This window comes from Phyllostomus hastatus, unplaced genomic scaffold (genome assembly GCF_019186645.2).
Source record: "Phyllostomus hastatus isolate PE091 unplaced genomic scaffold, TTU_PhHast_1.1 phas_contig_1162, whole genome shotgun sequence".
Taxonomy (NCBI): Eukaryota; Metazoa; Chordata; class Mammalia; order Chiroptera; family Phyllostomidae; genus Phyllostomus; species Phyllostomus hastatus.
The window spans coordinates 3,708,822-3,943,570 of record NW_025333537.1 but is presented as its reverse complement, the minus strand read 5'-3'; the positions used below and the strand labels follow the sequence as shown (position 1 = coordinate 3,943,570).

The 234,749-nt window shown below is 45.8% G+C and overlaps 3 protein-coding genes and 1 non-coding gene across 12 annotated transcripts; 3 read left to right on the top strand and 1 right to left on the bottom strand.

Annotated features, from left to right (window-relative positions):
- Positions 1-14,320: 14,320 nt before the first annotated feature.
- On the top strand, positions 14,321-42,393 carry TMEM233 (transmembrane protein 233). Of its 2 annotated transcripts, none has more exons than XM_045841754.1 (3): positions 14,321-14,585; positions 31,957-32,093; positions 40,039-42,393. In XM_045841754.1, exons 1-3 carry the CDS (start codon positions 14,400-14,402, stop codon positions 40,046-40,048), a joined length of 333 nt encoding a protein of 110 aa, XP_045697710.1. In that variant the 5' UTR covers positions 14,321-14,399; the 3' UTR covers positions 40,049-42,393. The 2 variants fall into 2 exon arrangements, with proteins under 2 accessions (XP_045697710.1, XP_045697704.1); XM_045841748.1 differs by having other exon boundaries at positions 36,317-42,393.
- Positions 42,394-54,550: 12,157 nt separating this feature from the next.
- On the top strand, positions 54,551-63,928 carry PRKAB1 (protein kinase AMP-activated non-catalytic subunit beta 1). Its single transcript, XM_045841734.1, has 7 exons — positions 54,551-54,993; positions 57,220-57,383; positions 58,508-58,601; positions 58,896-59,010; positions 61,115-61,248; positions 62,314-62,382; positions 62,604-63,928. The coding sequence occupies exons 1-7, from the start codon at positions 54,835-54,837 to the stop codon at positions 62,679-62,681; spliced, it is 813 nt and encodes a 270-aa protein (XP_045697690.1). The 5' UTR covers positions 54,551-54,834; the 3' UTR covers positions 62,682-63,928.
- Positions 63,929-68,712: 4,784 nt separating this feature from the next.
- Positions 68,713-210,317, bottom strand: CIT (citron rho-interacting serine/threonine kinase). Of its 8 annotated transcripts, none has more exons than XM_045842962.1 (49): positions 210,269-210,317; positions 209,142-209,250; positions 205,133-205,274; positions 198,909-199,084; positions 195,298-195,399; positions 184,827-184,969; positions 184,035-184,128; positions 178,373-178,576; positions 176,795-176,948; positions 164,754-164,937; positions 146,153-146,258; positions 145,103-145,246; positions 143,715-143,834; positions 138,927-139,097; positions 138,585-138,635; positions 137,993-138,046; positions 135,768-135,908; positions 133,757-133,882; positions 129,698-129,793; positions 125,669-125,785; positions 124,587-124,696; positions 123,334-123,508; positions 119,343-119,540; positions 111,217-111,270; positions 105,225-105,422; positions 104,563-104,756; positions 101,969-102,104; positions 99,998-100,102; positions 95,067-95,207; positions 94,534-94,641; positions 92,741-92,903; positions 92,318-92,482; positions 89,439-89,576; positions 88,712-88,892; positions 87,974-88,065; positions 87,331-87,435; positions 86,946-87,115; positions 86,143-86,187; positions 85,604-85,684; positions 85,310-85,445; positions 83,420-83,559; positions 82,252-82,344; positions 80,581-80,689; positions 80,357-80,485; positions 79,637-79,717; positions 77,957-78,035; positions 77,644-77,823; positions 71,877-72,180; positions 68,713-71,124 (listed from the first exon to the last, which is right to left on the bottom strand). In XM_045842962.1, the coding sequence occupies exons 2-49, from the start codon at positions 209,235-209,237 to the stop codon at positions 71,101-71,103; spliced, it is 6,255 nt and encodes a 2,084-aa protein (XP_045698918.1). In that variant the 5' UTR covers positions 209,238-209,250; positions 210,269-210,317; the 3' UTR covers positions 68,713-71,100. The 8 variants fall into 8 exon arrangements, with proteins under 8 accessions (XP_045698918.1, XP_045698938.1, XP_045698928.1 ...); XM_045842982.1 differs by having other exon boundaries at positions 71,886-72,180; XM_045842972.1 differs by having other exon boundaries at positions 71,877-72,177.
- A 20,555-nt stretch (positions 210,318-230,872) lies between these two features.
- Positions 230,873-231,021, top strand: LOC123823766. Its single transcript, XR_006786590.1, has one exon. It is a non-coding gene; the product is annotated as a small Cajal body-specific RNA 1 (non-coding RNA).
- Positions 231,022-234,749: the final 3,728 nt, after the last annotated feature.

Here is a 234,749-nt window from a genome sequence, read left to right as displayed (position 1 = left end):
GAGATGGCCAAAGGCACTCACCGCTGACTGTGGGGAAACAGGCCGACCCCCCGGGGGGCAGGAGATGGGGGGTGGCAGCTGCAGTGCCCCGAGGGCGATGATGAGCTCTGGGCCAGGTGGGGTTGGGATTCAGGGTCCTGGACCCCAACCATTCTGTGATACATTCTCCTGCTCTTGCTCCCAGTCTCCTGGGCGTCCCATAAAAGGGTTGGGGCTAAGGCAGAGAGAGATGCCCCACAGAGAGCTCAGGGGCTAGAGCCCAGAGCAAAACCCTCAGAACAGGTTTGGGGAACAGGCAGGCTTTGCTCAGGAACGCCCCCCACCCACCCACCCACCCACAATGCCTCAGAAGGGCAGCCTGGCAGTTCCAGCAGGTCAACCGGGAAAAGACAGTGACGACTGCAGCGTGATCGTTCACGGGAGACGGAGAATCGCCAGACGTCAGGGTTACAATGAACTCACTGGAACTGTCATTCCACACCCAGATCTAGAATGACAACGGTGAGCAAGATGCCCATCACAGGGATGACAAATCATCGACAAACACATCCAAATACGCAGTGGATTCCCATAAAGATGACAGTCTGAAAACTGCCAGCGAACTTTCCTTCTGTACATGGCCACGTAATAAATACTCGGGGTTTTGCGGGTCCTGGGACATCTGTGGCAACGGCTCAGCTGTGTCTCCACAGGGAGAAAGCGGTCAGACAACACAAGCAAATTGGCATCGCTGTGGTCCCATCAAGGTTTATTTACAGACGCTGACATCTGAACGGCACACGATTTTCACAAGACACAGAATACTTCTCTGTGGTTTTCCTCTACTTAAAAGATGGGAAAGCCATCCTTAGCCCTCGGGCTGTACACAGACAGGTGGCAGGTGGATTTGGCCCACGCGGTGCAGTCTGTCTACCCCAGACCGTAGGTGGAGTCTAAAATATGCATCATAATAATAACTTCAAACAGCATATGCTTTTGAGAATGTGCTAAGCTTCAGGTACTATTGGTAAGCATGCTTCCCTATTATAACGTTACACTTCCAATCTGGCTTTCCAGGGGAGTCTGATGAGTGGAAAAGAGGAGGTCAGGATTGCAGCCACCTTCCCCGAAATTGAGCGTACCTGTGGTTGCTGTCACCCTATGACATCACCCATCATATCCATCTCTTATCTAAGAAAGTGTCGGGACGGCTGCCCTAGCCACCTCCTCTCAAACTCTCCAAATCCCAAGCAAGATGGGATCATCAAGTCCAATCTTGGCACTCCGCAAAAGCAAGTCTAAGTCTTGGAGCGACAGAAAATGCACCCAAACGCAACAGCGTCCAGCCACCCCTCCTGGCCCCATTCACCGCGATCTCCCCCCACCCCCAGGACATCGCCACTTCTGGCCACAAGCTGGCAAAGGGTATCACAGGAATCCAGGTCGCCTTGAGTCGCCAGAGCATCCTTCCCAGTAAGGGAACATTTGGCCAGGGGTGACTGTCTGTAGAGGAGAGACTAATTTAGTGGGCGGCTGGCCAGGAGGTGCCGCCATGTATTGACGGACAACGGTTGGCAGGAGCAAGAGCTCTCTAAAGACCTATGAAGACGTCTGGCAAGTCTCAGTCCCCAGAGCGGCTGTGTGCTCAGAAAGGACCCATGGGCCTCTGCAAAATGAGCAGCCAAGAGGCTACCTCCCCAGAAGCCTCATAAAGGAGCGGCATGAAAATGTCCCCATCCAAGGGGGATGCATGGGCATGAGCTACTGTATCTTTAAGAGACACCCCTGGTCCAGGAACTAGTCAGGTCCTCCACCCCAGCCCTAGAACTTCTCCTCTCAAGCAAGGTGTACAGCTAGTTAGTTATTTGTATGCATTTTCCACCCACGAGCTCCACGCCTGGCCACTGCACAGTGCCAGGCACATGACCCAAACATACTGACCACCATAAGGTTTCGCCTCACGCCCACGAGGGTGGCTATGAGAAAAGGAAACCAAAAAGAACAAGCACTGGAGAGGATGTGGAAGAACTGGAAGCCTTATGCAGGGATGGTGGTGGAACGGTGTAGCCGCTATGACAGAAAGCACGGCGGTTCCTCAGAGGAAATGAAAAACAGAATCGCCACAGGACCCAGGAGTCCCGGTTCTGGTGTGTAGCCAAAAGACGTGGAGGCAGGGTCTCAAAGAGCTACGTGGTCACCCAGGTCCCAGCAGCCCATTCAACAGCCAAAGGTGGAAGCAGCCCAAGTGTCCATCGGTGCACGGATGGGTAAGCATGTGGTACGCGCACACACACCAGGATATTATTCAGCCTTTAAAAAGAAGGAAATTCTGACACATGTCACAAGGTGGATGAACCTTGGAGACACCACATTTAACTGAAATAAGCCCGTCACAAAAAGACAAATGCTATGCGGGTTCATTTACATGAAGCATCAAGAGCAGTCAAACTCACCCACCCAGAAAGCCAAATAGGTGTTGCTGGGGCTGGGGGGAGGGGCAGTGAGAGTTGTTGTTAGTGGGTATAGAGTCCAGATTTGCAAGATGGAAAAGTTCGGGAGATCAGTTGCACAGCCATGTGACTGTGCTTCATGGCACTGAACTTCACACTCCAAAATGGTTTTTTAAGGTGATAGATCAATACCAAATGGTTGAAAATTCTTACAGCTGATAAACAATTTCACATCCCACTTCCTGGAACTCTGCTGCTATGTTCTGGATCCTGTAAGGAAAACAAGCAGACAGAGCAACTCACACTGCAAATCACAAAACCAAAGAAAAATACATATGCCTCCTTACGTCCGCTTTGCAAAAAGATCAAAGGGACAGGAAGAGGCAGAAGGAGCTGGGAGAGGAGACAGTCGATGGGGAGAAGGGAGAGAAAGAAAGAGAAAAGCGTCCAACAGGGGCTCCACTCATTGTGGTTCTCAAGTTTCTCTTCTTTTTTTTTTAAATTAAACTTAGTGGGGTGACGCTGATTAGTAAGAGTATACAGGTTTCCAGGGTACCTTTCTACGATACATCATCTGTATATTGTATGTGTGCCCACCACCCAGAGTCAAATCTTCTTTCGTGTGTGTGTTTTTAAAAATCCACTCTCACTCTTACTCAAAAGGTCCGTACATTTCCCCCTCAGCAGGAGCATGTTGGATCTGCATTAGCCAAAAAGATCCAGGAAATGTTTAATCCTTGATGCGTGAAAATTCCCCAGGAGCCCAAGAAGAGCTTCTTGGCTGAGCTGTGGTAGGAAGCCCACCCCTTCACATCTAATGGAAGACATTTAGACCAGCATTACAGCCCTTCCTGCTCAAACGCGGAGCCACCTCCAAACCCTCGCTAATGTGCGGCTCTCCCAGGAAGCTCTCTGAGCAATTACAAACGGTCACTCGGCTGCCTCGCCAGAGCCTGAGCTCACCCGGGCCTTTGTGTGGATCGCAACAACACAATCAGCAGTTAATCCCTTCAACTGTGTTCATTCTGCAAACTTTTCTCACTGTGCTAGCTGAATACGCAGGTGAGGCTCATGAAATCATGTTTCAAAATAACACCAATAATGAAATGACTGGTTCTGATGAGCATTCCCTTGTAATGTATCCGGTTGGTCTCTAACTCGCCCAGTGTAGGGAGTAAAACTGGATCACGTGCGGCCCCCAGCACGCAGGGACATTCCGCTTCTGGAAATTTAATGCTGGGATCCCCATCTTCCACAGAATGGACAATTTAATTTAGGGCAAATGCTGTACTGAATGAGATGTCATTTTGCATTACAAGTGGGATGCATACAGTCTCCAAAAACAGAGGGGGAATTAGGTTACCTTATTAGGCTGTAGTTTAGAGCCGTGTTATTCAATGTGTGCTTCCCAAACCCACAGAACCAGCAGCACCGGGGAGCTTGTAGAAATTTAAAAAAAAAAAAAAAAAAAAAGACCACTGCTTTAGAGCAGTGATGCCCAGCTGGAGTGACTTGGCCTCCAGGAGACACTGGGCAATACCCAGAGGCATTTTCGGTCGTCACAACTGGGGGCGAGGGTGCTGCTGGCATGTAATGGGGAGAGGCCGGAAATGCCTCTCAGGTCAACGTCCTGCAAGGCACAGGGCAGCTCTTCTACAGCAAAGAATCCTCATGCCCCCAATGTCGACAGTGCCGCTTCCAAGAAATGCTCGGTTAGAGGAGAGTGGATGTGAAAGAGCAGGGTGGGAGGAGAGGGAATCAAAAGAAGGTGATGCGAGCTGATGCGGCCTAGAGGTAAACGAAGGAGAAACGAAAACTTTGGCGTGACAGTTGCGGAACTTGGGCAGCAATCACGGGGACTGTGTACTGTTGGGGAGGTCACTTACCCTCTCTCGATGTCACAATGCACATCTATAAAGTGAAGGGGGGAAGAGGGACACAAAGGAATGGTGGTGTTTTTAATTCTGTAATTCAGTAGCATTGAGTACATGCCCATGATGTATCACCATCACCGCTATCTACGTCCAAAACTTCTCATCAACCCCAACAGAAACTCTACCCATTCAACGGTAAGTCCCCCATTGCTCCCATCCACCCCAGCACCTAGTAACTTCTAGTCTATGTCTTCTTTCCATCAATTTCCCATTTTAGGTACTTTGTATAAGTTTGATTCATACAATATCTGCCCTTTTGTGTCTGGCTTGTTTCACTTAGCATGGTGTGTTCAAGGTTCATCCATGCTGGGGCATGTATCAGGATCTACACTGAAAAATGGTTAAAATGGTAAACATCATGTTACTCATATTTTACCAGGAATTGAGGGAAGGTAGACAGGGATGAGTCAGTGGAACACGGGGTGCGGGGGACAGTGAAACTCTTTTGTGTGACATTGTAATGGTGGCTTTAAAAAGGAAGAAACTATGATAATCTGTTGCATGATATCATTTGTATCATTTAAATACATATACACAGGAAACAATAATTTCCACTTTACAATGATACACATAGATCACAGATGTCTCCAGGCATGTCTAGCAAATGCATTTGAGGGGGTGTCTATGTCAGGGACAGGTGGGCAAGACAGGGAAGGGAAGTGAGACCATGAGAAGGGAGGGGTCAACACATAACACAATGGCAGGGCCTCGAATGGACCAGTGGTAACACATAAAATGAACTGAGGAATATGATGAACTCCTCCCTCTGCACTTGAGATCAAAAAAGCACGTTTCACAAGGAGGAACAAAGGGCCAAGAACAGCTGAGAGAATTCCGAAGGAGAGCAAGGTAGTTGGATCTGTCCTGTCAAACATAAAGAGTTTTTATGAAAATACAGCAATGAAGAGAGGAGCACAGTTAAAGTAAATCCCTGGACGACAGGCTGTGCACTGGACATGGAAACGAATGGCCCAGATTAGAAGAGGAAACCAGGGAGCTCCAACAAAATGAAGTATTGAATACACTGACACAGAATCTGGATGAACTAGATACAATGGGATGCTGTATAATGAAAGTAACAACAGCCAAATGGCTGCAACATGCTGTGTCCGCTCCCCTTCCACCCCGCTCCTCCCAGTTTTTGTTAATTACATCTGCTCTGAAACACACAGCTCTGAGGACGCGGGGTCGAGTCCTCGGGAAGTCCAACCATGCGGCTTGACTCCCCAGTAAGTGATGTGCATACGACACTTTTGAAACTACCACTTGATGTTTTCAATTTAAACTCTGGACAAAGCCCAAAAGAACTAATTTCTCTATACAAGAGAGAACAAAATGTAAATGTTATAAATCTTGACCATGGACAGATAATAGCAAAAAAAAAAAAAAAAAAAAAAAAAGCAGTGATTTGGTAAAGTGATTTGCCCCTTCCAGGAACAAGTGACAGGCGCACAGCTTCTGGGGGAGGCTGGTGCCAAAGGGTCTGTCATCATCCCAACCCGTGGAATGTGGAGAAGGTGCTCAGAGGCGAAATGACAGGAGGGCCGGGAGGAGGGGCTTCAGAAAAGAAGAAAATCAGGCTCCCCACTGAGGTCACGGAGCAGCAGAGATCCAGCCCCACGTTTGGGTGCTTTTGCTACAAAGTATCTCAGAACCCACAAGAATGACTATGAGGGGAAAAAATTCTACTTTCTTCAAATTTTGAAGTGTGTCAACTGAGCTGTGAACAGTCCATTGTTAAGGTCACTGAAGCTCGGTCATTCACAAGGCAACACAAGTACTTTACAGTCAGTTAACTTGAGGCCCTGAGGCTGAGACTGTCACGGCCATTTCACAAGATGCCTTTGGAATTCTATCCATTTGGAGGGGGTGTAGCCAGTTCCCATAAATTCCCCCTTCTGTGCGGTGTATATGTGTGTGTGCATGTCTGTGCATGTATGCATGTGTGTATGTGGTCTGTGCATGCATGTGTGCATGTGTGTGTGCATCCAAGAGCTTTCTCACTTCAGAGCCTCTGCTCCTAACACGGCTGTACATAGTGGGCTTATACTATGCTCCTTTACCATGTTCATATGGTCAAGTATACATGATATACTATACCATGTGCCTTCTTCTGCCACAGGTCTCTATGAAATACTGCTGTACCCCAATATTTGGGGGGTTGAATATCAGCACACACAGGATTTTTCTGTGAAATACTGCCATAGCCTAATGTTTATAGAAACCTCCTTGGCACCAGCCTGTGTTTAGTCTCTGGACATACAGTTGTGACCAGATCAAGAACTGGCCCACAAGGAGCATTTTGAAATAACTTGTTTGCTTTTTTCACTGGGGGAGGGGCTCTCTTCCCCTTAGGATAAAGGCCCATGTGAGCACGGACAGGTGATTTCTCTCATCATTATAGGCACCCCCAGCACGTAGGGCACTGCCAGGCATACATTTGATGCAGTATTGGAGAAAAAATTAAACAGGTGATGGAACAGATGATGTGTTTGCTTTACCACAGTGGACACCACTTGATTGAAACCTAAGGGACACGAGACCTGAGTGAAGCTGGACTCTCTCCCAGAAGAGTCTGGGTTTTGATCCACAGATGCAGAGACTGGTTGCTGGGAGCTGGATGGGCAGAGACGGACTCCAATGGTGAGCCCTCAGCTCTGCCCTGGCTGCTGCCTCTCCCAAGGCCCGAGTGTCTAACTCTTCTTGGAGCTCATGGAATAAATCTTCCTGCCAATACACCGCTCAAAAGCAAATTAATTTTCTCTATATCTGGAAACTCATTAATGCAGCTGATTAGCACACAAGATAATTAATCAGCTCACATCAAAATCTGTTTTAAAACACCTCAATAGCTTCCTGTTGATTTTTTTTAGAATAAAATCCAGATATCCTAACAGTTCTGAAAAGGCCCCAGGGTGGCCCTGCTTACCTCTCCTAATTTACCTTCTTCTTTCCAGTTCTTAAGCATCCTGAGTTCTTCTCCACCTCAGGGCCTTTGCACATGCTGTCCCTGCTGTCTGGAATGTTCTTCCCTCAGCTCTTCCAGTGATTGGCCTCTCCTTAGCCATCCAATTTCCACTCAAATGTCACCTCCCCAAAAAGACCTTGAGATCAGCCAAGGACTCGGCATGCCTCAGTGGACACGTCCACACTAGAACGTCAGGGGAAGAACTACTCACACAGGTGTGGGGAATCACAAGGTATAACGCAGTGTCCCCGGAGCACGGAGGGCTGGTGTCACGCTCGGGCCTGAGGGAAGAGGTCAGGGGGCTCTCTAGAACCCAAGGGGCGAGTTCCGCAGAGAGGGCCACCCCAGAGGGGCTGTGGCCTTCAATCCAAGGCTTCACCAGCTCACGGCAGCTCAGCCCTGAGGGAGCCAGGAGGGAAAAACACCCGGACCTCACTCCCCTCCCTCCCTGTGCTCTCCGCCAGGAATCCCCGTGGGCCAAACCCATCTGAAGCTGGAGGGCAAGGGTGTAGAAGAAGAGGGGCTTGGCGAAATGTTTCTGTCAAGGGCCAGGAAGTAAATATGATCAGCTTTTTGGGCTATACAAACTCTATCACAACCACTCTGACACTGTAGCATGAGAAAAACCAGACACGACCTAAATGAATGAGTGCGGCTGTGCTCCGATAAAACTTTATTTACAAACACAGTGAGCCACAGCTTGCTGAGCCCAGAAGCAGAACATTCGAGGTGGCATCCAGCGTCGCTTCTGCAGCCACACCGTCTGAGGCACCAGTCACCATCGCAACATCCTCTTTCGTTGCTGGTGTCACAGGTTGTGTGTCTTAGCTGTGTGTCTGTAAGGGGAGGCACCACACCCCTCTTGTTTGCCACTGCATCCCCAGCACCCAAAGTACTGCCTGGCACATGGTGGGTTCTTGAACAAATATTTTCAAGTGAACAAGAAGACTCAACTGAGACAGTGTGATACAGGTTGAAAAGGCCAAAGAGCTGGTGTCCTGAACTCGCTCCAAACAGAAGCCCAGCCCTCCCTCTCTGGTCCACACGTAACTGCGATTCTTACCGACTCCACGCCAGGCTTCCTAACACCCTCCCCAGCCCACGCCTGCGCTCCACTACCCTTCACTCTGGGTTGCAATTCCACCTGCCCGCTTTCCGTCTTTCCAGCCCGAATGGTTTATAGTCCAGCTTCTCTGGAAACGATTCTGCTTTAGGAGATGCCTCCTGAAGATTACAGATTTGGGGACCTCCAGCACAGCCAGAGGGAAAGATCTGCTTTGAAATTCTCCGTTTTATTTGACGAGGCTAAAGGACTTGCCTTGGTAGGGCTGGTACAACTCAGTTGGTTAGAGCATTGTCCCGTAAACTGAAAGGTCACAGGTTCAATTCCCAGCCAAGGCACATGCGTGGGTTGCAGGTTCAGTTCCTGGTGGGGTGGGCATGTGCGAGAGACAGCCAATAGATATTTCTCTTCCACATTGATGTTTCTCACCCTCCCTTTCTTTTTCTCTAAAACCAATAGGCATGTCCTCGGGTGAGGATAAAAATCAAGAAAAAAAGTTGTGCATGCGCTTTCATTACAAGTGTGTAGAAATGTACTGGATATACACAAGGACTAGAAGAGAGCATGGGAGATAGGTAATTTCTGTCTGGTTCCTATGATCACTGTCATAAAATTTGCTAATTGTTATGAGTGGTTCATCCATGAATTGCAGAGTGTAGTCTAAAACACAGCATTATCATTATTATACATTATCAATTATATTATGTTGTCGATATATTATTATATATGTCATCCCATTAGCAAGAAAAGTGACTCATGGGTGCTGTTCTTCTCTGGTGCAATGGAGGGCAAATGGATTGCCTTTTAAGTCTGACAGTGTTTGTGTGCTCCGTCCCTCTGTCTGGAAGTGGTTTTGTTCAAAGGCATGGCTTTTAAAATGTACAGTACAGAATCTCTTTCCCCTTTCACGCCTGCTCCCCTGTTTTGATCCCCCCACCCCTCACACCCACCTTGTGGGAAGATCAAAGTTGTTGGGAACTGGAAAGGTAAATGATTTGCTAATAATATTAGCCAAAAAGATACTGTTCTTTGTAGCAAACCCCCGAGACCACAGCAGTTCCTTTATGGCTGCTAAAGGCTGCTACTTGAGACTAATGCAAACCTTGGCAGCAAATGTACTCGACCTCTCACAGTTCCTAAAGATCTGGAATCTTTCTCTTGCATTTTCACGGATCAGCAGAATCTCAGGGCCACTGTCTCCCCTCCCAGCCTCCCGCCCTCCTTCTGTTTTGGAATCCTAGACACAGCTAAGATCAGACAGCATAGATTTCCAGCACATGCTTGTAGATTCAACATCACCCCATTGGAGATTACAGATTTGGGCATCCACGTGGCCCTGGAAAGTTGTTCTTTGAACCCATTTCATTTCATCTCGTTTCTGTAGGCCATTGATTCTGGGACTGTCTCCTTGGCCTCGGTCTGAATTTTACCTTTGGTACATATCTCATAATACAAATTCTCAACCCGCCAACGCCAATTTGAGTTTTCTCTGCCATTTCAAAATAATGAACCCTGTAAAATCACGAGTCACAAAGAAATGATCACAGATTCAGATAAGTGGGTGCAAAAAATGTCCATGACAGCATTTTTCATAACAACAAAAAAAACCGCACTAAACCTAAATACCTAATAATCAGAGAATGGTTGTATAAATAATAATCCATCTAATCAATGGCAAATTATTGAGAATATGAAAATATGCAAAAAAAAATATATCAACCGTCATATAACACTGAGTGAGAAAAGCAGGGAAAGAAACTGCATGTGACCTCATGGTGTTGAAGAAAAGCATACATATGTAGGAAGAACTAGAAGAAAACAAGCCCTTATTTTTATAGTGATTACCACTGGTAACGTCTCTTCTTCCTTATGCTTTTCTTCAAAGCATAAATGAGTGAGTATATGTTCCTTTTACATTTGGAAATAAAACTTTTTTCAAAGGTCGAAAAAGGCCGGATGCTTCATCAGGATCCAGGAAACTGGGGGAAGTGTGTTCTCTCTCCTGCGCCGGCTCTTTGGGCGTCAGTTTCTCCTCTGGTTTTAAAGAGGGAAGGTACTGCCACATCGAAAGCAATCAGCCAGCAGGGTTCTTTCGAGAGCCATAAACTGACCTCTCAGGAGGAAATTAGCGAAGCTCAGGAAATTAGAGCTGAAAGCCCCCACTCAGGGGCCTAATGCATCCCTCAAGAATCCGCACCATATACCTCACAGTTTCTGGTGCGGGCACTTTCTTTTCCATTTCATTGTAAATATTTCAAGTGATTGCAATTTCACTGCTACTTTTTAGCCCAGTCAACAAGCTATTAATCCATCTTCCCCAAGCAGAACACAGTAACTCCAGCGAACTTCAGAGCAGTCCACCTAACACTCTTGCCTGGACCTGCCGCCTGAACAAGTAGATTAGACCTGGTTCGAATCCTGACACCTCCACTTCCTTGCGTAACAGGTGTTACAGAAGATCCTTTACCTGTCTGACACTAGGCTTCTTCATTTGTAGAAAGGAAACATCTCCACCTTCCTCACCTATAGTGTTGTGGAAACTAAGGGAGATGATGCATCTAAGAAATGCACACACTAGATAATCAATAAATGTTTGGTGGTTCCCAGGCATTGGACCAGAGTTGACCAGCTGTTCTCCTGGCAGAGGACATGGGTTCCGCTGAGCCAAGCACCCATTCTGTTGTGTCTCCCCTGGATGACACAAGCGGGTGGAAGTGGACAGCAGAGCTAATGATCTTAAAAGAGCACCATCCCATGTGGGGCCCAAACCTGGGGCTCAGCCCACCAAACTCACCAACCTCAGATCACAAATGCGGCTCTGACAGCGCCCACTGAAACTTCCCTCTGTGGGTAGGTCTGCAGTTGGAGCACTGGCCGTGGGGGAGGCAGAGAGGGGCTGGAGTGAGGAGTCGTGTTGGAGGTGCAGTCCACAGGGTTGGGTGGGTCCTTCAGGTGGAGGATCAAGGGACAAGAAGAATAATGCCTCCAACTTCCAAAGCTGGATGACTCAATGCAGTTTATTAATTCAGCAAGTATCTACTGAGCACCTACTACGGGCCAGGAACTCTTGCTGCACAAAGGACACCACAGTGAGACCAAACAGAAAAAAATAAATCTCCACTCTTGTGAGTTTACCTTCTGGTAGGGGAGACAGACAATGAAGAGTAAACAAATGAATAAATGAGACAGTTTCTGGTTGTGATAACTATGATGAAAGAAATAAACAGGGAAATGGGGTGGAGAACAGGAGGGTAGGAGGCTACTTTAGATAGGATGCTCAGGGAAGGACTCTCTCAGGGTCCCGTACATGAGGTCATGGGCCCCAAAAGGTGAGAAGGAAGCCTTACAGGACGAAGAAACAGTGGGTGAAAGGCCTTGCGGGGCAGGGAGCCGGGCGGGCGCCGTTGAGGAAGGGGGAAGAGGCCCACAGAACAGGAGCCGATGAGAGCAGAGAGGACTGACAGGAGGGAAGGTCAGAGGACCAGGCGGGACCCATTCGCCAAGGACTAAGAAGCAGGTCCTCGGGAGAGACACCTTCCCCTTTGACAGGCTGAATTTGAGGGGACGAAGAGGATCTCCAAACTAAAGACCCAGGACTATGTCCTGAGAACTAGAGGCGATAATGGGATTTGAGAAATTGTTCCGTTGCATCACAAACATTGGGGAGTGTTCTAAAAAATACTGATTTCTCAGACATTAAAAAAGACAAATTTCTGGGGTGCCACCCCGGGAAATTTTAATTCAGGTAGGTCTTGGTCAAGACCTGGGAATCATTCTTTCCATACTCCCAGGTAATTCTGACCCATTCATTCAAGGAGTATTTCTTGCATTCCTACCTTGTGCCAGGACAGTTCTGAGTGCCAGAGATACGTCTCTGATGAGGTTACAGAGCTCACAAAAATGAACATTTGGGCCCTGGCTGGCGTAGCTCAGTGGATTGAGCACGGGCTGGGAACCAAAGCATCGCAGGTTCGATTCCCAGTCAGGGCACATGCCTGGGTTGCAGGCCACGGCCCTCAGCAACCGCACATTGATGTTTCTCTCTCTCTCTCTTTCTCCCTCCCTTCCCTCTCTAAAAATAAATAAATAAAATATTAATTAAAAAGTCTTAAAAAAAACTAAAAAAAACTTTAAAAACAGAACATTCAGTGAACAAGTAAACAGAGTTCAACAGTGACACATGCTGGGGAAAAAAAGCTGGGGAAATATAGAATCATTTAGGGGCCCACACTAGATAAACCTAAAGAGGTCTCTCTCCGAGGAAGTGACACCTGAGCTGACAGCTGAAAAATAAGAAGCCGCGTGATGGTCTAGAGGAACAGCATTCCAGGCAGAGGGAACAGGCAACGCAAAGGCTCAGTTGAGGACTCAGTGGATGAATCTAATTGTTTGGTTTATTCCCACTTGCTTAATCAACCATGAGGGAGAAGGCGTGGCGGAGAAGGTACTATTTCATTTTTTGCATGATCGCCCAGCAGGCTACACTAAGCACATGCTTCCTACCAGGCAATGTGCCAGGTGGTGACAGAAAGATGAGCAAGATGACTGTCCCCTGTCTCAGGGAGTTGCAGCCCAGTGAGGGAGGCGGGTGACGACACGAATGAGGCCCCTGAGACAAGCGAGGAACCCCAGACACTCAGCTCACCTTCTGAGAAAGCCAAGCAGATGACTCATGCCTTCGAGTACGATGCTGTGAGCAACTGTGTTTGAGACTGTACGTAATACAATGATTTGCACTTCTTTCTGGTGCTGCCCACTCAGCACATCTGAATTTCTGGTGAAATATTTGCAACAATGGGCATTGCATCTGAGGTACTGTATAACGACTATGTTTTGGGGAAAGTCTTCTAGTAGTAATAGGTAGCATTTACTGGGCACTCAGATATACTTGATTTGAGATGCAATCTCAGAGTCTCACGGGGTCCTGATGAGGCAGAGGTTCTTATTATTCCACTTTTTTGGATGAGGAAATTGGAGCTCAGCAAGGTGAAGGGAATTTCCTGAGGTTCAACCCAGATGTGACCATTTCCCAGCTCTGTCTGGGTTCCAAGTCTCGGCTCTGGTGCCTACCCCCTTTCGTGAATTGCTTAGCCACTGATGAAATTGCTGTCTTCACCCTCGTTCCCAAAGCGGGTCCCTTTCTCTTCTCCCTGTTGCAAGCATTCACCTGGGTTGTCTACACCTGCCAGGTCTGTCTGCTTCTCTCTCCAGGGACCCTACAGCTGGGAAAGGGGAGATGAGAAGGATTCCTTGTTTCCACGCTTGGGAAAAAGTGGAGGGCCGTGCCTACTGGCTGACTCCGGGCTCCAGTCTCCAGGGGTCCCTGGGCAGTGTGGAGAGGGCTGGGCCCAAGGCCCTGCACCTTGCTCCCTGCCCACCTGTGGAGGAAATGACTAGGGCTCGATGTTCCAGGTCTGAGTAGAAGGGACGGAGGGGGGGGGGGCAGCGGAGGCAACTTACATACCTCGGGAACCAGGCAATAAATTGCTGAGGTCTAGCGGAAGTAGTAACTCTATAGCCAGCTGGATAGGGTTGGGTCATCTCTCACCCTGTCTACATGTATTCAAATTCAGCTGCTTGAAAAAATGGCCTGGTCTTCTTCGGCCAGTTTGCAACGTAAAGGGGCTTTGCTTGCTGCTTCCCTGAAACTCCTTTCTATCCCGGACTTCTCTGAGTGAATCTGGGCGTCCGTCAGAGGGTCTCTGGGTGTCGTCCAAGTGCGCCTTTTCTCTGTGTCTCGGGCTGGCAGTCTCCTTCTCCTCCCCGCCGCCTCCCCTCACTTCCTTGCTCTCGCTTCCTCCCTCCCTCTTGTGCCCAGGCTCTTGGCCCAGGTCCCTGAGCCCGGGCGGGTGCCAGCGCAGGACGCAGGAGGGGTGAGGTCACGTCTCCCGAGCCTCGCTCCACTGGCTTTTCAGAGGCTCGCCAGCAGCCGGCGGCCAGAGGTCCAGACCGCGCCGGCGGACCGTGGCTCCTCTGCCCTCCCTGCGCCGCCGCCGGCCTCGCCCATGTCTCAGTACGCCCCCAGCTCGGACTTCAAGACGGCTTTGGACAGCAGTCCCGAGGCCAACACTGAAGATGACAAGACCGAGGAGGACGTGCCCAGGCCCAAGAACTACCTGTGGCTCACCATTGTCTCGTGTTTTTGCCCCGCGTACCCCATCAACATCGTGGCTTTCGTCTTCTCCATCATGGTGAGTGGGTTAAAATCGGGAGCGGCCAGGGAGCGGGGACATGGGTGGCACTGCGGCCCTCCTGGGGACGCAGTTTGCTCTCCACGGTTCCCTTCCTCAGGGCCCTGCGTGCCCCGGGCTTTTCGTCCTCGGACTCTCTTCCTCACCTTTCTCGGGCTCTCGGAACTCGCCCCTCAATCCGCCGCACCTCCTCTCAGCTGCGCTCCTTCGGTGCTCAGCCCTGACCAAGCCTCCCACAGGGCTGGCTTTCCGCTTCCTTCCTGCGCCCAGGGTGCACTCTCTCTCCAATCCGGGGAAATTCTGCCGTAGAGTTTGCGGTCTCTCTCCCCGCCTCCCCCGACATTTCTGGGCTCCCGTCCGGGTCTTCTCAACCCCCACTTCTCTAGAACCTCAAAGCGCGCCACCTGGGTAGGCAACTGCACGCCTTGTCCCGTGCGCGCACAGGCGCTCCGCGCTCTCCCGCTGCGCCTGGCGCACCCGCTCTCCAGCGTGCTGGATCGGCTGGCCCTTTTAGCATCTAGCCATTCCTCCCTTTGCTGCGCGCGCGGGGCGCCGCCTCGGCCACCGGGCGATGGCCCCCCAGAGACTCCCGACGCCCTCCCCTGGACCCCAGGCCCCACGCTTTAGCACGTCCTCTCCGGGGCAACGGTCCCTTCTCGCTTCTTCCTCCTCCTGCGCTCTCTCCAGCCCGTCTTTTCGGCGCGCCCGCTCTCTCCAGGCCTTCCTGGAGTGCGCGTTCGCCTCTCTTTTACTTTCTACCCCAACACGTCGTAGTTCTCCCTCATTTGCAGCGCACGGGCCCTGTCCCTCCCCTGGTCTTGCCGACCCCCAAGGGCTGCCGGGCGCCCCTCCACCGCTCTATCCTGTGACTGGGGCGCTCCCTGCAGCTCCACGCGCCCTTTGCGCGCTGGCCTGCCGAACTGCGCGTCTCCCCAGAGGACAGACAGCAGTACTTCGAGTCCGCCCTCCCGGAGTTCGCCTCTGTGGCCCTCCTCAGCCCTCGTAGGAACTCCCAGGCAAACCTCACGGGGAAGGCGACGAGCACCCGCGAGGTCCTCGCCTTATTGACTGGAGCAGCTGGCCAGGGGGTGGCGGCGGGGTGAGGTTCCCACCGGAACTGTCCCGGGACAACCCTAGCAGTGAGCTCCCTCCCCCACCGGCCCACCGTCTCTGCAGCTGGGTGACGGAACTCCCCAGCCCCAGCCTGGGAGACTCGGGATTCAGCTCAGGGCAGATCAACAGTTTCCGCAGCCGCCCGCCGCTCCCCCCCCCCCACCCCATTCAGGACTGCCCGGACTTGCCCATGGGTGACACCACATTCGCTTCGTGGGTACCCACAGAGCCTGATGTGACCCCGCCGACCTTCCTTTTCCCAAGCCCCCTTCGTAGACTATCCGCAGCAACCCCCAAGCGTGCCGCCGCTGGACTTACGGCAGCCAGGGTTTAGACCTCAGTTCGCCCGCGCCAGCGGTGCGAGGTCCAGAAATCACTGCATCTCTTAACCTCAGCCTCTTTGTCTGTAAAATGGGACTAATCGTAGCTGTTTTCGAGCGGTTGTTGCATTGAGAAAATTGTCAAGACGCTTGAAACCGCGCCCAGCAAGGTGTTACTAGATCAATTGCCACTCCCCGAGGCTTTCTTGGGTCACTGTTTAAAATCGAAACGCCCCACAAGTTCTCTGCGCCTGGCCCTGCCGCCTTTTGCCTGAAGCACCTCTCCCCACCGGATGATACGTGGTTTTCCTTCTTCATGCGCTTACTACTGCCAGTGTCTCTCTCCTTAGAATGTAAGCTCTGTGAGGGCAGGGGTGTCTCTCGTGCTGTTGCTGTTACTTCGCCTAGAATAGATTCTGGCAGGGGGCAGATGCTGCGTAACTGTGACACGGATGTGTGGTGAATGAACGGTGTTCACGGATCACGACGTCTGCTCCTTCCCGGTGCCAGAGCCCCGAGCCGCCTTATCAGGTTCCTTAGAAACCCAGCCAGTTTCCTCTCTTCCTTCCTCCCCCAGGATATCTGGTCTTGGTGTTTTGCTGTTGTTTGTGTTTGGTTTTGTTGGTTTGTGTTTCCCGTCCCCCACCACCCCCAGCAAAGCTGGGGAGGACCAGCAGTCCAGGTCTCCAGAGAGCAGCCGGGGTCTCTGGCTGGCCCGTGGGTGCCCACACAGTATCCTGGTTTATAAATGAATCAGCAGCCAGTTGACTCCTTTCCCAGTGGGGGCGGGGCGGGGGGACCTGCCTGCAAAGCCTCCTACCCCCACTCCCACCCCCACTGATCTGACGTGAGTTCCAGCAGGTGGTGCCAGGTTGAACCCTGATGGGGCCACCTGGTGTGTCCTGGGGGACAAGAGCTGTGTATGCTTTCAAAAGGAACCTTTTTTGGACCCCCACCCCTGCATGTCCATTCCCACCCTCAAGCCTTAAGAATAGGTTTGTAGCAGGAGATAATTCTATTGCCAGAACACAGACCCCGGAATCTGAACGTTGCCTCTGAGCAAGTATACCTCTTTTCAAAGCCTAGGTTTCTTCATAAAAAAAGTGAGAATGTGAATTTGTTTAGGTTTAGCAAACCTGCTGTAAGGATGAATCAAAACAATGCCCCCAGCCCGCACTGTGCTAGGTAAGTGTGACAACTGTCAGACGGATGGGCAGATCTGAAGCTATGTCACCCATGAAAATAAACAGAACAGCGAGGAAGTGAAACCAAATTCCAAAAAGGGCTTCCTTCATCCTCCCCACTGTGCTCCCTCTGAGATACTGGAAGCATCTCTCAGAGCAACAGGGGCTGCACGGGCGGAAGGTGGCTGAGCAGCCCCTCCAGGTGTCTGCTGTCCTTGGGGTGTCTTGTGATGTCAGGGCCTGGCTCTCTTCAAATCTCGCCTGTCTGACAGTTGTGATGAATTCAGGTACACCATGGCCCGAGGAGGCGTGTGGACCTCTGGGGAGCACCTGTGCTGCCTCATGGGCTTGGGGCGCTCCTGGCACTTTTGTGAGGGACCAAGAGTACTGATACCCCTCAGTGCTGTAGACTGTTCCCCGGATGAAGAACCGCCCTACCCTAAACCTCAACAGCAACCCAACATCAAGAAATACTATAAGATAATGCCAACTGATAGAAACATAGACGTATGGAAAAATATTGACAAGGCTCAAAATAACTAGTTCCCGGAACTGCATGAAGAGCCAACAATCTCAAAACAATCATCATTATTTATTAAACCAAGCCTGAAAAGCCTTCTATAAAATGACGAAGTTGGAGTAGGTACTTGGGAATAATAAAACCACCCTGGAAAAGATATACCTGAGTGTCCTTCAAGCTGTGGGTGTCTGTGACCTTTGCACCACCCCTGTCCCGGGGGCTGTGAGGCAGGGCACCCGCTGTGCAGCGGGGCTGGTTGGTGGGTGGAGCATCGCCAGCAGCGGGATGTGGAAGTCTTTACTTCTCCATGCGTTCGAAGTCTATTTATTGAAAGTGCGCTTAACCTGTCATCAATCTCAGGGACGCATATGTCCAGAATTTCCACCCAGGCCGGGCCACTGCTAGCCCGCGCTGCGTGTGTGTGTGAATTTGAAAATGGCACCCCGCTCTCCATGCAAATGCGGTGCATAGCGGAAGCACACAGCTTGGAAAGCGGAGCCCAGGCCAGTTTCCAGGCCTCATTCATCATGCTCCCACGCTCTCCGGGTGCACCCCTGGTTATCGCTGTTTATCCCCAGTGAAAGGAACCTCATGTTTACTGCACGTCTATTGTGTGCCAGGCTCCATCCCAGGCGATGGTGTACTCCCTTTACCTCTGCCAAGGTGGGGATTAAGATCAGTAAGGTCTCTGCTATCTGTGTCCGGAAGAAGAAAGGTTCCCGGCAAGTCTTGGTGTTGGAAAATGTAGCTTGAGTTCACCATCCATTGGTTTTGTAGCTTGAATTTGCTCCCTGACTCGAGACGGGAGCTGAGTCCACAGTGGGCCTCCTTTCTGTATCATGTCATTTGATACAATCATTTGCACAGCCGAACCAATGAGGTCACCGCACAGCCGAACCAATGAGGTCACCGTAAGTGTGGATACAACAGAGCTAATGACTTTCGGTTGGGTGATTTGGGAGACTTCCTGCATCAGAGCTTCTTCCTCATGCCTGCAGAACCGGCCTAGAGACCAACCACTGAACTTTAAATGCTTTTCTTCTGTTTGCTGTGTTTATCGTCTCATGCAACTGTCTCAATCTCTCCGAGGCTTAGTCTTTGAACCCTGTAAAATGAGTGTTGGGCTAGTACCTACTCAGGAACTGTTGTGGAGCTTAAATGATGAAAGTTAAATGTTTTCATCTCATTGCCTAGAACATGGCTAGAACTCAGTAAGTATTGATGATGATGATGATGATGATGATGATGATGATGATGGAGGAGGAGGAGGGGGAGAGGAGTATATTTTAAGGATACAAGCCACTGTCTTTTCCAACAGCAGTTTTTGTTTTTATTGAGACTTACAAATTTGATAAGAATAAACACAGTGACCAGTAAACATGTTACTGGAATAGTAACCGTTGCAGCCTAGAGGTAAATATTAATGCCAAAGTGAAACACCTACACATAAACTGGAGTTTGGGTTAAGCATGGAGTATTGAACACACCTGTTCTTCTCCGCGCCCTTCTGAAACCACTTAAAGTGATAGTGAATTGTAAAGGGTACAAACACCCAAGGACAGGTTAGGAGAACAAGAGCAGGGGTGAGAAAGGTGAACAGATAGTGGAAGATAGATAATGACTAGTTGAGCCCTGACTAACTCTACAGAGCAAATAACACTGGAAAGTAAATCCCGCGGAAGGAGCCAACAAAGAGGAAGTCAGGTTTCCCCGCAGAACTCTGGGAAGACTCAGAAAGTGGAAGTACCCACTGACACCGCCTCTGAAGGAAGGAAGGAAGGCAGGAAGGCAGGAAGGCTGGGGCTGGAGAGAAAAGGGGCCTTTGAAAGTCTGGTTAAGAAGTCGTTCAACTCCCAGAAATCACCGACCACCTCCCGTGGTAGTACCTCCTTCCTCAACAACGCTGATAGAGGACGGGAGACTTGCAGTCCGGTGACATTCAACAGAGTGACTGGGACACCAGGCACGGCAGAGAGGCCAGTGAAGGTGCCGCACTGAAAAGGGGGTCCATGTAGAGTCTGCCTATTGAACAAAGAAACCCCCACCGCTGCCCCTCCCCGACACCCTTGCCCTGGCATCCAGGCAGGAGGTCGGAGGATGTCTCTCCAAGGACGTGGCAGTCCAGAACAACAAAACCTACAGGTAAGCACGTACAGGAGTTCTCCAGAGAGACGACGAACACCCCCCCACCCCTGCCCAGGCACCCCAAGATGCCTGCCCATTGACAAGCCCGTCCTCTAGAAGTTTTTCAGTGTCTCACTTTCAAATAGGAAGAGGTAGGCAGAGATCAGCAGACATTTGAGAAATTCTTCTAAATCCAGAGACCTGTGGTTTGCGAAAGAAATGAAGTATAAGGAAAGGAGTAATGTGAGAAGTAGAAGAAAATGTCAAGGATAGATGATTAACACCCTTAGAAAAATAAGAAACGGTGTTGTGTCCACAAACTAAGGATAGGTTGGAAAAAATAACAAAAACAGAGCTCTTGGGAGTTAAAATAGGAGGGTAGATTTTTAAAAAATAGCAGAAGGATTAGAAGTTAAAGTTGAGGGACCCTCAAGGAAGTAATACAAAAATCAAAAAGATGGAAAATAGCCCTGGTTGGTGTGGCTCAGTGGGTTGAGTGCAGGACTGCAAACCAAAGGGCCACTGGTTCGATTCCCAGTCAGGACCTCAGTTGCAGGCCAGGTCCCCTGTGGGAGGTGCTCAAGAGGCAACCACACATTGAAGTTTCCCTCTCTTTCTCCCTCCCTTCCCCTCTCTAAAAATAAATAAATAAACCCTTTAAAAAACATGGAAAATATAAAAGCAACTGAAATGTCCATTGACGGATGAATGGAAAAATAAAGTGTGGTATATACATACAATGGAATAATATTTGTCTTTAAAAGAAAATTCTGACACATGCTACAATGTAGATGAACCTTGAAGACATTATGCCAAGTGGAATAAGCCAGTCACAAAAGGAAAAATATTGTATGACTCCACTTATATGAGGTACCCAGGGCAGTGAAATTCCCAGAGACAGAAATAGAATGGGGGCCACCAGGGGCTGGAGAGAGGGGGAGTGGGGAGCTAGTGTTTAATGGGTGTGGCCTCAGTTTGGGAAGATGGGAAATCTGGCTCTGGAGGTGGATGGTGGTGTTGGTGCCCCAGCACCGTGCATGTGCTGAATGCCACTGAGCTGTGGTAGAAATGGTTAAAATGATACATTTTATGTTATGTACATTTTGTCACAATAAAAAAGTAGAGGAGGCAAATATTCCCCCCAAAGATAGAAACAGTCAAGAAAATATAAGAAAATTTAAGAATAATTCCAAGAAATCCAACATCTAATAAGAAAACTAAAAAATAAATTTAAAGAGAGGAAATTATCAAATAGATAATTTAGGGAAAATTTCCAGAACTGAACATGTGTGTTTCCCAATTAAAATGGTCCCACAATACCCAGTTAAATGAATGAAATGAGATGTACATCATAGCACATCATGGTGAAATTTCAGATATTTAGGATAAAATTTCTCTCTAAACCTACAAACTTTCTGGGAGAAAGATGCCACAGACGGATTCATAATGGCTTTGGAATTCTCATTAGTTATGGTGAAAACTACACAGTAGTGAATGAATGACTTAAAAATCCTGAAGAAAAATTATTACCAACTTTGATTTTAAACCCATCCAAACAAAACATAAAATTACCTGCCACACACCTTTTCTCAGAAAGCTATGGGAGGATGTGCTCCCCCAAGATGAGGGAGTAAATCAAGAAAGACAAAGACAGAGTATCTGGAAAAAGTAATCCAACACGGAAAAGAGATAAAGAGAAATCCTCCTCAACACAAGGTGGTGGGCCTCATCAGCCCACAGAAAATGCATCTGATCATGGGTAGTTGGTCTAAAACCACTGTCAAAATCCACTACAAGGTTGTGGGCTGGCACAGTTAGCCACAGCCCTGTCTGAGCCTGGCCACACCTGCTCCAGAACACAAGGTCTGTGGTCAAAAAGAAAATAAATATCCAGCGGATGGAAGACAGGCCAAACTGGGTGTTCTCCCACCTGACCCAGGTGCTCATCCATCACAGCTGTATGTCTCCAGTAGACTTCAATTACATTTCAAGGGGAGATTTTTTTTCCCTAGTGGACAGGGCAGAACTTGGAAATAGCAGGTTTTGGTCCAGGCAGCTGACCCAGGAGGCTTAACACCATTCACAAGTTGGAGCTCTGAATATTGCCACCCATCGGTCTCAGTGTGGCTTCTCTCAGCCCTCTCCAGCTCTTTCCACACGATTGTGAGCTAAGAAATGGGCTATTGGAATCATGGATCCCTATGACATTTCTTATGAGTGCCTGGCCTTGAAGCTCTGAAGAGCAATAAGATGGCCCCAGATGATAGAGACATCACCTGAAGTGTGTCATTGTTGGTATCTGTTCTAGATGCCCACAGCTTTTACAGATGGGCACGTTGCCCAAGCAGCCTTTGCCATGTTGACCCCTTTAAAATCTGTCCCCACTGTGTCACAGAGGGTGGCCATGGCATTTGGTGTTTGGGAATCTAGAATTTAAACTGTCATTGGAGACTTTCAGTCCTAGATTGTTGGAGGTACAACCTACGTCTATTTCAGGATGTTAATCTGTGTGTTCCTGTAAGAGAAAATACATTGTAAGTGTCACTTTAATTGACTGATAACATGACATCATGGTTTTGTCATAACATAGTGTGGGAGATACGGGTAAAACAAGATTGGCCACCGCTGGATGGCTGTTGAAGCTGGTAATGGGAATATGGGGATTTGTTACATTATTCTATTTTTCATATGTTTGAAAATTTCCATAATAAAAAGGAAAAGAAAGAAAGAAAAAAATCCAGCCAGAACTTTCCTCCCAGTGTCATTAAATGCTGCCCTGGTAACAAAACAGCAGCTATTAAATGAGTTGGCAAAATAGGCCGTGGGTGAGATGGACTTTGTAATTAATTAATAAGCAAACTGTTTCTGGCTTACAACGTGTGAATTTTAATGATGTCTTCAGAAAACCATGAAGGGGAGCCAGCCAGGTAGGATGACTCACATCCCACAGCACTGCTCCTCAAAATTTAACCACCTGAGGATCTTTTAAAATGGCAGATTTCACTCCTCTTTCAAAGCTCAACTGGAAAATCACCTCCTCCATAAAGCCTTCCTTGATTGCCCTCTTTCCCATACCCTAGATTGTACCCCACTAAACTCTACATAGATTTTTCTTGGAGCTCTTTTAGATCCTTCCATTGTTAGCCTCAGTGCCTAGCCCAATGCCAGGTACATGGCCCATATTGTAACAAACATCCGATGGATGAAAGAATGAATGGCTACAGAGGTCGAAGTTCGCTCCTACTTTTATCTCTGAGGATTCCCCTCCTTCCCCACCTACGTTCTGCATTTCTGCTAAAACTTTTTTGGAAAACATCCAACAGACCCAGGCTCATTCCCAGGACACTGAGAGGCTGAGCGAGGCTTAGCTCCCAAGGGCAGTATCCCTGGCTGGTCTGGACTCACCGACACCCTCACGCCGCAGACCACAGTGTCCACACTTGGCAGCGGGTTCTGTTCTCCACTAGTCAGTGCAGGGCATGACACTCTCCGATTCAAAGCCTTTTCAAAACCGGGCTTCTCAGACAGGCTTCTCAGACAACCATTACTGCCTGGTGTTGACAAGTTTTACCAAAAAGTGGGCAGAGAACAGGGAGGTGAAACTGAGATGTCAGCCCTGGCTGGTGTGGCTCAGTGGACTGAGTACTGGCCCGTGAACCAAAGGGTCACCGGTTCCATTCCCAGTCAGGGCACATGCCTGAGTTGCGGGCCAGGTCCCCAGTAGGGGGCATACAACCACACATTGATGTTTCTCTCCCTCTCTTTCTCCTTCCCTTCCCCCCTCTAAAAATAAATAAAATCTCTTAAAAAATAAAGAAATTGAGACGTTAAATGCTAAGTAAAAGCACACTGTGTGCTTTCCTTTGGGGCTTGTTGAAGCCTCTGGCCCACCACAGTGCCCCGTGGCTCGTCACGGAACAGGAAAGCAGGTGCCTTCATGAAGCGCGCTGCCCATGCCCAGGATCCTTCGGGCCTGGGACAAACACGCCAGAGAGCGCACTTTGGGGAACACTGTTCTCACTGACTCGTTGGTTCCCACATTGAATGAGCTGCATCCTGTTGACACAGGGATATTGCAGGGAGTTCCGTCCTGACAGTCTTGCCTTGTAGGCCCATGTCTCCCCTTTCCTCCCACATCATGGGTCTGTCAGGAGTCCCTCTCTAGCCAGATTTTACTGTTCTTCCTCCCTCATTCCCTGTATCTATAGATGAAATCCAAGGATTTGTTTTCATGTTTCCTGTACCCTTTATATCATCTCTCCCATCCCCCAAGTGAAGGAGATCTGTATTTAACTCTCTCTCCTGATAACTTCATTTGTTCTTTATTCAGGACAATTCTGGTAGTGCCACATTGCCATTATTATTATTATTATTATTATTATTATTATTATTACCACATTTGCCTGTATGTCTTTACTTCTCAAAGCATTTTCAGTTTCACTGGTTCCTTGCAAAACGCCAGCAAGCTATGCAAGAAAGCTGTTCTCCCATTTATCCATGAGACAATGAGGCATGAAAAGGTGACACGAGGGGACATAATCAAACATGACAGTCCCCGCCATGGAGTCACAGTCTACCCTGTTGGAGCATTATAATCAGACCACTCTGCCTTGTTTTTGTTTTTTTTTTTTGATAGGGACACGGCTCTGATGCTCTGAAAGCTTTCTCTTTTAATAGACCTGCCCCATCGATATGAGAAGCCTCACATAATACCCTCAATCAAGCCTGGCAGAATTCCTCTCGGGCGTTTTGGCTTTAATGATAGACAGGCAAAAGGACAATTCTTGCTTTGTCCTTGAAGATATTTATGGGAGAAACAGCCCGGAATCCCAGGAAGGGGACAGACAAGCATGAAGGAAGGAAGAAAGGAATGAACAGCGATGAGGGGCAAGTCCATCTTCCTATCTGCAAGCCTGGCCTGTGAACTCCCTGCACTACCTTTAGGCGCAGAAACCCCGGAGCAGGCAAAATCTAAACAAGAAATCCCGAAGTCCCCTGAAAGCTCAGTTGTTAGGACTAAATATTTACTAAGTGCCAATATGCATCCAGCGGTTTTGAGGAAACCTGCTATCTAGGAGTTTGTGAAGTAAGACATATCCATCTAGCTCGAGTCCTTACACCTGGACAAAAGTATCTCAGACGATGTGCAGGCATCGAGGTTGGCCTGCACAGGTGTGTGAGTGTGGGAAAGGGAGAGGCAGACAGAGGGACACACACACACACACACACAGAAAGAGAAAAAGCTCACTGACTTCCCAGTGGCCAGACACGCACATGTTCCATAGATAACGGCATGACGGAGATGAAGACGACTTTGAAAGAGAGAGTAGATGTTTTGAAGAAAAGGCAACATGTTCTAAAATTAGGATTTTAGGATTGACAACTCAGTAGATCAGAGTACTGGCCTATTGATGGTAGCAGATGGAACTTTTAAAATAACAGAAATAAACCTAGGAAACATGCAAGAGCTAAATGAAGACAGATTAGACTTCACTTCTAGTCAGGAATAAGGATTTTTCCAAGAAGGAAGGAAGGGGTTGGTAAATAAGTGAATTCTTCTCCATCTCGAAGGGTGATTCTCGCTCTAAGTCGTGTTCCTATTGGGCTGAAAGGGCCAGCTCTACAGCTAAAGCAGATACTGGTTTATTCTGATGTTTTGTTCTAGACCTGAAAACCTTTCAGGATAGAGAAACTGCAGCTTAGATGCCCCGATTCCCCTCTTTCTCATGGCCACAAAGTAAATACTTGGAAAATGCCAGAAGTTGTATTATTTTGACTACACTTTTACCAGGTTTTTACCTAAGCAGAAACTCACCTCTTCTAATATAAGCCCACTGTTTTTTTTAATTGAAATGTAATTGACATGTAATTTTGTGTACGTTTTTAAGGTGTGCAGCGTGTAGATTTGATACAGATACACTGCAATGTGACCGCCACAGTCACATCAGCTACACCTCTACCATGTCACAAAACTATTTCTTGTTTGCGGTGGGAGTGGTCGGCGACCTAGTCCGTGAGGTCTTTGATGTTGAGAAGTTTGAGGTTTACAACACAGAACTGTTGACTGGAATCGCTGTGCTGCGCATGAGTTCTCCAGGACTTCCCGATCTGCTCTTTGAAGCTTGTACCCTTGAAACAGCATCTCCCCAGTTCTTCTGTTCCCCAGCCCCTGGTTGCCAGCACTCTATTCTGTTGTTACAAGTTCGGCTCTTTAGAATCCACATAAGTGGTATCGGACAAAATGTGTCTTCTTCTCATTTATCGTACTTGGCATGATGTCACCAAGGTCCATCCATGTTGCTGCAAACAGCAGGATTCCCCTCTTTCTCACGGCTGAGTCATATTCCACTGTGTGCGTGCGTGTGTGTGTGTGTGTGTGTGTGCATGCACACCACACCTTCTTTATCCAGTGATCCACACTCGCATCCAGACCTTGGCTACTATGAAAATAAACAGGAGGGTGCATCCATCTCTCCAAGATCGGTTTTCATTTCCTTTGGACAGACACCCAGAAGCGGAATTTCTGGATCCCGTGGTAGTTCTATTTTTAATGTTTTGAGGAGCCTCCATGCTGTTTTCCACAGTTAAGCCCCCTTTTTTGTTCTGGCTCAGGCCCAAAGAGGGCCCCTGATGCTCCTGAGATAAGTTCTTCATACTTTCGAAGGGCATGTGGCCCCTAATATTATCCCTTGAGCCATATTATCTCCGTGGTATCCACCAGCAGAAAGAAATGACAGACCCTGGAGAGAAGGTCTCCATCACTTCGAACATCCCCAGAGCCCCCCAAGAAATCTTTTCCACATTTGTGTCGGACGGAGGCAAAGCCCAAGGCCCATTTGGAATGAGAAGGAAAATGGGGGAGGCCGGGAGTGCAGCGAGTAGACATTTCTTTGCTTGACCAGAGGCAGAGCAAGCCTGGGTCCCCAGCCTTCTCTTCCACTGATGGCCATCCCTGGCTCCTGCCGCCATTGTACAAAGCTGGCTCTCAAGTTCAAAGAGAAAATCTGGGAGGGGGGATTCGATGAGGGGGGAGAGCTTTAAGCCAACACAAAGAAACCTCACTTGAGTGCACTCGGTCCCTTCACAGAAGGTGCCTCAGTGACTGGGAAACTCTGCCGCCATGTCTCATGGGTAGAAAGCAGGTGTGGGGGCGGGGTTCTCCCACATCCATTCATTCATGCAATAATTTTTGAGCACTTACAATATACCCGACACTGCAGTGATCCCGTAGATAAAGGTGAGCTTTATACAGCTGCCAACTGGGGCGCCCGCTTGCTAAATGGTCCTCAGTTAGAAGCGGCCTATATGCTGGGTCAGCAGATTAACTGCTCTTCTTCCCCTCAAGAATTCTGAGCCATTAAGAAATGAGACACAGGGAACCAACAGGTGAGCTCTTTGGAGAGTGTGGCTTCGGATCTATAGCCAAAGGGATTCATCCCCCCCCACACTGGGCAGACTTACCCACCCCTCCTTGGGCAGCACCGGGCAACCACGGCCTTCGCCAGCTTGTTGCATGAGACTGGCCCCAGCTCTCTGGAAACTTAAGCACGAGTAGGGGGAAGACAGACCATGCAAACAGGGAAATATGAGAGAGGACTAGTGACGCAGGTGGTAGAGAAGAGATTCTACTTTTAAAACTGTGATTGGCAAAAGATGAAGGATGAGAGCAAGCCCACTGTGGGAAGATCTGGTCTGAGCCAGGACATGCAAAGGCCCTGGGGTGGAATAAGCTTGGTGTGTTCCAGGGACACGTGCTACGACCTCTATGTCATCTGCTTAAAATGGACATAACTGCCCCAGGAAGGAATCCCAGAACAGGCCACCAAATAGAAAGCTCGGGCTGCTACCCAGTGGGGGTCACACAAGAGCTCTTAACAGACCATTACTTTTGCCCTGGTCTCAAGCCAACCTGAGACCGAATACTTGGTTTATTTTTACTTTTAGCACGAATACTTGGTTTATTTTTAACATTTAGCACGGATACTTGGTTTATTTTTACTTCAACCCTCATTCCAAACTACAACAATTACTCAACGCTGATGTGGTCACTGAAGAAGCAGGATCTCCTCTTGCCTGGGTCCCGGATTCCCTAGGCAGCGATGACCTGTGGGTTTACCCGGGCTTGGAGTAATAAACAATAGCCCAGGCTTCTCAGGTTCTCGTCCCTCCCTGCTAGGTCAACTCCATGCAAAACCAAATTCCTTTCTGTGTTTCTAGGAGGCACGTCCCTCACGCTCACACAAAAGCCTGATCTGCTATCTGTTAACACCTGCAGGGCCGGCTGCTGCTTTCAGTGGGCCCTGGGGTAACCCAGGCAGTCTCCGAGCCTGGCCACCGCCTGTTGTCAGGCCCCACCCACTTCTCTGGGCTCCACCAATGGCCTCCTGGGGCCCGCAAGGGGCAAAAGCTCTGCCTCTGGGTCTTGCTTCTTGAAAAACCAATACAGAATAGTGTACAACTTAGTAATTTTTAGTATATTCACAAAATTGTATTATCATCACCACTATTTAATCCCAGTAAATTTTCATCACCCCGAAAGAAATCTCACGCTCATTAGCGGTCACTCCCCATCCCCCCGTCCTCCCAGCAACCTCTAATCTACTTTCTGTGTCTATGAATTTACCAGTTCTTGACTTTTCACGTAAGTGGAATAACATGTGATCTTTCGTGTTTCATTTCTTTCACTTAGCATGACATTTTCAAGGTGCATCTGTGTTGTGGCGTGTACCAGTGCTTCATTCCTTTTTAAGGCTGAGTAATGTTGCATTGAATGGAGAGACCATATTTTGCTTTTTCATTCATTTGTTGATGGACATTTAGGTTGATTCCTTTTTTTTCGGCTATTATAAGTAATGCTGCTATTAGCACTCATGTACAAGTGATGGAAATGCATGGGGCTACTCTGGGCCTCTCCTCGGAAGTGTAGATGCCACGAGTAGCCTTACCCAAGGGCACCCCTTCTCCGAGAACCAGAGGAGGGAACGAATTCATAAGAAGACTCATGGGGAGAGAACAGTCCACAGCTGATACTGAGGGAGGTTTTTCATCTGTTCATCAAGCCGAACTCGGTTCCATTCCCAGAATCACTCCATGTCTCCCTGGTGAGCCCCAGATAGAGAGATGGTGGTTTGCAGAGAGGAGGGTCCCATACGAGATGCCACACTGGCGTCAGGTGATGGAGGCTGCGCAGGACTCGCCCACGGCACGCACTGCACCCACACGCCCCTCGGTCAGGTCGGCTGCTCGGTCACAAACAGCTCGAGTGGCCCGGGAACCCTGCCTCTAACCTGTGCTCGTGGGCAGAGACGCACGCAGACACAGCACCGTGGGCTGCTCCTCCCACTTCAGTAGTCGCTGCTGCTGAGAATGTGAAACTCGCTTCCCACCCACACAGCCAGGAGCTGGCAGCGTTTGGGGACAGAGGAAGTTTTTCACTAATTTTTCCTCTGGTTAGAGGAACACTAGCGCATCGCCACGACTAATCTCAAAACTGGGTTTTCCAAGGTAGCACAGTAGACTGATAATCACTTTAGGAAGGTCTGAATCTACACAATTTTAAACTGGACGATGAGCTCAGAATCTGGGGTGCTAAGGTTCGATGCACCAGCTTTGATTATGAAGCTCCTAAAACAAAGGGGACTCAAACTTTGAGTCCCCAAAGATTTTGCTCCATTAGCGACAGTCTGATCATCCTATGATTCTGATAAGCAGCCCAGATGACTCTACTGAACCCCAAGGGTCTCAGGTTTTTGAGGAAGAACAAGACAGGTTGTGACAATTCACAGTAAAAGCTGACACTTATTGAGCACGTGCTTTGTGCTGGGCCAACAGCCACCACTCTGACCACATTAATTCACTGGTTCCCCTGATGTGCAGAAGGTGCTATTACCATTGTCCCCAATTCACAGATGAAGACACTGAGGCTTAGGAAGCTGGATAACTTGCTCTAATTCTCACAGCCAATAAGATGTGGGTTTGAACTCAGATCTCTCCGAGTTCAGAGCCCATGCTCCATTACATTCTTCCTTGGGATAAATGGGGGTGAGCACAGTGACCTTGTAGGATATCAAGGAAAGCTGCCAAAGGTGTTCAGTCCTGAGAAGCTTTAAATAAGTAAGTAAACACCGTGGCAACCCAGGTGCCCACCAATGCAGCCATGGGGAAGGACATGTGGTACAGGCACACGACGAAGTGCCGTTCCGCCTTTGAAAGGAAGGAAATTCGGACACTCGCTACAGCGCGGGCAAACCTGGGGCACGTGATGCTACATGAAATAAGCCAGGCACAAAAGACAAGCACTGCCTGCTCCACTTACGTGAGGACCCAGAGTCGTCTGTTGCACAGGGGCACTGCCAGGGAACAATGGTGACTGCCAGGGACTTGGGGAGGGCAGGCCGGGGAGTCAGAGCTCAGCAGGTACAGAGTGTTAGTTTGAGGTGATGGGTGACTGTGATGGCTGCACAGCAAGGTGAACATACTTAACGCTGCTGCCCTGTACGCTCAGAAAGAGTTAAAATGGTGCATTTTATGTCATGTGCATTTAAAAAAACAACCTGATGTCTGGTCCCCACACCAGTTAAAGCAGAGTCTTTCCAGGACAGGGCCCAGAGACCTGTGTTAAAATAATAAGAAGAACAATAACAACAGTAACAACAATGGCCAGGCATTTGGAATGAGCTCCCGGGGCTGAGGAGTCGGGATTCAGCCCTGGGAAACGGGAGCCCACCATCCCGGCAAGTCCCTCACGTCACTGCGGGTTCCGGCTCGCCCATCCCCACGAGAGCGCCGAAATCAAATCCTCTCCGTTGCCGAGTCCCCTGGCCTATTGCTGACAAAGGTGGCCTGGGTCCAAGAATTAATGGAAAGTTCTGGAAGCAGAAAGCTCTGTGGTACACTGGGTGTTTCTCTGGCTCGTAATTGACTGCATATGCCCAGCCCCCACTCAACAGTGCAGGAAAGGGGAGTGATTGCTACTCAAGGGCTGTGATTTCAGGATGAAGATGACAGGTTCCCACTGAGGTCTACAGGGCATGGCACTGAGGGAGTTGAGTCCTTCCGCCCTTCCCTCGTGAATGTGCATGTCCAGTCTTTGGGCTGCAGCCCAGCTTTGGGGGCATTCTCCGCAGTGGGGGTCATTATAAGAGAGAAGAATGGCATCTGGCATTCTCTGGGCACCTCCCCTTTGCCTGGCACTGGGCTCGATTCCGGGGCGGGGGGGCCCAAGATGCCCTGAACAAACTCACAGTCCATAGCGAAACAGACATATTCATTCAGCCCGTGTTTCTCGAGCTCCTACAATGGACCAGACACTATTTGAAGTACTATCAACAAGAGCAATATTTAAAATATTTACAGGTTTGGCTGGGGCTCAGAATCAGAAAGGATGCTCTGCTGGGCCCAGTGGTAACCCTTAAGTGGCTGGACCGCAGAGAGGTCTGGGGAAATTCAGAGGAGGGGCCACAGTGTCTAGGACATTGTGAGGGATGGGGGGTGGGGGGTGGGTGCTATTTACTAGGCAGTACACAATATTTCAATGTTTTAACATCCAGGAAAGCCATATGAGTAGGTACCAGGTGAATGACAGCTTGACTTGGGCATAGAGGTGAACAGTTCAGCCAAAATCCCTGACCTCAGGGATCTACCTTCCAGTGCAGGAAGAGGAAAACCTTTTGCATCGTGGACCAAATAAATATTTTAGGCCTTACCTAAATAAATGTGGCTGTGTGCCAATAAAACTTTATTTATAAAACAGCAGGCTGAATGTGGCCCATGGGTCATAGTTTGCAAACCCCTGTCCTAGTGGGTGACACAGCATACCTGTTTATCCTTTCATTATACAAACATTTATCACACATCTTGTCCATGACAGATGCTGCTCTGGGCACTGTATTTTACACTCTAATGGGAGAGATGAAATCAGTCATTTTAATAGGCTAGGGTGAATACTAAGATGGAAGTAATCAGAAAATACAGAAGGGGAAGTTAACACAGCCTAGGAGTTCAGGGAAGGCTTCCTGGCGGAGGTGTTGCCCGCTCCAATCAGCCTGAGAAGCACTTGTCTATCCCTGTGGATTGTCTGTCATCGCTCACTCTTCCCTTGTGTCCCCCAGTCTCTGAACAGCTACAACAATGGAGACATTGATGGATCCAGGCGACTTGGGAGGAATGCCAAGTGGGTGGCCATCGCCTCCATCATCATTGGCCTTCTCATCATCGGTATTTCGTGTGCAGTTCACTTCATAAAGAGGTGAGTAGGTCTTTTTGAATCCCTCCCAACGCTAAAGGGCTTTTCTTGAATGCCCACTGGAATCTTTTAGGATAGGTTGGGTCCTTCTCTGGTGGGAGACAATGCCAAACAAAAATGTTTTCGTTTTGGCTTCACTGTGAGTACAGGGGCCACGGAGGTCGGGGAAGGGTCTCTCCTCCACACAGTCACTCAGGGCCCTGTGCTCTCCAAAGCTCCCTCCTACTGCAGCTGCTGTGTGGAAAGGGGGTCGACAACTTTTCCTAGAAAGGGCCAGATAGTAAATGTTTTAGGCCTTGAGGGCCACGTGGTCTGTATCACCACCTCCGTCGCAACTACTTAATTCTGCCATTTTAGCACAAAAGCAGCCACTTACAATATGTGAATAAATGGGCGTGGCTGTGTTCAACAAGATTTTATTTACAAAAACAGGTTGTTGGCCTGCGGACCCCAGTTTTCCAACCTCTGGTCTGGAATCTGAGGCCTCCTCAGGCTAAGACAGGGGAGACAAGACCTGAGAATCACATACAGGTTCTCACTGGCTCAGCCCTGGAGTGACAAATGTCACTTGTGGCTAAAACAAGTCGCAGTTCCACCTGACTGTAAGAAAGTGGGTCCCGGGGGAGATGAATGGGATATTCAGGATTATTGCCGGTTCCACCTTACCGCCTGGTCTGCTTGACTTCCTGCGAGGTTCTGCACTCAGCCAGCCTAACTGTTCCCCAAGGGCAGAAGGGTCACCATGTAGCTTTGGTGTCACCAATGAGCTCTCGCCTCCTAAGGAGATGGATGCTGTTGCTGTTTCCCTCTGGATTTGGACAGATTCATTCTGGTGTCTGGCCAGCTGAGAGGGGCTCCGCCCACTAGAATCAATGACATTTTCCATGAGAGGTCTGACGGGGGTAAGGTCATGTGACGAACAGCCGAGCCTCTGAAACGAGAGGGCCACATCCGTCTCTGTCTCCCGGTGCAACTCCTGGGAAGGCAGATAAGAACTCGGAGAAATCCTCTAGCTTTTCTTCCAGAGCAGCACGGTTACTCCCATCCCATTTCCCACAAGCTGAGGTCAGCCCATTTGGTTTGATTTTTGGAAGGGGTCAATGGGTGAGTGAGGGAAGAAGACGACACCCTTTAGCCTTCCAGATCAGCCAAGCCAACCTCGGTGACCAACAGCATAGTGGACGTCACAGCAGGCCAACTTCCTACGGGACAAGCCAGATCCAGGAGCAATCAGGGGCTGCTGGATGGAGGAGGAAGTGTCACAAAGGAAAGAACAGAGGGCTTGGGCCACAGAGCGGGTGAAAGGACACTAAAGCATCAGAGCAATCTCAAGGCTTCTTGCCTGCAAGATGGCAAATGGATGATGCTGGCCTGTGAAGGAGAAGACAGCTGGGGAGTAGATGTGAACTCACCCGGCTTTGTTCTGTGAGGAAGGCGCAATGTGCTGTGCGTGCGAGAGCCTGGGGCTGCAGAGCGTGGGGTCAGTGGTGCAGGTTCAGCACCCGACTTCCTGGGTGCACGTTCCCCCTCTACCACTGGCTCACTGTGAGACCTTCGGCCATCTGCTTAGGGTCCCTCAACCTCAGTTGTTCCCTCGGCAGAGTGGGAATTATAATAGTGCCCACTTAACAGAGCTATTAGGAAGGCAGGTGAGATGACCTGCAAAATGCGGACAGCTTGGTGTCTACCTGTTCCTTAGGAGGTGCATAAAAGCATGCGAACCATTTATTAATCCTATTACTACTATTGTTATCACCATGACTGAGAGAGGCCCTGAGAATTTCAGATGCCACTAAACAGAGTTCAAGGCTTTGGTCACATGAGCCAGACTCCAAGGATGGTGTTCCAGGGGAACAGGCCAAGGCCTGGCCTGACTCCCGGGGACTTCTGAAAATACATCCTGCCCAGGTCAGTGTTTGAGCTAAGCGGGTCATAATCATAGCGGCTGACCCTGACATAGAACTTATCACATCCCAGGTACTGCTCCAAGCCCTTACATGGCTTGAATTACTCCTCACTGGCTCCTCACAGCACCCCTCTAGGGTATTATCATCCCCATTTCACAGATGAAGGAATTGAGGCTCAGAGAAGTGAAGAAATCAAAGATGTGCCTTATGTCTCACAGTGAAGTAGTGGAAAAGGCGGGGTTTAAACCTGGGGTCTCTGGTTCTGGAAACTGTGTTCACCACGCAGTCCCTAATCCAACAGAAGCCTTCTAGTGTGCTCAAGAGCCGAGGCCAGTAAAGGGCTCTGACCCTGGGACTACCTCCAGAATTGATTTACATGCAGTGGAACGGCGAGGTTTCAACCTGCAAAACAACATGGGATGAGTCAGAGCCAAGGGCGACACAATCAGAAGACCCCCAGAGTTAGGCAGGGAGTGCGCACGAATGAAGCAGCCTGGGTGTGGGACAATCGGGAGTGGGGGGGACCACGGCGAATTAGCACCATTTGAAGGGAGCAGCCACCCCTCGGCTCCGGCTAATTGTTACCACTTAGAATGCAGGCTCCATGGGCCCATGTTTCAAGACATTGGAAAGCTGGGTTTCCATGGTGAGGGGCAAAAACACACAACACCCACATCGGCAGCCTGGAGCTTATCTACATTGCAGTCTCTGGTGGACAGTCTGGCTTTCAAAGATCGCTTTGCCCATTAGACAGCACCAAGAAGCTTTACAAAGGACCAGGGAGTCTTCCTAAATGGGGACTTTCTCCATTCTTCATACAAATAAATTTCTGTCTGGAGACAAGGCACCGAGGTGTGTGTGCTTGTGGCGAAAGTTTTGTTAGTAGCTATAAAATATCAGAGCGGGTCCCCTCTCCAGCCCTCCTTTCCTGAGACTCAGTTCATGGTGGTGATGGCATGGTCTCCAGCACCGGTCTGATCAGGGTTCAAATCCTGGCTCCACCACAACCTCTGTGCCTCAGTCCCCCTATCTACGGAGTGAGGGTAGAATTACTTCCCTATCTGTATGGCCGGTTTCCTTTTGGATCAATTCCTTTCCCTCCATGGAATCAAAGAAGGCAACAATGTCTTCCAGAATTAGAGTCCATGGAGAAGCTCTAATTTGTAAAGACTTTGCGTGTTGGACAGGGAAGCAGCGGAGGAAACACCGAGGGGGGAGAGATTAGAGAATGGAATCGATTCTATCTTCCACTTAGACCAAGAGCAAGGCCAGTTTCTCAGTCATCCTTTGAAATAAAAGTTCCCAGCCGCAGGAGAAATTGATTGGCAAGGCGGAATTACAAGGCAGAGGTCCCCAAACTTGGGGCTGCCTAACTGTTACCTGGAGAGGTTTTGGAGATGCTGACATACATCCAAGCGCCCCTTCCCTGGATCCCCACTTGCTTTGCCAGAAGTGAGGTCCAAGAATCTGCATTTTCCAGCTCCCTACTCCCACCCAGGAATTTAGATACAGGTGGTCAGCGGAACAACAGTCTTTGCCAAACCCTGGCATACTCTCTCCATCCTCAGTGCAAAAGGAAGAAGGCACTAACTGTTGCTAGCCATTAATGGAGTGGTCAGTTTGCATTACATCAGCACACTCATCATCCTAATGTGTTGTGTCTAAGCCTGAGCCAAGGAGGGGAGTCAAGTTCCGGCCTGGAGATGTCCCCGACAGGGAGGCTCTTTTGTAACCGTCTGAAAGGCAGCAAGGACTGGCCTAGCCCAGAGATAAGGCAAAAAGCCTTGAATATGTGAATTCTCTGAGTTTCATTTCAAAAACTGTCTGAAGTAAGCTATTGCCTTTTTAAAAATTGTCAAGTCCTGTCTTTAAAAAAAATTATTCTTTATCCATATCAATGAAACTGTAACCAGTCTCTAGGTCCTTGCCTTTTCTTATTTTCTTTTTTTTTTAAGGTTTTACTTATTTATTTTTAGAGAGAGGGGAAGGGAGGGAGAAAGAGAGGGAGAGAAACGTGGATGTATGGTTGCCTCTCACACACCCCCTAATGGGGACCTGGCTCACAACCCAGGCATGTGCCCTGACTGGGAATCGAACCAGCAACCCCTTGGTTTGCAGGCCTGCACTCAATCCACTGAGCCACACCAGCCAGGGCAGATCCCTGTCTTTTAAAAATGATTTGTTTGTATCCTTATAAAAAAAACCTGTACCCAATCTCTTCTCCCACAAGTGACCAAAATCCCAGGTAGCTTATTTTCCCAGAGCAGGACGGTCTTCACCCAAACTCACAAAACGGTCTCGTTCACCCCGATTTTACAGGACATCTCTGTAGGCCCCGTGGTGCTTGTGGAGCAAAGAAAGGACAGTTTTGTGACATCAATCCAGAAGAGCTGGGCATCACTGAACTAAAGTCCCCGCCTGCTTCTGACAGAACGCTGGGCTGACAGAAGACAGCCAGTGCATTAGAAATGTCTGGTGGTCATTCTTAGGATTCCAACCTTCGTGTCCTGAGTTTCCCAAACGGAGTCAGACAAACCTGAAGTCTCTCAAAGTCAGAAAATCCCCTGCTCTCGGGCTGCCAGAGGAAGTGGAGAAGCGAATCACACGGAGGTGGAACCTGTAAATGCTGCTGCGGAGATCTGGGTACCAGTGCCAATCCCTCACGTCCCCGGCCACAGTCTGCATGCCTTCAGGTCTGACTTTCGGCTGGCGCCTTGGGCGTCCAAGCGAGGTTGGCTTGCTCCAGCCGTGTTTCTCAAAGCCTCGGAGCCACCTGGGACAGACTCGGCCGACGTGCTTGGGGAAATGCAGATTCCTGGGCCCCGATCAAGACCCTGAGTGGCCCTGAAATATACGTTATCATGAACACAACCCCCCAAAATAGTTCTAAGTATTCTAAGGTGGTAGGGCCACTGTTCCAGGGCTTTGCGTTTAATGAAGAGCATTCTTCCCTGTGTGGACACATGCCTCAAAATAGGGCATTTTTACGTTCCTAAGATGCCTGGCGGAAGTTTCCTATGCTCCCTGGGAAGTTTACACACCTCCCGAGTTTCCCCTTCCTTCTCTCCTCGTGGGCAGACTCACGGTCATATATCTGGTGCTCAGTGCAGTGCAGTGGAGCTTCCTTAGCAGCAAAACCAGTTGGCCATGACAAAGCTTGGGGTGTGAAGGAGACAAGGGTTGTCTACCACGGAGATGACCAGTGACATTTCATGGAGCTCCATCTTACTCGGGGGTTAGGTTGTCACGTCAGGGCACTCGGTGAGCTTCAGGTAAAATCGAAATTGATCTTGGAAGCATCCACGGGAGGGTACCCTGTTCGTGCCTCACACACCAAACCTCGATCACCCCATTCATGTTTCCTCCGGTGGTGGAGGGGGTGCCGTTCCTTGGCGTGAGTCCGGAACCACAGTCCGAGCTCACAGAGAAGGAACAGGGGTCACCTGCCCCCTGCTCATGAGCACGGAGCCAGGCAGGGCCAGAATCTCCAGCTGCATCTAAACAGCGGCTTTGTTTCCTTCTGGAGCCACGTGAACAGCTGATTTGCCATAAGTTAAACCCATGTCATGCAACCCCACTGAACTTTCATCTGTGTTGGTCTCGCAGCACCTAACGAACCAGGCACGCCCCCCTGCTGTGTCTTAAAAACACTTGTCATTTTTAGAAATAAGAGCCTTCTTGGGCCAAGGTTTCCATTAAGGAAGAACTTGACTTCTGAACAAGGTTAAGGGTCCCAGCACCGCCTCCACCAACAGGCACAGAATTAGCAGATATGAGCCCGCTCTGCACTGGTTAAGCTTCTATCTCACAAACCGACTGGAATGAGTCCTCTCTTCATTGCATTAGGATTGGAAGTAAGCATGTATGTCAAGGTGGACAAGAAGTTGGCCTTTTTACAAAACCACAAAAGCCAATTCATCTTTTCCACTGGAGTAAGGCCTTCCGTGAATTATTTTGCACAGATGTGTCTTCAGAGAATGTCTGTGATTCTGTGCTGGAAAATGGGGCATAGTAACTATTTCCAGAAGGTCAGGAGGCCTTTCTTTGTTGGTCTAGATAAACTGAGGTACAGACAAGTCACACTGAATCATCGCCAACAAAGGAAGGATTTTTGCTTTGAAAAGAATGTGAGCTGGTGGACGTGGACAAAGAAATCCGAATAAACATGAAAAAAGATGTTTGACCTCACTGGTAACCAGGGAAACACAAACTAAAGTCACAATGAAATGATGTGCTTCCTTTGTCTGCCAGATTGAAACCATTTAAAAGATGGTTGATATCAAGGTTGATGAGAGTGTGAAGAACTGGATACTGTGGGTGGAGGAGTAAATTGGGACAGACTTTGGACCTCGATTCTGATGTATCCATTAAATGCTAAAATCCCTGTGCCCTCCAGCCCAGCAAGTCTACTTCTTAGTAACCACCCTAGACACAGGTGCACAAAAAGGCACGTAAAACAGTCATTATTTTCCCTGAGCTGCACATCAGAATGGCCTGGGGAGCTTTAAAAAACACCAATGCCCCTAGCCCACCCTGGACCAGTCAAATTAGGATCCCCAGTGACAGGGCTCTCTGATGATTCCCACGTGCAGCCAGGGTGAGAACCACAGGTGTGCAACGATGTTCATTGCAGCTGTGTTTGAAACAGTGAAAACCTTGAAACGACCTAAATGTCCATCAGTGGGAAAATGGTTTAATACACGGTGGTTTACTTGCAGGATGGATTACACACTGTCATTCAAACGTGGAAATCTCTTCCTCACTTGATAAGGCCACACGTGGTCTCTTTCCCAGCACTCTCCCCTCGCTCCTCCGCTTCAGCAACAATGAATTGCCCTCTCTTCCTTGAGCGACACAGATAGGCTCCTGCCACAGGGCCTTTGCCCTTGCTGGCTCCTCTGCCTAGGATTTGTTTCCTCCCGAAATCCACATGGCTCGTTCCCGTCTCTGCTCCGGGTGCCTGCTCCTATGTTACCTGAGCAGAGCAGGTACCCCGGACCAGCCTTCCTAAAACAGCACCCACTGCCCATTCTCCTTCCCTCTGTCCCCTTCACCAACCTCACTTTTCTTCCTAGTACCACCCCCTCAGAAATTACATGTATATATTATATATTTAATATACTATTCCATCTATATTTACATGTATTATAAATTTATAAATTATTATATAAATTTATATATAACGTACAATTATACATTATATATAGTTATGTAATGCATAATCCTATGTAATTTATATGTAACCACATGTATTTATATATAATCACATATACTTTTATGGTCTGTCTCCTCCTACTGGAGTGAAAACTCTGGGAACATTCTCATTTCTGCCATTGCCCATAGTAACAGAACATAACACTTCAGGGTGCTTCCTTCGAAGCTGGACTATTGGGGTTTACATCCAGATTCCGCCTCTAAGTAGCTGTGTGCCCTTTTAACCAGCCTGTGCCTCAGTCCTCTCATCTATAAAATCGGGATAAAACAGTACCTATCGCATAGGGCCGTGAAGGTTAAACTGTTTAACCAGCACATGGGCCTCACTATGTAACCGTCGCGTGGTGGCATTATCACCGATTGAGAGCAGCACCTGGCATGTGAACACTTATTAGATAAATGAGTAAGTTACACACAAAGACACACAGAAATAGCGTGATCCCATTCATGTAAATACACCCACAAGATGAATTTCTAAGTGCATATTTATAGATTTAAATGCAGAGGGAAAAATGCCTGGAAAAGGTGCACCAAACGCTAACAGTGCTTCTAGCCCTGAAGGAGGAGGAGATTCAGAAATGCTCACAAGGCATTTTGTTGCATCTGTATCACTTAGTAGTTTTTTGCATGAGCCACATGTAGAATAAAACCCATTTCCAAACGCAATCTGTTTCTCCGAAGTGCTCGGGCTCCGAAGGGTGCAGTTCCGCTTGCCCACGTCAGCATTTAGATCATCAGAGTAATCGCTGGGGGAAAAGGAAGCCCTGGGTGAGGAGCCTGGGCCCGCCATCCTTCTCTCTCTCACTCTGTCTGTTTGCACCGCACAGCACCGCCTGAGCAGCCGGCAGGTGGCCGAGCACGGAGGCCGGACCTCATCCATGCACACCCCAAAGGAGTTGCTGAGGAACGGAGCCCTGCCTTCCGACTGTGAGATCTTCTCCTCCGGGACTCTCCAGAGGCAGGTCCCTGGCAACTGAACTTTAAAAAGAGAGTCCGACAGGCTGGAAAACCAAGCAGCGCAGCCAGGTCAGCTGGAGTCATGGATTTTTTTTTTTTAAGAAAAAAAATCGAGTCTCACTGTTTTGGTTTAGCAAAAGCCACCATGTCCATCCCTCTCCTCTGGAAAGGAGCCTCAGGAAATCTCATTACTTTTGGGGTGGGGGGTGTTCCAGACTTGGGGGGGGAGAAGTTTCTAGGAAGAGCAACAGATGATGGCAAGACATTTGCAATGTCAAGGACAAACATTTGCAGCACGTTTCCAGTTGTCTAATAGAGCTGAATTTGTGCGTTTTTTCCCTTTTATTTTTACGTGTTGTAGCTTCCCTCAAGCTTCAGCAGCTCCTCCCTCATCACAGACACAAACCCAGGCACCTGCTGGCCTTTTCTGCCTTGCCCCCACTTTTCCTGAAGGCCCCCCTCCCTTGCATGCAGCCGCCATGGTCGAGTAGACCTCAGCCTCACTCTCCACTCCAAGAGACTCTGAGAACGTACTCAGTGGTCAGTTCTAGGTACACGAGCACCTTCCCCATCCCAGTCTTGGGAGTAAACTGGCTGTGTTTCTGGAATGTGCTTCTTGCAAACTCCCTCTCTCTCTTTCTAGCAAATCTCAGGCAAGATCTTTGATTTTCCTGGATGCCGCCTGGCAATGCCACCCTTTGTATTTCTTTTCTGTCAAACGTCAACCCTTTCGGAGGAAGGGACTGTCCCTGTTTAGTGATCGCCCTGCCTGCCAGACTCGCTCACGCAGTGTTTCACGGGGTGCCAGGCCCACAAGGTGCCTGGAGGTCCACAAGGTGATTTTTATGTCGTTTGTGACACGTTCAATGCCACGGAATGGCGAAGAACATTTCCCCTTTTTCATTCTTTCTCAGCCCCGATGACAGGAAGGAGAGTCTCCGTGTAGTGCCCGTGGTTCCTTGACCCCTTCCCAGCTCGTTGGCTCTTTTCCTGTCTCAATAAAGAAAACACGAGCAGGCCTCAGGTTCAAAGGCTCCTGTCTGGACAGAATTTAATACATCGTTTTGTTGTTACTGTATTTCTCTATTAATCATCTTCCATGTATGGTTTCTTCTTAGGATGTGCTATATCATTTCAGTTCAAATCAGTTGACTTAAGAAAAAGTAAGTGGACTCTTTAAAACAATATCAAGTGATTAAACACAACAGGTGATATGTGTACATATGGCAAAAGTAAGTTCAAGCACTAATATTAGAAATACAGTGAATGACGGACTTCCCTGAGGCAGCTTATTCTAAGGGGATGCACGTGGGTTTGAGAGTCAAAATGCTGACTGTGCACATTGATGACAGGCCGGTGTCTCAGCCTCTGCGTGAAGTTTCTCCATCTGGAAAACAAGGGGAGCAACACCGACCCGCTTGCCTGGATGCTGTTATGAGAGTTAATGACCGTCATAGATGTGAACGCCCCTGGAGGGAAGTCCCCGGTACCACACAAACACACACAGCACTCTTCTTAGATTACTTTGAATCTCAGGCATTGTTAAAAATCCTGGACCCTTGCGAAAAATAAACGTTGACGGAGAGCAGATGCCACCCGTCACTTCACCCAGGAGTCCGTCGGGAGCCGGCAGGGGGGCGGGGACACGCTGCGTCAGGGCCGTGAATTCTCAGCATGGGGAGGTCCTGGTGCCTTTCAGGCGTCCTGCAGCCTCGTTTCTGTTTCCGAGGTCTCGGCTTCCGTGTGTGTCTGGCTCCCTGTTCTTTTACCCAAATCAAATACAAAGTGTCGCCGAGCGGCAGAATAAAAATGGTTTTAAGGAAGCCTGTTTACTATAGTGTGCAAACTGTGTTTTCTTGGGGGAGGAAGCTTCTAGAGATTTTCGGAACCAAAGTGGGCTCGTGGATGCCAGCTGAAGCCAGGGGTTGGAGCTAGAGAGGTATCGACGTGGAACTCACTCACTGCCGGAAATGCCCTTCTCGGAGGCAGTGAAAATGCAGACCCCACTCAAGTCACTCAGTGAGATCACGGCAATTGAGCGGGGGTCTGGTGTTTGCTGGGCCCCAGGCCTGGCAAAGAGCTTTCATACTGACACAGCGTGGGGAGGGGGGATAGGCCTCCCTAGGGCCTCTGCAGGGCTGAGATGGCCCCAGCCCCACCCCAAAAGCACAAAAAGGATTGACCAAGTGCATCAGCCAGGAGACCCTTTCAGCAGTCAATGACAAGAAGAAGTGGTTAGAGCAAGAAAGTAGAGTTTACTGGCTCATACCACTGAAAATTCTGGGGAAAACTTCAGGTGTGGCTGGATCTTGGTGCTCAGCCATTATTAAGAATGTCACGTTATCTGTTTCTAAGCATCAACTTCCTGAGTTCATTTTGGTTTCATAGGGGCTGATGGCTACCAGCTGCTTCCAGCTTCATCCTCCCAGCTCAGCTATGCATGTAAAAATGTCTCTTCCCTAATATCCAGTAGCTACAGGGAAAAAAGGGTTCAGTTCGAAATAATGAAATAATGCACAATTGATTCTGAACTGGAACCAGCCTATCAGAGTGGACACCAGCCATTAAGGAGCAGGTGTGGGCACTCTTCCCATGCAAACTGCTACAGTGGCAGGGGCAAGGCGGGTGGGGAGTAGTGCCCTCTCTAGCCAGTGGAGCACAGGGTAAGGTCAGCTCCACCCAAATTTATGGATTGAGGGTGTGGGAAGGGTGGTTTCCCAAAGGAAAAACCAAAGTGCTTTTACCAGAAGAAGGAGGGACGGATGCTGAGCAGAACCACTGTCTGTATTAAGCTTGCTGCTTCTTCCTAGACCTGCCACAGCACGACAAGAGCAACCTAATAGCTTTTCGAACAATTTCCCCATTCTGTTGCCACCCTTGCCCGTTTCCCCATTCGATCATTATTTGCAGAGCACCTGTTCAGCCACAGAAACTGGGCGACACTTTGGAGAGGACAAAGAAAGACCCCTGGGAAGGGTTTTCTGTCTCGCAGGGGGGAATGTACATACACAATTAGAAGGAAACTTGAGAGTGCTAAGACAGAGGCACAGACAGTGTCTTGCAGTCACTTTGCAGGAGGGAGCACTGGCTGATTCCCAGAGTGGAAGCCTCGAGGAGCAAATGGCCCTGTCCCACCTCTCTGCGCGTTGCTAAGGATGATATGGCTACAGCCTGTGAATGGTGCCCTGTCTTTGCCCACAAGTTATGGGCAGAAGCAGATGCAAACATGAAATCGCTGGCCTCAGCTCCTGTATCAGCAAATTATCTTTGGCCTACACCAGGACAGCTGCATTCAGCAAAACAGCATTATGCACGTATCTTGATATGTAACCCTAGACCCAGGCTTCTAAATATAAGACACTGTTTCTGGGCCACTGACTACAAAAAAAAAGAAGAAGAAGAAGAAGAAGAAGAAATTATTCTAAGACAGCATCCGCATTCATCGGTTACTACTAACCCTTCAAAAATACTCATGGATATTGAATATTTGCGACTGGGGAGCTAACCTATTAAAATAGGTCTCTAAACCAAGACATTTTGGATTGAGATTGTGACAAATACAAAGAGAAGCAAAAGGACTACCCAAGCATCACCCATCACCTCTGGAGAAGCCACAAAAAGAAAGAATCCCCTTTCCAATAGAGACCGATTTATCATTTGTTCCAATAGAGATTACTTATCAGGTGGCCAGGAGACAGGACAAAGTCTCCCTTGTGCACACATGCTTTGTGTCATGCACTTGAGCATCTGTCACCTGAGCACCGGATCTGGAGCTCAAGTGCACAGCCAGATCAAATCTGCGACCACGGCGACGGTCCCCTCACCACTTTCATCCTTTTCTGGTGCGAGTGGACCCGAAACACTTCTCGCTCGCATGCCGGCTCACCGAGACGCTCCGGCATTTAGTTTTCCGAAGCCGTCTGCCCTGGCACGGTCACCCAACTGTTGACTGGCCAGGTGGCGTGGAATCCCATGCATGGGGACGGGTTGTGCTTCCCGGCGAGTGTATGGGCAGGAACTCGAGAAAGGCCAAGTCCTGCCTGTGCAGAGGTAACAACAAGCGGCCTGCCGAGCAGCAGGAAGCAGGACCTAGCACACAGAGCAACAGCTTGCAGGGAAGGCGAATAATTACAGGGTCCGGCAGAAGTCACGCCTGCCTGAGTGTGGTCGGTAGGGTACGTGAATGGCTCCCACGAAACAGACAGCAATTTGAACATGTCACCTAAAATGTCATATGGTGTGCTTGAGTGTGACACTGTTATGGTACAGAATGAAATGCTTATGACTTTGTAATAAAAGATTTTGTAAAGGAAAATTTGTGCTGAGCCGTGTATATCCTGAGCCCGTACCGAAGCTCATCCATGCAGTCACGGCAGCCTTCTTACAGGCCTCCCTGTGCACTAGTTTCCCACCGGTGCTGTAACAAGTACTACCAGCTCAGGGACTTGAAAACAGCCCACATCTGTTATCTCAATACATAGAGTTTAGGAGGTCAAAACTCTGAAATGGCTCCCACTGGGCTAACATCAAGGTGCCGGCAGCACGGCACTCTGTGCCTAGGGAGGCTCCGAGCGAGACCCCGTAGTCTGGCCTTTTCCTGCCTCTAGTGCCACCCATGTTCCTTGGCTCCAGGCCTCCTCCCATCTTCAAGGTCCACCACGGCCGCTGGACTCTTTCCCACCTCCAGTCTCTCTGGTTCTGACTCTCTGGTCTCCCTCTTGCCCACGTAAGGACCGCTGTGATTGCATTCCCGCCACCCCAATTCAGGATAATCTCTTTATTTTAAAGGCAGCTGTTAACAACCTTCATCCCGTCTGCTACCTTAATCCCACCCTTGCCTTGTAATCTAACATATTCACGGGTTCCGGGGAATAATACAGGGTGTCTCTGGGGGCTCGCTATCCCGCCCACCACCCCCTGCCTACATGTTCATCCCACTGCAGCACACGCTACAGCCCTGCTGACCTCCAAACCTGGGTGGAGCCGCGTCATTCCTCTGCTGAAACCCAACCCGCCCACCCGATGGCCTCCTGTGCAATGAAAGCCCAAACGTTTAGCCATGGCCCACAAAGCCCCCTCGACATGATGAGACCCCTGGTGCCCCTCAGAGCCCGTCTCCTACCACCCCCCCAACTCTTCTGTAGCCACACACTGGCCTTTCTGCTGGCCCCCAATAGGCCAAGATCACTCCTGCCTCAGGGCCTTTGTACCTGCTATTTCCTCTGCCCAGAACACTGTCTCCCGGATTTTCACATGGCTGGCTCTTCCTCTTCCTCCAGGTCTCGGCTCCTCCTCTAAGGCAGCTGCCCCACCCCCAGTCGCTAGCCCTCCCATCACCCTATTCTATTTCCTCTGCAACTAGAAAAGAATGTAGCATGTGGCAGCTGCTCTATACATATTTCTTGAATGAATAAAATCTCCTCTCCCATAGCCTCTCCCCCCCATGTCCACTCCTTTGCCTTGGATTAAATGCCACTCCTTCAGGGAAGCCTCCTCGGACGTGCCAACTCTTCAGGAGGGCCAGGGTCTCCTTTCGGCGCGCCCATGCGGCTCTGCAGTTCCCTGCCAGGTTTATCGCAATGGCCGTGCGAAACAGTAATGGACTGCATGATGACCCTCTCACGTCCGTCTTCCCCCACACACTGGCGGCCCCTCCGAGAGCAGGAACCAGGTTCACGCCCCTCTGCACGCCTGGTGCCTGGTGCATGCACGGCTTTCAGTAACTACTTGTTGAATATAAGAATGAATAAACATATTAACTAGTATGGGTGCAAAAGCAGGCAGAGCTGGAAAAAGAGAACAGAACCAGATGTTACCTCATCGCCTCGGCCTTACTCATTTCACTGCTATCTGGCAGCTTTAAACCTTATTTTTGAAGGAAGACGTGATGAACCAAGGACTTGGTTCAATGTCCTGTCCCAGAACATTCTCACTTGTTTTTCTATCACTTGTCGTGATGGTTTAGAAAAGGGAGATTATGAAAGTACATGAACACCTGAAAGTTATTTCAAGAAGATATAAACCCAAATGAACCTCAACTTGGGTAGGTGGCCTTTCCCCACGGCTTCCTTCGGGCCTGGACGGCCCCCTAGTGGAGGCGACGGAGAAAGGCATGTTAGGGGGCCCCTTGGAGGAACAGCACGCCGCTTTGCCATTTATCACCCTTCGTGTTTGCGTTGAGGGGAGCCAGAAACAAGCTGAGGAATATCACACAACTTTGGTACAGAAAACAAGCACCAGTTTCCAGAGTAACTGCCATACGGCAAAACAGAAACTGAGATCGTGCTTTTTAAAGATACTGTGCCCGGTACTGTTCTCAGCCCTTGAGCCCTTTAATCTGCGTGAGAACCAATTGATGAAGCTCCTCTTCATTGTCCACTTTTGACACACGGGGAAACTGAGGCACGGGAAGGTTAGGCCCAAGGGCCGTAACTGGAAAGTGGTCGATGGAGGATTGGGACCGGGGAAGGCTGGCCCCAGGCCCGCGACCCCCCACCGGGCCGCACTTGCCCGCAGTCACTAGTTCAAAGCGCCTCAGTGCAGTCTCCTGCCTTTGAACCGGGCGTCTGGCTGATTTCCAGGGTGATTTTCAGAACAGCTCACTCTAAGACTCAGTGCTGGCCTTAACATCCTCAAAAGCAATGTAGGTACAATTATTCACGTCTCTGTTCTTTAGAAGCAGCCAAGGTAGGTGAGACAGTAACATTCTCAGCGGACTACCCGAGGCAGAGCCTGGCTCAGTGGGGCTTATTCTCAAGTCTCTATGCCTCGGAATTCTACACTTAGCTACTACTGTGCTCCCCAAAAGTTGCTTAGTCATTTTTTTAAAAAAGTAGGTAACTATAAAAATAATATTGTGGCAAACTTTATGCTTGCTATCTGCTAAGTATTGTGCGGAGCCCTTAAAATGCACTTTCACTCAGCTGTCAGTAACAACCCCAATATAAACACTATTGTTGATCCATCTTTTCCTCCAAGGAAACTGAGGCACGGAGGAGTTCAATTACTCATTCAAGGTCACCCAGCTACGCAGAGTTAAGATTTGAGCCGCGGCAGTTCGATTCTGCAATCCACGGCCTTCGTCACTGCATTCGATGAACTCCCGTCAATCATGAACTGGCCTTCACAATTCAGTTCATAACTAGGAAAAACTAACAACGCCGCTTTTCACCAAAAAAAAAAAAAAAAAGCAGAATGAAATGACTTAACTTCCTGTTTCCCATTTTCCCTCATTAATTGCAAGCCTGACATAAATTTGTGCGGGCTAAACTTTTGGGACAGATCTGTACTCATTACAACACGTTTTCTCTTTGGAATCTTGTCGGATATTTAAGGTCTCGCCTCTATGTCTAAAATTTCTTTTCTAGGTACAATAGTTGATATCCACAGAAGAAAAACACTGCATTCCTGTTGTTTGAGAATATAAGTAATCTGAGCGTACGATTTCTAATGTTCTTGGTTGTAAGCAACAGAAAATCCACCTGATGTGAACAGTAAGACAAGTTACTGGTTCTCACACGGGAAATTTCAGGCAGAGGACAAACCTGAAGACTGATTTGCTCCAGCGGATCATGGAGTCAGCGGTCTATGGCTTCTGTTCCTCTTGGGTTCTCTCAGTTCTGTTCTCCTTTGTGTATAATTCTTTGTTCTCAAACTGCTTTCCTCACACAAGGGGAGAGGAGCATTTAAATTTTTTAAAGAAATATTGACTGAAATCTTTCTCAAACTGTATTAAAAATATCAGCCCACATACCTAAGAAGCTCAGAAAACCCTAACCCAGATAAAATCCTAAGGAAACACAAACTGCTAGAAACGAAAGATAAAGAAAAAAATATATATACAAAAAGCAGCCAGAGGGGGGGAAATACATTATCTATATGGAAATGAGGGTAAAAGTAATTCACTTCTCATCAGAAACAATAGAATGCAGAATACAGTGGAGTGACAACTTTAAAAGGCTAAAGGAAAAAAATATTGTCAAGCTCCAGTGAAAATATCCTTCAAAAGTGAAAGTGAAATAAAGAAATTTTCAGCTAAACAGAAGTTTAGAGGGTTGGTTTCCAGTTGATCTGCAGCCCAAGAAATGCTACAAGAAGTCCTCTGGGATGAAGGGAAATGAACCCAGATGGAAATTATATCTATAAAAAAACAATCCTGGAAATGTTAAGTAGGTGAATAAGGAAAGAGACTATAATCCTCTTCAAAATCTCAACAAGACTATTTGCAGAAATTGATACGCCCAGTCTCAAATTTACAGGCAATGGCAAAACCTAGAATAGCTCAAACCATTTTGAAAATGAGGAGAAAAGTTCTAGGATGCACACTGCCTGCTTTCGACACTTACTAGAAAGCTACAGTTAGGAAGAAAGTGTGACGCTGGCAATAGTACAGACACACCGAGGAATGGAGCGGGACACAGTCCAAAACTAGACCCGCACATACACGGTCAACCAACTGTTGACAAAGGTGCAAAAGGAATTCAACCGAGAGAGAACAGTGTTTTCAACAGACGATGCTGGAAAAATTGGGCATCCCCGTGACAAAACATAAACCCCAACCCATACCTTACACCATACGCATAATAGACTGAAAAGGGATCACAGATTTAAATGTTAAACCCTAAAATGACAAAACTTCCGGAAAAAATATAGGAGGATGAGAAGAAAGGGAAACCCTTGTGCACCGTTAGCGGGAATACAAGCCGGGGCAGCCATCACGAGAACGTTAAGAAATTGTGGCAGTTTCTGGGAAAAATTAAACGCGGAATTACCCTAAGAGCCAGGAATTCCGGGGCTGGGTACAGAGCAAAAAGAAGTGAAGGCAGCACTCGAAAAGGTGCTCGCACAACCACATGCACAGCGACATTGCTTACAACGACCAAATGACGGAAGCAAGCCCAGCGCCCACCGATGGACGAATGAGCAAACCGCACGCAGTGCGTACGCACGACGGCACGTTACGTCCGCCCTTAAAAAAGAAGGACGCGCTGAGACGTGCTACCTCCTGCGCGACCCTTGAGGGCATTACGGTCGCTCAGTGGCAGAAGCCGGACACAGAAGGACGGCCACTGCAATTCCACTCACACGAGGTACTGAGAGTGGTCCCACTCGTGGAGACAGAATGTGGAATAGCATGTTCCGGGGGCTTCACGAGGCACAGGAGGTTGTCATTTAACAGATGGAAACAGTTCTTGAGATGGATGGTGGTGACGGTGGCACCACAATGTGAATGTGTTTAATGCCACGGAACTGGACACTTAAAAGTGGTTAAAACGGGCCCTGGCCCATGTGGTTCAGTTGGTCGGGGCACATACCTAGGTTGTGGGTTCGATCCCCAGTCCAGGTGCGTACGATCTAATCGATGTTTCCCTCTCTCCCTTCCTCTCTCTCTAAAACAAATCAACAAAAAAGTTCTTTGGGTGAGGATTTTAAAAAATTGGTTAAAATGGTACATTTGATGTTATGTACATGTATTGTTTGTGTACATATTTTTATTTTTATTTTCTATACTTTGTGATGCTTTGACATCTTGGGGCCTCAGGAAGGGGGAGAGACACCCCTCCCAAGGGTGACTAACTTCTAGTGATACAGTAAATGAGTTGTCTGGAACATGCAGGCCAACCAGTGCAGAACCCCTACTCTGAACTCTCTTTTCTCTGGCTTTTACACGCCAGGAGGCGAAATTCCTCAATCCTAATCATCCCAGGGCCAGGGGCCAGACAACCAGAGACCACCCCTTTATAGCCCAGAGCCCACCAAATTATTGACTGTCCAGTCCTAAACTGCTGAGCTTGCCTTGCCCGCTCGTTCTCAGAAACCACAATCAGGGCGTTTAGAACGTGCTTTCCCCTTACTCTCTCCACCTGCAACCAACTCTGGGTTCTCCCCTGTGGCCAGAGGTCCCCCAACCCCCTAGGAACTGGGAGTAATAAACTCTCTTCTCAGAGGCCGTGGTCTCCTGATCTGCTGGCCTTACCATGCATACATAAAACCAAAATCCTGGGCATATTTCACAACGGTATATTTTAGCCCGACTGTTTAAAGATAACCAATTTTTAAACAGCATTGAGAAAAGACAGATGTAAGTCAAATATGGTACATCTGTGCTACAGTAGTTTAACAAAGTAGTTTCAAGTGCAGACTCAGAGGCCCTGGCTCAGTAGCTTAGTAGCTCAGTAGCTTAAAGTGTCATATCGACATGTCAAAGTTGTGGGTTTGATTCCTGGTCAGGGCACACACAAGGCTCAATCAATGGATGCATCTATAAGTGGAACAAGTCCCTCCCTCACCCCCGCCACTTCCTCTCCCCCCTCAAAAAAAAATTAGTGTAGACTCAGAAGTCAAATGCCCTGCATCTAAACGCTGACTCCACCCTTTACTAATGATGCCTTAGTTTTCTTATACGAAAAGTGGGGATAATAACAGAATGCACCTCTTAGGGCTTCATGAGATTAAATGGATTCAAACAAGGGGAGGTGCTTAGGACAGTGCCAGATATACAGTACGCACTGTATAAATGTTAACATTACTGTTATGAAATCTGCAGCCATTTAAAAAATGAGGGAGATCTGTATGTGCTGACAAGGAAAGATATACAAAAGGGGGGCCCCAGTTGTGTCAATTTCTTAGAGGAGAGAGGGATGAGCAAGTACTTCTTCTGGAAAAAGTTATACAACTATACCAAACTATGTCCCCCCAAAATAAGAAACAGTTTATTTTGGGGAAAAGGAAATAGGGATTTGGATAAGATGTGAGGGAGACTTTTGGGTTTTTTTTAAAATTAATACCTCTTATAGAACTTGACGTTTTTACCATGTCCATTCATGTCTAAAATCAGACATTTCATTTTTTGGATGATGGAGTACTTCTCATTGCTCTTTATTGCCACCTAGGGGATGCTGGGGGCATTGCCTGCCATGATCATTATCTTGGATGTTAACCTTCTTCACTATTTAATAAATGACCCCACTTTCCTGATTTAGTATCTTACACCAAGCAATGCATGACCTCCAACTTTCAGATTTAATGAGTTTGGTAACAATCAGAAACATGGATCCCTAATTATAAAAGTCTATGGATGTTAAAACAAAACAAAAAAAATAAAATAAAAAACAAAGATACCTAGTTTGATCTCCAATGAGTGACCAACCTTTCCAGCTTTATACTTATAATACAATGTTGATCAGCCTGACCCGTTGGCCTGCCCCAAATAATCTCACCTCACCCCTCACCCACTGACTTGTCCACATGCCTACATCTTTAAATCAGTCTAGCTGCCTGCCTTTGAATGCTGGTTCCGTGACATCCCAGCTGTGTGACCTTGAGCAAGTCACTTCGCCTCTCTGAGCTTCAGTTTCTTCATCTATACAATACAAGTGATAACAATAGTAGATCCCTCACAGGACTCCTTGGGGGGTGGATTACAAGTTGATGTATTAAGCACAATGCCAGGTGCATAACAGGGCTTGATAAATGAATTTCACTGTTAACACCTACAGTCTTCAAACCTCAACTTACTGTCGCTTCCTCCAAGAAGCCCTCCCAGGCCTCCTAACTCGGTCATGTCCCTCTCACTAGGTCACATTTTGTCCTCCCATGTGTCACTGATGACTGTTGGATGGGTGTTTGTATAACACACACTTTTTTGCCCAAATTTTTGAGGGAAAACTAAGGATGTGCATTATACATGGGTATAATGGTTACGTATCATGGGTATAAAAATCCCATGTTTGGTGTACACAAAAACGTGGGTGTGCATTTTACGTGGTAAAATATGGTATCTCTTCCCTCCCTGATCATGAGCAACTAGGAGCACGCGCGTGGGCCTGGTTTTGTCCGTCATTCGATCCCCAGGTCTGCCGCTGCGCCTGCAGAGAGCAGTCATGCCATACATATTTACTGATAAAGAAATAAGTTAGAAAACGGAAGCCCTCTCAAAAAACGAGATGTTAACAAGGGCAAGTGTCATGAGCCCAGGTTCTGACGGGCTGGGTGACACAAAGACAGTGTGCATAAAATGAATTGGGAAAAGGATAAACTATGCACCCCTACTATTTGTCCTGAGGACCAGCCCCAGGTTTTATTATTATTTTTAAATCAAGGCCAGGGCCCCTGCTAGTCCTTCTTATATATGTACACAAATTAGAAAAAGGCACTCGTTCCTTCAGGCAGGTAGAATCTCGAGACCTACTTGCCTCCTTGGGTCGGTACCGCCATGCAGGGCACGCTGCACAACCCCAGTTACTGGGCTGTCTCATTGGTTGAAAACCACAGAAAGCACCCACAGGATTCCACTTATCTTCCCTGAGCCAGAGCAGAAGTCTTGAGACTTTCTTCGTGCATGAAAGCATCTGCACAGCTCAGATTAGGGGTCCACTCCTCATGTGTTCTTCCTTATCTCTCAAGCTATTTTGGAGAGAACCCAAAGTTCAATGTCTTCATGTGCAAGGCTTCCCCACTAACTACTGTAAGAAAAACAGCTCAAAGGATGTATACTGGTTATCCGCTGGCCTGGCCTGAGTCCCTTCTGGGCTCCTGGAGAACCCGTGCCTACCTATATTACTGCCTTTCTGTGACTCTGTTTCCACTTCTACTCATTGGGGCTGGAACCATGTCTTACTTATTTTGTCATTCAAAAATTCTTTTTAAATTACAAAAATAACCTTGAGGCAGAAAATTTTTCAAACAATAAACTAAAGAGTGAAACTCCTCTTTCCACCTGCTTATTTTTCCAATCCCACTCCTACTCCCAGAAGGGCCACTATTAATAGCACGTTGTGTGTCTTTCCAGAACTTACCATTTGCAAGCATAATGATGCCAGTAAAAGTGCTGATGTTCATTCAATGTTTGCTAAGAGTCAGGAGCTATTGCTAGGCACTTTTCGTTCTCAATTAATTCACAAAACAAGCTTACACGGTGCATGTTCTTTTTGTTCCCCGTTTCACCAAAGAGAAAACCAAGGTGACAGTGACGAAGGGGTAAAGCCAGAATTTGAACCCAGGTGGGCTGACTTCAGAACTCATTCTCTTAACCTCTCCTGCTCTGCCCCTTGCTTTTGGAACGTCACAGACACGCCTCCATTGTCACCCGTGTGCTTCTCTTCCCTCCTTTTTAAAGGCTGTTCAGTGTTCCATAAAACAAATATATTTAATTCATTTAGTCATTCTCCTACTGACAAACGTTTTAGGATTTCGTAGTTTTTCATCTCCTTATTTCAACAAAGCTAAGATTCGACTGACTGAATGAAGCACCCGGTTTCAGGGAGATTAATGCGCATCTCGGAATTAATATATTACGGTATTAGAGACAATGCTGCAATAAACATCCTTGCATACAAATTTTCATGTGTGTATTTCTGCAGAAGTTTCCGAGAAGCAAAACTGTGCACCAAAATGAAGGTGCATTTTTTTTCTTTTTTAAATTTTGATAGGTACTGCCAAAATTCCTCTCCGGGAGACCGTAGTCATCGTGTTTCCGGTTTGCTCATCACAATGTACGGCCCTTTGCAGGCATTCAATAAAGGTTTGTCCGTGGACAAAAAGCATGACCAGGCCCAACAAGTGCACAGTATTTTGAGATAACTCACAAGCAAAATACATACACAACCATGAAAACCATGGCAGTGCCTGTCAGTGAGGATTCTATTTTACTATGACGTGTATCCACACTTCTTGCCAAAGCGCTGGCCACAGTAAATGACAAGCATTAATAAACGCATTTTATGCGGAATAATATCTCCAAAGTGATTGCAAAATTATCTAGCAAAAGGCTGTGCACTCCATTTTTTTTTAAATACACAAATAACTCCATGTTACAACTCCCCAGCTATTAGATGTGAGAAATTTCCAGAAATCTTATGGTACGTATTAAATGCACACTCCGCTCCAGAGCTTCGAGGAATCATAGTTTCTGGGGACCAGGGCCCGAGAATCTGCATTTTCAACAAGGACTCGAGGTGATCCTGAGGCACTCAAAGGCGTGAGAGTTAGTGCATGACAGGGATTTTGGAAGAAGAGTCTCTTAATTAAATTTGCCGTTTAGATCGAGCCCCGTGGCTGTAGTGTGCAGAAAGTGGAAGTGTTAAACATATCCCAAATACCTAATGGCAACACTCACCCCTAAACAGGGAGAGCCCCCCAGACGGCTAACGCGCTGCTGCGCCTCCTGCCGGCCTTCCGCAACCTCGTACAGGGCCGCCCGGAACAGTCCACTGCGACTGCGCACTCTGGAGCTCACGAAGACCGCCTCAGGGACCCTGCGAACAAGCCAATCCCTACCGGAAGCGGAAGTAAGGAACAGTTAGCCTCGCAAGCTCCGTGAGCCCCAGCCTTCCACAACGAGTAGACCCCACCAACTTGCAGAAGCCCCGGAAGCGGAAGTAGCTTAGAGGTGGGGGGAGTGGTCGGCAGTGTATTGGGTTGTCTTGCGCTGCTTGGGTTCGCGGCTGCTGCCTGGGCGGGGAAGGCGGGAGCGTGAAACCTCGCCCCTCCTGCTGACCTGGCTCAAGCCGGATTCTTGCCCGGAACCCTAGCCTGCAGGGTGCGGTACCCGGTGCTCCAACTCTTTACCTGGGTCCTGTGATTCTCCCGATTCCGGAAGTCCCCTGTCCCTTTCTTGGAGTGAAGCTCGGCCCGTCCAGCTTCCCTGTGTCCCCTCAAGCCCCGCCATGGGCAACACGAGTAGCGAGCGCTCCACGCTGGAGCGACAGGGCTGTCAGAAGACGCCCAGAAGGGATAGCTCGGGGGGCACCAAGGATGGGGACAGGCCCAAGATCCTGATGGACAGCCCAGAGGACGCCGACCTCTTCCACTCCGAGGAAATCAAGGTGAGGGGAGGTGGGGGGATCCGATTCCATTGGCTGATGTTGAGGTCTACTAGGCGCCCCGCCACAACGCCTCTAAAACTCATCATCAGAAGTGGGAGGGAGGTGATACTTCACCCTCTTTACTTAAAAGCCCTGTGGCTTTGTAAGATCCCTCTTAGCAGTCCAGGAGCCAGTGTCTAATTACCGATATGAGAAAGTCATCCCGAGGGAGGAGGAACGCACTTCATTTAACATCATTAAGGAGAAAGCGGCTCTGGGACAGAGTTTCAACTTCTTAATTAAGATCGTGGAGCTAGCAGTAACTGAACTCCAGTCTCTGCTTTTTCTCCTAGGTATACTAATTAATTTCACTTTGAGAAATCTTCGCTCCCCTGTAGGAAGACTGGCAGTTTTTGTAGTTGGTTTTGTGAGTTTATTGATCAGTTTGGAAATAAACCAAAGCACACAAGTAAGTTGAGTTGAACAGATGACAGAAGTTGCTAGAGGTGTTCAGTGCCCCCTAAAACTTTTGGTTCACCCTGCCTGCTGAGGGGGGGTGGAGAAAAGTAAGTCCACTTCTGCGGGTGGGTGGGTGAGTGACGTGTTAGTCTGAGAGCTGCAAATCAGCTTCTCTCCTGGTGTTTGAATAGGACTTCATATTTTAAACAAAATAAAGCAGACATTTTTGCAGACCATATGTGGGCTTCCTTTTGCAGTCTGGTTGAATTTATCAAAAAGTCTGAAAATGATTCTCGACTCCTTAGCTTAGGGGCAGTGAGGGCGCCTGGCCACCCATCTCGGGCCCACACTCCCCTGGGAGCGCTCACCTGTATGTTACTCATCGCCAGCCATTGGGTGATCTCACTCACTTGGAACTCATTCCAAACTTTATTCGCATTTTTTCCTCAGATGTTGGGCTGGGTGATCGAGTTATTACCTTACATTCTCACTTGGATCTTGGCTTTGAAGAATCTGCTTTTACTTGGCCTTAGATCCTGTGATTTGAACTTGTTTTCTGAATCTTTTGAATTCCTAAGAAGCTGTGTGCAAAGTGAACTTTGAAATCCTGGTTCTCCAACAACTTGACATTCCTTCCCCTGGTAATCATTTTGGCCCTGAGGGTGGCTGTTTTAAGACATTGGAAGAATCAAACAACTTTGTTCAAGAAGTATTTGTTCTGCTCCCATTCCAGAGCTTCTAAAAGAAATGTGTAGCTTACACAGATGATCTGTGGGAAATGATTTTAAACGGTGTCTATTTTAATTTTCTCAGAGGTTACTGAAATGATGTAGCAGACACACTGGATTGCCCCAGATAGCAAAAAAAAAAAAAAAAGAAAGGTCATGGATTCTTTCAGCCACAGTAATTTGCCCTTCTGGCTGCGGTGAGTCATCACGTCCCCAGCGGATCCGTCTCCGGCCTGTTCTTCAGCACGCAGGTCTTGCTAAGCTCCAGGAATGCAGGCATCTTCTCACAAGCGCTCACGTTAGCACTCGAAAGGCCCGTTCCACTCCTTGCAGGGTCTCTCCCTCCCAGGCCGGACCTCCGGCTCGTTCAGTCTTTGGCCTCTGACTCGGGAAGCTGTAACAGATCTAAAGCCACACACAGTTCCCCCGGGACTGGAAATGTCCGTTTCTCTCCGGGACACCCCAGTCAGACCATCGCTCCCCTCACTAGCAGGTGCTGTGGACCGTCCTGAGGGCCGCTCTCTGTCTCAGCGTTTCTCCCCAGTGTCTGGGAGGCGCTCAGTGGATGCAGTTTTTTCTCTTCCTCAGAATACAGATTTGCCAGTGTTCAGTTTCACAGCTCTGGAGTTGTCCTAGTGTATTTTCATGTACTTCAAAATCTTAATTAAGGGAGGAGGTCATAAAATGACCTTTATTAAGCTAATCTTGAATTAGCTTCCAGCCTTCTTCCAAGCGAGTTTTATCATCTCTCCTGGAACGCTAATGTCGTCCTCTTTAGTAATAGCACTAATGGTGGCTAGTCATTTTTAAGCACTTGCTGTGTGTCAGAACACTCTGAAGAACATTTTACTTGGCCTTTCTCACTTCACAGCTGTTATTTTTTCTATCTCCGTGTTGCTGATGGGGAAAATGACGCACAACTAGTCAGTTACTGGGCCTGAGTGTGAACCTAGGCAGTAACAGCTGCCTCCTCAGAATGAATGGTCAGCCTGAGGGTAACTGAGTCTGTAGGGAGCTCACTGATGCCTTCCTGCCCCTGAGTGAACCGCTCTGTTTCCAGGCTCCAGAGAAGGAGGAGTTCCTGGCCTGGCAGCACGACCTGGAAGTGAACGACAAAGCACCCGCCCAGGCTCGGCCGACCGTGTTTCGGTGGACAGGGGGTGGAAAGGAAGTGTACTTATCCGGGTCCTTCAACAACTGGAGTAAACTTCCGCTCACGAGAAGGTAAATTGCCTGGGAGTATGCACGCGTTGTCTCAACCCCGGGATGCTCGTTCCTGAATGGTCTCTGGGTGAAGAGAAGGGGACGTTTACATGACACAGACGCTGAGTGGAAAAACACTCTTGCTTAATAACTCATAGTGGTCACTTCTCACACCTACGTAGTCTCTGGGTTTGGAACACAGTTGGTTACAAGTATTCCTATTGCAGGCATCTTCCATTTCAGAGATTCAGCCGTGTGTGTGTTCAGGCAGGACTTCTCCTTCAGAAAAGGAAATCTGTTCCTTAGTACTGTAGAGAAAACACCCAGCTAGCAACCTTCAAGACCAGGATTCGAGTCCACAGTGGCTGAGCTAATCTGTCGTTAACACGGGAGCCTCAGAATTCCCGTCTGTAAGGAGCGAGTGTTGGACTGGACGACCTCTGAGGTCCCTTCTGACTTTGGCTCTCTGTGTATTACTTTTCTCTGAAAGGCAACATGTTGTGTAGGCATCATGAACAACACGCAGAAAAATAGTCCATCAGGAAGCCTAGCGTAGATTCCTGACTCCAAATGTCAGTGAAAAAGCACCCTCTCTAGGCCAGGCCTGAGTGCTGTCAGGAGGCCACCCGCTCTTCCAGGGTAATGCTGGTGCAGGGGGTGGCCGCTGGGCACAGTTACAAGTCACTTCAAGTCAGAGGAACAAAAGAGTCAAATGCAAGAGGTTTTCTGGAACCTTTTCAGCAGTTGTGTTTGTTCAGAGAACTATTCGTTATACATCCTGTTAAATTGATCCCCTGCCATGCTCAGGGCAGACTGACACAGAGGAGGGCCTGGCAGCGGGCTGTTGGTGGCTGCCCTCCCTGGCGTGAGCCTGCCAGGTGTTTACCTGCAAGTGGAGAAGGGCAGGTGCCTGTTAGCTGACCTTTTGAGTAAAGGGCGTTTGCAAGAAAATGTTGCATTCCGGCTTCCTTGTCCATTTCGTAGATTAAGATCACTTGAATTGTTGAATTGCTTAGAAATGTTTATACTTGTGCAGCTTACGTGGGAAGGTTTTGTTTGTTTTTTTTTGTGCTGTGGCTGGTTTTGTAAGTAAGCTGAGAGGGCGTCCCACCCAGCTGAAAACCTCTGCTTCCTGTCCCTCCCAGCCACAACAACTTCGTAGCCATCCTGGACCTGCCGGAAGGAGAGCATCAGTACAAGTTCTTTGTGGATGGCCAGTGGACACACGACCCTTCTGAGGTACCCTCCTCCTCCTGCCCTTTGTCCTCCGACTGAGACACAGTGCAAACAGTCCCTTACAGATCATTGCCAGGTCCCTTTGTCCTGCTGGTAGAAGTCCCTGTGTGTGGCTGAGCTAGGGGAAAACGGTGCTGGTTATCAGACTGGTGGCATACTTGACCAGGAGGAGCAGGTTGGCTAGCCGGGAGCCGGGCCCTTCCAGCTAGGAATTCTGATTTCTAGAATCAGAATCCTCTAACCAGCAACCGCAGAGACTTTCCGTGTTATGATTTCTGCCTGTCTGTCTCTTCCCAGCCAGTAGTAACCAGCCAGCTTGGCACAGTCAACAACATCATTCAAGTGAAGAAAACTGACTTTGAAGTGTTTGATGCCTTAATGGTGGATTCCCAGAAGTGCTCCGATGTGTCTGGTATGAACACGGTTATTTTATACCGCGTGTGTGCTGGTGGGGCTGTGCAGGCTGGAAATACTGTTTCTCTCTCCTCTCACTCCTAGACTCAAGCTGCCATGTTGGGTGGACGTTTATAGCTCCCCGAAGAGCCACAAAACTAATTCCTAGTTCTGTGGGGTCAGGTTGTTGAAATCTGGCCCCAAGGGAGCAGTATATCATTTGGGGGTGAGGGCATCTCCAGGACTCAGTAGGTCTGCTTGGCCACGGAGGGCAGACCCTAGAAACAGAACCAGAGCTGTGTCTCATGCCAGGGGCCGGGCCCAGGAGGCCCGGGACTGTTTCCTTGGGTCAGTTACGAGCGAGTGCCGGGAAGCCTGCCAGCTCCCTGCCTGCTCACCGCCGACCCTGGTGCCTGGAGAGTTTCGGCCTGACAGGTGATAAATGGACACCTCCTTGACCTTGGCCGTCACTTGTGTGGTACATTAGCACCTTGTCAGGGGAGAAGGAGGCTCACCACGGGAAATAAGCTACACAGCCCAACCTCCTCGGTACAGTCTGGTAAGACTTTCCCGTCTTTCAAGAGTCACCCAGTCATAGACCTTGGAATCAGTTTCTTTCCATCCAAACGCACAGGAAGAAACCACCAGGAAACGTAATACGTGCCGTTCGGGGGAGGAGGTGTCGTCATCTGAAGTGTCGGTGGCTGCTGCCCTGCCGGGTTTCGGCAGTTCTTGCAGAGGGTCAGGCCTTTCCTGGGCCCTGTGGGCGGCAGTGAGAAGGTTCCCCAGACTGTGCCTGCCTGTCTGAGAAAGTGGGTTCAGTTCAGTCCGTAAGATGACTCTTCATTGTCCCCCAGCCCAGCCTGGCGGTCCTGGCTCCAGGACCTCTTGTTCTCGTCAGCTTAGAAATGGCAGTGGGGCGCTGACTGGGGTGGGCTTTCTGGATCATTGTTGAGTAGGAACTGGAAGTCTGAACATCGAGTTCTTCTGTCTGTCTCGCTACCAGATCTTTTAGAGAAACCATTTCCTTCTTTTTCAGGTAGGTGGAAACCGCCCAAATATCCCCTACTTACTGGTAAACGTAATTTTGAGCCACGTGCTGAAGCTGTCGGTCACGTTTTCATAGCAGAGACCACCCGAGGGTGGGAGGCCGACGCCTCGCTGCTGGCGAGCCCACTTCGGCTCTCCGTAGCCTCCTCCTGTGTAGACGCTTCCTTACATCTGCGTCTGCCCCGGTGGCTCCGGGTTCCGCACTGAACGCTTCTCTCCGTCTCCCGCTGTGGTGTGGCTGGGGCGTGTGGAGGGAGCCTGTTCCCTAGGGGGTGACGGTGACGGAGCCGGCCGCAGCCGGCTGTGTCAGGTTCTTCCCAGCCAGCCCAAGGATCCGGTGACGAGCCCCATCCCAGGCGTCCTGTGAATAGCAGCTCAGTCCCTTCCGGCTGGCCAGTGAGCCACTGAGCGAGCTGCTTCCCACCTCGGGAAGTGCCGCGCTTCCAAAGCTGCTAACACGTCTCTATACTGGAGCTGCCCGAGCAGGAGTTTGAAAGGAACCCGAGAGTGATAGAGTCAAGCGCCTCTAAACATCGGGTTTTCAGTGTTGTTTTGAAATGTGCCGGTGCCTCATATAACCTGTTTTCACCACTGCCTCTGTGTAAACGGGCCGCCTCATCTTCGGTTTTGCTCTGGCCGGTGGTGCCCATAACTTGGGCTCAGCCGCGTGAGCCCCACTTGATGCCTTGGGCTTCTTTGCAGCATCAGCCAGCCCAGCCTGCAGCGAGAAGCAGCATTCCTCGGCGCAGCATGTCCCACTCGGTTATTGCTATAAACAGCTTCCTTATTAGTCTGACCCGGGCCCCCTGGCTTCGCCACAGCTGCTGGCTGCTGCCGTGGACTCTCAAGTTCACTGCTGAGTTTTCTGCCAGTCACCCAAGTTCCAGGAGGGTTTTCTCACTGCCTCCGCTCTTCCCCCCCCCCCCGCCCCCCCAGGGCCTATGTGTCCTTCAAGAGAGTATCTCTCTCGAGGGAACAAGAGCCAAGCAGCACTAGGCTGCGCTGCAAATTAAATGAGACTGCTCCTCACCTCCTGATTTTCAAAGTAAGTGCCGTGTCCCTGTCTCCCACAGAGCTGTCCAGTTCCCCGCCAGGACCCTACCACCAGGAGCCCTACGTCTCCAAACCAGAGGAACGGTTTAAAGCGCCGCCCATTCTCCCCCCACACCTGCTCCAGGTCATCCTGAACAAGGACACAGGCATCTCTGTGAGTACACAGCCGCTGGTGAGAAAGTGCAGCGTCACCCATCGGTGCTAATTGCTGGGTCCGCCTCTGCCCTGGTAACGGGCTTCTAGCAAGTTGTTCTCGAGTGTGGGTGCTGCCTCCCCGTCCAACAGAGCCAGCCTGGGCTTTTCTTCCTTGCATTTCACTCCGGCCTCAGCCCAAGTCCCGATCCTTTAAAATTTTATGGCAAAATATATAAATTACCCCTTCTTGGTACTCTATGTAATGGAATTCCTCCTTTGGCCCCCAAATTTTAGAACCTCGTGTTAATCACCGAACTGCTTTCAGAAGCATGCTTGCTCTTGGATCAGAAGTTGGGGTGTCTGGGTAACACACCAGCTCTGGGAGGTTCGTGTTGTTCACAGGAAGTGGGGTGGGGCACTCCCGGAGCGTCTGGGCTCGCGTCTGGCCCGATGGCCAAGACAGCTTCTGCCCCATGCCTCTTCTCTCCTGAGTTAGCATTTGTAAAGTTGAGGGGTGGTGCATTGAAAAAAAAAAAAAAATTTCCTTTTTCTTAAAAAGTTGGAAGGCGTGGCAACATTAAGTGCCAGACCTGTGTGAGCCTCTGTGGAGTAGTAGTGCCCCCTCCCCCAGTCATCCACGTCCTCCTCCAAAGCCCCCGTCTGAGCCCCAGAGACAGGCGTTTGCAGCCCACCGCACAGGCGTGTTCGGTAGAGCACGCGTCCTCCTGCTGTCTCCGCAAAGGCACCCATTGGACAGCCCTTTCTTCCTGCCGCTCCTTCAGTGAGTGAGAGGCCAGAGCCAGGGGCCACACCTTATAGACAGAGGCCGAGGTGAAGTCTGGCCAGAGACACACACCAGTGAACTGGAGCCCAGCGCGCACGCTGGGGCTCCCCTCAGTGGGAGCATGAGGCCTCCTCGCCTCCCCGGTCACAGTGGACGGGTCCTTGCGCTATCTGGCTTAGGAAGAAAGGACACGAGGGGCCGCCTCCTTTCCTTCACTCCCCGGTGCTGTGAAATAAAGGGGGGGGGGTCTTCCTGATCTGCAAACCCTAAATCCTCACGTCTGCTTCTCTCCCCTCACAGTGTGATCCAGCCTTGCTCCCAGAGCCCAACCACGTCATGCTGAACCACCTGTATGCGCTCTCCATCAAGGTAATGAACGACGCGTTCGTTGCTCTAGGGGCTGGGATTCTCTATATGCGCTCCGAGGGCCCCTAGCCACAGAGTGGCCTGGAGTTCCCATCCAAAGGCGCTGCGGCTGCAGCCCCGCAGGTGGGCCCAGGAAACTGTATTTGTTGAGCTCCCTTGGTGATTCTCACGCACTCGTAAGTGGGAGTCCCTGGTCATTTGGTCATGTCCGCCCTCTCTCTCAGGATGGAGTGATGGTGCTCAGCGCGACCCACCGGTACAAGAAGAAGTACGTCACCACCTTGTTGTACAAGCCCATATGAGGCGCTGGGAGCCAGCGGCGGGCCCCGGGGACCAGTGCACCACCAGCTGGGCGTGCGTGCCTCCCGCCGGAGGGAATGGACTGTAAATTCCCCATCTCACACTCTCTAGAAGCCATTTCTCACCCGCCCTAGTCCTCCCCGCAGGTCTGCTCCGGGTCCAGCGGCTCCTGGAGCACCTCGGTCTGTAGTCGTCAGCTCAGCACACAGCAGCCGAGGGCGGAGTGAGGGGCAGGCAGCCTGCAGCCGCGCCGCGGGGCGTGACGGGTGCAGCTCAAGTACACGTCCGCCAAACTGGCCACGGAGATTTTCCTAAAGCCAAAAACAAACACTAGCCTCTTTGGTAGCAAAAGTCTGGGAAGCAGGATCAAGGCCACACATAGTTTCTAATTGTATGTCTGTGTTTAAGGCCACCAGTGTGTCCCTGTTGAGGCCTGGCTGTGGCACTGACAGGTACAGCGTTGGTGTTGTCTGTCCTTTGAAGTTAGCCGTTCTGTCGCCCATTCTCTGCTCCAGCGAGGTGGACTTTCTGTAGAAATTAGAGCCTGAGTTCCAGGGGAAGTTTTACAATTGTTATTTACGCTTATGTACGCTAAGTTTTGCTTTGTTTTTAACCAGAGCTGGCTGACTCTACAGCCCTAGGTAATTTTCTACTCGTCCCAACTAGAATATAGATCATGTAAACAGACTGCTCAGCAATAATCTGTTCTCAGAACAGACTTTGGGAACCTGCTGCCAGATTTCTCCATTAAGTTGGGTGTTCCTGAGGACTGACCACAGTTAGCTGGAAGGTCGGTCAGCTTTTTCTTACCAGAACGAGGTGGCAGTGTTACCATGAAAACTCTGGAGACCCAGCCTGTGCCACCTTGCCCAGGACCTCTGCCCACGCCTGGCAAAGAAGGCCGTAGCAGCTGCTGTTGCTTATTCCGTAAGGAACTTAGAACTCGACAGCAGCCTTCTAAATTTCTGTCAGGAAGACATCCTTTGGACCAAAGCAAACCTCTATGCTCGGCTTGGTTTCCATGGAGATGCCACAGCTGTTCCCGTTAGCGCAGGTTCCTGTCCCCACGTCAAGAGAAGCTGTCATTGCGCCCTCCATTCCTGCCGGGCGATGGAGGAACAAGCTTTCTGGTTTCCTGTCCTTGTTTGATAAACCCGAATCCGGGATACTCTTTTTTTGCTACTGTTTTCAAAACACTGAATTGTTATCAACTTGACATAAAGGTTTCAATAAAGCTTTTTAAAGATAATGAGACATGTACTTAGAGAAAGCTTTGATTTCTTTTTTTTTATTATTTCAATTGTTTGGAAAAGACTGGAATCCTTCCAGAGGTTTATTCAATAACATGCTTTCCAATTGTTTTTATGTCTCGGCACACGGTGCAAATGGGAGCGTGCTGGAGCCTGCTGGGGCGGGGCTGCTGCTTCCTCACACGGAGTTTGAAAGGCTGTTAGTGGGCCTGGAAAATCGAGCCCCTTTGAACAGCTCAGTCACAAGGGGAAGCGCAGGAGAGGCAACAGTGAATGCTGCTGATGTAGGCAGCTAGACGGCACCCCCAGGTCAGAGGTTTTGCTTCCTCTTGCTCATCATCACACACCGTGAGAAGTCTGGGATGCCTGGGATCGTGACACCTGCGTGGACGCCACCAGGATGATCTGGGATCAGCTATTCTCACCAGCTAAAAGGAGCTCTGTCCCTTCTCCCCAAAAGATGCAAGGTTATAGGTATCCCTTTAACAAGGCTTTCTTCCCAGGCGTCAGGAAACATTTAAGTGAATTTCAGAGAAGGGGAATTCTGGGACGTCTGGTCCCCTGGAGGTGGAGAGCATCTTAGAAAGTATTCCTAGCTGGGTAACTCACTGTCTCACCCTAAAAATTCAAGCAATGTGGGAACCCTAGATTTTTGGGACTATAAGGATTGTGAAAAGTAGAATAAGGAAATATGTAAAAATCCTCTTTCCAAAACTATATGTGTTTTTAAAAATACAATTGAAAATACACAGCTAACTTCAAAAACATGAAAGGTATATTCAAACACCAGAAATGAAGAAACCATCGCTGTGTTGGCGGGCCTCCGGGGCTGGGGTCTGACACCCACCCCTGGGTGGGAAGCCCCCACGTGATTCGGGGGCCTTCTTGGTGCTGCCCTTGGTGTAAGCGGGATGAGAGACTGGCTACTGGCCAGGCCAGGGCTGGCAGCCTTCAGCCCTGGCTGCAGGGGGAAACAGCAAGAAGTGGGAAAATGCCTGCAAATTGGCTGTACCCACACAGTTCAGCAGAAGCTACACTGAAAATCCAGTGTAAAAACTAATTTGCAGCCAGGAAACCCAGTGATGGTCCTCCACAGCCCCGGGGCCACCCCCAGAGGTGACGGCCACAGCAGAGCGCAAGCGCCAACCCCCAGACACTGGGACGTGGTGTCAGCATTCACCACAGCTGTTTGTGTATTCAAACGACTTCATTTTCTCTAAAAAGCAACCCAGAAAGGAAGTCCCCTGTGGTCCAGGAGATTGCTCAGACCCAAGGGAAAGACTTTACACCCAGCAGGTGATGGAGACTTTCACAGATGTGGAAGACAAGACCCTGCTCTGCCCAAACCCCAAGGGCAGGGCCACGCGGAGAACTGAGGTGTCCGTGACCCGGGTAATGTCTCCTCGGTTAGCATACCGACTATGGGTGAGGACGGGTCACATGGTTAGTTCAGATTGCTTGTGAACGGAGATAGATTTTTCCCTCCAAAGTCTACATACAAATGAGTTTATGGAGGCAAAGGCAAGCCTTTAAATTACTAACATGTGAAATGGTATTGCATGATAAAATAGAACCAGATATCAACATGCTGAAACAAAAGGTCAAAGGCCCCCAGCAAGGCCGCTTTCTTCCCTCGGGCTCTGCGTGTGGGTGTAACTGAGGCAGACAATAGTGCTCCAAGACCTGGCCACGCCTGACGTTACATTGGAGTTGGCCATTCGGCAGCCCCTCTCAGAGTGTGGACACAACCGAGATTAGGGACAGCCAGTTCGGCTGCTGACCACCATGGTTGACACTGGGCAAATCACATGACCTCTCTGATTTCTTCCCTTGAAAGAACAAGAAACTAGCTTAGATGGTCCCTAGGGCTCATTTCATTTCACATCAGAAGCCACGAAGCTTTTGCAACACGAATGGGATATGGGCACAGACAGGAAGTTAAGGGGCCAGAAGTGCCTGCACTGCGAGCTCAGTGAGAAGACCCCCATGGCTCCAAAGGCCAAGCCTCAAACCCATGACATCAGAGTGATCCCATCCACAGCTGAGGTCCGAAACACCACCATTTTAGGGAAAAGCAAAATTTCATGTCGTTTAGCTCAGCTGCTTCCAGATGAGCACGGCTTCATTTCTGAGCAGGCGCTCAGTTCTGATGCCTGACCCACCGACAGGCATCGGAACCGGTGGGTTTGAGTGAGCTCATGAAGACTGAAGGCTGTGGACCCCTCAGATCTTCGCCCAGCTTCTGAGCCGTCCCGCCTTAACCCCTCTCTTGATCAGTAAGTTAGTGCAGGAAAGAACACGAGACGATTGTAATTGTCTTCAGGAGAAAACAAGGAAATTAAGATCATACACGCATTTCTTCTAAAACCCAGGTCATCCAGCTAATTATAAAAATAGCCAGAAGAGCTCTCTTAAGAGTCGTCACTGCTGGGAGCCAGACTCAGGATCCTGACAGCTGGGGCCCAGCCCTGTCCCTGGGAGGGACCACTGGGCCCTGCCAGCAGGGTCACCCCCCACCCCACCCACCTGGTATTTGGCCTGGATGAGGATGCTAGCCCTTCCCACTCCCTTTTCTCCTCTCCTGGAGCGAATTCACCCATCTCACCTGGAAAGTTCAACATCGAGTGAGAACAAGAGACAGTTCCTGCTGCATGTACCCTGGGCCAACTTATTTTTTATTTTCCCTTTGTAGTTTTCTGAAAGACCGGCTGAGTTAAGTCATTTTCAAGGTTCTTTCCTCTAACAATCCCTTCCGGGCAAACAGAGTTCCATTAATCATTGATAGACTCAAGGAAAAGCCAGGTGATCGACACTATTTTATTTCCACTGCCCCCACCCTCCCAGCTTCAGGAAAATAAAGACATTTGATTAGGCAAGTGATAAACCATTTTTCTCAGAGCAACACGGTGTGCCTAGAGCCACTGTCCCCACGCTTCAGACATTACAATCAATATTTAAAGTGCAATAAAAGAGACCTGACTAGGACAGGCCAAGGTTCCTTGACCTTGGCACTACTGACACTTTGGGCCTGAGAATTTTGGGGGGGGCAGGGGGCGAAGGAGGGGGAAAGCTGTCCTGAGCATTATAGGACATTTAGCAGCATCCCTGGCCTCTACCCTCTAGGTGACAACCAAAAATACCTCCAGACACTGTCAAATGTCCTCGGGGGAGGGGAGCAAAGTCTCCCCTAGTTGAGAAGCACGGGAACAAGCCTCTTTAACTGTTGTATTGAGACTGAAAGTTTAACTAGTCCCACCTACCCGTGGGCATAGATTTGAGGCTTTAGACTTAAATCTGTGTGAAGGTTTCTAAAGCCAACCACGTTCAAGAGACCCAATCTGAAGACAAGCACACAAGTTCAGTCCTATGGCTTAATAGCCAATCGTCCCTTTTTGGCCTAAGTCCCCAAATCCTCAAGGGTTTTCAGGGTTAGGGGATTTGCCTGTTTAGTCAGCCTCTTTAGTCTTTTGAAAACTAAACTGTAAGAGCAGGAACATGGCACCGAGTTTTGTGCTTAAGTCACAGGAATGTGGTGCGGCTGAGTAGCGTGTGGGTTGTTTCTCGGAGGTCATTCCTGAGGGTTCCAGGGACCTTCCTGGCGCATTCCTTTTGGAACAAACCACGTTTACTGACGCTTTAGAAGTACTCTGTGGTCGATGAGAACCCTCGGGGCAGTGACTGATATGTCTGGTTGACATTTCATGGACTTTTTCTAATACAAGAAAGGTTCCAACATTTCACGGGCTCATCTTCTCAATTATTTCGTTATTATAGTTATGACCTTGGGCAGATTTTTATTCCTAACAGTAAAAGGGAACAGAGGATCAGAATTACAACCACGGTTCCCGCCGCCAGCCATGTGAGATACACCACTGTAAGTCGGATTTTAACTGCAGTCAGGTTACTTCAGAAAACAAACAAACATCAAAGACTAAAAGCAGCAGGAGCCGTGAGAAAAATCACCCATTGCCAAAACTGATGTCCTTATCTGGATCAAGGAAAATTTTAGTAAAACTGGGGAAAAAAATCATAGAAAAAATTTTTCCTTGTAGACTATAAAAATTCAACTAGTTAAAAATAGGAATATGCCCTGGCTGGCATAGCTCAGTGGATTGAGCGCGGGCTGAGAACCAAAGTGTCGCAGGTTCGATTCCCAGTCAGGGCACATGCCTGGGTTGCAGGCCCTGGCCCCCAGCAACTGCACATTGATGTTTCTCTCTTTCTCCCTCCCTTCCCTCTCTAAAAATGAATAAATAAAATCTTTAAAAAAATAGGAATATGTACACTTTAAATTACCTTGATCTGAACTCCTCCCCCCAAAGAAATCTATCTACATCTTTAAATTACTATGGCCTCCTAATGGATGAGAGGAATTTTAAGGTGGCTTTTCCTGGTCAGCTGCATCCCAGGGAAGCTGGGCAATCCTTTCTCGAGTAACCCTTTTGAAATGGCCTGACTGCATAAGGAGCTTTCCAGTTCTGCAGTCCTACAGAGTGACCTCCATAGCCGCTTTATGGCTCATTGGAAGTGCTGACCAAACATGGGCAAGGTCGCGCCTTAGGAAAGAACATCGCCAGTCTCTTGACTCCGGGGGGGCAGTGTGCTCTGAGCTCTGTGTGGTTCCCACCGCCCCAGAGACACAGAGACACAGCCTCGTGGGCGAGGGAGGGCCCAGGCCGCGATAACAAGCCTGTGCTGACACTGGCCGTACTCAGCACTTTTATGTTCTCGCTCAGGAAAAGAAGAGGTCACTGCACTAAAGCAAACATTTTAAATCATTGCTTTATTTTACTATTTGTTCAACAGCAAAGTTCATTCATTCCTCTCAAGGCGGATCTTGAAGTGTTCCTTTCCTCGTTCTGAATAAAAAAGTAATGAAGAAAAAGCCTGTACTTTTGGAGACCTAGAATCTTGTTTATGCTAAGAAGCTTTTGACTGCAATTTCGTGTTGCAATTATTTCCTGCTGGCATCTCGGTGGTCACACGGAGCTCCCCACCCTCCAGGGAAGATGGCCGTCCACAGCTACCACCATTGAAACCGAAAGTAAGTGGTGAAAAATGCACCTTGTACAATAAAAAAGTAGAAACCAATTCAATTTCCTTTTTTTTTTTTTACGAATATAAAGTTTCTTGTAAATATGTACAGTCTTTTGAGCTAGTTCTATAGCAGGAAGCGTTTCACAAATGAGACACGATATACACGTTCGGGGCCCTAGAGCCCGTTCTCGGTGGAGATCCTAAATGAAATGCCAAGACTGAAAGACCAGTCTTCAGTGACCTTCCAAATACTTGTGGACCAAGAGACAAAAACTTCAGCAAACATTCAGTCGGACCTGCCCTGGGGGACGGAGGAGATGCAGTATGACCCCGAAGACTCTAAGCAACACATGACACGCGACAGCTTGACACTGGCCAAGGGTGCCACACCGCGGAGGATCACGGGCGTTTGGGATGAGAAAGCACTTAGGTTAAGAGATGAGCAGGAAGGAGCCAGGACGGGGGCCAGGCTGCAATCTGGAAAGTGGTCTGTGGACACATGGGTTGGAACACGGTCATGTTCACCTGCTGAGGTGGAAACAGGTCTACCGGCCAGCCTACCTAGGATGTGCCTTGGTTGTCGGAGGCATGCCTAAGAGTCATGGAGAATCCGAAGCAAGAGGTGCCTTGTGGGAGATTAAAGGCAGAAATAAGGCCGCTAGTTAGCTTGCCAACTGCAAAGCCTCTAAGTTGGTTCTTTACCAGTCGCCAGGAATTCACTAGCCGTCAGAGGGTAGAAACAGGGCGAGCCGCGCTGCACCTGGTGAGGACTTCCGGACCCCGGCAGTGGGGGAGCTGAGCTGCGGCTTCCTCCTCAAGCTTCCTGGTCTCGGTCTAGCCCTAGGGAAAGGCTCGTCTGGGAAGTCACAGTTTTGTGGGGTAGAACCGTGCTGGGTTTTGTGTGAACAGAGTCGTCCGTGTGGGAGTCGGCAGGAAGCGTGAATGTGTGAGGTGGTGGTTTGCTGAAATCCTTCTCTGGTCGTAAGGCTTGAGCGTTTGGTTTTGTTTGTTCAGTGCTACAGACTGCAGCTTGTTGTGGCCAGTGAGTCGGCAAGTCGTCAGAGGGGCTCGGTTCGGCGGGAGCTATGGTATGGTCCTAGGACATTGGTGGAGCAGCCCGAGGGGGCCAGCCAGGTCGGGGGGCAGCACATGCAGTGAACCGCCATGCAGCACTCCGGGACGGGCCTCTTCCCGCCCATCCCGGGGCGGGGAACAGTGCGCCATCACGGACAGGAGGTGGGTGCCCCCGGTCCCCTCCCGGGCCCAGAGACCCATGAGCACTGGGCTCAGAGCAAATCTATTGCATGCTTTCCTGGCCAAAGCTACACGGAAAGCGGGGACAGCAGGCTGGGGAGATGACACTGAGGGGCGGGGAGGGGAAGTTCCTCGAGGTCCCTTGGCCCCAAGTCACTGCCTCCGAGCTGAGGCCTGATGACCTCCATACATTCTCAGCTGGTGGGAGGGGAAGTCGTCAAGGCCATAAAAGGCAATGAGAACAGTAAACATTTGGCTAAAATGTCACCCTGGGTAAAACAGGGCCATCTGTGAGAATGGGCAAGAATGAGGGTGAACCCATGTGAGTGCAGGAGGTTAGCCAACTGGCAGGGACTCTTCTACAATATGTTTCAGGAGCAAAGACCTGATGGTGGGATCTAGCTAAAAATGACTACAACAGGAAATACATTGCTATTCAAATCTAGTAAGAATTCTGTTGTCTTTAAAAAAAAAAAGAAGAAGGAAGGAAAGAAAGAAAGAAAAAAACTGGAAAATAAAAACCAACCCTAGGATCTTAAAGTAGCTGTTAACTAGGATTCTAACCACGTTGTCGTTGGTGCCCGGTTGGTTTCCGTTGATGAACTGGTACAGGCTAGAGCCGGGTACAAAAGTTCGCGAACGCTCTGAAAGAGTAACAAAGTGCGGCGAGGATGACTGCAGGAAGGTGCCGGCAGCTCCTACGAGCCTCAGCCCCCCGCACCCCCTGGACGCAGGGGTGTCCGCGCTGAGGTGGGTCTGGGCCCAGCTGTGCCGTCGGGCGGCTGAGCAGATGGGCGCTGGGGTCCCCTTCAGCAGAGTTCCAGAGTGTGTTTGGTGTTTTCCTGCAGATTAAGATGAGGGGTTGGTTTTTCTGACAGCTTTATACTGAAGACTGGTCCCAGACCTAGGAGCAAAAGAAGGAGTGGTTTTTGCATAACCCAGACAGGCAGTCGGCAGCACCTCGTACCTCCTCTCAGCTCTGTGGGGTGGCACCCACTAGCAGGGCTGCCTTCAGAGCTTGGAGTCCAACAGGGACTGAAATTCAATGCAAAGTCCCAGAAGCTGTCCGTGTATTTCCACTGTTTTGCCCCCCACACACACAATCACACCGTGAAGCAGAGGAGATGAGGAAAAACCACTCAGACGCCCTCCCTCCCCCCTGAACCGGCGTGCAGACGGCCTCAGAAGAAAAGGGCAATCCGGAACGCCAGCTTCTGGGGAAAGAAGGCTCCAAGTTCTTCCAGGAGGCAGCCACTGTTTCCAGTTTCTGTGCAGCCTTCCGGAAAATGTTTTGATGTCTGTGTATATTTGCATGTGTGTTTGAAAAGGGTAAGTCCTAGGATGTTTCGTAGAGCACGTGTGTGTGTAAGAACACACACACATCTGCTTACGTGCACAGACTCTAACTGCTAACGCCAGTTTCCTCTGAGGAAGGGAGCGATGCCTCTGCAGCTATTACTCTCTCTGCTAGCTCTCACGCTTCGAGGTGCACATTCACACACACGCACTGCCTGTTTCTCTTCTGAAATGGGAGTACGTTTTCTTCCTAACCTCCTATGTGACACCAAATCTGAACTGCAGAGTTCCTTTTTTCAACAGTGGCCCTGAGGGGACCCCGCATCCCAGTCACCCCTCTGGCCTCCGAAGGCGCCTCACCTTGTTTACCTGGGACAGGGGTGTCCTCACGGCCCCCGCGGGGAGCCGGCCCCTGCTGCTGTCCTCGAACAGCCTCCCGGGGGACCGCTCCCTCCGAGTGCTGAGCACGCGGCCCGGGGACTTCTCCCGCTCCAGGGGGCGGCCGGGAGACTTGTCCCTGCGCAGCTCCGTCCTCCCCTCTCGGTAGCGGTGGGGTGTGCTTGGCTCTCTCGGGTGGCTGGGACCTTCAGGCGGCGCTGGGCTGGAGGCCACACGCTTGGTGATGTGCTCGTTGTACGTCGGCGGGCCTCGCTTGTTGGGGCTGCTGGCAACAGGAGAGGGAGGGAGCACTAAGGAGTCACAACCCCATAGGGGCACTTCTCTGAGAAACCCCCACTGCCCAAGCTCACCACTGATTATGAGAAAAGGGTCCCACCTGGAGTTCTCAGGCTTTTTGTGTGGTTCGTTTCAGTAGGGAGGGCAGGGCAGAACACAAATACGACGACAAAAGGAAATCAAGCTTCCTGGTCTCGGAGCAGGCTTTTATGTACTGAGCACCTACTGTGTGCCGGGCCCAGTGCTCAGCTCTTACTGTCATACTGTCATTAAATCATCACGACAGCACTACAAGCTGGGAACAAGCAGGACCTCGTCTTACAGACAAGAAAATAGAGACACAGACAGGCTGGAGGCTGGCCCGGGCTAGTGGACTACAGACTGGGGCTCCAGTGCAGGTCAGTGTGATGTCATAATCCCCACACTGTGTCCTTTGACCTAGTCTTTTCCAGAGCCCAGAAAGTACAGCGGGGTGTCTTCATTTAGAGGTTAAGCCTGCGCAAAGGCCCAGTGTAAGGGAGCAGTGTTGAGAAAGCCTGTTCTCATCATTGTCAGTTGCCATTTCCGTCCCAGTCCCGGGCCTGGTGTTTGGTCACCTCTCCCTCCAGGTGGCTTTCTGAGTCCTTGTGGCAACCCAGTGCTGATGTGAGAGGTGTAGGGATCAGGCCTGATCCAAATGGGAAACTGAGCAGGGCAGATAAAAAAAACAGTGTAGCTGGCTCAGAAAATGTCCTGGGCCCCAGAGGTTGATGGTTAATAACCAAACTGTTAGAAATACTGAGGCATTTTCGCACAACCAGTCCTACCCTGCACCCAGCCCTGGCCCGGGCACTGCAAACGACAATTTCCGCACACGTGTGCCTCACCATCTCTATGGAGAAACAACACCCCGAACTCCAGAGAGAATGAATGCAGCCTTCCAAGTCAACTCCTCCCACCCCCAAGGACCAGAAAAAGTACTTAGATCCTCGTTATCCTGGAATAATCAGTGCTGGGAGAAGGCAACCTACTTAAAATGGCAACAAAATTTTATAGTGAATCCACTTGGAGACATTATTTTCATTGACTGGGGCTTTATCTGGGAAAGTAAAAATAGAAATCAGGAAAATAAATGGATTTTATCCTAGATATTTAAAAATCTAAATTATAATTACATGCTGGTTCTAAGAATGAACCAAGTATGAATCTCACACTGATTCAGTCGGCTGCAACTTCCCCAGCAAAACTGTTTGCTGACATGCTGCACGGCATCCCTTCCTCCGACGTCGGCTTCTGCAGTCAATCAAGACGTTTCTTCGAAATCATCTGAGAGTTTCATTGGTTTTCCCAAAGGCTTATTACAGTCCTTGAAATTCAAATCCTTCTCTTGGGAACGTGTTACTATTTGATCAAATTTGTTGATTTTCCTTCTTCAATTACCGGGCTGATTTTACCAGAACCTCTGTGGTCAATGCCTGAAACTGAAAGCAGCCAAGCAGCACACCACCGGTCATGGCGGGGCAGAGACTCGAGAGAGCAAGCTCGAGGGCCACATCCGGACAGATGCCTGCTTCTACTGATTGACGGACTGACTGACTTCTAATCCTTGCCTGGGGACTTTTTTTTTAATTTACTTTAGAGGAAGAGGAAGAAAGAAAGAGAAACATTAAGGTGAGAGAGAAACATTGATAGGTTGCCTTCCATACACGCCCTGACCAGGGATCGAACCTGCAACCCTTTGGTCGACAGGATGATGCAGCAGCTAGCTGAGCCACCTGGCCAGGACCAGATGCCTGTTTTTATACATAAAGTTTTACTGGAACACAGCCATGCCCATCTGGTCATGCACTGTCTGTGGCTGCCTTCACACTACAGTAGAGTTGAGTAGCTGAGACAGAGACCATATGGCACACAAAGCCGAAAATATTTACTATCTGGACCTTTGCAGAGCGAGTCTGCCGATTCCTGCTCTACAGCGGAACAGAGAGGCTGGTGAGCAGGGATCATGTGGTGAGCGGTCAGTCCGCGGTGCACGGTTTCATGTCGCTCTTTCGCTCGCCGGTGCAACTCCAGCTAAAGGTTCAGACCAGTGCTTGAGCCAGAAGCTCCCTGTGTTTGAGCGTGCAGCAATAAAATGCAGTAACTCAGATTTCAACAGCTTGAAATCAAGGTTTATATTCATCTCTAGTAAGTAATGTGGCTTTAAGATAGGGCAGACAAATAACAAAATGAATCCCAAGTAGGAGGATTGTATTAAGTCTGTTTGTAATGGAAGAAAGATTATAAAATGTGTCCACAGGGGCCCGTCATACAGCAAGTGAGAGGGAGCTTACTGCCCAGGGGAAGAGAGATGGCTCAAGAAAGGCCACTGGGGATGTCAGCTGAGACTAATGGAATGAAAGAAAACACCCATCATTCTGGGCCGGGCAGGCAATCTTCCAGCTCTGTATCCGTTAATAACCAATGATCTTCCAAGTCAATTTTATGCTTCTTGCAAAGAGTTACATTTCCCGCTCTACTAAGCAGGGTGATGCCCACAGGGCAGCTTCAGAGTCAGACCGAGACTGCCGGGCACCGACTGAGTCTTGTCGCCTTGCTTACACATTTTTGGGGAAAAATTTTCAGTTGACCAAACGTTTCATGTAACTGCACCCAAGTTTTGCCAAGCCGTGTAGTGACCTTTTAATTCTAGTTTTCATAGCCTGGAGATCAGACTGTTCCTTTCTCATGACATCATGTCTTGTGACTGGAGTTTGTTTTGTGTTATAGTATCTGTACTCCTTGTATTTTTCAAGAGCTATTTTGTAAACAGACGATGTACTTCTCCACTGAAAACACAATCATTAAAAACAAAAAAAAAACAGCATGATCCCTCATCCCCTCACCCCGCAAAATGTCAGACCTCTGCGTTCTGACCTGCCCACAGCCGTCGGCAGCTGAAAGACCATTCTGTAAGCCGAGAGGCAGCTCAAGACTAACTGCTGAGCTTCTGGGCACGCCCGACAACCGCGGGGAAGCAGCGGCACTGCTTCTGCCCCGCGTGCACAGGGATGGAACCGGCTCTGACTACAGAAGAAGTAGCGCGTTACAGAAACAACGTACAGTCACACCGGCCCTCTAACTGGGGAGGCAATGGAGAAAAAAATCTAATTACAGTACTTTGATTTGTTCTTGGCATGACTTGGGGCTGCTTAAATAAAATCCAGAGGAAGAAAATAAAAATGACTTAAATGAAATCTAAAGTTTTCAGGGGAGGGCTACAGTCCCTTGAGCAGCTGGTGATTCAGCACTGGTCATCCAGCAAGTCCCTGGGATTAAAGTCACACTAACCAAACATTTCTGACTCACTCGTATATTTAAGCAAAAGAAGGAGAGAGAGAGAGAGACAATTCATTAGGACACAGGTAGCAAACACAAGGCCCACCTTGTTTTATCCGATTGGCACCCTGTTTCTACCCGGTGGCAGCACTGAGCTCCTTGTCCCTAGTTAAGGAGCAGTTCCATGTACACAGTCCTAAAGTTACATTCGGCCCTTGGAAGGCAACCGCGAGGCTGATGTGGCCCCCGGTGAAAATGAGTTTGGCACCCCTGCGATAGGGTAAAGCCTCAGAAGATTAAATCGATGATTCTTCCAAGATCTAAGCATTTTGTAATATCAGAGGTGACTTCTCCACCAAATCGAGAATGCCTCCAGAATAAAAGGTGTCTTCTTCATCTACGCATCCCAGCCCAGGCACTGGGTCTGGCACATGGTAAGGGGTCCCCATAATTCTTTATAGGGTAGACACATGGGATTTGTAAACCGGTCCACAAATCAAAATCCTACATCACTTAAATATTCCCCAGGGTTAAATAATCTCAGACCTTCCTGTGGCCTGAGAACTTAAACTTGACACATTTCAGACCTGCGTGTCCATCGGGATCCAGGCCCCAGCCCTCTGGGTCAAGACAAGGTCAGCCCCGTTTCCACACAATGCTTGTGGGACTGCAAAAGGGTTCAGCCTCCATGGAGGGAAACTCAGGAACATCCATCCAAACTACACACACACACAGCTGTTTCTAGGAGTCTATCCTGCAGGTAGATCCCTAAGCACGCGAAATGACAAAAGGACACAGGCACCAAACCATGCGCCACAGCCACACTAGGAACAACCCACACAGCCACTGAGAAGGACACAGTTAAATAAGCCAAGGTCACGGGAAGGAATGCTATGTAGGCATAAACACAGAACAAGGAGCTGCCCCTCACACTGGCGGGGACGAGCACTCTCCGAGACGAGTTAAGGTCTGCAAGTGTGCGCAGTCACCCGCACGGGGAGGGGGGGCCAGAGCACGTCCCGAACAGCAGCGCAGGGACCTCCCGAAAGCTGCTCCTCCGTAAAAGCAACAAGAACACTGACAAAAATTGTCAAAATCAACTTGCCTGAACTCTGGAAATTCAACAAAGGCTTGCAACAATTCGAAGAGCATTTATGCAAGAAAAACGGCTGAGCCTCAGCAGGAGCAACAAGCTCTGTGACATTTTAACCTGACCTATCCCCACCCGCTTCTCCCCAGACCAGGGTCCTGCTGACAGCAACAGCCCGGGAACCACAGGAGCTGCGGCACCAGCCGGGCTGCCGCCACGGGAGGGAGCCCGTCAAGACTGAAGCTCCCCAAGAAACTCACTGCCTGACCCGTCTGATTACTCTTTGGAAAAGACCATTCTCAGGGCTGGTTTCCGTGTGTCCTGGCTCAGGGCTGCCTCACGAGAAAAACTCCATTCCCCAGAAACTTCACTGTCTGCCATAACAAAGAACACAAACTTTACAGACTTAGGCTAGGAGAGTCACTAAATAAACAGCAACAACAAACCTAGGGAGGGGGAACTGATTTCCAGAGTTACCACGTTATACTATTTGAGATGTTTGGTTTAAAAAAAAATCATAGGACATGCAAAGAAAGAGAAAAATACATGTAGGCCCTTATTTCTTCTGGGGAATCTTCCCTGACCCCCAAGTCCAGGTAGGAGGCCCTCTGGGCTCCCAAGACGCCTTAAACAGCCCCAGTGGCAGCCTCACCCCTCTAGGCTACTCTGAAATGGCCTGAATGCATGTGTCTCTCCCCTGGAGCTTCACTGGGGAGGAGATGCATCTGGGTATTCACCACTAAACCTCCCACTACTGTCCAACTGGCCTGGCAGAATATCTGCCAAAGCAGGGAATGCATAATTCATGCTCCATTGCAAACAGAGCCACTGAACACACCCGCCAGAGAAAGGCCAGATGTCTCCTTCCACCTTTTGCAAGAGGGCATTTAAAACCTCTCCGGCCACTCCCTGTGACGACGTCATGACAAGGCTGTAGATCTCAAAGAAACAAGTGGCTCGAGCTTGACTATTGGGAAACCTCCAGCCAGTTTGGCAAGATTTCCTTCTGCTTTGCAGAGAGAGCACTTGGAACCCCTGTAATCAGGAAGAGGGGGGACACGGTACCTGCGGGAGGTGGAGGGACCCCGGTGGTGGTCAGTGCCGGACTCCTTCACGAGGTTTCCTTTGCAGCAAATGACCCTTAGTTTATCCTGGTATGAGGACGCCAGGTAAATCGCTCCCGAGGAAATTGCAGGGCCCAGGTAGCGTGGGTTTGGGATTTCCAAATACGCTCGGGCAGGGGTCCTGCAGAGTACCAGACAAGAGTTGGCGTTGCAGGTTAGCTCCTCTGCTGGGAGAGAAAGGAGGTAACATACACCCAGCCCCGCCCCCCGACCCCAAAAGCTGAGCTGTTCAGAGCCTGGAGGGCAGTGCTTACCCCAGGGAGGAGCGAGCCTGGATCTCAATCACTTCGAGTGAGTTGAAGTGGGTCACGAACAGATAGGGCTCTCTGTAGGCTGCACGGCCCCCACAGAGGAAGGGTGTGAAGGAAGGGTTAAAAGAAAGAAAATCAAAACCTGCATGCAATGCATCCTTGGCCCCAGCAATCCCAGCTAAAGGAGTCACAGTCACGGGCCGGAAGAATGAGGCATGCACGAGTGCGCTCACTGCGCGTTGTCAGAGCAGAAGATGGTACACTCCAGGTAGGCGGTCAGCTGAAGAAATTACGCTACACCTACGGAATTCTGCATAGCTGTAAAAATGCAGGGAGAAGCTGTGTACGGATATGGGGGGAAACCTGAGGTGTGTGGTTTTAGTGCATAAAGCACGGTGGTTCAGAATAATGTGTAGAATGTGCTGCTGTAATGATAAAAAAGGGGTGGGGGATGGAAGAGTATATTTTTATGTCTGTATTTGCATAAAGCCCTAAAAGGGTAAGACACTCATAATTCTTTTTTTTCTCTCAAGGGAGTTGGGATGAAGAATTTGGAAGACAGATAATATGGATGAGACTTTTCATTGTATGTATTTTTAAATTTTTGACTGTATACATTTTTGAAAAAGGTTTAAAAGACTGGGTTCATAGGTAATTAGATATTTCTGGTCTTACTACTACCTATCACAGTGTCACTGAAACCCCAGGACATGACCCGAGCTGCTTTCTTTCTTACGGGGAAAAGATTATCGCTCTTACTCCCGTGGTAAACTTTGCTTTGGTATTTGACTACTAGTCATGCCTACCGAGGCCCCAGCGGAGTTTCCGTGCCTTGAATCTGCGCTACTTTGTGGCCTGCTTTACCCAGTAGATTATGGTGGAGGGGACAAGGCCCGACAGCGTCCACTTCTGCCCACATGGAGAGGAACCGAGGCCTCCAGCCACCAGCCCCAGCTGAGCTCCCACCCACTGCACCAATTGTCGCGGTGTTTGTGAGGCCATTGTGGACTTCTAGCTGTCCCTGTGGTCCCGCTGACACCCCATGAAACAGAGCTGTCCAGGCAACTGCAGAATCTTGGGCAATAAGTTGTTGCTTAAGTCACTAAATTTTGAAACTTGACATGCAGCAACGGATAAAGGAAAAAGCCTCTAAGGGCATTTCATCTGTAATGGTAATTCAGAACATTCACACAGTCAAGCACGCATGTGTCTGTATGCATGGGTGAATATATACGTAGTTCCACTTCTACACCTGACAAGCAAAGGATACGATTTGACAAGCGGATAAAGATTAGCACAAGGTGCTCGTCACAGTGTTGTTTACACTTACAGAAAGAATGGCCATGACCTCAGCGCTCCGCCCAATCGGGGCTGATAATATTGATAGGTATTCAGTTATGCCATGGATACCCTGCTGCCTTTGAAATGTTTTAAGTAAACTCACAGGGAACGCTCTCCTTTCTATCATGGGAACCCATCAAATACTTCACAAGGCCGGTGGGTTTGGCGGATGCCTTTGTCAAGCCTCAGAATCTTTGCCCTGGTACTTACTCGGGTGACAAGTACATGTGACACTTGGCACCCAGTGGAACCCACAAGCAGAGGGCCTAGGGCCACCCACAATCCCTCCCCGGGACACCAGCCACGGGCAGAGAAGAGCCCTCCGCACCTTGCCTCACTTACCGAAGGCCAAGGGTAAGCGACTCCACTTGAGATCGTCTGTGCGGCTACGTCTTCCGTAAGAATCCACGAACACCCCAAATTCTGCAAGGAGTCAGAGCCCAGGGGCATCATCAGCAGAGCCAGGGGCGGGGGTGTCGGCAGCGCACCCGGGATGGAAGAAGAAGGAACCGGGCCCAGGGACAAGCGGGCAGATCTCACTGAACCATTAAAACCTGGGGGCCTCTGCTGGGCCCCATTTATTAGAAAAAGTGGGTTTGAGTGGAAGTGGGGAGCGAAAGGAAGGAGGGGAAGGGTAGGAGGGCAGGGAGACAGGAAGAAGGAGGAGAAACAGAGACCCAGAGATGGGAAGGAAGAGAGAGAAAGACCCAGAAATTTGGAGAGAAAAGAGAAACATCAAGAGAAAAGAAAAGGAAGGAAACAGAGAGGAAAAACAAAGAAAGGCAGAGAAAGAAGCGAAAGAGGAGACACAGAGAAGGGGAAGAGCGGCCTGCTGTTTGGACAGACCACAGCAGAGCTGCGTCGGGTCAGCGCCCCGGTGGGGAGCAGGACGGGACCCCGAGGGGGCCTCTGCGGCAGCTGGACGATGTTCTCTGTACTCCCAGCAGGGCCGCCCCGCCCCGGAGTCCCACTGGCCAGCCCGCAGCCCCCGGTGGACCCGGTCTGGGCCTCCTGGTGCCCAGCAGCATTCCAAATAGCAGTGGGGGACAAGCCCCAACTCACCGTGGAAGCAGAGCAGGTACTCCTCCCGCTGCCCTGCGCTGTTCACCTGCACGATTGAGACAGGGAAACTGTTGGAAGAGGAGGCAAACACAGCAGGCGCCAAGGAGTGGTCGTTCTTGTCCAGGAATTCTGAAAAGGCAGGTGGGAAGCGGGGCTTCAGGAACGGGCTCGAGGCGGCGGCAGGGCCGGAGCGGTGGGTGGGCTGGGGGGGACTCGGGCCCTACCCTCGAGCGTGTACTGCTTCATGTCAATCTCGTAGAATTTATTGGTTCCGATGAGGATACTGTAGTTGGTGAAGTGGATACAGCTGCAGGGCTCCGAGGTCTCGATCTCCTGAGACGGAGGGGAGAGGGGAGAATGTGAGTGTTGACCCAAGGCAGCCGTGTCCCCACTGCTCTCCTGTGTCCACCTTCGGCAGCTAACCGAGCCTTGGGAACAGCCGCCAGCAGACTTGTCCAAGCTGTGGATGATGGTGCACAGCACGTACAATCTTTTCATGCCCCGCGCAAGGACCAGGGATCCTTTTGCGTACCTCTGAATTCTTTGCAACCCCAGACTAAGAAAATAAGGCCAAATTATAGTCCCCAAAAGTCAGAAATACCATTTCAATGAAAAGGTAGCATTCAAAGAGAGCTTTAAAAATACAACATTCTCATCAGAGGAAAAAGCCTAGAAAAATACACCAACTACTAACAGTGGTGGCTGGAGGGAGTGGGTTTAGTTTCCTTCTTTCTTCGAGCTTCTAGGCTTCTATTTATAACCTATGTTACCTATGTAAGCACTATCATCATCGCTGTCATCACCTGTCTGAATTATCTGCTTCCTCATGACTTCCACTTGTTTTCCGGCCCATCCTAATGGCTTCAACGACTTTGACATGCTTACTCAAAAGGGTGGCCAGGAACTACAGGGAAACAATGATTCTTGAGAATCCTCCTGAAACTAACAGTCCAAACTCTAATCAGCATTATCATGACCACTGAATATTTACTGATCACCTACTGAGTGTGAGGACACTTTCAGGCAGCATGACATGATAAGTTGGTAGGAAAAATCAAACTTCAGTTTTGGTCTCGGCTTTACAACTTAGGACCTCAGCCAGCCTCAATCACCTGTCTTACCTGCTTTTCAGAGCTGTTGTGAAAGGTGTTTGCAAGTAGTCAGCTCGGTCTCTGGCACCAGCAGATGCCCAACAGAACTCTAAAGCAAACTAACAAGAGCCTGCCCGGAACGAAACGGTTCCCCTAAGAGTGCTGACCCTCATATACATTCGTCCCTCGTTTCACTTTTGAGACTAATCGTGAAAGCGGCTGAAATGAGTCCGGCTTGTGGTGGGCGGGGCATCCCAGCCCCGGGACAGCAGACAGCCTTCCCCGGGGGCCAGGCGAAGGTCAGGGTCTGATGTGCGCCTCGTCCACTCTGCAGCCTTCACCACAGCTCATCCCGCGCTGGGAGAGCCAGTTCCCTGACCGCACTTCAGAAGACAGCTAGCACCAGCTTCTCTAAGGTTATTAATAGAAACTTCTAGGATCTGAGAAAGACTCTAGTAAGTGCCACCAGGGACTGCCAGCTTCTCAGAGAGATCACCTTCCTTTTTTTCTGCTGGTTCAAAAAAGTGCCTCCTCCATCAGCCAACTTCCTTTCTGCCTTAACAAAAGGCTGGATTCACTGGGTTGGCTGGAGAGGCAGCTACAAACAGCAGAAGGAGAGTGAGAGGAAAATCTGCAGCTACCAGCTTCCTCCGAGAAGGAAGGGTCTGTCTGTCTCTCTCTCTCCGAGGAGGTCACCCAGGCTAAAGGGCGCAGGTGAGGGGACCAGACTGGGGCTGCTCCTGAAACAGCACGCTCTCCACGCCGGCTTGCGGGCAGAGCAGACGCACCAGGCCCAGCACTCACTTTCCGAATGCAGTATTTGCTGAGGTTTTCATTGTAGCGGAGAATGACGACTTTGCTGGGCATGGCCGCACAGATGCAGAGCCCGTTCTCGATCTGAAAAGCAGTCGGAGGGAAAAAGAAGGAGTGTCACTGGTGTGTATGCTGACTCCGCAGCAAAACTAGGAAAAGAACATCAGTCTAGAGCAGGGGCTCTCAACTTCAGCACCACTGACCCTTGGGACCGGACCACTGTCTACGGCGAGGGGCTCTTCTGTGCATTGTGGGATGTTGAGCAGCCACCCTGGGCTCTACCTACTCGATGCCAATGGTACAATGGCCAGTTATGACAAGCAAAGATGTCTCCAGACATTGCCCATTGTCCCTGCGGGGCAGACTTGCCCCTGGTTGAGAGCCACTACTTTAACAAAATGCAGGTAAGGCTCAGAAAATCCACCTGCCCCCCCATGCACATGTTGTGTGTCTTTTGCTCAAGACAGATTCTTTTGCCAATGTTCTATCCTCAAGGAGGGGAAAGGCAGTAGACATTGCTGTAAGAATATGAAGAAGATTTTGGCCCAAGGAGGACACTTCTTAGCTAAGAGATCTGTATAGAGTTCTACATCAAAATTCTGTTTTTCTAGAGTAGCTGAATCCCTCTTACTTCACCTTCTACTCCAAGATCTTTGCCACTTCATCAAAGACAAATAGAAGCTTATTGTTCAAATCAGCTCTGAAATGTAGGTGGCCGGCAGGGCTGGTGGAGACGGGGTGGCACAGGGGAGGAATATGCAGGAAAATGCAAATTGTTGGTAAGGTTCTATTTCTAGGGTTGAGCAGTAAGTTTGTGGATGTTTACATTATTGGGTGTTATACTTTTAGTGTTATAGTTTTATAATTTACATGTATACTCCATACATTTTTTTTTTTAGTATTTCAAACATTGTAATGAAATTAACACAATTTGTAAAAACCAATTTTTGGAAACTAAGATGCACATTTCTAAGTAACTCATCATTCACAGCAAAAAAATATCGTAAGAAATTTAGAAATATGTGGAATGAATGAAATTTACAGGGTGCAACTAAAATTGTAGTTAGAGGAAAATGCATAGCCCTAAAATGCTTATTACCAAAAAAGGCCTAAACGTTAGTTAGTCAAACATCCGCCCGCAGAGGCCCGGGGACCTTACCTTGCCGGCAGCAAACAGGTGGCAGCCCTTGACAGCTTCGAACACGTTGGGCGAGACGTCCGGCTGGGCGGGGAGGTGCGACTGCGCCAGCGACTGCTTCACCTTCTTCACGTCGACAAGACACAGGGCCCGCTCTTCTCCTGGGGGACAGGGAACGGCTCCTTGGTCAGTGTGAGGCCGTTAAGCAAAGCCACAGGACGGCAATTCTCATTCTATTCACAAATAAAAGCCAGCAAAGCCACATGGATGGACTGTTTCCCACAAATCCCCATGAGCACAGTTGAGGTCCAAGTTTTAGATAGCAAATGAAAACATCTGACTTCTTAGTCGAGATTCTGGGAGAAAAAATATTCTGCAGACAGAAACATATTTGCAGAAGGTGAACTATACTTTTTCTTTTAAGATTTTATATATTTATTTTTAGAGAGGGAAGGGAAGGAGAAAGAGAGAGAGAAACATCAATGTGCAGTTGCTGGGGGTCATGGCCTGCAACCCAGGCATGTGCCCTGACTGGGAATCGAATCTGCGATGCTTTGTGAACTATACTTTTTAAACATGCTCCCCACCAAAGTAAGAATGCATTAGGAACAATGAGGGGACATTTTATAAAATGACAAGCTCGGCCGACTCCAATATGGCAATGTCATGAAAGATAAGGGAAAGGCTAAGGATTCATTCAGGTTAGCGGAGGCTAAAGAGACATGCCTAGGAGCAGTGCGAGGCCCCCAGCTGGATCGGCAGCCAGGAAAATAAACACCGCACTCTAAAGGACGCGACTGGGCTCACGGACAGAGTCTGACTGTGGGCCATACGTCAGACCAATGCATCCCGGCAAGGGCTGAACTCCACGAACCATAGCTGCACCACGGGAAACTATTCTGTATGATGCTATCGCAGTGGGTTTGCGCCATGACCTACGTGTTCACACCCACACAGAACACCAAGAGCAAACCCTCCTGTGAACTGTGGACTTCGGGTGACCACGACGTGTCAGCGCAGAGCCCTCGTCTGTAAAGAGTGTACCCTCTGCTGGGGGACACTGATGGGGGGAAGGCTGTGTGTGGTTGGGGGAAATCTCTGCACTTCCTGTTCAGTGTTGCTGTGAGCCTACAGCTTCTCTGAAGAATAGAGTCAAGGAGGAATGGAAGGAAAGGAAGGAAAACCAGTAAGAAGAGAGAAACAAACACGCAAACAAAGCAAATGAGCAGAGGAAAAGAGACGGAAGACCAAGAAAAGTCGGTTCCTGACCATATTAGTTCAGCGCCTGGACCCACCCAGCTGTGTCTAAAGGAAGACTTAACTGTGGATGTTTTGAACGCTTAGACAATAAATTACTGTTTTCCCCTTTTAAAAAAATACTACTACCAATAAAGAGAGAGGAAAACATGTCATCATGGTTATGTGAGAGAACACCTTTGTTCTTTGGTGACGTGCTGGAGAACTGACTGCAACGGACTCTGTCCAACAAAGTGACAGCATGCCTGTGTGTCATGGGCAAAGGGGGGGGAAAATGTGGCAAAACCTTAGCCAAGTGGTAAACCCAGACAAACGGTCTGTGGGAAATCACAGAGAAACAAGAGACAAAGCAAACAGAGCCAGCAAGCTCTCGGGAAGGCGTGGCTCACAGCGGTATTGTAAGTGTGGCGGCGACACAGGTCTGACTCTGACATGACCTCTGTGAGATGTTCCCGGAGGGTGTCAGTCTGTGATTCGCTGGACCCCAAGGGAACCGAAAATGAACAGAGAGAGCCCCCAGCTTGGGCACAGACAGGGACAGAGAGAAAAGAGCTGCTTCTGCTCCAGCCTCTGTGTTTTCCAAGCACAACATTTGGCTGTCAGAGAGTTTTTCCTTAAAAGTGAAGAAAAAGCGCCATGTCCTTGGCCTACCACCTGCTATCATGAGGAGCTTCTCCAGGTCCTTGATGATATAAATTTGGAAGACTGCTCCAATTCCTGGGACGTGAGTGAGGGAGTTTTTCAAGACATTCAGTGCATAGAGCCCTTCCTCGGTGCCCACCAACACCACCTGAGAGGGCGGAAGTCCAAAGGCAGAGCATGAGCATCATCGCGTCACCATAACAACCCCAAACATAAGAGCAACAAAGCCCACAGAGCCCTTTCTTTCTTGACCGCGGGGGGGCTACTGCCAGACGCCAGCTGACAGGGTCTGAAAAACATCATTACCTGGTCGCTGAAGGGCAGTGTGCAGTTCATGTCCAGACGGTCATCACCTTCCAGTTTCAGCAGGGAGTTTCCAAGCAATTTCTTTTCATATGTGAGAGAAAAAAGGAAAAGCAAAAAAGGAGAAACCTGGTGAGATTGCACTGTTCATGACCAAACCATCCGGACAGATAAAAGCAAGAAGGGAGAGACGTTTAATGCCAAACAGAAAGGCAAGTGACTCCGGAAACTGCTCAGAAACACACATCTGCTCTTGGCTTGCCTCATATTTCCATCTGAGCCCGAAAGGCAAGATGTGAATCGTACTGCTATCTCTGGGGTGATTTGTTAATTAGCATCAGAGTTATAGATCCGCTTGGACACAAGTGAGCGAGTATAATAGACACAGAAAAATGTCTGGGGTAGGAAATCAGCTGAAGCTAAAAAGATGTCACCTGCAAAAGGTTAATAAGCCACACGGAAGGTTCCTTCCCCTCTAGGCTGCAGCAAAAGTGCAAAGCACAGTGTCAGCAGCAAACCAACAAGCTTCTCAGTCTCGTTACCTGAACACACGCAGGCAGAAGCTCGTAGGAAAGGCAGTCCCGGCCCTATTGTACACATATTAATGTGGATTTCAGGTCACAGGCTTACACAGGTAATGATAAAACAGTTCGTTAAAACAAGACTATATAGTGAGCAGAGCTCCTTTTCAGGAAGCTCACGGTCGAGGATTTCCGCTGGCTAAAACTTGAAGTGTTTATTAGGAGCTGAGAGAATGGAAAGAGCTGTTTGGTCTTTAGCGGGGAAAAACAGCAGTGAATGAGCCCTGTTCATGCACTGGAAGTTCCAGGCGGCCTGCCGCCGATCAGGACACACCCACGCTTCTAACTAACACCTTCAGGACGAGCAGGTTTCAAACCTGCCTACGGAAGAGCGGGTCGCGTGGACACGACTGAGAAGGCCGGGAAAAGCCTGCCTAAAGCAGACGCGTCTGTCGGCAGCCTTCCATGCTGCTTCGTGGCCGGAGAGCTTGACACTCAAGCCTCTGAACCAAATTAACTCCTCAGAGCCACCAAGACAGAGGACTTCCTTATAAGTCCATTAGCTGCTGCGTGGCCAGAACCAGGAGTTGGATAACGGTGCTGACCCCCCCATTCTAGAGGGCTGTGGGGGGAGGACCCATGACGCCCAGACGAGCCCCCCGAGAACCTGTGTCTCTGTCACCAAGAAACTGCCGGTCATCACAGTCTCAAGCCACCACCACTCAGAGAGGGAGCCCGAGGGAAACCATGGCAGCCAGAGGGACCCCGCCCCCAAGTCAGCCTACTTCCCAAAGACAAGCTCCAGCGCCCGTTTTCATACTCACAGCATCGGCTTCTGCTTTTTCCCTAGAAACTCTCCCACCTGCGACAACTGATTCTAAGGCGGTGACCCAGCGCTGTTTGTCAGGGAAGCTGGGAGCTAGCAAGTAGAGGGTTCTCCCGGGCCAGCAGGTGGTGTGTGGGTGGGATTCCATCTTCAGTATGTATGGGACATCTAGGAGGCGGGACAGAGAGCACAGGGTTGGGTGTGGCCTTCCCCCTTCCCCGCTGGGACGGAGGGCCCTGAGCTGGCAGAGATTTAACTGCTAACGGGAGAGCCGAGGAGGGTGGGGCCCCTTTCCGGACCAATCCTCCATGTGCTCCTCCCACCGCTGCCAATCCACCAAGTCCAGCCGGGCTCTCGGGTGAGGCGCCCCTGCTTCTCCTCACCTGCTTTGGCTGTATTTGCGAGTTCAGAAGCACCAACGGCGCCATGAATAGATACGTCCCCGTCGGGAAGGCACAGCTCAAATTCTTCCACCGGCCTCTGTCCAGCTTGGTGCAAAGAGGAAGGGCAGAAAGAAAAACAAAAGAACAGGAACAGGAACAAGAACAAGGGGAGAACAGAGGAAGAGAGACAGAGAGAGAGAGAGAGAGAAGGCGAGAGAGACAGTGCGAGAGAGAGACAGTATGCGTGGAAAGAGAGGCGCACGAGAACAAAGGAGGGAAAGGGTGTGCAGAGAAGGCGGAGAGGGAAGATAAAAAAAAAATAAAGTGTGTCAGATGAGTAGCACAGTCAAATTTCTGATGACGATGCGGATTTATGGGTTAGTTGACTGAGGCAGAAGTTCTCGGAAGGTGTATTAGCAGGTGGAATCTTCAGGGCAGCACCCTGCAGGGTCTTCAGAGGGGAGACCTACAGACGTGAGTATCGTACCAATAACCTTTAGCAAAGGCACGTGGTGTTTAATTTTCAAAAATGGAAAACCGTAGAAGGCTTGCAACGCAGTCCGAAAAACAAAGCCTTCACGCCAAGACTGGGAGACCTGGGTCCGCCGCGTGCAACGAAATTCCCCCTGAATTATTAATTTACCTTCTCTGGCTTCGTTGTCATAGATGAGGACTTTGGATCCCTCCAGGACGATGTACTTCCGGTCCCAGCCTAGCTGTCCTCGTTTGTTGTTCCTGGGAAAATAAAGCCGGAAAAGAAGACACATTTGAACTCAGAAGAATCAGGCGGGAGGACGGGGTAGGGTGGAGAAGGAATCCCAAAGAAGACAGCCCTAGAATTCTCTAGAAAACACCAGGAGTGGAAATGGCTTGTGGACTTCCATGCCAGGACAGGGGAGGAAAAACTTCCTTCACCCCTTCTAGGTTCTGTGGCTGGCAGAGGAATCCAGCTAAGATCAGACAGAAGAACAGGAGAAAGGCATACAAATTTTGTTTTAGGTGGGCATCTCCATAAGAAAATAAAAACTCAAAAAGCCGATAGGCTCAAATGCTTATATACTAGGTTGAAAAAAGAGTAGTAATTGTGGAAAAGTAACTAAAATGTACAAGGAGGCCGAAGAAACACAAGATTTCTCTTGTTCAGCCTTGACTCTCTGTCTCTGGTGAGAAGAATGTTTCTTTCTTCCTGGTACAGGGAGGGCAGCTTTTACAAGGAGTTTTATCTCTGACTTTCAGGAAGGGAAAGGGGAGGTCAGAGTGTCCTTCTTGCACCTGCTGTTTTTCAAGTGCCTTTAGCTCAATATAATCCTTATCCCAGTGTGGCATCTCTGAGGCACCCTTCACCAGCACTGCCCCAGCCCCAGCCGCCCTGCAGCGATACCTGGGCACCTTCATCCACCCTTCCAGGTGCAAGCTGCTGCTGGGCTCCTTGGTCTGGAGACCTGGGGAGTTCATTTTGTCACGGCAGAAGGCCTCAGTGAAGTGTGTGGCATATTCAGCTGGCAGGCCACAGGTAGCTGGCAAGCACGTGGAGCACTTGGGATGACACATCACCTGACATTCTAGGAAAAAGCAGAAAACAACCTGGAAACTTGTTCGGCTGATCCCGGACCATTCCCCTCCTCTGCCAGCCACCCCCGGTCAGGCCTGCCCATCCGGCCAAGTCATCCCGGTAATCCCTACACTTCCCCGGGAGCCAGGCCTCTGCAGAGAGAGGAAATGAGAGAGCCGGGGGCTCTCAATCCAGTGGTCCTGGCTTCTCCCAGGATGTCACAAATAAATGCGTAAAGGACACATTTGCACGTTCCAGTGGGAGCCAGCGAGCACGCAGCCTGAAGAGAGGGAGAGACCAGCCTGGAGAAGAGGGAGCTGGAAATTAGCAAAGCCAAGGCATGCTGCACAGCAAGCTGGAGACATGAGCTGAAAACAGGTATAAACACACTCCTCTAACAGGAGAAAAATAGCATCCTCCCACTAAAACTAAAAGCTCGAAAATGTGCACTCTATGCTAAGGAATTTAATACAGAAAAAAACCACCTCCCGCGAACAGGGATTTTTAGGGGGAGACGCACAGGTGCCCACCACAAGCACGCAGCCACTACTCTTACCGAGACACTTGGACGCCTGGCGGCCGAAGTGCACGGTATCCAGGCACACGGCGCACTTCGTGGCTCGCATGTTCAGTCCGACGTTAAATCGGTGAGGAATATTGTGGTGCATGCGCTCCTTAAGACGCCGATTGAATTCTGGAGGAAAATTTTTAAAAGTCAGTAGAGTGCTACAAATTCTACCATCAAGAAAGTAAAAAGACAGCTTACAGAATGGGAAAAAATACTTGCAAATCATATCTCTGACAAGGGACTTGTGGTTAGACTCTATAAAGAACTCTCACAAAGCAGTAATAAAATGACAAATAACCCAATTTAAAAATGAGCAAAGGATTTGAATAGGCATATCTCCAAAGAAAATAAATAAATGACCAACAAGCAAATAAAAAGATGCTCAACATCATTTAGTCATCAGGGAAACACAAATCAAAGCCACAAGGAGCTACCAGTTCATGCCCCCTAGGGAGTCTACAATTAAAAACAAGGAAAATGAGTGTTGGAGAGGATGTGGAGAAACTGGAATCGTCATATACTGCTGGTGGGAATGTAAAATGGCAGCCACTTCAGAACCCAGTCTGGCAGCTCCCCTAAAAGTTAAACATAGGATTATCATATGACCCAGAAATTCCACTCACAGGCATGTGCCCAAGAGAATCGAAAACATACGGAAATACAAAATTTGTACACAAATGTTCATAGCAGCAAAGAAGAATTCAAAATCATGAAAGGCAAGGACCTACATCCAAGATGACTCTCTCCAGCAAAGCTATCATTTAGAATGGAAGGGCAGATAAAGTGCTTCCCAGATAAGGTCAAGTTAAAGGAGTTCATCACCACCAAACCCTTCCTATATGAAATGTTAAAAAGATTTCTCTAAGAAAAGGAAGAAGATCAAAAATACGAACAGTAAGATGACAACAAACAGAACTATCAAAGACTGAACCTTAAAAAATAAATAAATAAAGCAAAAATGAATTAAGCAAACAACTAGAACAGGAACAGATTCACAGAAATAGAGATCACATGGAGGGTTATGAGCGAGGTGGGGAATGGAGAAAAAGGTACGAGGAATAAGAAGCATAAATGGTAGGTACATAATAGACAGGAGGAGGTTGCGAACAGTATGGGAAATGGAGAAGCCAAAGAACTTTTATGTATGACCCAGGGACGTGAACTAAGGTGGGGGAATGATGGTGGGAGTGGGGATACAGGGCGGTGGGGAATAAAGGAGAGAAAAAAAATAGGACAGCTATAATAGTATAATCAATAAAATATATTTTAAAAATAAGGAAATTTCACACATGATACAATATAGATGAACTTTAAAGACATTCTGTTAAGTTAAAAAAAAACAAAAAAACAATAACAGCCCTGGCTGGTGTGGCTCGGTGGATTGAGTGCTGGCCTGCAAACCAAGGGGTAGATGGTTTGATTCCCAGTCAGGGCACGTGCCTGGGTTGTGGGCTGGGTCCCCAGTTGGGGACACACGAGAGACAACCACACATTGATGTTTCTCTCCCTCTTTTGAAAAAAAAAAAGCAAAAGAAAGAAAAAACAATAAGAAAATAAAAAGAACATTATACCATGTGGAAGATAGCCAACATACTGAAAATATCCAAATCAATAGTTACTGGTGAAACTGAAAAAAAAAATTATTAAAATTGATTCTTTTCCTTCTAATAGGCCCCCCTCAATAGTGACCTAGAACTAGTTAAATAAAGAGAAAAACTAAGGATCCAGATTTCTGAATCCAAATTACATTCTCCATATAACATCGTCGCCTCCCTGTGTCACAAAGGTGTAAGGAATAAACAACGTGTACACGATTAAAAACTTTCACGTGCGACACACCCGAAGAAGGTGCTCAGAGTATCACAGATGCCTCAGGCAGTCAACTCTGCACAGCCCTGCCAGTGGACACCCGGGCAGAAGCCATTCCTTCCCGTGTTACGATCACCATCTCAACGACTTTAAGAGCCAAGTTCTTTGACTGACTCAGAGTTATGCAAACATAGAAAACAAGATGACATCATCATTTAAAAAAACAAAAACGAAATGCCATCCGGATTTACAACTAAAGCAGGTTTGATGGCAACACCACGATGCCAAACCACAGCTCTGCTCCACTCTCCCTGAGACTCCCCAAACCATCTTCTTCAGCCTTTATTTTTAAGTCCTTTTCATCTCTGGGTGAACAGAGTACTTCTGAAACCACAAAGGAAACTCCTTACACTGTTGGTAGGAATATAAATCAGCACAAACTACCAACACTCAAAAAGCACATAACCGTTAACCCGATGGTCTGTGTCCTAAGAACACACCCCACAGCCACAACACCCGCCGAGGTGCAGGCATGCACGGCTGGGTGCGTAGGGAAACAAGCAACTGGAAATAACCTAAGCGTCCATCAGCAGGGGCCTGGTTTAGTAGGCGACTCATAGCCTCACCGTGGAACACTATGCAGCCCTTGAAAAGGATGAGATCCATCTGTGTGTGTTAATAAGAACCACTCTAAGATAACATTTTAACTAAAAGAAGAAAGGTGTTTTGTAAAGTGTAGCATAGTGTGCTCTGATCTTTATAAAAGGAAAAAGGGCTGAGAAAATATTTGCTTTCTAATACTTTTTAAAATATAATTACATAATATACAATATGTGAATAATACAGACATGCAGTTCCATGCAAAAACTATTGCTGGATGAATACAATGGTTGACTCTGAGTAAGGGAACTAGGAGTGGTGGGGGAGGGAGGAGGTGAGAAGACTGACTTCTCGCTTTTTGTCCCTTAGAATGATTTATCATTTTTACCACATGTCTGCATTCCTTCATCGATGAGAAAAAATGTCAACAAGACTCCAACCGCCACTTGAGAACATACCCTCTGGAGCCGAGGACTCCTTCCGGCGGCTGGACGGCGGGGCGAGCAGGCTCATGGCACTGGGCTGGTGCTCGGGCGAGCGCACGATGGCAGACATGGCGATCTGCTGCCTCGCCGTGGCTGGAGTGGACGGGTGCGGGTGGTCTGTGGCTTTCCGGTGAGCAGCTGGGGAGAGAGCGGCCCGAGGCCTCTCGGTTAGCCGCGTCACCAAGAGGCCCAGGCCGAGTGGACTGCCCCCGGGTTGTCTTTCAAGGACCGCAAACCAAAAGGACACGCCCTGTACCCCATCGGCAACACCAAGGATGCCTCGAATTTTTCAGACTTGGGATGTCTGGACGGAAAGCTTATGGGCCTAAACACTGACACTGAGCTCGTCCTGAACAGTCTCCTTGAGACGGGCCGCAGAGGGTCAGGAGCCCCTACCTTCCTCCCGGGCGGACCGGAGCTCGATGCGGGTCTTCTGAAGGGCTTCCTCTAGCTCTGCACAGCGAGCTTTCTCCTTCTCCAGAGCCACCTTTAGCTCATTGTACTGCAGAGGAACCTGTGTGGGCAAAGCAGGGTCCTCTTTCCGTCGACTAAATAAACCCTAGCAATGGAAACAGAGATATCTCCTAACTCCTGGAAACTGGCACTTTAAACTAGCTAAAGGAAGTCTGACTCAGGAGGAGCACACCACGAAAGCCAGGAGCATACTCACTGTAAGCAGATTGAGTAAAAATGGCATGTGAAGGGGGAGGGGGAGACTGAGCCACAGCCCATTCCAGCCGGCTGGAAAAAAAATAGGGGTGCGCAAGTTTTCACGGAGAGGGTTTAAAGATGCTTGAATTGCCACCACCTCCTCCTTAAGCATTCCCAAGGAGAGCCATTTCCTCAGAAAATGGAAGTGGAGGATGGAGTTAGGATAGATGGCTCGGAAATCACTCTTGCCTTGAATTGTCTCAATTCTTAGTTACAAGACACAGAGATGAGTGTTTTTAAAAAAGGAAGCAAAAAAAAAAAGAATGGAACGCTAAAATGATGTCAAAACAAGGGGCTTACTCAAAAAAATGCAAATGGAAACATGGAAACATGTGTTGTACATGGGAAAAAAAAAGGAAAACACAGCGAGATAAAAAAAATGGAAACACCCTGACTATATATCAAGTGCCATAATGCAACGACAGCCCACTGCTAAAACAAAAAAGAGTAAACATCATAAGCATAACAAACACAAACAGTCACACAGTGTGCGAGAAACGCCTTCCCCTGCGGGCACCGCTTGGTAGGAGGGGCTTCCGAATGCCGCTCTCATCCCCTCATTGTCCATGCAGCACTGGGGACTCTGAGACCAACTGCCTGCTTCAGTCCTATCCTCAGCACTCCCAGTCATCGGAGCCACTCCCCAGTCATTTTCCTGTGGCTGTGCAGCCACTGCCTCTCGGGAGTGGGAACTGGAAGGGACCTAATTCCTTAGAGACCTTTTCACACTGAGAACACTTGGCCAAACCTAGTAGGAGGGCTTCAGCAGTTTAGGGAAGTATGTTCAAAGAAATTAATAAAGCTTATTAAATTATTTAAGCTTATTGAAAGAGATCTTCCCACATGTATCTGTATTACAGGAAACCTGCCCATAGTTGGTTGGTTGGGGATTTTTCTTTTTTTGGCTAGTTTTCGATTTGCTACAACTTTAAAGGGTAGTACCGTTGTCTAGGCAGGCATCTTATGCAGGCCACCTCAACCCTCTGGGTCCCTTGTCTCTCCATGAGCCGATCAGAAGGACTGGGCCACGTGATTTCTAGTCTTTTCTGGAGTCCCAAACCTGTAATCCCTCTAGAATACCACACTTGTGGCCTGCTGGTCCCTCTGGAGTCCCGCACACATGAGCTGAGAACCCCTGTGGGGTCCGGTACGATAACCTGTGTACAAACCTCTCCCTCTGCTGTCATTCCCACCCCCATTTCCTAGGTTTAAAAAACAAACCAAAACAACAAAAAGCAGAGACAGGCACCACGATTTTAAAGGCCATGAACATAAATTAGTTTGTTACAGAGTGGATAACATCCTCTCTTTAAAAGCTATGCTGATTATCTCAAAACCTAGATTTCGACCCAAAATAAAAGAAAACGAACATTTTGTTTTCTCTGATGTTCCTTGGACTGCCTAGCGCTGTGGTTTCCGCTGAATCCTAACCGTCAGGCAACATGTCAAACCCCTGCTTGTCCAACATGCTGACCCACCTTTTTCTTTTTCGCAGGCTGGTCCATTTTGGCTTGCAGAAAATCAATGAGTTTGGTCTGTTGAGAAATAGTGCCTTCCATTTTCACCTTTTCGTGGGAATAAAGAACCTAAAATTCATGAAAACAAATATAACCTCAGACACAGAAAGAACTATATTTTTAAATTTAGTACTTTAATAAAAAATAAACTTTTTAGGATACTAGCATATAAAAACTCAACACAAACATTCAGTCGATATTTATTTACTTAGGCCTACTCTTATAGCCAAAAAAGCGGGGGGAAGACAGACTGAGGGGTGGATAGATTTGAAAAAAAGTTAAAATAGCAAGCAGTTAACATTAGAATCTCAGGGGTAATTATTGTAGAAATTTTCCAGCTTCTCCGTTTAGAAATTTTCATAATGAGATATTGGGGAAAGTAAACAACAGTGTACAACATAAAGACACTGACCATCTCACCAGATGGCTCTTGGCCATCAGGCTTTGTGCCTCCACAGACAATTTTTAAGTAAATTCCCTTTGCCAGTTCTCACCTGAATGTTTTCTAGCTGATATTCCAGATCGCTCCTTTCTGTCTTCAGCAGATCAGCCCGATCGAGAGCTTCTTGCAGCCCTTGAGTCAGACGGAAAATATGGTTCTTCTGCAGGTCCATCTGCTGCTGTAACTTGGCTTGCTAGTGGGAAGAAAGGCCAGGGCAAGGCTCGCTAGCCCCCACAACACAACTTTTCCCCACACTGTTCCTATTACCAAACTAATTTCAGGCGTAGCACCAAGAGTTCAGCTTCTGAAATCATCTCATTCCTGAATTACCAACAGATGCACGCACAGTCAAACAGAATTTGTACGGAACCCTCGGGAGGCCAGCGAGTCACGGGGTGCCCACTGTAACAGGAGGTCCAGGCTGGTGGAGCTGCCTCCCCAGTCAGAGCTGCAGTGAAGGCTATTTTGGTATTTAAGAGTGTGGCCCCCTGAGCTGACACCGAAGGCTATGCGACTTAGTGCCTTGACAACTAAGTTCCAATTTGTCCCTATTTTTTGGTTTTAAGATCTCAACTGCTGTTAGGAGAAACCACTTTGTCCAGGCTGTGGGGAATAAACAAAGGGAAGTCACATCATTTCTAACTCAAAGGGGACCTCATCAGGCTGAAGGACCCCAATAAGCATGCAAATAGCCACAATAACAGGAGACATTTCTACAGTGTGGGGAGGAAGGAAGAGGAAGATCCCAGATTCCATGTAAGTGTTGGTAAAACCCAGGAAAATTTTTCAGTGCAGTATACTGAAAATAGTTTTGTGCTGGAAATCTCTCCAATTTTTACAATGGAAGTCAACCAAAAATAAAAATAAAAAATAGGGACGGCTGTAATGATACTGATTTTTTGGCTCTCTCCTAAAATGCTTATTTATAAAAAGCAGGAGAGAACAGCTACCCTGACAAGATGCTGCTTGATTTCATCCAACCCTTGGTTTATGGTCTGACCACATTTGCTGTGTCCCCAAAACTCTCTTCCTGGGCCACCTAAACCCTCTGCAGATGAAGGACAAAGGGCTAATGAAGAGCAGTACACCTCACCGTGGGAGTTTGCCAACAGACAATGGTACCGGCAGTGCTCCCAGACCCAGCAGGCCGAGAGCTCCTGCCGACCCAGAATTTGCTGACCTTCGTCGTCACACCTCACCCCCCTCCACCTCTGTTTTCTGCCCTCCTCTTCATAGGCATCACAGCACAAGGCACAGGTGGCAAACGCAAGTCCCACAGGCTAAATCGGCCCTCCACCTTGTTTTATCCAGCCCAGCACCTTGTTTCTTCTACCCGGCGGCAGCGCTGAGCTCTCGCTTAAGTGTTAAGGAGTAGTTCCAGTTATACAGTCCTAAAATGACATTCGGCCCTTTGAAGGCAACCTCGAGGCTGACATGGCCCTCCCCCGCCGGGGAAAATGAGTTTGACACCCCTGGCATAAGGGAACGAACTCGGGCTTTGGAATGCTAGAGACCCTGGTTTAAATACTGATAGGAACACTCATCAGTCCTGTGACCATGGGAGGCTCCCATTGCTTCTCGGAGCCCGTTTCTTCATCGGAGAACGGGTATAAATCATGCGCCCTCACTGGGTGACACACTGAGTGCAGGGCTGAGTACACAGTAGGTGCTGAATGAATCTCAGCACTCTCCGTTTCCCTTGTTCTCTTCCTTCCTTCCTTCCGTCCGTCCAGCTCAGGTGCTCACCTCCCTTTCCCATCTGCCTTTCCTGGCCCTGCCAACCCTGCCAGCCTCTCCCCCATCGCTCCTCCGCAGGTAAGCGATACTGCCACTAGCCATAGATCGCCTGGCCTCTGAGCCAACCTAGAATCTCTGAATTAAACCCTAAAATAAAAAAACAGCTAAGATAATGTCTTCAAGGGAGCTATCCACACCCTGCAGCATGCATGAGTGATCTCTTCTGCAAATTGCCCTCTTTCGTTTCTTCCCACTATTTCAGGGCAACATTAATTACTAGGCAGGAGGCAGAGAGACAAGGGCTGGGCATGCAAGTCTGTCTGGTGACAGCCAGGCCCAAGATTTTTTCCTAGAAAAAACACAGCAACCGTCCCTTAGAATTCCAAGAAATAGGCTCCTTAATTACCATAACAAAAACCAAGAATGACATTTGTGATCAATGAACGTTTTTTCAAAACCATTTACCTGCTTCCCAGAGAGAGGCAAATGGAGGCTATTCCTGGTCAGTCTTAGACTGAAAGGAGGGCTCTAGTTACGTGCTTAGGTCTGCCCAACCACTTATGAGGGTGACATGAGACTGGGAGGAGCGTGAAGAATCTGGGTGGCAGAAACCAGAGCGTGGAAAAACCCTCGTGGTGGGAGGATGGAACTAACAAGAGAAGTTCAATAGGATGGTATTTTTTAAAACTTCACCTGAAGAAATACCGGACATAAAGATGTAAAAAAAAACAAAAACAAACAAAAAACTAATGGAAGCACAGGTGGCGACTGAACAGACCGGGGGCAGCAGGGGCTCCCCGAAGAGCCCGGGTGGCCGGCCGAGGTTAAGAGCATCCTGACGGGAGGGGACGATGCCCTGCTGTGTTCCATGCTGTTCGGACCACGCGGACTCCCAGAAACTCTCTTGGAAAAGACAGATCTACCAGAAAAGAGCATCGCAAACTCGAAATGCTTCATTTAGAAAAGACAAGTGGGTCTGGAGTGGGGGAGCAAGTTAGCTGTCAAACTGACACCGTGGAGATAATATGAGTAGTTATCTCACAGAAGCGTCACGAGGACTGTATGAGTCAACTCATATGAAGTACCCAGAAAGACACCTGGCGGGCAGTAAGTGCTAATTAAACATTAGTTATTTTGGCTAATAGTCAAGTAATCAATATTAATCTGCTATTTTAGCTGGAAATATCAGGCCGCTCTCTATTTGCAAGTGTTTCAACCTAAAAAACCAATGGGTGGAAGTTAAAAGCTTTCATTCAAAATAAGAGAAACTGTAAGAATTAGAGTTGCTGAAAAAATGGGTTGGGCTGTCCAAAGCCACTGTATTTAGGCTGAGGTTCACTGAGACCCACCTGTGAGGAATGTTGGGGAAGGGAATCTCTAACTTGGACAGGAAATTAACTTGACCTGGATTAGCAAATGGACTTTCGTCTTTGCCATTACTTCCAATGGAATAACAGTGGCTGTAAAGTGTCACGTAGAAAAAGCACCCGAGGCCATTTAGGGCCCAAGAGGAAAGATTTGGGAGAAAGATCCACTAGGAAAGTCTGCCAGGGGCGGTGATGAAAGAAAACAGCGATGCCAGGTGTTGAGAGGATTTGGACTAGATGACTGACACAGAAAAATTCTTTCTGGCTCTGAGCCTCTGATTCCGGCCCCACTGACAGGTCTCTATACCTAAGCACAAGGACAGCCGGGTTGAGCCCTTGGTCACATGCTTGCAGGCCGCACACCACAGCCCTATTCAGGCCAATAAAGATCGCTGTATGTTTCATAACGGTTTCAACTGTCAGGGAAATCTGCCTCAAACTCAATGTCCGCCAGATGTCTGCACTCAAAAATCTATCTGTGAAGCACGGACTGGAAACTGCAAATGTTCTCCTGCAGTTTCGAAGTGAGGCTGAGGGGACGGAATCAGGGTTCCCGCGTCTATTCCCAGCACTGCCACTGACTCACCATGTAACCTTGGACCAAAGCACCGAGCTGTCAGGGCCAACCCTCCTTCCTCAGAAAGAAAATAGGACGGGCGACATCACCGATTATTTCTGTGCTTTCTGTTCCCAGAGTGTGCCTAACTCGGGGACATTGCCTGCTCATTCCGGATAAGAGACTATAATTCTCTATCTGACCACCAGATAGACCTGTGAATTTCTCCTAGTGCTCTTGGTGCTGCCTTTGTAAACTTCCCGCCCGTGTATAAACATACATAATTAATTTTATTTAAATCTTTTGTGTGGCAAAATATATATCACGTGGAATTCAACATTTTAACCATTTTTAAGTGTGCGGGTCAGTGGCACTAAATACGTTCACACTGCGGTGCAGCTGTTACCACCATCCGTTTCCTGATCCTTCCCAAACTCTGAGCCGTATTTCAGAAAGTATTATTCTATCAAACATTCCCAAGTCATGTGCAAAATTTTCACCACATTTTTCAAACAAGAGCAAGCAATATTATTTCTACCAGCAGAGCCCTTTGGGAGCTATGGGTATCATACAATAAAACATCAATTAAGCAGAATAGTCACTCTGTTAATTGAAGTGTCAGCTCACTATGAGTTAAACAGAACACTTAAATATCTTTTTTACAGTGCATTTGTCCTGGTCCGCCAAGTCTAATGAACTAAGCCAAACCACTAGTGATTCAACATAGAGGGGTTTGCTTGGGAGTGGGAAGTAGTTACCGCTTCAGCAATTTTCAGATTTCTGCTAATAAATACAGGAACTAGCAGAAGGGACAGGTTTAAGAGGTCATTTGGGCTTTTCATTTTATGTCTCAGTCTCAGGGGATAATTTTTTTAATTGAATTAACCAAATGTTCAAGTCCTCATGAAATTTGTTACTCAGAATAATCTATACAAGTTTCTGCAGTGTGCACCGAAGCCAATTTGCATGGATGTTCTAACAGCCTAAAAACTTAATATACTTTGGACATTAAGAACATTTTAACTCAATATTCATTTGCCATCGCCCACATATTTAACGAGCTTCTACTGGGACACATTTGCCGTGTGCTCCACAGTCTGTGAAGTGCCCGTGGGAGGACACAAATGACAGAGACCCCCTGGCTTTCATGACACTGTTTTTCAATGTGCTAAGTGAAGGAAGTTTTTAGTGACCACCTTACTCTTCCTCGACAATTCCAATCGCAAAGTCTGAACATCCAATTTGGACCTGACCACCTAAACACAACAAATCTTCCTGTTCGAAATTGCACCTGGCTCTGTTTAACAGGTCTTCTACACTCACCTCCTCCAGAAGCCTTTGTTTGAGCTCACGCTCCGTCTCCAGTTTCTGTTGTAAACTCCGAGCATTCATTTCAAGCATGGCATGTTTCTTCTCCAAGTCATTGAGCTGGACATGTGGAAAAATTGGCCATGGTACCACATTTAGGAGTGTTGGATGCTAATGACTTTTGCAAATACCCACAAACCTTCACATGTAAATAATCAAGTTCCAAAGGTCAGAACATAAACACTGTTTTTCAGAAGTATACACAAAAGAAGTTCCACAAAAGTCCATGTCAGAAATAAACCTTATATACGTCATTCTATGAGGACAGGAATTATTTGTAAGGGATAGGCCATACATATAGCTGTGACAAGTCCTAAAACAGTGACTGCTGAAGAATTTAATTATCTGACATGCTGCGGTTAAATTAAATAATACTCACATGCTGAACATCTACTACTTGCAAAGGATAATATCAGGGGCTTTGAGGATGAAAGGATGAACAAGCTCTCTCAGGAATATTGCAACAAGTCACAAAGGCGGAAAGTGGTCCGTAACTAGACACACACAGAAATGATGAAACTGCTTCGTAAGATGTTAATGTTGGTAAGAGGTATGGAAAGGAGAAGTTCATCCTGAATTACAGTCACCAAGAAAAGATGGTATCAGAATGTCTGTAGTCTTAAAGGATGGGTAGGATTTTGCTATGAAATATTTTAAGAACAGTCAAATAGGAAAAAATATACTCTTCAAGTTAAACAAAAAAGGGTTCACTTATCTCTAAAAGTTATTTTCATCATGGTTAAAAAGCCAGTATCAAGGAATATTCCTGAGTGACAAACTCTAGCCCTGAATCTAATGGTGGTAGTTCTAGAAAATTCTGGTAAGAAAATAATCATGGATGTCCATAAAGATTTATGTTCATCACTGAGCTATTTATGATAATAAAATATTGGAAGGAGCTCAAATTTACAAGTGGAATGACTAAAATAGGTATCTCCATGAAATTGATGTTTTTAGAGTTACATGTTTAAAAAATAGTCAATAATTCAAGAAAAGTCCCTAGTTATGTGATTTTTTAAAAACATTGTAAAGCTGCTTCTAAAGTAAGAACCTAAATTTGTAAATGTGTGTGTACACATGAACATGTCATGCAAAGAAAAGACTACAAATAAATTCACCAATATAATAGTGATGACGGGTTATCAGTCATTTTTTTCCTTTATTCTCTGTGGTTTCTGTATTTCCCACAAGGACCCCAAATAATTCCTGTTATAATCATGGAAAAACAGTTATATGAATACAAAATCCAGAAGACTTTGTGTGTGTGTGAAAAAGAGTGTCTGTGTGTACACTTCAAATCTCTCTGATCTCCGCTTCCATTATCTGTAACATTGAAGCACCTGTTTCAAACCTCTTTCAAGACTATTAGATAAAATCTCTGAAACACTGATACATCACTTTGCAAGTCACTTTGTAACATGGAGTGCGACATGGACAGGACGCACATATTTCCAAAGTGGAAGTGCTGAGGGCTTGCACTGTCGTCGGACTCCTCACGTCCCTGGACTGGGAACACGGGCAGACTGAGAGGCCTATCACTGCAGTGACGGAGTGATCATGAGTCCTTGCCACCCCGCACCTCCCGAGGATGCTCCACATTAAGTCCCTCAAGCCTTCCAGAAATCAAGAGCAGAAAATGAAAGAGCTGTATGCCCAGATCGAAACTCCGACTTCGGGGGCCCAGGCGGGGACACGGTAAGAAACCACTGACTGACCGATGCCCCAGCACCCACCACGCCCACCCACACTGTCGCCAACCAAGGATGTCCCGTGATGACACATCACTGTGGGACCTTACTGGAATGAGCAAAAGCACGTTTATGAAATATATTGACCACGGGCTGCATCTGAATTTTTGTCAATCGGGCCTTCTGAAAGTAGGAAATGAGAGCGTTTTCCTGAAAGGCAGAAGGGACAGGCGCTGACCTTGTCGGAGAGGCTCTCAGCTTTCAGCTTCTGTTCTTTGAGAGCCTGCTGCAGGGCGAGAATCTCGGCCTTGTGCTCCTTCACAGCCAGCTCCACCACCTGGCGCGACTCGGTGATCCGCTGATCAGCTCTCGCCCTGCCGGAAGAACACAGGCCACTTTCAGAAGCCCCATTGTCACCGATCTGGAGAAAGGAAGCTGGCCCATGTCTAGTCCCGATAGGCAACCAAACAGGCTGTGGGCCAGGTAGATGCCCAACCGTGCTTCTTAGTTCCAAACTATGTCTTGCTTATTACAGAGAGAAGGTGTGACCCACTTTAGGCCTTGGGTAAAAATACTCTTAAAAAGTAAAGTTCCTGTCAGTATTCACTTGGAAAGGCGGACTAGGAAAGGGCATTTTTCCAAATGCACCTGGGCCGAGTGGAATTTTTCAAAACTGTCACAGCCTCCCATGGGAGCAGAAGTGGAATGAGGTCCCACTGAAAGGCCGCCAGGTGCAGAGGATCATGGGAGACCCCATTTGAGCAAACATTTCCTCTCCTTAAAGCATATGGAAGACATTAAGTGTTTTGTGTGCTCATCAGGAAGCTGACACTTGAATCTGATGAATGTATCTGTCAACAAGGTTAGAGAAAAGAAGAACGAGAAGCACACTGGAAAAACCACTCCCCTCCCCCAGGTAGGCCTCATGTCCCGCCTAGTCCATACCTGGGCGTGCAGCAAGCTCCTCCAGGGGCAGCGTTCCCCTTCCCTACACGACAAACCCAGGCCTGACCCAGCCTTCAAGGGTAAACTCAAAGGCCGTGCCCTCCAGCAAACCTCCCCCAGTTCCTCCGCCAGAAGTAGCTCTCCTTGCTCTGTGTCCAAAGCACAAATGGACTTCCTTCCTGGCCCACCCCACTCTCTACTTTAGGTGATCAATATTTGCATACAGAGGTTAGCTCCTCCACTAGACTCTCAGCCTCTTGAGGACAAGAACTAAGAATTAGATTTTACTCACCTCAGCATCCCACATAACACCAAAATGCGGGCAGAGGGCGTTTTATTATTGCCCCTGAAAGTATACACAAAATATGTACCTAAGCCCAGACCATAAATACACCTCTCGTGTGTGGCTGTGTGCCTCTTAATGCTGAAGCCAGCCTCTGACCAAAGCTCTCTCTGAAGGACCCCAGAAACAGCTGGGGTAGGAGCCGGCCGTGAGGGCAGAGCCAGGGGGTCTGTGGGAACGCACCCAGGACACACTGTGAGGACTCGGGGCCCCAGAGTTCAGAGGGAAGGAAGCCAGGACAGGAGATGTTAGACCAGCAGTCCCTCAGGCCAGCAAATATCCTGAGTGAGAGGACATCCACAAAAGGGAGTGCTTCTACCAGTTTCTGTCAAAATGGATGATCCTTATCTTTAGACTCTAATCTTTTCCTAGTTTAACTGACAGTATCGACTATAATATTCAACAGGTTCATAATAGTTGAGTCTCCTATAGTCACGTAAATGTGGAAAATACCAAAATATGTCTGACAGATTCCAACCGAATGATAGGCGTTTCTATGCATAGTTTATCTGGCTTAAGGAGTGCCACAGGAAGGTAAGTTTCAGAGGAATGTGATGGTAGTGAGGCTACGAAGCATGGGTGCAATTCAGCGGTGCAGACATGAACTCTAGCCTGTATGGTACCTGGGTGCAAACTGGAAAAAGGCACCTGTTCTTCAAGACCATTTGTTTCCATCTGCTGGTGAACTGTTCTGTCAGTTCTGTTCAAGCAAAACACTTTCCTGCCACGAGACTGTCCTAATAAATCTTCAAACCTGAGATGTCTTCGGGGTGAAAGGCACCGCCTAGAGCTATGCAGCACACAGCCTGCATTGTTGTGGCTCTGGCAGGAAGGGGGCTCTGTGCCAGGGGACTGGAAAAAAACGTGAGAAAGCAGAGAAGAACACTGCCTGTAAGTATTATTATTCTCTCCTATCAAGAAAGGAAAAAAACCTAAACCATTCTTGCAAAGCAGTTGCTCTCAACTGGAGGAGTTTTGCACCCCTAGGGGTCATTGGACAGTGTCTGGAGACATGTTTGGTTGTCACAGCGTGAGGAGGGGCGCTACTGGCATCTAGTGGGCACGGACCAGGAGGACGCGCGGCATCGCAGAATGTGCAAGGCAGCTTCTGTGACAAAGGATTATCCAATCCAAACTGTCAACACTGCCCAGACTGAGAAACCCTAGGACAGAGGGAAGACCAGCGTTACCCACGAGCAGGATTAGAATGGTGAGGTCTTGCGACATGGTCGCAGTGATATGCAACCCAAGGAAAGAGTTTCTGCCAAAGAAAGCACTGAGACATTTGCCATGCTCTGACTCCTAGGTCTCTCCACAGAGTGAACAGACACCAGCTAAAGCCACTAAATCTGAGTGACACTGACCATAGTTACAACTAGGGTGGCCAACCCATCCTGGTTGTAGCACTGAAATTCTTTGGTCCCAGGAAACTTCTCGGTCCTGAGCAAGCTGGGACAATTGGCAACTGGCCACCCTACTCGTGACTGTCAGGTGGTCTTGCTGTAGTCGCCCGTCACCAGCTTTCTACGAACTGAAAGTCCCACCTGCTCTGCTTCTCAGTGTCCAGCATCCTCTGCAACTCGCGAACTCGACACTCGAACTGGGACTTCTCGTCCCCTAGGACGCTCCTCCACGCCTCCCACTGCCGCTCCTTTTCCAGCAGCTCGTCATTCAGGGCCTCCAGGTCCATGACCTGCTCCTCCAGCATCGTGCAGGTGGTCTTCAGGGCCTCCATCGTCTGCAAATCAGGACCTCTGAGTTGGGCCTTGCCTCAAAGGAGGATCTCCTGGATGTCCCTTTTGTCAGATCAGCTTCAGAAAAGCACAACTTTCCCACCACAGCCTGAAATACAGTTTACCTTCTGCTGCTGCTGACTGAGGGGACCAGATGAGAACGACAAAGGGCCACTTCTGCCCCCGCCTCATAGGCAGAGCCAAGGCAAGGCCACCGTGAAAGACCAATGGGCACACACTAGCCTCCCAGAGTGGTGTGTCTTGTTTTTAAGATTTAAAAATCAAAATAAGGAAGAACCACATACTTCTAAAAGCCATTTTTAAAAGCCCCAAGCCTTCGAAACAGAGACACAATATAAAAAAGAGCCCATTTGCTGGACAGACTCCATCTTGGAAGCCGAGGGGAGCTGCACCGGGCACTCGCTCTGGCCCAAAGGGGACCGGGGGTCTCTGACCCTGGGAACCGCCCTTACTTGTTTCTGGCTGGTGAGCTGCATCTCCCTCTCCGTGATCTCGCGGCGGAGATGGTCCACTTCACTTCTCAGCTGCACTATTTCATCGCTGGCACCGGAGGCCTCATCAAGTTGTTTGGACAAGTAGAAATTTTGGTTGTTGAGCTCAGCGTTGTCCTCCGTCAGCTGGTTTAGCTGCTCCTCCAGGTCTGTGATTACCTGCAAGATAAAAGGAAGCTGGTTACACACCCTGCAAGTCCATTTTAAATGGGAAAATGCTTCTAGAGCCGTGGGTTTCTGACGCTGCAGGACACTGGCAATCAACGAGTGGCTCCCGTGTTTGCTGACCCAACTCCAAGAGCCAAACCCAAACTTCCACGCCCACCTGCTGCACACACACACACACACACACACACACACACACACAGTGGTAGAAAAAGAAAAGCCTCCATTTCTAACTCAGGATTTACCTGGAAAACATGGCAAAAGCAAATCAACCAAAAGTCAAGGCCACACAGAGGGGCAACTTGAAGTGAGATGAAGTTCACGGACAGTGATGTAACGTGGAAAGTGCAAACTGAGGAAAGAGGGAGGAAGACTGGCTTCACAACCAGCTGGGGAAGCTGAAGTGCCCCCAGTATCATCGACAGCAGCAGCCCCCACCTTCCTGGCACCAGGGACTGGTTTTTCTGGGGAAAGGCGGAAAGGCGGCAGGGGGTGGGCGGGGGGCAGGGACAGGAGGGGAGCTCAAAAGAACTTCCCTCATAACCCAGTTCCTAACAGGCCACGAATTGGTACCAGGCCTCAGCCCAGAGGGTGGGGACCCCTGATCTATGGGAGGTTATAATTGGAGACAGTCTTAGAAACTAAAATAAAGTTCTTATCAGGGAAGACTTAGTAAAGAACACTAAGTTATTCTAATAATATCCCAGGCAATATATTTAATTTCATGCAACAAAGGGAATGAAAAACTTTAGGGAAGCTCAGAGTAATCCTGAAGATACAGTGTTATACTATGGCATCACTTTAATGGTTTTTATTATACAGTCAGCTATCAGAAAATGGGAAGGCATGTATATGAAATCGTCATTTTATTGAGAGAGATTTAATCAGGTTTGCTAAATTATTTCCCCGCTCAATGGCAGAATGACTTCAATTTCAGTGTTTTTAGCTTTCCTATTCTCTTTGCTGAGGCTCAGTATCAGTGCTTGCAGAGGGCTTTAACGCACAATACTTTAGAAGTTTAAGGCCAATTTTCTTACAATAGTTGGAATGAGACACACAGGCAGTAAATTAAATTTTATGTAACAAAAAGATGTAAATTAAAAGGAAATGGCTTTAAGCCTATGGTTATTAATTGTTTCCAATTTTCAGACCTAGAGCAGAGTTAGTTTATGAAATGTTAACACTGTTTCCATGACTAATTTCCTACTTAACCACCTGTGATTAGCAATTAAAAAAAAAAAAATCTTCCCAGGCACATAGAAATCAAGAGTGTCAAGTTAAGTACATTTGTTCAATATGGCTCAGAAAGCACAGCTTTTCATTTTGTTAACTGACCTATCTTTAATGCAGTAAGTGGTCTAGGAATGTGTATTTAAATGTCAGAAGTCATACTAATTCCTAATGTGCTGGTATGAAGCACCCTGTCAGCAACAGAAGGGAGAATAAAGGTTATCCCATCAGGTTCTTAGCGTTCTTCATGGGGTAGGGGGTGGGGTGCAGGGGTACGGGTAGGAAACCACTGCTGGCTTGTCATTCCTAGCAGGCAATTAGTTAGGCCTCAAAGGGATCCCTGTATCATCCTTTCTGTAACATGGTTAAATCTCCTAATACCATAAATGATGAATAAACAAGGCCCACTATTTCAACTGGTCTCCTTCTGCTATGCAGGAAACCCACTCCTCAAGAGACTGTTCATCCTGGACTGCAAATGTCTCCGCGTAACCACGATGCCTCCTCCTACCTCTTCCCCAGAGAGAAGCAGAGCAGGCAAACCGGCCTGGCAGCTGTGCAGTGAGATGCACTCAGGAGCCCCAAGGAAGCAACGCTGAACTTCGTTGGGCTGGTTTCTCTGTCTGTGACACAGAGGTAAATACTGTATTCGCTATCCTTCTGTTTCTATTGTTTTAATGTTTTGAATTTTCTTGCCAACTCTTCCACCTTAGTGGACCACACAAAATACAAGGGATAAAAATTAATCGTGCCTCATTGTAAAGATTACGGTGGTGTCTCTTGGGGGACAGGAAATTTGTTCACATTAAACTATACACACTGCCAAAATTATTTCCTTGCCATTTGAAATATATATTTAAGCCTTTGGGTACCTACGCCCTTTGAGATTTATGACAAGAAAATGCAGTTTGTTATGAATCCATTTCTGCCACCTCTTCTCTTTCTCCTAAAATTAAACTAGAAATTGCTTAAGAAGAAACGCTTGAGAAAAGTCAATTAGGTGCCAAGATTGTTCCTCTCACTTCCATGGAGATGGGCCCATTGGAGCAGGAAGTACCCTTCTATTTCCCTCTTGTCACCTGGTTTTCCAGGAGGGGGGTCTCATGTCTTTGGTTTCTATTTACAGTTTGTGATGGCTGGTTCTAGATTTTGTCATCGCCTCTATTTGGTCCATTGGACAAGAGAAGGTCGGTGTGTTTGTGTGAAGCCCCCAAGCACTCATTAAAGCATTTTAATTCATTCAGAGTTTTATATGTTCTCTCTGCCCAAGCCACAATGGGTTTAGCTGGAGTTGTGGTATTAAGTGTTGTACACACAAACAAATACACACACACACACACACACACACACGCAACTGAGTTTGCAGATACTGAACTGACTTGAGACAAGGCAGTAATTTCACGGTCTCCATGGTTTAAAAAAAAGTATAACAGACTTTTATAGTAGGTGGATTTGAACCAGATAATGTGCGAGGAGAATTCTTGGGTCTGCTTTGTGGCCTTCAGTATATTCCCTCCTCCATATCAAGGGTAAATGTTAGAGTCTGTTGACCTTTCAACTCCAAGGATAGAGGGTAAAAAAGATAAACTTGAAGCCTGATGGCTTATTGCATCTTAACAGCAAAAAGGATGAGAGAGACAGGGGTTACCAGAGCTTTCTTATATACTGTTTTCACAGATAAGATATCTTAGTGCAGTTCTAAGAGAAAATAGGATATAAAAAAATGATGTGTGTCCCAAAAAAAATCTCCATTGGGGTTATCTGTTGTTTTTCAAGGCTTTCCTGCAAGCACCATGGTTCTGAGAAATAGATGTACCTCTCTCACCCAGGTAGGAGACACGCATCTCCTACCTGTAGAGGGAACATTACCAGGTAAATGTTTAATAGCATGTCAGAGGTGAAGAAAACAGATAATGAGCACCAGGCTGAAAAGACACAAGACTCAAGTCCTATTTTAATGCCTGGTATTTTCTTGAAGGCAGCTATTTGCATATTATTTATTTTTAATCTTATAGCTGACAGATTGATTCATAATTAAAACTGTGTCATATGTTTGCCCACCAACTCCCCTCCAAAACAGACTTAGGTAGGGTTTTAGGTGCCAGATTGAATCAAATCCTTTTTTTAAATCTCTTCAAAATATAGAACTGGTCAGAGCTTGAAAATCTTACTGTTCACGAGCTTTCTAAAGGCTGCTAACCGGGAGCTTCTATCAACGGAGTTATTCCATAGGAGTTCCCAACAGTAACGAAGATGACATTTCCTAGCGGAGACGATCTTGGATGGCGCCCGCAAGAAAGGAACATCTGTCATGCTCGCGGAAGTGTCTTGAAAGCAGCCTTTGAACTTGCAAAAGTATAGCTGAGATTGACTACTGCGGCCAAAGGTTGTTCCAAAGGGGTGGTTTTCAAACTTCTTTAAGGAGCATAACCCTTTCCTAAACAAAGGATTTGTTTTATTTCATGAACCCAATATAATAAAGTAGCAATAGTAACCAACACCGTTCGGCACTTTCTATGGACCAGGCCCTATGCAAGCACTTCGATGCATCACCTCATTTATTTCTTGCAGGAATCCCATGGGGTAGGTACTATTACCAAATTTCTAATTCTAGGACTCAGTGTTTCCTAGGTTTTACTGTTTCTGAAATTTGAATGTATATTGGAAGTAAGCAGGTGTCTCTCTTCCTTCACCCAACCACCAAAAAGCAGTTATTAAATAAATTACGTGTCTTATAATCAATGATATTAGAATGAAGAACAATGTCATCTCCATCTTACAGATGAAGAAACAGAGGCTTGGGAGGGCAACGGCACACAGGCTACCAAGAGGTCGACTTAGAACCTGAACCTGGTCTGCCTGACGCCAGAGAGCACGGTTCGGCCCGCTAAGCCACCCCGCTGCACTAGCCGAAGAGTGGGTGGGATTCCTCCTCCCACTTTACCTGCCAGGGCTAAGTAAAGGAATGATTAGAACGCACTGTTCCAAAGCAAATTTGAGGAATAAAGAGTCTGAAACTTACATAAGTTGAGAAAGTAACCAAATTAATTCCACATATTGCCATATTCTATTAAAAACGAAATTTTCCAATTTTAAAAATGTGGGGGAGAGTGGATTACAAAGGAGCACGACGAAACTTTTGAGGGTGATGGGCAGGTTCCCAATTTTGGCTGTTGTGCTGCTTTCACAGGTGTGTATGCATTTCAAAACTCGTCAGAGTATTGTACTACAATTACATCTCAATACAACTATAACGAAGATTTTTTTTTTAAAAAAAGTCCTTATGCCTAAAGACTAAAAAAGGAGAAAGGAAATCTCCAGATGAAGGATTACTGATGTACACATTTCAAATACATCCAAGTTTATTTTAGGAAAATAGAGTAATCCAAAAATATCACCGCCATAAAAAGATCTATATGTAATTCAGTGATCATTTATGAGCATGTATGTAATATAAGCAAATAACTCTGGTGTAAAATAAGAAACCGAGACAAAAAGAAACTAAAAAAGTAGGGCAAGAGAGTACAGGAACAGAATGCCTCAACTCTGTGAGGAAGGGAGGGCGGGAGGGAGGATGGAGGAAGTCGACGGACATGTCTAAGGCAGGCCCACCCTGATTCAGCATCAGCATCAGGAAACAGACAAAAAACCCATCTGCCGGGTGCACTGGAATCACACCAGAGGGACAGCTCCTGACCCAGCTATTCCACTCTTGGGTATCTGCTCATCGGAAATAGTGCTCACAGCCACCAAAGGACTTGCATAACAATGCTTCCCCACAGCTTTGTTGATAGCAAAAATAATCCATACACTGGAAACACCACACCGTAATGAGAAAAAAAACAACACACACACACAAATTTTTGACAGATACAACATGAATGAATCACACAGACAACTTAAGTCAAAAAAAGGCTAAATCCAAAAGAACCTCATTTAAATGAAGTTCAAGAACAGGCAAACCTGATCTGTGGAATCCAAGGGCAGAGTAGTGGTTACCCTTTGGGCAAAGGATGCTGATGAGAACATGAGGGAGCCCTCTGGGGACTGGAGGTGCTCTGTATCTTAATCTATGTTGTGGCTACACAGCTGTCTATGCTGTAAAAACTGCACTGTGCTGTACACCCAAGGTCAGTGTCCTGTATGAGGTCTGTCCAGAAAAAGCCCAGCCATTGTTAATGCTTGTATAACTGCCTCTACCGCCCGGACAATCTCTGCCTTGGGCTAGCCTGGGAACTGTCCACACTGGAGGAGGATGGGGAGCTGCTTTGGGACTTTTGTTGCAGCTACTGGAATCTATAAGTGGTTGTGCAGTGAAAATTATTTGGGTCATTCCAATTATCCTCCCTCTGGCATGAAGAATGGTTTTAAATGTTTAAAACTGGCAGAAACCCAAGAAACTGAAGTCCTGGGGCTCAAAAATGCCAAATTGAGAGCATTAACTGCTTCTAGCTAAAAGTTTGCATCAAAAATCAGTCCTGATATCACAAAGAGATATACCCTTTTCCTTCTTGGTTTGAATTTTATGCTATTTCAATCATCTTTGGTTGATACTCACAGTACAGCTGTTACGAAGGGCATCAAATTTGCGCTGGATTTCATCTCTATGTGCCTAAAAGGTAAGAAGTTGATTATAAATTTTCCACAGGGAGGAATACAATTGTACAAGCTTCGGGTCAAATAGAGAGAACAGCATTTGCATAGAAAGCCACAGCATCTGTTTTTCAAAGAATTAACTGATGAACTCATTCCCAACATCTGAAACATAAGTTACAGAAACACGTACGTGATGCTGCATTAATACCAAATTAACTATTTTTTTTCATTTAATCTTTCAATTACAGTTGACATACAACAAGGAACTACTTGGACCACACATGTCTACCCTTTACAAATATATTGGAATACTCATACTAATGCTTAGGGATGAGTGGAAGAAAAAAAAACATAATGAAAATGAAATTTTTACTCTCCTTCATTTGTCTTGTTCCTCCACCCTAACCTTTCCCTCTTACCTCTAACCGAGCCTCCCTCACCAGACCTACTCCCAAGAGACACACACACACACGTAAACACAGGACAATAGCCAGGACAAAGTAGGAACTTCTGTTTTGTTTTGTTTTTATCAAAAGCCGCTGCAATTCAGAAACCCCACGGTGACCCTGAAATAAATACAGAGGCAGCAGTGCTTCTTCAGTCAGTTGGCAAGGGTTTTTTGAGGGCACACTACCCTGCCCGACGCCGCGGCAGTAAAGCACGTGGGGCTTACACCTTCCTTCTGATGAGGGAAACTAGAACATAGATAAGCACATGATCACAAACTGTGACAAATGCTGTAAAGGCGACAGAAAAAGGGAATAAGGTGGTTAGAAAGGAACTTAGATGGGGTGGTAAAAGAGGCTTCTCTGAAGAGGTGATAATTACACTGAAACCTGCATGATAGCGAGGAGCCAGCCATGCAAAGAACAGAGAAGGGCAGAGGGAACAGCACGTGCAAAAACCCCGAGACAAGAAGGGATTGGTGCATCTGATGAACAACAACAACAAAAAATCTGAGTGACTACAGCAGAATTTTTTCAACTTTAAGCTGTGACCCAATGGCGAGCGTGACAAGTGGGATTTTGGGGGTTTGTTTTATCCAGTGAAATGGAGTAAAGAGGACAGAATAAAAATCATCAGGATGCACCTTTTCTACAACAGGAAACACTGTTGTAGGATATTTGAGACATCATAATTCATCAAGTTTAAGTTGCTATCAGCTGTTAAGACTACCACAATTTTATGTAATATTAAGAAAAAGTGCTATCAATTAAACCATGATAGATTTATGCCTATATGAGTATATAATCATATATAGACTATGATTATAAGGTGCATCCTCATTTCAGATACCTTAAAATCAATGAAATACATTATATATGCTCCCTTGTATTAAAATTCAAGGTAAAATGTATTCTTCTGTAGGCTGTGGCCAAACAATTTTGGAAAACCACCTGGAACCAAGAATCTTGAAGGCCCAGAAAAGGGTTTGGATTACATTCAAAATGCAATTAAGTGGAAGCCAGCAGTGTTTTAAGAAGCAGACTTACATGATACGACTGCCATTGATTGCGTGGATGCAGTAAGAAGAACAGGTCAAAATAAGACAGAGACAGAAAAGAGCAGGGAAACCACTGTTGTTCAGTGAAAAGAGGAAGATGCCAAAAGACAAAGGGACGTGGGTGGAGCTGAGATCTCTTTTGGAAATGCATGTAATAAGACCTGCTGATGAACATGGGGACCAAAGGAAAGGAGAAGGTCAAATTCTGGCAGCTTTTTGATTTGAGAGACAAGGTGGATTATGGCACCGTTTACTTAGCTCTGAAAGCCCAAAGAAGAATCCAGCTTGGGACAGAGGCAAAAGTGGTCCTTCTCTTAAAAAAAAAAAAAAAAAAAAAAGGCTACATCAGAAGGTCTACAAGACACTAAGTCAAACAGTTTAGAGCTGTGATATACTCTCTAATATGTCTATTTTGCATAAATTAATATTATAACTTTATGACAGCAGACTAGACATTGCAGAAAAATAATTATGAGCTTGAAGACACAGTAATAAACTGCAAAATGAAACGGGCAAAGGAAAAGACAATAAAATGAACAGAACATTAATGAGCTGTGGGACAACTTCATGCAGCCTAACATACAGGGGAGGGAAAAAGTAGGTTAACAGTTGTTCCTATGGAAAACACTATGATAATTAATAATACAAGAATAAACTCTGTTTCACATACTCACAACTGTAAACCTGCTTTTGCCCCACCCTGTACATGTAAATCCCTGAAGGACTGTAGGGATGAGACAGAGAAAGTATTTGAAAAAATAATAGTCAAAGATGTTGACTTCCAGAGTTGATGAAAACCATAAAGTCACAGGTGCAAAAAGTTCAATGAACCCAAGCACAGGAAACATGATGAAACTTAAGCTAAATCAAAATGTTTAAAACCAGTAACAAAGAGAGAACCTTAAAACCAGCCAGAGAAAAAGACAAGTTACATATATAGAAACAAAGAGAAGAAAGACAGATTTCTAACCAAGGGGTGTAGGGTAAGGGCAGGAAGCAGCTAGAAGACAGTGGAGCAACATTTTGAAAAGTACAGGGATGGAAAAACAAAAACAAAAACAAAACTCTGTCAACCTAGAGTTCTATACCCAGCAAAAATATCTTTCCGAAATTAAGATGAGCCCTACCTAGTTGGTGTAGCTTAGTGGATTGAGCACCATCCTGTGAAACAAGAGGTCGCTGGTTCAATTCTGGGTCAAAGCTCATGCCTGGGTTGCAGGCCAGGTCCCTGGCTGGAGATGTGCAAGAGGCAACTGATTGATCTATCTCTTGCCCATGATATTTCTCTATTTCTCTCTCTTTCTATCTCTCTCTCCCCCCCCCCCCCGTCCCTTCTCTCTAAAAATAAATAAATAAAATCTTTAAAAAATTAAGGTGAAATAAACACTTTTTAGACATACAAAATGTGTGGGAATTTGCCACCTGCTCACCTGTACTATAAGAAATGTTAAAGGAAGTCCACAAGCAGAAGGAAAATGACAACCAAAACTTAAATCTATACAAAGTCAATGAAGAGCACTAGAAAATAATAGTAAAACAAAACAAAAAGTGACAGCTGTATAGACAGACTCACAAACAGATTCATAAGTTGAGCTATCACTTAGAATCAATTTCCAAAAATGTAGCCAATATTTTTATGGACTAATTTAATAGATTATAATTTTCCCCCAATATCGATGTGCTTTTTACCCAGCAACTATACAAGTGATTTATTCATTGAATGGGGTAGGAATATAACTTATCCAGAGCAGGGCCGTGGCTATCTACACTGATGCTGAAACCTCATCTGTGAGCAAGCAGCAGCCTGGCCCCAGAGACCATCTAGCTCCTTTGAGTGCATTTCATGATCACCAAGGACACAAGGCAAGGGTTCTTCCTAAAAGAAGAATAAGGCCCACAGATTAACAAACTCTACAGCAGGAGCGAGCAAATTTTTTCTTTCAAGGACTAGATAGTAAATATTTTTGGACTTAAGGGCCATTCAGTCTCTGTCACAACTACTCAACTCTGCCCTCACAGCATAAGAGCAGTCACACTCAGTATGTAAAAGCATGGGCATGACTGTGTACCAATAAAACTTTATTGACAGAAAACAGGAGGCAGACTGAATTCGGCCCCCTGGTAAAGTTTGCCAATTCCTGCTCTAAATGATTATTTAATGTGAAATCCCTCAGAGACAGCAACAAGAAGCTGAGGGCAGAATTAATTCCTTCAAAGCCTAAGCAATGATCATAAAAAAGCTCCCTGGCCTAGACTTAGAAAAAATAGACAACCTATTCATCTTATTTTTTTAAGATTTTATTTATGTATTTATTTCCAGAGACTTTCTCTGGAGGCTTTCTCTTTCTCCCCAAAGGAAGGAGAAAGAGAGGGAAAGAAACATTAATGTGTGGTTGCCTCTCTCATGCCCCCTACTGGGGACCTGCCCCACAACCCAGGCATGTGCCCTGACTGGGAACAGAACCAGCAACCCTATGGTTCGCAGGCCAGCACTCAATCCACTGAGCCACATCAGCCAAGGCTCCACCTTCTTATTAATAGCAAAATTTCCAAATAACACTGCACCATTAAAAGCTTGTTTAACTGCCCCCACTATAGTCTGAAATTTCAATCACTAATACTGTTTCATTTTCTTTAAAATTTACCATCACTGAGGCCTTTGGATCATTCTGACACATCAAATGGCAATCCTGTTTGAGGGTATAATGTAATGAATTACCATCATTATGGCTTTTGATTTATTACTGACTGTGAAATATAAACACAAAATGTAGAACCAATCCTGTTGTGACTGCTAGAAATACTATAAGAATCTAACAATTATTGGACTGATCTGAGTAAAAAATAAATGTCAAGACACGTAAGTTTCTTTGAAATAATTTGCAAACCAAATACACAAAAAAGCAAAAGGTCACACAGTAGTATGTATAAGGATAGTAAAATACATAAGACAACTTTGGATTCTCTTAATGAAATAATTGAGTGCTAATGAGACATGAGGTTCTACAGGGAATAGTTATTCTTAAAAATTATTGAAGACTCCAAAGAACTTTTGTTTATGTGGGTTATATCTATCTATATTTACCATATTAGAAATTAAAACAGAGTTTTTTTCTCAAATATTTGTATTTTGTTTCTTTTAAAATAACGATAGCATTGCTTTTGTACCATCAGTATGTTAACCCAATCAAAAATGCCAAACGACATCTCCGTCTTACTGTGAAAATAATCTGAACTCGGGGCCCATCAGGGACGCACAGACCCCACTCTGAGAACAACTGCACTCAGGTCTGGATCACCATGAAGGAGAACACACGGGCTGTAGCCTGAAGAACAGAGAGGCAGTCTCTCTGGGGAGTACTCCGTCTTCATTAATTTTAAGGAAAGTTCAAGAGGAAAAAGGAAAAGAGAACTATAATGCAGCCTTGATGAGAGAAAATACCCGCGGAGCTGAGGAGAGGACACCAGCGTTCGGGTGTCTAGCCCCCTGCTGGGACCCACGGTCAGGGTTCTGGAACACTAGACTCCCACGCGTCCACCCCTTTCCCTGTTGAAGGCAGGCACCAAGCCAGACTGTCACCTTCCATGCCCCAATTTCACGTCCTGGCTATCACACTGGTGGCTTACTAATTGAAGACAGGGTTTGATATTTATGTAAAAAAAAAAAAAAAGAGAGAGAGAGAGCACACATTGGCTGACGATTTTAACAAATCACAGAGGAAGACTTTGGGATCTCATGATCGCATGACACTGAGAGGATTCCTTTCATCCGTGTCTCTAGCGTTAGACTCTGGATTGTTTTGCATCAGTCATTTAACCAAATCAATCCAAGAACACGAGGGAAGGGACACGAGACGTGTCCGTGGGGCCTTGCTGGCATACACAGGGCCCGCACCACACCCCTACCCTGTGGCACCATTCAGAGTGACACTCACACCGTGTCACACATCTGTGTGCTCTCCAGTGTGGGGGCTCAGATTCCCTTCCTGCCTGCAGGGGTTACATGGAGTCTTACATTTCAAGTCCAGGCAGAAAATTCTCTCCTCTACCAATAAGCATGGACGCATCTTGAAAGTGTGGATTTTTATTTGAATTTGACTCTCCTGTTGGTCTCCACCATGATTTCATCTCAGCCAGTGAATTTCGATGCGAATGCAATGGACAGGGTGGGTAAAGTGAGAGTAGAGAGAAAAGGAAAGCAGAAGACCAACAAGGGCTTCCCAGCACCCCCTGCCACACTCCTTCGATGCAGATCTTCGATTTAACTGTGATCCATCCAGTCTGGTCCAGAGGCAGAGGCCAGATGGTAATAACTACTCTTTCCCAGGCTAGGAGACAGAGGCCTCTTGGAGATGAGCAATAATAGTCCATTTGACTATTCCCTTTTATTGATAAAACAGCCTGCTGTCAAGTTCACAAGCCTCCTGGGAGATAATTTTAGATTTAATTTGATTGATGCGCACACTGGGTCTGACCTTGGGCCTCGAACAATGAGAGCAAGCGAGCGAGCGTCGGAGCACTGCATTTGTGACCATGTTCTCTTTCTCTTGGAAAGTACGCTCTTCAGAACAAATTCACCAAGGCCACTCAGGCAACAGCCACGGCCTGTAGCCAGCTTTACAGAACATAACCAAGAGGAGGAGAGAGGAAAAACCCACGGCCTCCGAACTGAACGGAAGCAAACCCACACGGGGTTGGGACCCCCACACGGGGTTGGGACCCCCGCGCGGTGGGCTTGCAAAGCGCTGTCCGACCGAAGGCCGTTTTCTGCCGTCATTTCTAAGCCAGGTTTCCCATGGCATCTTCGTCTGAGACGCTGGCTGAGCCCTAGTTTCTAGAACTACGGAGGCTGTTTCCTTCTTTTTTCCTAAGAAGATGCTCAGAGGCAGTGATCTCATCTAAATTAAGTCGTGACTTGCTGCTGTGCTAGGCTCCCAGCAGCCATTAGACACAGCACAGTCCAACCAGCAGCGAGACAGGATTTAAAGACTAATTTCCCCACAGATAAACAGCAGTGACACATGCTCTATTTTCTACCCTCCTCCTTCCAAACGGAAGGAGAAGATGTGGGGCCACCATCCTCCCTCCCAATTCCAACAGAGCAGTGAGACAAATGAGCCTGTCTCCGTCAGTGTAAAAGGATTTGAGGAATTACATGCCAGTCCCCTGGGGAGAAAAGGCTAAAGACACAGCCCTAGGCACATAGTGAAGACTCATTAAGTGAGGATTAATTTACTGTTGTCTCCTCCCTCTTTCAGAGGTTGGGTGGTCACATAGGGGCAAAATATTAACATACAATGTATGAAATATAATACTGGTGAGATTTTTAAGTATCTCTTTTAGCAACTAAGAAATGCTATCTGTCAGTCTTCCTCCCCATCCACCCAGCTCCAGAGAGTGCCAGGCCTTGTCCGCATTCAGTCTTAAATATTCATTTCATTCTTACCTCCGTTTTTATAGTCTTATTTTTCTCTTTGCCTTCTCTTCTTATTTATCCTGTTACACAGTTTTGTATCTTTCTAAACTGCTTTCAATATATTTTGAAACAAGGCAAAGTATAGAAAGATATTTGACTACTTTCTCCAAACCAAATATTGGCAGCATGTGGCATCAACAAGTGTTTAATAAGTACTCTCATAAAGACAGTGGAAATGCAGACTGCAGTCAGTATCTGAACTTGGTGTTAAGTCCTGGAAAACCTAGGAATCACAAGCAGCTTCTACAAAGGAGTTACGGTGTGCCCCCGGAATCCTGGAAGTCTCTGTGTCCCGGAATGGTCCATGAGGACCCTGGCCCTGTCCCATCATGAACTGACTTCGGACAACGGGCTCCTGAAATTCAACATAGGGAGACTGCTTCTAAGAACCAAACTACCGTGTTTTTGGACTATAAGACGTGCCCCCCCGCCCCCCCAATTTGGGAGGAAAATGTAGCGGCAACCCCGCTCCACCACCCCCACCCCACAGGGAGCCAGGTAAGCTACATTCAGACTATAAGACGCCCCCTTCCCCCACCCCCACATTTGGGTGGGAGTGCGTCTTATAGTCTGAAAAATACAGGCAGTTTAAAGCCTATACCAAATCATACCAATGCATACATAAGACATAAAGCAGAACCTACAACTTAAAAAAAAGTAAAATAAATAAAGTTAACACAAAACAAATATAGAAATGTGGTAGAAAGACTACTATAAAGTATAAGACTTTTTTTAATGATTACTGAAAATCAAAGTAGAAGATCCAAATAAACAACAGACTTTGGCTAAAACCATAACATTGAATGTCAACTGTAATTGAAAAAAAGAAAAAATACATATAATGATGATTATTTTAACAAGAGGGAAGATACGTAAAGGAAGACCTTTTCGAAATGCAAAGGAAAGCTCAGATATTACCAACTGAGCGAGAAGACTAATTCCAGTGAAGGAGAAGCCAGTGTGAGCCAATTTTCTGCCCACTCAACATCCCTACAGATTGTTTTTTGTCTCTCGAAACTTCTACAAGTGAGCGGACATCCTCAGTGCCACGCTCATCCTAGCTGACTGAGGCCTTCAGCAACCGGAAGGGACCACTCCCCAGGCCTACCGTGAGCGCCTGGATTTCTTCCTCGGCCTCCGCTGTCGTCTCTTCCAGCTCTGTCTTGGCCTGGCGGAGCTGGCTCTCCAGGGCCGCCCGGGCGGCCTGCAGGGCCGTGAGCTGGGACTCCCGCTCTTGCAGAGAGAGCTGCAACTCTGTGAGCTGGCGCTTCAGCTCCAGTTTCTGCTCCTCATGCTCGAGACTGACCTAAGAAATAGAAACGCTCGGTTGGCCTTAACTTCAAAGACAGCCAGGATGTGATCTGCTGTTCAAGGTGTGTTTTAAACTTAGTCATGGAATCAAATTCTTTAGCCATCGACTGAGGGAGAAGATTCAGTTAAATGGGTCTGATTTCTATGGGTCTCGAAAATCAACAGGAGTAAGAAAATGTGGGAGGCTGTATATACAAATCATCCCTTACTTACAAATACTCAAATGCTCGGGAAGGTTTCAAAAGAAAAAACACACAAACTCCAGTGGACATTATAACAAGTACTCTTATTAGAAATACATTTAAAAGCAAATGGATATAAATAACATATTACTAACAGGAACCCCTTCATCATTAGAATACAAATGGAATTAGAACAACAGACTGAATTTGTGTATTTTAAATATTCTTGCTGTGATGTGTTCCCATTAGGTAACCAGTATTAATGTCACATTAGGAACTAAACATTCTTCCTTCCATCTGCCCATCTATCCCTCTACCTACTCAACGTTTCATTCATTGATGTAAGAAAAATTTACTTAGTAACTTCTGCGTAAAAAGGAATATGGAGATAAAAGAAAGCGTCTGCCCTTCCGGTTTAGAAGAAAAATGAAAACCAACCACTATCATGTATTGTGGTCAAGTGCACGGGTCAGGACATGCAGGGATGTAATGGGAACACAGCAGAGGGGCAGGAGGAGATAACTCTGCATCTGTGTATTGAAGAATACAGAAAGCCAAACGAGCAGCTCAAAGAAGAAAGAAAATCCCAAGCAGGGAAGCAAGACATCCAAAGCACAGCATGGAGATGAAGCGCATCTATCAACCTAACAAGCACTGACAAGGCTGCCCCAGGAACCAGCACAATGCCTGTGTCGGACGTTGAACACCAACAAATACGGGATGCTCGCTGCCCTCAGAGAGCGCACTATCCAGCACAGGCTGCCAAGAGGTACACAAAGTGAGGAGCTAAACACAGAAGGCCATGGGGACACAAAGGAGACATCAGATGCAGCTCCACAGGACAGGAGGCTCCCCAGAAAAGGTGCCATCAGAGTCCCAAAGGCCATATGGGTGAAGAGAAGAAAGGCATGGAAAAGATTTAGCCTCGGGAACCAACAGAATCTAGTGGTTAGCTCAAGGTGGGACAGGAAACAAAGGACAGAGGTGAATCAAAGGTGACATCTGTGTTTCTGGGCAGGTGAATTACAGAATGAGGCCTTTGCTTAGGGCAGGGGACATGAGAGGAAGAGCCAGTCAGGAGGACAAAGATAAGAAATTCAGACTCGATGAGCTGAGCTGGAGCAACGGGGGAGACATCCAAGTAGAGATGTCTGATGCCTACTGGGACGATGGGTCAGAAACTGGAGAAAGGTCTGGGTTGGTAAGTCAGTGGCCCCTGAAGTCAAAGCTGTGACCTCTCTAGTGAGGATGAGAATGATGATGATGATGGTGACAATGACAACAGTGTGACAGCAGCAAATGTACTCACAACAAGCCAAGCACTGCTTTAAGTCCTTTCATCTTCATAACAACCCAGTGAAGGAGGTACTATTATTACCCCCTTTTACGGATTAGCAAACTGTGGCACAAAGGCATCAAATAACTGAGCAAATGTCACAAGCCAAAAAAAAAAAAAAAGGGCAGGGCTGGTTTCGAACCCAGGAAGTCTGGCTCTACTACTTCCTGTTCGCCTTATTAAAAGGCCAGCAGTAAGAGCAGGCTGCAACTCTACTAGCAGGCCTGGAAATCTCCCGAGGCCACTTGGCAAAACCACGAGAGACAGGTGACAGTGAGGCAAGCAGAGGAGGGGGAGCAGGGTGCTGCACACTGACAGGAGAACCCGGGACGGTCAGGACGCCACACACTTTGCTAGAGAAGAGTTAACACTGCACACATGGGGTTGGGGGAAGCCCAGGGCCCTGGAAGGTGAAGCAAACCTGAGGTTGAGGCCTCGGCCCCCATCTCAATAGCAGCAGGCAGCAAAGAGAAGGTGGACTTGCTCTCCCACAATCCTTGGGGGACTAGATGTACTAACTTAAGAACAAAGCCACATGCTTCTCCCAGGGCATTTTGATTGCCCAGATGGGCTATACAGCTGCAGGGCAGGGGAGGTCAGAGAGACATCTGTGGAAAAGAAAGGCAGGACGGCCAGCTGATGTTCCCACACCCAGAAAAATCCATCTGTGTTATTTACACTCACACGCTTAAGGCTGACACTATGGGGAAATGTACAACTCACTGAAGGGTAAAAATATAGTCCGGATGATAAAAGTTAAACCATCACCTAATGCTTTCGGATGACCCAGAGCGATGGTTCTCAAACTTCAGAAGTATAAGAATTTCCTGGGGCATTTGTTAAAAATGCAAAACTTGACTCTCCGCTTCCTCACCTCTATTCCCTTAAAACAGGCAGAGGGAGAAAGATGCTCAGGAATCTGCATTTCAATCAGCACACCAGGTGCCTCTAACGGAGGGGACCACACCTGGAGAACTCCATTCGTCTGGCCAGTGAGACTCACTGTAATGCTCCAGCACAAACTAAGAGGCACCTAACATGAGGGTTCCCCAAAGTCTAGCCGTCAGGCCTCTGCCGGCTCAGCAGTCTTTTCCTTAAGAGTGAGCATCTACTCTGAAGAGTTCCACCGCAGTATTTGAGCACAGTGTCTCCACTCCCAGCCAGAAGCCCCACCACCCCCACTTCCAACAACCACTCCCCTGCACTCCAGGACTGCCTCTGCAGAGGCCGGATAGCCCTGCCCACTAGGCTGCCCTGCCCACTACGCTGACAGCTCCCAAGATCGGGGACTGGGTCTGTCTCCTCACAACTATATATCAGACTATTAATTGGCACACAGCAGGCATTTAATAAGTGCACAGCGAGTAAGTACATGAATGTAACCTCGTTACTTCAATCAATCTCAACATGTTTCCAACCAAATACATGGTATTTTCCTCCCAAAAACCTAACAGCTGTCCTTCCCAGCTTCCTTATACCTCTGAAGAAAACCACCTTCCACCAAACAAACCTAATATGTGGGTTTGTCTTTTAAAATTCCACTGGCATTATGAGACCTCTGCCACTGTCATTAAGCCACGCTATGTAGCCAACGCTTGTGTGTGGACTGTATCACGTGACCCTTACTAAATTGAGATCAAGGAGGAGTCACTATGCCCCGACTTGAAGATGCACCAGTTATGTATGTTACATGTAATCCTGTGACAGAGATACCATATTTTGCTATGTATAATGTGTTCCTATGTACAATGCGCACCTCTGTTTTTGGCCCAAACTGTCGGGAAAAAAATCTTTCATTTTAATTTTTTAATTCAATTTTTATTTATTTATATTTAGATATTTGGTTTTTGTATTATAAAGGGTATTATTTTGCATATGGATATCGGTACTGCTTTCTAGAGTTACTCTTTTAACAGCTAAGCATAAATAAAAGAATTAAAAACATTTATGTACATACAGAATTAGCACTACCCATGTATAATGCACATACTTATTTTTCCCTCAAAAATTTGGACAAAAAAGGGAGCATTATACACAGCAGAATACGGTGCATTTTCGTGGCCGCTTTACAGGCGAGGAAATGGATGCACAGAGAGAAGGCCGCCTGCTCAAGGTTACCAAACTCATCAGAAATGGAGGTGGCCTCTAGCCCAGACCCCTGTGCCCAGTGTGCCTTCCTCGGTGCACAAGGCCTCTCGTGGGAGCACTGATTTATGTCTGACCCCCGAGTCCTCCAACAAACCCTCTCGTGCAGTCGCCCTCACGCTCACCTCCCTCAGCCTTGTCTCCAGCTCCAGCAGACGATTCTTGTCAGTGTGGTCTTGGTGGCTGATTTTTTCCAGCTGCTCCTCCAGCTTCCGGTTCTGGGCCTCCAATTTCCCGGCCTGCGTCTCCAGGTAAAACTTCTGTTGCCTGAGTTCTGAAATCATCTCTTCCTGGGCCTTCCTGGTGGGGGTGGTAAGAGGAACCAAGCGAAATCACAGTCTCGTCAGAGGTGAGCATGTCCCCTTGGAAGCACAGACAGAAACGGAGCGAGGGCTGTGTCTCAGACAGCAAGTGCAGACAAGGGTCATTCCCAGGTTAGCCCTGGCCTGAGCCGGCCTCGCGATCATTCCCATGATCGCTGTTCTGACCTGGCCTCGTGTGCATGATCCCAGCATGGGGTCCTAGGGCCCATTTAATCCTCATGGCTCAGAGTCCTCGCCTACGGGATTGAGTATGGTCAAGGGGAATGCAAGAGATACTAACTTTTCACTCCTTTGGTAGACTTTTTTTTGAGTCTGTACAGGAGGGCAGAAAGAGGCCCCTCAGAGTACAAGAGTACCCTAATGACTCTTCAAGGTGAACCCTGCAGAACAAAGGGCCATGAGGAGAAAGGATGCTGTTCCTCCCACTTCTCTGTGGGCACGCTCACCTCTCCACCAGGCTGCTCAGGAGCATCAGAAACCGGAATGACTCAAAGACCAAAAAGAAGTCTACCAAGTTGGTTTAAACTAAGATGGGAATGTTTTAGAAGCTGCCGGAAAAGATATCTAAAGAAAAAATATATACTATGGAGACTGTAATTCTTTAGGGGGAAAGATTATGATCCAAGTGCCCCTGGAACAGGGAGAGTCCTTGCTGAACCCCAAACTTCATCCCCCGGGGCCTTAGTAACAGCAGAATAGACAGCCCAGTTGGGCACACACGAGATCACCTCTGGCTATTTACGGGAGGCGGGTCTGGGAGCAAGAACTGCAGCTTTCCAAAAGCAAACTATAAATAGCCTCATTATTGACAGCAACACACTACAATCTGACGGCAATTTGAAGCATTTAAGAAAACCCAGCTCAAAAGAGAGGACACAGTAGAATGAGACCACTTAAGAGAGGGCAAGATTACATAAGCGTGGGGTGAGGGGCTGAGCCAAACTACAGACGTAATTAAATCTGCTCCAGCTCCATCAGACAAAGCAGCAGAGTTTATGCCCCAAGAGAGAAGACCAAAGTGTAATCACACACATAGTTAGAATTTGAATACTTACATGTTCCTCTGGGTAAAAAGGCTGCTGTTTGCTGCAAGTTTATTGGCTTCCGACAGTTCCACAATCCTCTGTTCCAGGGATCTGATCTTGGAATCCATAGCATTGATCATCTGAAATGTAGGGGGCCTTTGAAACCTCACGCACAGACAGTTCTCCCAGAGTGAGAGAAACGTAGGCCATGTGGGCAGGGGTAAGGGTCTCATCTGAAATGCAGGCAATCTGACCAGAGGCAACAAAGCGCTCAACTAGTCCGTACCCTTAGGATCACAATCTTACTGCCTGAACGGATGGCACTCAGTTGTTTTACCAAAACAGAGATTACTTGTCCCCACACTAGCTAGGCGGCTTGTGTTAAAGACGGGCAGAAGGATCTATTCAGGAACCCGACCTTCTGCAAATAAGCAGGCCTTGTCAAATCCCTGTGCCACACATGTGTGATCTGAGCCTGCAGGGGCCTCTAGTTTGAATCCGCAAGTTCATTCTTCTCATCACCCATGGAGTTATCTTGTCTGAGTGATTCCTTACCACGCAGGCACTACCGTCCTACAGTCTCTACAACAAAGTTCCCCCAACTTAAGGAATCATAAAAACCGGAAGGGGAGGATGGTTACAAAATACAACTTCCCAGGACCCTCCTTTAGAGAGGATGAGGTGGAAAGCCTCAGTAGGGTCTGAGATAATATGGAGATTAACAAGCACTACAGGTGAACCTTGGGAGCAGCCAGCTACTAAAACACCTACTTACATGGATTAGAAATAAGAGAAACGGACGAGTAAAAAAGAGAAGACCCAGGAAGAAGGAGGCCAAGGACCAGTGGGCATTATGTCGGGGGGGGGCGTTTTAAAGAACAGTGTTCTAGCCAATGACAGACCGGCTCTCAAAGAAGAGTGTAAAAGGCGGAACTGGCCACCCTGAACTACCACCTCCACTGCAGAGAGAACCACCTGTTAGCCACGAACCCCACAGGATGAAACAGGGAGAATGACTCAGCAGCGGAAACAGACTTGCCCCAGGTGTGTGGTCCCTGTCATGGTTCACAAACACTCCTTTCAGCACTGGTTTTAAGGTTTCTTATACCCACCGCCTTCTGCTCGCTGAGAATTTTGCCTTTCTCGTGAGCCTCCTCTTCGTGTCTCTGCATCATATTCTCCAGGGTCTCTTTATCGGCCAGGTCCTTCTTTATCTGATTGTCCAACACCTGTGAGAAACAAAAGAAGAAGAGAGTTTTCTGAGCAGCAAAGCTGAGGAGGGAAGGCTAACCGAGGGCAACTGAGCAAGTGGGGAAAGGGGGTAGCGGGGGAGAAGCAGTGGAGAGGACAAGCCCTCTGAACTCTGGGGTCAGGAGAGGGTTTGAGAATCTGGTTCTCAGCTGAAAGGAGGTTAAGAAGCCTTACCATGAAAGGGCAAATAACCCATGCACTTGAACTAAGACCTTATTTTAAAATCAGCAGGCAAAACTACCCAAGATATAGATCCAAAATGGAGGTGAACTCCAAAATGAGAGAGAAGACAAGAACCCTCTACAGATCTCATAATCTTAAGATAATACCTGGGGACAGCTTTGTTATAGCCAGCAGTGTTCAGAATACTGCTTGCCCTTAATTGGTAGGAAATTTATCTAGCTATCTCTGGGTTGTGTACGAAGAGACAGAAAGCTGAAGACCGAGAAGTCTCTGTGACCAGGGCTGATGTTCAGACACAGTCAGAGACCAGAGGATTCTGCCCACCAGTCAAGTAGGTGGAGAGTCAACATAAAAGAAAGAAAAAACAGATCCCTCTTTCCTGCTCTTTCCTCTGATCCAGCTGCAAAAAAGTCACTGGAAAGAGAAACCTTTCCCAGGAGAACAGACGCCAGTGTCCTCCACGCTGAGAACGCCGCTGGAAGCACCTACTGTTCACAAGAGGAAGAAATAAAACAGCAATGGTGTCGCTATCCACCAGCTTGATCTAATGTTCCACAAGGCAGACACAGCCCCACTGGTCGCCAAAACAACAAGGGGAAAAAAAAAGGGAAATGGGAAGACAACATCATAACTTGTCCAAGCCTTTGACCACAAACAACCCTGTGTCTCTCATCTGAGAGAATCCACTCTGCTTTTCTGAATGACACCAGCTGCATCTGGTACTGGAAAGATAGCTGAAACAAATTGGGGTCACAGATGGGACTGAAATGTGCCTTTCCTACAATGTCTATTGTGAGGGGATCTTCACAGAGCATGGGGACATCACCCCTAAAAAGAGGCAGTCGGCAGGTAGGGGGTCCACATGATAAAGAAAGGAAAGAACAGGTTTCAAAGAGGGCTTTAAACTAGAACTGACTGATGGAAAAATATAGAATAAGAGCTGGTGGAGAAGAACAAAAGGTGGAGGACAGGGTCACAGGAAGAGGGAAGGAGCTCAACAGGATAAGTGGCCCATTCTCTTGGATGTCAGGGCATGATTCTAAAATTACAAACAAGAAAAGGACAGAATCTAGGGTATGATTATAATTATAACTAAAACGGCCTCACAGAGTCTGGAACAGGAAACACAAAGCACGACGGTCTAAAAAGAAGGTTTCATAAAGATTTCAGGAGGGAAGACGGAAGAAAACAGATCTTCCCTAACATTCCCTAGGATCTATAAGACAAAGTTCTTTCCATCTTGAAGGCAGCAGAGACCACATAATATCTAGACCCAGCATGCTCTTTCCTTACAAGGTACTAAAGCAATGACGTACATTTTCAGGATGCCTCTGCTCAAAAAAAAAAAAAAAAGACTCCAACTTTGGCAGTAACAGAAACCAGTAAGTGGTAAAGGTGGGCTAGAAGGAATAAGCCACAGTCAAAATGGAACATGCTTTTTTTTTTTTTGACAGGGAAGTCAATATAATCATACAAATATCAACGAATTTTGCAAAGGGTTATTTTCATCATGCAAAGGTGGCGATGGACTCCAGTGTACATTCTCCTAATGTTATGAAAGTTATTCTGTGCCAAAAATAAAAGTCTGGATGCCGGTAAACTGAAATGCCTGGTATATAAAGTTTGAAATGCACTAAAGTAGGGGGTCATGCTAAAACATTGAGGTCACTTCTGGGTTATTTACCTATATTCCTTTTAATAAAAAATAAGCAAAAGTAACACTCAGGGTAAAAGAGAGAAGGGGCCGAGGCAGGGACTGTGAGATGTCGTGTGAGCATATGCGCGTTTGGTTCTTCAGAAAGAGGGCCAGTCCACTCTTTGAGAATACCAACCAAATCAGTAACAGCATCATCGCAACAATTAAGTTTTCTTCACTGTCTGATTTGGAAAGAGAAGAAACAATATTTAAGATATAATGACCAATGTCTGATTCTCTAGAATGTAAGAATTAAAGGCTAGGTCCCAAAGCATAATAAAAAATGTGATGCAATTTTAAAAGGAAATCAATACGATGGCATCCATTTCTGGTCACTGAGTTTATTAATAATAATTCAATTGAAACAATAGTTTCAATAATTAAAATAAATGTGTTATTTTTACATGGTGGGTTATATTATTTAGGCCACCTCTTTTACAGAGACTAACTTAAAATGCTAGATAAAATATGTAAAACACTTTTCCCAATGCACATACAAGTGAAAGTAGAAACCAAGGAGGCTAAAAATGGCATAAACCTGTTTTTAATTTGAGACATATGTTAAACCAAACAAACCAGACTTTAATTTTTAATAGCCTCAAAGGGTAAGAAGACAGACAAGTCAAAGCCCAAGGCCACCCCCCAAGGTGGGCACACGTTTTCATTCAATGTCTCAAAGAATTCGCACTAATGATTTCTCAAGGAAAATGAACAGCTCCATGAAAAAGAACCAAGAGAAACAACAGAGCAGAAATAGACCTTCTGATACTTCTGATATCAGAATTGTCAGTCACAGATCGTAAAACAACTATGCTTAATGCACTTAAAGAAATAAAAGACAAACTTAGAAATGAATGCATGAAATAGAAAAATTATTGTCTTAACCAATATAGGAAACTTGGAAAAGAACCCACTAAAAATACAGTAAATGAAATTTTAAACTCAATGGGTAGCTTTAACAGCAGATTATACAGGTAAGAATTAGTAAACTGGAAAATCTGTCAGAACTTACCCAGAATATAGCACTGACAGATAAAGAAATGAAAAATACAAACAAAGGATAGATTGGAGATGATCTAACACAAGCCTAATCAAATTCAAAAAGAAAAAGGAAAAAGAAAAGGGGAAGAGAAAATATTTGAGATATAATGATCAAAAATTTTCTGGAATTGATAAGTAGTAATATGCTCAAAGCTCTGTATATTTTAAGCAGGATAAATAAAATCTACAACTAGACACATGACAGTAAAGCTTCAAAAAATTAGAAAGAAAGCAAATTTTAAAAACAGTCAAAGGGAAGAAAAATCAGTTCTTTTCAAACACAGCAACAGTTAGATTGACAGCTGACTTCTCAATAGCAGTATAAAAACCCAAAGTCAATGGAATGATAACTGCCAACCTAGAATTCTATACCCAGCCAAAATATCTTTCAAGGATGAAAATAAAAAACATTTTCAAACAAACAGATCAGAGAGCTTGTCATCAGCAGAACTTCGCCAAATAATGTCCTGAAGAATACACTTTAGACTTATCAGAGGGATCACTTCATAAATTGTATAAATGTCTGATCACTATGCTATACACCTAAAACTAATATAATATGGAATGTCAACTGTAATTGAAAAAAAATTTTTTTAACTTTGAGCATATACTTTAAACAAACAAACCAAAAAGGATCCTAGATCTGAATGCAGGAAGGAAACTAAAAGCAAAGAATGTGGTGAATCTGTCTAAATCTAAATTATTATGGACTGAATGAGAGTGGACCAAAAAACATTTTAAAGATAAAACTGAGATACATAATGACCACATTTTTAAAATAAATTTTTTTAACCTCTGTTCTCCATGCTCCCACATAGATACCACCCCAAAACCTCCCACTACGGCCTGAGGACGGCATTTACCCCAGACAGTCTTTGGTCTAGCAAGAAGTGGCCCAAAGTGCCCAGAAAGAGAGAAGCTACATGGTGCTCTAGGAGGAATGCCAGGGAAGATCAGAAAGTGTCTTTACTTTAATTTTTTCCTCATAGTGCTGCTCTTTCTGTTTCAGGTGGGCCTCTAGGTGCTGGGCTGAGATCTGGGCCTCCCGGTGCTTCTCCTCCAGCTCCTGGACACAAAAGAACAGATAGTCAGGTATGCAAAGGGGAGGACGTAGCCAGTGTATGTTAGACATTCACAGGAAACATGACTTTGGCATAGACACCACAGGCAACAGACATCTGTTCCTTCATCACTAGCCCTAAGGCTCTTGGGAAGGAAACCACCAAGGGGCCGTGGCCCTGGGCTTCCGAAGACCAAGTATACACATATATGCACACACAGCTGGTGGGCGGGAATCAGAAATCTGTCAGTACGACAAGTCAGACTAAGGCAGCTCTTCGTCTCTGAATAGAAAAATAAGAGAAACAAGGCAACATTGGAATGTTTAGTGCAGTGCAAAGCCCTGACCACTATCCTGAGCCTCAGGCCACTTTCACTGCTGTGACAGCCTTAAATGAGAATAAGTAATTTTAATTTTTTTTTAATTTACAGTTAATTTATTACAATAAAAATATAGTTTGTATTTTCTTTATTAACAAAATGATTGCTCAAGAACCCTAGCTGAGGGGAAAAAAAGCTGATATTACAATTCAAACACTGAGTTTTGAATGATTATTTTAACTGGTTGATATGCAGAATATGTGAATGGAGACATTCATAAAAGTCTAATGTTTACATCAGCGATTTTCAACCTTTTTCATCTCAAGGCACACATAAACTAATTACTAAAATCCTGTGGCACACCAAAAAAATATCTTTTGCTAATCTGACAAAAAATAGGTATGATTATGATTCATTCACACCAGATGGCTATTGTTGTGTTGGCTGCTGTCGTTTTTTTATTTGACATTCTAATGGGGAAGAGGCCAGTGCCCCTGACTAAACTGTCAGGTACTGCACATTTAAAAATAATTTTTTTTACTGCCCTAAATTTTTTATTAGGTTTTTACAAGCCTAACTTTTACAAACACTTTTTACAAACATTACTTATATTAGTGTTAGCAATGGATAAAAATTCTTGCAGCGCACGAGTTGAAAATCACTGGTTTGCATGATATGATGCTAATGGTAACAAAGCAGAACATAAAATACACTGATAATAATGATATAAATATGTATGCATGCATATTAAAGATTGGAAGAGAATTTGGAGCAATATAAATAGCTCAAATTTAAGGTTCTCTGCATTCCTTTATTAAGTACTCTACTTTTAAACAAAATTGTAATTCATCTGAAAATTATACACATTTACCAATGTTTTATAAACTGATCTATAAACAGCAGCATTCAATTCACAGAAACACTCTTTAAATGCATATCTGCATTTAAATATCATATCTGCATTTATGTTAAATCTTATGAATCTACACCAATTAGTTAATTATTAAAATAAAGTTATTAGTCCAAAAATAAGATTAAAAAGTACAAAAAGGGAAAAAAAGTTACCACTCCAAGTTTTAATCTCTTTACACTATTATGAAATTTTTCTCTGAAGTAGAAGCAATTATAAAAGTTTTGAAGAAAGAATAAATTATACAGGATATGTCCATAAAATGGGAAGAAAATACTTCCAAATTCACATGCACATAAAAATGTTAAGTTTTTGACATTCTGAAGTCTACAAACGTTGGCTTTTCTTTGGGGGCCAGTGAAGTGTTCAGTTTTAAGAGTAGGTGCAGAGGATCTGTTGCAATCTAATGGATGTGATCTTAAAAACTTGAACGTAAACAGGATTTTAATTAATAAAACTGCAGGGTGTCCAACCCGCAGCCCACAAGCCGCATGCTGCCAAGGATGGCTATGAGTGCGGCCCAACACGAAATCATAAATTTACTTAAAACCTTTTTTTGTTCATCAGTTTTCATTACTCTTTGTGTACTTAATGTGTGGTCCAAGACAACGCTTCCTCTTCCAGTGCGGCCCGGAAATGCCAAAAGGTTGGACACCCCTGAAAGGCTTGATGTGGACTAAAGGATCCTCTGCAATGACTTGTTTTATTAAAGCAAAATACTTTGCTATAACGAGAACCCCAATTATCTGTGTTGAAAGTTCTTACCAGAACAGCAAATATTTTAAAGCACATGACATTTTGGAATCTGTTTCCAAGCACCATCCTTATATAATGGTATTAAAAACCACCCTTTGCCCATGTCCTAGGTACTTTGCAGCCTAAGCACAGGGTTCTTGAGCAAAAGGCACCTTCCAGTAAATGAACTCACAACCACAAAGGTACTCACTCAGGCAGATGGCAGATACATTGAAACAAAGAAATATAACTACTTTTTCTTTATATTATAAAGAAGTTGATAATCATCTTTTCTTAGTTTCAGTCCTCATAAGATAGCACAGGAATGGAAATCAGAATCTAAATCAGGTCAAAAACTCAGAGATCTGAGACTGACAGCTTTAAGACCAAATTTCTGGTCTATATGTGAATGGTAGTTTACAACAAATAGTCAAAGAATGCAGAGCTCTGTACTCCTAAATTGCAAGTGAACCTTTGGAAAGGCAGACACTCTAGAATCTGACTTCTTAGAGGTTTGGCATTTTTTGTTGTTGTTGTCATTTTTTAAAATGTTATCTTTTCTGTATGTAATGGATCAAACTCTTCAGTCTTGTTATGCAAACACTGTTGTTTGCTGCTGTATTTCCAGCTCCTAGAACATTGCCTGGCACATAGTAGAAGCTCATTAAATATTTGTTGAATGAATGAATGAACACATCACCAGTAAACAGAGAAACACTTTGCAACCACAAGAGACTTAACCACTTCATTTGTACCAAGCAAAGGATAGTTGTGGTAGGATCTCGGTGAGATCTAATTTTACTCACGAAAAAATCCACATACTTGACAATTGCCAAGAGAAACTTTGATGACGGAACAAGAGAACAGAAAGGGTAGACCAACAGTTACATTTGCCTTTGTGTACAGACGTATATGTGAAGACTCTGTGCCCAAGCAAAACAATCCAACCAATTTCTCTTTCACCAGTTTGCTCAAGAGCATCCATATGCTCGTGAATATACACAAACACAGAAACGTCAAGTTTAAAGGTTTTTTTTTTTTTTTTATTAAGAACAGGCTTAAAAGTTGGCTATTCTTGAGTTCATATGGTTGCTGGTGACTCATTTCCCAGAAGTGATGCAAAGAAAGAGAGAGAGAGAGAGAGAGAGAGATGAAATGACCCGCTCACCACCTCGCCTCCTTATGGTGGAGAGAAACAGCCAACGACTCCAGAGTCTCTTCCGGGGCGGGGGAGAAGGGAGCTATGAACAGACTCCGAGTCATCACGAAGTGGCATTAAATTTCTGGCTTTGGGACTGAGATCCAAGGAGGGTCCTTCAAAGGGTCACCTGCCTTCCACCATGGCAGGGGCAAAATTTTCAACCCACCTGCAAGTAACCGCCCGAGCCTTCCCTGATAAAGTTAAATTAGTCACCAGAACTGAAAACGGAATCATAATAATTACAAAGCTAAAAAAAGACCTGCTACATCTAAGGAAACTGAAAAAAATAATAATAACAACAACCAACTGTAGCAGAGAGAGTGAGTGGGTGAACACTATGACAAATACTACTCTGGGAAAAACAACTCTGCATGACTAATTTTTTCTTCCCCAAAAGCAAGAATCCGGGTTTTAGTCTTAGAAGTCTAAAGCCCTATAGCTTTTTAAATTGGCATTGCCAAGTTAATAGCCATACAAAACTCTGCTCACAGAAGGACATAAATGCTCCTGGAAAAAAATCTATTGGAAATGACAGAGTATGCACATTCATGTTTTAAAATGTCAGGCAGTAGCAAACAGAGTAAAAAAAAAAAATATTTACGGATCTGTTACCAGTGCTGAAATGTCCAAAATTTGCTTATTCATCCTGTTCTCTGCTGTGGCATACGCTGAAGTCACTTCTCTTATTTCGCCTACTCAGTGACGCCTCCCCTCTGCTGGCGTTTGATGCTTCTTTTTACCCCCTTCCCTCTGCAACCTCTAACCTGTTATCTTTTAACTTTTCGACTTTCGTTCCTGCTCACCAGAATTTTATCAGCCATCTGCTGGATCTGTTGGGATTTTGTCTGGATGTCATCCTTCAGTCTGTTTTCTCTACGCTCCATGGTCTCTAGCCTCTTTACCTTGTTCTCCAGAGAATGGCGGCGTTCCTGTAGATCGTGAATCAATCAGAGAGTTTTAATGGGGTACCCGCTACGGGTATAACGCCTGTACTCAAGGAAGGAAGAGAAGTCTCAGGCACCCGCAGCAACGGCGAAGAAAATAAGACTCTAGGATTCAAGTACTCGGTTGTGTAGGTTACAAGAGTGCATTCATTCATTCAAATATTTACCAAGCACCTACTATCTGCAAAAGTATCACACCAGGCATCACGGAAAATTGAGAGGAAGCCAACATAATTCCTGCCCTTGCTAAAGATAAGGCAAACACAGATAAACACAGCATAGGTTAAGAGGGGGAAGAGCTATAGAGCAAACAGGTACAGAGTGCTGTGGAAGGTCGGAAGCAGGACAGAGGAATTTTTACCCAACAGGTGAGGGGAAGAGTCACAGAGACGTGAGCTCCGGAGAGGGCCGGGACATGGGGAGGGCAGAAGAGGAGGGTGGAAGGCCTCTCAGACGAAGATAGACACATTAGCAGAAACACGGAGGGGGTCAAGAGGCCGTTTAGGCCCCTGCTGAAGCCTGGGGCACCTACAGCTTAGGATGTGTGATGGGGAGAAGCAAGAGTAAAGGTGAAGTTCGTGGGTCAAATGGTTGAGAGTCTCATCTACCGGGCTCAGAGGTGCACCTAAAATACATAGAAGCCCTGAAAGGTTTGGAATGGCTAAGGGGCTGGGGGGTGTTGAGCCTTCTGTCTGAGGTCCACGAGTCTTACACTGTATAAGCTAACTTGAAGGAAGGAGAGACTAGAAGCAGAAGGCAAAAAAAAAAAAAAATTACTACATGTGCTCAGCTAAGAGGAAGAGGGTCTGGTCTATAAGGAGGCCTGCAGAAATGGCAAGCAGGGGGTGAATGGGGGAGACAGTGTGGCTGTATTTATAGGACTGAGTCCCTCAGTGAACAGCAGGGTCCACAGGGAAGCAGATGACGTCAAGAGTTCAAGCCTGGGGTGACTAGATGCATGATGCTGGCCCTGACCACCACGAGGAAACTGAGAAGGGAACTCAGTTCGTGGGGGAAGCCCCTGAGTTCATTCTGCATTTGCTGCGCTGTTCAGGCGCCCAGTCCACATGTCAGGGGAGCAGTGGGAAATGCTGCCTGGAACATGAGTGAGGATGGCCCCGAAGACACATGAGCCCATAGGTTCATGCCGGCACTGTGACAGGGAAAGCAGAAGGCCCAGCAACAGGGGCTTGGTTAAGTGAACCACGGCACATCCATTCTGTAGATCAGCCACCAAGGAGCTGGGGGAGACGGAAAGGAGAAAAAGGGAAGTGTCACTTTTTATTCTATATCCTTCAGTACTTAAAGTTTTTGACAATGAGAAACATTTGTGTGTTTCCTGTATAATTATATAAATGATTTCAACAACAACAACAACAAAGAATTTGAGGGAGAGAAGACACCCAGAAACATAAATCTGGGAAGTCATCGACACACAGGTAATAGCTGAAGCCTTGAAAATTAACATGTTATTAACACTGTGGGGAAAAGGCAGAGAATAACAAGGGTACAGGGGGAAGAAAAAGAAAAACTCGGGGATGGCATTCCAGTCTGTCTATGTAAATATAAATAATCCTTCCCAGATCTGTGAGCAGGTCAGAGGAGAACAGAAAGGAAAACCTTTCATCAAAACGTCTTTCTACCTGAAGCCTCTGTAACAAATCTTTCTTCCCCTTCGGGGAAAACGTTTCCGAGCCTCTCGAATTTCAAAGATATTTGCAGAAAGGAAAGCAGTTTGATCAGACAATAAGCAAGAGGTGGCCTCGCAGGCCCGCTCCCGTAGCACAGCCCAAGGCCGGCCACTGTCACTCCCAGGTGGCCACGCCGGGACCGGGGGCAGTCCACCGTGGGCCGGCAGTCCCCTGCTCACCTCGGCTTCCACCAGCTTCTTTTTTATGCCCTCAGAAGAATCCTCGCGGTTCTGCAGCTTCTCCAGCTCACGCTCGGCTCGCTCCTTCGCCTGGCGGATATTCTGCAGCAGCTCGGTGGCCTCTGTGCTGGCTTTCACAGCCTACCAGGAAAGAAGGGACAGAAGATGGATGGCCAAGTTTATTCAATATTCTAAATGGAAAAAGTCAGGCAACACAGTATTTATAGTATATCCATTTTTTCAAAACATACAAACATTTATTTTATTCTGTATTTTGTCTGTTCTAAGGTGCACCTACTTTTTTTTTTTAAACATCACTGAATTTGGAATGCATCCTACAATAAAAATTGACAGCATTATTTTCTTTCTTGGGCTACATAAAATAATGGTCTATCTAATAACCATGAGCATCTTAGATTCGATGCAATGTAGGTTCGGTGCAAACACAAGAGTCTAGAAGGATTTATCTATCCAGGTAACAATGTATTCACCTCGGAGCATTAATTCCTTATTTAATTATCCTATGGATAATTTGTACTATGTTTATAAGAAAACAAGATAGAAAAACTGTAATTTAAACTATTTTTCCAATAAGGATCCTTCAAAGGGCATAACAACCATAGTATACATGGTAATTTGCAAATCTGTATTTTTTTTAAATAACACCTTTTGTAGTTAATTTTTATTTGGGTCTTCACTTTACTGTCGCTCTTACAGCATCATAGTAAAGATCTGAGGTTAAGAGACCAACAACTTCACACTTATTTCCTCTAAATCAAAATTTTAAAAACTAGAAACTTAAAATTTAAAAGTGTAAACTGCAAGAAAACTCCAGTTTCTAGACCAGCACTGTCCACGCAAGAGCCACTAACCACATGTGGCCCTGGAGCTCCTGAATGTGGCTAGTGTGACTACGAATTATTTTTTATTTAGGTTTAATTCATTAAAAAACTGCAATAGTGTCAATGTTTTAATGTTGATACATGCTCCCATGATATATTGGATACGCTGGGTTAAATAAACTATATCTCAAATAATTCCATCCATTCTTTTTTGCTTTTTCTAGTGTGCCTACTAGCAAATTTTAAATTACATCTGTGGCCGACATTTGTAGCTTGCATCACACTTCTACTGGAGAGCACAGTTCTAGGTGAAATGCACAAGCGGCTAGCTGAAAGAGGGCAGTAAAGGCTTCCATTAGTGAGCTCAAGAATGGGTAAGAGGAAAAGAGATGAACAGAGAAAACGGGGTGGATACAGACAATGGAAGGGACATACAGACAATGGAAGAAGGGAATCCTGTCACGTGCCACAAAAGGGATGAAACTCAAGGACACTATGCTAAGTGAAATAAGCCAGTCACAAAAGGACAAATACTGTATAATCCCACTCGCGTGAAGTATTTAAAGCAGTCAAAACCACAGAAACAGAAAGTTTAAAAAAGTGGTTGCCAAGGGTGGGGGAACGAAGAGGGGTGTTAGTGTTTGGCAGGTACAGACTTTCAGCTTTGCAAGATGGAAAAGCTCTGGAGATCCATGGCACAATAATGTGAATGTATTTAACAGTGCTGATGATATACTCGAAATGGTTACAATGGTAAATTTAATGTTATGTGTTTTTCACCCCAATTTTTAAAGAAAAGAGTAAGAAGGGGTGCTGTTAAACTAAACCAATGAACACGTTTGCAAACATCCACGAGGCACGTCTCAGAACCACATTCACTCTGGACCTTTCACTGGCATTCCCCGTGTTCCACCAGCGTGGGCTTGGCAGGACGCTGAAACCAAACCCACCGCCTGCCCCCACCACGAGACGACTCCACGGCTCCGCCCACCTCCCGTGCACAGCCACGCTGCCCACAGAGCGTCAGCGGAAAGCAGCCTGGGTCAGGAACGACACGTGCTTCCCTTACAAATGTGCAAAACGGGGAGCCTGGCCCCACGAAGGGAAAGAAGCGCTTCTGGGGTTCTGGTGTAATATAATTAGAACTTTTACTGGAGAGTCTCACACAGCTTGGTTTTTAAAAATAAACACTGCTGACACATCTCAAAAGAAAAAGTAGATTCAGAACACTCATATTTTCAGGTAATAGCTCACTCCCCCTTCATTTCCCTCCGTGCTGGGTGACTAAATCTGTTTGTTTCATCTTCCATGCTCCAGGAGGAGGCAAGGGAAAGTATCTGGAATTGGGGGCTAAGTTCCCCCCCAAAATCACCTAGGGCTTACCTTTTCCAGCTTCTCTTGGAGCTCCTGAATTTTGAGCTGCTGTTCAGCATTGATCTACAATTAAAATCCCAGGAAATAAAGCAAAAGGCAAATCGGTATTAAGATCTTGCTATTTTTACTGTAGTCCTATTTTCTTGAGGTTTCTGTGGGGTCTTTTTGTTTTGTTTTCCAGTACCTACTAACGGAGAGGAAAAACAAGTGGCCTATCAGAAAAGACTTTGAAGGTCCCAGTGCAAACCTCCACGTTGGCTATTCCTCCAGAACCAGCCACATTCAAATGGCAAAAAGAAAATCAAAGTCACCCGCTGCCTTAAGACAATGAGAACTTTCACGTATATTTTACTGAGAGTCTGCGATTACTTGTTACTGTGAGCAGGTATGACCAAAAAAAAAAAAAAAAGGTGTGTCCTTATCCCTTTTTTATCCCATTTAGAAGCATAGTTGAAGCTAAAAGTGGTCACTCGGAGGTTGACCATCCAGATAAACCTGGAAGAAGGTTCTCTGTTCATTGCAAGAGTATTCTTACCAATGATTGGCCACTGACAGTAAAAGATTATCTACCAAAAATAACAATATCAATAATGAAAAATACCTTCTCCAGTTTGGAATATTCTCCCACTTCAGGCTTCCCTTGATCCTTAGCCTGTAATTTAAAAGATATGACATAATGGGAAGGTTCAAGAATATAAAAGTCTTCCAAGACAACATTACCTCCTGTATTTTCTTGGTCTCTGACCAAAATGATGATGGATGATGATGATGATGAGGATGATGATAAAGAGGTTATCTTCCATAAATAAAGACCAGGAACTTTCCAGGGTATCCCACTATTTCTCAAATGTACACCTATTAGCTAGTATTCTCTTTATTCTTGCTAAGACCATCCATGATTCCACCCCCAAAACACCGTCCAGGCGGGCGGGCGGCCGGCTACCTTCATCAGCTTATGCTGGCATTCTGTTGCTTTCCGCTTGAACTCCTCGGCGGCAAGCCGGGACTCTCTCAGCTCTGATTCATAGAGATCACTCCGTCTTCTTGCCGAAACCAGGTCCTCTTCCAACTGATTCATCATTAACCTCATTTCTTCCACTTGAGCCTGGTACTCCTACAAGAGCAGACAATGGAAGACAGGTGAGCTTCAGAACTCCTAAAAGGAAAGACGGGCAGTGAAGATGGACAAACACCAGCCACTGAGGGAAGACAAACACTGAAGAGAGACTGGCCGAGAACAGACCTAGAGAGAAGGTAAGACAGATGGGCAGAAGGGAGAGGCGTGGGAGGAGGAGGAGGGAGAAAAGAGTATTATATCTTTAAACTGTTTTAATGTGGAACATGTATCACTACGAACACCATTGGGAACACATGTGCCTATAATAAGACTCTTTGAGCAAATAACACCACAAATAAGCCCAGAGCCTTACGGCATTTGCAACACCAGAGAGTCGTAAGGGATGTTCTTCAAACAACCAGGATAAACTGCTTGTGTGTAGCTTTCTTCCAAGGGTAATCATTTATATAGATTTGTCCTTTAGAAGTCATGTGTTCCTAACATAATTAGATATGGTACTAGTTTTAAAATTAACCTTTCAGACAGCAGAAGAGGGTAATTGGAAATCTCAGTGGACAGAATCTCGGAAGGTGAAACTCATCATGTCAGTTTCTCACCATTAATTTCTCTGGGCCCAAAACTGAATGATGATGAACTTAACATTGCTCTTGAAACGCAAGTCACCCTGAAATTTGGAAGAGTCAGGAAACACTGGCTCTGGTCTAAATAACTTGTGAGAAAAATTCCAAAGAAAGAATTATCTTGTTCCCTCCAACAAACCCTTTAAAGTGATCCAAACAGCCTGACCTTTTCCAAAATGCATTTCTAAAATCAAAACAGAACATTTGAATCGAGGTTTTTCAAAATTGGATTTACCAAAAGAAATAAGCAATGGTTTTGAAGACTTTCGGCCAAAATATGAAAATATTCTTTGTTAGCAAAATCAAAGCTTATACATATAAGAATTAGGAATGACTATTAAAAAATTTTTTTTTTGATCCTCACCAGAGAACATCTTTTTTCATTGCTTTCTGAGAGAGAAGAAAACAGACAGAGAAACATTAATGCAAGAGAGAAGCATTGACTGGTTGTCTCCTGTATGCATCCAGAGCACGAGTAACACATGCCTGCACCTGGACCAGGCATCGAACCCACAACTAGGTATGCGCCCTGACCAAGAATTGAACCTGCAACATTTTGGCTGTGAGATGATGCTCCAACCAACTGAGCTACACCAGCCGGTGCACGAATGACCATTTATGCAATACAAAATGCCTTGGGGTGGTAGAGGGCAGGGAGGGGGTGGGACATAAAATGAAAAGCACAAAGAATTGAATCAAGACTGTCTTTGACATTCACAATATACCATGAACACCTCTAAGATCCATTCTCCCAAGAAATAATTGAAGAGGTATCAATTAAGCAAGGGTATGTTGTTGTTGTTTTACTAACAGGGTACAATGTAAACCTTTCGGCCTATTGTAACAGGCAATTCCCCAGTGCACACTGAAGCGGGGGAGGGGGGTGATGCCCTTATGAAAATTGGGTAGTTGTCATGCAAGCACACCTCTCACGATATCACTGGTACAGGAGAAATGGGGAAAAAAAAAAAAGAGCCCGAGTGAAGCACGGTCTCATATCACTGCACCCAAAAATACACCGCTATTGAAGGTCAAGCCTGGAAGTCACGGTCACCAGGTTTCTAGGTGATGTGGGTTATACAACCAAAGGTCTTTATAATTTGCTCACAGTTATCTGAACTCCCAGAGTGGAACATGAGCCAATTATGCAAAATGATACATCCTTTCCTTGGGGTTTCTCTAGACCCCTCGGCCAGGGACACATTATGACTGTCATGGCTCTGAGCACTGCACCTTCCTAGACTCTCTCCTCCGTAAAGAAAAAAAAAATTATTATTATTATTATATGTTGTAACTGTGTTCATATAAAGACAAAAACATTAATATTATCTATGAAAAGTTTCTCTGACCTAAAATCTCAAATTTTTTCTTCTAAATTAAAAAAGATATTTCAAACATTTTCTGGGCACCTAAATAAAAGTACCATCAGCCCTGCCCATAGCCACAAACACCGCACTGTGGAGGAAGCAGGGCTGGGAGAAAATCTTGGGCGTCTTATCCTCCACTCCCTTTTCTTTCTTGAACTTAGGTTAGTGAGAAGGGAATGTGATTTTCGTATTTTGTCAAGAGCAAGGGCAGAGCTGTTGCTTATCCGCCAGCGTCTCTCTTTCCTGAGCCGTCAGCACCCGGGGGAGGAAGGCAAGAACCGGGCAACACCTCCGTCAGCTCTCTGAGCTCTCGGGGCACCCCGCCTGCCACAAGCATCACCAGGAATCTGCCGCATCTGTTGACCTGCTGTTACTGTGCCGGACACTTCACGGCGATCTCGCACATCCAACAGCTAACCGAATCCCTGCTGCAGGATAAGTCCGAGAGAGCGTCAGGTCCCTTCCCAAGGGCAGCGGAGGGAGAGCGGCCCTAACGCAGCATGGGCCGGACCGTAGGTCAGAGCCGAGCGGGATCAGAGTGGGGAACCGTGGACAACTACCAAGGCCTCGGGTAAGCCTCAGGATTTGGTGGGAAGGGTCGAGACAGCCCTGAAGCACAAATGCCCTCTCTGTTTCCCAAATTTCCGTTTCCCTTCCTGGCGAGCGGGGGAGGGATCAGCAACTGCTAGTAAAGGTGCATGAATCAAATGATCATGTGAGACTCTTAGGCGTTTTTATTTCAAACCAAGTCCGAATACTCTACAGGAGGTAGCTAAGTAGAAGCAAAATGTTTAAAAAAAAAAAGTTATATAGGAATTAGCTTTTAAGATAAAGAACTGAGAGGAACCAACATGCTGCAAACCAATTATGTGGAGTTTGTTGAAAGCATGAAATACTTTTTCCTGGCCTGCAAACGTTCTGCTCTCATAAAACTTACCAAAAGTCATTTTAATAAATCCTTCTTCCAGTGAGAAACAAGAGCTGAAACGGGAAGTTTTCCCCCAATGAAACTTGTAGCGCTCATTAAATCTAGAATTCCACATGCAGGCCAACTGTGATATGAATCACAAAAGACGTTTCTTTGAACTCAGCCACCTTTCAAAATGTCCTGATAATTCTATTTCTGTGGAATTCTCGGACACCAGCTGCTCCCTCTGGTGGCCAAATACAGCTTTCATTTCCCCAGCATGTCACCAAAATCAAATTTCCAAACACATTGAAATAATGGGAGAAAAAGAATCCCACCTCTTGAAACCTACAGAATGGAGAACTATGTTGATAAAAGGGGCAATGAGTCAACTGTCAGAGCAGATTTTTCAAACTGTACGTGCGGCCTGTGCAGTCTCTAGGCTTAGTATTGTTCAGAAATCTACTCACCAGATTGCTGCGTTTCCTATGCGTATTTACTTAAAACATTTTTATCAAGCAAGAGGATATTAGGCAATCATTTTTAAACATTAAGGTGATAGATTATACCAACAAAATCCCCCAAACAGTAATTCTTTCTTTAAAGAATAGTGAATGGATCAAATTATTTGCAGGAGTTTCTTTCACTTAGCACCGCCCAGATGGCTAAGTCTGCACTACTCACAGACAAAAATGTTCATTCCCATCAGTGTTTACATGAGGTTTTCTGCAGTGAATGAGAGTTGCCTGGCAGCTGATAATTCAGTTCTTCAATTGCTCATTGCCATCTCTTCATTAAAGTCTCTATGTACAGTTTTTTTCAAACGACAGAAAAATCCATGTTGAAAAGGAAACAAGGAAGTGAAAGAAAAAACGAACCTTCTTGAAAGAAAACCCTTTTTGAAAGGGAAGAAAAAAGTGGGCTTTTTAAAGGTCTCGATGCTCTTTTCTATTAACACACAGGGGATGGCTTTCTGCACTCAGATTTGCTGTGTTAAATCTTAATCAGCCACACATACTCACGCTCTTCTTCTAGAAGACGCTTTCTTCACATTTTACTTATATAGTAAGTTTTACTTACTGCGAATTACCCTGGCTTCTCTCAAAAACTTAAAGTGCAACTGCAAAATCATTTTAAAAATCTTTATTATTTTGTTAATGATCTAAAGCAGAGGTTTGGCAAACTCTTCCTGTAAAAGACTATAGAGTGAGCAATTTCAGCTTTACGGGCCACATAACCTTTGTCACAACGACTCACCTCCACCAGACTAGCCCGATTCACAGCCGTGGACAGGACACGAGTGAATGCACAGGGCTGTGTTCCAGTAAAGGCTTTATTTATAGACACTGAAATTTGACTTCCACATACTTTTCACATGCCATGAAATTTCATTCTTCTTTTGATCACCCCCCCCCCACCGCCAACCATGTACAAATGCAAACACCATTCTTAGCTCGTGGTTGTGGAAAACAGGCGGTGGGCCGGATCTGCCCCGTGGGCCACAGGCGGCCCACCCGTGCTCCAGACCGGCTCCTTCAGCTGAAAAGAGCAGCCATTCTGGGGCACAGACACCAGAGGAGTTAGAGCCAGGCACTCAACGGTTTATAAAAAGATCGGGAAGCCAAAGTTTCCAAACGACCTACATACATCTCTCCCCGCCCCCACCCTCCTTCTCTCTCCTCCTCTCTGCCTCTCAAACACGCCTCTCCTGAAATCAGAGGTCCAAGTTGCCACCCTAGTCCTAGGCAGGCAGACATACCTGCTCTTTGATTTCTTGGAGCTTCCGGCTTTGCTCTCTGATATCATGGAGAAGCTGAAGTGCTTTGTCATCCTCCTGGGACACCTCCATCCTTGCTTGCTCCAAACTTCGCTTTAAGCTCTGCGGAAAGCAAAAATTTTAATAGGGATGCCCTGTGGAGTCTGCTGTGTTTGAAAAGACTCATTAAGGGAGCTGCAAGCTGCTTCGCAGACACCAAGACGGTTTCAGGTGACGGACCAAAGTTGACAACTTCCAGTTGGTTGCTGATTCCAGTTTTCCTCCTGTAAAAACCCTTGGGTTCAAGAAACATCATCTCAGCCCTGTGACCTGATGATCCAGCCTGAAGCTACATCAGCCTGTCTCCGACCACCGCCTACAGTCCTAGCAGATACTTACTTGTATGTTTACCGCTAAAAACTAGGAAGATCCCTTAGCCACGGTGACCACCATCAGGATGGCCACAGAATCTTTTCTGCAATATCAGTTATTCGGGGACTCACAAGTTTATAACTCTCTTTCAAAGTAGCAATGACTTCATTTTCTGCCCTGTTGTCATTTAAGACTCCAAGAAATCTATTTCCATCTCCTGGCTTACGTCTCCTGGATACCTTTCATCCATAAGGTTCCCTCAATGCTTCAGTGGCACTTAAATATATATCTGAAATACATAGCTGAATAACTTCACCCACCACTGAAAGGCAGCCAAATCTGGAATGGAAACATAGCAGTTACTCTTAATTAGCCACGTCCAATAGATTTCCTCTCCCGCGTGGGGGATAAAAAACTTGAAAAATGTGTGATTCAACTTCTTAAGACTGTTTAATTGGGCACAATTAAAAAAACACCTGGATGAAAATTTAACGAGACAATGGAGAAGACAGTCCACTCTTGTGAAGGAAAGGAAAAAAAAAAAGCCACATGGTAAATAATGACAGAGGGTCTGGGTTTTGAAGGCTGAGTTTTCTAGTTGCTATGCCGGTTGTAGGCAATGGAAAATTGATTTCAGACAGCTTCAAAATACATTTTCTCGTGCTCACTTGCGAGTTTGGTTCCCGAGGCTGATGGTGTCACACATGGTGTAGGTACAGACCAGAGAGGTTGGGATGGGAGATGTTAGGACCCTTTGTGAATTGCTGCAATGATGGCTACACCCATCTCCAAGCTCCGCGGCCTCCCTGGACTTTCTGGAGTCCAGGCTCATTTCCCTCTGGGACCTCTCGCCAGGCTCACACTACTCTGCAAATCACAACTCTTGCTTTTGCCTTCGCCCTTTCTCTACTCTCTGCCATTGGCTGTGATGTGCCTCATGGAGCTGTCATGAAACAGGATGAGACACACACAACAGGAAGTGCCACCTCCAAGGGAAGGGGGCTTTGGGGAAGGCTCACACTGCATTCTGTGATGTAGGTAGCAAGGTCCTGTTCCAGGAGGGATCTCTGAGTCTCAGAGGCCTTCAGCTCCACCTCCTTCTGACTAAGCACAGCCTCCACCTCTGACACTCTCCGATGTAACCGGGTCATTTCCTGCTCCATCTGAAATAAACACATCGACAGGTTAAAAAGGCCCGCAGAAGGTCGTCGGGGAGCTATCAATCTCAAGTAGCCTCCAAAACCACCTGGTGGTCTAGGCAGGCGCTGTTTCGCCAAAGGTTAGGGTGGAAATACCATTGTTTCTTCGCCCGGGAGCACACAGTTCTTCGTAAGGATGGGCACCAATGCTAAGTCACTCCTCTCATTCAAGTCTCGGTTCACACTTGATCACTTCTCTAACCCAGTGAGCAAGAAAGCCACAATCATCACTTTTCACCTGTTTGCTTTTTGGGTTGGTTGGGTTTTTGCAGACGTCACTTTAGTTTTACCCCAAATCCATCTTGATCCCCCCCCATCTCCTTGCAAAGATCTAGAGGACAAATCCAGGACAGGACAAGGAGATGTATTCGTCTGCACTCTTAGAAGTCCCGGGCAAGTAGTGACTTTTATGAGCTTCCGGAAAGCTGTCCCTGGGCAGGAACAGTGAGTGTTAAGAGACGTTGAGCATAATCAACACCGTGGCCGCAGTTACATAAGCAGGAGTTTTAAAAGACTAGGAAGAGAGACTTCGCATCACTCAAAGCAGATGGGATGCATCTCGGCCACAGGTGAGGACCCACGCCACCTGCCGGAAGAAGCAGACATCTGGCTGGGTCATGCTGAGGAACGGGCAGGTTTAAATCCAGGGCCTCCTCTGGTTAAGATTAAAGGATTTACAGCAACGTCAAGGCCCGAATTCATCTCCCTCTGAGCTGCCGGAGACGTGACTTCAGCGAGGGAGATAGCACCTCGCTCACTCTGTATGGATCAGGTGGCTCAGTGCCAGCAGCGGGCCCAGGTGGCTCCCTTGGCATATATTGATGGGAGGATCCTGGAGCAAGGAGAGAGGCCGGCTGCGGAAATAAATACCTTGTGACACTTGTCCTGGGAGTCTTGCAGCTCTTTGCTTTTGATGAGAAGTTTCTTTTCCATGGAGCTAGTCTTGGCAGGGGAGTCCAGGCCCGACACAACAGACCTAGAGAGAAGAAAGCCAAGTGTCAGGGAGCAAGTAGGTTGGCCCGAAACGCTGCATTCGGAAACTATGGCATAAACGGCAGACCTTCCAGAGTTCTGTGGTCATCAGCAGAGCTTCTGATGACATCAAGACCACAAGGCAGGCAGGTGAAAGGAAGCAAGAATTCTGGAAGCGTGAAGACCTGGGTGTAAATTCAGTTGCCACTGGCCTGAGGCAATGGTTCAGACTCTCTGAGCCCCGGTTTCCACATCTATGGTGTGGAATGATGATAATAAAAGGGCCTACTACACAGGAGAGTGTGAGCATTAGACGTAGCTCCTGCCTACCTGGCTTCATTCAATTACTCAGCAGGTATGTACTGTGTGCCTACTGTGTTCCAGCAACTGTTCCAGAAACTGTTCCAGGCACTGGAATAGCAGTAAACAAGGCATCAAGGTCCCTGCCCTCCTGGAACTCACAGTCCAGAGGGCAGAAAGACGACATCAGGCCAGGCCCTGGCCAGGTATCTCAGTAGGTGAGAGCGTTGTCTGAATGCACCAGTGCAAAACAAGGCGAGGTGATTATGACAGAGGAAATGGGTCAGGGGTCTGCTTGGTAATCAGGGAGTGCTTCTCTGAGGAGGTGACATTTGAGCTGGGCCTAAAGGATAAGAAGATGCAGGCCATCCAAAGCTCTGGAAGGAAATAAGGCCTAGGGAGGAGGGATAATAGATGCCACAACCCTAAGACAGAACAGAGCTAACACAGCTACTACCCGATAAATGTTGTTAGTTACAACATTTTATTGTTTATTCTATCTCCAAGCCAGCCAGTTGGTTCTGCTTCCTTTTATACAAACTGCTAAGGCTTATTACCATAGGCTGACAGTGCCCCGCCCCCAGGATGTCCACATCCTGATCTCCAGAACCTGTGAATCTGTTACCTGACGTGGCAAAGGAGACTCTGTAGATGTGATTTAGTTAAGGATTTTGAGATAAGGAAATTAATGTGAATTATCTGGTTTGATCCGATGTAATCACAAAGGGTCCTTACGAAAGGAAAGCAGGAGAGGAAAGGAGACGTGACAACAGGATTAGGGTCAGGATCAGGGAGATCTGAAGATGCTACAATGCTGGCTTCTGCGACGGAGGGCTATAAGCCAAGGAATTAGGACGGCCCGTTGAAGCTGGAAAAGGTGAGGAAACTGATTCTCTTAGAGGCTCCAGATTACGGTCTTACCTACACCTTGACTTCAGCCCAGTAAAACCCAACTCAGACTTCTGGCCTCCAGAACTCTAAGATGATAAACGTGTCCTGTTTTCAGCCACTGAAATCGTGGTAATTTGTTGTAGCAGCCATAGAAAGCCATACACTTTCTGGTCACTGACTACATGCCTGGTTCTGTTCTAACTCTAGACATGTTTTAACTTTTTATTAACCACGATAGCTCTAGGAGGCAGATACAATTCATTAACCTCATTTTACAGATGAGAAAATTAAGGCCCAGAGGTTAAAGAAACTGCCAGTTACTAAAACAGCTTCCGTTGGTCTCACAATAGAGACCTGGGGTAAAGAGACAGATATGATGAGCCTGATATAGCCCTCGGGAAAGTACCACAAAAACAATGCAGTGTGACCTCATGGGAGTGGGCTAGAAGGATGCACTCCCCACAGAAATACGCGCTTGTGTGCATCACTCACACACTCTGCCTCAGCCCTGAAAAGCAGTCCATCATGGGTGGAAATGGCCGTTCCCATCCAGGACAGCTTCCCGCGGTGGCTGGCTCCCTGGGCACGAACACTGGGACCGGTGAAGGGCAGGGCCAGAGCAACAACCAGCAAGGGTTCCCACACAGGGAGGGACGGGAGGCAGAGCCTGCCGCTGTCCCGCCGCCCCATCTCTGTTGCCTTGATAACGGGGTTGCGGGAGCTGGTTGTCAACCAGCATTCACATCTGAACAGCGTGTGAAAGTTCTTTCTGCTGACCCCAACCACTTCTCTGCCTGAAAGAGGCCAACTCCCTGCAGCAACTCAGAGCACCTCTCTCCCTGCCGCTCTCAACCCAGGAACAAGGGCTGACGCGATGCTGCTCTCGCAGTACCCCAGTGACAGCTCCCTGCAGACACACTACAGGGCAGCCCAGCAAGTTGACGCCCAGAGTCAGGCTGCTCTGTTCAAGTCGGACTCCACCCCTCTAGCTGTGCGACCCCTCTGATCTTCTGTTTCTTCCTCCATAAAATAGGGACATTTCTCCACCTACTTCAAAGAGTCCCTCTGGGGGTTGAATGAGATACTCCATGGAAAGCCCTGAGCACAGTGCCTGGCACATTCTGAGGGCTCAGTAAGTGCCAATCACAATCACCACCGTTATTTTTACCATCACTACCCATGCAACGTCATAAATAGCACATGCCTCACAGGCCTGAAACGGTCGCTTGAAATAGTCAAACTCAGGGGGTTGAATTCCCTCTGTGCTATTATTCACATTAAAATACATGTTAATTATTCACAGAAATGGGCAACAGGAATGGAAATCCAGAAATAAATCCTTTGTAAATTCTAACTTTTGGCCAAAAATTATAACCAAATTCAACATCTCTCATTAGCCTGTTTCCCACCTAACTCTAGCATGCGTATGCATACACACACACACACACATGCACGCCGCTTTTTCCTGTTAACCTGAGAGGAAATGGGTTGCTTGGCATGACTTCGGTGAACTTGGCTCCTTCCTTTATTCTTGACCTCCCTCAGGAGGTGAGCCAGAGCAGAAAACCCAAACCACCCAAGGAGGGAGGGATGATCCACAGATGGGCTTGCTGGTCCTTCGGTAATCAGGGGTCACCCACATGTCACTAAGTCACACGCGCTGACGTGAGTCAGAGATGATGACACGGCCATAGCTCTTCGTGTCCACGCACGGAGCTAGCACCCTTTAACAGAGCGGTTACATGGGTGCGTGCCGATGAGGGGGAAAGTGGCTCCGCTTAAGGCGCACTGCTGTGGGTGTAAAGCTGATTGCTTATTCACTAAAAATTTAAAAAAACAATGTGTTAAATGATTCTAGGTCACTCATTAACCGGGCCCAGAATCTTGGAGATGTGCGGCTCCACCCACTGGCACTTGAAGGAGACAAAGCCACAGCTCTCCTTGTCACCCCAGGTCCAGCTCCCTCATTCTTCTCTTATTTGGATGCTTGACAAATATTCACTGTTTAGAAGCCCTACGTGCAGCAATTAAGAGCTCTTCAGAATAAAGGTGCTAAGGAAATCATTTTTTAAAGAAATAAAAATCAAACCCACACCTTTACAGTCAATTAATATTTGACAGAGGAAGCAAGCACATACAATGAGCTAAAGAGAGTCTATTCAATAAATGGTGTTGAAAACATTGGACAGACACTTGCAGAAAAATGAAACTCGACCACGTTCTTACACCACACACAAGAACAAATTCAAAATGGATCAAATACTTAAATGTTAGACCCGAAACCATAAAAATCCTAGAAGAAAATATAGGCAGCAAAATCTTAGACATTGCTCGCTGAAATTTTTTAATCAAATCTATCTCCCCAGGCAAGGGAAACAAGAGGAAAAAATAAACAAATGGGACTTCACAAACTAAAAAGTTTTTGCACAGCAAAAGAAATCATCAACAAAATAAAAAGGCAACCCACAGAATGAGAGAACATATTTGCAGATACATCTAATAGGGGGTTAATATCCAAAATTTATAAAGTACTTATAAAACTTGACACCAAAAAAACAAACCCAGTTAAAAAAAGGACAAAGGACCTGAGTAGACACTTCAAACAGGACATACAGATGGCCGCTAGACATATGAAAAGATGTTCAACATCACTAATCGTCAGAGAAATGCAAATAAAAATCAGTGAGATACCATCTCACACCTATTAGAACGGCTACCATCCATAAAGCAACAAACCACAGGGGCTGGCGAGCATGTGGAGAAAGGGGAACACTTTGCACTGTCGATGGGACTGCAGACTGGTGCAGCCACTGTGGAAAAGCAGTATGGAGATACCTCGAAAAAAAATCTGCCTTTTGACCCAGCAATCCCAACTTCTGGGAATACATCCGAAGGAACCCAAATACTAATTTGAAAGAACATAAGCACCCCTGTGTTCATTGTAGTGTTATTTACAAATGGCCAAGATATGGGAGCAGCCCAAGTGTCCATCAGTAGACGAGTGGATAAAACAACCACGGGGCATTTACACAGTGGAATTCTACTCAGCTGTAAAAAAGAAAAAACATTTACTCTTTGCAATGGCATGGATGGACCTGGAGAACATTATGCTAAGTAAAATAAGCCAGTCAGAGAAAGACAAACACCATATGATTTCATTCACATGAGGAATCTAATGAACAAACTGAAGCAACAAGGAAAATGGGGAGAGACTCATAGACAGAGAACAGATGACAGCTAGTGGCGGGGCGGGAAGTTAGGGGAGGAGGGATTGAGCAAAAAAGGACTTATGGACATGGACAACAGTGCAGGGATTGCTGGGGGCGGAGGGTATAAGGGGACTAAATGGTAATGGAAAAAATATAATAAATATTATTATTTTTTTTAGATTTTGTTCATTCAGATCTAGAAAGAGGGGAAGGGAGGGAGGAAGAGAGGAAGAGAAACATCAATGTGTGAGAGAAACATCAACTGGTTGCCTCTCACACACCCCCAAACGGGGACCTGGCCTCATGCGCCCTGATTAGGAATTGAACCAGCAACCTTTTGGTTGGCAGGCCAACACTCAACCCACTGAGCCACACCAACCAGGGCAAAAATATAGAGATTATTTAAAAAAAAAAAGAAAAGAAAGAAAAAAATCACATCTAAAAACGTTATGGTAAGAATTGTGACTAAACCTGGCTTGTAGCAACAGCCCCATAAACAACAAATAATGAGATCGGAGCATGAGGCTGGAGGATAAAGGGAGAAAGGTCATTGCAGCTTTCTGGAACTTTCCCGGAGAACCTTTGAAAAACACTGATGTTGATCAATGAAAATACTGCGTGGGAGCTCTGACCAGCGTGGCTCAGTTGGTCGAGCATCATCCAGCAAAGCAAAAGTTCACCTGTTCAATTCCCAGTCAGAGTACATGACTGGGTGGCCGGCTCAGTCCCCGGCTGGGGCACGTGTGAGAGCAACTGATCGATGTTTCCATCCCTCTCTTTCTCCCTCCACCTCTCTAAAAATAAATAAATAAAATATTTAATTTCAAATATGTTTTATTTATTTTTAGAGAGAGGGAGGGAGAAAGAGAGGGAGACAGACAGTGGTGTACGAGAGATACGTTGATCAGTTGCCTCTCACATGCCTTCAACTGGGGACCTGGCCCGCAACCCAGGCACGTGCCCTGATCAGGGAATCAAACCAGCAACCTTTCGGTTCACACACCAGCACTCAATCCACTGAGCCACACCAGCCAGGGCATAAATAAAATCTTTTTAAAAAAGGAAAAGAAAGAAAATACTCCATGTGATACTACTATGATGGATACATATTATTATATAAATGTCCAAATGCACAGAAGGATACAACACCAAGAGTGAATCCTAATGTAAACGATGGACTTTGGGTAACAATGTGTCAATGTAGATTCATTCATTGTAACAAATCTACTTACTACTCTGGTGTGGGACAGGACATTGATAGTGGGGGCAGGGTGTATGTGGGAAACCTCCAAACCTTCTTCTCATTGCTGTGAACCTATAACTTCTCTTTAAAAAATTAAGTCTTTAAAAAAAATGATGTTTAGGGCCCAACCCGACCAATCAAATCAGAAACAGATAGTGGGGCTTGGGCAGCACCATTTTTATTGAGTTCCCTGGTGATTCTAACATACACACAGGGTTAAGAACCGTAGTGCTAATCGGAAGAAAGTACCCATGATTTAGGTCTGGCATTTAAAATTCAAAGCATGACTATCCCCAGAATTTGGTGCTAGGTGGCATTTTGGCCACGCCAATTGGTACTGGTGCTTTGGCCACTCTCCAAGTGGGAACACAATTTTTAAGTCAGTCATGGTAGGCTGTGAATTTCAAGACAATGTACATGCTTCAGATAATGATAAAAGACTATTCCTGTGCCCTCGGTTTTAATAAGTCAACTAAAATATACCATTCTCATGAATTTCTATAAAAGAAATATACTAGAGCCAGTTAACATGGCTCAACCTAATATATTTATATTCTATTTTTCATTTAGAGACTTATGTCAATTCAATTACTAGCACCAGTGATAAGCCCTCAATATGTATTTCTCGAACGATCAGATCCCCCAATATATATTCTCAGATCAAAAATAATCACAGCTTATTTTTTTCTAAGATTTCATTAGCCATCCTTCTCGCTTTCGAAGCAGCAACAGCAAATTATGGCTGACATTTGCATTATTGTAGAATTGACCAAGATGTAAATCATAGCTTGGCGGGTTCAATACAAAGCTGACCTCAGAGCCACCAGACTAGTTACCAAATAGGGTCCTGTCCTCTACAAGTAGTAACTCGGCTGGTCTAAAATTACCCTGAAATGCACCATTTCACCAAGAGTGGTATTATGAAAGAGCTGATGCTATTGGTGCTTTAAGGAAAGTTTGCAAAAACATCACGTAGCTACTTGGGACTGAAAGCTACGCGTGATGTGCACAGAATTACAGGGAAGAAACTGTCTAGCCATGAAGTTCTGTTGACCCTGGAATGGGACAGAGGCACCTACTAACCAGAGTCTTTCAAGAATTTCCCTTTGTTCTCAAAATTCTCAAACTTCAATAAATATTTTCGTATCACTTTCTGTAAATGAGTATGTATGTGAGATAGATAGATGATAGATAGATAGATAGATAGATAGATAGATAGATAGATAGATAGATATAAAGGTATCCCATGAGAGGTACCTGTAAACCAGTGGTTCTCGATCAGGGACAATTTTGTCACCCAGGGGACATTTAGCAACATCTGGAAACTTTTTTTTGACTTTTATAACCAGGGCTGGAGTGCTATTAACAGCTAATGGGTCGAGGCCAGAGATGCTTCTCAACACCCTGCAATCCACAGACAAGCTCCCACAAGAATTACCCAGCCCCAAGGGTCACCGGTGCCAAACTGAGAAACCCTGCTCTGGAAGTTATAAAACTAAGAAAGCCACAGTTCCTGTCCTCAAGGAAGTAGCAATGTGGGAGAGAGAATTAATGCCACTACCTTTATCAGCGATGATAATGCACATTTCCTGAGCACTTACTATGTGCCAGGCACTGTGCCTGGTGTTCTATGGGTTACCTCACTGAATCTTCCCAACGAACCAATGTGGTGGGTATTGTTGTCCTACGGCACTGATGCTCAGGAACAGCTTACTCTGTGGCCCCATGGTGGTGATTGGGGTGAGGGTATAGGGCAGTGTAGCTGCAGTGCAAAGTTGGGCTCTGCAGCCCAACGGTTGTGGGTTCAAATCCCAACTTTAGTACTACTTGGCTGCATGGCCTTGCAGAAAGCCAAGAAAAGTAGTCAAGAAAGAGGGTCATAAAAGCGAGGTCCAGGAGGCAAGGAAAATGAATCACTTTAGGAAGTTAACTTCTATCCATGACTGGCTGTGTGCAGTGCTGGGAGGGCAACTCTAAGCCAGAGCCCAGGACAGCTTGGGTACCAAAAAACATCCATAGGCCAGGTCAGTCCACAGCCACCCCCAGAAAAAGCTCAACCCACACACAAAGAACAACTCTTCCTCCACTTCTTAGTAACTCAGGGGTGGTAATGAAATAGGAAACAGTACAGATTTTAGAGACCCAGGCTGGTTCATGCTCCAGGCTCGATGAGGTGCAGTACAATGAGGATGCTAATAAAAGAACATGCAGCCTGCCCACACATTGCTTGCCTACTCCTCCTGGCCACAGCTCCACCACATAGCCAGTTATCCCCATGGAGAGAGAAGGCACTTCTGAGCAGCGGGTGCATGCAGCCACCCACCCACACACAGCAGTGCTGTCTCTTCGAGCACGAGCACAAGTTTGGGTTTTCCTTTTTTTCCGGCTTCTATTTTCTAGAAAAATTTACTCGGAAAACAACACCTCTTCCTGATACACATCTGCTTGGTAATTAGAGAGACCCAGAGAGTATTAATAGAGGCAGCGGTATGTGACACAGACGGAAGGTTGGGCTGGGCCGATACTGCTGCAGCAGAAGAGTGTGTTTTTCCAAAATGTGTTAGATGTGGCCTAAAAATTGCTGCACATGGAACTTCAACATTTAAGTAAAAATGATAAAATGCAGTTTTCCCCATGTCTATAAATAAGCCACATAACTCCCAAAACACCCTTAATAAAGTTATATTTCATATCACAACATGAAGTATACACAATACTTCATAATAAAAGAGTGTACAGTCTGCACACGTGTTAAAGTACTTTCTAATCACCACGGTAATGATGGAGATCACCCTTAAGCATCAAGCCATCCATTTATTCCCTAAGAAAGAGGATCCGAAACTGCAGAGATGCCACCAAAAGCACAGATCACACGTGTCTCGAATCACAGATATTCATGAGATAACCTAGAATGGATGCTGGAGGCTAAAACGTGGGAATCGAAATCAGCTCAGCTGAGGGCCCTACATTAATTGTGGCCAAGGGCACTAAAAATACATGGCGCTGCAAGATGTAACACGGTGGAAGAAATAAAAAAAGCTCATCAGCATTCTGCTACAAAAATATACTGGCTCTTAAGATTGAGCATTCTGAAATTTATGAACTAACTTTATAAACCTATTTAAAATACACAGTGGTGTCCACCATGATCACACAGAAATACCGGAAACGCTGCGGCTCTAAAGAGTGCCGGAGTCCCGCTGGCTTTGGAGCATCCCCGACACGCGCGTGTGCATGCACACACACACGCATGCACACGCAACCAGCAGTGGTCTCCAGCTGAATAAAAGCATTTGGTTTGGAATGATTAACATGTAACCCAAGAATCATTTATTAAAAATTATGTTATTAATAAAAGCACAGCCTCTCAAGTACAGTCCCCACCTCTAAGCCAGTGCCCAGCTTTGCGGATTAATTTCACTGGCGTACCTCCACCTCTCGCCTGGATGGCTGCAATAACCCAAGTTACTTCCCCGAAATCTCACTCTTGTGGCCCTGCTGTCCACCACACAACATCAAAGGAGCCCTATGTAAAGTGAGACCTGGATTTTCCATGTTCCTACTCAAAATCCTGCAAAGCCTTCCTGCTCGTTGCAATTACAGATGCTCCTTGACTCGTGATGGGGTTACATCCCCATAAACCCATCATTAAGTTGACTATATCACAAGTCGAAAATGCATCTTATAGACCTAACTTACCGAACTTCATAGCTTAGCCTAGCCTCCTTTACACGTCCTCAGAACTCAATATGCAAGAAAACTGATGGCAACGCAGCACACTGTAGGATACTGGTTGTTTGCCCTATGACCTCACGGCTGACGGGGAGCTGTAGTTCGCTGCTGCCGCCCAGCATTATGGAAGAGCATTGTACCCAAAATAGATGAAAATTCAAGATACAATTTCTACTGAGTGTGTACTGCTTTCACACTGTTATAAAGTTAAAACATCCTAAGTCAAACCACCGAACCACCATAAGTCAAGGACCCTCTGTAAAGCAAAATCCAAACCTAAAGGCCCTACCTTACCTCAGCTCAGACCACATCCCCTCTGCATCCTGAAGCTCCAGCCACCCTAATACGCGTCCTGTTCCCCGGACATCCCCAGGCTAGTCCTGACCTGGAACGCGGTCATGCCCCATCTAGACTCTGATTTCTTCAGAGCCCCAACCGCCATCTGAAAATTTCTTATTTATGAGCTTGCTCATCCTCTGTCTTCCCCCAACAGAAGGCTAGCTTCCGGAGGACAGGAAACTTGTCTGCCTTTTTCATAGTTAGTCCACAAGGCCTAGAACAACACATTCGTTGAGTGAGTGAATGAATGAGTGAATGATGCACCAAGAACTTCTGTGCCCTGGGTGGCCTCAGTTCAAAGGTCACAGTGGGACCAAAAAAAAAAAAGAGCAATGCCTTCAATCCATACTGGCATGAGGAATATTCCTGGCCCTTGCACAGGACAGCGATGTCACAATCACACACGCTCTTCCTTACTCAAGCACTTGAAAGTGGGGGTGGGGGGTGACAGCCAGGCTGGGCACAGCTCACTTTCTTCTTCTCCAGCACTGCGTTTCAAGGCCCCACTTAAAATGGAACCTACCAGAGCGCTGAGCGTGTTTTATGGGAGGCACAAGTTTAGCCAACATGTCACAGACTCCCTCCACAGTAAAATACTGAATGGAGGAATTAGGACATCTGTCAGGCACCCCACATGGAGTCTGATTCTCTCAGTGGGCAGAAACCAGCAAGAGGTCTTTATAAAGTGGAAGGAGGGAAGAAAAGAGAGCTGAAAGCCCCTTTAGGCCCATCCTCACCCCTAAATAACAATAACAAATACGAAACCAACACGCACTTTGCTCCAGGGGCTCACACTGGAGGCTCTCCGTGTTCCCACAGCAACCGTAAGAGACAGGCACTACTACAGCCCACACTTCTGCACGAGGGGCTTGTGGCCGGGAGGGCTGCTCACAACCAGCAAGCGCCGAGGCTCTGATTTGAGCCCGTGCCTCTCTGACGCCAAAGCCTGTGCTCTAGTCCATCCCAGAAAATAAAGAATGCTTCTATCGGCTCTGCACTAAATGTTGAAAAAGTTGCCTGTCCTCTGCCGCGTGCAAGGTGTGTGAAACTTAAGTAACCCAAGCTTCTTGATCATCACTTGCCTTATCTGTAAAACAATGGGTTGTTGTTAGGATTCCATGAGAATGCTTGTCAAGCACTCAGAACAGCACCTGGTACAGAGTGAATTCTCAGTAAAGTCACCTCTTTCACCATGGTTATTCTTAGGCTAGTCTGTAGGTTCTGCATAATCTAGCTAAGTCATGACTATTAGAGACAGAATAGAACAGCGGTCCTGGCAGCAGCCAGCTATAGGTGTAAGTCTTAGATCTGTAACTACCTCTAAAACTTCAGAAAAAATAACACTGCTGAGCCTCAGTGTCCTCATCTATAAAATGGGGATAATATCAGCTACTTCACAGAGTTACACTGATACTTGACAGGATAATGCAAGTAAGGCACTCAACATAGCTCTGGGCACACAGGAAGTACTCAGCAGATGACAGTTCCATTAGCAGTTATATAAACTGTGCAGGAGAAAATGGTATAATCCCTGGCCACTTTAGTCTAATTCAACTTGACAAATGTTCATTGAAGACCTGCCAGGGGCAAGCCATAAGGCAGGAAACACAGTCCGAGCCCTCAAAGAGCTTGAGCAGCTTAGCTGGACACATGGGACACGAAGGAGTTACGAATGAAAGGCTGGCTGGGGTCTTGGCATAGCATGTTTGACTGCCAAGCACAGGGGTGCCATTAATTCTGTGTACACTGTGATACTATTGAAGGTCTGAGCAGGAGAATGACATCATCCAACCTCTGAGTTGGAAGAATTCCACCTTCTGTGGAGAATGGATTAGTGCCAGGAAAACTGGAGGCAGAAGAATAAGTTAGGCTACTGCAATAGTCCAAGCAAAAGTCAATGACGGGTGGCGGCGAGGACAGAAAGATAGGCATAGATGCAACTGTCATCCTAGAAGCACAACTTAGAGGTCTTGACAACTGATGGGATGGCAGAGAAGGTGGAAGATAGTTTAGGGTGACTTTGTTTTCTTTTCTAGAAGGGTAGGGAGAATGGCAGTTTCTTAAATGAAATGAGGAAGCCAAAACTAGCACCTGGTGGCTCACTGAGTGAGCGCGTGAGTCTGTCTGTGTTGGGAGGTAACAGAGGACAGAGACGGTGAGACGCTGGTAGGATATTCCGGCCATGATGAACACAGAGCACTCTGGGAGGGAGGCCATGGGGCAAGGAGAGTTCAAGTCAAGGAACTGAATGAGATCCCAAGAACAGGCTAAAAAGAGAACTGAGGAGGGAACTTGAGAGAACAGTATGTACATTTAAGGGCCTGGAACAGGAGACGACAGCCACGAAAGAATGGGAAGGGCAGAGTTAGAAGGAAAACCAAGTTTCCAGAAGAAAGTAGAACATTTCAACTCAAGTGTGGCAATTAAGGGTATCACATGGGGAAGCAGAAATCACTGGATTGGTGGTTTGGAGCAATCAGTAGCTTCTGAGACAGTAACTTCCGTGGAGCTGTAGAGGTTGAGAGGGGGGCACTGCGCGTGGGCTATTCTTTCTGGAAGTCTGTCAGAGAAAAGAAGGTGAGTGAGGGCAGGAGACAAAAGATAAGTAAAACAGAGAGAACTGCGAGAAATTCACTTAGGCAGAGGGAAGAGTTGCCAAACTGGCGCACAGCTTGGGAACATATAGCACCATTTAGTCAATTACTGTCTTCTTGGGGGATCCGAGGCAACCATGCAAATTAGCCTGTGTAGGCCAGCAAAAAAAAACCCAACACTTGACAGATCTTTTGGAACCTCATCTTTGGGACTGGGCTAGGACGGTTTGGACTAGATTTCCTAAAGGTATCTTTAAGACAAATGAGAAGGCGGCAGAATGGTCCTGCCAGGCCTACAAGGCAAGCAGGCACGGTCTAAATAGAGAACAGAATAAGGCAAGCAGAACAAGATGTGCTCAACTAAGAGAAAGAAGAAATTGAATGATCAAGAGGCAAGAACCGAACACAACAGAGGGGAATGTCAGACATCTGGTCCAGATAGTGGCGGCATGGAAACGACCCAGGGCACCTTCGGGCGGGAACCATGGGCAGGAGCTAGTTACAGTTTTTAACATATTTGGGAAGTACAGGGGATGCATATCTCCGTGTGCTGGAGTACATTCTGTCATTGACCATTACTCTTTTAAATCAAAACACAGATGAAGCTCTTTGCAGTAGGGATCTGGGAGTAGTGTGCTCAATGACTGGGGCCGGACCTGGAAAGGAAAACAATTTTTAAGAGAAGATCCCCTACCCTCCCAAGCATTTCGGTAAAAAGGAAGTTGGACTGACTGGACAGTTCAGACTGTCTTGCACTGGAATAAGCCATCCCGGGGTAGATGACAGGTGGCAGCCTGGAAGTATAAAATGTGGGTTTGAATTTGCACGGACCATAGCGTCATGAACAAACGGAGAGCTGCCGTAAAAATGATTTGGATCAGTCCACCAAATGTTCACTGAGCAACTCGTGTGTGATCAGCCCGAAGACATGGTAGAGAGAAGACCAGCGCAGTTCCCTGTCCTCGCCAAACTTATTAGAGTCCAGAAAATAAGAACTCTCCATGTTTTTCAGACCATAAGACACACCTAGGTTTTAGAGGAGGAAAATAGGAAAAAAAATTTTGAAGCAAAAAATGTAGTAAAATATTTAATAACATAAAAGACATAATATTTCACCACTGTAAATGTAGACAGAACTCAACAGCAACATTAACACCCATTATTCCTCCCAAATTTGGGGGGGGGAGTTATGTCTTATAGTCCAAAAAAATACAGTAAATATGCCTGTGTTTATGTGTGCACACGCACCAGGTAAGTCTCTAAATGAGAAGAGGAAGAAGAAATCAGAAAAATCCTAGAGCTACACAGTCCTCCTACTCGCTAAACTCGCAGAGATTGAAAACAAAATTGTTTAGCACTTAGACCACCTCTGGGTTCTCATCCCACTCGGTCCCAACACCACTGCTCATCACTCTCCACTTCTGAGACAAACATGTGAACCTGGGGATGTCACACAAATTTCCCAATTGCTATTGTCTATGACATTTATACTTGGCAGGATAGCACAGCAGCTAAGAGACTCTGCAGTCACACTGCCTGGGTTCGAGTCCCAGCTGAGCCACTCTGGGCTGCGTGGCCTTGGGTAAGTTGCTTGCTCTCTCTGTGCCCAGGTTCCTCACATGTAAAATGGGATCGACGATCATACCTTCCTTGTGGGCTGCTGTACAGTTTAAATGAGTTCATCTGGGTAAAGTACTTGCTACAGAGCCTGGTACAGAGCTGATACTCAGTAAGGATGAGCTGTTGTTATCACTCTGCCCACCTGAAACTCTTACTACATTCCTGTCCACTCATCCAAATCACTGTCCTTTAAAACACCACGCCAAATATTTTACTTTCTGTTAGTACGCTTATAAACTTAGTTCCAATACATTTATTGAGGGTCTGCCATGTCCAGTGCTCCAGGAAAGGCAGGGCGAGTAAGACCCGGCCCTGCCCTTGTCATCACAGTTGACCAGGGGAAATGGACAGACATTCCAACAACGATCATCACTGTAATTTTGCAAGAATCATGAACTAGCATTACCCATTAAGTGTCCCTGAACTGGATTTTGCCTGACTCTCCTGAAACAGATATCCAATTTGTGTTGTGATATTTGGCAGCAAAGGTGTTTGCTTAGTGTTCCCTGAATTGTTTCACACATATATGCTTTGACGTGTCCAACTTGATGCCAAGAAACCCATTCTGGGATTGGACTTTCTAATTCTATCCCCCAGTCCACCCCCTCCCAACAGTCACTGGCTACCAGGTTTTTGACAACTGCATATTAATTTGTGGTTGGTCAGAACATTAAGCTTCTCTAGCAGAAAATTTCCAGGGCCTGGGAAGCTGAGTTTCTGCTCTAACATAACTTTGGACTACTTAATTATTGCTGAATTCTTCCCATATCCTCTTGGCATAAAAAGGACACTACGCATATGTAGAATATTGTATTAGTACTAACAAAAATAATAAAAGTGAACATTTATTGAGACTTCAGTGTGCTGGGTACTAGATCAAGTACTCTAAATGCTCCATGTAACGCCCCCAACAGCCCTGAGAGGAGGCATTATTATTATTATCCCACTTTGCAGTTGAGGAAAATGACATGCCAGGAGGCCCCAGTAGAGGAAGAGGCGCAAAAACCTGGTGCTCCAAAAACCTGGGAAGGCAATGAAGGAAGCCGTTTTTCATTCCGCACCCCCCACTCCACCCAAGTGTTTAGATGGCTGGCTCCAAAAGGAAATGTTCAGATCCACCCAAAAGGCAAGGAGAAAGCCCTGGGCCAAAGGAAAGAGTAAACCCCCCTCCTAACAAACACAGCCTACTCAGACGCTGTCATCCCACAGATTCCCGTCTCGTGAGAGCCCCTGCTCCTCTAAGATTTCCAACTTCTCCAAAAGCAAAAAACCAGCCTATGCAAAACTAACACAAAATATAAAACCAACTGACTTTTTCCTTCTAGAGATTAGAGTGAAGGTTTGTAGAGATGGACTGCTTCAGCAAGAGCTCCAGTGAGACAGTATCTCAGATCTCGGAGGAGGAAGGGACCTAAAGAAACATACCCAGCTGACGGGGAGGGAAGAGAGCTGGGATGGATTCTACTTTGAAACCTTTACATACTGATTTCTGTTACTACCCTGCTATTATGAAATTCAAGCAAAGAGGAGCTCACAGGAACCACCGGGCATTCAGAGCTTGGGGATTTGGTTTGGGTTACTGCTGGTTAAAAAGAAATAGAGGATACTCACCTACTCTCCAGCACCAACCAACTTCGCCATAATCCCACCCCAAAGACAACCAAAATTAGTTCTGTAGAATCTCTCCTACTCCCTCCAACTCAAGCTGCAAGGAACTCCCACTAAAACTCAGACACGGAATGCTGAAATTGAGAGCCTTATTAAACCTTTAGAGAATGATGCACTCAGTGGCTTGTTTCAAAACAGTCTGGGGGCCCAAAAAGGGCTGCTAACAAATGATCGCAACCATTGAAATCATTCTCACTGCCAGAGCCTCTGCGAAAATTCCTCATTCATTCAGTTCCACCTCTAAACGTTTCATTCAATTCACTGGTAGCAGATCCGGGGTCAATTCACCGAGCACAGTAGAGCAACATCTGCAATTTCCTCGGCGTTGTGAAGAGTAACAGCACAGGTAATCGATGTGTGTAAACAAAAACCTGTGATGCTGAAAACAGGGAGGGGAGGAGAAATCAGGAAGAAACACCGTGTCCCTGGTGGCGATGGTGGTACCCCCAGGAAACGCCTCCCTCCTCTCCAAACGAATTTTGTAAATACATATTTAAAAAAAAAAAAACTGCAGGGGATTCTAAGTGATTGCATCATTGCATCTCTTTTATTGAATTTCTAAATAATAACATTCCAGTACATCCAGGGTCACCTACAATCCAACAGGTGGAGTGAATTTCTAAAACGGTTTTGTAGGTTTTACCCATAGGGCTGCCCGTGGCAGTAGAGCCAAGTGTGAAGGCAAGATCACATTAAAGGGCATAAGATGAAAGAAAATCTCATTCCAAACCCAAATTGGCATGGAAAGGGCATTAAAGTCACCTCTAAAACAGGTACTACAATTCCATCTTCCAGGTGGATTTTTTTTATTTTATGAGGATCTTATTAAGCATTCTGTTGGAGAATGGACAGAAGCTCGTTTTATGCTCTAGAAATATATTCTGAACTACCAAAAGTGAAACAGCATATCCTCAAAGACAGTGAGCAACATAATAAACACAGTCTGGGGGAAAGGATCATGAGTAAATTAAATCAACAAATATTTATCAAGTGCCTGGGCCTTAACACTGAGATGCTCTGTCAGAGAGCTCCCTTGACTGAGCTTTCGGTGAGAAGCAGAAAGATGCAATTACGGAGTTCCTGAAAAATAAGCAATTAATCACACACTGCTTCAGATGAATTGTCACGCCTGTGATTTCCCCATATCATTCTGCCTTTGCCCCTGAAATCTAATCCCTTGGGTCCTCTCTGAGTTTTCAGATCACTGATTAGCACTAAGCCAGCTTCCATTCTCACCCGGCCAGCCCACTACTGACCAGAAGTAGAACTCTCCACACGCCTCCTTCCAGTCTGATCTGTGACCTTCAGTGCGCTGCATGTGTCAAGGTGAAGCTGTCCACTGACCATGCGTCCTTTAATATCGGGCCTCCACTTCTGCCCTGCTCTTCAACACCAGTGCAAACCCTCACAGCCCTACTGGGCCATTTCAAATCTATTCGACGGCACATTCAACAGCTAGTTAGCTGTCTGCCTCTCCTCCCACCATCCAGACTGCTTTGGGGTTGCAGAGCAAATTAGCCAGAAAGGCACAACCAACACTACCAAAATTCAACCCCAAATTTTACACCTGGCCCCCAGGCAGGAGGGAGAGAAGGACCACCTCAGCATCTTTCTAAATAAAAATCGGCTCAAATTCAATCACAGCCCTCAACCTATCTCATGTCAAGTGCCTAATTCTCTGCAATAGTCTGAAATCTTTTCAGGAACATTACTGTCAAAATAGAACCCAAGGGGGGACACCATCCAAGAACCAACATGACATCCCTTCAAACTGATATCTGAGCTACAAGCACAACAAATGGGGAATGAGTCCTGCCAAGAAGAAAATCAAATTCTGTTCGTCTCCTAAGTGGACAGCAACTAACTACCCAACATTACCCTGAGAGCCTCCAAGTGATTGGGAAGCCAGGGCATCGGAGGAAGAACACAGCCTGTCCAAGACCCGCCTGGGAACCCCCATCTCTGAACACAGAATGTCATCAGATCATGAGAACGAAGCAAGACACCAAGCTCCTACATCCTCAGACGCTACTGCATTTTAGATAAATTCCCAGACACTGGAAGCCAGGACCCTCCAATCCCAAGTGCCATGCTAATGCATTTTTCATTAGCTTTTTCAAGAATGGAGAAAAGACTTATCACGTCAAGAGGTTTACAGTAATACTTACACTTCCATTTTCTAGTCTCCTGGTTTGTCCGGTTTTCCCCCGTGAAGCCCAGTTTCTGGGGATCGGTGACTGGGCTACATCACACTCCCTCCCGGGGGCTCGCAGTAACGGGGCTTTCTCCAGCTGCCAGCACTCTGCCAGCTCAGAGAGGCTGGGCTGCCACAGCCTGGTCTTTCGGCAGACTCTGAGCAGAGCTGAGCACCTTCCCAGTGAGAGCTCCGCTACAGCCACTTGAAGCTCAGCAAAACCCATCAGGAAACCTTCAGATACATTTTTTACTTTTTTTTTTTCCCAGCACAGCCAAGGCAGCAAGCTCTATCCACCCACCTGAGAAAGAGATGGATACCTAGATGGACAGATACACAGATGGACAGCCCATCTTAACCCTGCACATTTCTCCTCCCACCACGGATCTGCACTGTTAGATATTCCCCACCACTTCCTCCCCTCTCAAGAAGACCCAAGACTGAAAAACTAACCCAAAGTACCCAATTGACAATTATGATGCTGCAGACAGGAAGAGGTACCTTAAACAGAGCAAAACGAGAATATTAACAGCCCAGCCCTCTGAAGACCAAACAGGTAAATTGCTTTCCCAATGCAGGCTGGTGAACGGCTTCCCTCCACTGCACTCCCCCCCACCCACCCACCACCACCACCACCACCACCACCACCTTTGGGCTCTCTACGCCTTGCATCAATGCAGGTCCCTTAGAAAGTCAAATTCTCACTTACTCAGATCTACCAAGAATCCCCAGTGCCTTGCTATAGGAAAACCCCACAAACGGCAGCTCTTCACCAGAGAAGCCTGAGGGGCTCAGCTGGCACGGAGAGGACGAAACCCACGAATTCTTCTCTGGTTCATCAAAATTGGAGGTGTCATCATCAGACTTGAGGGTGGGAACGAAGGGGGGAGGAGCTGGTTAAAGAAAAACAAGAAGAGAGGAGGGAAGGGAGAAAAATTCAGACGGATTCAACACTGTTGCAGAGAAAACCGCCTCACTCCCTCGGCGTTTGCGATGGCACTGCAGCGCCTGCTTTCAATCTAGCTCGCACAGGCAGCCCCAGCCCGGGCTCTTCCAGCAACAAGAGATTAACCCCTTCTCTGCCAACATGGCCACCCACCCGCAGACAGGCTGCTTTCCCTGCCGGGGTAAACTGAAGGATAAACTCAAACAGGTCACTTGGTGGGGAAAAAGCACTTGGGGAACTCGTGTGCGCAAGCTGCTCATCGCTGCTCGTCGTGCATTGCTGATATTTCCAGAAAGCTCCTACGGAGCATAATCCAGCTGGTGCCAGCATGCCCGATGACCTAAACCTATTCGTTTTCTCTTCCAGACAGGTCTACGTTATTAATATCTCGTGCTGATCGTTGGTGTAAGATGGAATTTCTACGTTTTGTGGATTAACTGGAATGAGAGGGGGGAGCAGAAAGGAGGATTTGGGAGGTATGTAACTCATGTTAGGCTAGCACTGCAGTCTAGCTCATCCACATCCAGATGAGTATACTTGGAGCTCTTACTAACCACTTTCTTTTAGTTCATTATCCCTCCTCCCCAGTTCAAGCAAGCCCCCTGAATCCGCCGCAGTTTAATCAGCATAATGAAACACCAGGCAAATAAAGTTCTTTCCGGTGGTTTACGGCACCCCTGCACGCTGACGGTGTTCATGCACCGAAGGACATGAGCGTCCTACCTCGTTAAGGCATGGCTCCCGGCTAGGGGTATCTTACATCTTCTCCACTTCTGCACACCTACTAAACTCTCTCGGTCAGGGAGGTGGGAACTCGTCCATCAGTCACCAGGAGGCTGCCCATGGTGGTGGGCTCCCAGGGGTGTAGCCGGCCAGAAGCGTTACCATGGCTGCAGGTTGAAGCATCTGTGGCAGCCCGGCCCAGCGAGTTGGTGAGCTGGGCATCACATCCCCCGCAGTGCAGGCTTCGTGCTCCCCACTCTGTGCGGGCTCCGCTGTGGCTGTAACCCCACCTGGCCGACTGCGTGGCAGGGGCCAATGCTGATCTGAGTGACAGAGCAGCATGAGTCACTGCCGGAGCTTGCTACAGCGCCCCCTAGGACCGCTGTCACAGCCCTTCACAGTCCAGACTTCTCTTTTAACTCCTTGTTGCCTGGACCAAGCTGTGTGCCAGGTCTGAGCAGCCTGTTTTCTGCTTACAGGATCGAAAGCTTGGCTGTTTCCAAAGTTCCCAGACGACGAGAACATCGGAAGCAGCACTGGGAAGCACGTGGGGTGGTGAAGGGATGCGGAGCGGGGAGGAGATGAAGCCGGAACGAAAGAGTCTGGCTGCTCCGGGGAAGCACAAAAGAGCAATCTCAGAGCTTCAGGTGCACTGCGATGAGGGGGGAGACTGAGAATGTAGAATGTGCGCTGCCAGAAAATTACCTGACACCTCCAAGCTCTCGAGAGAATTTAAGTCTTCCCTGTTGGTGCTGGCATCTACTTGCTTAACACTTTAAAAATTAGCTGATGGAAAGAAAAACTACATTGAAGGCTCCAGCCTACTTCCCATGTGTACTTCGGTCAACACAGCCTCAAGTCCAGTCTGATTTCAATTACCCAATACCTTTTTTTAGCAAAAAAAATGCTTTTAATAATTATATTTCGTAAGAACCAAAAGGTTTTCCATCCTAAAATAAGGAAACTCAGATCAAGATTGAAGAAATGTATGAAGAAGAGAGATTTGCAGAAGATAATAATACAGAATCATTGCGGTTAATGGGACATACTTTGCAACCTGACTGAGTGGATTCAAGCTCTAGCCCTTAATAGCTCTGTGACCTTGGGAAAGTCATTTAACCTCTCTGAGCCTCACTTTCAACACAGAGATAACTTTCTCAAAGGGCTCTTGGGAGGTTTAAGTAAAAAAAAAAAAAAACCCATACAAAATGCTTGCACAGTTCTCAGCATAAACACTCCACAAAGACTGCCTGCTATTACCGTTATTGCTCACACAAGAGTTTATCACGATGCTGCGTGTGTTGAAGTCTGGTGAGATACAGCAGAGTCTAAAGTGAGTATTCTTCTTTCCTGCACATGTCACTGACACACTCCTATGGATATTTGTGTTAATCACATTATATCATTGAATTCATATCAAAGGTTTAATTCCCTTTCCACTATACACTAATATATTTTAGGAGACTAAAACAGAATCCCACTTCTGCGTGAGGAGTGTGATTAATATGGGGTAGGAGCCACCCTTCGTGAACTAAGTATGATTTAGAATTAGCAATTCCATCCTATAAAATAAGATTCCTCTTCAAAACTCCGTCATGCTCAAAGTTAGTCTCTGTGGTCGAGATTAGAAAAAGGGCCAGATAGTCTTCAATAAAAAGAAGTCGACATGAGATGTGCCAGCTGATAACAAGTCAGATATTCACAGGACAGATTAAAAACTAGGGCTGTAAACCTTCAGAGAGGTCATCAATTGAGTACAACAGTAAACTCTGAAAAGAAAAGCTTCTAAGGATCACATGTGGGCAGGAAAAAGAGCCTCAAGCCAAAGAGAAATGAGGAACTGGAAATTGTCTACCCACCAGAAAGTGGTGAGGATGCTCACCCTTGACCAGGGCCCTTTAGGGGGAAAGAAGCAGGGTGACTATTAAAACTGTAATCCCGGGCAGAAGATCCGCATTTACAGTATCTTGCATGATGTGGGAACTACAGTGCAAGAAATTAACACCAATACTGGTCCAGGATCACTGAGTACTTAGGGCGCTGGCCTTCGCAAGGAAAGAATAACTTACAGGGACACTTTTACAACCCAGAATACACACACACACAGTCCCTACTGGAAATGAGTTCCCAATAAAAAAGTAAAAACCAAGAGCTACACAGAGCAAGGAAAAAGAGACCATCCAAACTATCATGAAGGAACATCAACAGATACTAAAAAAATAGAAAACTTTACCCTCCAAAAATTGCAGACAAAAGAACCATCTAAAATGAACCATTGAAAATGTTTGACTTATTATCAAGGTATAAATGAATAGAAATTCTAATAAGAGAACAAAGTACTCTGAAAAAGGACCCCACACATTTGAAAGGAACCAAGTGGAAAGTGAAAAGTATTATCACCGAACGTCAAGTTAAAAATCCACTGGACGCATTAAATAAAAGATTAGACAGAGCGGAAGAGGAAATCAGTGAACCAGCAGTCAGACCTGAAGAAATCACAGAGACCCGCGCTTCTCACAGTGCGATCTGTAGACCGGCCGCGTCGGCATCGCCCGGGCGTTACTGAGAAATGCAGAGTCTCAGGCCTGCCCCACGGCCAGGGAATCAGAACCTGAATTCTAACAGGAAATGCAGGTGACTCGCAAGCACACTGTGATCAGAAACGTGCTCACACAACACAGAATGCAACACACAGAGACAGAGTGAAGACAGGAGAGGTCGGGGACAAAGAACGAGACGGTTCAATGCACATCTAACTGGGACACCAGAAAGAGAGAGGAGAGAACGTACTCGATATCCAGGTGCCACATTTCAAAAAGATGATGTGAAATTTGGTCGGGTCTAAAGACCACCAAATATGTGACCGCATCTGTATTGGAGGACTAATTCTCCTCTTTCTTGTACCTTATGGAAAATGGTCCTTTTTTGATTCTCATAAACTAATAATTTTTTGCTTTAAAAAAAAGGCATTAGTAGGTCATTGAAATCACTGGGTCAGTGTCTATGCTGATGAAGGTACACATTGCATCTCGGAACATAGTAGGTGCCCAATAAGTATTTACTGAACAGATACGTAATCAAATGACTAGAAAATACCTCTTACAAGAGAGCACCTAACATAATGCAGGCCATGAAGAAGTTAGTTGATGTGTGAGTTAAATAAAGAGGCTTTAAAAGTGGAGATTGTTCTGTCTGAAAAATATGTGAATGAGTACCTATATTAATATTTTCTGATACAGTATTACAAAATCATCATTTCTCCCCCACATACTCACCACACTCAATAATGACAAGTAACAAGCCATGTATTAAGATCTACTTTTCATTGGCAAAAGCCACTCCGAAAAATAGAAAAAAAATCTTTCCCTATATATTTTTAAATAAATCAGCCTTTCTTGAGGTCACATCAGGGTACATTCCCCTTAGTGGCAGGGGCTTACCCACATAAGTTCTGGAGGATTTTATTTTTTCCCGCATTATATATAAGATAGATGGCAAAACAAGGGTTTTGGAAAGAAAGACCTATTTTAAGAGCTGTAGTTAATCTCCTATAAGTTCTTTTTTTTGAATCTTGACATTTATTACAAGCTTTGAAGGACAAAACTTGTATTGCCTTCAAAAATATTCAAAAAATAAAAACAAGGGGACCAAATGGATTCGCCCTTTGGCCCTACTTCTCTCTAACTTGCTCCATGGAGTTCCATTTACCTTATTACTACCTTTAGTTTTTCAGTATACCAGACAGACATTATTAATATTAAAAACACAAAGATTTTCTAATTGTGTTAGAAGGCCCATCGTCCACTTTCCCCACTGGAACGCAAGCTCCGTGAGGGCAGAGACGGCGTTGCGTTCGCCGTTATACACCGTCTCCCCCCCACAGAGCAGCGCCCAGCCGTCTCCAATCCACGTCTCACATCCCGTCCTTAAGGAAATGAATGAGTAACAAGAGCCTTAGATGTGGGATCATTTCTTAGACCCAATGGGTTATTTCACGCCATACGCCACTACAGGAAACTCAGAGTACCAATTTAGTCATGAACGATTGACACATAACGAATATATATAAATAAATATAGACAAACACTTTAAAAAGCCATCAATAAATATATAAATAAAAACACCTGAGCCTAGATGGAGTTTATACAACCCCTATGACTTTTAATCATTGCTTGGGCCACAAGCATTGCTATGGCATTGGTGCTGAGTGGTGTGCGACAGAGCAGAAGATGAGTAACAGCCAACACAGTGCCATAGAAGACAAAGGCACATAAATAAGTGTAAAGGATTAGGACTGTGCCTAGAACACAGTGGGCATTCTGTTCATATTAAAGCAAAAACATTTTCAACTTCATTCTACCTACCATGATGTCCTGCACCTTAAAAAAAACAAAACAGTACTTAACTAATTAGTTGCTCTGTTCAAACCTAAAAGACTACAAAAAAATTAGCTATCTTCCAGTCTCTTAAAATCTGAGGCACTAATGTGGTTGCATTTACCCATGTTAAAAACACAGGACTGCTGCCCTGGCTCAGTGGACTGATTCGCCCGCCTGCAAATCAAAGGGTCACTGGTTCAATTCCCAGTCAGGACACATGCCTGGGTTGCAGGCCAGATCCCCAGTAGGGGACACATGAGAGGCAATCACACATTGGTGTTTCTCTCCCTCTCTTTCTCCCTCCCTTCCCCTCTCTAAAAAATAGAATCTTTATAAAACAAAACAAAACACAGAACTGCAATATAAGTAGAAGCTATTTATGTCATTTAGAGGTCAAGATGTAGATGTGAAAAGTAGAGAACACATAAACGGAGTGATGGCAAGTTCTGCTGATGCGGGTGCACTGGGTTTTATGTGTTCCTGCAGGAAAATGTCATGGAGGTGAGCGAATTTCAAGAGTTGGTTAAAAGGTATCTTCGTGGGCTGAAGTGCGGAAGAGTGCTACTTTAGAAAAGCCACAGAACAGCAGCCCAAGAGGCTGTGGGTAATGAGGCTGCAAAATATGTGAAAGTAAAAACGTGGCTGAACCTCGAAAAGGGGTGAATCCTGGACTGGACTGACAAAGGGGATTATTAGAAAGAGTTTTAGAGTATGGGGGTTGGTGTCAGTTCCTGAGACTGATAGTATCGTTTAAGAAGTGATGGCTGCAAGAGGTCAATGCTAGAAACCTCTAAAGGACAAGTCGACAGCAATCAGCATCACAAATTCTATACTCAGGAGGTGATAACAGGAACAGAGAGGATGTGGGTTAACAAGACACAGGCTACAGAAAGAAGTGGCAAAATGTAACAACTGCTACAAGAGCACCACTTGTTATCACTTGAAAAACATCAACGAGCAACTTCTTGTTGTTGTTGATGGGAACACCTCCAAAAAAAAGGGTTACAACAGAAAGAAGAGCAAGATAATCCAGTATCGGAGGTCTCATGAGAATGAACCAAGAGAGTAAGTTAGAGGATAGGCAAATAGAGCTAGTTACTAATATACATAAGTAATTTGCTCAATTTGAGAATAGGTTATATTCCTTAAAGTGTCAGACAAATCCCCTATTTTCTTCCCTCCAGGTAGGAAATGATCAGCTATAACTCATCCAAATAACACATTGTATAACAAATTCAAAAAGATGATAAATCAGCTAGAGTTCTCAATAGAATTAAATAAATTAAGTTATCCCATCCCTTTGCTTCCCAAGTCATAAAAAAACTTTAGGGTAATGTTGATTTGGCTGGTGATTAATTTTTACAATGTATCTTCAAAGTAAATGAATAAGGAAGTTTGAGTTGCTAAAGTGTGCTTCAATCAATCCATCTCAAGGATTCTAGGGTCTGGCTGCCAACAGCTAAGTAGCTTCCTCTCTGGTGGCTGTTAAGAGATCTCGATGGAGTTGTGTACTTTATCTGAATCTCACCTTTCGCAAAAGCTGTGTTCCTACTAGGCTACTTAATATCAAGTTCTTGCTTAACAACCTGTTTTTCCACAGAATTATACTTTTCAGAGATGCTCTCTCTCATTTCTGGATGGCACTTTAACCGGATTTCAAGCAGCTTAGTTCTGCTTTTGTCTTTCCCTTCCTTCTCAGTGTAGGTACTCAGTGACCTGGGAAACACCTACATAGACTAGAAAACACTCAAAAGGCAATCTTTTCGAATTGCAACTAGGCCTGACTGCATTTCTCTGCAAAGGTGGGTTTGGGGCCCGGATGGAAGCCCCCAGACCACACTTCAAACAACAGCACATGAGCTGGTCCACTGGCTTCCATTCCCCGGAACCTGCTCATGCCGGACCCCGGCAACTTTCCCTGAATTACCTTTCCCCCAAATTACTTATACCCAAGAACACATCGGATTAGATTTATCCTTTGCTGCCATCAAGATTCTGTAGTACCTTTTCCTCCAATATTGTTTAAATTTACCTTTAAATTTTTACTATGAAAACTTGCACATACACAACATGAGTATAAGGTAGAAAGAAGACTGAATCCCCGTGTGCCCATCGCACAGCTTCCACAACTAGCAAGTCCCATTTTCATTTCATCTCACGCCCTCCCTATCTTGTTTGCAGCTTGTTGATTATTAAAAACAAATCCCAGAGATCATATCATTCCACCCATAATTACTGTGGGAGATATCTCTAGCACAGGGTTTCTCAGCTGTGGCACCGCTGACATTTAGAACTGGAGGATGCTTTGTTGTGGGGGGTTCTCATGTGTGTTGTAGCACGTTAGCAGTATCCGTGACCTGGGAACAAGGGAAGGAAGGGGGAGGGTGGTAGAGAAGGGTCACGAAGGGGCAAGAAGAAACCTTCAGGGGTGATGGGTATGTTCATTATCTTCAGTGTGTGGTGATGGTTTCACAGGGTTTACATATGCCAAACTTAAACTAAACACTTAAAACACATGTATTTATTGTATGTCTATTATTCCTTAATAAAGCTATCTGTAACCATTGGGAAGGGAGGATATTTTGTCCCTAATCCTTTCCTGGTCTAAGGAGCTTCCATCCGGGGTCCTTCACCCCATGAGGCAGGAGTGTTGAATAAGCACACGCAGTCTCACCCTTTGACTCACTCCGACCCGAAGGAAGGAGGAGCTGGACACTCATCGGGCTGTTTCACTGGAATACAGGGTCACTGTGCTGGGAGAGCAAGAACCGGGCTTTACCCGTCCTGTTTTACTGCCTGTGTCCAGACGCGGCGGGCACTCAAGTGACCACTCTCGTCCTCCTGTGTCCACCAGGCCCACTGCGTGGGCAGCCTCCCTGTCCACAGGGGAAGGCCCACTGTTGTTCTCTGTCGGTCGGACAGGTGAATTTCACAGACCCCTGCATCGCAGGTCACTGAGCACCTGCCTTGCCAAATCTGGCCCCTCCCTGGCTGTCAGTTCTGTGTTCTTCGTTAGCCAGAACTCTGAGGGACAGGAAGGGTGGGTCTTAGAGCCCCAAGGGTCAGCGCTGCACCTTTTCTTCCTGTCATCAGGGGTCAACAGGGTTGGCCGCACCTGCTTTCTCTTAAGTGGGACACGGACAATTATTTCCAAACCCTCGGGCTGGAACAACCTGGACCTCCTATTCTTTGTCCCAGGCTTTCATCTATTTTTTGACTCCTGCCAACCGCCCGCTTTAATGCTATCCAAACATTCCCTCAGAATATGCACCTAAATGCAATCACCGCACTTCACAGAACCGACGCGAACGTTGGCTCCTGCATATGGTCCCAGATGTTTAATATAATTTTGAATCTTTGGCCAAATCATTTCCATGGTTGCCTGGTTGTGGAAGGTTTTCTGGCAAGGGAGAATTGAAGGGCTGTGGACTCCGATTTACGGGCTTTCTCCGCAAACCCATTTCCTGTTTCCCATCTTCCCCCGGGAAAGGCTCTAATTGACCGCGCTTGGTACCGAACTGAACTCTGACAGTGCATCGTGGGCTGACGCTGAGAGGCGCTGCAGGAGGAGTCACAGGAAACCTCCAGGGCACATACTGGCGGGTCGTGACCCACCAGGTCACAAGGGGCCTCATTCAGGGAGAACCCAGTGATGAAAGTCCTCAAGGCTCAGTGTCCGTGAAATCGAGTCTTTTCTGAGCAAACCATTCTGCATTTCTTTCTCATGGGACGGAGGCTTCTGTGACTGTTCATAGTCTGTTTCGCTTTGGCCACTCAAAGGCCGACGGTCCCAAATCTGTCTTCCAGCAACTTGACGGGAACTTGCTTGTTTTCACCTTTAGCCCTGACTTTATCTCCTCACCCTGATATTCCTGTCACCCAGAGTTCCACATTTTTCATCTTTATCCTTTCCATTCAGCAATTATAGCTAAAATAAGAAGTTTCCATATATCTTGGAATAAAGTAAAATACTACATATATTTAATGTCTCTGGATGTAGCTTCTAAAGTCAGGCTAGACAGGGGGAATCCTGTAATTCTCATTCATAAGCATTTAGCTCTTTTTAGTCTCTTCTCTCCTGTCAACGGCTTCCTCTCTAAAAACAGAACAGCCCTCAAGAGACACATCAATATTCACCTGTATATCCCCTAAGACGACAAGAGCTACTGGCCATATGTCTTCATTAAATTTTCTAAAGCAAACATACTTTTCCCTGACCAGTGTGGCTCAGAGGGCTGAGCGTCATCCCACAAAGTGAAAGGTCGCCAGTCAGTTCCCGGTCGGGGCAGGCTGGGCGCCCGGGCAGGGCGTGCACGAGAGGCAACCAACGGGCGTTTCTCTCTCGCATTGATGTCTTTCTCCCTCTTTCTCTCTCTCCCCCGCCCCCACCCTTCATCTCTCTCTAAAATGAGCAAACATAACCTCAGATGGGGATTTAAAAAATGTAAAAAGTCAAATGCATAGAGGCAGAGAACAGAGCACTGGTCACCAGGGACGGCGAGGGGGAAAGGGGCGATGCTGGTCAAAGGGCACGGCATAATGACTGTAGTTGAAGACACTATCCTGAATTCTGGGAACTGTTAAGAAAGTAGATTTCAGGTGCTCTCACAACAACAACAACAGAAAAGGTAAGCTCTGACAGGTGTGGCTCAGTTGGTTGGGTGTCATCCTGCAAAGCAAACAGACGCCGGTTCGATTCCTGGTCAGGGCACAAGCCTGGGTTGCAGGCTTTGTCCCTAGTCAGGGCCCATGTGAGAGACCGGTGTTTGTCTCCCACACCAGTGTTCCTCTCTCTCTTTCTCCCTCCCTTCCCCTCTCTCTAAAACAAATAATAATTTTTAATAAAAGAAAAAAGTTAACTATGTCAGGAGATGGATATATTAATTATTAATCACAGTAATTAATTATCACTGTAGCTTCACTACAGCAGTAATTTCACCTTGTATATGTATATCAAATCATCATGCTGTACACCTTAAATATATACAAGTTTTACTTTTAAAAATAAATTTTTTAAACAGGATTCAGTTGGGTGAGAATTCCCTTACACAAATGTGGGGGTTGGGGGAGGGAGAACACGTGTTAAAGATAAGGAAACGCTAAGGTAACCCCAGAAGGCCAGGTGAGTCAAGTGCAGCAGCAAGAGGTGTCAAGATGACCAAAACTATCAGTAATCCATCACAGGGTCATCTCCTCCCAAAGATGACCGTGACCTTCAAAAACGGGCCTCGTGATAAACATCTCGGGCCACATTCTACACTGACACGTATCCTCCACGGGCACTATATAATTTATAGAACAGAGGTTACACTTCCTTGTAAACTCAATAAGCCTAAAACCTATAAACAGCCTGAAAGGAAAAGATTAGAACAAAATCTGAGAATTCTGACACAATACTAAAAAGTCAAGATTTACCAAAACACAAAATAAAGTTACCCAGGTAGTTAATCACCATTCACTGACTTACCTGAGGAGAAATAGGTTGTTGGGAATAATCAGTAAGTGCGCGCATAAAAAAATTAGCTGCTTATTCAAAAATATAACAGAGATAAAAAGGCAAAGCAAGAAAAGATCAAGTATTTGAACAGCAACTGAAAGAAAATGTATGAAGTCTTTCTAAAAGCAAAATAGACTGCACTGAAAATATATTGCTAATTAAAAACTTGGAACCTTGGAAGTTCAGGGGGATTGATGCTTAAAGATTACAAAAATAAAACAACGTGGCTACCAGAAGAAAAAAGTTCCCAAGAACAGACTTACGGAAATCCAGCCTACTTAAATATTTTGTCAGGGGGTCACAGAAACCATCAGAATGGCTTTCAACTGGATAATACTGGATTTTCAACCCAACTCACATACTCCAGCTGAAGGTGCAAGCTGTGATAATTACAGCATGGTTCCAACTAGAAGCCTCACTTTGACTCCTAGAAATGAATTCCATTTCCCCACTTCCCCTCATCAGCAAAAACAAAACACAGCTCAAACAGGTCAATTGCTTTCCTACTGGCTCTAAATTATGCTAATCATTGGGTCTGGTCACTAGAGCACTCAATCAACAACATGGCCAAGAATAGAATGAACAAAGGTTCAAGAAATTACCAATTCGTAAAAACACAAGCATTTTGGTTTTGTTGACAATACATCAGGTCTTTGTTTGTAATGAATTTAGTTGGCACTAATTGATTACAGAGCAATGTATGAATGAGTCCACTGTGCGTATGAAGATTTTACATGCTTGTGAGCAAAGACAGAAACTTTAGTGGGAAACAAATGAGCACAAGGCATTTACGGTTTTCGTGCAGGCTTGGCCCCTGGCAGAGCAACCTGGGCACTTTGCCTGATCTCTGAGTCTTTTTCCTAACCTGCGAATGAAATACCTAGGTCCACTTCTCCTCTAGGAAGAAACTCTGTCAAACCAAGTGATCACCTTTGAACTCCATCTCTCTAACTTATCGAGAGACAATATTCTAAGGGCACATCAACACAGTTTGATAAATGACCCAGTTCTATGCAAACAATTTGAAAGTGGAATTATCACTCCATGACAGCTACCCTACATCATTAGCCTCTTGTATCCTGTAGATAATTAAGGCCCTTATTTTTACAATCTGTACCAGCTTCTGTGGGCCACAATAATTTCAGATCATTCTCAAGTATTTCTTAATCCCAACACTAGAATGGAAGGAACACAGCTCTACTTACAGTTACGAATGTTATTCCAGTCGGTTTTTGAGAAAAAAGGATGGCAGCAAAGGCCTTCAAACTTCAGTCTCTCTTTCTGGCCACACAACAAACTTTGAATCAGATCCACTAATTCACTGCTAACTTTGGGGTCATCTGGAAACTTCAAAAAACGCTATTCCAAAAAATAAAATAATTATTTCTTTAGCAAATTCAGCTTCCCATGTCCCAAAGTTAAGAAAGTATTACTGACATATTTTTTTTCTTTCTCTAAAGAAGGAAGTTCCGTGCCCTCGTCACTTTGGACCAAAGGCATGCTCCCAAAATAAAGGGCCTGCTCACATCAGTAGGCCTAGTTCCTTTGCAAGGGTTCAGTATTGTTCACGACTTGACCCCTGCTCCTCTCCCATTTCATCTAGCTGCACTCCCCCTCTCGCTCTTTGCTGCCCAACAACGATGAGCTATTTAGGGCTTCCAGAACAAATCACACTGTTCTGTCCACCTAGAACACCCTCCCTAACCTGAGCCCTTCTTCCCTGCCTACCTCTCGCTCCCTATTACTCCCCCCACCCCCGCCCCCGTGTCCTCCCTCTGTACTTTGCTTTTGCACACACACAATGCATCCTGATTTCTGTGTGATGATGAAAAAGGCAGAGAGAGACCCTTCTCCTTCTTGCTCATCACTGTAAACCTGGTACAGGTACCTAACAATGCCTAGTGCAATCCACTCATTGCTAAATGGATGGATTAAAATGAAGAAAATAAGTCAGCCCCAAGAATCATCTAAGGGGAAACTTTAACTTAAGAGGAGACTCGAGAATAACAAATAACATATGTATGTATTAAGCATATAAAATATTTATTATAAATATAAAAATATGTATTAAGTATTTCAGAAAGATACAAATTGGGTAAGATACAAAAACCTGTAAAATATGGTTTTTTCCTTTTGGTTGAAACTAAAACATATATATTTATAAGAAACGGGCTTAATAGAGTGGAAAGTCAGTTATTAGAAAACAGTTTTAAATTCTACTTCATATATATTACTATATTTCTAATTCATGTCCTCTATCAGACTGGATAGCTATTAGTACTAAGAAGCAGTATACTGCATAATATCAAGAGCATGGACTGCAAATCCAGACTGCCTGCGTTATTTTGGGCAAGTTACTTAACTACTCTTGAGTTTTGGTTTCCTCATCTGTTAAATGAAAATAGTAATACCTTCCTCCCAGGGTTATCAGAATTTGCCAAGTTAATAAACTCCATTTCATCAATTCTAAGACTCACATTTATTCACACTTAGCAGTACTGAAATCAAAATGCATTTATAATCAATCAACTATCATAGATTAATTGGCAACAGGTTTTCTTCTGTAATAATGACATAGGCTTACAATTAATTACTGGTGGCTGAAAGTCAATAAAATTAATAAGGTGTTTAGAACAGCTTTTGGCACAAAATAACTGCTATATAAGTATGTGCTATTATTATCACCAGTACTGCTGGTTTATACATGACAAAGGTTTATTCTACAATTTTTAAATGCCATTCATTCCTCAATATCACTTCAAAATCTACTAATAGCTCTTTACCTGGAAATTCATGATGTTATTAAAGGTTCTGGCTGATGTTCCCTCAGTGAACGGGGACCTTCCATAAACCATCTCATAAGCAATAACCCCCACGGACCACCAGTCACAGTCTAGGCTGTAGACACCTTTTCCGTCCCCGTTCATCACTGTCAGCACTTCCGGAGCCATGTAATCTGGGGTCCCAATCGGGAGTTTGGCACTCACCTGGAAACATAAATAAAATGAACACAACAGACTCTCAGTTACCCTCAGACAGGCTGCAAACAGCCACAGTTCCGACGCCAGCTGATTTGCCACTGATTACTACTCTCCCAGGTACTTAAACCTGTCAGGAGGAGCACTGTCAGAAAATGCAAATGACTAATTTTTTTAAAAAGCACATAATATAATCCTAAGGCAAAGAGTTGTTGATGATATACATACCCTTTGGTTACAGTACAATGAGAGCAGAACATATACCTGACATGGAAGACATCTTTCCTGGTACACATTACTGATATGACAGGACTTCTTTCAGTCATGAAACAGCAAACTGAGAGTGAGCCCTAAAGATGAATCTATACGATCAACCTAAAAACTAGCAGCCAGCTGGCAACAAATATTACAAACGTGTTATATCTCAAGGTTAAATATCTGGGATCAACATTCTGACTTTGACACATCCATAGGGCAAGACATGAAACTGTGCACCAGAGGTCAAACGTTAATGAGTTCATTTTCCTCACCCCCAATCCTGTTCCCTGGTTCCCTCCCCACCAGGGCCCTTGAATCCGACGGCACCCAAGCACCTGACCTTGGCAGAGAAAGATTAGGACAGCGTAGGATGTCTTTTTATAAAGCTAAATACATTCCATTTAAAGAACTGCCCTGTCCTTCTTTTCCGAGAATTTGTCCTTCTGACTGTTTTGGCGTTTAAATGTCCTTTGTTTCTTGAAATGAGGCTCATGACAGACGTAGGTTTTCTGCCCTTCGCCCCCACCCCTTCCAAGGCAGTACGCTGGCAACCCTTTTGGTCTTCAAAATTGTTTTCAAGTTTTCAGAGCCACGAAATTTGGAGTCTAAGGATCACCCCTCTGTCCTCCCCCCACACACACACAACAGAGACGGCCTGATGTTAACCACGTGCACTGTGTTGACCAGGTGGCCCACGACCCTTTGGCTAGAAAGGCCCCTCTCACATCAGCAGCCACAGGGCACAAAAGAACTCTCTCCTCATTCATGGGTGTTAAGTGCCCTGAGGAAGCCAAGAGGTTTTATGGGTAAGGCCATGTGTCTTTAATGCTGCGCTTCATATCAAGAAAGTAAATTTGCTTTGCTTTGGGAATTGAGAGGAAATCGAATGTTGGAGAGGACGCTAGGAGGTCTCCCTTCCCCAGTGAAGAAGACCCAAGCTCCCTCAGCCTGTAACCTTCCATTCTTCTGTCCAGAGACCCACTGTGATAGGAGACAGACTCCTTCTCCCTACTCCCTCTCTTTTTACCACCTGCCTAGGGCCCGCCGTAGGTTTTCCCAGCCTGTTCACCCAGAAAGCAGTGTGATGCTGTTATTCTTGACACCACTGCTTTCCACTGCGAGTACCCACTTGGGAAAGCTAGACGGCCACACCCCCTGAGAAAGCCTCAGGTCTATGCTGATGGACGAAGGTGAAGAGAAAGGAGAAAACATGCATAGGACACCCTTGGCTTGAGGAGCTGAAAGCAGCTTACGTCAAAGGGAAGCCTTGACGCTGGGCAGGCTGCGCCCAGACTTCTGTCTTGTAAAGTGTGTGTAGATGTTGATGAGTCAACACAAGGTTAGGATTAAACTGCAGGGTTTGGGGGACGGAGAGGGTGGGAGAGAAACTTAATAATGACAGTAAGAAATATCTCTTAAATATCAAAGTAAGAAAAGAAACACTGTAATACCTTAATTTAACTAGGTATTGCTAATGTCACTGTATCGTTGATTAAATGCTCACTTACCCTTTATGCTTGATTACCTTGCAGAAGCATTAATACACAATTTTCAAATACGCATCATTTGCACATTGTTGGGTTTTATTTTCTCATCACACTAGACTATTTGAAACTATTCAGTTCTCCCTGTTTGTAGCTCACTTGGCTTGGTTACTTGTTCACAACCAGAGAGTTGAAAGGAATTTGGCTATCAGCATGACCCAGAAAAAGCTATAAATTGTCAATGCCTCATTTTCAAACTCATGATTAGACTTATCAAAGACAGTCAGATAACTCCCCAACTAAGTCTTGCCCATAAGAGGTATGTGATCATATACATTTGTATCTCATTGTTTTGTAAAATTTTCTATATTTTAAAGAAAAATACTCTCCAGCTTTCTTTTCCTACATCTCCTACTAGAGTAATTAATAGCAACTGACAAAGACTTTTAATGACTAGTAACTTTCCATTAGCTGGCGGTCTCCAAGCACATTAAACCTGTTCAAGCCCTGGCTGGTGTGGCTCAGTGGATTGAGTGCCAGCCTGAGAACCAAAGGGTTGCAGGTTTGACTCCCAGTCAGGGCACATGCCTGGGTTGTGTGCCAGGTCCCCACTAGGGATCACGTGAAAGGCAACCACACATTGATGTTTCTCTCTCTCTCTTTCTCCCTCCTTCCCCTCTGTCTAAAATAAATAAATAAAATCTTAAAAAAAAAAAAAACCAAAAACCTGTTCAACATGTAACCTCACATATCCCAATAAGGATTTTGCAAGATGCTTTCATCTCCCCTGGGGGCGACTCAAGCCAGCTCATCTGGGTGAGATATGAGGGGAATCCAACCTTCCTGACTGGCCCCAGTTTCATGAACGTTAGTTCATTTTCACTATATTGGCAGGGAAGAAAATACACCAGTTCAGGAGGAAACATAAATGACTAGGAGACAGAAGGGTCAGTCATATTTAGAGAGAGAGAATTTTTAGAAAGAAAGAAAAGGACTAACCTAACAGATTCTTTTCCATGCAGAAAGCAGATGAGGAGAAGGTAAGACACCACTGTCTTCCTCTTTCCAAGACCTTCCCCATAAAATGCTTAAACACAAAATTGCTTCAACCTCTATTTTCCCATCTAGCTGCCCAGGGCACACACCTCTGCAGATGCAGGGGGTAAGAAAGTCTATGTTGTTCCACTTGTGGAAAAGAAGTAAAATCTTTTCACTCCTACATAAATCTCAAAAACGGCTATCTCCTATGGTTTTCCAACTGCTAAAAGGGGCTGATTTATAATCTTTATTTATAACCTTCTTGCAATTGTTTTCCTGAGAGCTTAAAAGGAGACAGGTTGGAAATGTTAGCTGTTGACAATTCTTGAGATTTTAATAAGGTGAAGTGGGTTACCTAAGTCACGCAGCACATCGATGGCCCATCTCAGCTCAACACCCAAAGTTGTCAGTAAACAGTGTGGTCCACCTGTGTCTACTAACAAAAATACTCCAAAGCAATATTCTGACTAAGAAGCTTGAAATAAAGACAATGGGAGATGGAAAACACAACGAACTTAAGATTCATAAATATCCAAAATACACAGATAATATTTGAGAGTGGCAGGGCAAACGCTTAATTGATTTGGGGTGAGTAACTTATAATAATTTCGCTCAATGTGGATTCAAGTTTACACAGTATATTTTGAGTACAAAAAACATTGAGAACCTCCTTTAGGCCTATATAACATTCTACTTAAAGGAAACACATTTTAAACCTATCACCATTGATGAAAAATATCAAAAAAAAAAACCCCACCATAATTCTACATCCAAACTTAATCTTGGTTGCAGATTCTTGGTCTTCTATAATAAAAAGGCTTTTGCACTGAAAACAATGCTGAAAATCCCTTCTCTACTGAGAATTCACATTCTCAGCCCTAAAGGCAGAAAGTTCTAGAGAAATTATTCTGTCTCCAAGAAGAGAGGAGGCGCAATACTCTCAAGTGTACAGAACTGAGCACCACGTCTCCTTGATGAAAATAATCAGGGGTTAAGATCGTTGAGCTGCAAATCAGACTGAGTGCCTCCGGGAGGCGGCCTGCCTGGACTGAAGGCTGTACAATTAGGAGAAGTGAAAAGGGCAGTCTGAAGCACTGAAAAACAGAAATCAGAAGTGGAAAGGAGTCCCGTCTCTCCACAAAGGGCTCTGAAGGGAGTGACTCCAGATGCAGAGATAAGGCCTCAGCTTAATTCCCCAGCAGTGACTTCGGATCCTAACCTAGCATTTCAAGTAGGTTTTCCTACAGAAAATCCATTATTGCTAGCTCTCATTGCCTAGATTTCTGATGCTTCTCAATCCACTGCAGTGGTTCTCAGACAGGGGTCATTTTGCCACCCAGGGGCCATCTGGCAATGTCTGGAGACATTCTGGGTTATCACAACTGGAGGGGAAGGTGCCACTGGCAGCTACCTAGTGGACAGAGGCCAGGGATGCAGCTTAAACAGCCTGGAACACACAGGACAGTCCCATAACAAAATGTCAGTGGTGCTGGCTATGTACCTGTGATTCCATTTGTTTCTAGATGCATGAATTTTTAAAGTCATGAATGCAGTGTAAAAGTTTCTTAATCCTCGGTTGTAAACCTTTTGTTTTACTTAACGTTTTTTCTGGGCTATATTCCACCATAAAGACAATATCTAACTTTTCGTGCCTGTTTCTAAACTGTACATGATTTCTTTTAAATGCTTTGGTTCTATAATCTAATTCTTAATATAATGATCAAGGTAATAGACTATACAACATACTATGAAATAATACCCACCTTTCCTCCAAGGAAGTTGAGGGGAAAAAAAGGTAATTTTACATATTGCCCTTTACACAAAGGACTTAATTCTCACCGCTGGGGCATTCTGAAGAGCAGCTTCTCTAACCTCTTAATTTGTGCATTTTTACTAGAATCAGTATTTTCTAGAGAAAGAATAAAAAGCCAAATTCATAAGGACTTGTCTAGGTCACCAAGTGGTTCAGTTGTGAACTTACTCTTAAAATCTGACTTGGTTTTCTCTTAGAACTACCATTTTTGCATAATTAACTTCCATATTCAGTTTAATATGTATAAACTGTATTAGGAGATTTTTTAAATATATATATATATTTTTTTTTTACTTTGTCATCTTTTCCCTCAAGTATTCTCACTTTTGATCAGAATAGCTACCCTTCTGCCTTACTACTTGGCACATGGAATACATTTTAATTTTTATCATAGCTCCAGGACCTAGAATTGACATTTTGAACACCTGGTCCTTAATGCTTAAGGAAGGATATTTAGTTCAAATTCTCTGATGATTAATTAAATTTTGCTGCATAGAAAACAGAGGATTTGAGATGAAGTTACATTTCCTCAAAAGATTTTAAGGTAAAAAAAACATAATGTAACAGAAAACAATCTATCCTAGGCACGGAAAATGAAGGGAGAAACAAACTAAGCATTTGCCTTTCTTTTTAACCAAACTATAAGAATGTTCCTAAAAATGTCTGGCAGGGTACAAACAGGTATCATAACAGAAAAAGGTGCCAAGGTCAAGCAAGTCTGGGAAACAGCCCTGTGTCCCCATCCCCACTCAGTCCCCTGGAGAAGTAACTGCATATCCCGCCAGACAAAGGCTCCAAAATGTCACTCAGCTTTATCCCGGCATTTCCCAAACTCATGAGGATCACAGATCACTATCTTACTGCATTTTGTTACCATCTTATTTGCGTTCATTTTAGCAGCTGATCCAAAATCCACGAGCTTGATGTGTCCCGTTCGATCAATGAGAATGTTCTCGGGCTTGAGGTCTCTGTACGGAAAGCAGGGCATGAATTAGTGTTGTCTTCTCCGTGCCTATCAGCAAGCACTCCCTAACCTAGGGTATTGATTCAGCCAAGAACCTTAGTGCCCATATTCTGCTGTACAGACCTCCCTGTGGATGGATATGAGTAACAAGCATACAATTTGCAAAACAAATTGAAGAAGAGGAGGAGGATTCCTGTGATCCCTGCTCTAACCATCACTCCATTTCCACAACATTCTCAGACATGCATAAAACATCGTATGAGTGAGGATGCACAGACACACTTCCTGAAGGAGAATTTTGCAGAACACGTTTGTAAATTACTGACAGGTGAGGTCAAAAGTACAGCTCCGTGGTGCTCTCTTCCTACATGGTATGTCAGCTCCTTCTACAAATCACGTCGTTTTTCTAGTGTATAACCCAAAGAACCCACCTAAGAGTTTCTGGTCTTATTAACTATGTTTACAGATTTTCCCAGCAAACTTGGGAATGTTATCATTCTAAATCTATCTTACTGTTGAAGGGGTAAGCTGAAATGTCTGCCATTTTGGAGAACTTAGTTTCAGCCAGTTATAGATAAGACTGGCTAAAAATTGGATGAAGTGTTATTTTGATGCTGAAACCATTCGTCCATTTATCCTATTGTTGGAACTCTCAGGTGATACAGATGCATTTTCAGTAGACTACCAGGAAGTCTCACTTACCGGTGTACATATCCCATCTGATGAACGCTGTGAACAGCCAAAATCAGTTCGGCTAGGTAAAACTGAATCATATTTTCATCTAATTGGTCCTCATATCTATTCAAAAGTGACAGCAAGTCCCCTCCAGGCTGATATTCCATGACCTGTATAGAATGCCAAAGTTATTAATTCCTCATACACCTCCAAAAAGGAAATGCCTCAATTAGCTCCTCAAATCCTACCTGACGTGTTATAATTACGATGTCTCCACAAAGTAATGAAGATGGGTGAGACATATTGTAAGTCATGAAGAAAGAGGTCCCTGCCCTAAGGAAATTACATCCATTCCCCAAGGGAATCAACATAATGAAAGACTAGTACCAGACACCATGCACAATGTTTGCATGGCAAGCTTGAGAAGTTGAATTAAATCCACCCACCCACCCACACTGACACCCTAGACATTCCCTAGGATTAGGTACACAGACTAGAAGGAAATTCCTAGAGGGCAACAAACCCTCTCATACCCTATTTCATTGCCCTCAGCACCCAGCAGAACACGGGAGGCATGCAGTACATGTGATGCAATCTCTGCCTTTCACAGTCAGTCACTGTAGAAGGCAATCTGACTCCATTAAACACTTAAATGTGAATATGTATTGTCTGGCCTCATAATTCCACTTCTGACTATTTATTTTACAGGAACTTTTAATAGTTTGTACACAAATAGATAAGCAGGTTCATTGCAGCACTGTTTGTAACACAGAAGAAAAAACCTGGAAAACACCCAAATATCCATCATTAAGAAACTGTGAAAATATGATACATCTAAACAATGGGACAAACGCAGATATTAAAGACGAATGGAGTCGATCTATTCATAACGCCATGGAACGCTGTCCATGATAACATAAAGTGACATCACATCGCAGTCAGGATAAAACACAACCCTTTATTATGATTAAAAAAAAAAAAACAAATTGTTACATTTGTTAGTATATACGTACATAGGGAAAAAAATTTAGAAGCAGAAAGTAAAATAAAATGTTTGATTAGCAAAAAATTTCCTCCACACCAGGGAACCCTCGAAATACACAGCCTGGCACCAAGGTCCTCCGCACGGTTCATGTCCTTTCACTCTGGGATGTGCTTTCCATCCATCCTCCTCCAAACTCCTCTCTGATTTTAGTCCAGAAGTAAAAGAATGCTCTAGTCAAGTCAAACATGGAACGTCTTGTACACATCCCGAGAGGCCCCGGCCTAGTCTAGTAGGGAACCTGCCCGGCACCAAGCCAACCCCACACCAGAGACCGACCCCCCACTGAAGGAACTGCAACTTGCCCGTCCCCCAGGAGGGCTCCACAAGACCTGGGAGTCTCCCCCACTCACATGGCATCTTACACATAGCAGATACTCAAGCAGATACTGGACTGAGCACATGAAACCTTACTCTTCATACAATTTCAAGAGTAAGATTCCATTTGCACTACCATTGCTGAAAAAATATTTGATTTATGAACTGATAAGAGCAGCAACACTTAGAAAGGGAGGCAGCTTAAATGTAGACTTCATCTCCCCCAAATTCATAGCAGACATAAGCTGCTTGTCCCCATGCCGGAGGAGCCACCCAGCAGCCTGCAGCTCACCCACTCATCCCAACCTGGTTCTCCATGGGCTCTGGGTATGTGGGTGAATGCTAACTTCTACGTCTGTTTTAAATATATATTGCCATTAAAAAGGTCTTAAACATCCCCCCCAATATTCACAGATAATAACAGAAGCACTCACACTTTTAGAACGGAAATGTCTTAAAATAAGAACAATGCATATTTATGACGACACATTACAGTTATAAATGTTCTAGGCTGGCTCTCTTAAAGATGTGAAGTACAGAACAGCTTTTAAGTTTAAGGATGAGAAAATCAAATATATAGCAGCCGCTGGCCACCTTTAAGAACTCACAAACTGACCACTATTTACTACTTAACAGCTACTTCTGAAGATTCTATGTGCAATTACCAGTAAAAATAAGAACCATCTCTTAGAAAGGCAAAAACATATGCATGCTGTTCAAAAAACAAAATACAATTTTCTGAGCTGGAAATCCCCACCAAACTAGATTAGTCTTTTCTATGAGTCAAACAACCTTTTTATTTCTTCAGAACCAGGACTGATTGAGAAGACAAGCAGCAAAAATTACAACAGCTGCTCAGCAGCATGCTCCACTACATGGGGCCAAAATAGACATATGAAATGACAAACCTCTAAATAGACCAGGTCCTTATCAAAGAAGCTAATCAAACTTGACCCACCAACATGATTCCAGATTACCATTCAAAAAATTCCAGCTGTGCACCATTAGGAGAACTCAGCTTAAACAGTTATTGATTAGATTTGGCTATCCCAAGATGTTACCCACGTCCTAAAGCTATCCTACTGGGGTAGAGGCACTCATCCTGGTACGAACGGAGCCCATGGGGAAGACAGCTTGCGTGTAGCTGGCCCGAGCTTAATCATTTTGCTGTCGAGCTTAGAGATACTGTACAATAAAGAACTAGGACTCGGGCACTTTCAGGAAACACTTTTGGGCTTTTAAAAATGGTACCAAATCAAGAGGCTCCAAAAGCATCATCAAAAGTCACAAATGGATTGCTTCTTGGCCCTTTGGCCAAGGTCAAGTGTAAAAGTCACAAATTGCCCTGGCCGGCACGGCTCAGTTCGTTGGGAATCCGTCCCACAAACCGAAAGGTCGCCAGCTCAATTCCCAGTCAGGGCAGATACATGCCTCGGTTTCAGGTTTGGTCCCCATACCAACTGATGTTTCTCTCTCACACTGATGTTTCTCTCCCTTTTCCCCCTCCCTTCCCCTTTCACTAAGAAATGAAAATATTTTTAAAAGTCACAAACTAAGAGTCTTTCAGACCAGCATCAATAGAACACTATGAACAAATTAAGGCCAAGATCACCACCCAGGCTGTGCCAGACTGATCACTTATAGCATCTGGTTTTACTACTCAGTGATGCCCGGGGAGGTGCTGATCCCCGCAGAACGTGGTTTCTAAGTAGACCGGGAAGTCCTCTAGGGCAGGGCGCCTCAAACCTGCCTGCCCAGCAGAACACTTCAGGAAGCACTATTTTAAAACAGATAAAACCCATTCATCCAAATAAGTATCTGAGTGCCTACTCTGTGCCAGGCACTGTTCTGGATATTAGGAAAACAGCTGCCTTCACAGAACTGGAATTCTAATGGAATGAAAAACAAAACTATTTTAACGTAAGCAGTATGGAAGGGTAAAGTATGCCTCCTTTCTATCCTAACCATCCAGGGTCCAACTCAGACTTCATGGATCAAGATCCATGGGTGGGGCTCAGGAATCTGCATTTTCAGGAGCTACCAGGGTGATTCTGATGCTGCCAGCACAGCACTATATTGAGGTTTCGAAGCCAACATGGCTCCCTACTCCAATCAATTGAAAAGTTTCTATAGAAAAGGTGCCCTTGTATGAAACCTGGCCTTAATATAGCCATCACTTCTGGTGGTTCTTTTTTTTCCCCCCAATAATGGCCTGGAGCCTTTCTGCAAATCAAGACAAGATCACTGACAACCAACAGCTGGAAAGTAATCAGTCCATCAGCACTGAAGCAACAATCACCCATCTTTGCAAGGACGGGAGATGTCCCTGCACGTACTGAACAGCTGTAGGTCACCCAAACGGCACCCAGTGATCGCCAAGGCACGGTGATCAAAGACCAGGGAAACGGGACGAGGAAAAAGAGCCCGACAGTGAAAGCCCTCAACAGTGTGACAACACTGCGGATGGCAGAGAAAGCACAGCAGCTGACAGACAAGCCTGGCTTAGAGCTATAATGGACTTGCTCTTTTAAAGAAAAGACATTCAGGCCAACAGAGACAGACCCTTCTGATGGCAGCAGCTGCAGATGCTAATTAAAGGGCAAGTCGTACATGCTTCTCTGTTGGTGTTTGCGTCTATATCCCCAAGTACTGGGATGGCAATTCCCATCCGCTGTGTTGCATTTGAAAACAAGGGTGTATGTACATGTGTGCACACATGTGCACATGCATATACCTATATACCTGCATGCACATGTATGCATATGTGAGGGCATATGAATATTTCATAGTTCTTTAGGACTCCGTTCCTATTTGCCTAGGGTGTCATTAGAAGCACGCTGTGCTGGCCATCACTCAGCAGTGTTGTCCTTGAAATGCCTGCACCATAATCAGCATGACTGAAAGTGCCACGAAAACATAATGATGCTACTGGCTTCACTCTGCTCTGCCCAGCTCCTGGTCTTTGGCATGGAAGAGGAAGGAAGGGATCCTCTGAGCAAAGCGGTCCCTGGCAGAGACCCTGCAGTATTCTTCTTGAAGGGCAAGAAGACCAAGAGAAAAAGAGAGGAGGCCTTTTATTTCAGAAACTATGAATCCCTGCCTGATTCATCCATGAATTCAAAAAATTCCTCATGGAGCACTGAATCATCCCGAGTCCTGGCCAGAAACAGACGGCACACTCAACCTAGGTTAACTAGGGGCGTGAATTAACGAAGGGGCTATTTACAAAGCTGTGGGCAAGGTTACAGGAAATAAACATGGGATGGTGAAGCGCCCCGTGGCTACTTAACAGCAGGGGAGTTGAGTAGATACCATTCCTTGACCTAAAAGATCCAGAAAAAGGATCTCAGATGTGTACACGATTACTGAAGTAGTAAAAGGAAGACACAGTAACCAGAAATTAAATAGAGCTATAACCGTAGCTTTGGGACCATGGCTCTCAAAGTGGGGTCCACCAGCAGCAGCCTCACCTGGGGACTGGTTCCAAATGCAAATTATTGGGCCCCACCCCAGACCTACTAAATCAGAAACTCTGGTGGTTGTACCAGGCAAACTGGGGCAAGGTAAGCAATGGTGATGCCTAAGACGATAAAACTCTAAATTTACTCACTTGAAATATGCCTCAAAAGACCAGGACACAAAACTGTTTCAAAGGCACAGAGAACTCAAGGAACCCCCTAAGGCAGTACCATACTCGGCAATCGAAGTGGGGTCCATAAGAGGTATTAACATCTCATTCCGCCAATGAGAATACTGAAGCTGACAAGGCCAAGGACTCCAGAAAGACCAAATAAGAAGAGCAGTGAAACAGAGCCTATATTCTGAGTAACAGTTTCCTTCCGATGGGCAGCCATCTTCCAAATCCTGGCTTCTGATCAGCAGCACACGAGCACGCTGGCGAGTTTTGAGACAAGCCTGAAAACTGGATAATCTTCCCCCGTGAGATCAAAACAGCACATGTCTCGCTGTCAAAACTATCATAAGCTGTCACATTTCACTAAAATAAACAATGAAGTTGTGTTCATTAACTCTCTCCAGACTCCTAACAACAGCACGGGCTGGTGCTCATACAGGTCACAGGGTCACTGCCTAGAAAGAGCCCACCTCTAAATTGCTCCCACAGAGAAAGGAGATGCTACACCATGCACAACATTGCACGGCTGCACTGTTAAAAGTGAGACAGGAAATATAAAGAACTAACTCCAAGCAAGACAGTGGAAACAGGGTCACATTACAAGTGGTTTTGGAGGCTACAACGTAACGTAATGAACGAATGTAATGAATGTATGGGAGGTGGATGTAGGGAGCGTGGCTTCCGACCCACTCTGTTTTAATCCCTGTGGCAGACTACATAATGTGTCCCCAAATCCATTTTTCCCTTCTTCCATAGTAGTAAGAATTCTAGCTGGATATAGGCCACGCAGCCTGACAGTACAGATGCGTTGTCATGTGATGAAGTTCTGGTCAGCAAAATGTTGGAGGAAATGATTTGTCCCTCTTCCATATCATTGATGTAAAAGAAATGTGCTTACTCTGCCTTCCTGCTCTTTTCTCCCACCAGTCAGGGGGAATGAAGGTATGAAATGGCTCAAGTTCAAGCACATCAAAGAATACAACACCTTAAGGGATAGAGGTAGCCGCAAGATGGAAGGAAACTGGGTGCCTGAATTATTATATATACCAGAGCTGCTCCACCTGTATGGACTGTATTTTGGGGTCTTTTCATTACAGGAGCTTAGCCTATACCATAACTAATACACCCCTATGTGCGACTGGGGAAAGACACACTGGGAATCAACAGAGGGAAGCTGATGTCAGGCCGCACAAGAAAGAAGAGTCACAGGTCAACAATGGGCTTAGAGCTAGAGGAGCCTGAGGAGATCCGCGGCATGAAAAACATCCATACACAGCCCGTAAGATTTAAGAATTTCACAAAGAATTTAGATATAAAGATGTTACAAGTGGTGAGTTGCAAAACAATGTTTCCTTTGTAAAGATCAGTTCCTTTGTGGAGGACGCTGATGAAGGCATCTGTTACACAGAATTGAGCAGATTTCATCATGAGCCAGATTTAAAAGCGCCGTTTCCATGGGCCACCTGCCAGAATGCAGGACTAGCCTTGTTATATGGAACCAGACGTTACGACGGACTTGCTACAATTTTCTGTATACCAGAAAATGGTAAGCCACATTCATTAGCACGTAACTACAAATGAGAAATTTTTAACCATCAAAATTCTGAAGGACTCGAGTTCCATTTCCTTGCATTGCACTTCAGGTTTTAAGAATCACACTGTGTCTATCTTGAATCACATACTTGAGAGAACGAAACTCACACTGCTAACATACGATTTCCATAGCACAAGATGTAAACCAAAGTCCTGTGAAATCAATCATGTATTTGTCCAAAAATATTTCTGAAGAATTTACTTGGGGAAGCTCTGTTGGAAGCAAAGGAAACACAACCCCTCCCATCACGGAGGGAACGGCCTAGTGATGGAGACCAACACCCACTCAGGAAGAGGAAGTGCAGGGTGCTATGAGTCCAGCAGAGGGTCCTGGAAGAGTTTCTAAAAGAAGTGACATCTGGTCCAAGCCCAGATGTTGAAATCAGAGCAAGCCAGAGAAACAAGAGGGAACAGCCTAGAGAAAGGTCAGAGGCAAGCTCAAAGAACCAAAGGAAGTTTGGGGCTAAATGTGAAGTGAAAGGAGAGAAATGGTAAGCAATAGGCGAAAGGCACATTCAACAAAAGGTCGTGTGAACCACATGAAAGGGTCTGGCTGGCCTCCACCCACAGGGCAGCAAGGAGTCTTGAAGGATTTTAACAGCAGGATGACTTCTGCACTGTGTAGAAGACGTGGGGGAAGGGCAAGACAGATGGCAGGGAGAACACTGAGGTTACTGCAGCAATGCACACGAAAGATGGCGGCCTGAACTCACACAAGCAGGGCTGGAGAATTCAGCCAGCTTTGAGAAACATATCAGAGGAGGAATCCGATAAATTTTTCATTAATATAAAATGTATCCTCATTAAACTGCATGTGCATTACCAGTTAATGTTCAACTGGCAGCAAACTGTGATGTGCATGTTTCCCCAAACCTCAAAGGTCTGATGATCTGTAAGTGGTCAACAGGCACAAAGGAATCTCAGTACCGTACAATGCCAAAACAGATCTACGGCCCCCTGATCTTGCGGCAGAATGCGTTTCCAGATTCAGAAATGTTCAGATTTCAGAAAGGTAAAACGGTGCACATACTTTATATCATGTAACACCCCAGGGTAAGTCCTGAGACACTACACTGTAATAAAATACATTCATAATTTTGCAGCAAAATGGATGAACAGTCGCACTACAGGAAATTAATAAGAGAGTTTAGGTCGGGTTGGGCTAGAGATCAAGTTAGGATTTGCTGCCAAATAAGTAACAAAAGAACTTGAGGTTATTCTGGGTATATCAGAATTGCAGATAAAGGGCGGTGGATCTGTAATCACATCTTAATTCCTATGCTAAGTTTGGATTTTTATATGGAAACTGCACCCTTAGCAAGCATTTTACTTCCAAGTACCAAAGCACTTGAGAAAACAATGCAGACAAGGAGATAATTACGAGATCCCATCAGTGACACCCAATTGAGCTACTAAAGGGCACAACAATGTCATTGCAGCCAGGTACCAATGTGCTGAGGCCACTAGAACTCCAGAAGGCAGCTGTTTTGAAATCACATCTATCTTGCAAGATGGCGGGTAGATAACCTGACAAAATCCAAAGAGAAGGCCCACAGCTAAAAGACCGAAAAAGGGAAGCCCCTTGCAGCCAGGAGCTATCCTACCAGAAGAATGGCAGATATTCCCAATCTGTGAGATATTTCAGGAAGAAACTCCAAGCAGAAGTCCACACCAGTTAAATCCACAATTAAAAACAAAGGGATAAGCAAAAAACAAACAAACAGAAAGCCCTCATAGACACAGACAACGGTATGGTGACTACCAGAGGGACAGGAGGGTGGGGAAAGGGAGAGTAAAGAAGGGATAAGTGGTGATGGAAGGAGACTTGACCTGGGGTGGTGAGCACACAACATACAGATGATGCATTTATAGGATCGTGCACCTGAAACCTATGTAACTTTATTAACCAATGTCACCCCAACAAATTCCATTTTAAAAAGGGAGGGTCCTTACCACTGTGACGAAGCCAATTGGCAGGGATGAAAATGGTGACAACGAAAGAGTTTTAAATTCTCAAAATGCCCAAATATTCCCCTCCTGAAGATGTGCTTTGACAACTGTTGAGCCACAAAAAAAAAACAAAAACCAAAACCACTATAGGCAACACAAAAAGAAAACTACCCGTGAGTATCACTCCTAGAACTTGTCATCACCACTACCAAAACTGACCTTGACAATGGACAGTTCCAGAGTACCTCAACGATGTGTACTTTTAAAGAAGAAGCTGTGTGGGACTGGATATCAAGAAAGTGAGCTCTTCAACCCAGAGGAAAAGCAATGTGAACTTACAAAGCAGGACAAAGCAAACCAGAAAACTGTGGACTCCAAACTTTTGCCAAAAATCGGAGCCCGTCCTAGCTGCAGCACTACCTGTATGGCCTTGAAAACAAAGCTTATCCTCACAAGCTGGTCTTCGAAATCATTGGCAGAGTTCTAATTAAAATATCTTAAACAACAATAACAAACACACCAACCTCTGCAGTGTCTAGGGAATTTCTTTCCTGAGGACTAATTAAGAAGCCTGTTAATAAACCCGAACATAAGGAACTCGGGAAGATGCAGACGCCACAAGGCGAATGTCGCATTAGCAGCAAATACCCTAGAATATCAGTGAAAACTGAAAACACACCGAGGTCACTTGTGAAGGTCAGGGCTCCATGCCCCAAGTCTCAAGGAAGAAAAGCTTCCCGGACAATATTCAAGGAAAGGAAGCTTCAGACTGTAAACACCACAGGTGTGGTTGGTGCAAGGCCAGTCTCCCAACATATTTCTACGGGAATGTCTTTGCCTAGAAGGCTGGGTGGACTCGGGAGAAATTTCTCTACCAGCACAGGTTCTCAACCAATATAAAACCAAAGCAAATAAACCGTCCATTCCAGGTCAGAAATAAAGGCAGGAGAGTCCCCCCACATATGTCTGGTGAAATTTCAAAATAAATAGGAGTCCATCTCTTCCTTACATAAGCCTCTGTAAAGTTTATATTGTCTCGCTTTAAGGGCTGAATCAGGGACAACAATTGTTTCTAGGACACGTTTTGTTAATTTTGTTTGTTTTGTACTTTAGGAATCTAACCCCCGAGAACCTAACCAAGGTCCCAAAATGAATTTCTACACGTTATGTTACATGTGCATCAGAATACCTATAGGACCATTCAAAAGAATGAGGCTGACCTGTACGTACTGACGTGGAGAGATATCCAGGACAAACCGTTAGAAGGCAAAAAACAAGCTGAAGAGCAGAGCAGAGAGTAATATACCATTTTCGTAAAATAAACTATATATGTTCTATAAATATAGACAGAAATACTTTTTCCATCAGGCATAGTTAAGCATCAGAAAGAACACACATACCCATTAACATTCCATTAACATTTGTTTTACTAGGGAAATAAATTAGGAAGACAGAATATTTTTCCCTTTATTTCATACAGTTCTTCAGTAATTGCTTTTTTTTAATAACCATGAATTATCCCAACTTTTAAAAATTAAAAATTTTAATGATATTAACTAGACTTACTGACTTATTGTGGTGATCTTTCACAATCTATGCAAATATCAAAAAATTTTATTATACATCTGAAATATAATATTATATGTCAATTATACTTCAATTTAGAAATTTAAAGCAAGATTCTATTAAAGGTGCAATTAGACTATTCCCAAATAAATGATTTCTCATTATTATCCTTTAAGTCATAGCTATAATACCCAACAATTAATAGGGCTGCTTCTAAGTGGGCTAGCTCATAGGATAAGGAGAACAGGAAGGCAGCTGGCAGGCAGGAAAGCCACTGAATGAATGAGAGCCACCTCATGCGCCACCAGAGCAAGAACCACATTCAATGCCACGGCTGTGATACCTGAGTATCAGAGCACTGGACTAATTCCAAAGAAAGAAATGTAAAGACTCACCAGATAAAGGTTATTTTTGTCCTGAAAGGCATACTGTAATTGGGGGATCCAAGGACTTACGCTTCGAGATAATATGTTCCGTTCTTCCTCAAAAAAGGAAACCTTGAGGAAAAAGAAACCTTTTAGACAATTATAACATGAAGTAAATGTAAAGGAGGGGGAAGTGCCCTTTCCTCTCTCTTTAAGCCTGAACTGATGTCTCTAGTTAAAAAGAAAAAAAACCACTTAGCCTAGCATTCCACAATTCTCATCCATTCACCTACTTTGCTCACATTTTTTGCCAGATCTGTATATTATCTGCCCAATTACTTACCATTTTTCTTTAAAGTCAACTCACTCTACCTCTAAGCATCTTTCTGTTTCTCTTCACCTTCCCCTCCTCAATAATTCAGTCCTAAAGCCATTAGGTAAAGCAGATTAAGGTCAGCATCTAGGACAGGCGATAGGGAGAGAGCCAGGGTGGCCCAGAACAGGGTGCCAAGCCCACGTAGGGTGAGGACGGCTGCACGCGTGTGGGGGCAGTCCACCCTATGGTATCAACAGCCCACAGGGGTGAAAAGGGAACCCCATGTAGGGACGGCCTGGGACAGAGCACCTGAACGCACCAAAGGGAGGGGGCAGCACCAAAGACAATAGATTAGATGCACACATATGTGCAAAATAATTTAAAATGCTAAGGATAGGCCCTGGCTGGCGTAGCCCAGTGAATTGAGCGCGGACTGCGAGCCAAAGTGTCGCAGGTTCGATTCCCAGTCAGGGCACAGGCCTGGGTTGCAGGCCATGGCCCCCAGCAACCACACATTGCTGTTTCTCTCTCTCTCTCTTTCTCCCTCCCTTCCCTCTCTAAAAAATAAATAAATAAATAAAATCTTAAAAAAAATTTTTTTTAAATGTGTCAGAGAAGAGAGTCACAAACATGGAAAGGGTGAAATTTAGCACGAACCCTGTGAAGTTGGTATTGGCGTGAACACATGGTTTTCAATATACAGAGATACAGAAACAGAGATGTAAATGTGTGGCGGGGGGAGGTATATTATATACACCTGTACCTGCGTTTCCTAGCTCTGTCCACAGACAAGGGCCTGGGAACAGTGATGCCCCAACACCAGTGAGAACACTAGCACCCAGATCTTGGCCTCTAAATATAATTTTACAACAAAAGGACTAGTTGCAGGGCTGGAGCAAGGAAAGTAAAAGTGTAAGACCCTGAAAATCTTGTGCCAGAAAGCAAGCAGTGCTCAAAGATGGAAATATGGTAAAAAGACAAAAATCCAACCTGAAGAGAGTCTCATTAGCAAACTGGGAAGCAATTTGAGTGTGAAAATATATGCTAAATAACAGGCCTGGACTGGGTAGCTTGGTTGGTCCCAACACACCAAAGTTGCAGGTTTAATCCCTGGTCAGGGCACATACGAGAACTGACCAATGAATGCATGAATAAGTGGAACAGCAAACTGATATTTCTCGCTCTTTATCTCTCTCTCTCTTCTCTCTCTCTCTCTGTAATAAAGAAATAAATAAAAACTCTCCAGCCCATACCTCACCAGGGATCATCTTGAGTCATTCACCAGGAAGAAGGCATACCTATTTGATTCTGCAGTGTGGTAAGTGGAATTACTTTATTTTCACATGCACAGTTTCCCATCTAAAATGGAAACATCACAAGGTCAGGGCTACATCTAATGCCTCTTCTTAAGGACCCAGAAACATTCCAAACACAGCAGGTGCTCGGTAAGTGTTTCCAGATGATAGATGGTGCATGGGTGTTGGGAGGTTGAGTGAGCATCTTCCACACCTCTCTTCCACGGGGCCTGCCACATCCTGCCGTTTTTCCTTTCTGTGTAGTTGCCCACACTGCATTCCCACGTACCGGCTACATCCCTCTCGGACTCTAACAAGCAGCTTCCTGCCCTCCGCTGCCTCTGTGTTGGAGGCCCCACGGGGGTCACTGAAGTCCTCAGACTCTGATCCCAACCTCCTCCTTCCAAAAGCCTGAACGACCCACAACAACCTCACAAGTTAAACTGCCATTCCAAAAACTGGTCCTGGGGGGAGAACGATAAGTTACCATTGAACAGGTAAGGAGTTTCTGTTTGGGACGATGTAGAAGTTCTACAAACAGATTGTGGTTACACAACATTGTGAATGCACTAATACTAATAATAGTATCTTAAAAATAGTTAAAATGATAAATTTGTGTTATGTATATTTTGTCACAATAAAAAAAGGTTCTTGAGATTTCCTACCAATTACCCACATCCCACCCAAATGTCCTCATTTCTTCCATTCCCCAGTCTATTCTCCAGTCTATTAGTCTATTCTAAGTCACTAAAAAGAAAAAAAAAAACAAAAACACACACACACATATGCATATAGCATTCTAGCACTCAAACCTCCAGAATGTCACACACGCCACATCCAGCACATTCTCGTCACTACTCTCCGCCTAGAACCTACGGCAGTGTAGAACTCTCCCTGTCCATGGCTCACCCGCATCTCTCCTCACTCCATCATTTGAGAAGTTGCTAACTGCTCCTGTGATGCTTTAGCTGTTTTATCTGGTAAGCACCTCGCTTTATATACTTGCCTTTTTCCTCTGCTTTCCAAGTTTGTTTTTAAATTGATCTTAGAGAGGGGGGAAAAGAGAGAGGAGAGTGAGGGAGAGTAGAGAGACATCAATTTATTGTTCCACTTATTCATGCATTCATTGGTTGATTCTTGTATGTGCCCCAACCGGAGATCAAACCCCCAACCTTGGTGTATCGGGACCACACTCTCATCAACTGAGCTACCCAGGCAGGGCTCCAAGGTTGTTTTTAAACCCTGAAAGTAACAGCCATGGAGCTACAATTCCTTGTGCAGGCTTCCCACGGAGCCAGGTACATTATCAGACACGTGAATGTGTACTAGAATGCCTGTAACTAATAAATTACTCTCTGAACTCCAAGGCTTATGGCCGTCTCTCTAGAAACACAGCAAATGAATCAATATGTCTGAAGCATCAGTCTCATTTAAAAGAAAGAAAAATACTGCAACCTTAAAGATAACTTCCTACTCGTTCTCAAATAAGCAACTCCCTAGCCACATAAGAATTTTATTTAGTTTCTTTTTTTTTCTTTTTTACTGAAATTTATTGGGGTGACACTGGTTAACAAAATTATACAGGTTTCAGGTGCACAATCCTATTTAATTTCTTCAAAGACCTGTTTTAAAATCAAATATCCATGCCCATAGCACAAACATATAAAATGTGTACAAAAGAAAACGCTGACTCACCCCACAATATGCATATCCCTAAACCCCCAGCTGATAGTCACAAAAGATCTTAAACTCATTAATTAAAAGGCCAAGTTGGTTCTGAATAAAACACAACTATATATAAAAACAGGATAAAGAAATCAAAGGGAGCTTGTTAGCCTTCAAAATGAGTCAGTATCAGTTCAAGAAAAAGAGCTAAGGACGTGAGAGACCTTTCTGCCCATGCCACCATAACTAACTACAGAGTCACAGAGGAAAATGGGTTTGATCCCAGATGTCAATTCAGCAAACTGTCTCTGCAGTGAACAGGGTAGTACCGAGAGAGAAAGGGCGCGATGCTAGAATGCTCCTACCTGCTCCTGGGCCAACAAGGCCTTCTTCTTCATGACTTTCATTGCATAGACGTCCCCGGTGGCTTTCTCTCTTACCACATGCACTTCAGCAAAGTGTCCACAACCTACCAGGCTTCTGACTTCAAAGTCCTTTGCAGAAGGCTGGAGCTCCTGCAACTCAGCGATGGTGTCGGAATCTGCAAATCATGGAAGAATTACTCCCAGGTAAATAAAGAGCCTTCGATATCTGAATCTTTATGAAAGCCAAAAAAAGAAAAAGTGTTCTTATGTCTTCCCTCACTGTCAAAAGACATTTAGTCACTTTCTAATCATCACGAATAATTATAAAATCGGCACAAAAGTGTTTTTATATGTTCAAATTAAGGGCTTCCGAAATTCCAAAGCACAGTTTCCATGGCAGCTATAATTTGCATCCTGTAGACTTAGAAAATAGCAGAATACAAATCATGCTTCTCTTCCTCATCTCGGAAGGCTGCAGGGCAGTGTGGTCAAAGATGCTTGTCCTCACTTAGGCCAGTTCACAATGGGACATAAGCAACACGATCCCAACCTCAATGTTGGAGCTGGTTTCCAGATCATTCCACTCTGACCACACGTGCTCTGCTCAGTTTTCTCTCAGTAGCCCATTTTATCTCCCCTGCATTGTCAGTAATAGTAATGCCTTCCTTGCCTTAACACGTGGCAGGGCTGCCAAAAAAAAAAAAAAAAAAAAAGTAACACAAAAACGAAGAAACCCTCAGCCCAAGGAACCAAGCGGAGGCTGACATTCGCTCTGCAGAGTTGACATGTCATGGATCTGGAAGGGTTTGCAGCTGTCTTTTTCTTAGCATACAGTCTCATTTATTCTCCTAGTGCAATCTCTTTTTTAATTAAATGTATTGGAGTGACACTGGCTAACAAAATCATTCAGGTTTCAGGTGCACAATTCTACAACACATCATCTGTACACTGTTCTGTGAGTGCACCACCCCAAGTACTCAGTCTCCGTCCAGTACCGTGTATCCCTCTACACCGTCCTCCACCTCCCCCTGCATCCCCCCGTGCTAGTGCAATCTTTCCATCGGTGTCTTGGTTTGCTTGGGCTGCGACAGCACCATAGATGAGGTGATTAAACTACAGGCATTTATTTCTCATCATGCTGAAGGCTGGGAAATCCAAGATCAAGAGGCTAGCAGATTCAGTTCCCAGGAAGGGCCTACGTCCGGGCTTACACATGGCTGGCTACCTTTTCATGGTGTCCTCGCATGGTAAAGAGAAGAAAGGGAGCTCTGGTCTCTCTTCCTGTTCTTGTAAGGACACTAATCCCATCTTGGAAGCCCCATCCTCATGATCTCATGTAAATCCAAGTACCTCCCAAAGGCCCCACCTCCAAATACCATCCCACGGAGGGTCAGAGCCTCGGCACGTTAATTTGGGAGAGACACGTTCAGTTGGAGATCTTCAATGTATGAAGTGTGGTCTAAATGAATGGACGACAGATTTGGAACCAAACTTTTTAACACTCTAAGAACACTAGGCTAGAGCATCACTATGCAACAACTCTAATGACCATCAATGATGGAGGGGAGCAGCTGTAACTGACTGAAAAATTAATTCAGTTCTGCACGTTATGGGGAAACTGCACCGTATACAGGGGTTACACTCCAAAAGAAGACAAGAGTATATGACCAAAATTACCCTGGAGAATCCCTCAGAAAGGTGCCTTGAAGACCGAGAGGCTGTCTTGCAATCCCAAAGTTACTCTGGAGTCCTCCAGGCACTGAAAAGGACCATTTCCACAGGTTGGCCACCAGATAAAGTCGGAAGCTACATTTCCTGAGTTACATTCAACTCAGCAAGTTGTTCAGACAATGACAGGGACTGAGTCCAACAAAGGGAAGAGCCATTTCACACCCACAGTCATACAGTGGCATATTGATGAATTAGCCAATGCAACTGTAATTGTTATCACACACCCCCTTCCTTGTCTCACGGGTAGAATTCCATTCATTTGGATCAAAGGCACAGATGACGAGCTCTGTTACACTGAGTGCCTTTCCGCCCACAGACCCACCTCTCACGTTAGCCAGTCATCCTGCAAACACCTTCCTTCGGTCACTTGGGGAACCAGGCAAGAGTGGTGGGTAGATCCCCATGAATTCATCATGACCACTGTAAAAACCAAATCTAGAGCACCCACACAGAGAATTCCATGCAGAAGCAAAACTGAAAGCTGAACAGTATTTTCCTGTTAACCTGACATCGCAGCGCCAAGCCCCATCTTTCTTCCCTGTCCCTTTCCAAGTCCCTTTCAGATCAAGCATTTGAGTTCTGAATTGTAATTCTGCAAACATGCTGGCCTGGAACTCCCTGGGTGGAACCTGATTTTATTATTGCTCCCACACGAGGCTAATTTCTCTTGATTCTCTGTTAGGCCTTGGGCCCCCAATTTGCTCACAGCATTTGTCCAACTTATTAGCTTTGGGTCTGTCACTGCCAACCACCAGATATCTCAATCACACAAGTAGACGAATTGCTTACAGGCAAAGCGATCATGGTAGTCTCAGAACTCTGAGAAACCGTTCCAAATCTCACTGTCTTTTTCCAGATGCTTTGGGTTATTCAGGTCAACAGGTGAGATCCTAAACTCAAGTCCATAACTATGAAAAAAAAAAAGCACCTTTACAATTTCTCTCTAAATCGGCAGCTTCTGTGACTCCAAAACCACATCACCCTTCATCCCTGCACAAGGTTATAGCATTTAAGAGCCCACTGAGGTTGAGATAAAGACCCAAAGCACTGGAATGAAAAGCACTCAAAGAATGACCTTGTCAGATACACGTTTGCACTCAGAGGGCAAAAGCCAACACTGCTGAATCCAATGCTTCCTTTTTAAGACTCAGTAATCCAACATTTCAACTTCTACGACTCGCGCTTCACAGAAACACTGGCACATGTGCTCAGAAAAGATACATATGAAAATGTGATGAGCACGCTTCTAACAGAAAAATAATCAGAAACAACCTAAAGGTTCATCAGTGGGAAAGTCCCCCACATAAAAGAATAACAGGCCCATGTTTGAGACAATGAGGTAGAGCTCAACCTCCAATAGAACACGTAACTTTTGGGTCTGTTTTGATCACTATTATAAAATCAATACCTAAAAGGGAACCTGGCACATAGCGAGTGTTCCAGAAATATTTGCTGAGTAAACATATTGCTAACTGAGCAAAGCTAGTGACAAAACATTATACACATTTGTAAACAATAATGTAAACTGGGCTGCTTTCGAATGGAGCTGGAGCAGTCAGGCCAGAGCAACTGCCCGGCACCACTCCCGTCTCAGATCTTCAGAATGTCAGTCACAAAGGGCAAAATAACCCTTGGACTGTGCATAAGCAACCTTGTGTCTCAAAGAACTGTTTGCCAAAGAAAAAGAAAAGCAGTTATTATGACTGATGACTACTGAACCGAAAATTTAAAACATTATTTAGAATTAGTATCACTGTGTTATATTACCTGCGCCAATCAAAAAGCCTTCCTTCTATTGATGTAATTGCTCCCCTTCCCTTTCTCATAAGTACTCATTGCCTTTGTCTTCTAAACGGAACACAGTTTGGGCTTTGCCTGCACCAGGGATTCCCAAATAACTATTCTTATTGGTCTCAAATAAATGCTTATATCTCAATTTTTAACTTAGCACATATCCATCTTGTGCAAAATTAAACAAGAGGAATGTGAGAACACGCATGGAAAGGGCTGACAGATGCTGGAGCTAACTGAATGGTACATGGGAATTCATAATACTACCTTCCTTACCCTTCGATATGTTTGAAAACTGCCATAATAAATACTTTCTATAGACCAAAAAAATTGCAATGCTATGCACCAAACTATTAACAGTGGTTATCTCAGGCAAGTAAGACTTGGAGGTATTTTTCTCTCTGATCTTTTATATTTAATTTTGTATTATGTTTGCAGTTAGGAAAAAGAAGTTCAAGTTATAATTTGCCCACAAGCATTAAAATTGTAAGCATATAGAAACTCTTACCTTATGGTAAATGTAGATGCAAGAGGGTAGACTTTCAGCTATCAAAACGCCAAGAAATGCCTGACTTTGAGAGTTATGAACACTTTTCTATGTGTGTTTTAATATTATACTTGTTATTTTTTTTACACAAATTATGAGACACTGTGCTTATTTTGTTTACTTATTTTGTTTACTTAGCATTAGAGTCAGTCAACCGATATTAACTGAGCATCTACTATGTGCCAGACACCAGGGGTAGAATAGTCATTAAGAAATAAAAATCCCTTCCCTAGTTCCCAGATGCTAGTTCCCTGCCTCTCTTGGCCCACGCTAGGGGCAACACTTTAGGGCTTTAACGCTGTCTCATTTCCTCCGACAGTCCCAAACAAAATCTCCATCTCTACGACAAGATTCAGGAAATTATGGCAATGGCAGCTGTTGGACCCTTCTCCCCATGGGGAAACGAAGCTTACATCCCAAAACAGAAAGTCAAAAGGGAAAAAAATCATACTAATGCAATCATCCTTTTTCAATCATAGCCTCTCAACTGTACTCTCCAGGAAGCCTCTTCAATAAAATGAAACAGTTCCCTGGAAGGGAATGCCATTAGCAGAACCTACACTTCACTAAGCCTAGCCCCCTGATTACTGAATGAGCCTAGAAGACCTGCTGCTTAAAGTGACCAGAGGGCAGTCTCAAGACTAATAATGAAGGTGCCTGTGGATGGCTCGGTAAATTCGCCTGTCACACAATTTCCCTTCCCCTCCCACTCCCCATGCCAGATTTTAAATATTCAAGAAAATAAGGTGGGAGTTTATTTAAACAAGTTCAGAATAATGAGCAAATGCCCCAAGTACATTTGAAAGTTAAAGGTACACAATATATTAAACGTCGGTGAGGTTTATGACTATCACTGCTGGGTAACACTGACGGTCTCTGTGCACCGGGCCACATGATAAACCTGGTCTGTGCACTAGCTCATCCAGCCGTTTCAGATATGCACTTTCCCCGTTTTGCAGATGAGGAAACAGAGGGCAGACAAGGTTCACACATAAATATCTCAAGTCACTGTACTTGACATACATTGATTTTATCTATTCAAAACTCCCAGCTCCGCCCTGGCTGGTGTGGCTCAGTGGATTGGGCGCCGGCCTGCAAACCAAAGGGTCACTGGTTCAATTCCCAGGCAGGACACATGCCTGGGTTGCGGGCCAGGTCCCCAGTAGGGGGCACACAAGAGATAACCACACATTGATCTTTCTCTCCCTCTTTTTCTCCCTCCTTTCCCCTCTCTCTAAAAATAAATAAATAGCCCTGGCTGGGGTGGCTCAGTGGATTAAGCGCCAGCCTGCGAACCAAAAGGTCACCTGTTCAATTCCCAGTCAGAGCACATGCCTGGGTTGTGTGCCAGGTCTCCAGTTGGGGGCGTATGAGAGACAACCACATATTGATATTTCTCTCCCTCTCTTTCTCCCTCCTTTCCCTCTCTAAAAATAAATAAATAAAATAAAAGTAAAAAATAAATAAAATCTTCCAAAATGAATATGAAACTGGGGCACCAGCAGCCAACTTCCCCACCAAATGGAAGTCAAGCAAAGTTAAGGGTGCGGGCAGGGCTGACTTAGGCCCCAAGTACTTTTGCTTTCAACAGCCCCTTCCTGCATTACAGAAAAAAAGAAATTCAAAAATTTATATATTTTATGACTAGAGTGGCATAATGATGAATATAATCCAGAACCATTACACATTACTTCTATATTCATATTGTCTTTATGATTTTAAAATAAAGTACAAATAAATTAAAATGCATTAAATTTGTTAAAATTAAATATTGTAGGACCTAAGCACTGTGCCCACTATGCCTAATGGAGAGTCCACCCTGAGTGAGTAGAGGAACGGACCAGAGGACATTATCTAATCCCTGGAACCAGCCATACCTCAACTTTGACCATCCCTGAATTTCTCAGTTTCGTGAGTCATAAATTCACTTTCCGGCCTAAGCTAGTTTGAGCTGAGTTTCTAGTCGCTTGCAAGCAAGAGGGCTGACTTACCTGGTCTCCCAGCTACAATAGGTGGAAGCTGACTTTGCAACAGCAACTGGGTCTCAGGGCAGAACTCTTACCCACTGTCAGCAACCACTAACCCATTCTGCCTCTGGCATCCTTCCAATTTTCTCTAGAGGGACAGTTTTCAAGAAACAGTTCTCCCGACTTACACTTCCGGACAAAGTTGCTCACGTGCTTCGTCTTCATCAGAGCAGGCTGACTGCACTCTTCAAAGAGAACAAAGAGGGCATCTAATATCCCTTCCCGGGAAAGGGAAGACATCTGCTGTTGAGTCATAAAGGGTGCTTTCCCCTAAAAACAGCAAACAGCAGATGGAGACACTGTCAATAATGAAAAGCTTTGATCAATAACATCCATCCACACAGAGTAAATTACAAGCCACCAGCTCGACTAACTGCTCACGACACACGCTAACAGCACAATTCTGTGGCTTCGTTCTTTAAAGAGACATCAATTGACAGTCATTAAGTTATCACTTGTACGATTCCATTACTGTGGGTTTCTTTCACCAGCACCTGGGAAGAAGAACTTCACGTATCTGCCATTAATAGGAAAAGATCTTTCTTTCTTAACGGTCTGAGACTCACGGAAACGTTTATTCTGGACCTTGCTGGTCTTGACATGTCTCCATGGCTCTAGAACAGGAAACAGTGATTGCCACTTCCTGCACGTGTACCCAGAGGTTTATTAATACAACTCCAGCTTCTTTAATTCACTACAGTGAATTCAATCTAGAGTGGAACAAAGGGAATAACTATACTAAAGCTAAATTCATTCATGATCTAGAGCAACAGTTGCAAACTGGCAGACTGTGTCTAGCCCACAGACATGTTTTGTTTGGCCTGTGGTATGTAAAATAATTAGAATTATCTGCCAATATTGAAAAATCATATTTTGCCAAAAAATGGGGGCAGAGGCAGATTTCGGGCTTCTCTTGAAGCACTGCTGGGTCTCGCAACACTGCCCCATGATCCTGCCTGGTGCTTTGAGCTGCAGCTATGGAACAAGGCCCCTCTGGATGGAGAATGAGTTGTGCATTTCGCTGCAGACCTGGCCTGCAGTTTTTCACCAGGCCCAAATGATGCATTTACACTCCCTGCCTGGTCCCCAGGGACATGAGTTTGCAACCCCTGATCTAGAGCAATGGATCCCACGTGTCAGGCCATATAGACTGTGGAGCGGTCTCTCTGCTGCTCCCATCAAGAGCTGGAGTCTATTTCCCCTCCCTTGAATCTGCGCTGTTTATGTGTCACACTTCAACCAACAAAGTATGGCACATGTGGCACTACTTTTGCTCTTTTGGAAAGCCAGCCACCATGTAGAGAAGCTCAAGCTGGACAGTTCAGCAAACTATGGCCCATGGGTCAAATCTGACCCACCGCCTTTTTTTACAAACAAAAGCTTTATTGAAATACAGCCACGCTCATTAATTTACACATGGTCTAGGGCTGCTTTTGTGTTCCAGTGGCAGGGCTGAGTAGTTGCAGTAAAGACCATATGGCCTACGGAGTCTAAAATACTTATTATGCACCAAAAAAAAAACTACGGTCCCTGGGTTAGACTTACCGAATAACGAGAGATCTCATAAGGAAGAGAGACAGGTGGAACAGCTCTGGGACACCCCAGCCTGCCTGCCGTCAGCACCCAGATGTTCCGGTCGTGGCCAGGCTCCCAGCTCAACGCGGCCCCCTGAGTGACCCCAGCTGATGTTATAGGGGGGAGCAGAAGCTGAATTCAGCCAACCCACAGAATCATCAGAAAAATAAATCCTCCTTGCTTTAACCTTCGTGAGTAGTTTGTTACACAGCACTGGATAATAGAAACAGACTAACTACACTTGAATCACCTGGAGAACTGGAAAACTAAAAACAAACAACCACAAAGAAACAGATTTTTCTGATACTATCTGCAGCCTATTGAATTAGAATTTTAGAGTTTGTAAGTTAAAATCTGTTTCATTAACAAGTCCCCTAAGAAATTCAAACCTCAGACAGGTTTGTGAGGCACTGGCCACAGTATCTGTTCCTTTACAGTTCTGCAACTAACTCAGAAAAATAAAATTCTTTGTTTCTTCTGTTCTTTAACGAGTGTAGACTAAGTAGAGCAGCAGTTACCAAATACGGTGGTGACTCTTAATAGTTTTCAAGTCTGCCATGACATAAGGAAAAAATGAACACCACATAATGACTCTTTTATAACACTATACATACCCAAATTTTAAAAGGGTCTTTTGTTCTGAAATTATGTCCTTTCTCTCTTGGTGTTTCTTAAAATACCCTCTTTTTTATGAAATAAAAGGACCAGAAGATAGTAAGTTTTTTTCATTATCTCTTTGGGGTTTTTTACATACCTTACTTGGCAAAATAAAAAGCTGGCAAACCTCGGTCAGCCCAGCAAATCTGTGAAATTTTACTGACTCAAAAATCTAAAAGTCTGCCAAATACTGACCTAGAGTTCATTGAAAAGTACTACTAAGTAGAACCTGAAACTCACTCTAAAGTAACAATAAATTTATGTTCACTTAGCAGTGATTACATTTAGGAGGATATTTATGGAAAGAACCTTTGTGATAATAAATACTCCCTCAATGAAAAACAAAATCACCACTCTATTAAAACCTTATTAAAATGACATTTTATAGAGAAAGATCAGCACCCTCAGCTGTTTACATTAGGCAAATGTTAAGTATATGCTACATTTGCAAATGATGGCTTTCCTGGGGGTGAGGAAATTCATTTAAAAAAAGATGAACTGGGGATTTACCCACAATCCTTACTGTTATGACACTTAGTATTATAAAGACATTTTATAAACTGACATACACTGGCAGTGTTGCCCAGCAGTTGCGTGACCAGTGTCTGGAGTAAGACAGATTAAAAATAGAGCCTGGCTGTGCCACGTACAAGCTGCATGATCCTGGACAAGTCCTTGCCTCCCGAGATCTGTGTCTCCTTCAATGTGGAATGTAACAAAGACAGTCCCTACTTTTGTTACAGGGCTGAAGAAAGATAATCAGGAGCATGCTGGTCTGTGCCCAGCACACTGGAAGCCACAGTTATTACTATGTAATCAGCATATTATAAGCTCTTTAAAAATTTTGTAATAAGTCGGGAATGTTCTGGAGTAAAAAACGAGAAGGCTAAAAAGCAGAATATCTCAGGACTTAAAATGGAGAGGAGGACAGTCCCAAAGAACTACCTAAGCTTTCAATCTGTCTCCATTCAGACCTGTTTGAACATTCCCCAGCACAAATATTCTGAAAAAATAAAAATAAAAACCATCAAGAACATATCAGCATTTATTATCACACAGATGCCCTACATAAATACCCTCCTGAATATAATCAATCCTAAGTAAACATAAACTTATTGTTACTATAACTATTATTACTATTTGGGCCTACCAAGAGGTGGGCAAGGAGCTAAGTGCTTTGCATGGATAATCTCATTTAATCCTCACAACTGTCCTGTAAATTAGGTGTTATAACCTCTCTTTTAAAGAATGGCAAACGGATTCAGAGGAGACAGTTGACTCACCCAAGGTAACACAGCTAACAAGTGCTGTGGCTAGAATGCAAACCTAAATCTTCACCACTAGCTCTGTTTTCCACCTGACTTGTGAATACGTAAGTCAAAAAGGATCTCTACATCAATGGTGTTACATCTATATCAGAAACAAAAGAATTAGAAATCTACTTGGATAAAATCTCATGATATTAATTTTTAATACTTCTGGGGTGATGGAAATGTTCTACGCCTTAAGAAGAATGTAGGTTTCACAGGTGTGGTATTTATCAAAACTGCTTTTTTAAAAAATATAAAACATAAACATCCCTTGAATGAAAAAGAAATAGGATTACACCTACAGAAATTTTAGTCCAGCAGACCTTTGTTCATTTGCTCCTCTTTCTTTAGTAAAAGGCCAAATGTTCGTACATATAAAGTGCATTAAATAATTTTTTAAAAATTTCCTTCAAGGGCAAGTTTAACTATCTACCGTTGTCTGCACAGTGACCCCTTTTACCCAGTACTATCAGGGCATATAAAACACCGAACGGGATTCTCCTATATTAGTCTCAGTGTTATAATAAAGGCAAAGGTGAGCGACAAGAAAGTTCCAAGGAAACAAACTCAGCAAGCAGAGCTGGCAACCTGTTACCTGGAAAAAAAGATTCAGCCTGGAGGCCCGGCTGGCAATGGGCTCAGCAACACCAGCGTCCGGTAGATTCCGTGCTCCATACTTGAATTTCAACATCTCCCCAATGGTTCTGAAAGGAGACAAGAGAAGGCCAATGTAAGGAGAAAGGGTTTCAGAGAGCCTGACCTTCCTCAAGATATCAGTGACAGCGTGGTGAGGATCAGCCATCACGCGGGTCGGGGGATACTCAGTCTGGTGAGGGAGAATAAAAACCACATTTTTATTCACTGTAACAGGTGATGCACCTATCTGACATAATCACTCACTTACAAATTTATTTTGTGCCCCCCTTAGAATGTAAGCACAAAAGCAGGGATTTCTATCCTCACATAGTGGGGACACATATAGTGTGGTACACAGTAGGTGCTATTAGTAGTTACTGAGCAAACCACATAATATGTTGGGAAATGATTAAAGTGTTATGAGGTTAAAAAAACTTCAGGAGAGGGCCTTTGGGGCATAGGTGCGCGTGTGCGCAAGCGCAATTGCAATTTTTAACAGTGTGGTCAGAGTAGACTATACTGAGAAGGTAACATCTAAACGAACACCTGAAGGGAGTGAACAGCAAGCCTTGCTGATAACTGGAGAAACTACCCCAGGCTGAGGGACAAGCCAGAGCTAAGGTTCGGAGGCAGGACCTGGCCTTCTCTAATATAATAGCAAGGGGACCAGAGGCGCTGGAGCGCAGTGCAAGAGACCGGAAGTAGCAAGTGATGGATGGATTCCGGGAATATGAAGACACTACATTAAGCTCACCCAGGTGGTTAGTTGCTGCTGGACTCCACTAGACACAATGAAGGTGGTGCTGACAGGAGGCAGGGCAGAACACCATAGGACCCCACTCAGGCTCAGAAAAGAACAATTTCCTGCTGCCCGGGGCACCTCCCAGCAGACCCCCTCGGCTCCGAGGGGCGTGAGCCTCGCCTGCTGGAGTTGACCTTCCCAACTACCAGCAGCCCTGGGGGCGGGACCACCGCCCTCCCTCCTGCGGGAGGCAAAGCGGGATAGGGGTGGGTGGAGGAGGCCCTTCCGAGGTCTTGTGAAGTGGGGTGACGGAGAATAGGGTGTAGGGTGGCGTTCAGACTCACGCTCAGAGGATCCCACCGGTCTGCACTCTGCTCGGTTCCCTGCTTCCCGCCGCCACGTTTGAACCAGAAACGGCGGGTCCAACCTATCAGAGTGCCCGTACCTATGATTGACATCTGCATACTAGCCACGCCCCCCAAAGTCCTTAAAGGGAGAGGCGGAGGGGCGGGCCTTGGAGGTTTGAAATTGTCAGTAAGCAGGATGCAGTGTTTGGAGAGCCTTGGTTAGTGTATAAGATCCCTGGGGAAGTCACCAGGCCAGGGCGGTGTCCCCTGCTTTCCCGGCAGCTGCGAGGGGGAAGGGAGCCAAGCCTCTGCCTAGTCTGGTTTCTCGATCTTGGCTAAAGTCTAAGTACTTGTTAATTTGGGAAATCAACTGGTTCTCTGCTACAGCTGAAGTAGCAGATGTTTTGAGTCTGAACTTCCACCTGCCTCGGTGACAGCATCTTTGATCTAATGTCCTGCAGAGAGTAGGTGCAGGTATTGAGACTGTCTGAAAGGATATTTTAAAATAAAAGGCAAGAGATGTAAACAGGCTCTTCACTAAGGAGGAAATCCAAACGGCCAACAAACATATAATAAGGTGCTCAACCTCACTGATAATCACAAAATAAGGAAAATAATGCCACAACGAGATAAAATAATATGCATACAGATTAGGGGGGATCCGACAGTTTCGAAGAAGAGGAGCTACATGCATTTATACATGGAACTGTAAATTAGTACAGTGTTGGCACTGTTTGTTAAAGTTGAAGATACGCACATTCTATGACTCACTCTCATATATCTTAGAGAAACTCCTAATTACATACATCAGGAGACATGTACAGGGATGTACAAATAGTATTGAGTGGCATAATGAGAAAAAAAAACCCTGAAAGTTACCCATCAGCAGAAGAAAGGATAATTTCCTATTTGCACTATTTTCAAACAGCAATGAAAAAGAATAAACTACAGCTAACTACAATGACATAACGTGTCTCAAAACAATGCTGGATGAAGGAAACAAGACAATAAAGTGTAATGTATTACCATAAATTTCAGGAACTGACAAGATAATGTGTTTAGTGAGGGATGTACCTACAGGTGGTAAAACCGTATGAAAGCAAAAGTGTCAGGGTGCTGCTGTGATCTGTTTCTTAAGCTGGGTGGTAATATGGAGGTTTAATACTTATTAAACCGTGTGTGTTATATCCTATATATGTATATAAAAGTTAAAGTCCTTTCTGTACTCTCCTAATCCCTACAGATAGAACCAGAAGTGTGTCACCACCCTCACACACTCACACACATGTGCACGCATCGGTACAAAAGCAAAGTTACAGACTTGCTTAATATACTTTTTCCCCCCAACACAACTTGTTATTCATTCCTGGGACAATAAGGATAGTTGTGATTTATCAAGCACCCCCTTCCTTTACCAAGCACTTTATTCCTTTGAATCTCATTGAATCATAACCCTCAGCAGGAGGAATTGTAATCCACACTTGACACACTGAGGTTGAGGGAGGTCACGTGACTAATCCTGAGTCATTTAGCTTTAGGTATTGGAGCTAGGTTTGGAACTCCAGGATTAATGGACTCCAAATCCTTTGCTCTACACAAAACCTGCTTCTCAGAATGGGTTACAAATTCTCCCAGCCTCTGCTTTTGTCATGTTGCCAGGGCTGACCCAGTCCAGAAAACTGTATAAAAATAAGAAACGCTTCTAATGACTTGAGAGGTTTTGGGGACGGCAAGGTGAGGGGAGACACAAAAAGGGTTGTAGGCAGCTCTTGCCTTGATATGAAGAATCTCAGAAAAGCTGTGAATGCGGATCTAGTCAATGCTTCCGCTGATTTCTCTAGTCCAGCAAATTGTTAGTTTCCAGGCATCACAAACAGAAGGCTTTCCCAGCACAGCACAGGGGTACCGACATGAAAAGGAATCGTGAGACTTACTCATCCTAAATTAGAATGCAATGTTAACACCCTTTTGCACTGTGCTGAATCCTCAATATCCTCCTAATGGCCCAGTAGCACAGTTACTGGCCTTTGCCAATCCTTGGTGAAACAAGACAGGGAATAAACAAATAAAATGAAGAAAGAAACATGAACTAAAAACCACATTAACTCTACTGCTTTCCTTTCGAGGGCGGCCCCTGCGCAGGAAGTGTGGAAGGAAAAGAGAGTAAGGAATAGTGACTGTGCCAATACTCAAAGGGCAAGCACGGCCGAACAGAATGAACCGTCATTAGAACTAGACTGGCAGGGGACCTTGTGTTTGTTCTTGCCCACAATGAAGCAATGATCCGTTCTCTGTTGACTGTGAATCCATGATGATTGCTGTGGTGAGGATTCTGGAAAATCATCAGAACGGAGTCATAATAAAGGGCATTGTGATGTTCTTGCATCTAATCATTCATTTATTCAAAAAATGCACGGTGCCCAGCACAGGGGGTACCGAAATAAAAAGGACACCCACATTGCCTGTTTTTGAGAAGCTGAGTGTGGTGGGGAAATGGGGAGGTAAGCAAACAACGGTAAAACCCAGTGATGGGCTCCCATGGCGGTGGGGACTGCAGAGGTCTATGGCAACCAAAGGAAGGAAGAGCAGGTGGTATGCAACAGGAAATACCCGAAACTTGAAAATTAAAGAAATGTGATTGCTCTCAAAGCATTCAGCTGGGAAATGATACAAGCAGAAATAAGCCAATGCACCTTTAAGAGATAGGAGAAAGGACTGCGAGACTCAAACTAGACTTAGTGGCATATTAACAACTGTACATTCCATCCTCCCAAAGGGCAGAACAAGAATCTGAGAAGCTAACCCCATTCTGGACATAAAGAGGCAAAGCTATTCTGGTCCCTTTGGCAAGAAAGAATTCCTCAAGCTATTGTAACTGCAGGTAACTTCCAAATAGTAAAAATAACTACCACTAGCTGAGTACTTCCTAAGAGCAGGTCATATCCCCGGTATTACTTATTCTCAAAAATGTGTCCCCACCACCAGTACAAGAGACACTTTCAGGTCACATAGAAAAGTCATTTTTAAAATTTCACCCTGTGCTCAGGAAAACTGCAGCCAGTCTGTCAAACCAGGTATTTTACAGCTTATATCACTTGGAGTAAGACTAAAGGAGGTTTTTAAGAACAAAGTAATGAGTAAATCAATAAAATGATAAAGTAAACACTAGTATAAATGGCACATAATTATAGCTTTGTGAAGATCTTGAAATTTGGGAAACTCGCATCATTTAACCTCTTTGAGTCTAAATTTATGCCTAGTTATTGTGACAATAAGAGCTAAGAGACGTGAAATGCCTTGTGAAACCTGAAGCCAACAACCCACAGCGTGGGAGAAAACATTTGTATATCAAGTAACTGATAAGGGTCTAATATCCAAAATGTACAGAGAATTTTTCCTCAACAGTAAAAAGACAAATAACCCAACTTTAAAATATGCAAAAGATTCAGATAGACATTTCTTCAAAGAAGATATGCAAATGGCAAAAAAAAAAAAAAAGCACATTAAAAGATACTCCACCCTGGCTGGCGTAGCTCAGTGGATTGAGCGCGGGCTGAGAAACAAAGCATCACGAGTTTGATTCCCAGTCAGGGCACATGCCTGGGTTGCAGGCCATGGCCGCCAGCAACCGCACATTGATGTTTCTCTCTCTCTCTCTCTTTCTCCCTCCCTTCCCTCTCTAAAAATAAATAGATAAAAATATCTTTAAAAAAAAGATGCTCAACATCATGAGTCATTCATTAGGAAAGTAAATCAAAACTACAATGGGCTAACACCCCATACTCACTATGACGGCTCCAATCAACAAAAACAGACAATGCCAAGTGTCGGTGTGGACGTGGGAAAAATTGAACCTTCCTACGTTGGTGGTGGGAATGTAAAATGATGGAGTCACTTTGGAAAACAGTTTGGCCATTCCTCAAAAAGTTCAACACAGAACCTATGGCCCAACAACTTCACCTGTCTGTTCATGTAGCCAAAAGAAATGAAAGCACACTCATACATTTTCCAGGTTTAAAGATTATGAAAATTTTAACTGATTGTTACAACTTCCATTCTGACACCTACTGGTGTCAATGTTTTGCCCAAGTTTGAATGAATCATTTCTCATCTGTTTTTTTCTCCTTCTTTGACCCTAAACAAAGCTTCTAACAAGGAAAGATGAAATTTCAAAACTCAATTAAATGGCAATTAGCCTTCCTGCCATTTGATTCTAGATAATTACTCTACCATGCTTGGGCATACCAGTCAATTACATTTCATCAAAAATGCTATAAGCTTTAAAACACATCTCTAAACCTTCTGCCCACTGATTTCAGAAGTGTTTTATAATCTCCAGTCCGTGTAAAATACGAGAAATTCAGGCACCTGACTCACTTCAAATGTTCTCTAAGGACAACTAGCAAAAATGCCAACATATCCCTACAGTGTTCAAGAAAATGAAACACAGGCCCCAGACAGGAAGACAATGCCTGCAAACAATACATCTGACAAAGGGCTGTTACCCAAAATATACAAAGAACTCTGAAAAGTCAACGATAAGGAAACAAACGACTCAATTTAAAACTGAGCCAAAGACCTTCACAGACACCTCCCCAAAGAAGACAGACAGATGGCAAATGAGCACGTGAAAAGGTGTTCCACATCACCTGTCATCAGGGAAGTGCAAGTTAAAACAACAGTGTGATACAACCGTACGCCTACCACGATGACCAAAACCAGGAACACTGACGTTGCCGAGTGCTGCAGAAGATACAGGGCAACAGTGAGTCGTGTTCACCGCTGGTGGGAATGCAACGTAGTACAGCCGCTATGGAAGACAGCCGGCGGTTTCTTACAAAACTGAACGTACACTTTCCCTACAGTCCGGCAATCACATTCTTTGATGCTTCAGGAGCTGAAAACTGAAGTCCACACAACAACCTGCCTAGGCCCACCCACACTCTGGCTGCCTAAGGACAAGGATCACGCCCATCTTGCTCCCGGCAACAATTGAACATCTTGCACAGTGTCTGGACCTAGGCGGGCCCGCGGTGAGTTGGTATTCTCTGAATTCACGTGTTCATAAATGAACACCCACGCATTCAGTAAAGTCCTAGACCTAAAGTTCAAGTGAAAAGCCACCCTGATTTAAGTTTTACCTTTAAAATTTTCGTCCCTTTTGCCATGTACGGTCACATGTTCACAGGCTCTGAGGATTAGAACATGGGCATCTTTGTCAGGCCACTCCCGAGCCTCCCACAACCAGCAACGTGGAAGAAGAAGGAGTACAGGCAAGAATAGTAGGATATAAGGTCAAAGAGGCTTTTTTTTAATGACTAAAAGCTTATTCATTAAAAAAAAGAATAATCCTTGCAATGGCATTCTTCAAAACTAACTGGGTTGACCTTTCTCCACAATAAATACTGGTTTGCACTTCTCCACTCTTTCTGCCGTCAAACAGCCTTCGTGATATTCTCTTTATTTCTCAACTTCTAATAAAATTAAAACACTTGGAGAGACTGCAGAATAAATCATTTCGGCTTTCCATACGTGGGTGTTGTGAGAGGTTGTCCAAGCCCCAGAAGCAAACCTCGCTGAGAGGACTCTGGGAGGAAAGGAAACACCAAACACGGGTGTGGGTAAAAAGATGTATTCTGTTGTTCATTCGCATCACGTGGCAGGAAAACCCAAGATATCGATTTGGGGGGCTTTACATATTTGGAAAGACACTGTCCAGCCTGACATAGCTCTTTTTTTTTTCATTTATTTTTCAACTGTGGTAAAGAATTACACCTAAAATAAGACTTAGCATCTTCACCATTAACCATTTTTAAGTGTACAGTTCAGGGCATTAAGTATATTCATGTTCTTGTACAACTATCAACACCATCCATTTCCAGAGCTCTTTTCTTTTTTTTTTTTTTCAGATTTTATTTATTTATTTTTGGAGAGGGAAGGGAGGGAGAAAGAGAGAGAGAGAAACATCAATGTGTGGTTGCTGGAGGCCGTGGCCTGCAACCCAGGCATGTGCCCCGACTGGGAATCGAACCTGTGATGCTTTGGTTCACAGCCTGCGCTCAATCCACTGAGCTACACCAGCCAGGGCTTCCAGAGCTCTTTTCAAGCTAAAACTGTGAACATATTACATAACTCCTCATTCCTCCAAGCCCCTGGTAACCTCTATTCTTTCTTTCATTTTTAAAAATTCTTTCTATCTCTATGAATTTGTCTATTCTAGGTACTTTATATAAGTGGAATCGTATCATATTTACCCTTTTGTGTCTGGTTTATTTCACTTAGAATAATGTTTTCAAGATTCATCCACATTGTAGCATGTATCAGAATTTCATTCCTTTTTGTGACTTAGTAATACTACGTTGTAGAGATGGACCACATTTTGCTTATCTATTCAACTGTTGATGAATTCTTGGGCTGCTTCCACCTTTTGGCTATTATGAATAATGCTTCTATAAACATTGGCATACAAGTATCTGTTTGAGTCCCTGCTTTCAATTCTTTTGTGTATATACATAGAAGTGAAATTGCTGGATGATAAAATGCTACATTTAGTCTTTTGAAGAACTGCCAAACTGTTTTTCACAGCAGCTACGCCATTTTACATCCCCACCAGCAATGCATCAGGGCTCCAATTTCTCCACACCTTCACCAACACTTGTTACTCTCGGTGCTTTTTCAAGAAGTATTATCGTCGCCATCCTAATGGGCATGAAATAGTATCTCGTTGTAACTACTTCTTTTCACTTTCCTTGGTTAGCGGTAGAAATATTTCATATGAAATGCTGGCATTTCTCCACTCCACAGTCTAATTAACACCTATATTTCACTTCCAACAGCCTTTAGGTACCCGCCTTCAAATTACTTCTTCCATCGGGGGCTTCCTTATTTCAAGCACCTCCAGGCACCATTGATTCCTCTGCGTTTTGCCTCACCGAAGCAGAAGCGCTATCTAGTGGCCCAATAGGATAACTGCAGGTGCAGCCTCCACTTTCCTGCCTATACTAACAGAGTCCCTGGTTATGTTTTATTTACCTGTTGGTGCCCAACTGGTAGTGCCACGAAAGGCAAAATCCAAGTCCAGTTCAGAAAGGGATGCTTTTACAAAAATTACATAGATAGGGTTTCACTCCGAATAACAAAGCCTTCTCCAGTGTCCTCTTAATTGCACCCTTTCCTGAAATAAGAATAATACAGGTGCAGCTGACATTTTTAATGCAACTGGTTTGTTGCATGATCTGTCAAAAAAAATTTTAATTATTTTCTTTCAGTCTCTTCCTTCAATCACTGCCTATGGACTCTCCCTTTACTACCCTTTAAGAACATCCCTAGCAAAGCCCATCGCTTTCAGGTTTCTCCAAGTTTTCACAAAGTCCGGTGTCCTGCCTTCTGACTCTTCACTTCTTCCTATCCCAGAACAGACCAGGCTTTGGGGTGGGGAGCGGAGTGATCTGCTCTTTCATGCTGTTCCTTCTCCCCCTCCGTCCTTTAAAACTCCTTTGATGTTTGGGGCAGAGACCAGAAGTTAAGAGGAAGGGCCCCACCCTACACAGCTTTCTGACATAGGAAACGGACCCCGGCTTGGACTTTTCCAGCCACCCTCCGGCGTTCACGCCCCTAGCTCAATTCCAAGGTGTCTGCTTATTTCGTTCATGCCCCGACCAACATCAATTGGAGTTCAAGCTTCTACATCTTGCCCCCTCTTTGCCTCTCTGCCTGAGCACCCCAGCTGTCTCCCTCCCATTTTCCTTCCTTTCCTCAGAGATCGCAAGAAAAAGAAAAAGGAATAAGTATCGTTCTTAAGGAAAGGAAATAATGTTACCACTGGATAGGGACTATAAATCTAAAAAATTCAAGAGGCTCAACTAAGAAGTTTTTAAAACCAACAAGAATTCCAAAACATAGCCCGATATAAGATGAAAGTATAAAAATATCTGTAACTTTGCAGCAACAACCATTGCAGCAACCATTATTGCAGCAACAACCATTGAGTTAAAGAAGAAAAGAGTCCATTAGTAAGAACAGAATATCAGGTTCCTAGAGACAAACTCAACAGGAAAGGAGCAGGGGCCACCTAAAGAAAACTGTAAAGCTGGGCTCCAGACATAAAAGCAAGACTTGAGTAGAAAGTGGAGAAGCGTGGCTCCCTAAACAGGAAGCACCCACATTGCAAGAATCCCTTTTCTTCCCAAATACACATAAAAATCAAAAGCAAGCTAAACAAACTGTGGCGCACCCACACAATGGCATTCAACTCAGCAATAACAACAATGAACCGTTGAGACACGCAAGGACATGGACAAATCTCAAGACCACTATGCTGAATGCGAGAAGCCAGACACGAAGAAGTATATGCTGTATGATGGCATTTATTTATTTTTATTTATTAAGGTTACAATTTCTTTACTAAAATTACCCTTTGTGTCTAATGAATATGCAGCAAAAATATGAATAGACAAACTGTCAGTGAAAAATCTGCTAGGATTATTTGTTTTACATTATGTCTGAATATATCAGGAAACTCTATATGCCTATGGCTGGACTGGTACCTGCTCCTCCATCTTGACCCAAAGTCTATGATTGCAATCTTATAAAATTCTAGAAAGGGGAAAAAGTGAAAGGAGCTAGGGCTGGGGGTGGAGATGAGGATTAGTTCCAAAAGGGCATGAGGATCTTTTGGAGGCTGATGAGAATGTTCTGTATCTTGGCTGCACTGATTGTTATACAGTACATGCATTTGTCAAAAACAGATCTAAATGCATCCCTACAATGGTGTGTTTATTGTATGTAAATTATACCCCAATAAAGTTGAAAAAAATGAAATGCAATTCCAATGGAAATTCAATTCAAGAAAACCCCCAACATTCGGTTTGGGAGGAGAAATGTGGCAGAAACTTACGAAACTGAAAATAAAATTCTTTAGGAAGAATAAACACATGATACCAGCTGAGAAGAGAGGGCGTAAGCTCAGAGGGCCCATTCACCAGTCTGACACCCAGTAATAGATGGCCACCCTAGTCTCCCTGGGAACAAGATACCTCCAGTTCTCCTTTCTGGCAGGCACCCTCCAACCCCCCCTCCACCTCCAAGAAAGTTCCCCCCCGTGAGAAGGGGAAGGAACAGTGTTGCTAGTCTAGTCCGGCGCTGGAGTCCAGGGCTAGAGTGAGTCCGTAGGTAGCAACAGAGTTTGGTTCCTTCTTAAAGAAAGGAGGGACCCAACTATTTTCTCCTCTCTTCAGAACATGGTGTTTAAGAAGATTGTTTTTGTTCTCAGCTTTGCGTCCTGGCTGCCTCCTTCAGAGTCATCCCATTACAAAAGGCAAGCTAAGAGGTTCAGATTCCTTTAAGATGCTCTTTTCTCATGGAGACTTCCAAGACTATACCATTTCATGGCACAAAAACAAGGGCTATCTGTGCACACCATGCTGGAAAGACGCCAGTCCCGGGCCGAAATGATTTTGTGAACTCCCACGGAGTGCTGTGATTTAGGCTGAAACGCTTGAAGCGGGAGAACAATGGATTGATGCTGCAACACACGTTGTGTTTACTGCAGACAAAAGCAAGTCGGCACCTTAATGCGACCAGTTGTTCTGGGCTCAGAGATTCTCCACAACCGCTAAGACATTTCTCTTTCATTTGCTGTGCTTAATGGTATATTTTTAGAATTGAAATTTCTTGCTCGGGGATAATGGGGTTTGAAGACGCTCACTCCTCTGAGCTAGTTTTCTCCCCGCTCCACATGAGCGGGGTCTAAAAGGCAGACTCGGAAAATGAAGGCTCGGTGCCTTCAGGAATGCAATTCCCAGCTTGCTCTGCCCTGCCAAGGAAAAACCGTCTGCAGCACTCACAATAAGGTAGCACGGCCAAGATCCTCGGCCCATTTTTCACTCTGTGTAGCTAAGATTCTTCCAGGAACAAGAAATCACTACAATTGGAGATTTATTGGAAATATGCATGACAGCCAATCAATGAGAGAAATTGAGGCCTAGCTCCCCATGGGAATTGGTGCCCACGGCCTTGTTTTCGGAGTCACTAAGGCATCTCTCTGTTTCCTACTTGTCAGTAAAATAAGAACATCCTTGTCAAGGTGCTCCTGAGTGCCTGCCGCAGAGTACACGGAGTGCGTCACTCAGGTCTGTCTGTATTAGTTATCGAATGCGATATAAAAATATGGCCACAAACTAAGCAACATTAAAAAAAACGCATACAGGGTGGGGCCAAAGCAGGATACAGTTGTTCATGCGGCAAATAATACAGTAAATGATAATACAAGAATAAACTCTATTTTTCACATACTCACACCTGCAAAGCTGCTTTTGCCCCACCCTGTGTTTAGTACCCCAGTTCCTAGGGGTTGGAAATCTGGTGCGTGGCTGCACCCGAGTCACTGCAAAGCGGGCCATCAAGGTTTCAGCCAGGGCTGCAGTCTCACACCAAGTCTGACCAGGGAAGGATCTACTTTTTTAAACAATTGTTTTAATTGCAGCTTACTTTCAATACTATTTTGTATGGCTTTCAGGTGTGTAGCCCAGTGGTTAGACAACCATGTACTTTTCATAGTGTCCCCTTCAATATTTCCAGCACCCACTAGGTACCATATAGAGTTATCACAATGTTATCGATGATATCCCCTATCCTGTGCTTCTAAAGTTATCTTTATTGTGTTTTTTCCATTACCGTTTAGTCCTCTAATACCCCCTGCACTGTAGTACACTGTACTTTATGTCCTCATGATGATTCTGTAACTAACTAATTGTACTTCTTTTTTTTAAGATTTTATTTATTTATTTTTAGAGAGGGAAGGGAGGGAGAAAGAGAGAGAGAGAGAAACATCAATGTGCGGTTGCTGGGGGTCATGGCCTGCAACCCAGGCATGTGCCCTGACTGGGAATCGACACTTTGGTTCGCAACCCACGCTCAATCCACTGAGCTACGCCAGCCAGGGCTCACAAATTGTACTTCTTAATTCCTTCATCTCTCTCACCCAGTCCCCCCAAATTCCCTCCCCTCTGGCAACCACCCGTCTGCTCTCTGTGTCTATGAGTCTGTTTCAGTTTTGTTTATTCATTTGTTTTATTCTCTAGATTCCACATGTAATTGAAACCAGGAAGGATCTCCTTTTACACTCATGTGGTTGCTGGCAGCATTCAGTTCCTTACAAGCTGTGGCTGTAGTTTCTGGCTGGCTGTCAGTGGAGACCACCCTCAGTGACTTGGTTTGTGGACCTGTCTGTGGAGAATCTCACAGGACAGCTGCTTGCTTCCTCAAAGCCAGCAAGGGAGACAGTCTTGCACAAAGACAGATGTTAAAGCTATGTAATGTCATTGCCGCCCATTACTTTTGCTGTGTTTTCTCGGTTAGAAGCACATCACAGGGCCCACCCATATTCAAGGGAAGAAGATCACACAAACTGGTTCGTGAACACCAGGAGGTGGAGATCACAGGAGTCACCTGAGAGTCTGCCCTCCACATTGTCCACACCGGTTGCCAACATCACCTTGGTTTAAATGACGATGACTTGGTTTAAATGGGGATGACTCCATCCCCGTGACTGACAGATGGATGGACCATCCTCTATCAGGAATCCTTCGCTTCAAGAATAACTTTCTCCACACAATTCAGGGCAATCTTGGGTGATTCTCTAATCTTCCTCCCTTCTCCTTCTTTCTCTTTCTCCTGCCTTCCTCTCCTCCAAATACTGAGAATCCACACTGTGACTCCACTGGGCACATCTGCCTGAGTGCACTGCTTGGGTACCTCCCAGTCTCTGGGGCCCACTTGTCTCCGAGTACATGGATGTCTCTACCATCACCACTATCACAGGTACTTTCATTCCTCCCATTCATTCCCAGCAGGAAGTATTATGGTACCTCTCCAGTTCACCCTCTTAACTGCTCCCAGTAATGGATACCTCCTGCCACTGGCACCCACCAAACAAGTCTGGGGGGGGGTGCCTAGGTTTGCTGCAAAGACACAAGAAGTTGGGGTCGCCTGCCTCTGTCAGTGTGTTCTGTAGCTTCTAACCAGCCCCCCAGCATTGACCACCTTCCTTCTTTTAGCCTTCTGAAGTTTCTTGCCTTCTAGTTTCTGCCTAGATTGGCGCACAGCCTGGCCTGGGTCCCCAGCTACAGCTGCAAACATTAGATGCTCCATCTAATACTTGCCACCTGCTTCCACCTGCTGCCTGAGCTCCCTGGCTGTGGACCACTTCCAAGACTCCAGCTCCCTAGCACAGTGCTGATGGCTAATGTCACCCTATTCTGCCGAGTCAGGTCACTCACATCCAGGCCTAAGCTGTCACTCTGTATCCTCCATCTTGCAAAGGTTCTTTCTGTTGGTCTAATGTCTGCACCCAGAAGGGATAATGGGAGTCAATAAAGAATAATGGGTTAAAAAAAGCACAAAATTGGATGTCCTATGTAAAGAAAGCAGTGTGAATTGTGCCCCCTGCAGGAAAATTGCAGCATTGTCACCTGTGTGAATGATTTCTCCTTCCTTTCGACAGGGGGATGTGACAGGGGACTCTTACAAGCAGTGTGACTCTGAACAGGTCAGTCAGTTTCCTGGTGCCTCAGTTTCTTGGCTATAAAATGGAGCAAATGTATAGTACCTTCCCCACAGGACTGCTGTTATAGGACTGTCCTCACAGGACAGAAGAAAATAAAATGTTATTCAAAGATACCACAGTGCTGGTACATTAAAAGTGCCCTGTGTGTTGTCAGTGTTTATTATTTTCCAAGTATAAACACAGTGGCCAACCCTTCTTTAATCTAAGTCAAAGCTGCAACAGTCATGCTATCTTTCTACCTATTGGTGGAACCAGCAAGCCAGACTTTTGGGTCCTATTAGTACATGGACTGGAGCTTTTTTTTTTTTGGCCAAAAGTTATGCTTGGCTACATTTGGGTCTTGCACATTTTGACCAGGTCCCAGTACAAAAACAGCACTTCTCAAAGCAGTGCTTATGAAAAAAAAAATCTATGGACATATTTGTTTCCCTTCCCCCCAAAAAAGAAAAATATTTTTTAAAAAGAATTCACAATTTTTTTAAAAGAGAAAAAAAGAAGAAGAAGAAAACAAAATGAAAGGAACAACAAAAAAGCAAGCAGTGCTTATGAATCACTGAGGAATGTTGTTAAAAATGCAGATTCTGAGTCAGCAGGTCTGGTCTGGGGCCTAAGGTTTTTCTGAATTGCTCCTGGGTAACACTGATGCTGCTGGTCCGTGGACACACTTTGAACAGCAAGGTTTTACTGAGGTATGATCATGAATCATAAAATCCACCCATTCTAACGAATGGTTCAATACTTTTTGGTGAGTCGATCAAGTGTGCAACCATCATTATAACCCAGTTTTGGAACATTTTCATCACCCCAATAAGATATTTTGTGCTGTTGTCAATTAATACCCATTCCCACCCTTGGCCCCAGATAACCATTAATCTACTTTCTGTCTTAATAATTCGCCTTTTCTGGGCATTTCATACAAATGAAATCATATAATATGTGGTCTTTTGTGTCTGGCTTCTTTCAATGGGCATAATGTTTTGGGGGGGTTCATCCACACTTTAGCATGTCATTACTTCATTCCTTTTTATTGCTGAATAGTGAGGCTAGACCACACTTTGTTTATCCATTCACCAGTTGATTCATTTCTGGTCACTTCCACATTTTGGCTATTACGAATAATGCTGCTATGAACATCCACAGGCAAGTCTTTGTGTGGAGGTGTGTTTTCATTTCTCTGGGGTAAATACCTAGGGATGGAGCTGCTGGGGAGCAGAAAGGTTTCATACAGCACGATAAATGTAGACACAGGGCTTTGTTGAAAAAAAAAAACAAAACAAAACAGGACTTTGTCATTATTTATGACAATTCTAATGCCCAATTCTAATCCCAATTCTAATGGGATGCGGTTATGACTCCTGTTCTATCTGGCAACTCAATTTCCATTAAATCAGGGTTTTCAACCTCAGCATTATTGATCTTTCAGACCAAATAATTCTTTGCTGTGTGTGTAGGGGTGGGTAGGAGTGGGGGAGCGTGTCCTGTGCACTGTAAGATGTTGAGCAACCCCTTTGGCTTCCACTCACTAGATGTCCCTAGCATGCCTCCCACCCCCTACCCCAACTGTCCTAACTCAGTTGGCTTCAGACACTGTCCACAGGCCTCTGGGGCCGTGATCGCTCCTGAATGAGAATCACTATATTGGAGATCGCTTAGTAAATGCAAGTGTTTCTAAGCCTGCCACTGACCCCGGGAGTATTTAGTGGCTGAGCACATGGCCAGTCCTTTCTTCCACACTTAGAGGAAGGGTGCGGGTCCTGTCCTGGAACATTCAGCACCGATATCCTACATGTTGCTCTATTTAATTTGCCTCTAAATCAGCCATTCTCTTGTGGTTCGGTGTGCATGCGTTTGTTCTTACATTGGGCCAAGAGAAGAAGCAGAAGATTGCAGTTGGCACAGGCTGTAGTCTGCATCTATTTAATTCAAATCAGTCTGTCCTGGTGGAATTTATTCCAGAAGTACGAGTTTAAGACAAGATGTAATAGGTGCTCAGAGTATTTATACAGCTCAGCTTGCTTGGATGTGTGTTGTTTTTTGACTGCCAGGTAAATATTTATCTCCTCCAAAGAGCGCCCTGACTATGGGCAGTTAGTAGAGCAGAACTTCCAGGATGCGGTCCTTGCGCTGCGGAAGCCGAAAGGGGTTCCCGGAGTGCCCTCCTGGCAGATCCCTCCCGTCCAGCTCCAGGGGGTGGGCATGTGTTTCAGTCATCTATTGCTGTGCAACAAACAATCCCAAACTTGGAAGCTTAAAGCAATAGTGACTTATAATTGCATGTGATTCTGAGGGTCAGCCCTATGAACAGACCTGCTGGTCTTTCCCGGGCTTGTCCACATGGCTGCCTTCAGCTGGGCAGGGCTGGGCTGGGTGATCCAAGATGCTCTCGTTCAGTATTTGGCAGTGGCTTCTGACCATCATCAGCGGACCCTCAGTTCTCTTGCATGTGACCACTCATCTTCCAGGAGGCTAGCCCTACAACATGGTGGCTCGGGGGAGTCAGGAAGGTGAGAGCAGAAGCCGCAAGTCTTCTTAAGACGTAGGCTCTGGAGCTCACACAACATCCTATCCACCGTATTCTGTTGGTCAAGGCAAGTCATAAGGCCAACTCCAGTTCAAGGGGGTGGGAAATTAGACTCCATCTCGTGAAGGGAGGAGCAGCGACATCCCATGGCAAAGTGGAGGAAGAGGAAAGTGTGATTCACTGAGAACCATTATTTTAATGATTTAGCACAACAAGTGACCCAGGCCACTCCTATTTGATACTCTCTCCTGGGACTCCAGATATATGTGTATGTTTACATAAGTACATGTGTGTGTGTGAGTATTGGCTGGGATTGGCCAGGGTCAATTTCTGTCACAATCAAAAAAATCCTCATGATACATGTACCGGATCTACTGAGTTAAAGATCTTTCCCAGATTTTGGCATATAAGGGCATCCATTTACTTTTCTGTACTGGTTGCAGGGGCAGACGCCAAGTCCCTGAGAACAGTCTTGTCCCCGCTCCCAACTCCAGTGGCGGCCCCCTCTGTCTACATCTATACAACGTGGTGATCCCAGCTCCTTGGGCGTACTTGGGGGACTGGGAGTAGAAACTGTTGCTACTGGGCCCACTCACGTTATTTCCCCTGACACTTGAAATCAGGATATGGGGGTTCCTTGGGCTCTACTAATATCTGAATGGATTTGTGCAAACTCAAGTATGGAGGACGGTCATCTTCCACCGACTCAGGGAAAAAAAAGCAGGGGAAGTTCATGTGCAGGAAGGAAGAAGCGAAGATGTGAGAGGAGAGAGGTGGGAGACCATGCGGGTTCTGGAAAGGGGAGCCAGAGACATGTCTCCGGAGAGCTTTCTGGGCCTTGGTTCTTCTCTCCTGGCCACGGATTGGTTTGGGAGTCATCCAACGGCTGGATTCAGGTCCACGAGAGAGAGAGAGAGAGAGAGAAATTTCCAGGTCTCTTGTTGGAGATATCAGAAGATCTATTCTTTCTTCCTTTGGATGGTTCAGCCTGAAAATGTGAGATGTCCTAAAAATAGCAGAATCTGGAGCAGCCATAGGACCACTCAATAAACTCTGAAGAAGTAAGAACGGAGAGGCGGAAAGAAAGCACGTGCTTGGGTGACATTCTGCAAGCAGCTAAATCAAGCCTTACCCGAGGGGGGAATGCCCACAGATTTTCAGTGATGTGAGCAAAGAGATAATAAGTCCTCTGAATTGTTTAAGGAATCTAGAGTTAGGCTGCAACCAAAAACATCCTCACTGACAGCTATCTCTTTAAGCATAGCTTGCTCCTTTTTTAGGGGTGCCTGAAAGAGGGACCTTCAAGCCATGTGCCATTGAGAAGGACCTAACTCCCAAAGCAACTTCTACAGGCTCTGTTGGCACTTAAGGGGTGTTCACAGATCCTCCTTGAGCCCCTTTGGTTATAGAAATCGTGTGTCTGAATCCTCCAAAAGAACCTATTAGATGCCCTACACGAGCAAATACTCAATACATTTGCTGATGGACTAGACATTTTCATTTTTAGTTATCGAAAATCCTTCCTACAGTTAGGTCTCTAAATTTGAAAAAGCAGGCACGATCAAACAGAGTAAGTATCTTGGGGCTCCTTCTGGGCTCTTACAGCCCCCCTAAAGCTCAGAAACTCATTTACCTTACCTCTCTGGCCACTGATACACTCAGCTCTCAGCTGCAGCGCAATACTGACCGGAGGGCTCAGCCTGCAGGATTTAGAAATGATTTGGAACTTTCCAAAAGTGACTAGCAGACAGCAGAGCCTGTGAGAGCTGATCAGATAATTCACTGGATTCTTTTCCCATCGCTAGCTTATGCAAAGGGAGTACGAGCTCTGTGTTATGGATAAGGCAAATTGAGGCCCAGGGCGGTGCCCAACTCAGCGACGGAGTGACAAGACCAGCACCAGCGAGAGCACTCGCATCTGATGCTGTGCCAAGTTCTTAAATCACCTTTGTGAGTCCCATATTATCCACCTGCCTACACACCTAAAAATAGGACTGGAGGCTCCTGAGGGGCCAAGAGGAACAGCCCAAAAAAAAAAGGCCAGGAGCATTTTAAAATTAGGAATCTAGTTTAAATGATCAGGATATGCTTCGCAGCGACACAGTGCAGGGACCTCATTAGTGACTGACTTCAAGAGTTAGGAGAATTGCCCAGAAATGAATACAGATCCTTCTACAGTTCCACAGGTAGAATCAAACACTATGAATAAGTATGCAAATGAGCAGGTGCCCATATGCCCGGGGTCTAAAGAAAATAAATCATGAAGTTATTCTAGCCCTGGCAGGGTAGCTCGTTTGGTTAGAGCATTGTCCCAGTATGCCGAGGTTGCAGGTTCAACCCCCAGTCAGGGCACACTCAAGAACCAACCAATGAATGCATAAATGGGTGGAACAACAAATCAATGTTTCTCTCTCTCTTAAAAAAAATCAGTATATAAAAGGAGAAGCTATCTTAAGATAACTTTCAATAAATGTTTTTTCCCTTTATTAGCATTCAGTTCAGTTTAGCTCGACAAGTTTGTTGAGCACCTACTGCATGCTCAGCCCTGGGCACTTCATTCACATTCGTATGACAGCTGTCATTGCATTAGTTTCTCAAGGCTGTCACAACAAGGCACCATGAACTGAGTGAGTGGTTCCACGAACCGCGTGGTTTAAACGAAAGGATTTTATTCTGTCCAGGTTCTGCAGGCCAGAAGTCACACATAGAGGCGTCTTCAGAGCCACATTTCCTTGGAAGCCTCTAGGAGAGAATTCGTTCTTGCCTCTTCCAGCTTCTGGTGGCTTCAGGTGCTCCTTGGCTTGTGGCTGCATTACTCCAGTCTCAGCTCTATCTCCATGTGACCTTCCTCTGTGTGTGGGGTGGCGGGGAGAGGGGAGGTCCTCTCTATGTCCTCTCCTTGTCCTGTAAAGATACCAGCCATTGCATTTGGGGCCCACCCTCAATCCAGGATAATTTCACCTTGAGATCCTTCACTAATTACATCCACAAACAAGGTCGAATCTGAAGTTCCAGGTAGACATGAATGTGTGGGCTGTGGGGGGACCCCCTGTATTCAACCCACTATACATGCTGTCTCACTCACAAAAGCATGAGCGAGTGATGCCAATCTCACCAAAGCTTTCGAAAGGGAGGAAGAGGAGGAGGTTTAGCTTACTCAGCCCCCCTCGGACACCTTGTCCTCCCTCGGTTGCAGATGGGGCTCCTGGAGAGCAGACTGTGCGGTGGAGGTTTGCATGAAGGGTGTTTATCAAAGAGTGCCCTGGGGACTCCAGCCCTTGGGGAAGCGGTGGGGGGAAGAACACGGGGCTGGGAAAAGTTGAGCTGTGATGCAGCCACACCAAAGGCTGAGCCCCACGAAGAGTTCTCGAGCCGGGATGGCCCTTCAGAGCCTTATTTCCTCCATCAGTTATTGGATGTGAGCTTCCCAGGAAAGGGGTGTGACCTCGGGAGAAACAGCTCTCCTTAGGAAAAGCGGTCCCCAAGGGAGGTTGACAGCTGGGGGCTGCCTGTCAGCAGTACTCCCAGCAGCCAGGGGAGTAAGTCCTTTATCCTCAAAGACGACTTGGGCCGTAATGACCATGTCTACCACGCCTCCTTAGTCACCTCTTTCCACTGCTGCCCTCAGCCGGTGCTCCCTTTTTCTCTTGCTTTCTCACAGTGTCAAGGACTCTTGACATTCCTCCCTCCACCCTGCACCAAAGCTGCTTTCTTCAGACTTGAAGGTGCAAACCCATCCGCAAAGAAGAGGTCTGAGAGTTACCTCTAACGTTGCCTCCTTAGAAGGGACTGAAGGGAGTAATAAAGGGCAACCGAAATGTTGGTTCATGTGGGCAATCGCCTAACGGAACGAGTGCTGGGTTTTACGTGAGAATGCACAGGTTTAGGGGCTGGCTCCACCCATCACTGTGTGACCCTGAGCGAATCACTAGTCTGTAAGACTACAGGGCAAAGACCATGCCTGTTGTGGCTTGGTTTTGGCTTTGGTTCTTTCTCAATTACAGTTGACGTTCAATATTATATTATATTATATTATATTATATTATATTATATTAGTTTCAGGTATCCAGCATAGTGGTTAGACGTTTATATAGCTTACAAAGCAATTCCCCCCAATAAGCCCAGTACCCACCTGGCACTATGCATGGCTGTTATAATATCACTGACTACACTGCCTATGCTCCACTTTATCCCTGTGACTGTTTTGTAACTGCCGATTTGTATTTCTTAATCCCTTCACCTTTTTCACCCAGACTCCCAGCCCTCCAGGTCTCTCAGTCTGCTTCTGGTTGTTGTTGTTGTTGTTTTTAATTTTTTATATATTGATTTGAGAGAGAGAGAGAGACTGATTTGTTGTTCAACTAATGTATGTATTCTGCCCTGACTGGGAATCAAACTCGCAACCACGGCATATCAGGACGATGCTCTAACCAACTGAGCTACCCAGCCAGCACTGACGTTATCTTATTAAGAGCAGGGATCTTGGCCTTGACCCTTGTGGCTCAGTTGGTTGGTCATTGTCCCATGGAGCCAACAGTTGCTGGTTTGAATCCTGGTCGGGACATGTGCCCGGTTTGCGGTTTCAGTCCCTGGTTGGGGTGCTTAGGAGAGGCAGCCAATGGATGTTTCTTTCTCCCTCTCTTCCCCTCTCTCTAAAAATACATTTTAAACAACTTCAGAGCAAGGACCTTGGATGTCTCCTTCACCACTGGAACCCAGACTCCCAAATCAGTGCCCGAAGCACAAGTCAGCATCCCATAAATGTCTGGTGAGTGAAGGACTTACAGGCTCTGCCTCCCTCTCCAGATATGAGCACTCCACTCCGTGAAGAGGGAATACTGTCTCTATAAACTTGAGACGACAATGAATTTCTGCAGGAGACACATTTTTCACGTTAAATAAATGGATCCAGAAATTAAGTGCATCTGGCAGCCATGTGTCAAGGAAGTGCTATTTTTAACAAAGGGCTCGCAGGGTCACCGGTCCAGCTGATCCACTTCACAGCCTCACCACAGATGCCCAGCAAACACACTGTACTCACGGCCAAATTGGTTTTTGCACATTACTACGCTAGAGCTAATACACAATGTCCTAACAGTTGTGTGTAGACGTAGCTTCACAAGCAAAATAACGTTTAACGCAGGCTTTAGAAATTTCTAATTTCAGAAGAATTGTAAGCTCATGGAAAATTTGGAAAATAGAGAAAAGCAAAAAGCAAAAAAAGCAAACTCTAATCTTCCAAAGAGTGAAACATTTTGATGGATGGACTTTCCAGTCTTCTCTATGAATGTTTGAAAAACAAGCCAATTATCAAGTGTTTGGGAGTCGAATTTTTCCCTTTGTAGCACATGATACCTTGTGAACTGCTTAGAATAGCATAGTACATGTGAGTGTGTGGTGTGTTTGCATGTGCGAGGCCAATCCGGAAATATCTGACAATTAAAATGCCTATCTCCTTTGACTTATCAGTTCTGTGTACTCTGGGAATCTATAAAAGTTGAGTTACAGAATTAGTAAGTTCAGAAAATACGTAATTAACTTGTGTCAAAGGCTTGTGATGCGTTGTGATAGCTGGGTTTAAGAAGCACAATATTAAAACAAAAGCCACGAGTCTAAGCCCAGCGTGTAAAGACACACACTGAGTTATAACTCAGCGGCACAACTGGAAAAAAAAACATGTAATAAATTATGTATTTTAACTGTTGTTAAATATTGCCCAGTTGCCTTCCAAAAGGATGTGATTGGCCGGAGGCAGAGCCCGGACACCAGCAGGATGAGGCTTCCCCACCTCAGCACCACTGACATTTGGGACGGGATAATTGTTTGCCGCAGGGAGCTTTTCCGTAGAATGTTTAACAACATCCTTAACCTCTACCCAGGGGGTGTCAGTAGCACCCTCCTTCCCAGCTGGGACAATTAAAAATGTCTCCAGATAACGGCCAACCACCCACGGGTGTAAAATTCGCCTTTACCTCCCCAACACCCTACCTGGTTGAAGAACCACTTATCTTCTGCTTTTAACTCCCCACGTGACTGTAACACACAAGCAAGGTCAAGAACCACTGGGGTGAAAAACGCTGCAGCGAATGCTTCTAAGTAGCTCATGTTGCAGACATCTCTGAGGATTTCCTTAGGATAAACTCAGGAGGTTTGCCCATCTTAAGACTTTGGACATAATTTTGCCAATTTACCCTTCAGAAGGGTTGTACTATTTACTCTGTCATCATCAGTGCCTTAGAGCGTCCTCTCCCCATCCCCGCAGTCAATTCTGAACAATATCATCATCTTTTTCAACTGCTCTTACAGGTGAGCAACGATATCAGGTTTAAAAGCTAACGTCTTGTTGTCTGCATTAAATAGGAAACCTATGAAGAGTGTACCAAAGGTGACACTGAGATCAATTGTCACCATCATACTAGCTGGCGTGCAAGCCTGCAGGGTTCGAATAAATTCCTTTGCCGCCCTAGCACCAGCGCTGTGCTGGTAAACACTGAACAGCTGGCTCTCCGGGAGGTTCAACAAAACAACAACAAAATCTATCCCTCCTCCCCCCCACAAAAAGTCTGATTTCTTATGTTTGTCCGTGTTTGTGGTATAAATATGCTCACAGTGGCTAATTTCAAGTTATCACTGTGATGCCATTGGACATGAAGTTGGGGAGAGATTACACACGTAGTTGGCTCCTGGCGGCTGGTAGGGTCTGGCTCCAGCCCATTATAGCCTTGTTCTAATGTGGAAATGACTGCACAGTCCGGACCCAGGTCCTATGTCTAACTGTGAGAACTTAACTTATTCCCGTTAGATTGGATCTATGTTAGCGAAGTGGACCACAAGCAACTAAGTGATGCATTTGGCCTGTGCAATGAAAATTCCGAAAGGGAACAAAGATGACAGGTGAAGACAGGGGTGTATGCGTTCGTTCACAAACTCAGGTGAAATCTGAAACTGGCCCCTGGACATGAAGGGCAAGGAGAGACCCAAGAAAGAGGCAAAGGAATACAGGCGGGCAGGCGGCAGGTTTAATAAACAAGAGAACCCACACACAAGACTTGTCCTGAACAGCCACAAGAGGAGCAGGTCTCCTCAATCAACTACCAGAATCTCAAAAGTTTATATAGAGGCTGTAATTGGATCCAGTCACATACCCAGGACAGATGGTCTCAACCACACATTGCTCTCTCAAGGCTATGTCCTTGACAATGGCTTCTACTGTGGGAACAGTGGGCAGACCACACATCCCAAGGACAGGCGAGGGGACACGAGACTCCAGTTGCCCTGGGCCAGCTCGCTGGTCAACCAGCAGTCACGTCCTCTCGGCTACCTCTGCCAACACCATGGCATCCAAAAAAGTTATTCTACGCGCCCGATTGCCTAGAATATGATCAGCTCACCACTTTGGGTTGTATAGCCTGACTTCAGAGAGTCTCTCTTTGACTTTGACACTTGCAAGACATCAGCCTTGAGCAGCTCCCTTAAATGTCCATGCCTTATTTTTATCCCATGAATTGAGGAAGAAAGAGGTATATTATTTCACAAGAGGGCTATGCAAAGCAGTCCCTAGACATCAAGGATTACAGCCGGGCCTTCTGCCCCGCTGATTAACGTGAAGCTGCTGAATGATAAGTCAGCCAATTCCAGCTCTGCCCACTCAAGACAATTTCAAGGCCTTAATAATCATCGTGACTTGCACAGAATAGAAATGCATGACTTGACTTGCTAAGCGGTTTCCCACTGACAGCAGTCAAAATAAGAATGAGTTTTCCTCCTTCCCGAGACAAAAAAAGCAACATATAAGTTCAGCTACCAGAGAGAAGATGACCTATTAACTACAGTACACATTCACCGCCCCTGTTCAGGGACTGATTAAACAGTTTAAGAATTTCCTTAAAGAACCAGGAGTTCTCTCCTGACTGCAAAGCAGAATCACCTAGGGAGGCTTTAGAAAATACAAGGCCTGGGCCACACCCTCAGAGATTCCCCTTCAAGAGGTTTGGGGTGGGGGTGTCTAGTAATCTGTAACTTTTCAGCTCTCTGGGTAATGCTAATGTGCAACCAGATCTGAAAACCAAGGACCTAAACTTGAACCTGCTTCGGAATCACTTGGGCATGCAGGGGCCTGGCTCCTGCCCAGAGATTTTAATTTGGTGTGCTTGGCCGGGGGGCTGGAATCTGCAGGAATTCTCCTGCCCTCGTCCTCAGTTATTGTTAAGGTTTTTGCTTTGTTTTGTTTTGTTTTGTTTTGTTTTGTTTTACACTGCCCAGTCGTATTTGCAACCCGGGTAGAAGAAGAAAGAGAAAGCATCTGACGTTTGAATCCATCGGTTGTGCCGATGGTCCGAAGCCCATTCAGGGAGCTGGGCGAAGCTGTCGACTGTAAAGAGGTTTGGAATGAGCCGTGGAGCACACACATCTGTGCTGTCAACCTAGCGGGACACACACACAAGCTCCCGCACGAGTTGCTACTAGTTAGCCGGTATGTCTACACTGACTGTTAAACTGTTGAACTATGTCCATAGCAGTCAGTGAATAGTTGCTCCTTGCAAGACCTATACCTCTCCTCCACCCCCATGCTACTGTGAGGACCCTGTTCTTGCTGGAGAGGCTCTCCCCACAAACCAGGCACAAGAGTGTCTCAACCTCTGAGCTCTGGTGGGACTGGTCAGCGTGCCACTCTGTACCAAAGACATGGAGCATCCCGTCCACCCATCCCTCTCTACAATAAACACGTGAGGCTGGAGGTTTGTCCAGAGTGGTGTGGAGGTGTAAGAGAAGGGAATGATGAACTCTTCCTAGAGAGGTCAAAAGACCGATATGAAAAATAAATAGCTTTTGGACTGAACCCCCAAAGAGGAGGAGGTCTTCAACAAGGAGGGAAAAGAAAGTATTTTAGACGTGGAGCATTAGCAAAAGGTACAAGGGTGTAAACTGAGGTAAGGAGTAGTGGGTAGCTGACACCACTACAGGACGGGACAAGAAGTTTTAAAAGGTCAGAGTTTCATCAGGAAGACCGTGTTATATTTATCCAGTATTACAGTGTTTCTGAAAATAAGCTCCAACAAGAACTGCCCCACAAAGAAAACCTGGATGTTTGTGGTTTAAAATGTGGATTCCAGATCACCATCCAATAGTAAGTGAACTGGAAGCTCATCCCTGCAGTGGGACCCAGGCATGTGTACTTTGAACAAACTTCTCCGTTCAAGACTCACTGTTAATGTGGACAGTGCGGGGGTGGTCCCAGGATTGAGTGGCGGTGGGATACCATGAGATTGCCATGCTGGGAAAACGACTCCGGAAAAAGACAGAGACAGGAAGGCTCCCATCTGGAAGCTGTGGGAGAATCCCAGGCAAGGGATTCTGGGAATGGGAGCTGGGAGCTATACCTGGGACAGACG

Coding starts and splice junctions, on each gene's coding strand:
- TMEM233 (XM_045841748.1), top strand. CDS start 14,400: ATGTCTCAGTACGCCCCCAGCTCGGACTTCAAGACGGCTTTGGACAGC. Junction 14,586..31,956: donor CTTTCGTCTTCTCCATCATG/GTGAGTGGGTTA, acceptor TGTGTCCCCCAG/TCTCTGAACAGCTACAACAA.
- CIT (XM_045842962.1), bottom strand. CDS start 209,237: ATGTTGAAATTCAAGTATGGAGCACGGAATCTACCGGACGCTGGTGTT. Junction 89,577..92,317: donor GGAGTCCTCGGCTCCAGAGG/GTATGTTCTCAA, acceptor ATTTTCCTCCAG/AATTCAATCGGCGTCTTAAG. Junction 71,125..71,876: donor CCCTGTCCCAGGTAAACAAG/GTGAGGCGCCTT, acceptor TTTTGCTCCTAG/GTCTGGGACCAGTCTTCAGT.
- PRKAB1 (XM_045841734.1), top strand. CDS start 54,835: ATGGGCAACACGAGTAGCGAGCGCTCCACGCTGGAGCGACAGGGCTGT. Junction 59,011..61,114: donor GAAGTGCTCCGATGTGTCTG/GTATGAACACGG, acceptor TGTCTCCCACAG/AGCTGTCCAGTTCCCCGCCA. Junction 61,249..62,313: donor ACAAGGACACAGGCATCTCT/GTGAGTACACAG, acceptor CTCCCCTCACAG/TGTGATCCAGCCTTGCTCCC.